This window comes from Indicator indicator, chromosome 1, assembly GCF_027791375.1.
Source record: "Indicator indicator isolate 239-I01 chromosome 1, UM_Iind_1.1, whole genome shotgun sequence".
NCBI classification, from domain to species: Eukaryota; Metazoa; Chordata; class Aves; order Piciformes; family Indicatoridae; genus Indicator; species Indicator indicator.
The window spans coordinates 83,689,487-83,977,844 of record NC_072010.1 but is presented as its reverse complement, the minus strand read 5'-3'; the positions used below and the strand labels follow the sequence as shown (position 1 = coordinate 83,977,844).

At 41.4% G+C, this 288,358-nt stretch overlaps 2 protein-coding genes across 5 annotated transcripts; one reads left to right on the top strand and one right to left on the bottom strand.

The window, feature by feature from the left end:
- The first annotated feature begins 52,060 nt into the window (after positions 1-52,060).
- On the top strand, positions 52,061-88,002 carry ALCAM (activated leukocyte cell adhesion molecule). The gene is made up of 16 exons (XM_054384713.1): positions 52,061-52,153; positions 54,912-55,131; positions 60,760-60,824; positions 61,228-61,315; positions 62,977-63,159; positions 66,147-66,274; positions 69,889-70,018; positions 75,004-75,116; positions 76,008-76,143; positions 76,230-76,363; positions 77,779-77,911; positions 79,095-79,133; positions 79,452-79,569; positions 80,060-80,066; positions 81,406-81,524; positions 87,915-88,002. Exons 1-16 carry the CDS (start codon positions 52,100-52,102, stop codon positions 88,000-88,002), a joined length of 1,755 nt encoding a protein of 584 aa, XP_054240688.1. The 5' UTR covers positions 52,061-52,099.
- A 40,100-nt stretch (positions 88,003-128,102) lies between these two features.
- Positions 128,103-249,343, bottom strand: CBLB (Cbl proto-oncogene B). 4 transcript variants are annotated; one of them, XM_054387654.1, is made up of 18 exons: positions 249,185-249,343; positions 235,812-236,062; positions 191,936-192,082; positions 178,264-178,420; positions 175,146-175,267; positions 170,864-171,001; positions 168,422-168,509; positions 164,875-165,006; positions 159,639-159,842; positions 153,619-153,804; positions 148,424-148,789; positions 145,779-145,873; positions 145,240-145,377; positions 140,901-140,989; positions 140,670-140,801; positions 139,022-139,159; positions 136,040-136,159; positions 128,103-128,365 (listed from the first exon to the last, which is right to left on the bottom strand). In XM_054387654.1, the coding sequence occupies exons 1-18, from the start codon at positions 249,329-249,331 to the stop codon at positions 128,103-128,105; spliced, it is 2,913 nt and encodes a 970-aa protein (XP_054243629.1). In that variant the 5' UTR covers positions 249,332-249,343. The 4 variants fall into 4 exon arrangements, with proteins under 4 accessions (XP_054243629.1, XP_054243375.1, XP_054243460.1 ...); XM_054387400.1 differs by having other exon boundaries at positions 140,670-140,806; positions 140,891-140,989; positions 249,185-249,331; XM_054387485.1 differs by lacking the exon at positions 145,240-145,377 and having other exon boundaries at positions 140,670-140,806; positions 140,891-140,989; positions 249,185-249,331.
- Between the last annotated feature and the right edge of the window lie 39,015 nt (positions 249,344-288,358).

Genomic DNA, 288,358 nt, shown 5'->3' with positions numbered 1-288,358 from the left:
CTGATGATAGTATTTTTTCAGCATAGTCTTTATTTTCCTCTACTGTGCCATAAGCTTCAATACCAAACTATTTCTTAGCCTGGAAGTTGATACTACATGAATTTCCTAATACATGGACTAATCTCAAGACATTGAAAGGCTCATTACTGCTCTAAGTCTGGATCTCTATCCTCTTGACCACTGCCATCAAGAGCAGCTCTGTATGAGTTCTGATGGCCACTGAGCAAAGTAGCTAAAACAAATCACTCAAATACTAAGAGACTTTAAAGTCTAGAGGTAGCTTCAATACATTTCTCGCAAAATCCGTAATTTACACAGGATTTAACAACTTAGATGTACTAATTCTGAAGCAGATTTAGAGTTAGTTTTTGTTGTTGTTAACATGGATGCTAATGGACCAGCTAGGGGTAATATTTTCCTGATTTGTGCTTCATGAACAAGGAGAAACTGGTTGGTGATGTAATAATCATTGACTGTAGTAACTATGAAATGATAGAACTCAAACTCTTGAGGGGATCCCAAAGGGCAGCAAAGCTGGTGAATGGTCTTGAAAACAAGTCTTACGAGGAGCAGCTGAGGGATCTGGAAGTCTGGAGATGATGAGGCTGAGGGGAGACTTCGTTTCTCTCTACCACTCCCTAGAAGGAGGTTGGAGTGAGATGGTGGCCAGTCTTTTCTCCTTCAGGTTATAGGATGAAAGGAAGTAGCCTGAAATTGCAACAGGGGAGGTTTAGATTGGATATTAGGAAAAATTTCTTTGCTGCAGGAGTGGCCAGGTATTCGAACATCTTGCCCAGGGAGATGGTGGAATCACTGTCCCTGGAGGTGTTCAAGAAATGTGTGGGCTATGGCACTTTGGGACATGGCTTAGTAGCCATGGTGGTCTTATGTTAAAGGTTGGACTCAATAGTCTTGGAGGTCTTTTCCAACTGAAGCAATTCCATGATTCTAATTTTCTTCCTTTGCTTCCCTTCTTTGCTCATAACTGTGACACTGGATAACTGTGAAGATTTCATGAAATGTATTGTAAGAGAAGGAAAAGATCTTTTGAAGCCCTGGGTGGGGGTAGAGGGAGAGTGTCCAAGAGTAAATGGTATTTGAAAACTGGGTAATGCTGATGCAACATGATATGCTTGGAGTTAGTAGTCTGAACTGTGCCTTTTTGTTCCTAATGGCAGCCTGTTAGCAATATACAATCTCTGCACAATTCAGTGATTTCCTTACATATTTAGGAAATGTATTGTGTTCCCCTCTGACTTTTTCTCTCCTCTCATACTTGACTATAGAGACCTGGGTCACAGCATACATTTCTTGTTGACACAAAATTGCAGGAATCCAATACCATGTACTTAGTAGGCTGTGTATGGTGATGATTAGATACCAGACACACTGGTGCCAAACTAATTCCCAAAATCATTTATCAGGTAACTTCAGAGCTTTTGTTGCATTTGCTTTACCACTCATGAATGAGTGATGTAATGGGCTCTGAGTGACTTCTTGTCAGCAGGAAACGGACAATACCATGTCTAGCTTTTGAAGTCAAACCTCCAAGGGCAAGTTCTATGCAGAGAGCTGTAATGTGACTCTTGAATTCTCGGTATAGATAAGCCCATCTTCATAAAAAGACAGTTTAGTGTGAGTGACAGCGTAAAGCACTGCCTCTGCATCCCCCACATTTATCAGAATCCATTTCTCTTCTGTGTGTTTTTCAGAAAAGGAATGAGTGTGCAACATCAAAGTTTAACCTAGAAGAAAACCTCAACTGCATGCATGTCAGTAATCAAATGTAAGATTATTTTATAGAATCATACAATGCTTCGGGTTAGAAGACAGCTTAAGGACTATCTAGTTTCAACCCTCTGCCACAGGCAAGGACATCTTCCACTAGACCAGGTTTCTCAAAGCCTCATCCAGCTGGCCTTGAACACCTTCAGGAAGAGGGCATCCACAACCTTTCTGGGCAACCTGTTCCGGTGTATTACAACCCTCACTTTAAAGAATTTCTTCCTAATATCCAGTCTAAATATACCCTCTTTCAGCTTCAACCCATTGCCCCTCATCCTATCATAACAAGCTCTTGTGAAAAGTCCCTCTCCAGCTTTCCTGTAGGTCCTTTTCAGGTACTGGAGTACCTTGAAATGTCACAGACAGACATGTCGTGCATGCTGCATACACACATACATAATGTAGGACAGTTCTATGTTGTCATGAAAATGCTCTGAATTGTTGACCTTTTTTCAGCATGGCCTCTGTTTTTCATATGAATTTATAATCATAATGTTACAGCTTCTAGCCATGACTTCTTTATACCTCCCTCCAACAACATTGTGTGAAAACATCAATGCAAAGAAAAATGTATATGCTCCTTGATGTATTTAGTCTGCAGGGGTCTTTAAAAGCCCTTACTTTCACTGACAAATAGGCCACCTTTAAGTAGTCTGATTGAAATAAACCTTTTTGCTCCAGGTATCATGTGCTTTTTCCTTCTGAGATTTAAAGGGGGGAGGGGGGGGAAAAGTACCCTGAATTGCCTATTTCTTGGTTGCCTTTTTTTTTTCTTTTTTTTTTTTTTCTGTTGGTTCATGACCATAGACTTCTTTTCCTGGATTTTTCTATTTTGGGCAAAAATAATTTAGAGAGTAGAGTTTGAAAGTCTCCATGCTAGAAAACTTGACAGGTTCAACTTGCAAATTTGTAATTTTTCAATTGGTCTATTCGCAATTCTGAAACTGTTGTTATTTCAGGATCTTCTTGAGAAGTTGCTGGCATTTGGAATAAGGACTATCATTACTGAAGACAGTAGTATTCAATGTTCTTTAAGCATGCTAGTATTAGAAGAGGAGGAAATGGCCTTAAATTGCACCAGGAGAGGATTAAGTTGAATATTAGGAAAAAATTATTTCTTTCAAGGGTGGTCAGGCATTGGAACAGGCTGCCCAGGGAGGTGATAGAGTCACTGTTCTTGGAACTTTTCAAGAAATGTGGATATAGCACTTTGGGACATGCTTTAATGGCCACGGTGTGATAGGTCTTTTCCAACCAAGACAGTTCTATGATTCCATCCTATGATCCTATGATAAAGGGGTGTTAATTTGAAGAAGTTGTATATTTCATTTGCTATATTGCACTCTCATCTGGATTCACCATCAAAATAATGTACCAAGTGCGGTACTTCATTGCTAAACATCTACCAGATCTGAATCAAGATGATCTTGAGTAACTGGTGTAAAATCTTCCCGAGGCCTCAGCCATGTGAACTAAGATGGCACTGTAAATAGATTTATTGCAACATGGACATAGAATCATAGAGTTGTTTCAGTTGGAAAAAACCTCCAAGATCATTGAGTCCAACCATCAACCTAAGACCACCATGGCCATTAAACCAGGTCCCAAAGTGCCATGTCCACGCATTTCTTGAACACCTCCAGGGACTATGACTCTACCACCTTCCTGGGCAACCTATTCTGCATGTAGGGTTCAGGGTCTTATACCAGCCTTCCTTTTACAGATCTCTAGTTTCTCATAAATGTGTAAATCTGTGTTCTCAAACTCTTGGGCTTTAATCTAGGGATTATGTGGTCTGGACAGGTTAGCTAAATACTCAGCGTTGTCATTGTGTTTCTCCTTTTTGAAATGAAGTTTCACACCTTGTGGATTATTGTGCCACAATGAATGTCTTAGTCCATTTGAGACAGAATGAGAACCTAAAGGACCCGATGACTGCTGAAAGTGATGCAGTGAGGTCAGGTTCCAGTACCTTCATTTTAAGAATTTCAATCTGTTAAGTAATGTTTTTAACATTTAGCTTTTGGTAATTACAAACAAATTACTACTTTCATTCCCTTCCCAGTGACTTTGGAAATGGGAAGAGATGGGGCTACCTAGGCTGCCAACTGCTGCCATCCTTCAGTGCATAGCCCAGCACTTCTAAGGTCATAGAATCATGGAATGGTTTGGGTTGGAGAGGACCTTAAAGATCTTCAAGTTCCAACCCCTGTGCCGTGGGCAGGGACACCTCCCACTAGACCAGGTTGCCCAAGGCCCTGTCTTTCAGTCTCACCTCCCTTTCCTGTTTGCTTTGTCAGGACAGTGACCTCAAACAATTGTGTATCAGTCAGGCTGGTGACCCTGTACATAAATACCCTGAATTCTGGTCTGATACAACCTTTAGTGTTCCATGTTTGGTTGCAAGTTTATTACTCTATTGGATATGAAGTCCACACTCTAAGCTCAACCCTCCTTTGAGCTGATTTTGCTCTTCCTTTGTTTTATTCAGCTTCTGTGGCTGAAAAATCGAAATGGTAATACTGCTTTTTCGCAGTAGCTTATATAGATGTAGCTCAAGAGCCTGTAAAACAGTTCATTAAAAAGGTCTTTGTTGTTTAAAAAGAAAATGGTATGAAACATATATCAAATATGGGGGGTTCTTACATGTGCAAATTTTTATATTGACTTCAGCATTTTTACAGTGCACTGGTATGTGTTTTGCAATTAATTTCAAATGGAAAAAGGATGAAATAGCTGGGGGTTTCCCCTTTGTCAGCTAATTTGTTTTCTCCAGCATCACAGAAAACAGTATAGCACATGTGTCATGATGTCTGCTGGATTTATAAATCAGGATGTAATTAAGGTGAATGTTTCTAGAGCTGATTCCTGGGTCAGGTGAAACCTCTGGCCTTATCCTTTGCTTTGAATGCGGTTTTGGTGGGTGAAACAGAAACATCTGCAGAAAACTTTTCCAGCTTTCGTTTTGTTCAGAGCATATAGAGTCATAGAATGGTTTGGGTTGGAAGGGATCTCGAAGATCATTCAAATCAAACTCACCCACCGTGGGCAAGGACACCTTTCACTAGATCAGGTTGCTCAAGGCCCCAACCAGCCTGGCTCTGAACACTTCCAGGGAGGAGGCATCCCCAACCTCTCTGGGCAGCCTGTTCCAGTGTCTCACCACCCTTACTGTAAAGAATTTACTTCTGTTATCCAGTCTAAATCTCCCTTCTTCCAGCTTAAAGCCATTCACTAGGGGAGGGCAAAGTGCAGGGAGTGTGACTGGATGAGCTGCCTGGTTTTACTGACCTGTCCCACTCTAATTTTGGAAACATTATGGTGAGGAAGTGTGGCCTAGACACATCTACAGAGAAGACGTATCAGGTAGATCAATATGAGTTGGAAAGCAAGACTGGGTACAGAGGACTCCCCAGCGTAGCTCTTGGTGCTTCCATGACCTAAGTTTTTTCCTTCATCTCCTCCCACATAAACCTAGGAGGGTAAATGCTTCCTGACCAGAAACAAAACTGGAATTAATTGTGCTTTTGAAGTTCACCAGGAGGAGACTCTTAGGGCTTTTGGATAGGTGTCTCCTGGAGAACTGATACAGAAGTAGTCCCACTTCTGACCAGATTGCATACTAGTAAGCCTGGAAGTATTCCTTTTTTTTTTCTTCTTAATTTGTTTTTTGGCATCTCTCAAGGAGCACAAATACAGGTAAAACTGCCACATTAATTGCCACATGAAATTACACTCCTTTTAGTTTGGAGTCCTTGGGAAGATAGCTGTGTCCCAAGTCTCTGTAGACTACTGTTTCTCATCTGACCTCTTTTAAGCATTTCTCATCATACTGGAATTGAAAAGTAAAGTTAGTCTCCAGTCTGTTTCTCTCTTTCATGTTCAAGAGCCTATATCTTGATTTTGAAATAAAATGTTTCATTTTAATGACCATAAAGAGTTGACTACAAAACAGTTTTCTGCCCAATAAAAAAGAAAAGCCAATGCAAGCCCATTGTGTCCTAGTGTGCTGGCCTTTTTGATTATCTTCTGTCATGTGCTCAAATTTGTCCAAGGGACAGTAGAAAAAGCCAGCTCCTCTCTTTGCATATAACCCTTCTGGGAGTAAGTGCATTTATGCTGCACCTCAATTACTGAATATAAAGTCTCAGTGTGGCAGCAGAAGACACTTAGGGTAAAGTCACCCCTTTAAACCTTTATGGTCTGTTGTCACCTTCCTTACAGAGGCAGCTTTCATACTGCAGAAGGGATGTAAAATACAACGGTCATAATAAGGATTTATTTGCTCTTGGCTTGCACACAGGTATTGCAATTTGATTGCAGGGGTATAAAGTAGAAGGAACTAAAACTTACTAGAAAGAAATACAGTGAGGGTGGTGAGACACTGGAACAGGTTGCCCAGGGATATTGTGGATGCCCCCTTCCTGGAGGTGTTCAAGGCCAGGTTGGATGAGGTCTTGAGCAACCTGGTCTATTTGAAGGTGTCCCTGCCCATGGCAGGGGGGTTGGAACTAGGTGTTCTTCAAGGTCCCTTCCAAACCAAACTGTTCAATGAATAAATGAAAACTCTGAAGAGTTTTGTCCAGCAAACTTAATGCGCATAGAATCTGCACCAACTCTGCTTTTTTTTTTTTTTCTGAGTTTGATTCTTGGTAGTACAGTTTATGCTTAAACAGGCTTATTCAATTTTTACTTCTGCTGCTGCAGGAGAAAAATACAGACATAGGCCAGAACATGTAAAATCCCATTTTCATCCCATCAGTATTATTCTCTACCATCAAGTTGAACAGAATTAACACCACATGATAGGACATATTTTGTCTGTGTTTGTATGAAAAGGAAAAGACAGTAATTTCTGTATGTTACTTCTGTGATCACTCCAAGGAAAAAGAATGGCAACATTCTTGTTGTCACAACACCCCATGCAACACTACAGGCTTGGGCAGAGTGGCTGAAAAGTTGTCTGGCAGAAAAAGACCTGGTGTGCTTGTTGAGAACCAGCTGGACATAAGCCAGCAGTGTGTTCACATGGCCAAGAAGGCCACCAGCATCCAGGCCTTCAGCAATAGTGTGGCCAGCAAGAGTAGGGAAGTGATCGTGCCCCCGTACTGGAACATGGTGAGGCCATGCCTCAAATCCTGGTTTCAGTTTTGAGCCCTCGCTACAAGAAGCGCAACAAAGCTGTTGAAGAGTCTGGAGGGCAGGTCTGGTGAGGAGCAGCAGAAGGAACTGGCCGTTGCTTATTCCAGAAAAGAGGAGGCTTGAGGGAGATCTCAGTGCTTTCTAGAACTACCTGAAATGAGGTTGGAGTGATACGGGGGTGGGTTTCTGCTCCCTAGTATCAGGTGCTAAAATGAGAAGAAATGGCCTGAGCGGTTTAGAGTTGGGTATTACGAACAATTTCTTTTCTGCAAGAGTGGTCAGGCATTGGAACAGGCTGCCCAGGGAGGTGGTGGAGTCACCACCCCTGGAGGTGTTCAAGAAACGTGTGGCCATGGCACTTTGGGATATGGTTTAAGGGCCATGGTGGTGTTAGGTTGAAGGCTAGATTCAATGACCTTGGAGATCTCTTCTGAAGCGATTCAATGATTCTATGATTTATCTTTCCCTGTGATGGGCCATTTATTGGTTATTAAAGTTTATCCAGTTATTGGTAGTAGAGAGAAGTCCGTCAGTCAGTCTGGGCAAATACGTGAGAAAAGGAGATTCCTGTATGCCTCTCCCCCAGATCCGTAGATATCAGCTAATTTCCCTGCTCAGTAGAGAGAATAGACATCCATCCAAATATCTAATCTGGAATTCTGAGGAGGCAGAATAGCTGGGTGGTAAATAATGCACATGTGTTTTTTTCCCTTTCCCTTTTCCCAAAGGACAAAGGATGCTGATTCAAGTAATACTGATTGACTAGCAGAGCAAACATGTGCTCAGGTGTTGTGTTAGCTCAGTCTGCAAGAAAGGATTTTTTACAATCAGACTTCAGTCTGAGGAGGAGGATGGTGCATTTAAACATTGCAAGTCAAAGTTTCTTAGCTGTGACTCAAAGCAAGTTTCCTCATCTTTTCACCCCTTTGGGATGCAGTCTTCAATCATAATCAGATAGGGTGAGCTTTAGTTGAAGAAATGCTAGGAAATCTGAAAAATCACGTGTATTGTGTACCAGAAAGCTGAAATCAGCTGGAAAGCAGCTCCGTGGAGAAGGATCTTGGAGTACTGGGGGACAGTCAGTTGACCATGAAAGAGCAATGTGACTTTGTGGCCAAGAAGATCAGTGGTGTCCTGGGGTGCATAAAGAAGACTGTGGCCAGCAGATTGAGGGAGATTGTTCTCCCTGCCTCTACTCTGCTCCGGTGAGGCTACATCTGGAGTGGTGTGTACAGTTTTGGGCTCCCCAGTTCAAGAGGGACAGAGAATTAGAAGAGGGACTGGAACAGCTGTCTGATAAGGAGAGGCTGAGAGACCTGGGGCTGTTTAGCGTGGACAAGAGAAGGCTGAGAGGAGATCTTATTAATGTTTATAGAATATCTGAAGGATGGGTATCAAGAAGATGGGGCCAGTCTCCTTTCAGTGTTGTCCTGTGACAGGACAAGGGGCAGTGGACACAAACTGGAACACAGTAAGTCCTACCTCAACATGAGGAGGGTGCTGGAGCTCTGGAGCAGGCTGCCCAGAGAGGCTGTGGAGTCTATTTCTCTGGAGAATTTCAAGACCCACCTGGATGTTTTCCTGTGTGACCTGCCCTAGGTGATCCTGCTTTAGCAGGGGGTTGGACTCTGATCTCCAGAGGTCCCTTCCAAATCCTACCATTCCATGATTTTTATGAAGAAACCACAGAGAGCCCACAGCTCTGTCAAAGATAAGGAATAGCAGCTTACTGTGCTTAAGGGAGAGCTTGTGAAGGATGACTGCATTGCTTGGGATAGTAGATAAAAACAGATAAATATTAAACTATTTTGTTGGAATTGCTAGTATTGCCAAAATGTTCCTAGATAAAGTATGTGAGAAAAATTTGGGATTCTTCCTTTGAAACAGAATCTGTCCCTTTTATGGACAAAAAGATACTGTCTTTTTTCTTGTGCTGGGGAGTAATGAATAGCAGAAAGGACTTGTTTCATTAATACTATCTTTTAAGGAGGAACATGCTTTTTGTTTGACAAATCAGCTGTTCTTAATTGTTGCAGTTTTAGAACTAGAAACAGATTTATTTTTGTTTTCTTGTTTACTTTGCTAACAGCAAAACTGTGGTAATGCATGTTTAATTTATTAATATTTATATTTAATATAAAATAGTCATAGTTATCATTAATTCATAGAATCATAGAATGGTTTGGGTTGGAAGGGACCTTTAAAGATCATCTAGTTTCAACCTCCCTGCCATGAGCAGAGACATCTCTTGCTAGACCAGGTTGGTCATCCCACCTGGTCTTGAGCACTTCCAGGTGTGAGGTGTCCACATCTTCTCTAGGCAACCAGTAGAGAGCAATGAGGTCTCCAGATTTATTGCCCTTCTCTGGACATGCTCCAGCACCTGAATGTCCTCCTTTGAGTGAGGGGCCAGGAACCCAAGATTGGAGGTGCAGCCTCACCAGTGTCCAGTACAGGAGCACAGTCACTTTTGTACTCCTTCTGGCTGCACTATTGCTGATCCAGGCCAAGATGTTGTTTGCCTTCTTGGCCATGTGGACACTGCTGCCTCACGTTCCAGCAGCTGTCAACCAGGACAGCCAGCTGTCAACCAGGACCCCTGGGTCCTTTTCTGGCAGTTAGCTTTTCAACCACTCTGTCCCAGTCCTGGAGCATTCATGGGGTTGTTGTGGCCCAAGTTCAGGACCCAGCAGTTGGTTTTGTTAAACCTCATACAGTTTACTTTGGTCCGTCAATCCAGCCTGTCCAGATCCCTTTGCAGAGCCTTTCTCCCCTCAAGCAGATGAGCTACCACAGACTAGATGAAATGCCAACATAGTGGTCTCTGCTGTATTCAATGTCTGTGAAATACCTGCTGTTTTTTGGGGGAAAGAAATCAATCACTTCTGTTACCTATGAAAAGTAATACTCTCAAGACTGATATATTTCATGATTTTGCAGAAGCGTTTGGTTGGTTTGGGTGTTGTATAACTTTGAAGATACTGGTAGCACTTGAAGCAAGTTAATGTCAGCATTTTTTACTAGAAACCTTTACTTTTTATCTGAAAAAAAAGTTGTAGAATACCGAAGCTGCGTATTCAGCACTTTGTCTTGCAAACAAGTGACTCCACAAAAATCTGGCCTGAGTATATACACCAGTGTGATGTAAAAAGACATCCTTATTTCTAAGTATGTGAACCAAAACTTGAAAAATATGCGAAGTCTTTTGGTCTCCTTAATACTCTGGTGTTATTTTGTGTATGTGGACCTTCTCAGATACCCAAAATCCTGCAGACATGATGAGTGGAATTGCTTAGTTGCCCTGCTCTTTAAGGAGGCTGCCTTTCCCAAGGCAAGCCTGGGAAAATTAAAGTCATAGAATCACAGAACTGTTGAGGTTGGAAGAAAGCTTTCAGATCATCAAGTGCAACTGCTCTCCTAAAGCTCACAATCCCACCACTACTGCTAAGCCACCACCACTAAACCACGTCCCTCAGCACTACATCCACGTGCCTTCTAAATACCTTCAGGGGTGGTGACACCACCACCTGCCTGGGCAACCCGTTCCAATGCTTGAAAACCCTTTCTGTGAAGAAATTTATCCTAATATCCAACCTGCACCTCCCCTGACACAACTTAAAGCTCTTTGCTCTTCTCCTGTCACTTGTTGCATATGAGAAGAGACCAACCCTCACCTCACTCCAACCTGCTTTCAGAGAGTTGTAGAGAGCAATGAGGTCACCCCTCAGCCTCCTCTTCTCCAGACTAAAAAACTCCAGTTCACTCAGCCATTCCCATTAAGACAAGTTACAAGGTTATGCACAGTGTATGTGAGTATCAGCTTGTGTTGAGAACTTTTTTTATGTCTCTTCTCTGGGGCTTTTAGTTGTCTTTTTGTACAAATACTTTGAGTACAGTAGTCACGGGAGTTTATCTGACCGCTTTGGGACACGTAAATCTGAACCAGCTGCCTAAATTATGTTTCTTTGCAGTGAGGAGAAAAAGGGCATGATTCACCGTAAGACTATTCATTATTAGTTCCATAGAAGTGCCTTTTTCTCTCATCTGAGCATAAAGGTGATGCTAGAGTGGTATAAAAGCCCACATTGAAGGTAATTACATTTAGGTGAGATTAGTTTTACCTGAGATTACTGCTCTGGTAATTTTCTCAGAGTAAGAAAATGGCTGTAGATGGTTCTGTTGGGGGTTACAAGAATACAGTGTGGCAAATAGTCTGAGTTTATGAATCATGGAATCATTAAGGTTAGAAAAGACCTCTAAGATCATCAAGCTGAACCTTCTACCCAGTATCTCCTTGACTGCTAGACCATGTCCTGAATTCATGGCTGTGTTTCAATAACAAATTAGTTGGTAAGCTTTACATCAGCATACAAAAAAAAACCCCAACCCAACAACAACAACACACCCACAAACAAAACAAACCCCAAATAAACCAACTAATGAAAAACCAACAAAAATCCACAGGCAAAAAACAGTGACATTTTTAAAATGCATACTTAGCCCCAATAACATTTTTTCTTTCCATTTTAAAAGGTGAAAGTGGCCATGTGGCTTAAAGCAGTTGTTGAGGATGTGAAATGGTAATTTTACACCAAGAATAAAAAAAAAAGGGAAAAGTGGTACTGTATCAAGATGCATTTTTTGCTTCAGATTTTGGTAGAAACAACTTATTTGTTCAGCTCAAAGACTGCTCATGAATCAGAATTAACTTCTATGCTAAAAACAACAGAAAAGGATTTTGGCATTTTTAAAACACAGACAACATTGACAAAACCCAATTCACAACTTAGTAAACCACACTTTTGACAGATACACAAAAGATGCTGGTCTCAATAATTTACTTCTTTAAAAAACAACCACAACAGCAACAAAAAATCCAAACACCCCTCCCCCCCCCAGCACTTAACTACAGAGGCTTAAGTATTTTATAGTAGTCCAAAATCTCTTTGCAGATAAGGAAAAATTCAGATCCTCAAAGTATTTAGTGGTTTAATAGTCAAAAGAAACTGGGGTTCTTAAGTTTCCTCGGTGTTCAATTTTATTTTATCATTAGACCTCTAAATTTTGGCACTGAATTGTGTTCACTTCAGTTAATTTTTTTTTCTGTCTAATCTCTTGTTATTCAGTTGCTTCTGAATTGATCTTTTTTCTTGCCAGTACTATGTTTGTACTTGCTGCTTTCAGTAGCATTTATACTTAACAATTTTTTTCCTTCATAACTATTTTGACATGTGTTTCATTTGATTTGACACAGAGCATGTTACAAGAAATTTTACTTCTTAGCTTAATAGATGCTATGGCTGGTGATAGGTTATGTCACCAATGAAGCTGTGGCAGTTTTTGGTTCACACTTGTGTCCTGTCTGCATGTGTGCTAGAGAAAAGATTTCTTCCATGATCAGATGTTAAGTTCTTGATGTAATCTTTTGGCTGCAGAGTCTGTTTCCTGTGCTCCCCAGCAAAGTTAATTACAGCCTCAGCAGATGACCTAGGTGATACTGCTTTTGGCAGGGAGGTTGGACTCAGTGCTCTCTGGAGGTCCCTTCCAACTCCTAACAGTCTATGATTCTGTAAGTGCCCTCCCAGCTGTTGCTCATGCATTTTGGAGGCTGGCAGTCCAGGCATCTCTAACACTACTGATATCGTTCCTCCTAACAAGCAGATGGTGATCCTAGCTTCCCACTAAGTGTCTTTGACAAAATCTGGTGAGGTGGTTACTTAAAGTGCAAATAGCACCCATTTTAGCAATCAGGTATGGAGTTCAAGGGAAGAGAAGCCTTCTTTCATAACCTGAAGTCACATTTCTTTCTTGTCTCTTTTTTCTTTCTCTGCTCTTAAAATAATCCTTTTAACAAAACTGACATTCAGAAGATCTTTCTTCCCTGTGGTCTTAATCTGACATTGAGTTTCTTAATGGAACCACCCTTCAAGCCTTCCAGTCTTGATTGGCTTAATTCTTCTCTTTCCAAGTGCCTTTCCTCTAGTTACTTGTTCCGCTCAAAGAGTTAGCATTTCAGATCTTTCCTTACTCTCCAGGAGACAAAGCTTTCTACTTCTCCCAACTGTTCTTTTTCTAGTGTCTCAGTATGCAGGTGAAAAGTTGATTTGCCCTTCAGTCCATCAAGGCTGTGTTCCGCTTTCATTCTCATCAATATCTAGCACATCTTAGCTGATTAGGAAATTGTTAAATCAGATTAACCTTACCTGTAGATTAAGGACCTAAAATGTTTATTGTAGTCCTGGAGAGAGAGCCTTATAAGTTTAAAGGAACAACCTGTCCTCTTCAGTTAATGGCCAGCTGCTTCTTGAACTAACTTTGAGCCTGAGAAAGCCTTAATTAAATTTTTTAAATTCTCAGGTGTGGCTCACTGAAGTTGATTGATGGCAGCGAGCTTTAGACAGACCCAAGTCTAACACAGAAGAGGTATTTTACCATCTCTACTGTCTCTCACTAATTAGGAAACACTTCAGCAGCTTCTCAGGTGGCCAAGAAAGACAACAGCATCCTGGCCTGGATCAGCAATAGCAAGGCCAGTAGGAGCAGGGAAGTGATTGTGCCCCTGTACTGGGCACTGGTGAGGCTACATCTCAAATTCTGGGTTCATTTTTGAGCTTCTCACTCCAAGAAAGATATTGAGGTGCTGGAGCATGTCTAGAGAAGGGCAACAAATCTGGTGAAGTGTCTGGAGAACAGGTCTGGTGAGGAGCAGGTGAGGGAACTCAGGTTGTGTAGTCTGGAGAAGAGGAGGCTGAGAGGAGACCTCATCACTGTCTACAACTCTGTGAAAAGAAGGTTGGAATGAGGTGGGGTCATTCTCTTCTCCTAGTATCTGGTGATAGAAGGAGAGGAAAGGGCCTGACACTGTGTCAGTCTATGCATTCTGTAAATTTTGCAGTATCTTCAGGTGCATGGTGGTGGTTACATATCCACCCAGAATTTTAAATAACTTTCTACTCATGCTTTTTTGTATTCCCACCTCTTCCAATAAAACCTTAGTATAAACCAAAGTTCTGAGTGATGCACACCTGAAGAACTGGGAGTGCTGCTTCTGCACTTGGCAAGAGCTAGCTTTTCAGAGCACATCACTTTGCCATATGTCAAGGGTTAGGTAACCCAAAGGGGAAAAGCAGGGGAATAAGGGAGAGAGGTGCATGAATTGGAAATTAAAACTAAAATTAACAATGTGGCTGAAGTCCTAGACTGCATACAATGGTAAATGAGAGCTGGATTTTGGAACTTGATTCAGGAACTCATGCATTGAGATCAAAGGTAGAGTTGACAGAGTCCTCCTCAGACACTGACCATTGATGAAGACCCTCAGCTTTTTACTGAACATGACATAGATAAGATGGAATGGAATGAAATGGAATGGAATACCACATTGATCAGTTCAGGGTCACCTGAACTATTTGCTGCTCCCAACAGCTGCAGCCTTTTACTCTGCGTCCCCAGTGTGGTATACAAGATTCCTCAGTTCCCTTAACCTGCACCCCAACCATTGGCAGTGACTAGAAACACGGAATGTTATCACTACTAGGAGTAGCCACTGTCTGTGAAACCATGCTGTGAACTTCAGAAAGTGCAATTACTGAGGAAAAACTGAGCTGAAAAGTAGTATCAGTGAACAGAATTTGTTCTTTTCTGACTCCAACCAAGACAGTATTTTAGGTCTGCAAGCAACAAGTGGAGAACTAGAGGAGCTTTAATGGATCTCCTGGCAGACATGACAACAAATACAGCTATGTGGAGCAAAGAAATAATTCCTTTTATGATTCCTTTGGCTTTGGGGTTTGTTTGGGTGGTTGGTTGTTTGGGTGGTTGGTTAGTTGGGTTTGTTTTGGGTTTGTTGTAGAGGTTTTTGGTTTTGTTTCTGTATTTTTGTGATGAACCTTAGACTGAAAGTCTGTTTGATATGACATGGAGGATTTTAGGTATGTTTAACAGCAAAAAAAAAACCAAATAAAAATTAAATACATTTATACAGATTATCTATGTGTCAATACAGTTTGGAGTGCTGTGAGATGTGGGCAGACACGTTAGTGAAAAAATACCTGGGTTGGGTTTCTAATGAATCACCTGTGAAGTTTTTGTCCCTTGTTGTGTCTTGTCATGTCCCTTCCAGATGGAGATGAGCCAAATTCAGGGTAGTTTTTAACTGGGGACATGCAGGCTGAGTTATACCCAAGACAAAGAGGGAACACTTGGCCCTCTACAATTTTCGGCAGCTAGGCAGGAAAAAAGAGCAGAGTGATGGACCTGTGGGATTGTAGCTATCAACAACTTGTCTTGTGGATCCTGCAGTGGGTGGGGAGTTGTCTGATGACACCTTTCAAAAGCTGGGGAAAATGCTTTTAACATGCAGCACATGTGTCTACGTGTCAGACACTGAAGTCCTTGTGCTCTTCAGCTGGCTCTGCTTGGTGTAGTGATAAGGGGCTTGAATTCCTGATGGAAGCTGAAGAAATCTACAAGTTGAGGTTAAAACTACATTTTAAATATCTTTTTATGACTCCTTGTTCAAAAATTTTGAATCAAAAATGTCATTTCTAAGTACATAGAAGCATTTTGTTTTCTGTCCTGCTAGCCACCAGAGATATCTTCAGAGAGTAAGAAAATTCTTTGACAACTTGCAGTTTTGAATTTACTAAGTTGAAATGGACTTTGGGTTGTTTTCTTTTTCTGTGTCTAAAGATATTAGTTGCAATTTTAATGTAGTTAATACAGGATTTCTATGGGTTTGCAGCACATTGCAGAATTCCACTTATCCATGACAACAGAATTTTGGGGGACATAGTGTTGTGTAGAGACATAATAATCAGAAGCAGCTGTGAAATTGATTGTTCTTAACCTTGAGATGTCCCTGCAGGTGTTCAAGAAATGTGTGGATCTGGCACTTTGGGATGTAGTTTAATGGCCTATAGTTGATAGGTTGATGGTTGGACTCGATGATCTTAGACATCTTTTCCAGCTGAAACAATTCTATGATTCTGTGCTGAGTTGGCATCTTTTCAGAGTGTGATTGAAGGGTGACTTCAGGAAATCAGATTTCTCCATTATATATCACTTTGATCATCTGAAAATCAATACTGACTCTAAATTTAATGTTAATGGTCGCACTGTCATGTTTGTCCAGCATTACAACCTCTGATTTGAATTTTTGAGAAGGACTCTGATTTATAGATGTTCCTTGTTAGTCATAACTGAATTAAAATATATCTGTAGCTTATTAAGGCTTGCTGGTTTGTAGTTCTATTTACTCCTCTCTATTAAAAAATAATAAAGTTATGTCTAGGAACAGCTTTACCCACCTGTGCTTCCCTTTTGCATACTTTCCTGATGGAAAGCATGAAGTGGATTGGAATGGGGGCTACAAATAGTGTAGATATCAGTGGTAAATGTTGAGACCTGTAGAGCAAAACAGTGCATCACTGAGTATTCTCTTTAATCACCAAAAGATGCAGACTAGGCATCCCTTCACAGTGCCTTGTTTTTCAGCAGCCCTTCGGTAGTATTCCTGGGAGTTTGCTAACAGGAGACCTTACAGGGAGGTGTCATTTATATAAGCCAGACCTAAAGAAGTATGAAATAGCTATATATTGTTTTTACTGACTGTTTTGCCTGATTGGACTCCTACAAAGCTGGCCTTTGTGTCATTGCAGTGCCTGGACATAACAGTTTGTCACCATGACATTGGAGTCACCATCCCTGGAAGTATTTAAGAAATGTGTTGACACAGCACTTTGGGGCACAGCACATGGGACCACTAGGCCATGGTGGTGTTGGGTTGATGGTTGGACTTAGCAATCATAGAGGTCTTCTTTTCCAACCCCAAAAATTCTGTGATTCTCTTGCTAGTTTTGCAAGATACTGTGGCAGGCTGCCACCCAGAGGCATGTAGCACCTGGTATGGTGGAGGCTGAGCCTTCAGCTTGCTTCATGCCACTGTAAAAGAAGTTCCTAACAAAGCCAAGATTTGAAATGCAGAGAAAAAATAGAGTTATCTTTTATCTGAGCAGTATGAAAGATTGCAAATCTTTAATAGCAGATAAAAAATATGCTGACATCTCTATAAAATCCAGTAGATTATATGCATGTTTTAATGTTTACGCTGCTGCCTGAGTGTTTTTGCTGTCACATATATTTTCAGTTAGGAAAAAAAGAATTTAAAGCAACTTAAAAGCAGTAGTTCTGATATTTGCACACAGTGATTTTATGTCAGTGGAATAGCAGTAAGTTGCTAGAAGAACTGATTGATGGGAAGTGATCGACTGGAAGTGGCCATGTCCCTGTACTCAGCGCTGGTGAGGCTGCATCTCGAATCCTGGGTTCAGTTTTGGGCCCCTCACTCCACAGACATTTTGGTGCTGGAGCGTGTCCAAAGCAGGGCAACAAAACTGGTGAAGCATCTAGAAAACAGGTCTGGTGAGGAACAGCTGAAGGAACGGGGGTGGTTTAGCCTGGAGAAGAGGAGGTTGAGAGGAAAGCTCATTGCTCTCTTCAACTCCATCAAAGGAGGCTGGAGAAAGGTGAGGGTTGGTCTCTTCTCCTTAGTATCAGGTGCTAGAAGGAGAGGAAATGGCTAATAGGAAAAATTTCTTCACTGAATGAGTGGTCAGGCATTGGAACAGGCTGCCCAGGGAGGTGGTAAAGTCACCATCCCTGGAGGTGTTCGAATTTGTGGACATGGCCCTTTGGGACCTGCTTTAATGGCCACGGTGGTGTTAGGTTGATAGTTGGACTCCATGATCTTAGAGATCTTTTCCAACTGAAACAATTCTGTAATTCTGTGTGCTGTAGTGAAATCTTGCTGGAAGTTATAAAATCTTGCTTTCTGATGTTTGCAACAAGCAGCCTAGTCAAATTAAATTGTGTTCAGAAGATGAAGTTAATCCCTAGGAGACTTGGAATTGCACTTTGTAATGTAATGTATTATGGGCTTAATTTTCTCAGTAGCCATGCTTCCAAGGAGCAGTTTAAGACTGCTTCTCCCCACCTCATGCTTCCTGAAAAAAATGAGAACAAAATCTGGTTTGTTTTTTTCTGTAACAGAAAACAGCTTTTTGTTTTCCCAGGTGGGTGCCAAATTAGAACAATTTCTTCTTTTACAGTCTGCAATTAAGGCTAGAGGTTAAAATCTCTTACAAAATTTATAAATTCATATTTCAAGTTACAATACACATAGAATGACTTAAAGATCACTTGAAAAATGCTTATTGTGTTTTTTTTCCCCAGTTTGTTTATTCTGCAGATGCTGGTACACCATAAACCCTCAGAAAATTCTTGCACAATTGTCACTATCAGACCAATTTCAGATTTTTCTTCTGTGGGAATTGGGGGATTTTTACACTAACTTTACATTGGCAGGAGGTTAATTTTGCAGTGCCCATTAGTGGATTAAATCACATTTCATGTCTTCTTCAGAGGTAGCTACTCCTGTAGTATCTCTCCCTACAGTAGAATTACAGATCAGACAAAGGAGCACGTGTGCTCTAATGAAGTCACAGAATCACAGAACTGATTGATGCTAAGAAAAATTTCTTACCTGAAAGTGTGGTCAGGCTGCCCACGGAGGTGGAAGTGTTGAAGAAATGTGTGGACATGGCATTTTGGGACATGACTTAATGGCCATGATGGCCTTATGTTGATGATTAGATTTGATAATCTTGCAGGTCTTTTCCAACCAAAACAATGCTATGATTCTGTAAGTTATTTATTGTATAAGTTTAGGTAGACGTATTTTAAAAGCAGTCTGTTTCAGAGTTCATTTTGATCTTCAAGGATGGTATATGACAGGTCAAATCTTCTTCCACTGCTTCGTGATCTGTAGGTAAAACCAAAGCTCAATAATGAGTAAGTATATTTAAGTGGACTGTGTACACCTGATGGAAATATTGGATGAGAAAACTGAGATTCAACTTTCATATTCTAATTCAGACACCTGAGTTAGATATGGATGTTCTTGAAGATGGATGTTGGAGAGCAGTGAAGTGGAAAAGGATCTGGGGGTCCTAGTGGATGCAAAGACGACCATGAGCTAGCAGTGTGCTCTTGTGGCCAAGAAGGCTAATGCTATTCTGGTTTGTATTAAAACGGATGTGGTTAGTAGGTCAAGAGAGTTTCTCCTGCCCCTCTACTCTGCCCTGGTGAGGCCACATCTGAAACATTGTGTCCAGTTCTGGGCCCCTCAGTTCAAGGACAGGGAACTGGTTGAAAGAGTCCAGTGCAGACGCACAAAAATGATTAGGGGAGTGGAATATCTTCCTTACGAGGAGAGACTGAGGGAGCTGGGGCTCCTCCTTGGAGAGGAGGAGACTAAGGGGTGACCTCATTAATGTTTATAAATATGTAAAGAGTGAGTGCCAAGAGGATGGCACTCACCAGGCTCTGCTTGGTGATGTCCAATGACAGGACAAGGGGCAGTAGGTGGAAGTTGAGGCATAGGAAATTCCATGGAAACATGAGGAATTTCTTTTTCACTGTGAGGGTGAGGAAGCACTGGAACAGGCTGCCCAGAGGGGTTGTGGAGTGTCCCTTTCTGGAAATACTCAAAACCTGCCTGGATGAGTTCCTGTGTGACCTGATATAGGTGATCCTGCTCTGGCAGGGGGGGGGTTGGACTAGATGATCTTTCAAGGTCCCTTCCGGCCCCTCACATTCTGTGATTCTGTGAAAAATACAAACAAATAGTCATGTAAAGGAAGAGTTATCTTGGAGAATTTCAACCCTATTTTAGAAAAACTTTTCCTGCAAATTGGAATTGTGTCTCTTGGTTCACCTATGTTTCTTACTATAAAATATTTACTGTTTTGTGGGTTTAGTTTTCACTACAATTTGATGGTTTCATCTTAATTCCCTTAATAGTCTCACTGTAAATGAGAATTGGTTGTGTGTCTTGGTTCACCTACATTTCTTCTTGTAAGATACTTAGGATTTGGAATTTTGGTGGGTTTAACTTTCATTACGTATCATAGTTGTCTTTTGTTTTGGTAAGTAAATCCTCTGTAGGCAGGAAGAACTGTGAGTGTAGGAGGCAAGCTGTGATGATCTAGAGTCTTAACTATTAGTATACACATAGATGAGACTAGAGGGTTGTATAAAGTACTGTCCTCCTAGCTGGAAACTTTCCCAGACAACATTCCCAGGATCTGAAGTGTGTGTGGTCAAAAGCAGACTGACTTAAGAAACAGGTGACTACATTAGGTAGAAGTACTGAGCTGTAGCAAACTCTTCATTGATAGCAATTAAAAAGTTAGTTTCTTAAATGTAGCGAAGAGATTCCCAGTTGATGAGCATTTCACCAGGGCATTGCTCTGCCCTGCTGAGACTACATCTGCAGTGTTGTGTCCAGTTCTGGGCTCCCCAGTTCAAGAGGGACTGGAGAGAGTCCAACGGGGGCTGTGAGGATGCTGAAGAGACTGGAACATCTGTCTGACGAGGAAAGGCTGAGAGACCTGTGGCTCTTCTTTAGCCTGGAGAAGAGAAGGCTGAGAGGGGATCTCAGCAATATTTACAAATATCTGAAGGGTGGGTGTCAAGAAGAAGGGGCCAGTCTGTTTTTACTAGTGCCCATGATAGAGTGAGGGGCAACGAATACAAACTGGAACACAGGAAGTTCCACCTCATCATGTGGAAAAATGTCTTTGCAGTGAGGGTGCTTGAGTCTTGGAACAGACTGCATAGAGTCTCTGGAGACTTTCAAGAGCTGTCTGGATGTGTTGCTGTGTGACCTGCCCTAGGTGATCCTGCTTTGGTAGAGGAGGTTGGGCTCAATGATCCTCAGAGGTCTCTTCCAGGCCCTACCATTCTGATTTTCCTCACCTTATTAGAACATTGCTTCTCACACAGGGCTTCTTTTATTTCTCCTCCATTTTTTGTGACACCGCTGCTCTATTTAAAACTGCTAAGCTTTTAATTTTGGGGATGTGTTGTTTTCTGCATGTTAACTTGGGAGTGCTTTATGGCTGGTTTGTTATGAGTTGGTTTTATCATACTGAAACTCTAATGATACAGAAAACAGAGTGATTGTTTTGCATTAATGAATTACACATATTTGCCTTTATGCCAGAACAGTTTGTCATTTATTGAGTGTGCAGCTTCCGAAGAGTTTAACTTAGGAGAAAATCTCAACTGCATGCATATCAGTAATCAACTGTAAGACCATTTTATAGAATCATAGAATGGTTTAGGCTGGAAGGAACCTTAAAGATCACCTAGTTCCAACCACCCTGCCATGGGCAGGGACACCTCCCAGTAGACCAGGTTGCTCAAGGACTTGTCCAAACGGGCACCCTTGAACACCCCAAGGAAAAGGGCATCCACAACTTCCTTGGGCAGCCTGTACCAGTGTATTGGTTTACTAGCAGAATAATTTTTTTCAAATAGAATGTATATCTATACGTTCATTACAAAAAAAAAAAATACTATACAGCTGGATTTTAAACCTTCTTATTAATTTCTTTTTTTTCAAGTATTTTGCCCCAAGTGCTGCATGGATGTTGGCACAAGAAGGATATGAATGTCCTTGTTCAGGTTTTCAGCCAAAAGATCTTAATTTCTGTAATATTAATAATTGGTTGTGGATTCTTTCTGTTGATATTCTGTGTATTACTCTAGATATGGCACATACAATTTTCCTAGTGGTAAATCTTTCAAATTAAGGTATTTGGCTTATAGGAAAGCTTTCTCCCTGCTTTACATGAAAATTGACTGGTGCTTAAGAGAATTAATTTAGAAGCAACATGGAAGATAATGCTGTGGTGTATTCTCTGGCTTGAGGAGGGAGGGAGACAAGGACAGATCAATTTGAAATATAATAATATTTATTACTATGTTTTGTTTTAGTGGCCATATCAAAATTTTCTACCATTTTTTAAAATGTACATGGCCAGGCTCGATTGATGGGCTGAGGTCAGTGTATGAGACAAATGCCAGGTCTTGCACTTGGGCAACAACAACTGCATGAGTCTTCCAGGCTTGGGGCAAAGTGATTGGAAGGTTGCCTGGCAGCAAAGGACGTGGGGGTCCTGGCTCATGTTCAGCCAGCTGTCAACCAGACGTATGGGAGAAAGTTCCAGACATTTGAGGAGAAAGTTCTTCATGGAGAGAGTTGTTAGATGTTGGAATGTGCTGCCCAGTGAGGTGGTGGAGTCACCATCCCTGGAGGTGTTCAAGAGGGGATTGGACGTGGCACTTGGTGACATGTCATGAGATCTTGGGTGACAGGTTGGACTTTGACGATCCTTGAGGTCTTTTCCAACCTTATTGATTCTGTGATTCTGTATATATAGTAGGCCAGCAGCATCCTGGCCTGGATCAGTCATAGTGGGGCCAGCAGGAATAGGGAAGTGATCGTGCCCTTGTGATTGTGGTACTGATGAGGGCACACCTGGAATCCTCAGTTCAGTTTTGGGCCCCTCACTCCAAGAAGGACATTGAGGTGCTGGAGTGTGTCCAGAGAAGGGCAACAAAGCTGGTGAAGGGTCTGGAGAACAGGGCTGGTGAAAAGCAGCTGAGGGAAGTGGGATTGCTTAGTCTGAAGAAGAGGGGGCTGAGAGGAGACCTCATTGCTCTCTACAACTCTGTGAAAAAAGGTTGGAGTGAGGTGGGGGTCGGTCTCTTCTCCCTAGTATCAGGTGCTAGAATGAGAGGAAACAGCCTGAAATTGCACCAGAGGAGGTTTAGGTTATAAATTAAGAAAACTTTCTTTGCTGCAGGAGTGATCAGGCATAGGAACGGGCTGCCCAGGGAGGTGATGGAGTAACCATCACTGGAAGCGTTTAAGGAACATGTGGATGTGACCCTCTGGGACATGGTTTAATGGCCACAGAGTTTTTAGGTTGATGGTAGGACTCAATCTTAGAGGTCTTTTCCAACCAAACCATTTTTTTTATTCTGTGATGATATTGAGACTGTAGAATCAGTTGCTCTAGTGTAGATCTGGAAAAAACTTAAATTTCAGTGATTTATGCAGCTGCAACTGAGATCAGAACCCAAGCCACAACTGCTTTGTTTCATCTTCATGCATTTTAAAGAGGAGGAACTTGAAGGCTGCAATCTCAAGAAGGTGTAGTGAGTTCACTAACTTTTCTTATTACTATTATTTTTAGCTTCAATAATGTCTGTGAGATAGAAAAGGAAATTCTACAGTGAAATCAGTTCATAATTCTATTGTGATTGGACAGTGTATAGATACATACATACCCTACATTGAACCCTCTTTGTCCTTCCACAAACTCTACATATGAAATTCCTATTTTTTTTCCCAATTGAGTGCATACCGCAGCTTCTTAATATTTTGAAGTGTCTCATCTTCAACTGGTTTGAATCTTTCCTGTTTTCTAATTCTTCCTGCCATGATATCGTATGGGAATTTGTAGCTGAATGAATAATGCAGATACTAAATCCTAATAGATCAAAGATTTGACATCTTTATAAGCCTCTGCTTAGTTATGTGTAGAGTTCTGCAGAACTGCAGACAGTTCCTCAGAAATCAGACTTTCCACTTGCCAGACTGGTTGTCTTGTATCAGCTGAATTAGATCCTTTTTTGTTGGTTTAGACTGGTGTCAAGGTGGGGAAAAGTCACAAATACGTTTTTTCAACAATAGGAAAAGCAAGTTGCAGAATACACAGAAGTGCTGTTAGGTTTCCAGCCCATAAATATGCCAAAAATTTTAAATTTCAAGTCTTTGCGACCCTTTTTTTTCTTTCTTTTTATTTTTTTTCAAGTTAATAAGCTTACAGTATTTTGTAACGAGGGAAGGAAGAGTATGCTTAATGGCAGATGGGCTTAAATCCTTCCAAATTTAGGAATATATCAGATATATAGCCATGAAATGTGGAGCTTATTATTTGCAATGTAACTTTGTTTTAAAATCAGGCTTCGGCTTGTGCCACATGTAAATTTTAAAGTTATCCCTCCAGAAAAGTTACAGCTGAATGTTCAATGTCTACAAAAAAAAAAAAAGCTTACACAGGCATTTGGTTTAAAATGGAATGGGTAGATCTTGTAATTAAAAACAAAAAAATGGCAAAAATGAACTCTCAAAGAGGTAGTGTTCAGCCTAAAACATTCAGGATAATGTCTGATAAGCTCTACTTGATTTTTTGGGGGAAGTTGTTTTTGTTTTTCTTGCTAGGAGTAATCATAGTACGGTTTCAGTTGGAAGGGACCTTAAAAATCATAATTTCACCTTTATACAGCTTCTTTCATGTGCAATTTTTGAGTTCTGTTTCTTTTAAACTAGCAAAACAAGTTATAAATGGAAATAATTTTATCTGCTTGTTTAGAAGGAACTGTTAGCGTGGGAGCATGTAAGCTCTTGTTTAAGACAAGATGTCCTCTAAAGAATAAGCATGAGAAGTACTGCATCCTGTGCTCAGTGAAAAGACAAAGCACAAGTCAGGAAGGTGAAACCTAATTCTGAGGAAAGAATTGTTCAGATGACTGACTGGAGGACAGGATGCCTTCCAGAGAGACCTGGACAGGCTGCAGAGGTGGGCTGAGGAGAACCTCATGAGGTTCAAGAAGGCCAAGTGCCAGCTACTGCACCTGGGCTGGGCAAGCCTTGATATCAGTCCAGGCTGGGGGATGGTGACACTGAGAGCAGCCCTGCAGAAAAGGACTGAGGGTGGTGCTGGGTGAGAAGCTGGATGTCAGCCAGCAAAGTGCACTTGCAGCCCAGAAGGCCAATGGCATCCTGGGCTGCATCAAAAGCATGATGGCCAGCAGGTCAAGAGAGCTGATTCCTGCCCCTCTGCTCTGGTGAGACCTCAGCTGGAGTGCTGTGTCCAGATACAGGACCCCCAACACAAGGAGGACATGGACTTGCTGGAGAGGGTCCAGAGGATGCCAAAAAATGATCGGAGGGCTTGAACACCTCTCCTATGACTGGCTGAGAGAGTTTGGGCTGTTCAACCTGGAGAAGGGAATGCTCCAGGAAGACCTTACAGCAGCATTTGAATACCTGAAGGGGACCTACAGGAAGGCTGTGGAGGGACTGTTTAGAAGGGCTTGCAGGGGTAGGACCAGGGGTAATGGTTTGAAACTGGAGCAGGGTAGATTCAGGTTGGGCGTTAGGAAGAAGCTCTTCATGAGAGTGGTGAAATAGTGGAACACGTTGTCCAGAGATGAGGTTGAGGCCCTATCCCTTGAGACATTGAAGATCAGACTTGATGCAGCACTAGGCAGCCTGATCTAGTTGGAAGTGTCCCTGCTAACTGCAGGGAAGGTGGACAAGATGACCTTTGGTGTGAAAGAAGGTTGGAGTGAGGTGGGGATTGGTCTCTTCTCCCTATTTTCGGGTGATAAAGTAAGAGGAAATGGCCTGGAATTCTGCCAGGAGAGGTTTAGGTTGGAGATTAGGAAAATTTTTTTTCCTGCAGGAGTGTTTCAGGCCTTGGAGCAGGCTGCCCAGGAAGGTGGTGGAGTCACTGCCCGTGGAGGTGTTCAAGTACCATAGAATGGCTTATGTTGGAAGGGACCTTAGAGATCATCTGCTCCAACCTCCCCACCTTGGACAGGGATTCCTCTAAGATAGACTCGGCTGCTCAAGGCCTCATCTAACCTGGCCTTAAACACCCTGGGGGAGGAGGCATCCACAGCCTCCCTGGGCAGCCTATTCCAGAGTCCCACTACCATTGTACTGAAGAACTTTTTCCTTAGATGTATTCTAAACCTACTCTCCCTCAGCTTAAAGTCATTCTCTCTTGTCCTGTCAGTAGGCATCCTTATGAAAAGTCCCTCTCCAGCCTTCCTGTAGGATCCCTTCAGGTATTAGAAGGCGGCTATAAGAAACGTGTGGAGATGGCAATTTGGGACATGATTTAACGGCCATGGTGATGTTAGGTTGATGGTTGGACTCAATGATCTTAGAAGTCTTTTCCAACAACAAAAAAAAAAAAACCTCAGTTATTCTGTAATTTTAGCAAACTTAATGATTTTTAAAACAGAAACATAGGAATGAAAAGATGGATTCGTCAGCCCAAAGGTTGTGCAGCTTTCCTGCTTTCAGAGGAACTTGTACAGGCTGAAGTTGATAAGCAGTGTGGGTGTGCATTCTGACTTTTTCTTTTCTTGTTTGTATGATGAATTTGTGTTTAAAGTGAGATGATTGAGTTTCTCATGAGGTGTCTTCAATACCCTGAGAAACAGCATTTGAACCAGTTTCATTCTCCTCCTCTAGTAGTGTGATTTATGGCAAATCTCTTAGGATAGACAGGATGTTTTTTTCAAGGTGTGGAATGCATTGAGCATTTACTTCTCGTTGAACTCTCTGATGTTAAAAGATGCAGATGTGTCAGCTGAGTGGAGATGGTGAAGGGCTGAAACTGAGAGAGATTTTGTGACCCTCTTTCTCCTCTCTGTTGGAAGGGGAAATCAAGGTGGAATGATGCACACCAGATTACAGAAATGTGGTTTATAATCTTCACTGATGACATAAATCCAACATGCAAAACCATTTCTGGTCCATGGTGTAAACTGCACAGTCTATTTCTACTGATGTGCAGGGGAGAAGATACAGCGTGCAGAAGACACTAGCTAATGTACTACCACTGCTAGTGGTTACTACAGCTTTACCTCCTGGTGATGTCTCTTTAACTGGCCTCATACCCATGATTTTGGAGTGTTTCCTTTGCCACAGTTATGTCCTGTTGTTACATGAAATATGGACCTCTGGAGCTGGGGTTGTTTAGTCTGGAGAAAAAGAGGCTGAGGAGGGACCTTGTTGCTTTCCACAACTCCCTGAAAAGAGACTGGAGCCAGATGGGAAATTGGTCTCTTCTCCCTAGTATCAAATGAGATGAAATGTCCTCAGGTTGGATCAGGGGAAGATTAGGTTGGACCTTAGAAGAAACTTCTTTCCTGAAAGGGTTCTCAAAGACTGGAACAGCCTGCCCAGGGAGATGGTTGAATCCTCATCCCTGGAGGTATTTCAAAGAGGCAGAGATGTGGTGTTGAGGAACATGGTTTAGCACCAGACTATGTAGAGGTAGATGACAGTTGGATGGTCGGTATTTTCCAGCCCAAACAATTCTATGATTCTGTGTTGCAAAGCTTTCTCTGAATACTCTACCTACGGCTCTAGGGGTAGGAGGCATTGGAATAGGCTGTCCAGGAGGGTGATGGAGAAGAAAAGGCTAATGGGAGACCTGGTTGATCCCTGCAACTACCTGAAAGGAGGTTGTGATGAGGTAGGGTCTGTCACTTTTCCAGGTAACTAGCGATAGGGCAAGAGAAAATCATAGAATGAGAAGACTGGTTTGAGTTGGAAGGGATCTTAAAGGTCACCTAGTTTGAATCCCCCTACCATGGGCAGGGACACCTCCCACTAGACCAGCCTACTCAAAGCCTCATCCAGCCTAGTCTTAAACACTTCCAGGGATGAAGGCTGAAATGGCCTCAAGTTGCACTAGAGGAGGTTTAGATTGGACACTAGGAAAAATTTCTTTCCTGCAGGAGTGGCCAGGCATTGGAACAGGCTGCCCAGGAAGGTGGTGGAGTCACCATCCCCGGAAGTGTTCAAGAAATGTGTGGACATGGCACTTTGTGACACGATTTAATGGCCATGGTGGTGTTAGGTCGATGGTTGGCCTCAATGATATTAGAGGGCTTTTCCAATCTTAATGATTCAATGCAGGTTTCAGGGAGGTCATCAGTAGCATATAGGCAGAAGTTTTGTCAGTGGTATAAATAAGTTGGAAACTAGATTAGGAATCAACAGTAATTCCCTTTCCCTTGTTTCACTTGACCTTGATGGCCTTAGAGGTTTTTTCCAACCAAAACAATTCTGTTTCACTCATCCACATCTGCGTAGTCTTCAACCTTCCATGGCTGTGGTACCCAACAAATCAACCCACAGCTGTGTTCTTCTATTAACCTCTTGGAGCTGGAGGTAGATAATTGAAGTTATCTAAGAGTCCTGCCAGTGCATAGATTGTGTAGCTTGGCCCTCAGAAAATTAATCTCCCAAGGAAGTAAACTGAACTAAATAGCTGAAGCTCCTCATTGTAAAGCAGAAGGAATTCTGCATTGCTGTTTAAGCTGTACTTTAGTTTATCTGACACGTGCATGCCAAAGGCTGACAATCTGGAGGTTTTGTTAAATCTTCATAATTTCTCCACACCATAGCTTGTTGGGTTGTTTTTTTTTTTTTATTTATTTCTGAATGTTCATTCTGGATTGACTGTTCTTATCACTTGAAGTGGTGTTTAAAAAGTTCTCCTTTTCTTTTGTGTGTCAAAAAAAAAAAAGGAAAGAAAAAGGCAGAATCACTGCATCTGTCTTGGTTAGCAGATTGCCACTTTGTGCTTCGGGGTCCTATAGTTTGGAAGGAAAAGTACAGCAAAGTTATCTTCACATTTCAAATTTAAATGTAAATTTTCTCTTATTCAAAAACATTGTCAGTAAAAGGGGAAAAATTATCCTCAGAGATTGCTGAGGTAGAATATGGCTGAACAACTCAAACATGCTTAATCTCTTTTTTCTTTTTTTCCCCCTTTGGCAGGGGGTGGGGCTTGTAAGTTCTCTTTAGGTCTGGTGTGTCTGGGAGTGATTTGAGGTGGGCTGCATCCCCATCATTCTGTCAGAGCTTTGCAGGGCTGAGGGGAGTAGGGAAAGATGCTTAAGACATTGACATGGAAATAAGCAACTCTGAGGCTGCAGCTTTGAATTTCTGCTGAGGGCAAGACTAATGAAAGCGTCAACACTTTGTCAGTGCTCATTTTTAGCAGAGCCTTAGCACTGGTGAAGAATTAAATAGTAGCTCACATGGATTAAGAGTTCATGTTTTTCATCAGGAACCATTTTTTCTTTCCCAGAATCAGAACTCAAAAGAATGGGTTGAGTTGGAAGGACCCTTAAAGATTTGTAGGTTCATAGAATGGCTTAAGTTGGAAGGGACCTTAAAGATCAAAGGTATTTCCAACCTCCCTGCCATGGGCAGGGAGAACAGCCTATTCAAAACCTCATTCAGCCTGGTCTTAAACACTTCCTGGGATGAGTTGTCTACAATTTCTCTAGGCAACCTGTTCCAGTGTCTCACACCACCCTCACTGTGAAGAATTTCTTTCTAATGGCCAGTCTAAATCTACCCTCCTCTAGTCTGAATCTGTTCCCCCTTGTCCTGTCACTACAAGGCCTTATAAAGTGTCCCTCCCCAGTTCTCCTTTAGGCCCTCTTCAGGTACTGGAAGGCTTCTATAAGGTCTCCCGAGAGCTTTCTCTTCTCCAGGCTGAACAGACGTAACTCCTTCAGCCTTTCCTTGTAGGAGAGGGGCTCCAGCACTCAGATCATCTTTGTGGCTCTCCTCTGGACCCTCTCCAACAGATCCACATCAAATTGTACATGCAAGTAAAACAACAAATTATTTAGCTACAGGCTTTGTGCAATTTCTTGTATTTAGCTTGTGGAACTGTTGCAGTTTGATGTGGAGAAGTATGTCTTGGTGTGCTTTGGGACAAAACGATGGTTTTCTGACAAATTAGTGAATTCTGACAACTCTTGTCTTTGGTAAGGCTCTCAGTAAAGGAAAGAGCGAGCAGCAATATTAAATGAAGCACTAATGTTGTATACTGGTAATGCTTGGGTGTACCATGTATGATGTGTCTGTCAGCCCATTCTCATGAAGCACTCCTTAAACCATTTTTATGTCTCTCTTTTTCACTCTTACTCACACACTGTTGTTCCCTACACTGCTGCCACGTTGTATTTCAAGTACCTACAGATGAAAGACACCTCCGGCTCTTTTCCAGCACAAGCACTGTCCCTGTGTGTCCTTTGCTTTTCTGCTGACACTTGCTTTGGATTTTCTCCACAATACGCTGTGAAGCTTTTTTTTTTTTTTTCTGTTGTTGCTGTCAGTAGCATCTAAGCAAGTTTTCTAGCTTGTATTCCAAATGCTCTGAACACCTCTTTCCTCCTCTTCCCTTTCTCCCCTCCCTTTTTCCTCTTCCCTTTCTCCCCTCCCTTTTTCCTCTTCCCTTTCTCCCCTCCCTTTTTCCTCTTCCCTTTCTCCCCTCCCTTTTTCCTCTTCCCTTTCTCCCCTCCCTTTTTCCTCTTCCCTTTCTCCCCTCCCTTTTTCCTCTTCCCCTTCTCCCCTCCCTTTTTCCTCTTCCCCTTCTCCCCTCCCGTTTTCCTCTTCCCTTTCTCCCCTCCCGTTTTCCTCTTCCCTTTCTCCCCTCCCGTTTTCCTCTTCTCTTTCTCCCCTCCCGTTTTCCTCTTCTCTTTCTCCCCTCCTGTTTTCCTCTTCCCTTTCTCCCCTCCCGTTTTCCCTTTCTCCCTTTCCGTTTTCCTCTTCCCTTTCTCCCCTCCCGTTTTCCTCTTCTTCTCCTGAGCAATACAACAGTATGGTCCTCACAATACCAACACTTTCCTCATTCATTTTTATTAATGGAGGCCACAATAGCATCTTGACAGCTTTCTACACTTTAATGGAATGCTGAGCAATACCAGGTTTCATACTATCAGTAGGTGCCCCATTTTACCTTCTACTGAGCTCTAATGTTCTTTGGCACAAGTAGATTAACGTTTATGATGTTGCAAGTGTGGAGTGTTTTACCTGAATAGTTTCTGAAGAAAACAAAGCAGAAATCTTTTATGTTTATAAAAGCTTAAATTTATTACAATCTCTAAAATAATCTGCAATGTGTTTCACATCGGAGCTTTCACATTTGAGTGATTTTTAAAAGCAGTGCTTTTTAACTTGAAAAAAATTAGACTTCGTAGTCAGAAGTCATCAATGTTGAGTGAGAATAAAAATTGTAATCTGTTTAAACATAAAGTGTGTGCTTTTTACAATTCCACTTGTTAACAAAATGAATGAGCTTTCATTAGGAAAAAAAATACACACACAAAAAAAAAAAAACAAACCCAAAGAAGTACAAGACTGAAGTTGATGAGTCAACTCGAGGTGTCCTGTGTGGTTGATTTAAATCCGTGATTAAAACCAGTGGTTTGATTTAAATCAACCATCCTGAAAGGAACCCTTTTGTGGTTCCAGCTTAATTAGAATTGTTTCTGTAAGATCATTTAGGATTATGCCTTGATACAGCAAATCTGCTGCACCCTCTAGAATTCCATGAATGTCAGCTGGGGGTTTGAAACCTTTTATTTTTCCTGTTGTTTTCCTGCTTTTCAAATAATAGCTTTAATGAACTGATAGTTCTGCTATATCAGTATGCCACTGCCTAGTTCCTTAATAGCTGGGGGTAGAAAAATGGGTCTTGAATTTTAGCTCACCTTTTCTGTTAAAGATCGTTTCAACTTGAAGGCTTCCCCTCTCTCTTTTATTTTTTCTTCCCCCTTCTCTCTTTTGGCCTTTTTCCCCCTCTCTCTTTTGGCCTTTCCTCCCCCTCTCTCTTTTGGCCTTTCCTCCTCCTCTCTCTTTTGGCCTTTCCTCCTCCTCTCTCTTTTGACCTTTCCTCCTCCTCTCTCTTTTGGCCTTTCCCCCCTTCTATCTCTTTTTGCCTTCCCCCCCTTTCTTTTTGCCTTCCCCCACACACCCTTTTTGCCTTTCCCCCCACACACACACTTTTTGCCTTCCCCCCCCTCTTTTTGCCTTCCCCACCCTTTTTGCCTTCCCCACCCCTTTTTGCCTTCCCCACCCCTTTTTGCCTTCCCCCCCTTTTTGCCTCCCCCCTTTTTGCCCCCCTTTTGCCCCCCCCCTTTTTGCCTCCCCCCCTTTTTGCCTCCCCCCCTTTTTGCCTCCCCCCCTTTTTGCCTTCCCCCCCTCTTTTTGCCTTCCCCCCCTCTTTTTGCCTTCCCCCACTCTTTTTGCCTTCCCCCCCTCTTTTTGCCTTCCCCCCCTCTTTTTGCCTTCCCCCCTTTTTGCCTCCCCCCCCCTTTTTGCCTTCCCTCCCTTTTTCCTCCCCCACCTCCCCCTATTGGCCTTCCCTCCCCTCTCTTTTGGCCTTCCCCCACCCCCCCTTCTTTTTTTGGCCTTTCTGTCCACCATCTTTTTTCCCCCTATCATAGTAGCTGCTTTCCAGTTATTTGTAGGAGTACAGAAGCATCCTACAGTGACAAACTACTTTGTTCTCTGAAGCATAAATAGCAATAGCGATTTCAGTTGTAGCTATTGTGTCCATCCTGAGAAATAAAGAAGTGATTTCAGCCTGGTGCAAAATCCAGGACAAAGCCTGAATATTTTACTGCATTTCATTTGAAGCCTAGCAGATGTTTTCTTCAGAGGAGCCTTTAGTTACTGATTTTCTTTTGGTTGATCTGTGAGGTAAGTCCTAGGAAGGATGGTCATCTGGAGCAGGACTGTGGAGAAAATATCCCAAAGTAATCACCTTGCCAAATACTACCTGCCTGGTCTCTGTGGGTCACAAGAGTTTTGTGGAAGAGTTTTTCTTCCCAGTGGAAGAGTTTTCAATAAAACTCTTCTACTCCTTTGATTTTCTTTCTTTCTTAGATTGCACAGCTGTTTAAGAAAACAATGTTTTGTTAGGTAGAATATATTTTAAAATATGTGATGGAAATCTGCATTTTCTAAATAAGGAGCTGCTAAATCAAGTGAATTTTGAATTCAGGAAAGCTCTTGTTGGGGGATTCAGATAAGCCATATGGTACTCCCCTGAAAACATCAAGGCAGGGGAAGTATTGTGGGGGCTTTTATCACATTTTAGTCATTTTGAGAAGGAAATATGTTTTAATATTTGTATATGTACAAAATGGATCATGCTGCAATTTAATGAGAAAGAAATGACATGTACCTAAGATATAACTAGTCACTGAAAACCTACTCAGATGCCTTCAACTGGATTTAAGGTGCCTTGTTTTAATTGTAGAGTACTTAATATATTGAGGCGGGTTTTAAATATCCGTGATGGATATTAATGTTATGTTAGACTCATTTCAGTACTGCTTTAGGATAATGCCAAGGGTATAATGTGGATGGTGCTGTGGAAACCCACTTAAAACTTTACAGCCTGGTGGTCTGTCACCCAGTTCAAAGCTTCTACATGCCAGCTGTCTGTTGCTTCTTCCTACCTGTCCCATCTCTGCCACAGCTGGCAACCCTGCTCATCATTCTGGGCAAGGTATTGCAGATCTGCACACTTTTCCTCTGCTGTTTTAAAATAAGGATAAAAGCAATTGTGTCCATAGGAAAGTGTGTTGAGATTCACTGGTCTTCAAGTGTAAAATGTGGTGAAGGGTCTAGAGAACAGGTCTGGTGAGGAGCTGCTGAGGGAACTGTAGCAGTATCTATTCCAGTATCTGAAGGGGGCCTACAAGAAAGCTGGGGAGGGACTTTTTAGGCTATCAGGTAGTGACAGGACTAGGGGGAATGGAATAAAGCTGGAAGTGGGGAGATTCAGACTGGACGTGAGGAAGAAGTTCTTCCCCATGAGAGTGGTGAGAGCCTGGAATGGGTTGTCCAGGGAGGTGGTTGAGGTCCCATCCCTGGAGGTGTTTAAGGCCAGGCTGGATGAGGCTCTGGCCAGCCTGATGTAGTGTGAGGTGTCCCTGCCCATGGCAGGGGGGTTGGAACTAGATGATCCTTGTGGTCGCTTCCAACCCTGACTGATTCTATGATTCTATGATTCTAACTGGAATTGTTTAGCCTGAAGAAGAAGAGGCTGAGGGGAGAAATCATTGCTCTCTACAACTCCCTGAAAGGGAGGTTGGAATGAGGTTGGGATTGGTCTCTTCTTCCTAGTATCAGATAATAGCATGAGGGGAAATGGACTGAAATTGTGCCAGGGGAGGTTTAGATTGGAGACTAGGAACAATTTCTTTGCTGCAGGAGAGTTTCAGACGTTGGAAGAGGCTGCCCAGGGAGGTGGTGGAGCCACTGTCCCTGCAGGTGTTTAAGAAACATGTCAATGTGGAACTTTAGCAGATGGTTGAATGGCCACAGTGGTCTTAGATTGACAGTCAGACTTGATGATCTTGGGGGTGTTTTCCAACCAAAACAATTCTATGAGTCTATTTCTAGGTGCACTGAAGCCCTATTCAAGGTGGGCTTACACTCAACACATACACTGGATTTCAAAACCCAGCCTCTTCACTCTTCTGTGTCTTGATGGAGACTGTGAGCATGTTTCAGAATGAATTTGCACATCAAATCCTTTTAAGAAAGAGAAAAGTGTATGAATGAAGTAGACAAAGCAAATCAGCCTTAAAACCTGATTCATGCCTGTGAGAAGCTAAAGGCAGCAGCTACTTTGCTGGAGAGCAACATGGGTTACTTTGGGGTTTTGGTTTGTGTATGTGATGGGACTGATTTAGGTTTTGTTGGTGGTGGTTTTTTGCAATACCCTGTTGAGACTAAAACTGGATACATTAGGTGAAAACCTGCTTGAAATCAGTTCCATGGAGAAAAACGTTGGAGTCATGGTAGACAAGAAGTTATCCTTGGGGCAACAATGTGCTCTTGTGCCAAGAAGGCCAATGGTGTCCTGGGGTGCATTAAGAAGAGTGTGACCAGCAGGTCAAGAAATGTTCTCCTGCCCCTCTGCACTGTCCCCTGGTGAGACTACATCTGGAGTATTATGTCCAGTTCTGGGCTCCCCAGTTAAAAGAGGGACAGGGAAATACTGGATAGAGTCCAACTGAGAGCTATGAGCATGGTGAAGGAACTGGAACATCTGTCTGATGAGGAAGAGCTGAGAGACCTGGGACTGTTTAGTTTGGAGACTGGGAGATGTTGTTCATGTTTGTAAATACCTGAAGGGTGGGTGTCAAGAAGAAGGTATCAGTCTCTTTTCAGTGGTGCCCTGTGATAGGACAAGGGGAAATGGACACAAATTGGAATACAGGAAGTTCGACCTCAACATGAGGAAAAGCTTCCTTAATTTGAGGGTGCTAAAGCCCTGAAGCAGGCTGCCCAGAGAGGTTGTGGAGTCTACTTCTCTGGAGACTTTCCATTTCCACCTTGGAGATGTTCCTGGGCAACGCAATCTAGATGTACCTGTTTTAGCAGGGGGCTGGACTCAATCATCTCCAGAGGTCCCTTCCAATCTCTACCATTCCTTGATCCCAAATACAATGTTTCCCCCTCCCCCCTCCCCATACACATCCAACCCATACCACACATGCTGTCAGCTGTCAGGGCAATACTGACATTTGTGCAAGGACCTTGGTCTCTTAAAAAAGGAGACTTCTAAAGAATAAAACTTTGCAAAGTCACTTTTATCTTCACAGGGCGACATTTGTTTCCCATTAATTTAGAGTAAAAGGGTTTGTTGTCAGTATCAGGGCAGTAAAAACATACATCATTCCCTGAGCTGTTCAGACGTGGTCAAAGCTCACATAAATAATTCTCTAGTCGTGGTATTTTAGGAAGGGCACCATCTGGCTCCAAAAAGGAAATAACAATTCCGGAACTAATAATTAGTTTTTGGAATAATTAGGTATAGGAGCCTTCTTTTCTTTTTTTAGAAAATATGTGCTAATTAGTGCATGTTTTTACAGGCACTGAAGACTATTAAAAAATGTTCTGCTTCCTCACAAATGACCAAACAAGTTTTTGCTTTTGGGGGCTGGATCCTTTGTTCCACTGAGCCATCCTAGCCCCCCTTCTGAGATGATTTGAAGTAGCTGTGAGATCATTTTGGCCTTGCAGAAGTCTTGTCTGCTCAGTTCCCATCACAGCTGCATTCCTCTTCATAGAACAGTTGTTAGGAAGGGCTGTACATAGTGGGTACTCCAGGGGTTTCCTTGGGCATAATGCCTTTGAGAGCCACAGGACAACTCAAGGGGATACCTCTCTATAATTCCCTGAAACTCGGAGGTTGGAGTGAGGTGGGGGTCAGTCTCTTCTCCCTTGTATCAGGTGATAGAACAAGAGGAAATGGCCTGGAATTGTGCCAAGGGGAGGCTTAGATTGGATGTTAGGAAAAATTTCTTTACTGCAAGAGTGGTTAGGCATTGGAACAGGCTGCCCAGGGAGGTGGTGGAGTCACCATCCCTGGAGGTGTTCAAGAAACTTGTGGATGTGGCACTCTGGGACATGGTTTAATGACCATAATGGTGTTAGGTTGATAGTTGGATTCAATGATCTTAGGGGCCTTTTCCAACCAAAACAATTCTGTGATTCTAAATGGGGTCCTGGACTTTCAGGAAGCCACCACAATATGGCTACTAACAGGGAGGAAAGCCTAGTCAGCATAACTGTTTTCTGGTAATAATGGTGGGGTTTTGTTTTGTTTGGTTTGGTTTGGTGCTCTCATCCTTATGCTGTTGGACTATTTGTTGTTGAAGGTAAATACATGCATAAATAAAAAAAAAATAAATAAAAGGGAACTTCTTTATAGCTTCTGTTTGCAGATGGTTGCAGTAACTCTTTGGTACCCTTTTTGGCACTAGAGATAGATCTTAGAATGCATGCTGCTGCTTTTGAACTTGATGGCAACACCTGTGTTTGCAGAAAGCAATGCCTACAGTTTAAAATTCTGGAAAGTACCTCATAGCTTAATTTTTAAAAATGGGTAGGATTCATACTTTGCAGTTTCTAGGCCCTGCATGGTTTTCTTCAGAGGGTAGCTGAGGATAGGAGGGGACAGCTCCTGCTGAGGAGTGGTTTTGGTCTGAGCCTTCTTGCTTCTTATCCCCACACCATATGTCATGACACTGACTGATGTTTATGGAAAGACCTTTGTGACACATTTTGGTCCATTTTGTTCCTTGGCCTCTGCTCTGAGCCTCCAGGGCCTCATCAGCCTCTTGAGGGAGGGTTCGTAGCAGTGTGAGAACATGACCTTGGCAGATGTGAGATGATTTGGCAGGGTCTTCCACTGGGACTGTCTTAATGCCCTTGGGATGGAACAAGCTTTGATTTCTGTATTAAGTCCAGCACAAAGAGGTAATGGCCTCAAGTTGCACCAGGGAAGGTTCAGATTGGACAGGAGGAAAAATTTCTTTCCTTTGAGGGTTGTCAAGGCCTGAAACAGGCTGCCTAGGGAGGCAGTGGCATTACCATCCCTGGAGGGGTTTCAAAGCTGTGGAGAAGTGGTGCAAAGGGACATGGTATAGTGGTAACCTGGCAGTGCTGGGGTAGTGGTTGGACTTGATGATCTTAAAAGTCTATTTCAACCAAAATGATTCAGTACTTCCATAGTTCTCTTTGAGCTGCACTGATGTGGTCCTTTCTGGCATTATTTTATGTATGCAGCAGTATGTTGAGCACGTAAAAAACCCAAAGAATTCATGGAAGGAAGAATCACAGAGTCATAGAATGGCTTGAGTTGAAATGGATCTTAAAGAGCACCTGGTTCCAATGCCTCTGCCATTAGCAGGGACACCTCCCACTAGACCAGGTTGCTCAAAGTCTCATCCAGCCTGGTCTTCAACACTTCTAGAAATGAGGCATCCACAACCTGTTCCAGTGTCTCATCACCTTTACTGTAAAGAAATTCTTCCTAACAGCTAATTTAAATCTACCTCACTCCAGTTTTAAAACATTCCCCCTCATTCTATCACTACAAGCTCTTCTAAACAGTCCCTCCTTTGCTTTCCTGTAGCCCTCCTCAGGTACGGAAAGGCTGCTATAAGGTCTCCTCAGAGCCTTCTCTTCTCCAGGTTGAACAGCCCTAACTCCCTCAGCCTGTCTTCATAGGAGAAGGTCTCCAGCACTCTAATGATCTTCCTGGCCCTCCTCTGGACCCTTTCCAACAGATCCATGTCAAATTTTAGATACAATTAAAATAAGATATTACTCAGCTATGTTAACTCATTTTCTCTATAGTTTGCCATTTGTGGTGCCAACACACCTGTGACTTTTTAGCATGCTGGGTAAAAAAAGGCAGGCAAAGACAAAACTCTCGGAAATGAAGGTGATGCTGATTTCTGGCACATCTGTTTGAGCTCATCCTCCTACAGCAGGAGACAGTTGCCAGCACTGGGGCTGGCTACAGGCATCTGTGAAATTTAAAAAGCTGTGTGTCTGTGAGGAGCCCATTAAATCTAAAGAGAGTCTCAGAGGAGCTGCCAGTCACTTATTTTTGCATAAATCAAAAGGATTTATAGCATTAGACTTTCAATGAGCTTCTCCCCCCTCACACCTGTGTTATTGTGCTATCAGTGAAATGATAGACCTTGTCTCCAGGTAGCAAGACCTGTTGATGATTTCAGAGGCTACATTCATCTCCTCCACTTTGTCCTCTCAACTATCAGTGGGGAATGCAGCTGGCAGACAGAGCAGTGGAAAGCTTGTCATCAGCTGGAGGGGGTGTCCATGCAGCCAGAGCCACCTGATGGCACAGAAAGCTGAAACTTTCCATTTACCAGTCTACTCACCTGGAGTACTGCATCCAGCTCTGAAGCCCTCAACACAGGAAACACATAGACCTGCTGGAGCGGGTACAGAAGAGAGCCATGAAGATGGTAAGAGGGCTGGAGCATCTCTCTTGTGAAGACAGGTTGGGAGAGTTGGGGCTATTCAGCCTGGAGAAGAGAAGGCTCCAGGGAGACCTTATAACTACCTTTCAATATCTGAAGGGGATCTACTATGGGGAAGGCTGGGGAGGGACTGTTTAGAAGGGCTTGTGGTGGTAAGATGAGGAGCGATACTTTGAAAGTGGAGCAGGAAGATTTAGGTTGGACATTAGGAGGAAGTTCTTCACAATGAGGGCGGTGAAATAGTGGAACAGGTTGCCCAGGGATGTGGTTGAGGCTCCATCAGATCAGACTTGGTGTGGTTCTGAGCAGCCTGATCTAGTTGAAGTCCCTGCTCACTGCATGGGGACAAGATGACCTTTGAGGGTCCTTTCCAACCTGATGAAATCTGTGAATCTGTGATTTGGAAGGGCTGAACATTTTCTGTTGAAAGCATGTGCAGCTTTTTCTACCCACTCAGCGTTATGGAAGGATAAATCTGTCCTTCATCCATGCCCTTTAAAGTTGTAACTTCTGGAAGGCTGCCTTTTTTTTTTTTTTTTTAGGTGATTAGCAGATGGTTTTCACCACAAGTAAGTGAAGCTTAGTCACTGAAAATAATATTCTGTACACATTACAGTCACAGGTTATGATTTGCTCTGTTGGTTAACTCAAGCTGTTTGGGAATAAACACTGCTAGAACCAGCAAGCAGCAGAGCTGTAATTGTGACTACAGTAAAGAGATGTGGTAGGACGCTGCTTGTTAATTAGCTGTGGACCTTTCAGACTTAATGAAGATTAGCTAGGAAAAAGATGTTTCTGTGCTGCACAGTATTAGATGCATGATTTTCACAAAATAGGAATAACAATCCCTATGGTTGGAGTTACAGATTCATAGAATGGTAGGGGTTGGAAGGGACCTCTGGAGATCATTGAGTCCAACACCTATGCCAAGGCAGGACCATCTAGAGTAGGTCATACAGAAGTACATCCAGGTGGATTTTGAATGTCTCCAGAGATGGAGACTCCACCACTTTTCTGGGCAGCATGTTCCAGGGCTCAAGCACCTTTCAATTAAAAAATTTCCTCCTCATCTTTAGATGGAACTTCTTATGTTCAAGCCTGTGCCCATTACCCCTTGTCCAGTTGCTGGGAACCACTGAAAAAAGACTGGTCCCATCCTCCTGACACCCACCCTTTAAGTATTGATAAACATTGATAAGATCCCCTCTCAGTCTTCTCTAGGGTAAAAAGTCCCAAGCCTCTCCAGCTTTCTTCATAAGAGAGATGCTCTAGTCCTCTAATCATCTTTGTAGCCCTTTGCTGTACCCTCTCAAGCAATTCCCTGTCCTTCTTGAACTGGGAAGCCCAGAACTGGAGACAGTGCTGCAGATGAGCCCCCATCAGGGCAAACCACTGTAGTTTCAGTGAAAATTAATAGATTCTAAGAATTGTTTGGGTTGGAAGATCATCTAGTTCCAACCTTCTGCCGTGGGCAGGGACACATTCCACTAGACCAGGTTGCATCCCTGACATTGACTTAAAATACAGGTTGATTGGGCAATATATGCTTAGAGTACCAAAACAAAATCTCTCCTACTTCTGATATGTTCACAGTCCTGAAAAACTTCAGCTCAGCCTTTTATTCAGCATTTATGTATAAACCCTGTGGGTTCTTTTCTGAGGTGTGTATTGATCACCACTGCCAATGTCAAGTTATGAATAAAAAGCAAGGAGGAAAGCTCTTTTTGTTTCAGTATGCTGCCTGTCGACTTCCTTTCTTTCTTTAATGAGGAAAAGTTATTCATAGCAAAATCTAATGGGGGATTTTAGGTAATTTTTTTTTCTTGAGATACAGGTTTTATTTGACTTAATAGAGACTTTGAAGTCCCTTTAAGCTACTGGATACACAGCAGCATGGCAGAGTAGCATAATGAGAAGATTAAAAAAAAAAATCCAACCAATTGGAGTATTCCTAACAAATAGAGAAGTGCTTAGGAAGGGGAACTGAGAGGCAGAATGAAAGTTTGCTGCAGGAGCAGCCAGAGACTGACTTAGAACCATAGAACTGTTGAGGTTGGAAGAGACCTTTGAGATTATTGAGTTCAGCTGCTCACCTGGAGGTCACAATCGCAGCAGTATTGCTAAACTAAGACTTGAGAAAGAGTGAGAAATTTCACCAGGCTACAAAGGCTTTGGCCTGACGTTGTGCCAGGGCAGGTTTAGGTTGGAGATTAAAAAAAAAATTTCTTTCCTGAGCAAAGAGTGGTCAGGCACTGGAACAGGCTGCCCAGGAAAGTGAGTCACCATCCCTGGAAGTGTTCAAGAAACGTGTGGACATGGCACTTTGTGACATGGTTTAATGGCCATGGGGGTGTTAGGATGATGGTTGGACTTGATGATCTTAGAGGCCTTTACCAGCCAAAACAATTCTGTGGTTCTACAATTCCATTTTGCCTAACTGGGTGTACTGTTTGAAGTTGGAGCTGACTTCAGTGTTGACTCAAGCTGATCTCCCACATTTTGCTGCTCATCTTTTGGCAGACAGCTTGTATCATCACACTTTAGTAAGCTACAACTCTCTTCCTTGGCAGATGTGCTGGACCCTTTGCAACAAATCACACCATATGTTGGTAGCTATTTTAATACATGATTTTCAAATTTCCAGTGTGTTAAAAAAGAATATTAGTGACAGTTCCTTTAGTTGTGGCTACGTCGAGCCACAACAGGTAGGTGTGGCACTTCTGCATGTGGCGTAATGATCATGGAGGTGTTGTGTTGAAGGTTGGACTAGATGATCTTGAAGGTGTTTTCCAACCTGGTTAATTCTGTGATTCTGTGTGATTCTATGATTTTATGATCTTGAACAGAAGTATTTATAAGAATATACATTGGCCATCTTATATCTTCTTCTGAATTGCTAGAACTGTCCCGAACTGTATTTTGTAAAAAAATGGCATCAAAGTAAATCATTAGCAGTGGCCTTTTAGATGTCAGAAAAAGGTTTTTTTTCTGATGCTGGTCACAACTTTCAAATGTTGGACATCCATTTATAGAATTATAGAATTGCTTCAGTTGGAAAAGACCTCCAAGGTCATTGAATCCAGTCTTCTATATAACATCACTATGGCTGTTGAAACATGTCCCAAAGCACCATGTCCACACATTTCTTGAACATCTCCAGGGACTGTGACTTCACCACCTCCCTGGGCAGCCTGTTCCAATGCCTGACCAATGACTGCAGGAAAGAAATTTTTCCTAATTACCAACCTAAACTTCCCTTGGCACAATTTCAGGCCATTTCCTCTTGTTCTAGCACCTGATACTAGGGAGAAGAGACCAACCTCCTCTAAGGGAGTTGTAGAGAGCAATGAGCCTCAGCCTCCTCTTCTCCAGACTAAATAACTCCAGTTCCTTCAGCTGTTCCTACCAGACCTGTTCTCCAGACCCTTCACCAGGTTTGTTGCCCTTCTCTGGACATGCTCCAGCAACTCAATGTTCTTCTTGGAGTGAGGACCCCAAAACTGAAGCCAGTATTTGAGGTGCAGCCTCACCGGTGCCCAGTAACATGGGGACATTGACTTCCCTACTCCTGTGTGGTTCCACCCAGGTCTTGTAGAAACATTGTCTTTGCTAGCTTTACGGTAGCTCAAGCTACCATATTTGCATGGAATTACACTACATTTTTCCACCACTGTAAATTTCTTAAACCTATAAGATTTGCTCAAAGGACTTGAAAATTTCAACCTACAAATCAGCCTGCAAAACAGATCTGACTGGGTTTGGATTAGCACAGAATCCAAATATAGTTGTATAATCCTGAGCCAAAAGCTGAGGTTTCTGTGAAATAGTGTGATTAGAAGGCCATTGAAATCACAGGTGATGTTTTAGGGTGGTGGTTTGTGGAAAGATGCTTAGGCCTTTGCCTCTGAAAGGAAAATTGGGCTGCCCATGCAGTACAAAAGCAGTGGTGGCTTTCATGGGATTTCCTTTCAGATTTGTAGTAGATTTAAAAAGAACCAAATTAAAAAGCAGAGCTGTGCTCACTGCTGCCAAGCAAACCAGAGCTTTGCTGGTCCCACTTCAGAGCTATTGGTTATGGCACTTTCCTCTGTTATCTTTGGGCTGGGCAGTGGAACAGAGGCTGAGGTAGGAAGGTTTGTTGTGCTCATACAAGTAATTAATTTTGTGGTAGCTTTCCTTCTGTGTGTACTCCAGGATGATGGAAAATGGTCAGAGAAATGCTAATGTGAACATATTCAGAATAAAGCTCTCGGTTATGGTCACCCCTGTAAATCACACACTAGCATGTACCATAAACCCATCTGGTCTTGGAAGGACATCATTTTCTAAGACCCCTGGCTTGAAGACTGAAATTTCCCTCAATCATTTCACAAGCTTGTAGTAAAATCATTCCAAATCCAACTAAAAACAGAGATTACAGGAAGGGAGTATGCAGATGGGAAAGCTGTATTCTGGTGTGGGCTGTGGGGGGAAGATCACAGAATGCCTTGATTTGGAAGAGACCCCCAAAGGTCCTCTTGTCCAACCCTGTGCAGTTAGCAGGGACATCACTAACTAGATCAGGTTGCTCAGGGCCCCTTTAAGTTTGGTCTTGAGCATGTCCTGGAATGGGGCCTCCACCACATCCCTGGGCAACCTGTTCCAGTATTTCACCACTCTCATGAAGAGCTTCTTCCTAATGCCCAACCTGAATCTACCCTGCTCCAGTTTCAAACCATTACCCCTGGTCCTACCCCTGCAAGCCCTTCTAAACACTCCCTCCACAGCCTTCCTGTAGGTCCCCTTCAGGTATTCAAATGCTGCTGTAAGGTCTTCCTGGAGCATTCCCTTCTCCAGGTTGAACAGCCCAAACTCTCTCAGCCAGTCATAGGAGAGGTGTTCAAGCCCTCCGATCATTTTTTGGCATCCTCTGGACCCTCTCCAGCAAGTCCATGTCCTCCTTGTGTTGGGGGTCCTGTATCTGGACACAGCACTCCAGCTGAGGTCTCACCAGAGCAGAGGGGCAGGAATCTTGACCTGCTGGCCATCATGCTTTTGATGCAGCCCAGGATGCCATTGGCCTTCTGGGCTGCAAGTGCACGTTGCTGGCTGACATCCAGCTTCTCACCCAGCACCACCCTCAGTCCTTTTCTGTAGGGCTGCTCTCAATGTCACCATCCCCCAGCCTGGACTGATATCAAGGCTTGCCCAGCCCAGGTGCAGTAGCTGGCATTTGGCCTTCTTGAACCTCATGAGGTTCTCCTCAGCCCACCTCTGCAGCCTGTCCAGGTCTCTCTGGAAGGCATCCTGTCCTCCAGTCAGTCATCTGAACAATTCTTTCCTCAGAATTAGGTTTCACCTTTCTGACTTGTGCTTTGTCTTTTCACTGAGCACAGGATGCAGTACTTCTCATGCTTATTCTTTAGAGGACATCTTGTCTTAAACAAGAGTTTACATGCTCCCACGCTAACAGTTCCTTCTAAACAAGCAGATAAAATTATTTCCATTTATAACTTGTTTTGCTAGTTTAAAAGAAACAGAACTCAAAAATTGCACATGAAAGAAGCTGTATAAAGGTGAAATTATGATTTTTAAGGTCCCTTCCAACTGAAACCGTACTATGATTACTCCTAGCAAGAAAAACAAAAACAACTCCCCAAAAAATACTGCATCTTTGAGAGGTCATTTTTACCTGAAGAATTTGTTCTTAATTATATAAGTTGATTTTTGCCTAAAGAAATATTTTTTTTAAATTATATAAGATTCTTGATTTTTGCCTAAGGAATTATTTTAATTTTTTTAATTACAAGATTTACACATTCACTTTTAAACTAAATGCCTGTGTAAGCTTTGTTTCAGGCACTGACCTTGTCACTGTAATTTTTCTGGAGGTATAACTTGTGTTGAGGGTCTCAGATCTTGACACAGCACTACAGGTGAGGTCCCACGAGGGCAGAGCAGAGTGGCAGGATCATCTCTCTCCACCTGCTGGCTACACTTCTTTTGATGCATCCCAGGATGGCCTTCTGGGCTGATGGTGCACATTGTTGGTTCATGTCCAGCTTCTCATCTACCAGCAGCCCCAAGTCCTTTTCTGCTCAGCTGCTCTCAACATCATCATTCTCCAGCCTCTATTGGTAATGAGGCTTGGCCCAACTTGAGTGCAGGACCTTGCACTTTGCCTTATTGAACCTCATGAGGTTCTCATGAGATAGGCACTGAGAGGAGATCTTTTTAATGTTTATAAATACCTGAAGGATTGGTGTCAAAAAGAAGGAGCCAATGTCTTTTCAGTGGTGTCCTGTGATAGGACAAGGAACAATGGACAGAAACTGGAACACAGGAAGTTCCACCTCAACATGAGGAAATCTTCTTTGGTATGAGCATGCTGGAGCAGTGGAGCAGCCTGCCCAGAGAGTTTGTGGAGTATCTTTCTCTGGAGACTTTCAAGACCCTGGGGCCTGCCCTAGGTGATCCTGCCCTGTGTGTTGAACTCAGTCTCCAGAGGTCACTTCCAACCCATGCCATTCTATGATTTCATAGTTCTATCACTTTGAAAAATGTGGTTAAAGTAGGATTTGACCTAAACTCATGGTAGCCCCAGCCCTGAGCTCACACTTAGGTTGATGTAGAAAGCCAAGCTTTCTACAAGTACTTGCGTTTGAGAACTTTTCATACTCTGCAGTGCAGAAATATAGAGCTCAAATATAGAGCAAAATGCCAGTGAGAAGCATGCACTGGCCTCTCTCTTCTTGAGCAGAAATGGTAGAGGGGGCTGAGGATTTCTTTATTGGTAAGCCTTGGTCAGATAAAATAGATTATCTCAGCTGATTTGTCTTTGTAGCTGCTTCCTCTATAGGGATTTCATTTGTAGGGAATTGGAGAGGCATGGGAACATATTCTTGGGTTTAATAGAAGAGGGTTTCTGAAGTGCTGAGGTGTTTCCTTCAGTGTTTTTAACTCATTTCTAAGAAAAAAACCTCTGCGTTTCAAAAAAGCATAATGCTTTGTGTAGAGTAAGGTAGCTGAATTATGTGAGTATTTAATGCCTACTTTTCAGCTCTGGTGTTTTCAGTATCCTTTTTGGATGCTTGTTTCTTGATACTGATATCCAGCATTTCAAATGGAAGGTAGAGGTGATAAAATGGCTGCTTTCCACATGTGTCCTACAGCTTTTGTATTTCCTTGGAGAAACATCAGCTTTCTAATTTTTAGATACCTTCTATTCATTCTTCTTAGGTGATCCCACTGACTTAAAAATAATAATTTGACTACATTATGACCTGCAGGTGAGGATCTAAAGTAACAACAGCACCTCCTCTGCCTTTTAAGCTTCAAGTAATCAGGGTTTTTGGTTTCTCACCTAAATATATGGGTACTGTTTGATTCTTCTTGGAAAACAAAGAAGGATGGCCGTTAGCCCTGCCATGGGGATGTGCAAAGTACTGTAATTAAAAGCATTGACAGCAAATGCCATCTGCATTTATCAGTGTCCTGCTGGGATTGTTCTCTGAGTCATCGTACCTCCTGATGCCACTGCTTTCTTCCCTTGTCTGAACCTATGTGGAAAGGTTTCATCTGGCTCAGAGATTCTTCAGCACTGGTTCAAAGAAAGGGAAATGGGTTAAACCTGACCTGCTCGAACCCCTATGTGAAGTCAATTGTATCAGGTTTAACAAAGCCACAACAATCCCATGTAATGAATCCTCCAGGCTTGGGACAGAGTGGCTGGAAACTGCGCAGCAGAAAAGGACCTGGGGGTGCTGATTGACAGCCAATTGAACATAAACCAGCAGCGTGCTCAGGTGGCCAAGAAGGCCACCAGCTTCCTGGCCTGGATCAACAGTAGTGTGTCTAGCAGGAGCAGGAAAGTGATTGTGCTCCTGTACTGTGCACAGGTGAGGCCACACCTCGAAACCTGGGTTCAGTTTTGGGCCCCTTGCTCCGAGAAGGACATTCAGCTGCTGGAGCAAGTCCAGAGAACAAGGCCAACAAAGCTGGTGAAGGGTTTGGATGACAGGTCTGGTGAGGAGCAGTTGAGGGAACAGGGATTGTTTGGTCTGAAGAAGAGGAGGCTGAGGGGAAACCTCATTACTGTCTACAACTTCCTGAAAGGAGGCTGGAGTGAGGTGGGGGTTGGTCTCTTCTCCCTATTTTCAGGTGATAGGATGAGAGGAAACAGCCTGAAATCGTGCCAGGGAAAGTTCAGGTTGGATATTAGGAAAAATTTCTTTCCTGCAGGAGTGGTCAGGCTTGGAACAAGCTGCCCCAGGAGGTGGTGGAGTCACCATCCCTAGAGGTGTTCAAGAATCGTGTGGGCATGGTGCTCTGGGACGTATTTTAATGGATGTGGTGTTCTTCGGTTAATGGTTGGACTCCATGATCTTAGGGATCTTTTCCAACCAAAACAATTCTGTGATTCTATTGAGTCTATGACATGATGGAAAGCAAACTGGATTAGTCTGGTAAATAGATGTAAATCATGGCTAGCTGAAGCAGAGCTTCTCCCAGCATACGCAGGATGATATCTTACCTCTGGATTAGTGTCGTTATTAACAGCACTGGCTCAGTTTCAGAAGGCAACATCTGAAAGTCATGCAGAGGAGCTGTCTGAGCTTTTAATTAGCTGCAGAAGGGTGCAGCAGATCTAAGCAATGCAGGAGCATGATGTCTGGTGACTTCTTGTTGTGTTATCCCCTGCAGTTACCTTTGTGCCCTCCCAATGGTAATGAGATACAAGGGCCTTGGCATCGACTTTGTGTTGGGTTAGGACACGGAGCAATTTGTTATATATTTGCAGATCCTGCTTTTATTTTCTTCTCAGAATGAGTTGAGAATTAAGTACAGAATCATCAGCGATGATTTATGGTCCCTTCCAACCCCTACCATTCTGTGGCTGTGTGTGATGGGAAGTGCTGTTGTGTAGTTGAAGTGCTGTTGTGTAGATAAGTAGTCATTTTCTTCTATTTTTGTCTTCATCCTACCATTTTATAAACACCTAATAGCAGCAGAGAGGAATTTCCAAATATGAGGTGTTTTTGTTGTTGTTTTTTCTTTATGGGTTCACAAAGTTGTTTTGCAGAGATGGCTGCAGTTTCTGCAGTGATAATTTGCAGTATTCAACTAGTTTGCACTCCTTACATGTCCTAGATTTGTTGCTGCAGAAATGGGAGGAGAAAATTTTATGTCAAGGACCTCTTGTGTTCTTGTAGGGACCATTTCTCCACATTTAAAGGAAAACCTGTGCCTTTCTGGTTCTGGGTTAACAAGTTAGTAGAAAACAACATGATTTTTAATTTAGGAAGAATGTGTGGCAGAATTTGGGCCGGCGTCAGGGGAGGGGGGGGTATCTTAAGGAATGAGCTTCAGAGACAAGTGTTCTTCTAAAATCAGGGCCCAGTCTTTCTCTTCATCAGGTAATTTATCAGTTACCTGCTCTGAGTGATATAAATGTAAATCTTTTAGAGAAACAGTTTAATTCACACTGGTGAGTCTTATTTGAAGAGCTTTGGTAGCATATACCAGTTACCTTAGCAACTTGCAGGGGTTAAATGGGTGTCTGTGAAAGAATGACATACAGATCCCACAGGGTCATTTTGTTTTCCCCTAGTAGCAGGGAATACAGTAGCAGGAGCAGTTTCTGCTTTTCCATGTCATGGAAAATACCATTACAGAATTTTCAATTGCTAAATGCCACTTGACTGGAATTTGAACGGGTACTAACAAGCTTACTAATTGAATATATATTTGCAAGTCTCTTGTAATGTTGCACCCCTGGGAGAGAGGAACCAGAAAGGACTGTTGTGTATTTTTTTTCCTAGCTCTAGCAGAAATGAAAATTGGGATTCAACTTGCAAAGCTGAAGTTATGTTGTCCTCCCTCCTGGAGCAAAATGAGGATGAGTGCAAGAGAGGGCCAAGGGAAAAATTTGTTCCAGCTTCCAATTATGTTTCCGTTTATAGTTTGATTTCATAAAACATTGGTCCTATAACCGTAAAATTGAAGTTAGTAGATTTCTTTAAAAAAAAAAAAAAAGTTTCATCTCTAGAGCTTGCACAAACTCAGCACCATCTAGTGGACCACCTGCTACTGCCAGTCAGAAGACATCTGGTCTTCATAAATCATACAGCAGAGCAGAACCTGCAGCTCTGGTAGTCTGAATGGTGGACCTAAAATATATTTGTGGCTAATTATCTAAGAGAATCAGAGGATTAGCAGTTGTTGAGCTGAAAAGGAGTAGTGTGAAGGAAAGGAAGTTTAAGATACGTGCAGGTAGTGCTGTCTGTTATCTCCTACGGTCCTTTAGTCCATTGAGCTCCAGATGTCCTGCCTGCTTCTCTGCCTTACTATGCCATGCTTCTCTAAAGGAGAATTTTGGAATAGAATCATAGAATTGTTTTGGTTGGAAAAGACCTCTGAGATCACAGAATCCAATCACAAACCTAACACCACCATGGCCATTAAACCATGCCCCAAAGTGCCATGTCCACACGTTTCTTGAACACCTCCAGGGACGGTGACTCCACCACCTCCCTGACAGGCTGTTCCAATGCCTAACCACTCCAAAGATTTTTTTTTTTCCTAATATCCAATACCATTTCTTTATGGACAGCCACACAGAACAAATCACAACCTGACTGTCATTGTAATACAAATGATAAAATAAGAGCTGGTGCTAATAGTGAGCTCTGAAGTCTTCACCTGGGAAAAATGCTCTAGACTCTTTCTAATTTAAATTTTAGGCAAGAAATTCAATGTTTGGCTCTTTGAAAATAGATCATTTTACTTAAAGAATAAAAATCCTTTGGGGGAAACACCAGATGAAGTTTAGGTTGGACATAAGAAAAAGCTTCTCTACCCAAAGGGCTCTCAAAGACTGGAACAGGCTGCCCAGGGAGGTGGTTGAATCATCATCCCTGCAGGTGTTTAAAAGCCATCTAGCTAGAGTTCTTAAGGATATGGTATAGTAGTGGCCCTGGTGGAGTTAGATAATTTTGGATTTGATGATCTTGAAGGTCTTTTACAGCTGTGATTTTGTGTGAATCCCCCATATAAAGTGCACGTGTGCAAAAAGCAAGAGAATTTTCAGGTTATCCCAGTGGCTGCCTCAAGACTCAGGAAAAGACAAGGGGTCCACAGCTCCAGTCTTTTGGGAATGCATAGGAACAGGTTTGCTTTTTCCATCTGTAAGAAAGGCTTAATCTTTGCAAAAAGACTGGGTGTTTCTGTGGCCCTGGATCCTACTACTCTCTGTTAAATAAGATTTCTTTAGTAATAAGCCTTGAATTTTGCGTCTCCAGTTGGAAATGAAGGGAGAGCAAAGGGGGAAATTCTGAGTTTGTCTCTGTGCAAAAGACCCTGACAGATTGTGGGTGAGAGCAGGCAGCCAGTGCACTTCCTCAGTGTCATAGGTTGGTATGGTTTGGAAGGGACCTCTGGAGATCATTGAGTCCAACCCCCCTGCCAAGGCAGATTCACCTTGAGAATGTCACACAGGAACAAGTCCAGACAGGTTTTGAATCTCTCCAGAGATGGAGACTCCACAACTTCTCTGGGCAGCCTGTTCCAGTGCTCTACCACCCTTAAATTAAAGAATTTCCTCCTCATCTTTAGATGGAACTTCTTATGTTCAAGTTTGTGCTCGTTAATCCTTGTCCTGCCACTGGGCACCACTTAAAAGAGACTGGTCCCATCCTCCTGACACCCATCCTTTAAGTATTTGTAAGGATTTATGAGATTCCCCCTCAGTCTTCTCTTCTCCAGGCTAGAAAGACCCAATTCTCTAAGGCTTTCCTATTCAGAGAGATGTTCCCATCCCCTTTTTCTGTACCCTCTCCAGCAAGTCCCAAGTGACCCTAGGGAAGCACCAGATGCCAAGCATCCTTCCAGTGTAAGGAGGAGTGTCATCGAGAGCAGGGGCAGCCTTAGAAAAGAGGAGCTAAGCCAAGTTGTGTTATACCAAATTCATCAAGTAGTAACAACTTCCCCTTTAAACTGCATGCATGTGAACTTTCCATCACTTTCAGGTCTGTTGTTTTTGTTCGGTTCACATGTTTTGGACAAGGAAAATAAGCAGATCAGATTTATTTTGTAAATGTTTATGCATTAGCAGGATAACATTGTGCTGAGGTTTCCAAAAAAGAGCTATTTTTAAATAATTCATGGAAGCATTTTGCTTCATTTTTCCAAAATCTAAATGTGCAGAGTAGTTTGTTTTGCAGATTTAAGAGAACACCGGACTTAAATAGAATCATAGAAGGGTGGGGGTTGGAAGGGACACCTGGAGGTATTCGAGGCCAACACCCCTGCCAAAGAAGGATCACCTAGGGCAGGCCACACAGGAACACATCCAAACAGCTCTTGAAAGTATCCAGAAAAGGAGACTCCACAATCTCTCTGGGCTTCCTGGTCCAGTGCTCAAGCACCCTCACAGCAAAGAAGTTTTTCCTGACATTGAGGTGGAACTTCCTGTGCTTCAGTTTGTATCCATTGCCGCTTGTTCTATCGCAGGACACCACTGAAAAGAGACTGGCACCTTCTTTTTGATTCTGACCCTTCAGATATTTATCTCCTCTCAGTCTTCTCTTTTCCAGATTAAACAGCCCCAGGTCTCTTAGTCTTTCCTCATCAAACAGATGTTTCCATCCCTTCATCATCCTCATAGCCCTCCATTAGACCCTCTCCAGTAGTTCCCTGTCCCTCTTGAACTGGGGAGCCCAGAACTGAACAAAATATGCCCTCAAGCTGCTGGCCATAGTCTTAATGCACCCCAGGAGACCCTTAGCCTAAGAAGGGCCCCAAGGGCACATTGCTGTCCCACGGATAACTTCTTGTCCACCAGGACTCCCAAGGTCCTTCTCCACGGAGAATAAGATTCCTCTTTTTTTTGTTTTCTAAGAATGTTATGCAGTGCATAAAAATATATTGCATTTTTATGGAGTGCAGCAGTCTGCTTGCCTCCTTGCAAAACTGTATTGCGGCATGAACCTCTCCCGGCGCAAGTGGCTGATTTTTGAGATAATAAAATAAAAGTTTAAGGATTTCACTTTTCAGGTTTTAAGTTGGAGGCAGTGGCTGTTGGTACTGTAGTCTTACGTGTTCATGCAGTTGAGCAAATGCAATCCTGTTTGAAAAATCTACTTGGATGCCACAAACATGGGTCCAAAACGATCATAATGTTTAAGTAAATGACTTTAGTGACAGAAATCCTGTTTTGTCAAGAGTTTTGGGGGTTGTTGGAGTGGGTCCAGAGGAGCCCACAAAGGTGATTGGAGGGCTGGAGCACTTCCCCTATGGGGACAGGCTGAGAGAGCTGGAGCTGTTCAGCCTGGAGAAGAAAAAGCTCTGAGAAGACTTTGAGTGGCCTTCCAGTACCTGAAGGGGCCTACAAGAAAACTGGGGAGGGGCTTTTTACAAAGGCTTATAGTGATAGGATGAGGGGCAATAGACTGAAGCTGGAAGAGGGGAGATGTAGACTGGATATTAGGAAGAAATTCTTTACAGTGAAGGTGGTGAGACACTCGAACAAGCTGCCCAGGGAGGTCAGGGATGTCCCCTCCCTGGAGGTGTTCAAGGCCAGGTTGGACAAGGCTTTGGGCAACCTGGTCTAGTGGGAGGTGTCCCTGCCTGTGGCAGAAGGGTTGGAACTGGATGACCTTTAAGGCGCCTTCAAACCCAAACCATTTATGAAATCGTGCTGCTGGTAGATACCCATTTGCAAAGGATGTGGCTCTGCTCTTGTGAACAGCTGTGAACAAAGAAAATGCTCAAAATCGTTTCCTTTCTTTCTGTTTCTCCCTCAGCTCTGGGATTGTACACAGTAAATGCAGTATATGGAGATACCATCACTATGCCTTGTCGTCTAGAAGTACCAGATGGTCTTATGTTTGGAAAATGGAAATATGTAAGTATAATTTACCTCTATATTCATTAGAGCTGGTATAAAAGATGTGTAATTTTTGGGTATGACATTACAAGACTGCCAGTTGATAGGATTTCTGTCTCAGATATGAAGACGTTCATCCCTGTGTTTGTAAGACTGCAAGATTCCAATCTGCCTAGATTAGAGGTTTGAGGGATTAATCTTCTTGTTCAAGAGAAATAATTATTCAGGAGTTCTCTGCCAACCTGTATTAGAGACATGGTGTGTTCCCCAGTGGTGTCTCACTCACTTGGCATTTGAGTGTATGTTGTTGTACATTTGAATGCTTCTGAAGGAGGCTGCCTGCAGCAGGGCATCTTTATCTCTGGGAAAGTGTTGTCCTTGGGTCTGGTTGATCCAGGCAGTCACTCAACAATGTTTCATGCTTCAGTGTATTTAAGGCACAATGAAGAAGAGGGTTGGTGCTGACCTTAGTGGAGCTGCTGGTGTGTTCAGTCTGCCATTTGTGTTGTATGGAGAAGAGAGGCAGAGACACCAGTGCTTTCTTGGTTGTCTGGGTCAGCCTGCAGTGGGAACGCCACAGGATGCACTTCTCCTGGATGACACTGGTATGCAGGGCCAAAAGGAGAAGCTTATCAAACTCAAAAGAAACCTGGAAGCATACATGAAAGAAAACACCAGGATACAAAAACTCTTTTGCTTCTCAGATTGACACAGGGACAATGAGTTTTCCTGCTATTGTAAAGTTCATCTACATCTCCTCTCCTGCTCAAACAAAATGCTACCAGCAGTAATGGGTGATGCTTACTCAGTGGATTTAAAATGACATCATTTTCTGTTCTCTTAAAATGGCATCCACCTGCCTGTTTGACAGCAGACTCGTCTGCCACCAGGGTTTTTTCTTTTCCCTTGAACCTGGAAATTGGCAGTTTTGCAGCCTTCCCCCATTCAAGAGTTCCTGATCCATAAACATGTTTTGGGAAGTCAGAAGTCCGTGGAGGATGTTTTCCAAAAAGGGACAGTGAAACTGTTTCATATAAGTGTTCAGAAGATGCAGGACCTTGATTTTGCTATGTGCTTTTTAGTCTGCTGACTTCTCTTGGGAGGACTGCCTGTATGAAGAGGCAAGGTTATTTTGAGAAAAAGAAATGCATTATTTCCTTCTGGTGCATTTGGATTGCTCCTCTTGGACAAGTACCAAGCAGCAAATGGAGACATTATAGCTTCTTCTAAATGGAAAGGGAGAGAACATCCAATGTGTTAGAAATGCCCACCCAAGCACTGTTGTATGAAATTATTGCCACAGCCCACACAACCAAGTGAAAGTGATACTTATCCTCCCAGGCCAGCTCCCAGCATGCCAATATTTTTTGTTTTCAGCAGGGAAAGGGTTTGGTTTAGGACTTTTTGGTCAGATGATTATTGCATGGGAGGAAGAAGAAACTCCATTTTCTCCTGTGATGCTTTTGAGCATAGCAATGCAGGTCGGTGGTGGGAGCCTGAGGGTGCTGGGACACGTGCACCAAGGCAGGAGCAGGGATTGCTCCCTTCAGCATCTACCTGTGCATGCTGGCATTCTGGTGGGATTTGGAGTTGAGAGCTCGTTTTCACTTGACAGCTAACTGCAAAACTGTTTCCTGCGTGACAGACATCTAGAGTAATCCCACAGCTGAGTGGGAGAAGCAAAAAGACTATAAGGGAATTTAAACTTCACATTAGCTGTTCCCTCCTGCTCCCTGCCTGACTCTGACACCGCTCATCTCTTGTCACAGCATCATCATGCTTTTGTGGGCTCTACAGTCAAGCTGAGGTATTGTGCTGGGAGCACTGCTCACATCAGTGCTACAAGGTGCAAGGGATAAAAGGGAATTAAAATCTCTTCTGGCTCCCAGCACAATACTGAACATAAAGATGGAGTCAACCTTTCGCCTCACTTTGTTTGAAGGCAGGCAGTGCCTGTCCCTAGTTTAGGGCGCACTGGAATGAAATCCTGCAGAACTCAGCATGTAGACTTCGTCTCTCATAAAAATAAGATGATGATATAGTAGGTTTGTGCAAGGCTGTGAACTTTGTTTTCCTTCTTAGGATGGCAACTGCATACTTATTAATGTAAGGAGGATGTCTAGAAACAGTATTTTGCAGAGTATCCTGAGATGCATAAATAACAATATTTGACTGTATGTATATTCCCATGCTACAAGCTCTTGGGTCCTTTAAACAGAAAAGACAAAAAAAGCCCCAAAAAACAAGCAAACAAACAAAAAGAAACCCTAGGAACTAATTTAGAACAAAATAGGCAGTTATGCCTGATTAAATCCTGCATTTGGAATGGAGTCTGAATATCCCAGACAAACAATATGAATATGTAAAACAATCCTGGGAGGAAAAAAAGGAAACCAAAGCTTTTGAGCTTAGCTCAGAAATGTTTCTATTTCAAATGGTTTCTCATACGCATAGAGGCAGGTGCCAGAAATACCAGCTTTCATCAGAGGAGACCCTGTGCTATGCTGAGATTGAGCCAAAGCATTGAAATTATTTCTACTGATGAGATGCACAATGTGTACCACAGCAGTCTTAAACTAGCTCTTGTGAGTTTCTACTGAATTATTGGTGAATTTCTTGTTAGTATAGCAGGAATAAATCAGGCAAAAAGCCATCTGAATCAGCTTATATATTTAATTATTTTTTTAAAATTTATGAGTTTGTACCAATTGCAGCTCCTCAGGAACTTCTAAATGAATGTTTGTGCAAAACAGAGGTGTTTCTCCTTTCATTACAGGAAATGCCAAATGAATCTCCAGTATTTATTGCCTTCAGATCATCAACAAAAAAAAATGTACAGTATGATGATGTGCCAGACTACAAAGACAGGTTGAGTCTCTCAGAAAACTTCACATTATCCATCAAGAATGCAAGAATCAGTGATGAGAGGAGATTTGTATGTATGCTGGTTACAGAAGATGATGTCTCCGAAGAGCCAACGTTAGTCAAAGTCTTCAGTAAGTGCATCACAGTTGTTACGACTGTGAACATTCATCAGCATCTGAGCTGTAAATTACAGAAACTTCTGTTTAATGGAAAGATTAAAGCCAAGAAAGTTAAGTTTGGCTGAGTAAATTACTAAAGACCAGCAAATTTCTGCAGCTTTCAAAAATGTAATCTACTGGTGGCATTTATGTAACGGGGCTGCCTGCACTTGCAGTTTGTTCATGATAAGTGCTGGCTCAAAGAGAATTTTAGACTTTGATAGTGACTCACTGATGTGATGTCATTTGGCCTTGGAAATGAAAAATGTAAAATTAGCACTGATTATTTTCCATTTTTCCATTTGTTCTCTTAGCAAAGTCTTCTGTAGGAGGGAAACGTTAACTGTGTGCGGTCTTCAGGATTAGATCAGTGGAAAAGAACTTTCTACAAGGGCTTGTAGTGACAGGACAAGAGGGAATGTATTGGAGCTTGAGGAGGGGAGATTTAGACTGGATATTAGGAAGAAATCCATTACAGTGGTGAGACACTGGAACAGGTTGCCCAGGGAGGTTGTGGATGCTCCCTCCCTAGAGATGCTTACGGCCAGGTTGGATGAGGCCTTGAGCAACCTGGTCTTAGTGGAAGGTGTCCCTGGCCATGGCAGGGGGGTTGGAACTAGATAATATTTAAGGTCGCCTCCAACACAAACTATTCAGTGACTTTGTGAAAGGTTTAAAGCAGCCCTGTGCAGCTAGTGTTCAATGGTAGAAACTGTGACTGAGCAAGAGAGAGGTTGAAAAATTAGTTGCTAGCCTCAAAAGCTTCTGTTGTCCCCTCCTGAATTACCAGGAGGAAGGTGAGTCTGCACTTCTGTTTTAGGTCAGAGCAAAAGGTGGTGGAGTCACTGTCCTTGGAGGTGTTCAAGAAACGTGTGGACCTGGAACTTTAGGACATGGTTTGATGGTTCTTAGGTTGGTGGTTGGACTCGATGATCTTGGAGTTCTTTTCCAACCAAAATGATTCTATGAGTCTAAACTTTATTACCATTTGATAAAGCCTCAGACTGATTGCAAAGCTGATCCACACTGTGAGCCCCAATGCTCTGAGGTGCAGTCCTGCTCAGAGTTTGTACAAGAGCATGTGCAAACCTGGGCTCTTCTTGCTGCAGATTCAGAGCAGACATGTAATCCCTTAAATCCTGACCCAGCTTGTGGAGGTGCCTGTGATGCCTTTGTAGGGGCACAAGACTGATGAGGCTTAGGTTAGTATTTGTAAATGCTGTCCTGTGACTGAAGTGAACAATGTCTTCCTCAGCTTCATTATTTCTATAGCTTTTTTTGGCCTTTGTTGCTCCTCAGATGCAGATTTACCCAGGCAAAGTCTGTTATAGGAATGCCTTGCTTTCAGGGATGGGCAGTTTCAAACAAATCTCTCTTCTGCTTGAAAAACATGAATTATGTTTTAGAAGGACACTTTTACTCACCTCTTACAGGGAATCCTGGGTTCAGTTTTGGGCCACTCACTCCGAGAAGGACATTGAGGTGCTGGAACATGCCCAGAGAAGGGCAACAAATTTGGTGAAGGGTCTGGAGAACAGGTGTGGTGACCAGCAGCTGAGGGAACTGGGATTGTTCAGCCTGGAGAAGGAGAGGTTGAGGGGAGACCTCATTGCTCTCTACAACTCCTTGAAAGGAGGTTGTGGAGAGGTGGAGGTCAGTCTGCGCAACCAAGTAACAAGTGATTGGACAAGAGGAAAAGGCCTCAAGTTGCACCAGAGAAAGTTTACATTGGATGTTTGGAAAAAATATTAAAAGAGTGGTCAGGCATTGGAACAGGCTGCACAGGGAGGTGGTGGAGTCACCATCCCTGGAGGTGTTCAAAAAACTTGGACGTGGCACTTTGGAACATAGTTTAGTGGACATGGTAGTGTTGGTTTGATGCTGGCCTCAATGATCTCAGAAGTCTTTTCCAACCTTAATGATTCTATGAAGATGTCAGGGAGTTGTTAGTAGCATCTATGCAGAGGTTTATCAGTGGCATAAATGAGTTTGAAACTAGATTAGGAGTTAACAGCAATTCCTTTCCCCCATTTCATTTTCAACTTGACTGTAGAAAGACAATGAGAGCAGGGAGGAGCGTGCTGAGAGCACAGCTCTTCAAAGGGAGTGATAAAGAATTATCATGTTTCCTTATCACACACAGCAGTAAAGGTGTAGATGGAGCAGTGGTACGTGGTGAAAGGAAATGCTAACTGCGTGAATGACTGTGTGCTGCTCTAAATATTGACACAATGCCAACACAGCCATGGAGCACAGCCTGTGTGTTTTATTGTAAGCATTAATGCTAATGGAGAAGGCTTGTGTTTTCTGAGGAAGAGAGGAATGGAGGATGCCACCTGTGTGATGTCACTGACTTAACACTGCAAGAGAAAAATCTGCAGTTTTCCATTTTGAGTTCACGTCTTGATGATTCTCTTACCGTTTCTTTCCACTTAACTTCATGGAATCATAGAATGGTAGGGGTTGGAAGGCACCTCTGGAGATCACCGAGGCCAACTCTATGCCAAAGCAGGGCCACCTAGGGCAGGCCACACAGGAATGTGTCCAGGTGGGTTTGGAAATTCTCTGGAGAAGGAGACTCCACAGCCTCTCCAGACAGCCTGTTCCAGGGCTCCAGCACCCTCACAGCAGAGTTTTTCCTTATGTTGAGGTGAAACTTCCTGTGTTCCAGTTTGTGTCCGTTGCCCCTTGTCCTATCACAGCACACCACTGAAAAGAGACTGGCACCTTCTTGACACCCACTTTTCAGACATTTTTAAGCATTAATAAGATCTTCTCTCAGTCTTCTCCAGGCCAAACAGTCCCAGGTCTTTCAGACTTTCCTCATCAGACAGCTGTTCCAGTCCCTTCATCATCCTCATAGCCTCCCTTGGACTCTCCCAAGTAGTTCCCTGTCCCTCTTAAACTTCCTCGAGTCTCGTTTTGGAGGTTTTAGGTTTTGTTGTTCTTTGTCTCTCAAGCATAATTAGGAAAGAGTTAAAAGTATCCTACAAACTTCCTTTATTTAAGCAGTGGAGTTTCTAACTCCTTGAACCAAAGATTCAGAGCTAAGCTGCAGCCCTGCAAACCCTCATAACCCCTAATCTTGTTCACCTGAACCTCAGCTGTATCCCACCAGTTCTGCCTGAGGCTGGTTTTCACTGGAGCTTGCCACATCCTCCGCTGTGCTGCCGGATTAACTCAGAACTAACGAGCTGAAATGGGTCATTGCACAGGTACCACCTGCTAGTCTCACTCACTGGACAACTGAAACAAGCTCTACCAGCTTTCCAGATGGATCCTGTCCTCATCTTTCTCACTTATGGCCAGAGTTTCCAAAGCAGAGCAGCGTAGTGGACATTAGTTGCTGTCCTGCTACACTGACGCTTGGCTTTTACAGGCAGTGAGCTCTTTTCCTCCATATTATGGGATCTCTGTAGAATTGCAAAGTGCTCTGGCGAGCTCTCAAGCCAAGAGATAAGCAGTGTGCTGAAGTTGCAAACACACCAAAACAGGCTCTGCTGCTGCCAAGTTGAAAATGTTTTCTCGCTCCAGACACTGAGCTAGTAAATGCGAAATAAGTCCTTCTAGTTCATGACCTTGGTGCATGTGTGGGGGCTGTGAGGGTTTGGCAGCTGGCCTTGCCTTTGGGAACCTGCCTTGAGAGAGCAGATGGTGGCTTTTCTAACTGCAGAATTGGAATAGGTTGCCCAGGGAGGTGGTAGAGTCACCATCCGTGGAGGTGTTCAAGAAATGTGTGGACATGGCACTTTGGGACATGGTTTAGTGGCCGTGGTGGTCTTAGGTAGCTTGTTGGACTCAATCTTAGTGGTCATTTCCAACCAAAACAATTCTATGATTCAGTGAAGTTTCCCCTCAGCCTTCTCTTCTCCGTACTAAACAACCCCAGTTTCCTCAGCTGCTGCTCACCAGACCTGTTCATCAGACCCTTCACCAGCTTTGTTGCCCTTCTCTGGACACACTCCAGCACCTCAGTGTCCTTGTAGTGAAAGGCTCAAAACTGAACCCAGCATAGAAGGAGTGGCCTCACCAGTGCCCAGTGCAGGGGCACGATCACTTCCCTGCTGCTGTTGGCCCCACTATGGCTGATCCAGGCCAGGATGCTAGTGGCTTTCTTGGCTACCTGGGCACACTGCCGGGTCACGTTCAGCCAGCTGTGAAGCATCATTCCCAGGTCCTTTTCTGCTTTCCAGCCACTCTGCCCTAAGCCTGGAGCATTCCATGGGGCTGTTGTGACCTAAGTGCAGGACCTGGCACTTGGCTTCATCAGCATGTAGAGATTTTGGCAAGGTAGTTTGAAGTTCACTCCAAACTTGGATTACTGACAGCCATCCATTATTCATAGGGAGCTTGATGTGGGGAACAAGGTTCTGTAAGCTGGCATAGTTAAGGATGTTTCAATCAGTTGGAGTATATACTATGTATGCTTATTTAAGCAGTATAGCTGGGGTTTAAAGGCTTTCTGTGACTATATAAACATTGATTTATTTTTTTTTTATCCACTCACTCTTTCACCTCTTCCTCTAAATTGTGGGGGAAAGTGTCTCTTTTGAAGATAAAAATTTGCATTCCAGGCTTCAGGCCAAACTATTTTAACAGGCAAGTTATATAGTCTCTAGAAAGTAGTCTTTTATGATGGAAACGCTGATAGATCCTCCACATTGGCAAGCTAAGAGGTCCATCTACCATAAGAAAAGTAAAGAAGACGACATACTGGCACTGAAGAAAAAGTTTATTTATTTTGTTTTATTTTTAAGAAAGTCATAACTAACTCACAATCAATTAATTACACTCATCTCTATCAACTGAATTTCTTAAATGTAATAATCCCAGTTAGGAAAAAGAAGCCTTAGAGGAATCATGAGGTTAAATTTTGGTTCTTCACAGTGTGACAGCTCAGTATATCCAGAGTGTAATATCCAGAGAAAAGCTGCTTTTCTTGTTGCTCAAATTTCTGTACCGTTGGTTCCTTCTCCAGTATCTGAAAGGGGCCTACATGAAAACTAGGAAGGGACATTTTACAAGGGCTTATAGTGATAGGATGAGAGGGAATGGATTGAAGCTGGAAAAGGGGAGATTTAGACTACATTTTAGGAAGAAATTCTTTACAGTGAGAGTGGTGAGACACTAGAACAGGTTGCCTGGGGAGGTTGTGGATGCCCCCTGCCTGGAGGTGTTCAAGGACAGGTTGGATGCATCCTGATCTAGTGGAAGGTGTCCCTGCCCATGGCAGGGGGGGTGGAACTAGATGATCTTTAAGGTCCCTTCCAACCCAAACTGTTCTATGAATCTATGAGTCTGTCTGTCTATCATGGAAATCAGATGGATCAGATGCAGTTGTCTCCTCTCAGGTGCCAATATAGATATTGTCAGGAATGCATGGGATTCACTACAGAAGTTACAACACATTTTCAGGTGATGGGTTTTCCTAACACTAAGGCAGAAATATTTCACTTTTTCTTCTTTTAATGGCTAAGACAATACCAGGCCAGCTTTTATTCTATTTAGTCTTGAAGTCCATGTATCTTTTAGCAACTTTTTTGTTTTCAAACACCTGATTGTGCTCCCTTCACTAGCACTTTTATCCTATTTATGTTTTAGAACAACCCTCTCAACCAGAAATCTTACATCAAGCGAACTTCTTAGAAACAGAGAAGCTACAAATGGTAAGAGCAGCATCCTCCCTCAAACTGATATGTCCGACAGCTGCCTGAAATCCCTTTACAGTCAAAATACAGAGCCAAGGGGGTGGAGTGAGGTTCAGAGAAGGGAGTGTGTGTATGGGTGCATACCTGCACAGTCTGTAGCCAGGCTGAGCACAGAGCAATTCCCTCACCATTGCTGTGTTAGCCTTGCCTGGTTCTGCAAAAAGGGACCATCCTGATCTTAGACCCAGCACCAAACCCTCTTCCAAATTTTACCTAAGCTTGACTGATGGGATTTGTCCTATTTAAGAAAAACAAGTTGGGGTTAAGCACTTGAACTTTCTAGAAATGTTTAGCTAAAGTAACTATAGAATGATGCTAAAGCCCAGTGATGAAAACCAGTGACAAATACTCTGTTTTGCAGCTTGGGGAATGTGTTTCAAGAGACAGTTATCCTGAAGGCAACGTTACATGGTACAGGAACGGGAGACTTCTGCAGCCTGTGGAAGAAGGTATGTTGCAATAATGGCCAATGTCCCTGAATCCAGACAGCCATGTGCACAAAGAACTGGGTTTGTAAGAGCTCTACTTTAGTCTAATGTATTGGTCCTTTGAAGAAAATGACTCATTTGGAAACATGTACTGGAAGGAAGCTTCTAAGCCATTCAGAAAAGCCAAGCTACACCACACTGGCTGCTGCTCTTGGGTCACAACAACCCCACACAATGCTCCAGGCCTGGAGCAGAGTGGGTGGAAACTGCCCGGCAGAAAAGGACCTCGGGGTGCTGGTTGACAGCTGGCTGAACATGAACCAGTAGTATGCTCAGATGGCCAAGAAGGCCAACAGCATCCTGGCCTGAATCAGAAATAGTGTGGCCAGCAGAGGAGGGGAAGTGATCATACCCCTGGGCATGTATGTACTGGGCATGGGTGAGGCTGCACCTGAAATCCTGGGTTCAGTTTTGATCCCCTTACTAGAAGGACATTGAAGTGCTAGAGCATGTCCAGAGAAGGGCAACAAAGCTGGGGAAAGGTCTGGAGGACAGGTTTTGCAAGAAACAGCTGAGGGACCTGGGATTGTTCAGCCTGGAGAAGAAGCAGCTAAGGGGAGACCTCATTGCTATCTACAACTCCCTGTGAAAGGAGGTTGGAGTGAGGTGGGGGTTGGTCTCTTCTCCCAGTATCAGGTGAGAAGAGGAGATGGCCTGAAATTGTGCCAGGGAGGTTTAGGTTGGTAATTAGGAAAAATTTCTTTCCTGCAAGAGTGGTCAGGCATTGGAACAGGCTGCCCAGAGAGGTGGTGGGCTCACTGTCTCTGAAGGTGTTCAAGAAACGTCTGGCCATGGCACTCTGGGACATGGTTTAATGGCCATGGTGGTCTTAGGTTGAAGGTTGGGCTCAATGATCTTGGAGCTCTTTTCCAGCCAAAGCAATTCTTTGATTCTATATAATCTCTCTCAGTTCCACCTTTAAAATCACATCATGGGGAAGAGGGTAGCCCTTGTTAATGCTGTTGCAAAGCTACTCTTGATCCTATGTAGCTTGTAGAAACCTGTATCTAGTTTACAATTTCTTACAAGGTGTTAACACTCTCAGTTTCACACCTGTCCAGTATTGTCTTTTGGACCACGTGGATGATCGTCTCTTTACAAAGATTTTTATATATACCTTACACAGGTGTTTTCCAGGATATTTAAGAACACCATTTGGGTTTTCCCTTCCCCTTTCAACTTGAATTTTGACATCAGACCCCAGTATATTACCTGCCATGAAACAGACAATGCTTACAAAATCGAGTTATAAATATGATCCTAAAAATTTGTTTTGCCAGCATTTTTGAAGCCTTCCTGTCTTACAAATGAAGCTGAGATACGTATTCTGCAAAATCTACCAGTTTGCAGTTTGCTTTTTTGTTTGGATTTGATTTAGGAGCTGGGATTGATTTGATTGCCATGTTAGCAGTATGTTATTGATAAAATATTGCTGGTGGGATATCAGTGGCGATACCAGAAGGAAACCATTTATGCAATGTCTTAGGGTCATGTTCCTTGCCTGTGGCATATTCCTTGCATTCCCACAATAGCCTGCTAGCAAATACAGAGCAGGCAACAAAGTGCAGGGAAAAGTTTGCAAATTCAGTCTGTGTGACACTGAAACAGTATTTCCTTTTCAGCTGTGGTCATAGATTTGCAAAAGAGTGTGAACAGAACAACTGGTCTCTTCACCATGACGTCATCCCTCCAGTACATGCCAACGAAGGAAGATGCAAATGCCAAGTTTTCTTGCATGGTGACCTATTATGGACCATCTGGCCAGAAAACAATACAGTCTGAACCAGTTGTCTTCGATGTTCACTGTGAGTTATTGAAAAGAATTTATTGCTGTATGAAGTCCACCTCAGGGAAGGGCAGGGGGGAAAGCAAATTCAGAGAGAGTTTAGAAAATTACAGCAACATTGTCAGATGAGGCCTTGAGCAACCTGGACTAGTGGGAGGTGTCCCTGCCCATGGCAGGGAGGTTGGAACTAGATGATCTTTAAGGTCCCTTCCAACCCAAACCATTCTATGAGTCTATGAATTGCAGCCTAGCTGTTGAGATGGTTTCTTCAAAGCTGATTTTTCAGCAAGAAGGTCTGAGTACATTCTGCAGTTTTTACTTCCCTTCAGGTTGACCTGTGATTTCTTTCTATCGCTCAATGTCAATACTGCACTGACAAGAAGAAAGTGATAACCACAAAAAGTTACAGTGAAAAAGGGTGTCATCAGACTCGGTTAGCAGAAGTTACAGCAGTGGATGGGAATACTGAAGATCTGAGAACACCTCTTCGCTGTCCGTGTTGCTGGTTGTCGCTTTCCTCTTGTCAGTCAATAGAACGATCCTCTCTGTGACTTCTGAAATACGCAGTAGGCACACAGCACAGTTTAGTGTGGACTCAATTGCTTCTCATTTTTGCATAGTCAACACTGAACCCTTAATGCTGGCAGGCTACCTGGCAGCTTGTAGTTTCTCCACGGCTCTAATATACTGATTTTTAGATTTAAAGTGTATCATTTGGATATTGGTTGACTTTCTAGTAGAGAATTTGTGTGAATAATTACATCCAAGTAACTCAGTCTTGGTAAGTAATTCTCCCAGAGAAGGGCAACAAAGCTGGTGAAAAGTCTAGAGAGCAATCCTTATAAAGATCAGCTGAAGGAACTGGGGTTGTTTACTCTGGAGGAGAGGAGGCTGAGGGGAGACCTCATTGCCTTCTGCAACTCCCTGAAAGGAGGTTGGAGTGAGGTGGGGGTTGGTCTCTTCTCCCTAATATCAGGTGCTAGAATAAGAGGACATGGCCTGAAATTGTGCAAGGAAGGTTTAGGTTGGATGTTAGGAAAAAACTTCACTGAAAGAGTGCTCTGGCACCAGAAGAGGCTGGCCAGGTCGGTGGTGGAGTTACCACCCCTGAAGGTGTTGAAGAAACGTGTGGTCATGGTACTCTGGCACATGGTTTAATGGCCATGGTGGTATTATGTTGATAGTTGGACCTGATGATCTTGGCAGTATTTTCTGACCAAAACAATTCTATGATTCTATGGAAGGAAGCTGAGGCTGTCATATCTGAAGGAGGGAGGATGTGGCTTGTTGAAACCCCATACCCCTCCTCTTCCTGCTGTGAAGAGTCAGATGCTGTGTTAGGGCTCTCAGTTATTGAGAGGCCCCAGAAAATGCAGTTCCTGTTACTGAAAAATCCCATAGCAGAAGACAGACATGATGAATGCCTTGAGGGCCAGAAGGACTGTAGAGTGCACACTTGACTGAACACACAAAATCAACTGTCAGGAAAAGAGTTTCTCTGCTCTGTAGATGGTTTTAGTGTTTAATAAGGTGCACAGAACTATGCCTTAATGCAACACTGGCATTTTTAATGGAGTTTTATTTATTTATTGAAATAAAAACAGTGAGAGTTGCCAGCTCTATATTTTCTCCTTTAGTTTAGTTCATTTTGCTTTGGGTTTGAAAAATTGTATTTAGGCTTCTGCTTAGAAAGAATAGACTCTATTAAAGTATCCTTTGCCTTACATTTTACTTTGGTAATATTCTGGTTTTTAACTTATGGTTCAACTTGACTGAACATGACAGAAGTATGTTACATTTACAGTTCTGTTGACTACAATAAGGGTCCTGTTATGTTCACCAAATTAATCTTACTGAAAGCCTCTAGTGATCAGCATATAGAATAGGCTGAAAATAGTGGTTTAGTTCATATTTCTTTCTTTTTAATGCAAGAAGGCTATTATCTGGTACTAATGGAAGGCGTCGAGAGCTTCAGGTTTTTTTTCCCTAATTGCTGCGGTCCTCCAAACAGTGAACATCAGAGAGGACAAATTAATTCCTCATAATGAAGTCACGTCATGAAACTGTTCATACTGATCAAGGCTTTTTCTTTTCTTGTAAGCACATAGAATCGTAGAATGGCAGGGGTTGGAAGGGGCCTCTGGAGATGAAGCCCAACCCTCTGCCAAAACAGGATCACCTGTGGCAGGTCACACAGAAATAGAATCAGAATCACAGAATGCCAGGTTAGAAAGGACCCCAAGGATCATCTGGTCCAGCCTTTCTACGTGGTAGGTGTTGGGGCCCCATCCCTGGAGGTGTTTAAGGCCAGGCTGGATGAGGCTCTGGCCAGCCTAATCTAGTGTGAGGTGTCCCTGCCCATGGCAGGGGGGTTGGAACTAGATGATCCTTGTGGTCCCTTCCAACCCTGACTGCTTCTATGATTCTATAGTAGACTTGAAATGAGCTGGCCTAGCACCATGTCAAGTTCAGTCTTCAAACTGACTAATGTAGGGGAACCCACTGCTTCTCTTGGGAGATGATTCCAATGTCTAACTGTTCTCATGGGGAAACGTATTCTTCTGGAGTCCAATGAGAATCTGATTGGCAGTAACCTGTCCCCATTACCCCTTGTCTATTCCACGTGACTCCTTGTAGAAAGGGAGTGTCTGTCCTCCTGGTAGCCACCCTGGAATGTGTCCAGGTGGGTCCTGAAAGTCTCTAGAGAAGGAAACTCCACGTGACATGGTTGTAATTATTGCTGTTTCAGCTACAGGTGTTTTGGTGAAGCAAAAAGAATAACATATGGCTCCTTTGTACTTACTTCACTGACAAAAGGACAGGAAGTGTGAATAACTTCCGTTCTTTTCTGAAGAGATCTGTACATGATAATGCCTTCACCTGCTTGATAAAGTCACATACTCTTTGGCCATGAATATTGTATGGGTAGTGTCATTCTGTTTTTTGGTGGGTTTTTTTTTTTTTTTTTTTTGCAGAAGCTATTAAATGTGTCCATTATTTTCACAGATCCAACAGAGAAGGTGACTATTGAAGTGCTGCCACAAAGCAGCACCATTAAAGAAGGTGATAACATCACTCTGAAGTGCTCAGGAAACGGCAACCCTCCTCCACAGGAATTCTTGTTTTACATTCCTGTAAGTCTTGCCTTGCTGTCACTGCCTGGTGAAATATTCTGTGTCATCCCTTCCTACAGACATTGCTCCATGTCAGTGTCTACGTGATTTTGTAACAAATGAAGGCAGGAGTTCAATGTGACTAAAACTGAGGATAGACATCAGCCATTACATCAGTCTCTGAGGACACCTCACCTGAGCTGGCCATATACCTTCTGCTTACCCCCACCCCAGCTTTGTGGGGTTTGGACCTACAAAAAATTGCTAAGCATTGTTTCCCATTACCAGACATCTTGATAAGAAGCAGTTTGGAGTAAAGCAGTTTATCATCCTGAATAAAACTTTCTTATCTGTTGTCATAACAGACAAAAATAGGTTGGATGTTTGGTTGGAAGTTAGGATTTTAGGTTGGATGCTAGGAAAAATTTCTTCACAGAAAGCATTATCAAGCATTGGAACAAGCTGACCTGGGAGGTGGTAGAGTCACCATCGCTGGAGGTACCTCAAAGACTCATGGATGTGGTGCTGAGGGACATGGTTTAGTGGTGGTGGCTTAGCAGTAGTGGTGGGATTGTGAGCTCTAGGCAAGCAATTGGACTTGATGATGTCAAAGGTGTCTTCCATAAAGATCCAGCAGGGAAAGTATGAGAAATTACTCCACTATTTCTTTTGGACTTTCACAGATGAATCTTTGTGCAATTTCTTTTCTTCAATTATTAGTTAGTTAATTCTTTGGTAACATAACAACACAAAAAAAGAACGGGGGCTGACAGCACAGGAGAAAGTGTAGAACAAAACTGCGTAAGATGGAGACTGAGAAAAATAAAGGCTTGGATACCATCTTAATATTGGTGAAATTGGGGTGCATCAAGGAGAGTATGGCAAGCAGATGAGGGAGATTCTCCTCCCCCACTATGCTGGCCTGGTGAGACTACAGCTAGAGTATTGTGTCCCATTTTGGGCTCCTCGGCTCAGGGAATTGCTTGAGAGGGTACAGCAAAGGGCTTCAAAGATGCTGAGGGGAATGGAACATCTCTCTTAGGAGGAAAGACTGAGAGAATTTGGTCTTTTTAGTCTGGAAAAGAGCAGACTGAGGGTGGATGTCATCAGTGCTGACCAATAGTTAAAGGGTGGGTGTCTAGAGGATGGGACCAGTCTTTTTTCAGTGGTGCTCAATGACAGGACAAGTAATAATGGACATGAACTTGAACATAAGAGGTTCCATCTAAATATGAGGAGGAACATCTTTAATTGAAAGGGTGGTGGAGTGCTGGAAAAGGCTGCCCAGAGAGGTAGTGGAGTCTCCACCTCTGGAGACATTCAAAACCCTCCTGGATGTGTTCCTGTGTGATCTCTAGGTGAATCTGTCTTGGCAAGGGGGTGGAACTGGGTGATCTTCAGACATCCCATCCAACCTCTACCATTTTGTTACTCTGGGAAATTGGTGGCCAGATGTGGCTTTATCTTCTAAGATTCCTAGTCTTGCCTTCTGGGTCCTGCTTCTCTCTAGTATTTTATATCTTTTTTTTTTTGTTGTTGTTGTTACTACAGTAGTGAGCAGAGCTGATCTTGAAAGAGGCCCAAAGCAGTAGCATGCCTTCAGGTATTTCAAAAACTGCACATCAGCCTTTGACCTTCATCTACTTTGGACTCCTGGTGTGTTTGAATTGCTGAAGAGCAGCAAGGGAAACAGGGAGCTGAAGACCTCTTATCAGAACATTTAGATTCAGTGAGTCATCCTAGGAACTCACTATCTGCCAGGGGAAAAATGTATGGTCTCTTTCCTTGCTCCACTATCAGAGCAAGCTGAACACTCAGGTTTGTCTTCTCTTCAGTCTCCTTGCTACCTCTGATCCTAGTTCTTTCACTAAAAGGAGAGCTGGAACTGGGGTGGTTTTATCTGGAGAAGAGAAGGCTGAAGAGAGACAGCTCCCTGAAAGGAGGCTGGAGTGAGTGGTGGCCAGTCTCTTCTCCCTCGTGTCAGAAGGAGAGGAAATGGCATGAAATTCTGCCAGGGGATGTTTAAGTTGGAAATTAGGAAAAATTTCTTTGCTGCAAGACTGGACAGACATTGGAACAGGCTGCCCAGGGAGGTGGTGGAGTGACTGTCCCTGGAGGTGTTCAATAAGTATGTAGCTGTGGAGCTTCAGTATATAGTTCATTGGTCAAGGCATCTGGGTTACAGTTAGACTCAATGACCTCAGAGATCTTTTCCAACCTTTATGATTCTGTGGAAGTGTTGATTTGTTTGCAAGACTCACAGGTATTTCTGGATTCAGGGATGTGAATTAGTTTCATTCTGTACTCATCTCAAAGCTGGGCTAAGGCACTCAGTTGTAATCAGGGGGAAACTGGGAAGTGGGCAGTCAGAAATCCATACTTTCTAGCTAATTAAAAACAGTTTTCTATAGATAACTGCATATAAGGTAGTGTATACCCTGCCAGGCTTCATACCATGGTGTAGAGGAAGGTTGGCTTGTTGTGCTTTCATAGAATCACAGAATGGAAGGGACCTCCAGAGATTGAGTCCAACTCCCATGCCACAGCAGGATCACCTAGGGAAGGTCACACAGGGATACGTCCAGATAGATTTGGAAAGTCTCCAGAGGAGGAGACTCCACAACCTCTCTGGGCAGCCTGTTCCAGGGCTGCAGCACCCTCAAGAAGTAAAGAAGTTTTTCCTCATGTTGAAGTGGAACTTATGTTCTAGCTTATACCTGTTGCTTCTTGTTCTGTTACTGGGCAGCACCATAATGAGACTGGCACCTTCATCTTGACACCCACCCCTCAGATGTTTCTAGATGTTCATAAGATCCCCTCTCAACCTTTTTCATAGGAGAGATGTTCCAGTCCCTTCATCACCCTCATAACCCTCCATCGGACTCTCTCTGGTAGATCCCTGTCTCTCTTGAACTGGGGAGCCCAATACTGGATGCAGTATTCCAGGTGTGGTCTCACCAGGGCAGAGTAGAGAGGGAGGAGAACCTCCCTTGACCTGCTGGATACACTTTTCTTGCTGCACCTCAGGATAGCATTGGCCCTCTTGACCACAAGGGCATGCTGCCGTCCCTTTGCTTCATGTTTTTTCCTAAACTCAATATATGACTATCAGGTACAGATTTAGGAAGTTTGTTTTGCTGTTGTGATCTGTGCAGCACACTTATTCAGAGACTGTTCCAGTCTTTCGGGTTTTCCACCTTCTCCTTTCTGCTAAACTTTCCAATTTTGTATTTTAATATCCTCTTAAAATAAGTTAGTCATTCAATTAAAAGAGTAAGCTGTTAATTGCAGGTGCTTTTTAAAACTGTAGTGTCATGCAAGAGATAAACCTTAGTATTATTAATGGCTAGCATGGCACTTTGGGGACATGGTTTAATGGCCATGGTGGTGTTAGTTTGACCGTTGGACTTGCTGATCTTAGAGGTCTTTTCTAACCAAAACAATTCTATGATTCTATGCTGTATCTCTGCATATCTTGGAGTATTTTACCATCCTTATAATGAAAAGAACTGTGAAACATTGGACCAGATGATCCTTGGAGGTCCCTTCCAACCTGGCATTTTCTGATTCTGTAAACAAAAATTAATGTTTTTAGGAAGCCCATATATAATAAATATTTTGCTTCCCATCCACAGGGAGAAACAGAAGGTATAAGGAGCTCAGATACTTATATGATGACAGATGTGAGACGAAACGCAACAGGAGAATACAAGTGCTCTCTGATTGACAAAAGCATGATGGACTCAACCACCATCACTGTACACTGTAAGTCACTGCATTTTGTACTCCTTGTTAGGACAGAAACCTGCCTTGGATCTTCTGGGATGATCTCTCCCTGCTTGACTTTGGTGATCAGTCCAGTTAACCTACAGGATAACTGAATGATGAAGGTGGTTTGGTGTCACGTCATTTTTATTCTTTCTAGTGGATTTCTGTTTGAAAACCTTACTTTTCCCACTTGATTGGCTTAGACAGAGATTCACTTTCTGTAATCTTTGGATAGTATATGATACTATGAGGGTAGATTTAGACTGGCTGTTAGGAAGAAATTATTTACAGCAAGGGTGGTGAGACACTGGAACAGGTTGCCCAGGGAGGTTGTGAATGCCCCCTTCCTGGAGGTGTTCAAGGCCAGGTTGGACAGAGCCACAAGCAGCCTGGTCTAGTGGGAGGTGTCCCTGCCAATGGTAGGGGAGTTGGAACTAGATGATCTTCAAGGTCCCTTTGAATTCAAACCATTCTATGTATCTATGAATATTTTTGCTCTGTCATAGACAGTGGAAGCTCTCATACTTTGTTTCACTTAAGTGAAGAGAGATAGGGCAAATTATTCTGACTGTGGCTTTACTTCAGAATATACTCAAAGGCAGAAGCTGGTCCACAGTGGTGTCACTCAAGGTCATTCCTCATAGTTAAATTCACATTAGTCTGCTGTCCTTTCATCTTACCTCTGTGAGGTCAACGTGTGAGGAGATTGAGGAATTCATTTGGTTCACATCAAGCAGGTTGGATTTTTTTCACTTCTCTGAGAATGAGGAGAGCTACAGAGCTCAGAAGTTTCTTTAGCTGGATCCTAGAGTATTTGCTCACACTTTATCAGAAGCACTTTAAAAGCAGCCATTGAACTGCTTCAAGCATTGAAGGAATGGTTGCTTTTCAATGGCTGCTTTTCATCTCTTTATCTGAGAAAACAAGAGCAGAAACTCATTCAAACATTGCTGCAGTGTCACAGGCTGTGAGCTGAGACTCAGGCCAATAGTACTAGGTTTGCTCTAAAACTGTTGATGGACTGTGGCCTTCCCAGTAGCATAAACACCCCTAATAGTTTTACAATCTCAGAGGGACAAAGAATGGATAAAGGATTTTAAAGGCTTCCACGGTAGTTATACTTCATATAAAAAGAAACTTCATGTTTGTATGCTTGGTTTTGATAACTTCTTTTTCTTTCAGAAGAGGTATAATGCATGCAGAAAATATCTGTACAGGAATAATTACACTACTTCATTTAATGAACATTTGGTCTTTAATAAGGTCATCTGCTCTTTTTCTTCCTGCCCTTTCTCTTTGCCAAGAGTCAGGCTATGTAAGAGCTGAAGAGAGCTCTGTACTATGCCACTAGCTGCCCCATCTCAAAGGTACTTTGCTATGGTGTAACTGAACCTTTTATTTTATTCCAAGTGTATTACAGGTCTGCTTGTACTTCCATAAATAGTTACTTTAAAGAATGGCTTCCTCAGCTCCAAGTTCTTTATAACAATCGAGTTGTCCCTTCTCTGTGTGTCAGAAGAGTTTTACTATATGAGAAAAACACAGATTTTCTTGACAGAAATCTTTCCAGTGTTGGCAGCTACTTAGAACTCACAGGTACACCAGTACCCTACTGCTTTACTTCGCTTAGGGTTCATTTTGGTTTGTTTGGCTTTTTTTAAACACCTCTACCTGCAACAAAGCCTTTGTTTAAGTGAGGTGCAGTGGCCTGGGGTAGTTCAATTATTCCTGAATGCCCAGACCATGCCTTTGTCTTTAAGCTCCTTGGGTGGCTTGCCTTATGCTGATCTAAAGCATTTCTGCAACATGTTTTCTTGTGAGGAAAACTCCTTTTATAGCTTTCTCAGACTCTTAGAAGTTTTAGATTTCAGATTTCATTTCAGATTTCAATTGCTTACTTTATATTAATTTCCCAGCAAAATTCAATATTTTTTAGTGCTTTCCCCTTCTAGGGTCCTTACATAATTTTTGGTGTTTGATCTTCAGATTTTTTTTATGCCTCCATGATGATTTTTTGTCTTTCAAATAATACTTATTAATGCCTATCAAATCCTACTTTTCCTTCCTCTTTTGCTTTATTACTTACTTTTCCAAACATGGGGGAGTATTCCTGTCTATGCTGTTACACTGAAAAAGCCTTAATTCTGAGCCTGGTCTTTTAATTTCCTCACATCCAATCTTGGTATTTTAGAGTTTCATTTTCACTTAGAGCAAAAACAACCCAGAAAACAGCCCAATAGCAAACCAAAACACCCCAACATCAACTCCTCCCCCCCCCCCCGCCAGTCAACCAAACCAGAAAACCCAGAACCAAACCCCTCCAACCAAACCAAACCCCAACCAAACCAGAAACACAACCAAACACCCCAAAATCAAACTAAAGACCCCAAAAGCACAACCCCAACCAACCCCAAACCCCAGTTTGTTTGTTCCAGTCTTCCCCACATAAATTCCATACTTCTCTCAGATGATGTGGTAATACATGCAGAAAGCACCCTTTGTCTCTTCCCCGTGCTACTTGGTATGCAAAGACAGCACTGAAATCAATGCAAGACTTCAAGTGAGAGCACATTAAGAGCTAGCAAGCATTGAAAAGGGTGCCTGATGGGAAGTTTGTTTATGAAAGAACATTTCAAAGCCAAGCTGGAAATGTATGGAAAAATTCTTCCAACAAAGGTTTTTGTGCAATGGCAAGAAAAATTAATGTTGAGAATTTTCTGTATGCAAGAAACACTTTATCCTCATCCTTCCATACCAGGAACAGATTATTTACTAATGGATGGAGCATGTAAGCTGAGAGGTAAAAAGTACCTTCATCACATTTCTTTGTGGACCCTACAGATAATTATTAATCCAAATCAAATTGCTGTATGTAGGGTTCCTAGAGGAGATTCTTTTTTAAACAGTAGCTTAATTCTGTACTTGCCTCATAAATCATCTTACAAATGAGGCTTTGAGGAACCTGGTCTAATGGGAGGTGTCCCTGCTCATGGCAAGGGGGCTGGAACTAGATGATTTTTGAGGTCCCTTCCAACTCAAGTCATTCTGTGATTCTGTGAAGTACTGCTCTAGCTATGCAGTTTATTCTGACAGTTTAAATTGTCCTGAACCAATGGAAGAGGGATTGTAGACTTAGTTACACCCCAAATATGGGAGGCGGGGGGAGGCACCAGGCCTGCTACTGTGGAGGAAAACTGGGCTGAAGAGTTGCTCTGGGTTCTGTCTTGCCTGAGATAAATAGCAAAAATTCAGTGAGCTCCTGTAAGAGGAATCCCTTCTGTATGTTCTAGGGTGGTCTGTTAGGTTTGAGGTGCTATCGTGCTTCTAAGAAGAAAAGTTTTAAGTAGATGTGTGGAAGGAAAGTCACCTTGAAGGGAGGGGAAAGATTAACTTAGCTTTTTGTTTTGTTATTATTATTTTTTAAACACCCTACTTCCTTAGTAGTATGTGCTCAAATGCTCACTGTCTAAATATTGTCATATTATTATTAACAACGACGACGATAATTTGTTTTTCTTGTGGAAGCAATGACAAGATCTCTAGAATCTTGTTAGTTTGGTCGCATTTACTAGTTTGAGGAGAAAGGAGGAGAAATCCCCATAGGAACACAGAAGCACAATGCCATTTCATCTCTCTGGCAAGATCTGTGCTTTACTCTGACACAGATGAAAGTACAGTTCTTGTGACCTCTTGGACAAGGCATTAGACTCATAACAGAGATAATAATGCAGACTCATAGTACAGGATAGACCCCCAGAGTTGTTCCCTCTAGTTCTGCCTTTTAATTACAGTAGTGTTCCCAGGGCAACCACTGAATGAAGCCAGTAGCTAAGTTCACTGCTTGGTTTTTGTTTGGTTTTGGTTTTTTTTTTTTTAAAGAAACTGTTTTCCGTTTTCTCTACCAACTGTGATTTTGCCTCAAGATTTTTATTTTTTTTTCTTCTTTAAACTCTGCTTAAAAGCCAAAAGGATGTTTTGCAATCCTTTTCCAGCAAGGACTATATTCATGATGGAATCATATGTGCTTGCCATTTGAGAGTGTGTGTGTGTCTGCATCTGTGATAGTCCTTCAACCAGGCAATTTGGCTCCAAGCAAGGAACTGTGAGGGGAAACAAAAGCAGTTTAGCTTGGCAAACTCTGCTTTTCTTTCTGTGTAGGTTTGGGGGTTTTTTGTTTGTTTGGATTTTTGTTTGTGTGTTTGGGTTTTTTTTAATAAGAAATCACCAGACCACCAAATCCATATACTAGGAAAAATCTAGAGCACCGTTTCCTGATCTTTCTGTTAGTGGTTCTCATCAACTGCAGTTTCTCTGGAGCCAAAACAGGTCAGGCAATGCTTGGACACCAACTTACACAAAAATGGCTTTGGAAGTTACAGATGAAAAAGCAATATATCAAAGGGCCTCAGAATCCTATGATTCAGACTCTTCATGCTTTCAGTATCATGTCTCATGCACTCTGTGTTAACCATCCTCAGCCCCTCTAGATGAAAATCAACTTGTTTCATCAGATTTGAGAAAGTTACCCCTTGTCCTCCTCCCCTCCATTCTTACTGTTTAGGTAAGCCTGTCCCCATCTGCATGGCTTCTCCTCTGAAGAAATATCTCTACCTAGCCCATAGCAGCCTGTGCTTCCCCTTTCAAGTTGCACATCCTGCTATGTGAAGCACTACTCCATCTCCTCCTTTCCCCTCTATTATTCTTTCAGCAGTACAAGGTGAAATAAAATGCATCCATTTGTCTAGTGATTACTGTGGTTTTGCTTTTCCATTTAGGTGATAATTACAGCAAACCCACAAATATTCTGCAGTGCCTATTTTAGAATAATTCTCTATTCTCCCTTAACTTGTAAAATTGACTTAGGTTTTATTGAAGAAATGAAATCTTGAATTTAATGAGTGTAATTAGTCACATTTTCTTTCCTTGGTAAGCCTTTTGAAATAGGCCAGGATTAACTTTTGACAAGTGTTGTTTCTCTCCAGATTTGGATTTGCAGCTTACTCCTAGTGGCGAAGTCACCAAACAGATTGGAGAGGCCCTGCCTGTGTCATGCACGATTTCTTCGAGCAGAAATGCAACTGTGTTTTGGATAAAGGTCAGTCATTCGTCTACTTCACACTTCATCTGAGTGTTCACCTCTTCATATTACTGCTGCTGCTTCAGCGTTCTGGAAGGAGGGAGGGGAGGGAGGAAGGGAGGAAAGGGAGGCAAGGAAAATAGGAGTTCATTGGACTTTTTAAAGAACTTTGTTAAAATGAGTCTTACAGATGGGGCTAAAATGAGAGCTACGGACTTCAGGCTGCTGCCTGAAAATCATTTACAGGGAAGTAGTGCCAGAAATGTAACTTTTGAAATAATCTCTACAAAACACTTTGAGAATCAGGTCCCTCTAAGAAGGAAAGCCTGTTTGGAGGAATTTGGATTCATTAATTGTTTTCCGAGGCAAGCTTAGTCTTGGTTCCAATAAACATAATAAAAAGGGCAAAAGTAGATTGAGAGATCAGATATTACCAAATAGCGTTTAGTGGCTGGTGAAAAAAAGGTAAGCTGTCTTACATGGTAGGTTTAAATCAAGCCTGCACTACTGGAAACTAAAAATAATGATGCTTGATGGTTCTTTAGTAGTGTATGTTGATCTCCTAAGCATGGCCTAGAGAAGAGTTGTCTGTGTATCAAAACAGTTTGTATCACTAGTGGGTTTGGCTAGCCTACTAGAAAAACTCAGAAATAATTCTTCACCCCATCTATGTCTTCTTGTTCAAGAATAAGGGAGGTAGGTAGCTTTTATAAATCTCCAGTAGTTTCCACTTCTCATGCTGTTATGTTGCTGCCAGCTATTCAAAAGTGCATATTAATGGGGGAGCTCTTTAAAAATAAGGCTCTAATCTACCAAAGCATGTGAAAAATTCTGTAGTCACATTTGTAATTTAGAGGTTAATGTATTCTGAATTAGAATTCATAGAGATTAAACTCCTTCCTTTATCAGGACAATACTAGAATGCAAACAAGTCCATCATTTTCAAGTCTTCAGTATCAGGATGCTGGAAACTACATCTGTGAAACTACGTTGCAGGAAGTTGAAGGGTTAAAGAAAAGAAAGACACTTAAACTTATTGTGGAAGGTAAGGGAGCAGATAGCTGTCATTATTAATAGGGTGTGTGTTTGTTTTTTCAAACAAAGTGGTTAACTGTAATATTGTTCTTCTAGGAAAACCTCAAATCAAAATGACAAAGAAAACCAACACAAATAAAATGTCTAAAACAATCGTCTGCCATGTGGAGGGTTTCCCCAAACCAGCAGTGCAGTGGACAGTTACTGGTAGTGGAAGCATCATAAATAAAGCAAGTATCTTTTTTTACTACTTTATCCACCAAAAGATAGTGTATTCCTCAAAATCAAAGGATATTTTCTGGGGAGGAAGATTGAAGAAAATAAGTCTGTTTCATTTATCTAAGAGAAATTGGAGTGGAAGCTGTAGCTACAGTGGTACTCACCTAGATGATTTCTGATGGTAAAGATGATTTCTGAACAGAGCAGGTGGAAGCATGGAAGATCCAATGGCTACCAGCCAAACCTGGAAGGAAAAAGAAAAGGTTGTATATGAAATACAAATCTTTTCTTTTTTTTACTTAAGGTACTTAGTCATTTTATCTGGGTAATGTGGTGTTGCCCTTGCATTTGACAAATGACAGAACCATAGAACTTCCATTAGAAAGCAAATGGGTGCTTGATGTAAGCATTAACTGAGGGAGATGTAATGAAATGTGGCAAGTAACAGTCAGAAAATACAGTCACTGTGGTTCCTTATGGGCTTTGCAGGTTTTATCTTGATTTTTATAGTTTTTGTGTGGTTACACCTGCTGCTTCTCACTGGAAACAGAAGCATAATGCAGTTATCCTGAGGAGGAAACAGGGACTAGCCATATACAGCAGGAAAATTTCCTGGAAAGAAAGCAAACTGAAGTATTTTCATATTGATTACCAAATCACATGCAAAGCACTGCAATATTTTGCCTTAGCAGGAAAAAAAAATGAGACATCTAGACAAGCAGTAAAAGACGGGAAGTATAATTTGATTTTCCTTAGATTTTCCTGTAGTCCTAGAGATACTATGTCTAGCTGTCCAAATTTGTCCATTTACTTGAGGCTGTAGGGCAGGAATTGCCATATAAATGACTGAAAATAATTTTCTCTGGATATTGTATTAACCAATGAATTATGTACAGCAAATTTAAGGAGCAACATCACAATTACAGTACAGATTCTACTAAGGGTGTTTAGCAGGTACTAGTAAATACTTGTGGCTTGGAAAAATAATGCTTGGTGTGGGAACAATTTGGAAAGCTAGTAAGTGGGAAATTTAGCAGTGATTATTTTCCTCAAAAGATGGAAAGAAATGAGACTTGAGTTGAGTTTTGTGTTTGTAAGAATTTTGTCACTTGGAATATGTTTTAATAATTGAAAAAAAAAAAAAAAAACAGAAGCAAATACACTGTGCTTAACATTCCCAAAAATGCATCTTCATCAGTGATCTTACAGCACACACAACACAAAACGTAGCTACAGCTGGATATCGTGGCCAATACTGCAAATATTCACATCACCATTTGATATAATAATGCATTCTTCCTGCTGTTATTGGTTGGCAAACTGAAAAGTCCCTTTGAATATTTTCAGTGTGTAATCCAGGTAATGCATCTGGTTTTCTTTGCTTCCCCCCCCAAGGATACTGATCTTCATTTTTGTACCTTTTCAGACAGAGGAGACCAAATACGTTAACGGAAGATTTTCCAGTAAAATTGTAATTGCTCCTGAGGAAAATGTGACTCTAACTTGCATTGCAGAAAATGAGCTAGAAAGGACTGTGACCTCCCTGAACGTCTCTGCTAGTGAGTGTTTTCTAAAGACTTGCTTCCTTAAACTCATAGTTTCTCACAAAGTACCCACACTTCACACTCATATGATGTTGATAGTAATGTTGATGATAAGATACTGAACCTTTTTATCTTGAGTCAAACAGTTGTAAAACCACTTTGATCAGTAGTACCGTGATAGCTTTCTGGACTCAGTCCTCAGGGCTTCCTGGGCTTGTTATCTCTTGTAAGCAATAAATTATTACCATGGACCAGTACATCAAGGGTAGCTACCAGGAGGATGGAGACTCTCCTTTTTTCAAGGAGTCCCATGGAAAAGACAAGGGATAATGGGGACAAGTTATTCCTGGGGAGATTCCACTCGGACTCCAGAAGAAAATGTTTCACCGTGAGAACAGGCATTGGAATTATCTCCCAAGGGAAGCAGTGGTTCCCCTACATCAGTCAGTTTGAAGACTCAGCTTGACATGGAGCTGGGCCAGCTCATTCCAACTCTACTATTACCTAGACAGGTCAGTCAGACTGATCTTTAAGGTCCCTTCCAACCTGGCATTCTGTGATTACTTACAAAAATAAGTATTATGAAATACTACAGCATGATAAAACAAAAATATTGCACAATGATACATTATTACAAGGCAAAAGTCTTTACTCATCACTAAATTAAGCTGATCTTTTAGTCTCCAAACTCCAGTTTGTTATTACTGGTATGACTTGTCTCTAAAAAAATCAGTCATACTGGGCTGTAATCAAATGTCACTCTTCAATGATGAAAGTTGCTAAGAAGCCACAGTTTGTGGAAGGGTAGCACAGAAATACTCAGAAATATTTCTGAGATTAGAGTATTAGAGATTTTGAAAAAGATTCCTCAATTGGATAATTTATAATCAGAAAGAAAAAACCTTTGCTTAAAGATAATCACCACCCCGGGAGGTGTTGAAGAAACGTGTGGACATGGTGCTCTAGGACATGGTTTAATGGCTGTGGTGGTGTTAGGTTTTCAGTTGGAGTCAATGATCTTAGAGGTCTTTTCCAACCTAAATGATTCTATGATTCCCTAAGATTCATTACCTTGTTGCTTGGCAAACACTGCATGAACTGTCTGTATTTCTGGCATTGCTGTAAATAGGCAATTAAAGGTGATCTTCAGGTCTAATATATTTTGTCTTTAAATTCATTTTAACATTTTTCTTTTCAGTAAGTATTCCAGAGTACGATGAACCAGAGGATAGAAGTGGTATGTACAATTTTCTGTCTCTATAACCCTTTCTGTTGATTGTCACAGTTCAAGACCTATTTAGTGCCACTGAAAATTTCCACACTCCCTCAGAGCTGGTCTTGATTTGAAATAGCTGGTGCCATGATTGATTAAGAATGGGACTTTTTTAAACTTTCAATCGTTTTTCTAAGAACAGGACTTCAAGGCAACAAGACCTACTGTACTAAATTTTTACTTTTCTGACCCCTTTTCTTGTTTCTGATGGAAGTTCTTTAGGAATGTGTAGCACTTTACTTTGCTATAGCTTACCTCATTAACTTTTCTTCTTTGCTTCAGATGACAACAGTGAAAAGGTTAATGACCAGGCAAAGCTAATAGTGGGGATTGTAGTCGGTCTTCTGCTGGTTGCTCTGGTTGCAGGTGTCGTCTACTGGCTCTACGTGAAGAAATCAAAGTAAGAGTTTCTGGAAAACTTGATACTAAAGCGAGCAAAAAAGGGATATTGTTAAGCAGAAATGCATGTTTACCTGCTTTCCTTCCTGCAGCATTGCAGTAGTCTGAGTGTGGATAAGTTGTTAAAGTTAATGCATTTAATAGGGAAAGGAAATACGGTCCCTCTGATCAGCTTGTCCTAACAGGGCTTGCCTTCTGGAGGTGGGGTTCCAAGACTTTTCTAGACCATCGCAAAATTTGCTTCCCTGAAGAGCAAATTTTCTGCTTAATCTTCCATTTAAATATAGTACCTGCTTGTTAATTGTGGGATGTTACCACTGCATGGTTTTCCTGGCACTAGAAATTGTCTTCATTTAGAAGTCGGGCTGCTTGCTTGCCTTAAAAATGGAATGAGTTACAGATAAGTCTAAAACATCTCAGAGAAAAGAGAGATCCTGAATTCATTTGTTCATGTATACTTTGAGATCTCTGAAGTGAATTGGTAAAGACAGACCTTGTGTTGCTGAAAATCTAGAAGTTACAATCTAAATCAATGTTTTAGCCTCCCCAGGCACAGAACAAGATTTTCCACTGAGACCTGTTTGCTTTAAATTGTTCTTTCTTATTACACTTTAGAAAGTAAATTGGATTATGATAATCATCCAGTAGTACATGATAGTAATCCCTGACTCTCCATCCTCTTAAAGATGGCCATGACTCCATGCCATTTGGCTTAGCCCATACATTTGTTTCCAGGGAGAGCTGAGGGCAGGCTTGCTCTCTGAAGGGTTCTTTACAGCTGCTGCTTCTTAACAGGAAAGTTTAAGGTAGCTAATTTGTAACATGCACAAATCAGTACAGGTATAGAAGCAAATCTCAAAATTCAGTTATTCTCTTTATGACCTTTTGTTAAAATGAAATGAAATCTAAAATATACCAGAGGGATTTTACTATGAACAAATTTGTTTTCATTGATGTGAATGTACAAGAGGGAATTCTCCATCTGCTTAAAAATACTTTTTTTTTTTTTTAATAATAAATAAGGATTTTACTCCAGCCATAATTAGGCAAGTTTTGGAAGTTTCTCAAATAAAGAACTGTCATAAATTACCCAAGTGCAGAACCACATTCAGATATCATAAGGGTTAAAAAAACACAAAACATTTTTACAAAGCTTGTGCTTTTTTTGGCAGAAACTGAAAAGTAATAATAGTCTTGAGCTCCTCCTCCCACACTTCTAGTGTAATAATATCTAGAATAATTTCCTTTAGGTTTTTTTTTTTTTTTTATATGAGAATGAGGAATTCTGTAACTGTGGTTCACTATTTTGGAGTTTTTATGGAAGAAATGGTTTGGGTGCCATTAGGTGGGGAGAGTTAACAAGAATCATAAAATACAGCATGTCCTCTGCTGGGACTTTATGATTTAAGGTAATTTCTTCATCTTCAACACAGTTTATAGCATATTAGACAACCCTTCTTTTCCTCATGCTCAACTACTCTTCTACAAGCTTAGAGTAAAAATTTGAGCTAGAATTGATAGCTTCACTGGGAACAAAAGAAAAATCCCCTTAAGTCACTGTATTTGATACATGGTTGCTGGCCTCTAAAAATCCATAATTGATGCATCATCACTGATCATCTGTTCTCTGCATGTATTTAAATTGATCTGTTATCCTCCCTTTCTGCACATCACACTTGGAAGAGCAAGCAGAGTGACAGTACCCATTCTGACAAAATATTCCTTATGAATTATAGTCTACAAATTAAATTAGACTTTGCAAAAGAAAAGCACCTTACACCTTTAGACACAACCTGTGTCTGATTCTCAACCCCTCCATCTCCATCCAGACCAACAGTTGGTAATTATTTTTTTTAACCCACCCTTGACCAGTAACTCACCTAATCTCTATTCCCAAAGTGACACCAAAGGGAAGTGTGAGAAGGCAGCAGCACAGAACTTTCCAAGTCTGCCGAGGCAAGAAAAACATTACTTTTTATTTTCATTATTGGTGTTGTGGTTTGTATAATCTTCTATTGTCTTGTCATCCACACTAAGTAGGAGTTACCCTTGTAGCCTTGGAATGTATTCACAATAAATCACTTTTAAGAGTTATTCACTGCCTCAGCTCCACTTGGTGCAAAAGCTGATTGTTGCCACATATTTTTTTCACTATGAATATTATCGCATCAATCAGGAACTGATCTGTATTCCAAATCCTGCAAACGGCCCATTCCTGAATAAAGAGTTGAGGCTACCCCTTCCCCAGCATGCCATGTTTCTCCTTCATCTGAGCAGAAGGCCAAAGACTTGTTTTCTACAGGTTTCTCCATTTCCAATTTGCCATGAGCAGAATACGAAGTTAGTGCTTCAGAATCTTCCTAAATTTTTTTGTGTCAGGCAGACCTCAGTGGAGTGATTCTAGGACACCCATCTTCAGTAAAATCTTCACAAATGAAATTTTCAACTCGCCAGAAATTCAGTTAAGTTTTCACCATGTTTTTCCTTATTTCACCATATTAAAACCTTAGAAAGAAAATAAGGCACCTAGCATTATGTATCTCTATTCCCTAAGCATGGAAGTTTTGCACGCAGATTGGATCTTTGTCCCATTTTTGCTCCTTAGTTTTGGAAGTGCACAAATCCTATGTCACAGCAAGCTAGAGCAAGGTTAAAATGGGTTAAAATTCAGTGAAGGAGCATTCAGCTAGGCAGACTGAAGCACAGCAGCAGTCTTAAGATTGTTCATACTCAGAGCACACCAAGCTCTTGAAATTCTTCTTAGGTCACAGCAATCAAGGCTGTTATTAGTGTCTCTGAAACTGAACACTTTAGATCACAACAATTCTGCTTTTTCTGATACTATATATAGGAAATGAAGACATGAATCCAAACGTGGCAGGCCAAATACATAGGAAAATTGCTGTATGTTTGGAACAAGATTCAGCATTTGTATTGTTTATCCTGTAGCTCCCTTCCAGAGAAAAGACATCTCTGAAACTGTCTAGTTCAAGGCATAAATCTTCTAGAATAGAAGTGACAAAAATTAGAAAACAGGCACTCATTTCTGGATGGCTGGAATGTCTTTCTAATGTTTGCCTTTTTTCCTACTGATTAATATGTGAAAATAATTGGATTAAGTGGAAAGCAAGATTGGTGTAAACAGAGGTGCCAGATTCATAGAATAGTTTGGGTTGGAAGGAACCTTAAAGATCATCTACTTCCCACCCCCTTGCCATAGGCAGAAACACTTTCCACTAGATCAGGCTGTTCAAGACCTCATTCAGCCTGGCCTTAAACACCTCCAGGGAGGGGTATCCTCAACCTCCCTGGGACACCTGTTCCAGTGTCTCACCACTCTCACTGTAAATAATTTCTAATATCCCATCTAAATCTCCCCTCTTCAAGCTTCAATCTTTAATATTTAATATTCAGTCATTAATATTTAATACTCAATATTTACTCTACAGCAAGCAAAGCAATTGAGATGAAAAATGGTCTTTGTATTAAAAACAATACCATGAAGACTAAATAAAATTCATGAAAATAACAGCACCTTAACACAGAAGTACACTCTGTTTCTTCTTACAGAGTGTGATTAGGATTCCCTGGGGATAATTATTTTCCTGAAAGGCAAGCATAGATAAATGTAAAACAGCAGTCATAATTTTAGCAAGAGTTTGGAATGATCTATGATTTACAAATTAATTTAAAATTTAAAATTAAAAAAAAAAAAGGGTTGAGACTGACAAGCAGCCTCGTGTTCATAGAATGGTTTAGTTTGGAAGGGACCTTAAAGACCACCTCGTTCCAACCCCACTGCTGTGGGCAGAGACACATTCGACTCAATCAGGCTGCTCAAGGCCCTGTCCAGCATGGCCTTGAACACCTCTAGGGTGTGGACATCCATACAATCAGGTTCTCACTCTTTAGAACAGTATGTTCAGAGCATGCTAAGGTGTGGACTTTGTGGGGCCATAGATACTAAGTGTGTGATATGGCCTGGGCAGAAGTGGACTTCTTGGCAAATCTTTTAGGAGTATTTTAGTGCGTGCTGCCCAGCTGGTCAGGTGTCCTCAAAAGTCACTTTTTAGTTGCAAATGGAGCAAGCTTACAGGAGTGAACATACAAAAAAAAGTAAGGAGTTCTTGTTGGATGTTAAGCTGGCAAAGGACCATTTCTCCTGTGCCTCAAGTCACCTCAGGAAGCAATTGAAACTATGTTTTGAGGCATTTCTCTGTTACAAACCCAGATCACGTCTGTTGAGCCCTGAGGATTGGTGCTGTGCCAGGGTCTCCTAATGCCCTGCTGTTGGCAGGGTTCTGCCAATGGATCGCACTGCTGCAGCTCAGTGCAGAATTACTCTGGCGTCTCTTAATAACATCATTTAGATAACACTAAAAAAGGCAGCAGTAGTGCTTGTGCTGATGTGGTGAATCTGTCCAGATACCAGTATTTGGGGAATAAACAACACAAAAGTCAGCAAGCTCACCAGTCCACCAGAATTAAATTGCAGGATTTCAGTCTTAGGCACTGAGAATCTAAATCCATCTGACTGTCCAGACATGAAAAAGTGCTGCTGCTTTCATTTCAAACAAGGGGTATATACCATCCTCCACAACTGGAGTTCAAAGTCAGCGTGCTGCTTTTTAAATCTCCCCATTTTCCACTCATTTTGGCTTTAGGAAAATAGAGGTGACATTTAATGAAGGGAACAGTTTAATTGAATGCAGAACTAAAATAGAACACTTTAAAAATCAAAACCTGATCGCATCGCAGGGTCTCCCGGCTTTAGTCACTGAATAATTTTAACCTAATCAAAGACTAGGAATGCTAGTTACAGTTCCCTCCACTGTTAAGTCTCAGGTCATGTGGATTCAGTCTGCTTTGGGCACTGTAAAACTCTTGATAAGAGACCCAAAAAAAAAAAAAAAGAAAAAAAAAATCACACTGAGCCATGCCAGTAATCAATCCACTACTCCACTCACTTGTCTGCCAGAGCAGGCAGAAGCAGTTCGATGAGTGCAGACCTGCATGATACTGTATTCTCCCCTCCAGCTCACAGAATCACAGAATGGTAGGATTGGAAGGGACCTAGTGGAGATCATTGAGGCCAACCCCCCTGCCAAAATAGTTAGTGTTTCAGCTAAGACAAACTCATTACAGCAAAGACCAGATCCTTTCAGCTTTTCATCTTCTTCCCTACTGTCTCAAATTTTCTTAGATTTGTAGCATGGTTTGGGTTGGAAGGGACCTTAGAGATCATCTAGTTCCAACTCCCCTGACATGGTCAGAAACACCTCCTACTAGACCAGGTTGCTCAAGGCCTCATCCAACCTGGCCTTGAACACCTCCAGGGAGGGGTCAGGCTCAACCTCCCTGGGCAACCTGTTCCAATGTCTCACCACACTCACTCTAAAGAATTTCTTCATAATATCTGGCCTAAGTCTACCCTTCTCAAGCTTCAATCCATTGCCCCTCATCACAACAAGCCCTTGTAAAAACTCCTTCCCCAGCTTTCTTGTAGGCTCCATTCAGGTACTGGAAGGCTGCACTAAGGTCTCTCCAGAGCCACCTTTTCTCCAGGATGAACAGACCCCAGTCTCATAGCCTGTCCCCACAGGGGAGGTGCTTATTTAATGACTTATTTAAGATAAAGATTCATTAGCCACCTATCAAGCCATATCTTGTGCTTTACCTAAACCAAGTATTTTTAATATTTTATTTTTTTAAAGGGATTTGTTTGATAGAGTCATGAAAGTCAGTCAGTCTCTACCAAAGCATTGAATTTTCTTCTTCATTGCATCCCATCCTTCTACACACATTACAGCTTTCAGGTTTTGAAGACCAGAAGAAAGTTATTGCACAATAGAAATTTCCCACTGTAGAACAAGTTACTTTGTGATGCGAATCTCAGTGTTTTAAAAATTTAGTTTGCCTGTGGTAAGCAGTAGTTAGATCTTTGCAGTAAGTGGGTTTTCAGCACAGACACTTTCCTGTCAGCCACAGAAACAGAACAGAGGAACTCTAAAACTGGTAGCAAAAGGTAAATGCAGCTTCAAAGCAGTAAAACTTTAAGCTGCTCAACAAATAACCTGCAGTGAGCAGGGTCATCTTTAACAAGATCGGGTTGCTCAGGGCCCCATTGAGTTTGACCTTGAATGTTTCCAGGGTTGGGGCCTCAACCACATCTCTGGGCAACCTGTTCCAGTATTTCACTAGCCTCATTGCAAAGAACCTCTTCTTAATATCCATTCAGTGCAATTTATGTCCCCCTAGCACTCTACCTCAAAGGCTGCTCTCAAAGCCCAGAGAGCAATATTTCAGCAGCAGAGGTGTATTTGCACCTCCTCAGACACTCTTCTGAGACAGGGGCTCAACTGTACCCTCTTGACTTACAGCTACACTTCAATATCTGAAGGGGACCTACAGGAAGGCTAGGGAGGGTCTGTTTAGAAGGGCTTGCAGCAACGGGATGAGGGGCAATGGTTTGAAACTGGAGCAGGGTAGATTCAGGTTGGACACTAGGAAGAAGTTCCTCACAGTGAGAGTGGTGAAATACTGGAGCAGGTTGCCCATGGAGGTGGTTGAGGCCCCATCTCTGAAAGCATTTGAGGTCAGACTTGATGTGGCCCTGAGCAGCCTGATCGAGTTGCTAGTTGAAGGTGTCCCTGTTCACTACAGGGGGTTGGGCAAGATGACCTTTGAGGGTCCCTTCCAACCCAAAGTGATCTGCAAATCTGTGACAGTACCATTCGAGGCTGTTTCAGCTCAGGGCACACAAGGTGCTCCAGCCACCACTGGTGGCCTTTGCTCAGGTGGAGGCTGTGCAGAGAGACACTCCACTAGCAAACAGTTGAGGTTTTGGGAAGTACATACCTGCATGGTGTCAGCATGACATGTCACACGATCTTGCTAACCTGTGTCTTCATTGTTATTTTGCAAGTCAGTGTCACTCTGGGTCTTTGCCCTGAAGCAAGGGTGAGCGTATGCATGAATCTGTCACAACAGATGTTAACTTTTCTGTACGGGAAACAAATTATCCTCAGAGAAAATGCATATACAATAATCTGCTTTGACACAGGGGATTTGACTTTGTCCCACTCAAACACATTTGCCCATTTACATTTTAAAAATTGTGGCCTTCAAAATGTTATCACAGCGCTGCAGGAATCTTTCACCTTGGCAGACAGGGAGGCTTCTCACATATTAAATGAATGGCTTAGTGGCTTTATTGTGCTAAGCTAAACTAGGCACTTAACTCATTAATTCATCTCCTCTACTTGCATGAAGGAAGACCTGTTCTTTTCAAATGAGGCATACCTCTGTTGTTTTTGTCTTCCCCCTCAAACATTTACACAATCTTTACCCTGAAATTTCACACAAAACTTTACCGAACGTGTGTCAGTCATAACTAGAACAGATCAAGGGGGCCTTGAGCAACCTGTTCTAGTGGAAGGTGTCCCTGCCTATGGCAGGGGGGTTTGGAACTAGATGCTCTTCAAGGTCCCTTCCAACCCAAACCATTCTATGATTCCATCAGGGCAAAGTGGGGATTGGTTGGCTTTTTTTGGTGTCATCAGTATTTTAATCAATTTCTTCACAGTTAAAGAACTTCTGTTTGGCACAACAGAAAGTCAATTACTACATGTAGACAAAACATTGCTATGTTGATCATGAGATCTGAGCCACAGTTCTAACATTTCAGTATGCCTGAAGCCTGGTTATTGAAAAGAGCTACACAATTAAATTTGTCAAGGAGCACATGGATCTGCACAACTGGTTTAACCTTACTAAATGTTTGGTAGCTCAGAATAATTTTGAATTCCTCAAGAAGTAAATCAGACATGCACAGCTCTACCACAATCATAGAATTGTTTTGGTTGGAAAGGACCTTTAATACCGAGTTTCAACCATCAGCCTAGCACTACCATGGCCATTAAACCATGTCCCAAAGTTCCATGGCCACATGTTTCTTGAATACCTCCAGGCATGGTGACTCCACCACCTCTCTGGGCAGCCTTTTCCAATGCCTCACTGCTCCTGCAGCAAAGACATTTTTTTCCTAATCTCCAATCTAAGCCTTCCTGGCACAATTTCAGGCCATTTCCTCTCATTCTATCACCTGATACTAGGGAGAAAAGACCAACCCCCACCTCACTACAACACTCCCTGTGCTGCTAACACGAGTGGGGAAACCGGTGCTATTGCCCTGTTCATAGACATATGCGAGCCTACTGCTCTGCTCAGAACACAACTGTAAGAGTTTTCTGTTTTCCTGAGAGGGGAGGAGACAGTGCCATTGATGTGAGGATAGAGAATAAAATGCCAAGGCTGTGTAAAAGTGATCTCCTTCTCTCATTATAGGACAGCATCAAAACATGTAGACAAAGATCTTGGAAATATAGAAGAAAACAAAAAACTAGAAGAAAACAATCATAAATCTGAAACTTAAGAAAACGTCTCAGTCATCATTCCAGGTAAGCATTTCATGCTGTAGCTCTTTCTCTACCATTTCTGCCTAGCAATCTCTGGCAGCTTGGAATCTGTTGCTCACCTTTCAGAGGTTAGGTTTTGAGCTGTGTAACATTAGAACACAGCTTGTGGCCATTTCAGAATTCATACCTTCATGGACACATATTAAAGAAGCCTAACATTTAGACATAACTTAGTCCTTGGCTTTATTTTAATCTACATCCTTGGAGAAATGGAAATGTAAATTTGTATAATCTACCACTCTGGTGTAGGTGTGTGGGTGTATGAAGAGTACATTTAGGTATTAGAAGGTTTTAAGTCACAACTTTAAACGTTCACAGGAGCCTTCTTCCCATACTGAAAGCTTCTAAAGTCTTAGCTCAGCTTCATTCACCATCACTGCAGTTATGAAAGTTGCCCTAGAACAAAATCATTCTTTTACTCTGGATTTGATGTACTCAGGTTATTATCCTGGGAGGACACACCACGTATTAAGTTAGGAACAATACAATAGGTCTGAAAGTTTCCCCCAAGCAGGATCTGTATAAAATAAACCCTCTATAAATAACCAGGTAGATGCAGAAAGTTAGAGGAATTACTTAGTCAGGAGTTAGAGGAATTAGTCAGTCAGGAATTAGTTAATCAGGACTTAGAGGAGTACTACAGAGCACCAACAGCACCACCCACTGTCCTCATTTATATACACTACTGCTGCTGCATCCCTCCTTTAGTACCCAAAAACTAGGGGGTTAGGCCATTTTTAGGGGTTTAGACCATCTGTTTGATCATCTGAGGCCATTCTAAATCAACACTGTGGTAGCACAACAGTGTGGAAACCAGCTAAAAGTACTGAAGTTTGAGTTAATCATCAACTGTTCTTAAAAAATGAGAATAGTAAGCGCTCAGTGGCAGTAGGGTGCAAGTGGAATTATCACATTTAATGTTTTGATTTTTAAAAGTTTCTTATTTAAATAAAGACAAATCTCCTTATTAATCATTTCAATATGTTAGTATTGTCTAAAATTTTGAAGTACAAGGTACTAATTTTTGCACTAAATAGTCAGAATTCACTAGGTAGAATGCTAATTTAGTATATATAAGGAGTATATATATGGAGTTTATTTATAATACATATAAGCAGATGGAGCATTGCTGTATGCACTTTGTTAGCAGTATCACTATTATTAGTTTCAAAGAGTAAATTTGGAATACCAAAATTACATCCTACGAGTGGGAAATAAATTTGGATCTTGAAAGTGTTGGCAGTGTAAAACCCCATCATTTCTAATGGAATTGGGGGGGGGGGGAATTCTGTAATCTTTATGGTTAGGGATTGGTTTTGGTGGGCTTGTCTCCCCACCCCCTGACCTGGTGCTTTCTGCAATATGGAGGTGGTTAGGGAGAGCTGAAGTTAGCTAAAGGTTTTTATTGAACATGGAAGTTCAATTAAGATCATGTGCCTTCTGTGCAATCTTTCGTTATTTTATTTAATCAAATCAGTAGATCACAGAACCACAGAATGGTAGGGGTTGAAAGGGACCTCTGGATGTCGTCTAGTCCAACCCTCCTGCCAAGGCAGGATCACCTAGAGAACATCACACAGGAACACACTCAGGCAGGTTTGGAGTGTCTCCAGAGATGGAAACTTCACCATCTCTCTGGGCAGCCTGTTCCAGGGCTCTAGCACCCTTCAGTAAAAGAACTTCCTCCTAAGGTTTAGATGGAACTTCTTATCATAGAATCATAGAATCAAGAAGGCTGGAAGAGACCTCAAACATCATTGAGTCCAACCTGTCACCCTAAACCTCATGACTATCTAAACCATGGCACCAAGTGCCACGTCCAATCCCCTCTTGAACACCTCCAGGGATGGTGACTCCACCACCTCCCTGGGCAGCCCATTCCAATGGCCAACCACTCTCTCTGTGAAGAACTTTCTCCTCACCTCCAGCCTAAACCTCCCCTGGCGCAGCTTGAGACTGTGTCCTCTTGTTCAAGTTTGTGCCTGTTGCCCCTGATCCTGTCACTGCGCACCACTGAAAAACAACTGGTGGTCCCATCCTCGTGTCACCCGCCCTTTAATTTATTGATCAGCATTGATGAGATCCCCCCTCAGTCTGCTCTTCTCCAGACTAAAAAGACCAAATTGTCTCTTATGAGGAAAGCCTGAGAGATGTTCCAGTCCCCTCAGCATCATTGTAGCCCTTTTCTGGACCCTCTCCGGCAAGTCCCTGTCCTTGAACTGTGGAGCCCAGAACTGGACACCGTATTCCAGATACGGTCTCACCAGGGCAGAGTAGAGGGGAAGGAGAACCATAAAGGAAAGCTTATCCATAAATCCAAGTAATTTTTATAATAAGAGGGGGGGGAAAAAAAGTGTTCTAATCATCATTGTTATATTGTTGTTACTATTGTTCTTCTGAAACGGTTGAATTATTTTCTTGGGGAGAAAACAGATGGGTCTGCAGTGCAAAAATGGCTGGTAAATCATCTTGAAAACAAGTCTTATGAGGAGAAGCTGAGGGAGCTGAGGAGCTGTGGTTTTTTAGTCTGAAGAAAAGGAGGATGAGGGAAGAACCTCATTGTTCTTTAGAATGCCCTTGAAAGGAAATGGAAAGATGTGTGTTTTGGTCTCTGGTCACAACTGACAGGATAAGAGGAAACGGCCTAAAGTTACACCAGCAGAGGCTTAGGTTGGACATCAGGTTCTCAAAGGCTGGAACAGGCTGCCCAGGGAAGTGGTTGAATTGCCATCCCTGGAGGTATTTAAAAGCCATCTAGATACGGTGCTGAAGGAGGTGGTGCAGTAGTGGCCCTGGTAGAGTTAGATAAGGGTTGGATTTTATGATCTTAAAGGTCTTTTCTGACCATGGTGGTTCTGTGATTGAACAGCAGAATAAAAGTACTATTTCTGTAGCTGTTTATACTTAGATACTTATAGTTAGATACTGAGTAATTACGTTGATTATCGTATTTCAAGATGTTTTAACTGGCTGTTATCTTTCCTATTTTCAGAGAATACATATAGACCAATTTGAAGCATGAACGTGGATTGTATTTAAACATATACAGAGAAGTGACAGCTATTCATGGTTCAAGTATTAAACGGATCCATACTACCAAGTTTTCAAAGGATTTTAGACAAAATTATCTCAAGCTAAAATAAACCCCACAGAAACTAATTTTGGCAACAGCCATGATAATAGGTCACCGTGTCGTGTTCTGTTTGAATTTTCCCCTTTTTTTTTTTTTTTTTGGTAAATGTCTGCACTGAAGATTCCTTTTTTGTTTGCCTTTTATGTAAATTTTTTACGTAGCTATTTTTATACACTGTAAGGCTTTGTTCTGGGAGTTGCTGTTAATCTGATGTATAGTGTAATGGTTTGATTTTCAGTTGTTCTTATGACACCCTTTTTGAGCAGGTACATGTCTAATTCTGATTGTTATCAGTGAAGCCTCTGCTTTATAGCAAGCACCTAGAGTGTATGATTTGTCTTAAAGGAAAAATGTCAAACTTCTTTTTCATTCTTTGAAATCACAGGAAAGAGGAAAGGTGGCAGCTGTGACGTGAATAAAATGAAATTGTTACTAAAAGCGAACATTTTAAAGGAAAAAAAAAAAACAAGCAACAAACACACACAAAGCTAAACAGCCAGAAAGAGACTAGAGTTTCCATGAAGTAGTCTGGGAATAAAAATGAAAACATTTTACCCCATGTACAAAGAATGGCTAATAATCCTTTTCCTCTAGAGAAAGATGTTTTATTGATAGGTTATCTCTCATCTTTCTTGCTAAAATTAGGCTAAAGGAACTGGAAGTCTGGATTAATTTTGATTCCTTTATGTTATCTGCTGCCTTAAAGTACTGTAACTTCATTTCAGAATTTGGAACACTTTTTTTTTTTTTTTTTTATGGTCATATCAAAGCTGCATTTTTCCCCCCACAAGAATAGAAATATATATATATATATATTTTTTGTGTGTTTTTGTTAACTATGCTACAGATATTGAATGCACCTTGAGATAATTTTAGTGTTTTTAACTGGTACCTAATTTATCAAGCAGTACATATAACTGTAACAATGAAATGTCTATGTATCTTTAGTTACATTCAAGTTTGTAACTTTATAAGAACATGTTTTATGCTTGAGGGAATTTTTAGAACGGTACTGATAAGGAAACATTTTAGGGCAAATGGCCAAGAGAAAGTTGTGCTTTAAGGGAGAGAAGTTTTATTCTATGCAGAAGGTTAGTTTCTGAAAGGAAGTAAGGGGCAGTTTTGTTGCAGAGAAACAGTAGAGTAAGCAGAACATCAGGTTTCCATTTACAAATATCCAGGGAAAAAGTTAAGTTTTTATAGACTGGTAAGTATAAATAAATAAATAAATAAAGTGAAACAGATGGACATTAGGAAAAGTATTTTGCCACTTTTGCATTGTTTAAGGGGGAAGAAGGAAACACTGTTACTTGTAAATTTGTAAAATGTTAAATGTCTCTGGGCAGTAGTGACTGATGTCTTAATAAAAGCTTCCTGTAGTGCATTGGCATGGATTAAATACATAAGATGTCCTATAAACTCTATGCTGTATAAAATATTAGAGGACAATCCTGTTATATGCCTCTAATCTTTGATTTGTTACTGTTTATTTGGCAAAAAAAAGGAAAACAATTATAATCTCGGTCAATATTTAAACCAAAGTAAAATGGAGGGGGGGAAAAAAAAGAAAGTCAAAAACCAAAGTAATTTGTTTTGCATGGCTAAGCCATTCTGTTATCTCTGTAAATATTGTGATTTTTTTTCTTTTTAGAATTTTGTTAAAAAAATTCTAAAAAAATTTTTAAACACCTGTTTTTTCCAAAATAAAACGTGAACACACACAGAAAATAGTTACTTTATATATAAATATATCTTTTTTTCTTTGGTGCAAGAACACTGCCAACTGATAACACTTAAACTCATGAGGTGGGCATGACTCTGTACAAGAGAAGTTGTGACAGAGTCTTGTGAAGGAGTCTGCAACCTGTCTTTGTTGATGACACTACAAATAGTTCTTAAACAAAGACAAGAAGTCTCCAAAGATAATGGAAAGCATAGGGAAGGGCTGAAAACTTTCATACTGCTGTCTGGGGAATACAAGGGAGAGAAGAAGACACAAAGTCTTTCAACTTCCACAGCTACAAAAAGGAAGGAATGACAACAGCTCCTCGCCTTTTGGGATTCTGGTAGATCTCCTATGCACTTTAAATCCTCAATCCTGGGGGCTGGGTTTTTCACTGCTCCAAGTTCACTACGGGCACGTTTCAAGAACCAAGAGTGCAAAATTAAATGTTTCTATCCATGCCTAAACAACAATAAAACTGAAGTATGTCTTCACCTGTTGTCTGAAATCTCAGTTTACAAGAGCACAGCTGAACATGAAGGAGGGCACTTACCTGGAGCTCATGCTGTGGCATACTCTGATCCTCTAAATAAGCCTCATGGAGTCTGGGATGAAAAATCTTATGAAGTTCAGAGTAGGTCCATGGGCCTTCTTGGGAACCAGAGGGTCAGGACCTAGAGAGCATAAGCATTTACTTAGAGAAAGCCTTCCAAAAGCTGATAACTTAGGTGTTTCCTTGTGAGCTGATCTGGAAAAAAAAAAAAAACCAAACTATTAAAATCCTTTGTGGGGAGACATATTTTAAAAGTCCTTTCCAACCAAAACAGTTCTATGATTCTAAATTTAATTTTGTCTAGTGGTCGTGGAGGTGTTGGGTAGAATGATGTCAGGTCTTTTCCAACATTAGTTACTCTATCATTCTAAACTTAATTTTATACACCACTCAGGAGCTCTACTTCAGCTTCCTACACAGAGAAAGAAAAGCAAATAAACAAACAAAAATCCCTGCTCACCAATGGTTGGAAGCATGACAATAGGGTGCAGAAGAGAAAACATCCTATTGTTTTAAGGTTGGGAAATTAAGAGAGTTTGTGGTGTCAGTTCCTGATGTAACAAGAGGAAATGGCCTGAAATTGTACCAAGGAAGGTTTAAGTTGGATGTTAGGAAAAATGTCTTTGCTGCAAGAGTGGTCAGGCATTGGACCAGGCTGCCCAGGGAGGTGGTGGAGTCACTGTTCCTGGAGGTGTTCAAGAAACGTGCAGACATGGTGTAATGGCCATGACGGTGTTCTAAGATTCTGTGTCTACACAGGAAACTGCCACTGAGCTTTAAGTGAAGCATTAGGTTAGTCTGCATGCTGCAAAGGCAGAAAAATACCCTATGGACTTGCCAGGCAAGTCTGTAAGTCCCCAGAAGAAATACCAGCACTGTAGCTGTCATGCAGTGGACACTATTAGAACACTCACAAAGAAATGAAGCGATGGTGTGACCAGTGAGGCCCTCTGAAAGGGAAAACAAAGTAAAAGGTACTTGGAGTCAATGGGACAAAAAGCATCAGGGGGGTTTTCTGAGTGCTACAGGACAGCCTCTGTTGCAGGGCTTTACTTCACTTACAGTTACTGTGCTGCTGCTCCCTCCCCCACTCTTCCAACCAAAAAATTTCCTTGACACTCTCCCTTCGTCCCCTGCAGGCTCCTAACCATTGTGACATGCTTACCAGTCTGTGGGCCAGTAAAACAATTGTTCCACACTTGATCACCTTGCACATTGTCTGTGACCTGCCAACATCAAGCCAGCACTCCAGGTGGTTTAGGCACGATGTTACATCTTCTCCTGGATAGACTCTTCATTCTGTCATGTTTTGAAATACAAGTACCTCTAAATTCTATATTGATTATTACTTGAACATTATGAGATACTAACAGAGTGGAAGGGGTTGGAAGGGGGGACCTCTGGAGATCATCAAGTCCAAACCCCAAAACCAGAGTTTTATTATTTTTATTAGTGGGTTTTTATTTTATTTATTTATATTTATTTATTTATATATATTTATATCTTATTTATTTGTGGGTTGAAAAATTCCCCCCCCCCAACTAATGTTTAAAAATGTTTAAAGTTAATACTTTGCCAAACCAGCTCAGTGGAAGCAAATGAGAACTGTATTTACAAGCCAAACTACAATGAAATGCAGTGAATATGTACAAACATACAGTATTTACAATATTTGCAGGTATTTACAATTAACAAACAGCAAAAGGACCCCCTTGGCCAAAAGACCAGGAGAGCTGTTAACAGCTTCTCTCTCCCTGCCCCCCCTTTACCTCCCTGTACACAAGGGAAGAGAGAAAGAAGCAGAGATATTGGACTTAGCCAAAATAAAAGTGATGCAGCCAAGGTCCATAAAGCCAGTTAGTATCTCCCCAGCAAAGAAACGCGAAGAGAGAGAGAAAATTGTTTTGGGAACTGAATACTTACGTGAGAAATCTCTCCAATGGAATTGTTTAGAATAATCATGATTTTCCTTTTTACACGCAATAGTGATTTATTTACCTTTTATTAGTCTTCTGCTCAAGATCTGTTAAAAAATTTAAAGGCATAGTCTAAAACTACCACACGTTCCTGGCCCACAGAGACAGGCAAAGAATAAGTATAAATTTGTTGTATTTTTTTTGAAGATCAGTTTCGTCAGGGAGCATCTGATACTCACCTAATATCCTAAGCTGCTGGCTTCTGCAGTTAAATCTGATTTGCTTGTAGTACCATGTGTAGCTGGATACCTTCCTGTTGACTTCATGTTTAGACAGCCATATGTATATAATTATCTCAGCTAGGACTAAGCAGTGACATGAAATGAGATCATGACCTGTATCAACTGCATCTGTGCAAATGCTTCCTGGATTTTCTTTTGACAAGAATGCATCTCCAGCCAGGTGTCCTGTTTCCAAAAATTACCCCAATGCAGGTTTCTCAGACTGAGAGAACTGGGGCTGTTTAGTCTTGAGAAAGCTAAGAGGAGATCTTACAGACATCTATAAATATTTGAGGGGTAGGTGTCACGATGAAGGTGCCAGTCTCTTTTCAGTGATGCCTAGAAATAGGACAAGAAACAACAGGTACAAGCTAGCAACACAGGAGTTTCCACCTCAACATGAGGAGACACTTCTTTGTGGTGAGAGTGGTGGAGCACTGGAACAGGCTGCCCAGAGAGTTTGTGGAGACTCCTTCTGTGGAGACTCAAAAACCATCTAGATGCATCCCTGTGCAGCCTGCCCTAGGTGATGCTGCTTTGGCAGGGGGTTTGTACTCGAACTCTAGAGGTCTCTTCCAACCCCTGACATTCTGTGATTCTGTAATTCTCTTCCAGGACAAAGAAGATGGAGGATACACAGGAGGTACATAACTTACTGAAGTGCAATTTCCTAACCCCTGGAAAGCCATCCACATTCTCAAGCTGTTGGGTTGTGCACTTGCATCAGAACAACTCCATGAACACTTCATGCTTGGGGCAGAGAGGCTGGAGAGCTGTCTGACAGCAAAGGATCTGGGAGTGCTGGTTGACAGGCAGGTGAACAGGAGAAAGCAGTGTGCTTAGGTGGCCAAGAAGGTTACCAGCATCCTAGCCTGGATCAGGAATAGTGCGGCCAGCAGTGCTACAACAGCAGGGAAATGATCATGCTCCTGTATGAGGCACTGGTGAGGCTGCACCTGGAATCCTGAGTTTGGTTTTGGGCCCCTTACTACAAGAATGACATGCAGGTGCTAGAGCATGTCCAGAGAAGGGCAACAAAGCTGGTGAGGGGTCTAGAAAACAGGTCTGGAGAGGAGCCCCTGGGGGAAGTGGGGTTCTTTAGTCTGGAGAGGAGGAGGCTGAGGAGTTCCCCATCGCTCTCTGCAACTCCCTGAAGGGAGGCTGGAGTGAGGTGGGGGTTGGTCTCTTCTCCTTAGTATCAGGTGATAGAATGAGAGGAAATGGCCTGAAATTGTCCCAGGGGAGGATTAGGTTGGATATTAGGAAACATTTCTTTGCTGCAGGAGTGCTCAGGCTGCCCAGGGAGGTGGTGGACTCAGCATCCATGGAGGTGTTCATGTAGAAATGGCACTTTGGAACGTGGTTTAATGGCCATGATGGTGTTAGGTTTACAGTTGGACTTGATGATCTTAGAGGTCTTTTCCAACTGAAACAGGTCTGTGATTCTATGAGTGCTGAGCAAGTCTGACTTCAGCCTTCCCTCAGAGTGGTCTGCCAGAGAGCAAGGGCATTGCCTTGTTTCAGATGGATGGTAACAAAGAAGGATGCAGGCAGATTGCAAATAGATTGACAACCCACCATGCACCCCCCTTAACTATGTGTGCTTCATGGGTCATGATGTGCTACATTGCAGGTTATCAGACAATCAGAAACCAAGCTTATTACTTATTACCAAATTAAGTCCAAGTAATTGTTTTTTTTTAAATCAGACTAACTCCATCTACTCAACCACTCACAACTCTTTAAATATCCTCTAATTCATACATTTTTTTCTCATTTACATTCTAAACAGAGACATTTATTCCGTTAGCAGTGAGCCGTTCACTTTGATGTAGTAATGAATTTCAGCTTGAAAAGATAGAACCTGACAAATTATTAAGTGATTTTTATTCTCTTGGTGAGGAAACAGTAATGGACCTCTCACGAAACACCCAACCCCCTAATGTTTTGTCCGTCCTCACCTACTTATCAAAAAGTCAACCCCCAAATGTTTTGCCTGCTCTCATGTTCCACCTGGTGATACAGCTAAGTCTTCCATCATCCTCTGTTCCCTGTCCTAGTGCTCATTTTCACATCCCCTGTTCTGTAGAGACCTCTGAGATCGAGTCCAACTATCAACCCAACACTACCATGTCCATTAAACCATGTCCCAAAGTGCTATGGCCACACGATTCTTGAATGCCTCCAGGGACAGTAACCTCCCTGTTCAGCCTGTTCTAATGCCTGACCACTCTTGCAGCAAAGACATTTTTTCTTAATATCCAACCTAACCTTCCCCTGGCATAATTTCAGGTCATTTCCTCTCACTCCATCACCTGATACTAGGCAGAAGAGACCAACCTCCACCTCACTCCAACATCCTTTCAGGGAGTTGCAGAGAGCAACAGGGTCTCTCCACAGCTTCCTCATCACTAGACTAAACAACCCCAGTTCCCTCAGCTGCTTCTCATAAGTTTCTTGTCCAGAGCACTCATCAGCTTTGTTGCCCTTGGTTGCCCTTAACGTGACTATAAACATAAAATGGGCTGGTTTGTTAAAAACAGGGAAAAACTAACCTACATAATCTAATCCACGCTACAAAGCCTTAACTATAGTATCATAACATATTGGGGTTGGACTCGATGATCTCCAGAGGTGCCTTCCAACCCATGCCATTCTGTGATGCTGTGGCCTTGAACACCCCCTCCCTGGAGGTGTTCAAGGCCAGGCTGGACAAGGCCTTGAGCAACCTGGTCTAGTGGAAGGTGTCCCTGCCCATGGCAGCAGGGTTGGAACTAGATGATCTTTAAGGTCCCTTCCAACCCAAAGCATTTTATGAATCTATGATACACTGCTGCACCTATGTGCCAAAGCCTTTTATGCTTTTTTTTCGTTAACCCTTTTCCTGTAACTCATACCATTAGAAATAACATTAAATAAATAACATTTGGAATCTCACCTTTCTAGTGGAACCAGCACAAGTCTTATGTTTGCTGATGTGATCCTTTTTCATATATTTCAGTCCATGCACTTGTGATGCAAAGATTTACTGCATACAAGCCAAACCTGGATTTCAGAGAGCAGAGAGAAGGAAGTAAAAATCCTTTTGCTCTGAGAATTAACAGATTAAAACAGCCTCAAGCTGCACCAGGGAGGTTTAGATTGGACATTAGGAAGAAATTCTGTACTGAGAGTGTGTTAAGGCATTGGAAAAGGCTGCCCCGGGAGGTGGTGGAGTTACCATCCCTGGAGGAGTTCAAAAGACAAGTAGATCTGGCACTTCGGGACACAGGCTAGTGGTCGTGGAAGTATTGAGTAGAAGGTTGGATATTGTGAGCTTAGAGATCTTTTCCAGTCTTCATGGTTCTATGGAATTCTGTTTCACTGTAGTCACTTTCACCCATTTACTTTTCTAGAAAAAACACACTCATAGAATCATCATTGAATAGTTTGGTTTGGAAGAGACCTTAAAGATCACTGAGTTCCAACCACCCTGCCATGGGCAAGGCCACCTTCCAGTAGAGCAGGTTGCTCAAGGGCCCATCCAACCCAGGTTGGATGAACACCTCTGTTCTCTCTCTTTTTCATATATATATTGAAATAACTCTATATAATAAAGCTTACACTAAAAGAGACCAACTACAATTCCTTCCCTCAGTGCAAACTCACCTCATCCTAATCCTCTTTTTTTTTTTTCTTCCACTGTGCTCTGAGGTTCTCACCAAAGCAGTCAATTAATCACCTGCATGGGTGCATCACTGATGACAATTTGTTTTCTCCAAGGCTAGTAAAAGCAACTACACATTCAGCTTGTGTTGTAAGTGTTCAATAATGTCTACACACTGGATCCAAGATTTCATTAGTATTTGCATCCATCACAAGAAGAGCTAGTCTAGCGTGGACAGCAGAATACGTTTAAAAAGGAAGGATGTAATTGAATCTAAATTCAGGAAATGAAATGAATTAAAGAATCAAATAAAACCTCATATAGCCAAAATATTTCCACAAATTCAATTTCAGTGATGTTGATATAAAAGCTCTCTCTGTTGTTACTCCAAATAAAGATCACACTCATTTCCACACAGTAAACACACACACAACAAACACAATGGCCAAAGTGACTACACTTACTAAACAAGAAAGAAACAGGATAGGGAAGTTAGATCAGACAGACATTCTGATAAAATCATAGTAAGATAACCAGTGTGTGGAATAAGGTAGTTCCAAACTCTATCTGCAATGTCTTCCTAACCTCCACTCACTCTACCTTGATCTCTTCAGGTCCCTTCCAACCTCTGATACACTGTGATACCTTGAAGTCATCCATTTTGCTCTGTGATTTCTGCACAGTGTTGGGTCACAGATTTTCCTTATCTGAAATACACCAGGAACAACAGTGGAAAATCAGGTATTTTGTTTTCACTGAAATTTTTTACACATATTATAGGGGGTAAGGGGTAGAAGCTTAGGAATAAAAGCCACTAGTGGTTAGAAGCTCATGAAAAAGTGACATTCATGAACCACTTCCTTTCACACTGCCTCTCCTTGACTGCTCTTGGAGCAAAGAAATTTTTCCTAATCTCCAACCTAAACATCCCCTTGCACAATTTCAGGCCATATCTTCTTGTTCTATCACCTGCTACTAGGGAGAAAGAGCTGACCCCCACCTCACTCCAACCTCCCTTCAGGGAGTTGTAGAAAGCAATGAGATCTGCCTCATGAGAAGCTGAAAAATCCTTAATTTAGTGTAAGCACTACTTAACCACAACTAAAACATCATTGTATTATCAGTATTATTCTCATGTGAAATCTAAAACACAGCATTCCACCAGCTACTGGGAAGAAAATGAACTCTATCCCAGCCCAAACCAGGACAGAAGCTATCAAATCTCTATGTATAGCTACTGAGAGCTATGTAGCATCCAGCGGAGGCAAATTCAACATATTAACAAATCCCTCTAGTTCCAGATGCAGCAGGACAGAGATTTAAATGCTGGAAACAACTTTAACCGTTACAGAAAGCATGTAGAGAGTTGGGATTAAGCAGGATATATTTGCTCCCAGAGTTTTAAGGAAGTTCTAATGGCTGGATCACCAGAAGCACCTGGACCAGAACTTGCGGAAGCACTAATCCAGCCTCAGCACAGCACTAGGTACCAAGAGAATTTTTTAAATATTTGCCATCAGTACAATTCAACACAGAGTTCAGAGATGAACAGAGAGAAAACAAAACCAAACCAGCATTCTTGTGATCTGTGAAAATAATCAGGCTGGACAGGATCATAGATTCATAGAATGGTTTGGGTTGGAAAGGACCATAAAGATCATTTGGTTCCAACCCCCCTGCCACACGCAGGGATAATTCCTACTAGACCAAGTTGATCAAATCCCCATCAAGACATTCATAGAATCATGAACTGGTTTGGGTTGGAAAGGACCTTAAAGATCATTTGGTTCCAAAACCAATGCCATGGACAGGGATACCTCCCACTAGCCCAGGCTGCTCAAAGGATGAGCCAGTTCAACTCTGAATTACACTGGGACAAAACCAAACAGCTCAACTTCCTCATTATGCAAAGAACTGCCCTTATGATAATAAATAATTCAGCTTTCAGTGCAAAAACATTTACATAAATTTACATGAGGAAAAGTATTCAAGTGCATTTCAAGGTATTATTAACTAATAAACCCTTTAATGCACTCAGTTCTTTTATCCAACTAGATCTTGACACAAGACATGACTAAGAAGTAATCCAGCATAAAAATGCATTACTCACCATCCCTAATAAATCTACATGAAATGTGAGGCATGGCCATTTGTTGTTGGCTGGGCATATGGCCAAAGAAACAGTGAAGAATCACAGAATGGTCAGGGTTGGAAGGGACCTCAGGACATCATCCAGTCCAAACTCCCTGCCAAAGCAGGATCACCTAGGGCAGGTCACACAGGAATATCTCCAGACAAGTCTTGAAATTTACAGAGAAAGAAACTCCACAACTCCTCTGTGCAGCCTGTTCTAGGGCTTCAGCACACTCACAATAAAGAAGTTTCTCCTCATGTTGAGGTGGAACTTTCTGTGCTCCAGTTTGTGCCCTTCGCCCCATGTCCTATCATTGGGTACCATTTAAAAGAGACTGGCCTCTTTTGTGTTACTACTGCTTATCCACATGGAAAAACCACTAAATTCTGGCTAACTCCAAAAAACTAAAACAGCACAACAGAGGTGCTATGAGACACACTGTCAGGAACTGAGATGGAAACAAATAATGAAACAGATTTGGAAAGCTGATTATAAGCTTCCAGGTGAAAATTTACAAGCATCTCTGCTCTGAAACAGTACTGTAAAGTGAAACTAACTGAAAGCCAAATATTTACCTGGGCAAATGGGAGACCAAGAGAATTTTGACCATGTAGGAAGTAAGGAGCTGTAATTAGGAACTAAAAAACTCCCTGGAAAGAGGAATCAGACTGATATTTAAGATATATTTATAGCAGTTCCCTAATGTCCTAGTTTCTACATAGGCACAGTCATGAAAGTCCAGTTTCAGAGGAGTTACCTGATAGGTTGTTGCCTCAAGGGTCTGACTCTTTGTTATATAGCAGGCTTGAGACATAACTCATATAAGACTATAAGAACTATAAGGACTATAAGAATTATTGATGATTCAATGTATAATAGAATTGTTTTGGTTGGAAAAGACCTCTAAGATCATCAAGTCCAACCATTGAACTAACGCCGTGTGGTAAAGACTGCATTATGCCCAGAATTATGCCCCAAATATTACCAAAACCTGTCCCTATATGTTTTGCTCAAACACTCCCTTCCCCCTCCTTTCTGGAGTGGGTACTCAGTCCAGAGCAGAGAAAACAAAGGGCCAGGCATCAAGGAGCCTGGGTAAACAACCCAACCTGCCTCGTTGGGGTAAACAAGAGCACACCCCACAAGGGAAAAATCATCCACCTGAACAAATCTGGAGCAGGGGAAAGATTTAGGGACAACCTGAAATATCACAGCTAACATTAATGGGGGGGTTGAGTGTGGACAGTTAAGTTGATCAGCCACAAAGATCAATCAGTCATCACACCACAGCCTTCTGCTCACTAATCATTCTTGACAGTAGGTGGAATTTTTCTTTTTGAATTAGCAGTGAGTCTTTCTTTCAACTCAGAGATCATTTCCTCCCAGTACATCCTCGGTGCCTGGAGAGCCAGGCAGTATTAATAGGTTGCTTTTTCCCCTACAGCCTGTGATTAATCACACTGTCACTGGGTCCTATTCTGATGAGAGAAGTGAGCTAGATATTAATTTTATTTCTAAATATGTTAAGCATTTACACTATTTAACAGCTGAATTGTGATGGCATTGGTTTGAATGGGAAAATGACAACAGTTTAGCGTGTGGAGATCATAGAACATAGAATGGTGGCAGTTGGAAGGGATCTCTGCAGGCTGAGTCCAACTACCCTACCAAAGCAGGATCACCTAGGGCAGGCCACACAGGAACATGTCCGGGTGGGTTTGGAAAGCCTCCAGAAAAGAAGACTCCACAATCACAGCCTGTTCCAGGGCTCCAGCACCCTCACAGCTAAGAAGTTCTTCCTCATGTTGAGGTGGAACTTCCTGGGTTCCAGTTTGTGCCTTTTGCCCCTTGTCCTATCACAGGACACCACTGAAAGGAGATTGGCCCCTTCTTGACACCCACCATCAGCTATTTGTAAACATTGATCAGATTCCCTCTCAGCCTTCTCTTCTCCAGGCTAAACAGCCCCAGGTCTCTCAGCCCTTCCTCATCACATGTTCCAATCCCTTCATTGTAGGATGCATTCCTGTGTGATCTGGTATAGGTGATCCTGCTCTGGTACAGGGGGTTGGACTAAATTATCTTCCATGGTCCCTTCCAGCCCCTAACATTCAGTGATTAAATCCATAGCCTCTCCAGAAGTTCCCTGTCTCTCTTGAACCTGACACAATACTCCAGGTATAGTCTCACTAGGGCAGACTCGAGGTGAAGGAGAACCCATTTCTAAGCCCTGGCAGAAAGTAGCCAGGCTCAACAACAGCAAAATAATTTCAGGAATTATTTCCATCACTTCTAAACTCTGTCCTCAGTATAAAAAACAAAAACAAACCCAAAAACCTTACCATGTCAGGTGACATTATGTTGGAAGCTGCTTGTTGCTGGTAACATTGCTTACTTCAACGCTTTCTGATAAAAAGGTTCAGTTATCAGCACAGTTCTGAATTTTTTCAGCATTGTCCTAGGCTGCAATCTGCAGTGTCTTAGCCAATTTTTATGTTCCTATATTCTGCAGAAACAAAACCTTGTAAAACAATGAGCTCAGGGCTCTTCAGCTGGGACACCTGCCTTCCTGAGTACTCACCTCGGGCAAACAGCAGCTGCCTACCAGATTTTTCCAAACAGACAAGTTTTTATTTCATTCATGAAAGGCAAAGATTTCCCTCTTCCCTTATTAGTATTTTTTACTGCAATTAAATGATGTGATAGTCTTCTGACTGGTTGTTATCTAAGTCCCAGTGCACATCCCATGATGTTTAGCAATTGTCTCCAAGCCCTGTATTAAGTTCAGAACCTCGGAAGTCAGACACTGTAATTTTATTACCAGTTCCTTCTTGAGAGCAGAACGTCAGACTGAAGCTAATCTATTCTGTTGACACAACAAGCTTCAAAGTCCTGGCTTATTCTTCTCTAATTAGAAACCTAATCAAATTTTACTTGTTAATATGATCTGATTATTAACCTGCCCAGGAAGGAAACGTTTTCTTCTCCTGTTATTCAAGTCAGGACCCTTCCAGACTCACTGCCTACATCCAGACGCTGCCAAGCGGTGGTATGGAGCTGCCATCTTATGTTGCTGGGGTGATGTTTTGTCACCTCTTAAATAATGGGTGAAACCAGCTTGAGTACTGAGTTCAGTTTTGAGCCCCTCACTCTAAGAAGGGACATTGAGGTGCTGGAGCATGTCCAGAGAAGGGCAAAAAAACTGGTGAAGGGTCTGGAGAACAGTTCTGGTGAGGAGCAGCTGAGGGAACTGGAGTGGTTTAGTCTGGAGAGGAGGAGGCTGAAGGGAGACTCCATTGCTCTCTACAACTGCCTGAAAAGAGGGTTGGAGAGAGGTGGGGGTTGATGTCTTCTCCCTAGTATCAGGTGCTAGAAGGAAATAGCCAGGGGAGGTTTAGGTTGAATATCAGGAAAAATTTCTTTGCTGCAAGAGTGGTCAGGCATTGGAACAGGCTTCCCAGGAAGGTGGTGGAGTCACTCTCCCTAGAAGTGCTCAAGGAATGTGTGGACAAGGCATGTTGGGACATAGTGTGTATGCTGTATATGTGGTGTATGCTCATGGGTGGACTTGATGATCTTACAGGTCTTTACCAGCCTGGTCAATTCTCTGATTCTGTGAGTGAGCAGAAACCCAGCAAACGTCATGCTTGCAAAAGGCAAGGGCACTTCCACAGATGGCACCCCAGGCTTCAATTTGTATCTCCCACATCAGTCCCATATCTGATGGAGCTTCAGGTCTCCCTCACATATCTGCCAGCTAGAGGCATGTGTTAGATTACAGCCTGCTCCTCCAGCCACACTCTTCCCTTCTAAGACAAGGTTATTGCTGCTTCCTCTGGGCTGGCAGCCACTACTCACCTGCCAGATGCACTCCTCTGCTTGCACTGAAGCATTGATAAAGGTGGGGTGCATCTGAGGGCAAGCAGCCTGTTGCTTTGCACAACAGCAGGAGACCATCCTCCCCTTTCATAGTCATCTGTAATGAGGTGGCTAGGGGTCAAGGACAAGGAGGAAACCTCATGAAGAGGCTCTGAGGAGAGGATGAGGGGGAATGGTACAGAGCAACATCACCAGACACATCAGGCAGCAAAGGGTGACCAAAAAAAAAAAAAAAAAGGCAAAGAAAGGGGAAAGAACATTCCAGAAAATAAGAGCTAAAATCTGCAGAAAAGCTGAGGAGCAGGGAAGGAGAGGGCAGAGATCTGAAAGAGCAGACTGAACATGAAAATTCAGACTAAAAAGTAAAGGAAGTCTGATGAAAAGAAAACACAGGACAGAGAAAGTGGCTGACTAAACAGCAGCAAGACAGTGACACATTCCTGAGAAAGGATGTCCTGATCTCCAAAGGCACAGAATGACACAAAGAGGACAACCTGTGCAACCACTGTTAATAAATATTCTGCACTGAAACTACAGGCTGGGGTTGGATGTGCAATGAAGCACTGCAAGAAAAAGAAAATGGAGAGAGAGAAAAAAAGAACTATGGAAGGAAGGGAAGGAGAGAAAAAACACGGAAGGAAAGAAGGGATAAAGGGAGAGAGGGAAAAATATATGAAAGGAAAGAAAGGAGGGAGGAAAGTAGAGAAACACATAGAAGGGATTGTGGAAGGGAGGGAAAAATACATGGAAGGAAAGAAGGGATGGAAAAAGAAAAAAAAAACTAACAAAGGGAAGGAGAGAGTGAGAAGAAAAAACAGGAAAGGAAGGGAGAGTGGAATTCACAATGCCTAGAGAATTCTAGCACCTGCTTCAAATTTCCACTGGCAGGCACTCGGAATATGCAGGAGGAGACCTTTTTTCACTCCTATCCAAGCAGTGCTACTACTTGGAGATGGGGAAAGGACAAGAAGGGCTTTCTGGAAAACATGCTCTGAAGTGCACAATCCCTCAAAAACAGGGAGCTGTGGCTAGAGTGAGATAAATTAGAGCAAGCTCCCTCTACCACGTAGCAACAAAGATAAGCTCTCAATACAAATTACCTTTTGGTTGGTTTTGTTTCGTTTTGTTTTGTTTTGGTTTTTTTTATGAAGGGGAATGAGTAAACAAATCCATTTGAAGACAGATGGGTATCACCATGGATAGTTCAGGAAATAAAATATATATATATAAAAAAAGAAAATCATTCTAATTACTGCAAATCTTAGTGGATTTAAAGCATTTGGGGGTCATCTATCAAAATTAAAGCATGCCGTGATTAGAGAACCTCATTAGGACAGGATACATCTTGCATTATAAAGGGAGCTTTCCAAATTAAAAACAACATACAGGGGAAAAAAAAAAAGTAATTCCTTTGAGCTTTTACTGAAATCTTAGACAAATTGTAATTAATATGCATGCACAGTGACTTGTAACTTGGTGGGTAATATCACTGTCAGGTACCTTTTAAAACGCGGTAATTTTTAATGCCATTTTTATTAATATGATTAATGCCAGCCAGTCTGGGTAGATGGGAAGGAACAGAAGCAAATCAAGGTTAGCTGTCTGATTAATTTGAATTCAGGTTGGTAGGAATGTGTACTGCTCTCTGGCCTGAGATATCAAGTGGAAAGGGGGAAAAAAAAAAAAACAACAAACCAAAACAAAAACAACAAAACCCCCACAAAAACACAACAAAAAACCCCACCCATACACAACACCCCCCCCAAAAAAAAAAAATCACAAAATCACACACACAAAAAAATGCTACAAAATCCCAAATCAGAAAAAACCCAATCACAAAAAAATCCTACCCCTGAAAGCACAAGTCAAAATTAAAAACAAATTTTTAAAAATCATAAAAACCCCACCCCAAACCCACATAGAAAAAAACCAACCAGAAAAACCCACTTGAAAAATTAAAAAAAAAAAAAGTCAAGAACCCCAAACACCCCCACCCCAAATCACACACACCCCCCACAAAAAAGAATTAATAATAATTTAAAAAACAGCGCACACAACCCCCCCCCCTAGAAAACCCCAACACATAAAAATCGAAAAACCCCAAAGAGGGAAGAGGTGGGACATCATTAGACTGTTTTTTCAAACAAGCAATGGACAGCTGGAATCCTCCCCTGCTGAGGAACGAGTTGTTGCAAGGTGGAAATCAGATCATTTCAAAGCAGAAAAAACACACACTTGTCATGATAAAACTGGGTTTGCTGAATTGTGGATTTAAAAAAAAAAAAAATTAAAAAAAGAGTGGAAAAAACCCACCTAGGATATGAAATTAGTCTCTTCCCTCGAACATAATTTCCCTGTACTACTGCAGCCTGCAAGCTCTGACACATTTGAGTAGCTTTTCATATGTTCAGTAGGATCCTGTTTAAAGTGAAACTTCAAGCTATTAAAAGCGTGAGGAAAAATCACCAGGCCAAGCAGAAGAGTTTCCATCATTTCTGTCTTCTAATTCACTTCAGGAAAAGAGCTAGCATCACCGCTGCAGGGTGCTCCCCCGCTTCCCTCAGTATCGATCAGCAGAGGTTTGAACGGGGAAGACAAAGGTGTTGACCGGCCTTTCCCTCCTCCTGGGCACAGGGCATTGGCCCCCATGGGTATTTACCGATGGGGGGAGAAGTCTGCTGGGATTTGGAAATGTGATAAGGGGGATACTTCACATTTTGGCCTGGACTGTTGTCTAGGAATATCTTAAATAGGGTAAGCAGGGAGCAGTCAGGGCTCTCATTTTTCCGCCGCTCTCGCCTGTTTTCTGGGACCCCGCACATTTTCGGCTCTGCCATTTTGGACTCTACTCGCCTTGCCCTGGATATGTGGCTACCTTGGAGGAAACAGCACTCGACTGGCTTCTCCCCGGACCCGACTGACTGCAGAGAGACTGCCTTCCTGGGACCCATCCTGCCGTGATCCTGCCTTCCTGGGACCCATCCTGCCGTGATCCTGCCTTCCTGGGACCCATCCTGCCGTGATCCGGCCTGCCTGGGACCCATCCTGCCGTGATCCGGCCTGCCTGGGACCGATCCTGCCGTGATCCGGCCTGCCTGGGACCGATCCTGCGGCTCCTCCTCGCACTGCAGGCGTTTCCCCCGTAGCAGCCGTGTCTACGGACACTTCTGATTTCTGGCGGCCCCCCCCCTTGGATTTGAGCCACGTCACCCACCGAATCGGATTACAAAACCAGCAGTTTCTGGAGCCTGTGAGCAAGAGAGGGAGAGCTAGGGACCGTCTTCAAATTCCACTTCGAAGTACTGAGTAAAACTCGGCATCCCATTCTTGCCTAGCAGTTTCTTGGCTGGCCTTTGGTTTATAAGTGGGGTGAAGCTATTTGTGGCTCAGCCTTTCCCATTCTCCGAATTTTCCAAATTGTACTAAAATTGCTGTAAGCATCCTAGAAGAATTCATGACCAAATAGAACCAGTAAATATTTTTTTTATCAGTTTTGTACATAATCTTGGGGCAGGGTTTTTGGGAAAATAAAAATAACTATATTTTTGTAATTCCCGCCTCGTTAACATAACCCCAAATTAACTACAATCACGCAGCCTTCCTGGCTATCACACTTTACTACAACCCACAGAACAAGCTAGTACCACAGAATCACAGAATAGGGGGGGTTGAAAGGGACCTGTGAGGATCATCGAGCCCAGTCCAACCCCTCTGCCACAGCAGTATCACCTAAAGCAGATCACACAGCAACAAATTCAGGCAGGCTTTGAAATTCTCAGGAGGAGACTCCACCACCTCTCAGGGCAGCCTCTTCCAGTGCTCTGCCACTCGCAAAGTGAAGCAGTTCCTTCTGATGTTTAGACAGAACTTCCTATGTTCGAGTTTATGCCCATTAGCTCATCCTGTCACTGGGCACCACTGAGAAGAGTCTGGCCTCACCTTCCTGACATCCTCCTCTTAGACATTTGTAAGCATTCGTAAGATCCCTCACCGCCCCCCCCCCCCCCCCCCCCCCCAGCCTTCTCTTCTCCACTCTCTCAGCCTCTCCTCACACAAGAGATGTTCCAGTCCTCTCAGCATTTCAAAGGCTCTGCCTTGCACGCTCCCCAGCAGTTCTTTGTCCTTCTTGATCTGGGGTACCCATGACAGGACACAGTGCTCCGGGTGATACCTCATCAGGTCAGTGCACAGAGGGAGGAGGAGCTTCCTCAACCTTAAAAATAAAATAAACAAAACCCAAGAACCCAAAAAGGGTCTAATATGACCAGTTTAAACTGCTCCCAGAGATGGCACATCACAGTGCCCCTCTACCTGTTTTCTTGTGAACTTTTCTGGTCATACCAGCTAAGAGGGGAGCACAGGGTCTGAACCAAGAAATATGGGAATCCTTGCCTCAGCTTTGTAGCATCCCTTCAAGTACCATTTAAGCAGGACACCTCAGACTGGTAACAGCAGACATGAGTTGTTGTGGTATCACTTGTGATAGGATGAGGGGGAATGGATTGAAGCTGGAAGAGGGGAGATTTAGATTGATATTAGGTAGAAATTCTTTACAGTGAGGGTGGTGAGACACTGGAACAGGTTGCCCAGGGAGGTTGTGGATGCCCCCTCCCTGGAGGTGTTCAAGGACAGGTTAGAGAAGGCCTTGAGTTAACAGAGCAGGGGAGGTGTGATCCCTTCAGTTGCACAGCCCACATACTAAGCAGCTATTCCACTGCTCATATCTTACCACAAACTACAGATGCCTTCTTCCTAAGACTCCCCCCTAAGAGTTTAACTTAATTTGGGAGCTCCCACACATCCATAATCTGAGACTTCTGCGATCAAGCACTAAGCCTATACATTAGGAGTTACCTTTTCAGCATCCTGGAGAACAGTGAAAATATTACAAAAGCATAGAAACAGACAGACAAGTATGATTCCAACTGTCAAAAAAAGAGACAAATCATCAACACATTTAGAAGCTTAATGTTCTCAACAGTGCACTGATATTTGACTGTACAGACAAGAAATGTAAAAGCAATTCAAAAGAACTCCTGCAGAGCTGGACAGGCAGATAAAGGAAGCCAGGTACTTCAGGATGGAAAAAAAAAAAAAAACAACCAAAAAAAACCTGAGTTAATGAATAGCTGCTAATGAGATGACATCTGAAGACCAGTTAATGAACAGCTTCTAGTGAGATGACAGTTTCTCACTGCAGAAGACAGAAGGGGCAAGAAAGAAGCAAAGCATGTCTGTTGCTTCATGTTCCGAGGCAATGAAAATTGTAAAGGAGAAGGAAGACTGCTGTGCAACACGTCAGAATTTTGAAGAAAGGGACACAAGCTCTCATCACCTGTAGTATCACAGAATCATAGAATTGTTAGGGGTGGGAAGGGACCTCTGGGGACCGAGTCCAAACCCCCTGCCAAAGCAGGGTCACCTAGGATAGGCCACACAGGAACGTGTCCAGACCAGTCTTGAAAGTTTCTAGGGAAGGAGACTCTACAACCTCTCTGGGTACCCTGCTCCAGCATCCTCACAGCACCTCTGCTGAGGTGGAACTTCCACTGTTCCAGTTCCAGTCTGTTGTCCCTTGGCCTAGTGCTGGGCAGCAGTGAGAAGAGACTGGCCCCTCCTTCTTGACACCTGCCATTAAGGTACTTGTAGACATTGATCACATCCCCTCTCAGCCTTCTCTTCTCCATGATGAACAGCCCCAGGTCTCTCAGCCTTTCCTCATCAGACAGATTTTCCAGTCCCTTCATCCTCCTCCTAGCCTCCATCAGTAGTTCCCTGTCTCTCTTGAACTGGCAATCCCAGAACTTTCCTGCTTTTGATACTATCGAGTTCTTTCTTGGTATAGTTCTTAGCCTGAAATCTTGACATGGTGTAAAGCTTGTGTCAATTTATTTCTCTTTCACTCAGTTCCTTTATTTTCTTCAGGAGGTAATTTTCCTCCCCATACCCCGTGAATATGCCAATGAGCTCTGTTCTCAGCCTAATCATATTCCACCTCATGTTGAGGTGGAACTTCCTGCATTCCAGTTTGTATCCATTGCCCCTTGTTCTAACACAGGACACCACTGCAGAGAGAGTGGCACCCTCTTTTTGGCACCCACCCTTCAGATATTTATAAACATCAATAAGATCTCCTCTCAACCTTCTCTTTTCCAGAGTAAACAGCCCCAGGTCTCTCAGACTTAGATCATCTAGTCCAACCCTCCTGCTAATGCAGAGGCACTTAGGCTGCTATAGCCAGCAAGGGTGGGAACACATGACTTCAAAATTTATTCCTCTGTTTTTAAGACTTTTGTCATTATTTTTGTAATGAGCAAAGAAAAGGTACAAGGAAAGCTTAGAGCATATGTACAATGAATCAAGAGAAAAATGTGAAGAAGACTGAAGAAGTTGAAGGGAGACAACTAGCTGAACACCCTGAGAGACCTAAGAGTATAATTCAACAATGTGCATCTGCTTTTAATGAGAATGGGAACGGAAGAGAGAACGGAGGTTCTAACACTACTATGGCCATTAAGACATCTCCCTAACTGCTGTGTCCACACATTTCTTGAACACCTCCAAGGATGGTGACTCCACCACTTTGTCTTACACCTATTTTACACTGAAATAGAGTATTAATAAATTTCTGCCCTATGTTAGGAACAAAATTATTGATAAAGGAACTGTTTTTTTCTTGTGTTTGCCCAATATCTGGATTCAGCAGGGTCATGTCTCACCACTGTAACAAGAGGAATAGAATGGTTTGGCTTGGAAAGGACCCTAAAGATTATCTTGTTCTAACCCCCTGCCATGGGGCAGAAACACCTTCCACTAGACCAGGTTGCTCAAGGTCCTGTCTAACCTGTCCTTGAACAGCTCCAGAAAGGTCCAGTTGTTGTCCTGGATCAGGTAAATAGCAGGAATGACAGCAACATCTCTTTCATTTCTGTGTTTTCTCTAATCTCTGAAAGAGGAAGGAAAAAAATCAAGCCAAAGCCACTGCATTTAAGTGTCAACATCCTGACAGTTTCTCTCTCAGGGCTCAGGTAGTAAAAAAATGGCAAGAGTTTAAGGCAGTAGAAGTTTTGTTGAGGAAAGGTCAGAAAGGAGTAAGATTCATAGAATGGTAGGGGTTGGAAAGGACCTCTGGAGATAAGGAGTAGAAGTTTGCTCCATTAAAATATGGAAAAGCTTAATAAAAGAAGATGCATAGATTAGTTAGAGCCTAAGCCCCCTCTAATGAGTTTAGCCAGATCATCAGCTTTTAGTTGTATTTCATCTCAGACCATGAGATCTTGGGCATATGTACCTTATTTCTATCTGAATTATAAATCAATAGAAGTTAGTCACATAGAAGTCAGCCTTCAGTGACCTAAATACTTTGATATAAGCTTAAGAAACAAACTTCCAGGAAGAGCTGGAATCCTAAGTGTTTGAACATGGTATGTTTAGAAATAGTGAGATGCCTTATCCATAATACAGATAGTTTGGGTCTGTTTTACATGCAACTTTCCTCCTTTACATGACTTTTATCACAGAACTATAGAATGCTTTGGCTTGGAAGGGACTTTAAAGGTCATCCAGTCCAATCCCTGAAGTGAGCAGGCACATGCTCAACTAGATCAGATTTCTCAGAGCCCAGTCCAACCAGGGGTGGGACGTCTACCACTTCTCTAGTCAATCTGTTCCAGTGTTTCACTACCCACATTACAAAAAAATTCTGCCTTATATCCAGTCTAAATCTCTCCTCTTTTAGTTTCAAACCTCTTGCCTGTTCATACCAGGCCTTGCTAAAAAGTTTCCCCCCATCTTTCTCAAGTACTGAAAGGCTGCAAGTACTTGATGTACTTTAAGCATCGTGCAGTCTCACAATCCTGGCATTTGAAAGGGAATAAACAAACTGGAACCAATAGATATAAATAAACTAATACACAAGAACATTTTCACAACCCATATGCAAGGACAAAATGACCATCACCACATCAGGCCAGGTGGATAAACACTCATCTACATTTAGCCCATATTTGGAGCTAAACTCTAGCAGTTGCTTTATCACCTGATGACCTCTCCCCAGAGAAAGGAGAGAAGACCCACAGGTTGAAATAAAGGCAGATTTAATGCAACAGACAAACTGGTGCCAAAGTCAATGCAAAGCAAATAAAGTTATACTCAGCCCAGTAAAATTGCAGTGGTCATGATATCCAAGGTAGTCCTCAAGAGTAGGAAAGAGGTGAGAAATCCAAGCGAAAATCCCAAGCAGAAGAATCCTCTCTCCTCAGCAAACTTCTCCCTTTACACTGGGTGTGATGCTCATGATATGGGATACACCTGTGAGCAAGCTCAATTCAGCTGTGCTGCCTGACCCAGCTGTTAATGCTCTGAATCCCATGGCTGGCCTGGGATTTTAAACCAGTAAAACCAGGACAATGCTACAGTTAGATGAAAGCTGATTTTAGTTTCTAATTAAAAAAAAAGTCTATACTGGTGGGGATAAGTGCTACAACAAAGATGTTCAGCTTACGACTGCACACAATTTTCTTCCTTTCAACATACAGTACTCCAGTGGTGTCTATGAAGCAACACTTGCCTTTGATATATCTGCAAATCCATGTTCCTGCACTGGACACACACTGGCAGTTTTTCTTTCTTGTTTCAACTTCATTTGAACACATTATCGAGCAACACGTTTTTCTACCTCTTTTTCCTCTAAGCAGTTTCTCTTTCTCCTTTTATTTCCACACCATTAATATGCAGAAGGCCACTCAGCTCTAGCCTCCTATTTCTCCTTACACCACAGCAAGTGCTTCATAAGGAACTTTGTTTCTGAGAATCTATATTCCAGGACAGTGGGAATGTAGACAACAATGCTGTTTGCATCACAAACAGAAAATTTGTCTAAATAGCAAGATAATGTAGTAAAGAAAAAGAGAGTAGTTAGAGAGAAATGAACAACCATAGGCACCCCCACAACAAGAAACCCTGTCCCTTGGCCCACCTGAATTTTGTTTTCCCAGCACAGGGAGGCAAATGCCATTATTTTCACCTGCTCTTTGAAATTCTTAAGGTATCTACTGCTGAACCCATAATGGTTTGATCCTTTAGGATGATCAAATTTTCATCCTTGCAAAATAATCTGAAATTACCAATGAGAGAGAAACGATAAAACTGACCCTGTAATGTTGTGTTCCATTATTATAGTCTGGCCTATCTCACCATGGATCACAGCACAACTGCAGAAAGGGCAACATTCTCATTATTTAGAGCAAGGAATAGGTGTTTTGTGACTTCCAGCATCATGTACAACTCCGTTTAGAGAAAGGAAAATCGAATCAGCTTGTATTTAAATTCCAATTATCACACAATTAAGCCACAAATATGCTTCTCAAGGAAGAATATGCTCCTAACAGCATAGAGAGACACAAACCATCTTTGTATACTACTTGCCACAAGAACAATGCTTTACACCCCAAGGATGCCTTCCTCTATATGTGTGAGCTTTGTTACCACCTTTCCTAAAACAGATTTCAAAGCATTTTTAAACTGATATGTACTGAATCTTGTGGAACCTGCCCCCTCACTCCCCCCCACCCCCCAAATGAATCCAATCATATATAAACCAGATCCTCCCTTCCCAGTGGGGAAGGGAACAGTTAAACCCATGGATTTAGTCAGTCAGACCCCATGGATTTTACTCAACAATTTAATGATTATGAACTTCAAGGTAAAACATTGAAAATAATTGTCCAAACTCCCACTCAAACCTGCACAACTAAATATCCTGTCATTATCTTTATCTGCTATTTTAGTCGCAGTCTCAAAAGTCCAATTTGTCACCAAACTCAAAGGCAACATTTCCTCTTCTTGGGATATGGCTTTGTCAGACTGATCCCTTGGTTTGAAAAATGGCCCAATACATTGATGCAAATGTAGAAAGCAAGAAAATGCCAAAACCTAAAGGGCTTTCCCACTCTTCCTTATTCTCCAATCCAAGAAAGCCCACTGCCATTGTAGCTTCAAATCTGCTGCTGACAAGCAGCCCAGAGATCTAGCAAGCACTTCTAAGCTTATTATAGACTGTTTTTTTCCTGGGAGTCTCCGTCTCTCCACATGTTATTCAGAGGACATGCAAATGAAGTATTGTCCAATTTGTTCCCAAGTTTCTCACACAAATGCAGAAAGAGTGTTCTCCTTTGTCTGTTTGAAAGTACTCTACTACCCTGGCTCACAAATTTCTGCAGTCTCTAGGTGTGTTTTGGGATTTAAACTGAGTAAAATGCACATAAATTATATTTCCTGAGTGACAAAACACACAGGTTTTACTAGTACCACAGAAAAGAAAACTTCTACTGTTTAGAGAGATCTCTCTCTAAACCTCTACAGTTTAAAAACATACTACAGGTGGACATAGAAATAGCAGGAGGGCATCTTCCTCCCCTGTCTCTTCCCCTCTTCTGCCTTCTACACACTGGAACACCTACCAGGAGCATACTACAGAGTTTCACTGGATAAATGTTTAAATTGTTGTACTAAAAGCAGGTACTAAGTTTAGGTGCACAGAGTAATTTTAGGTGCATAGATAATTTATGTTTGGCAGCTGAATCACAGAATGGTAGTGGTTGAAAGGCATCTCCGAAGAGCATTGAGTCCAACCCTCCCACCAAGGCAGGTTCATCTACATAAAGTCACACAGGAACACATCCAGGCAGGGTTTGAATGTCTTCAGAGATGAAGCCTCCACCACCTCTCTGGGCAGCCTGTTCCAGTGCTCCAGCAACCTTCAGTTAAGGAAGTTCCTTCTCATGTTTAGATGGAACTTCTTATATTCAAGTTCATGCCTGTTACCCCTTGTCCTGTCACTGGGCACTACTGAAAAAACACTGGTCTCATCCTCCTGACACCATCTTTTAAGTATTGGTCAGCACTGATGAGACCCTTCCTTGGTCTGCTCTTTTCCAGACTAAAAACACCCAATTCTCTCAGCCTCTCCTCATGAGGAAGATGCTCCAGACCACTCAGCATCTTAAAATGTATGATCAGGAAGTCACCTCTGAAACTAGACTACCTGAAAATGAGGTATTCAAATTGCCCCTCAGAATAATTTCATTAAATCTGTGCAATAACAATTTTCAGCATGCATAATGGCTGTATGATTTAATGCCAAAGATGAGCATAAAGCTTAATCACAGCATGACTGCTCTGTAATTATTTCTAGCACTTCACTGAAAAGTGAAATCCAGATTTTAATGCTGAGGAAAGAAAAAAAAAAACAACCCAACAACCTGTTTCAAGGAATAAGTTGTTGCAAGTTCTGTATGGAGAAAGAATGATTGTGGAACTGGACTTCAGGCTGATGTCAGAATCCCAGAAACCCATCAGAATCACAGAATGGCAGGGGTTGGAAGGGACCTCTGCAGATCATCTAGTCCGACCCCTTTGCCACAGCAGGGTCACCCAGGGCAGGTTGCACAGCACAGGGCCAAGGCAGGCTTTGAATGACTTCAGGAGACTCCATGTCAGTCAATACAGGATAAAATATAACTCTTAACATTGTGAAATTACAGGGTAGGGTAAGGCTTAAGGTTGACATTCTTCTAACATACAACTCCAGCCCCAAATTAAATACACCCTGTTACTTACACCATAGTCTCAGCCTTCCCAGCAGTTGAGAGGAGGTCCTCTGCTGTAGTAAGCTCTCAAGGTTTTCTAGACTTAGCAGATTATTCAAATTGGGCTGTGATCATAAACTGCCAAAAGTCAAATGAGGTCTTCCTTGCTCTATCATTTATTTGCAAGATTTGGTGAACTTCCACATTGTCAATTTCAAACCAACTTAGTTTTTACAAACATTTACTAATCTTAGAAGATGTCAAAAAAAAATCTTGCTGTGATATAAAGAACAAATGAAAAGTTCATTCTTTCTGTCTGAGACTTGATGTTCATTTAAAGCAGCATTAAATAGAATTCATAAATTCATAGAGTGGTTTGGGTGGGAAGGGACCCTAAAGATCATCCAGTTCCAGGCCACCTGCCAGGGGCAGGAACATCTTCCACTAGATATGGTTGCTGAAGGCCTCATCCAGCCTGGCCTTAATACCTGCAGGGAAGGGGCATCCACAACCTCCCTGGGCATCCTGTTGCAGTGTCTCACCACCCTTACTGTAAATAATTATTAAGTAAATAATTAATATATTTATCTATAATAAATAATCTTACTGCAAGTAATTATTAAGTGGTATTATCTACCTCCATTTGTGTTTTAGCTAATGATGCTATTTTCATTTCTTTCTGGTTCATCAAATGAAATTTTTTTCCCTTCTTTTTTTCTAAAGAGTATTTTCTTCATCTGTATTTATTTTCTTCCTTTACAGGTACTTCTGTCACATCCCTCCTTCCCATTTCCTCTGATAAACTCTTCTACTCTGTTGTCACTGGCTTGCCACCAACAAACAGATATCAATGTCTTGTTCAAACACTGAAACTGTTGAACAAGCATCAGCATATTGGCATCATTTCAGAGACTATATAAAGACCAGAAGTTTTCCTAGCTGTTGATTAACCAAGAAGAATAAAACCAAGCCAAACCAACCTGCCAAACAACAAAACAAAAACGCAACCAAAATACACAACCAAAAAAACCCCAAACCAACCAACCAAACCCAAACAAACAAGCAAAAAACAAACAAGCAAACAAAAGTTAGAGAATGTCACAGAATCACAGAATGCCAGGTTGGAAGAGACTCCAAGGCTCATCTGGTCCAACCTTTTAAGGAATAGTGTAGTTGAAATGAGCTGGCTCAGCACCCTGTCAAGCTGAGTCTTCAAACTGACTAATGTAGGGAATCCACTCTACTTCCCCTGGGAGATGAGTTGAATCTGGAACTGTTCTCACGGTGAAACATTCTCTTTTGGAGTCCAATCAGAATCTCTCCAGGAGTAACTTGCATCTATTACCCCTTGTCTACAACACCATGGGACTCCTTGTAGAAAGGGAGTCTCCATCCTCCTGGTAGCCACCCAAAGCTCTTTCAAAGACACCGTTCAATACATAACTTGAAAAATTAGGAATAAGAGTACTGGCATCTTTCCTTCTTTAAAGGCTTATGTAATATCTTCCAAAACACTGAAAACTTTCCACCATAAAAACCATTCTCTATAACAGAATAACTAAAAAAAAAAAAAAATAAACATGCTCTCTTGAACTCTCTTTTATCCCACAAACACATGCTACTAACAAATCAGCCAATCAGTCCCTCCTCCACACAAGCCATACAGCTATCTTGACAGACTTTGCTCCAGTTTTGAAAGGGAGAAGACCAGGCAGTGTGAAGAGGCGTGAATATTCCTGTAATGGAGAGAACTCAAATACAGTGATGATGGAGTACCAATAATACAAGATTCTATAAAGGCAGATCACTGAAAAATAAATTTCAGCTCACCCAACCAAGAAAAATCAATCCACATTCAAAGATAGGTTGTACATCAACAGAAGCCTCTGTCTATTGGCTGTTAGTTCACACTGCTGCACTCATCACTAGTGAGAAATTAACTGTGGTTCTGTGCACCCCATCACAGGGTATTTGTGTACAGCAAATTGTATTAACTGCTAAATAAGCTTGGAAATGACACAGGTTTCAGGACAGGCTGAAGTTTACAGCATTTTGTTCGTGGCATCCCACGTGAGCATTTGAAGTTACACAGCCACAGAAAGTGAAAAGCACCCCCACATCATCTTTGAATGAAACCACAATTTTAATTTGGTCTTGGGCCCTTAGGAACTGTTAAGGGATGTGGTTAAAAAGGGAACCAAGAACCAGTTTGATGTCCAGTTCACAGTCTGCAGTGGTGCCTTGGTCAGCCAGTACCAACTAACATTGTAAAAGCCACAAAAGCAAAGCACAGACACAGTTATGACTCTGCCTCCAATAATCTTCATAGACTGTTTACTCAGCAACACCAACACAAATGAAAGTATGCCAATTCCTGAAGACAAATCAGTTTAACTCCAAGCCAGCTTTGTTTATTTCTAATAGTCTTCTTGCTAGAATTAAATCTCCAAACATATAGAAAAGCCTTGAATAGGCTGGAAATGTTAAAACACTGGGAAAGCGGGGGGGGAAGGGGGGGGGAGAAATTTGCTATAAGAACTGACTGAGCATTTTGCCACATAGAATTTCAGAGCTGTGTAGGGGCCACAGCAAGGTGAGGGTGAAGAGCAGTAATGGGAGGGCAAGCACTAAAAGAAGGGTATTAACAATGGAAGTCACTTAGGAATGACAAATGCAGGCATTCAGTGCTCTTTTCATGACTATACTGTGTCCCAAATGAGGGTTTTCCCTCCTTCAGTGCCTTCTTGCACACTACAACTCCAATTCCCTCCTCCAGCCACACTCTGAAACACTTATTCTAAGACATCAGACTTTTTTTCTTCTGCTTTCTGTTCCAAGCTACAAAATTATCATCATCAAACCATCCTGTGAGCAAGGCTACCTGACAAATGAAGAATAAAGGTATTCTGGGGGGCTCTGATGGAATCATTCAGATGTTGCATTTTTACCTTTTCTGTATAAGAATTTTCAAGATACATTTTTTTTCCTAATTTGGACATCAAAAGTATTCTTTTATCCTGGCCACACATGACAATCACTTACATTTATCTGCAAGTGACTTCCCAACTTCATTGACACATCTTAAATAAAATTTATTCCTCCAACTGGCATCTCACTCAGTACTAGAAATAATCAAACAGAATTGTGACTTTTCAAGCTACAAATCAGATTTGTTGGACAAACTTAACTCTCCACAATGAGACACAATCCATCTCAAACACTGTTATTAGGAGAGAATGTCTTTATTGGTTTCTGTCATCTCAGAAACAGAAAAGGGATCTGCTGAAGTATGCAGTGGATTACATCTTGCTCCCTGATAAACAGATCATGAAGGACAAGAGTGTATGGTGTCAGTGGTATCAACAAAACAGGCTTTCTCACAGAATTTGGAATCCCATTTTGAGCTACTGTGCTCACAGGGGCCATTTGGGCATGGAAAATCTATACAACGATTGAGACAGACAAGACTAGCAGAACATTTATGAGGTATTACAGAAGAAAATAAAGATGTGGTTGCAGGCTGAGATGGGAAACTGAAGCGATTGCTGTTACTGAGATGAATAATGTGCTAGTGGTTGATGTCTCTGTGAAGAGTTCTAGGGTGGAAGGAAGAGAGGAAAAATGGTCTGAAGGAGAAGATGAGGATGGGAACAAAGCATTACATCTCTTGTGGGACAAAGGCAGGACCTGAACTTCATCCAAGCAGCGATGTGTGAGGGCAATTTGAATTTCAGTGTATGAGCCTAAAGGTACTAAAGATCACAACCATAATGAAAAAGTACAGAGAATAAAATTTTTGAAATAATGGTCCAAGAATAATATATATGGATCATACTGAATTAGTAATGAAGATGCAGACTTCAAGAGGAAACACTGACAGTCACACGTGCAACCAAGATAACAGCTTGGAAAAAACGACACCAGCCACTACCTTGAGGTATTTCTCAGTAGCTGAGGATGTAGACTTACAAGTGTAGAGTTTTGCATTTCGGGAGGAACCAGGCACCAGCAGAGATTAGGGGTTTTCCTGTTGGAAAGCAGCTCCATGGAGAAAGACCTTGGTATTCTAGTGACAGGAAGTTATCCATGTGACGGCAATGTGTTCCTGTGGCCAAGGAGGCCAGAGGTATACTGGGGTGCAGCAAGAAAAGTGCACAGCATGTCTAGGGAGGTTCACCTCCTGCTCTACTCTGCCCTGGTGAGACCACCAGTTTTGGGCTCCCCAGTTTAAGACAGACAGGGATCTACTGGAGAGAGAGTCCAAGAGGGGCTACAAGGCTGATTAAGGGACTCAAACATCTCTCTTACGAAGAAAGACTGAGAGGAGTGGGGCTGTTTAGTCTAGAGAAGAGAGGGCTGAGAGGGAATCTTATTAACGTCTATAAATATCTCGGGGATGGGTGTCAAGATGCAGGGGCCAGACTCTTTTTGGTGCTGCCCAGTAATAGGACAAGGAACAAGCTGGAACACAGGAAGTTCCACCTCAGTATGAGGAGAAACTTCTTTAGAGTGAGGGTGCTGGAATAGTGGAGCAGGCTGCCCAGAGAGGTTGTGGAGTTTCCTTCTCTGAAGAATTTCCAAACCCACCTGGACATGTTCCTGTGTGACCTGCCCTAGGTGGTCCTGCTTTGGCAGGGCGATTGGACTGGATGATCTCTGGAGGTCCCTTCCAGCCCCTACCATTCATACGATCCTGTGATTATCTTTGTACATCATCTGAAATGCAGTGACACCCAATTAGCAAATTACCAAAAGACAAGTTCTCCTTAGGGCACTTACTACACTGTGGGCTAGTGGAAACTGGGGAGCATTTATTTATTTTGCAGAGACATATAGAAGAAAGCTATCCATTTTGGAGGAAGTATATGCACTTCCTCAGCTATCTAGGAAGAAAAGCTTGCCTTTTAAAACATTGATGTCATAATAGTAGCTTGATTATTCTGCAGATTCAGTTCAGATATTCCAAAGGAGCAGGTATTTTGCAGAGATGAGTACTATGGCCTAGTTCTGAATTTAGTGGCCTGGCATTAGTGGGAATACTCTTCCATCTGTATTTCACCAAACTAGCATAAGCATGTACACACCCTTCAAAAGCCAAGACTCATTGATTCATAGAATGGTTTGGGCTGGAAGGCACCTTAAAGATCATCTAGTTCCAAACTCCCTGCCATGGGCAGGGACTCTTCACACTAGGCCTTGTCCAACCTGGCCTTGAGCACCTCCAGGGAGGGGGCATCCACAACCTTCCTCGGCAACCTGTTCCAGTGTCTCACCACTTTCACTGTAAAGAATTTCCTCCTAATATCCAGTCTAAATCTGCCCTCTTTCAGCTCAACGCCATTGCCGCTTGTCCTATCACTACAAGCCCTTGTTGAAAGTCCCTCCCCAGATTTCTTGTACTCCCTTCAGGTACTGTAAGGCTGCTGTAAGGTCTTCCCAGAGCCTTCTCCAGGCTGAACAGCCCAAACCCTCCAAACCTTTTCAGCCTGTCCCCATGATATAGGTGCTTCAGCCCTCTCATCACCTTTGTGGCCCTCCTCTGGACCTACTCCTACAGTTCCACGTCGTTCTTATCCTGGGGTCACCAGAACCGGACACAGTACTCCAGGCAGGGTCTCATGAGATCAGAGTAGAGGGGGAGAATCACTTCCCCCACCCTGCTGATCACACTATCCTTCTGAAACTTCTGGGGTTTTTTACTAGCATCAAAAAAACCCAGTCTGAGCAGGGAGCCATCTTACACTCCCCTCTGCTGCTATGAGCCTGTCCTGTTCCAAAAGAAGTACATCTTTTAAAAAAAAACTTCTTACAGAAGGACACAGTAATTGAGACTGGAGTAATCTTAACAGATACTCCTCCATTTGCACTAGATGCCCACACAGTTCACAGAATCACAGAATGGTAGGGGTTCCCTACCACCCTCAATATAAAGAAGAGCCTCCTCATGTTTAGATGGAACTTTCTACGTTCTAGCCTGTGCCAAGTTAAAAACAGACGAATTTTGTATGCCAACAGGAGAGAGGAGCTTAGATTGTTAGGCCAGAATTACCTTCTTCTATATAGTTATCTGCTCCTCTCCTATCTTATAATAACCACATCAGCTACTGCAATAAAATAAAGCTAACTTTTTCAAACAAGTATTATTGTAGTTTGACTGGCTGATTCCTTCACAGACTGACACAGATTGAAATGCAAGCAGACTCAGTCAGAAGATCAATATTCAATGGTTTGTACTTTTGTTTCTGGCAGGTCTAGAAAACAAGAATCTTGCCATGGTTTGTATTACTCTGAGGTCTTTAGATTAATTACAAAGTTCAGGAAAGGTGTGGGATTATGTTTCATATAGTTAAGATTTGAGGCATTGAAGTAGGTTGCCCAGGGAGGTGGTGGAGTCACTCTCCCTGACGGTGTTCAAGAAATGTGTGGACATGACACTTTGGGACATGGTTTAATGGCCATGGTGGTGTTAAGCTGATGGTTGGACTAGACAATCTTAGAGGTCTATTCCATCAGAAACAATTCTATGATTCTAAGATTTGTTTTGTGAGTTAAGATTGAGAAATTTGGGTTATAGGATTTACTTTGAATAAGAATTTTGAATGCTGGACAAGAAATCATCAAAGAACAAATGGAATGTTTAGGCTTCAAACTAACACACACAATGTTTTAAATACTAAATCTATCATTTTCCTGATGGAGACTCGTTGAAGCTGACAAATGGAGGCAGGTATTGTACAGAATTAATGACTGGGTCTGTCAAACAAAAATTCCTTGAAACAATCTTAACGCAGTAAAGTGACAGCTGACTTTCACATCAGAAGAGTAAAAATGAAAGAAATAGGCAGTTATAATACTATAGGCAAGTATATCAAACAGTTAACTTCTCTACTTAGTAATATGACTAGTGACCTACATAAAGAACAAGGATTTGACATAGACTGAAGAAAGTACCATGAAAATCTAATCATTGAAGGTCTAATCCAACCTGCAGGGAATGGTGTTGGGCTTTAAATAGTAATAGTCGCATTGTCATGCATAGTAGAGGGGTTAGATTTTCTACACTTTATGCAGAATACTGGAATACAGTATCAGTAAAAAAAAAAACCAACCCCAAAACCCAACAGTTTTACACTTTTTTTTTTTTTATATTAAGAGAACAATGCTTCAGAATGTAAACGTGTAAGATGTTAAAGAAATATCAGTGAGAGCTTACTGTAATTTTCTCCTGAAAAAAAATCCTGTACATTAATGTACAGTCAGAATATATATTCACCACTTTGGATTCTAAATGTTTAATGATTATCATCTTGCTGCCATACAACTATTACATTCCAAAATTACTGGCAACTTACATATTTTTTATGACTGAAATTTAGAAATGATGTATGGGGACACAAAGCAAATGTCTCAATGCAATACTTCACCTCATTTTAGAGCAAGGCCTCAATTTTGTGGCATACAAAACAATGGTTTCTAAGACCCCTACATAGGATAGGCTATGTTTCTACAGTAGCACATGAAAAATAACAGAGAGACAGACTTGAAAAATCACAGACCAACCCAACACTCTGTTAACATTAATTTTATAAAATACATGAACAGATAAAGAACTCGAGCTTACATAATAACCAAAATTTTAAAAAGGATGTTGAATAAAATATAAATTAATCAAACACATCACTAAGTTTGCCACATGTTAGACAAGTTTATAAAAGGCATTTTCAGATAAAATAGTTATTTGAAAGAAAATCCTTCAAAAAGGAAACTACTGAAGTCCTTTTTCAAGAAGTCACTCCTAAAAGCGCTAAATTCCAGGTTTTTGTTTGGAAGTCGGTGTTTCTTTGCTTCAAAATCTGTCAAGCTTTAAGACACAAATTTAAATGCTTTCAGGTCAGTCATCAGTGCAAAGTAAAGGTTCAAGCTGGAAATAAGACAAGTGTAACAGAAAGAAATGATCCTGGTACAAAGCTTCCTAAATTCACATTATGAAAAAAAATTGTGCCAGGTGCACTCTTGAGATACTGAACATCAACACATTTTACCACTGGCCGTTTTAGGGTTCTCATCAAGCCATTAACATGGCTAATCATATTAAACTCATTTATTTTATCACAATTTCAACTTTTTTTCGACTCAGTCTTTGGAGAAGATCCAGGTTGCTGATGTCCACTTACATTGCTCAACTTCTGATTCAGCCAACTTGCTTAAAATGCAGTGATTTAGCCAAAAGGAGATACAAAGTGAGGTCAACAGCCATCAGAATGATGCTCTAAAGCCTGCAATGATACTTACTTGGAAGAAATCTGATAGCACACGTTTCTGAGTTTAAACAACTTTGCTCATTCAAGCACTCTCACTGAAGTCAGTCTTCCTTAAAGTTATATATGCATGTAACACACTGCCTGGCTCAAACCCCTTAAGTCTTTTGATGGTTGAAATATGTTTATTCAACATAAACTGTAGCCAGATTAATTTATTTTAAGCCTATTAATTCCTGCAGAGTAAACATCAACACTCTAGCAAAGCAATTTTGCTCTGTTTGACTTCAAAACTATTAACCAAAACAGGTTTGAAACACTTTTCGCCTTCTGCTATTTAGAAGCGTTATTAGCACACTCATTTAAAGATTAATGGAACTCTTTTCAAGTTACCACTCAGAATGTTGCTCATCAAGCTGGGTGGGTTTTTTCTTTTTTTTTTTTTTTTTTTAACCACATACTAAAAAACCCAAAAAGTGTCACTTGGTGGTCAAAACCAGAAAGGAAAAGAAAGAATTTAAAAACCTTAATCTATCAGGCAGCAGTTCCAGCCTCTAATTGAAATATAAGGCTGTAACTTATACTAATCTGCTGCATAAAAACGAGAAAATGAGTTCTCCATTACCATTCCAAATTTGAAAACTCAATCTGCAGGTTGTTTGCTCATCATTGTAAAGTGTTCTTTTTTTCCTTTTCACTGTCGTCATTGCTATGCTGGCAGTTATGCCAGAATCTCATTTAAGTAATTCCAGTACAACCAGGGTGTTTAGTTTAATACCATGAATAATTTTGAATTTATAGTTAGCTAGAATGCTAGAGTGATGCTGTAAACAAACCAACTGAACAAGAGGCTTCAAGACTACACAGAACATTCTCCAAATGGAGAGGAAAGAGATTTACTTGAACTAAGAAGCACAGAATGTAACTTCAACCAAAAATTTTCATAAACTGCACTCAAGAAATGAACTATTAAAGGAAGTTGAAAATGCCCTTTTAAAGAACATAAACTCAGAATCATTTGCCTAATCAAAATGGAACAGAAGCTCTTCCCTATACCTTGAATTCTCCTGATGATCATTTATCACTGAAGCAGATTAATGATATCCATTCTATGCTTTGTAATGCTACAAAATCACTTACTTAATTAGTTTAAACAATAGGTCCTCTGATGTAACAATGAACCTTGGAGATAATCACAGTCATTTCTGCTGGGTGTTCTCAGTTGGTCTGAATTCTGCAATCCAGTCATTTGCTGTCTTTAAAAACACCTTTAGAACAAAACCTGACATCTGGTCCTCTAAGTGATGTAACTCTTACCAGCTGTTCTGAGTGAAGAACGCCAGCAGCTGAAAGGGAACAATAAACATACACCTCATGCCCAGCTTAGGGCACTGTAAAAATTCTCATGTACTGGTCACATCTCAAAATACGAAAAAACATTCTAACTACCACATGGGGTTTTTGTTATCAATACTAAGAAAAGAAGATTTCAAAGTTTCCAAAAAACACAAGTAAGCAGCAATCTTAAGAATTATTCTGGAAATATTTGGACTCTGAGTATACTGAGGACTGAGTTATCTTCTCTCTCTCTGTTCTGAAATTGGGAAGATTTTTAATTTGGCTTGCACCAATTTGTGCTCAAAAATAAAAAGGCAAAGCCTGAAATATCACTAACAACATGAAATAAAAATGTGTTTCCAGCTGGGGAGTGAATGAATTTGTGTATTAAACACATAACTTGAGAATAATAAAGCGTACAGAGGAGGAGATGACTCAAGAACTTCACAAAAAAAATTATTGCTACAGTAGAATTAGGGTCTAACAGTGCATCAAGGATTTAAAGTTTCCATGTTAATACAAACTGATGCAAGCCACAATCAACCACAGAATAATCATTCTACTTTACAGAAGAAGCTAGAACTGGAATTTACCTGAATACCATTGACACGATGCAAAAAGACTCCTTTTAGTCTGGCATGCCTCAGTTCACCTAGGTCATAGAGAACTGGTGCTACGAGTGTGTAATCAAAACAGTACTGGCACATGCATTGGGCTTTTTTGAACATTCTGATACCAAATACTCAAATCTGAAAGTGTTTTTACATTTTAGGACTCAGTATCACTGCTGCACAAAGTGTTTTATTAGTGGGTTGGGATTTTTTTTTTTTTTTGGTGGAAATTGTGTAAAAAAGGACCTCGAGGACCACAGGTCATGGAATTCATGTTAAACAGAAAGCTGCCCAACATCACTGTCAAAATACCTTGACAAAGGCAGTTCATAGACAAAATAATGCATTTTACATTCAGATATTTCCTCTCTAAAAAGCAAAGGACTCTCAGAAGGAAAAGAATAAAATAAATCAGTAGTGAAGGCCACATACTTTTTGCATTTGATGAGCTGAAATGCAAAAACAAACCCAAAGCAATTAAAGCATCTTGTAAGAGGGAAAAAAAACCCAAACTAAAACAAAACCAAAACAATAAACACGCATGGAACTTCTGGAAAGTGATGATTTAGTTGATGGGGTGGTCAGCATGAAAACTGTTGGGAATGCTGCAGCAGAACTGACCACAAATACAAGGGAATATGAACAAGAACATAATACAGGCATCAGCTAGAAAACTGTAACTTGCCAACTTGTAAACAAGAAAAAAAAGCATTTCACAGATTAAAAGTTCTAGGGAAGTAAACTTCTTTAAATTATTTTGTCAGTTCAACCCTGATTTAAAAAAGTATGGCTAGCAAAAATACATAAGCCTCAGCATATTTATAAGTCTTGATCAGAGCAGCCATGAGCCTTTGATAAACGGCTGGAAACAAACACCCTTCTACTAAGGATGAAAGAAAAAAAAACAAAACAATCCTCCATTCTCTTCTTTCTCTCATTCCTCAATCCACACAATGCATCTGTAGAATTCACATGCTTCAAGAAAATCTTGATGCTGCTATAGATTGAGACGTGGGGAGACCGGTGGAGGAAAACAGACAAATTCTCTTAAAATACTACGTGCCACATCAAGGTTATTCTGGGCAATTTCAAGTGCCCTCTTGACCTCTTCAAAGGAATAGCCCTCTCCCATGAGTTTTGCGATCTTTGCATCCACATTTTCCGTGGAACTGTCAGAGCTGTATGCTTTCCTGTGGTGTATTTCTGGTGCAGTCCTCCGAGGAAGTGGTTTAGGGGGTCTGGCTGGTGCTTGTGAACCATCTGTTTCAAATAAAGGAGATAGCAATCGTTATAAATTGGCTTAAAATGATACCACAGGTAGGCCAGGCCTCATCAAGCAGTTTGAAAAGTAAAATTCTCAAGAAACATAAAGAAGATATACTTTAATTCACTGTTACACCTCATTTTAAAATTTGGACAGAAGCTGAACTCATCAAGAACATTCAAAATGGAAGTAACTGAAATACAGTTTTAATAATACAACAAGAATATACAAGTTACAATCTAAATGATCCAAAGTTGGAGAAAAAAAAGGGACTTTTTAACAAGGGCTTGTAGTGATAGGATGAGTGGGAATGGATTGAAGCTTAAGGAGGGTAGATTTAGACCGGATATTAGGAAGAAATCCTGTTTACAGTGAGCGTGGTGAGACACTGGAACAGGCTGCCCAGGGAGGCTGTGGATGGCACCTCTCTGGAGGTGTTCAGGCCATGTTGGACAGGGCCTCCAGCAGCCTGGGCTAGTGGAAGGTGTCCCTGCCAGTGAAAGGAGGATTTGAACTAGATGATCTTCAACGTCTCTTCCAAGACAAATCATTCTATTATCAATCTATGAAACAGCAAAGATGGTGAAAAAAAACATAGCCAGTCAAAATTTTAAAGACTTTCAACTCTCAGACCGCAGTTTGGGAATTTAGTTTTAAAAACAGAAAGTCCAAATTTGATCACAGTTTTATTCAGGACCAGAAGCTGTGCAGAAGAAGAATCCAGCCAAATATGCCTGAGGGAGAAAAATCCTTCACTTATTGATACATCTTGTAGATTCTGTTCAGTCAATTGCAGCTCATTTCACGCATGGCAGACACAAATAAGTACAGAAATAACTGGTATCTAAAAAAACCCCCTCTAATTTCAGTATTTTCAGTGGTGAGAACAGAACACAGTCCTTCCATTCTACTTCCCCTTTGGAAATATCTCCCTTTTTGTTCTTTTCTGTGGAAAGGCTATCTTCACAGTTAATGCTGATGCTAAGAATCGTGATCTGCTGATGAAAAAAAAAAAACTAATATTCAAACTTGCTAATCTTCTCACAGTCAAGAGTTTCGTGCTCAAGTAAACTTGGTACTTTACTGAGACCTCTTTATCCTCACTGATTCCACAATAAGAAGCTTAAATACAAGCAGCCATAGAGCAGAAAACACTTTCAAGAGCAAAGTATTAAAAAAAAAAAAAAAAGAAGGGTTTAATCCTTCTAAAAGTGTTCTAAAAAGTTCCATCAACAGTGTCTTTGATGGCTAAATTAAAGGAATTTCTGGCTGTGATGTTTCCTGTTTACTTACACTAAGAGTAATGGTTATTTTGCAGTGTTAAGTACTTCAGGGATTTTTTTTTTTTAATGAGTAAACAGTATTGCTGTTACAAACTGCTACCTGGACAGAGAGAACTGTAATTCAACCAAGTGCATTAAACAAGTCAAATGAATGTAAATCATTCATATTAGTGCACTAGGTTCAATCAAGCTGTATTTTTCTTTTCATTTGGTTTCCATTCATTCAGATGAGAGTGTTGCTATAAATTATAATTCCATTTCTTAATTCAGGGAATCACAGAGTCACAGAATGGTTTGGGTTGGAAGGGACATTAAAGACCATCTAGTACCAACCCCAACCTTCCCCCACCATAAGCAGGGACACCTTCCACTAGACCTGGTTGCTCAGAGTCCCATCCAACCTGTCCTTGAAATTTTTCCATGGATGGAGCTCCTACTTATTTCATCTCTGGGCAATGTGTTTCACTGTCTCAACACCCCCACTGTAAAGAATTTCCTCCTAATATCCAGTCTAAATCTCCCCTCTTCCTGCTTCAATCCATTCCCCTTTGTCCTATCACTAAAAGCCCTTGTAAAAAAAAGTCCCTCCCTAGCCTTCTTGTCCTGTAAAGGAAGACTAGCAAGATGGTGATGTTCAGGTAACAAACAGATGAGAGTGATTAAAGATGTACAGCAAGGGGTTAAGATTACCTTTGTTCTAATTTCACTGCCTACTTTCCTTGCAAATAGTTATGACAACCTACAGATATTAAGGACTATTTCTTTTATGTTGTGTTTTCTTCCCTCTGAAGCTCACAGAATCACAGAATGATAGGGTTTGGAAGTGGACCTGCCAGAGCAGGTTCACCTAGAGGATGATGTGCAGGACAGAGTCTTGTCAGGTTTTGAATGACTCCAGAGATGAAGATCAAAAAACAAATGAGAAAGAAGTTCAAATTTCTCACTTCACTGATTTCAGAAATCTCAAGACTAACAGAAGAATGTTCTTTGTATTTAATGCTGCATCATGTTAAAACCAAGAAGCTTTCTTTCACAAACCTTTCACGCTTTAAATATGCACATTTCATTATGGACTTCATTTCTATAGAGGATGAAACAAAATTAAATTAGCAAACTTTACATTTTCCCTGGTTTGAAGAAAATCCTTATGCATGGATCAGATCCTTCTGTATGTGTGTTGCATGTGATATTTTCTGCTCTCCCCAGCCTAATACAGGCTTTAAACTGATGTTATTTCTTGTATGAACCCATCACTTTGCTGAAGCTTCCAAACAAACTTTATTAAGCAATCACATCATTTAGAAAGGTCATGTTTAATTCTGTCAGCAGATTTGCAGCACAGACATTTTCTTCTCCCTGCAGTGACATCTCTCTCTATAGCACACCCTTCCAGATCCTCAGCCCTCTCTAACTCAATTCCCATTATTATTTTGTTAAGTGCTGACATCTCTTTCAGTATCTTTGCATCCACATAACATTTTAGCTGAAGCTGGATATCACATGGGATCCTGAGCTTAAAGATACTAAGCCTAAGCTGCATGTCCATCTGGACACTGAGATAGAGGTATTTAAGCAGGACTTTCTTTCCCAATCTCCCGTTTTCTCTGATGTTTCAGCCACTGTGGATGCCTAAGTAAAAACTGGAAAAGATTTTCTAATTACATAATTCAATTAATGGTTTCCACAGCAAGGAGCTTCCTCTATCGCTCACGTTTCTGTAATTCAGCCCTACATTTAACCCTTAGGTAACAAGTTAGTACAAAGGCAGACACAGCCTCATTTAATATCTGAACAGGGACCTACGGGGAGGCTGGGGAAGGACTGTTTAGAAGGGTTTGCAGTGACAGGATGAGGAGCAATGGTTTGAAAATGGAGCAGGGTAGATTTAGGTTGGACATTAGGAGGAAGCTCTTCACAATGAGAGTGGTGAAATACTGGAATAGGTTGCCCAAGAACGTGGTTGAGGCCCCGTCCCTGAAGACATTCAAGACCAGACTCAATGTAGGCTTGGGCATCCTGATCTAGTTGGAGCTGCATCAGCTCACTGCAGGGAGGTTGGACAAGATGACTTCTGGGGGTCCCTTCCAACATGATGCACAATGTGAATAAGTGTTTAAAAAGCACAGATAAAAAATGTAATGTAAAACTGTGGCACAGTGGGGACAGGTTATTTGTGAGAATGCCAACACTTATTCCTGTCTGCTGTGAAATCATCCTGTTGTCTTTGTGAAATGGTCTTCCTGTTGCTGCTTCTCCTGTATATTCTTCTGTCTTTCATTGCCAGACTAAGAAGCACCAGAGAACCAGGTGATAAAAGTGCTCTAGGGAGCAGAGGCAAGCAGCTACATCTAACCTCACCAGGATACAGGAATAAAGCACACCCAGAGAACATCTACACTAAGGAACTGAGAGAGCAAGGAGAAAACACTAGAATCGTAGCATCATTTTGGTTGGAAAAGACCTTGGACCATCAAGTCCAACTCTACCCAGTCTGGTGCTAAACCATGTCCCCTAGCACCGCATTTCTGCATCTTTTAAATGACTCCAGGAATGGTGATTCAACTGCATCCCTGGGGACTCCCTTAGTGAAGAAGTTTCTTCTAATATCCAACCTAAACCTCCTCAGGTTCAACTTGAGGCCATTTCCTGTTGTCGTAACATTTGTTAGTAGGAAGAAGAAACCAGCCCCCACCTCCACGCCAACCTCCTTTCAGGAAGTTGTAGAGAGCAATGAGGTCTCCTCTGAGCCTCCTCTTCTCCAGGCTGAACAATCCCAGTTCCCTCAGCTGCTCCTCACCAGACCTGTTATCCAGACCCTTCACCAGCTTCACTGACATTCTCTGGACATGCTCCAGCACGTCAATATCCTTCTTGGAGTGAGGGGCCCAAAGCAGAGCCCAGGATTCAAGGTGGGCCTCTCCAGTGCTGAGTACAGTACTACAATCACTTCCTTGGTGCTTCTTGTCCCACCATTCCTGGCATAGGCCAGGATGCAATTTGCTTTCTTGTCCACTTAGGCACACTGCTGGCTCGTATTCAGATGGCTGTCAATCAACACCCCCAGGTCCTTCTCTCCCAGAAAGCTTTCCAGACACTCTGCCCCAAGCCTGGTGCATTACATGGGGCTGCTGTGACCCCAAGTGCAGGACCTTGGCCTTGTTGAGCTTTATACAATTGACCCCAACTCATCAGTCCAGCCTGTCCAGGTCCTTCTGTAGAGCCTTCCCATCGTAACTGCACATATTGGCCCATCAAGCTGTTTAGCATGACCTTCATATTCTGTATCACAATATTCCCCCTAAGGTTAATGAAATCCACCTTGAAATAATACAGGACAGCTTCCACTGAACATCTCCATGTAAAGGAATTTAGATTTGCATACAAGTGCTTTAATAAGGCCAGGTAAGGGAACAGGCAGCAGAACCAATATCCTTAACTAGCTTTTTGAATCTATTTCTGACACAGTAACTAAATTCAGTGCAGTACAGTAGACAGGTACACCAGAGGCCTAATTTTCTTCTACCTTTCTCACTGATCACTGGCTGTGTTTAGGTAAAATATGCTAAGTATGAGCAATATCTCCTTCTCTTTGTTCTATTGTAGTAAGTTTAAAAAGTTGAATTTAAGAAGTTTGAAACACCATGCCTTTGGGATAGTACAGCAAAGCTGAGAGCCAGTCTCGAGGAGAAGGACTTGAGGGTGGCAGTGGATGAAAAACTCAACATGAGCCAGCAATGGTTGCTGGCAGCCCAGAAGGCAGCTGTGTCCTGGGATGCATCAAAAGAAGTGTGGAGGCAGCAGGACCAGTGAGGTCATTCTGCCCCTCTCCTCTGTTCTGGTGAGACCTCATCTAGAGTACTGCATCAAGTTCTGCTGCCTGCAACACATGAAGGACATCGAACTGCTGGAGAGGGTCCAGAGGAGGCCAGGAGAATGTTCAAGGGGCTGTAGCACCTTCCCTGAGGGGACAAGCTATGAGAGTTGGGTCTGTTCAGTCTGGAGAAGGGAAGGCTCTGGTGAGAATTTATAGAGGCCTTCCAGTACCTAAAGAGGGCTACAGGAGAGCTGGGAGGGCTGTTTTACAATGGCTTGTAGTGATAGGACAAGGGGCAATGGATTGAAGCTGGAAGACACGAGATTTACATTGGATATTAGGAAGAAATTCTTTACAATGAGGGTGGTGAGACATTGGAACAGGTTACCCAGGGAGGTCATGAATGCCCCCTCCCTTGAGGTATTCAGAGCCAAGTTGGATGAGACCTTGAGCAGCCTGGTCTAGTGAAATGTGTCCCTGCCCATGGTAGGCCACTTGGAACTAGACGATCTTCAAGGCCTTTTCCAACCCGAACCATTCTATGAATCTATGAACTGTTCAGTACTGAATATGTTGCTGAATTAGAATAAATTTCTCATTACATGTTAATGATTCAGTTAAACATCCTGCCAGCAACCTTAAAACTAGTCAAACTGAAGCAGAGAAGTGAAAGGACCTACCATGCTACTCTAGGGAGCCAGTAGGTAAATTATAATTAGCTATAGAGTGAGCTACATTTCTTGTCCAGCTTGTTCAAAGAGTCACCATAGAAAAGGGATGAAATAAAGAATTTCCTGTGTGAGCTGATTAGTTCAGAATAAATGCAAAAATAAAAGTTCTGAATACAGACACTCTCTACATTGTCTTTTGATATCATAGATGAAGGCGAAACAGTTCATCCAGTTCATGAAGCTCATCAGTTCTGATCTATGGAACGACTGCCACTGTGAAAACAACTTTCCAATTAAGAGTATGACATGATCCATCACATAGTTTTCCTTTAATTGAAATTAAATTGAACATCTTGCTGTACATCATGCTGATTTGGAATGATATTTATAGCAAAGGTCTACACGTGGGCATTGTAGAAGATGGCTGTGGGAAACAGCCATATGGAGAGAAAAGTATTAAGTGAGATCAGAAAGATCCAAGATCTTAAGAAGCAAGGCTCCTGCAGTAAGTCAGGGAAATTAAAAGCTGTTCTACCACAGAACTCCAAAAATTGCAGAAAAATTCTGTATCATTAAAATATATTTGTATCATTGCTATAATTTATGTTATAAAATAATTTTAAATGCCCTAAATAATTCACGTTACCTCTGTAAGACAAATAGATCCCACACAGTGTCACGTGTAAAACACACATGATAAAACAATTATTTTTTCCTAACAGTAGGAGAAAAAGAGAAACACTGTTACATTAGTAAATGTATCTTCCCCAAAATGCTACTATTTCCCAAGGCATCACATTAATTCTCAGATGTGCTATTTCTTAACATTCTCTAGCACTCTTGAGGCTTATTTAACTTCCCCTGTTCTTTAAGTTGTATTTTGAGATGAAAAAATATATTCTTTCTTTTCCACACCCCAGCAGGGAACTACATATTCCCAGGAAGGAGAGACACAATTACTATTAAAAAATGTATCAATTTTCCATTTGTGGTTGTTGCAATTAAACACTGCTGATATTACAACAGGAAGACTAAAGAAATTATCTTCCTTTCTTTATGCATTAGAAAATAGTTTTCATGATCAATTATCTCTTATCTGGAGAATAATGGTTCAAAGCATTACTTGGCTTTTCGTGCTGTCTCTTCACACAGCAAAATTATGTAGGTTTGACAATTCTCTCCCTCATATACCATACACATCTGAAGAAAGGAAAATTTACCTACAAACTGGTGAAAGGACTTTGAAATACAGGTAGCACTGCTGCTATTTCAATTAATGTGAGTAGCTTTCCTTTGAATACCATTTGTGCTGCCTGAAAACCGTAAGCGAAATTTCCAGGGCTGAGAGATTGTTCTGTTGTAGCTCTTGCAAATGGGAGACTGAATTTTAATTTGGTTTTGTTCTTGTTGCTCTATTAAAAAACATTTTACCATTTTCTTAGAAGTTCAGACCAGCATATTAGCAAAAAATTAAAAAAAATAACAGTAAGTAACAATACTTCACTGAGTGAAGCCACACTTTTGTGTGGCTTTTTTTCAGGAATCATGAAACAAAAGATGGAAGTGAGATGTGTGTGCTCCTGCAGTGCTTCTGATGTCTTGTGAGCTTTAAAGGTGGCAGAAAAACCTCTGTCCTTCTCAAAAAGTAAGAAGAACTACAATTCATTTATGCATTCACTTTGGCAGCGAGCAGAACTGATGCTGTAACATCTACACCTACAGACAACAGGTAGCCACTTCTACCTTTTGAAAGCAAAGCCCTTTTGTTCTCCTTTGATGATCTCATATTTTTGTAAAGCCATTTGTTGCCCAGAGTGACAAAAAACCTCACTGGACTGTATGGGTGAAAATTGTTTGCCTGATGGAGTTCTAATTTTCTACAAGAACAGTTTTCTACCTTACCTGTAGAGGGAGGAAGTTGATCATAGTCTTGAGATGTCCGATTTGTTTTGACGTTTTCTCCAGTTACTCTACGAGCAGGTGGCAAAGGAACATGACCAGATATTGGGTCAAAATGAGGATCTGTAATAACAGAACAACAACAAAAAAAACCCACAAACAAACAAAAAAGAAGTATGTGAGAATTATTATCTGGAGAGGGGTTTTTCGTTTGTTTCTTGGTTTGGATTTTGTTAGTTTGGGGTATTTTATTTGGTTCATTTTTTTGTTGGTAGGTTTGGGTTTTTTTGTTTATTGGCTATTGAGGATGCAGCTGAACAAGTACCAACAACATCCTAGACATGGTTTTTGCTGTGGACTCATAAGACTGTTTGTATGTGAAGGCAACTTCTTGCTGTTCACAGATTCATAGAACAGTTTGGGTTGGAAGGGACCTTAAAGATCATCTAGTTCCAATCCCCCTGCCATGGGCAGGGACACCTCCCACTAGACCAAGTTGCTCAAGGCCCCATCCAACCTGGCCTTGAAAGTCTTCAGGGAGGGGCCCTCCACAACCTCCCTGGGCAACCTGTTCCAATGTCTCACCAGCCTTACTGTAAAGAATTTCCTCCTAATATTGTCTAAATCTACCTGGTTTTGATGAGATTATTATTCTAATCTGACAGGCTCTGATGGATAGCTGAGAAATCACCCCCAGGACTTGTATGGAAACCATTCATCAAAGACTCACCATAAATCATCTACAACAGCTTATTTGACAAGATTTAAAGTGAGTAATATGGCTTTAGAAATACCATGTGAATAAAAAAAGACCAATCTACACAACCATGCATGGCTAAGGAGATGTATACAGTTCCAAGATTAATGAAAACTGCTGCTATGAGATTGTATTCACTATGCAAATATGAAGAAAAATAAATACCCGTATAGACATTTTCCAGATTTTAAATTAAAGTCTTTTTTTTTTTTTTTTAAACACTATCAGTGATGCTTCTTACACTGTTTGGAAGCAACAATAATGTTTGTGAGAACTGCACACAGATAGGACAGAGGTTGTGTGGGTCTCTGAGTGCTTCCATTTTTCCTCCCCATTCCTATTACAACTGTTCAGTAGGAATCCACTCGGATTGGACTGCTGAAGCTTGTGTTACTTTTATTTTGAAGTGTAGAAGATAAATTAATTCCTGGTCCTGCATTTATGAAGAACAACCTTTAAATCCTGCACCATGCTCTGTCTCTTTTACCTAGATTGCACTCAGAGGCTTACATGAGGAAGTAACACACTGAGCTGAATTTGCAGAGACAAATGTTTGGAAATTACTCAGTGTTAGGCCTTGTTTGGTGGCAAAAGAATACATAAAAAAAACATTTCATGAAAGGTCACTCCAGATCAACCTAAAGTAGCTCACTTTCATCATGTTATCATTCACAAAGGTCAGCCAAACATCTACCAGGCTATTATGTAGTGGCACGTGACCACCTGTTACCTACTTTCTGGCCTTCCTGTGATACTATTCACAGATGGCACTGGGTTTGAAGGGACCTTCAAAGGTCTGCTTGTCCAACCCCCCTGCAGTCAGCAGGGACACCTCCAATTAGATCAGGCTGCCCAGGGCCACATCAAGTCTGACCTTGAATGTCTCCCTGGATGGGGCCTCAACCATAGAATCACGGAACCATAGAACGGCTTGAGTCAGAAGAGACCTTAAAGATCATCTAGTTCCAACTCCCCTGCCATGGGCAGGGACACCACCTGCTCGATCAGGATGCTCAAAGCCTCATCCTGCCTGGTATTCAACACTTCCAGGGATAAGGTGTCCACAACCTTTCTGGGCAACCTGTTCCAGTGTCTCACCACCGTCAGAGCAAAGAACATCTTCCTGTTGTCCAACCTACATCTACCCTGCTCCAGTTTTAAACCATTTCCCCTTGTTCTATCACTACAAGCCCTTCTAAACAGTACCTCCACAGACTTCCTGCAGGTCCTGTAGGTCCCCATGAGGTATTTATTTCTATCTATACAGCTTTAAAGAAAAGCAGATAGGAGGAAGACATCTAACCACACCACAAGGTAAGATAAACACTGAAAATATTCCTGGGACAAGTAAACTTCAGACAGCAACATCCTATGACAGCTTTCACAGAGGAAAGAAAAATCAAATCACAGGTATGCTCCATAATCACAAAAATCCTGTTGCATTCATCACCAGGAAATGTATTCAATTTAATTAACCTGGCAATCAAAGACTTTTCAACTCCAAGACAAAAATTGTAAATTGTGAATACAAGTTTTATACCTTTTACAAGCAAAATACGGGACTGAAAGTGCCACAGTGATTCACAGGGAGAGACAGGTGAAAACTTAACTTACCAACAAGGCTGTGAACCACAGGTGTCTGCGACTGTTTTGCAGCAAAATCTTACAGCAGTTCTAATAAAGCAGGATGTTCTTTTCATAGAATCATAGAACAATTAAGGTTGGAAAAGACCTTCATGATCATCCAGTCCAACCATAAACCCTACTCTACCAAGTCCACCACTAAGCCATATCCCCAAGCACCACATCTACATAGTTTTTGAACGCCTCCAGGGATGGTGACTCCACCACCTCCCTGGGCAGCCTGTTCCAATGCCTGACCACTCTTGTAGGAAACAAATTTTTCCTAATCTCCAACCTAAACCTCCCTGGCACAATTTCAGGCTATTTCCGCTCATTCTATCATCTGATACTAGAGAGAAGAGACCAACCCCCACCTCACTCCAACCACCTTTCATACAGCTGTAGGGAAGAATGAAGTCTCCCCTCACCCTCCTCTACCCTCAGCCACTTCTGACAAGACCTGTTCTCCAGACTCTTCACCAGGTTTGTTGCCCTTCTCTGGACATGCTCCAGCACCTCAATGTCTTAAACTTTATCAGGAAAGAGAGAAGCTTCCCAGTGAAAGGAAAATGAAATGGAATACATTATGTCCTTTGTGTTCTTACCAGGATGAAGGAACAGTTCATGTCCTGAGGGAGGTCTGCTTCCTGAGCCAGCAGGTTTTGTGTGCTCAGACATGCTGTGCCGAGCAGGTGGTGGGGGTGGTGGCAGTAAAGGGGGTGAGTTATCAAACGTATCTTCACCTGCATTGTAGAAAAAAAGGCAAAAAAATGAGATCAGCAACACTTCATTATGAACTGTAGAATAAAAAGTGATGCTTAAAATTTAGCTTTCTCTAGCTGCCAAGGCCTGTACTCTTAGGGTTCATCTAGCACTTCAGTGACTCCAGTAATGAAAATGTAAACCTGACTCCTGCTATGCACAACCTTCTTCTAAAACATGCTCTGGATGACCTTTTGTAATACTCAGTTTCTTTCCTGGGACACCGAGGGGAAAGATTTTTTTAGTGGCTCAAATTCAAAGAGTGTATTATAATGAAAGCTTCACTGAATATCATGGTGGAGTAACAGCTGTGTTTCAGCAGCTAAGCAAATACAGATTCATAGAATGGTTTGGGTTGGAAGGAATCTTAAAGATCACCTAGTTCCAACCCCCCTGCCATGGGCAGGGACACTTTCCACTAGACCACACTGCTCAAGACCCTGTCCATCCTGGCCTTGAATACCTCTAGGGAGGTGGCACCCACAACCTCTCTGGGCAACCTGTTCCAGTGTCTCACCACTCTCACTGTAAACAATTTCTTCCTAATATCCAGCCTAAATTTCCCGTCTTCCAGCTTCAATCCATTCCCTCTCATCCTATCACCTTTACACAAAGGTGGTGATGAAGACAGGACTGGAGTTACCAAGCAGTGTGTTTTTTGGGTGTTCTTCTCCCTCAATTCTACATGCTCTTGTATGCTTCAGGGAACAGACAGAGTATAATGCAGGAAGATGGCAAGTGTTCAACATGTTTTATGGAACCAGAAAACTGGATGATGACACATATGGACAGATAAAATCACACAGCTGACTGAAGGCGTGGCTGGTGACCAAGCACAGTCCTAGTATACATATATAATTGTAAAAATTATTTTAACATATTTTATATAAATATGTATGTGTGTGTATATATACACACACAGACACACACATATATATACACACATATGCAGTATTCACTGACTTCTGTGTATCACAGAACAGAAATCAGGGATGAAAAAGATAGCTTTTAGTGACTGGAGGCAGCAGTGAATTTTGAACTGTCCTTTGATAATGGAAAACACCCAGATATAAAGTTATTGATTTAATTTTCTTTGACTTAAGTACCACTTCTCTGCATTTGATAAAAGAAATGGAGTTACCTAAGTTGTAACAGGAAAAACTCTCCATTCTTGCATCAAATTGCAATGCTCAAACTTCATATTAAGGGAATAAAAAAATCTAATTTATTTTAGGAAAAATGGTTTTGATTTTCTTTACAGCTTGGTTTCAGATTTGGAACATCTTTTCAAATGTCTTGCATGAGGGCTTACAAACAGTTACCAAGTACAAATCACTGAGACAGATACTGACTTCTAGCTGTAAAATTTAGCCCATAGAGCTTGGTACTCTTAACATCCTCAGTGCTGGTTGTTTTTGAATAAACACGGCATTTGGTTGTACATCTCAGCAATGTTTAACCATTAAATGTGATCAGCAAAAAGTCTGCAACCTAAAGGGGGCACCAGAAGATCATAATCGGAGGGTGTCCTGTTGAGCAAAGAGCTGAGTTTTGGGTTGTCTCTGGCAGGAGGTCGTGCAGGTGGCAAGGGTACCGGAACAGTAGGTGCATCACAGACATCTCCTGAATGACACAATCACAAGAAGTGAATGTTTTCTTGCTGTACCCCTAGAACAGCACAGAGTACATCTTCTTGCTAAACAGTGAAAAATAGAAACATACCTAACTCTGGATGTTTGGATTTCTTCACCTCAGAAGCAGCACTGTGTGTTCCATTCATGACTCCAGCACATTGACCATTCTCACACACCCTGAAGACAGACAAGGGAAGCAATCAACCAGTTATCCAAGTATGAACCCCAAGAATGACCAAGCACCTGAGCTGGCAGCTCATTATATGAAAATGAATGAAAGACTTGATAAGTTGCATCAATTTAAAAAAAGACCATTGAGAGCAGATACTGGCTAACCATATCAAATTGCTTTGAAGGGCTACTCTGCCTTCTGGAGGGATGCTGATATAGCTTAAAAAACTTACTCAAGGCTGAAATGCAAGACAGAAGAAGAACTAACATTAAGCATAGTTCTCATTTCAGAGCTCAGGTAATTAGTTTATTTACACAGTTAAGACAGACTCAGTCCTATTTTGCTCTCCCAGCTGTTGAGTTTTCCCTAGCGGAAATACGATAAAGGAAAATGTAGATTTTTGGTTATTATCTACAGTGAGGTACACAGAAAAGTCATTAAACAAAACAATCACCACAAAAACCAATCAAACAAAAACCCCAAAACCCAACAAAAAACCCACAAAGAGAACACTACAACACACCACTAGCACCAATGCTTAGTGAAGCATTTAAAAACACAAAAATTGAACTAGCCAAAGAAGTTTTGCAGGTTCCTGTTCATTTCTGTATCGAAAAGTAGAATCTTGCTGATGGTTTTACCAAAGTTTACTCATTTTTTTTTGTTTTAACTGGAAGCATAATATGTCCTCAAAATTGAATAATTTAGTATCAAAATCACCTATACCAAACGGTTCAAAGTTGCCTATAATCTTGTCAGCAAAATATTGAAGGTTTCTTTTGTAAGATCATGCAAACATAGAACAGACTAGGTTGGAAGGGAACTTAAGAGATCATCTACTCCTACTTCCCTGTCATGGGTAGGGATCCCTCACAACTAGACTTCGCTGCTCAAGGCCTCATCCAGCCCAGCCTCAAACACCCCCACGGAAGGGCCATCCACAACCTTTCTGGACAGCCTGTTTCACAGTCTCACTGTGGTAGTTCTAGGCTATGCCTTTAAAAATTTTTCACAGCTCTTGAACAGAAAGTGGTAGAAGGTAAATAAATCACATTTGGATGTAAAAAGGAAAATAATGATAGTTCTAAACAATCCCATTGGAGAGTTATCTACCATAAGAATTAGTTTGGTAAATAGTTTCTCTCTCTTCTCGCTTCTTTGCTCTGGGAGATACTAACTTTGTGCTTCTGCTGGCTTCTTGACCTTGGCTGCATTGTTTTGGCTAAGTTCTACTGTCTCTCTGCTCTTTCACTTGTCCCTTTGTGTCCAAGGAGGTAAGAGGGAAGCAGGGAGGGAGAAGCTGTTGCAGCTCCCCTGGTCTTTGACCAGAGGGGGTTCTTGTGCTGTTTATTAATTGTAAATACCTGTAAATATTGTATATTTGTACATATTCATTGCATTCCATTGTAGATTGTACTTTTGCTTGTAAATACAACTTTCACTTGCTTCCAACTGAGCTGGTCTGGCAAATTTAATGTTGGGGGGAATTTTCCAACCCACCACACTCATAATGAAGAACTTCCTAAAATCCAGTCTAAACTTACTCTCCCTCAGCTTAAAACCATTCCCCCTTATCCTATTGCTAGACACTCTAATGAAAAGTCCCTCTCCAGCCTTCCTGTAGGTTCCAAACCTTCATGTATTGTAAGGCAGCTATAATGTCTCCCAGTCTTCTTTCTAGGCTGCTCCAGCTTCCTCAGCCTATCCTCATAACAGAGGTGCCCCAGCCCTTGGATCAACTTTGTGGCCCTCCTCTGGACTGGCTCCAACAGTTCCATGTCCTTCTCATGATGGGGACACTAGAACTGGATTGCAATATTCAAGGTGGGATCTCACATGAGCAGAGTAAAGGAGAAGAAACACCTGCTGGCCTCACTCCTCTTGATGCAGCCCAGGATACAATTTGCTGCCAGCTCATGCTGACCTTCTCATCAATCAACACCCCTAAGTCTTCCCCAGGGCTGCTCTTAACTCACTCTGCACCCAGCCTTTAGTTGTGCTTGGGGTCGGGTCTGACACAGATACAGGACCTTACACTTTGACTTGTTGAACCTTACACACTGGCCCACTGCTCAAGTCTGTCAAGATCCTTCTGAATGACATCCCTTCCTTCAAGTGAGTCCACCTCACCACTCAGTTTGGTGTCATCAGCAAATTTGCTGAGGGTGCACTCAATGCCACTGTCCATGTCGCTGACAAAGATGTTAAACAGCACTGGAGCCAGAGCAGACCCCTGAGGGATGCCATTTGTCACTGTGTTCAAGTACAACAGGGGAAAACACAGAACAAAAACCTTTTCATAACACTAAGTACTGTTTAAACAAATGTGAAAGAATTGGGAATTTATTCCTGTCATTGGAACTGTGGACTGTGCACATTCAGAAAAAAACCCAGAGAGTTTCCTTGGAAAAAGGCCACCACACTGAACAATTCCAGCTTCAAAATAAAAATCCCAACCCACAATGCATTATTATTACTAAATACTGACAAATCTGCTAGAGCTATATGCAGCTAAAATTTCAGACCTTGGGTTTTTACCAATAATCCAAACATTAACAAACTTATCAGCTTTGACCATATGGCAAGGAGGAATGAAGAAAGGTCTGGAATCATTTAAAATATATAAACAGGAAAGAGGAAGTGAAATTGTATTTGTGGTCCCAAGAGTTGTAACTAGGAGTAATGAAATAAATGTAAGAGTAATTGCAAGACTTTAAAAACGAACCAAGAAACCCCTAATGGTAAGAGCTATTTTGTTATTATTTAATAAATTTCCCCAGGGAAGTGGTAAAGGAAGTGTTGCTTCTATCTCTGAAACTAGATTGGTTCAATCTCTCAGATGCTGTGGATGCAGCACTGACTCTTCAGCACAGACAACAGATCACAAAGAATATTTTCTACTTTAACTTGGATCTATTCTGCATTTCCAATGATCTACACAGTCACGGGGAGCACGGTAACTTCACATGGCACTACTGCAGAGTTACTCAGGTCATAATTAGCCATGTGATCATAAAATCACAGAATGGTTGGGGTTGGAAGGGACCTCCCAACACTATCTAGTTAACCCCCTTGCCAAAGCATGATCACCTAGCAGGTTTTAGTCTGGGTCAGGAGCATGAACTGGAACAGATCTAACAAAACAACTCTATAATATTCATGTCTATGCACTGAAGATTGTACCAGCATTTTTAATAAAGGCAGAATTTGTAACCTGCATGCAAGGAGTCATTAGACGAAGACCTTTTTTCCCCATCTATTCTAAATTCTGGTTAAACTGGTCTAAAAATTGTAATTGCCTAAAACTGGGATGAGAGGTATGTCAGGCTTTATTGATGGTGGGACGACCACACTACATTCTGATAGAGAAAGGGGAAAATGGCAATATGTCACTGATGTCACTGCCTTTTTTTTTAATAACAGAATAGTCTGAACTTTTTTAGATCAATACTTGATTTTAATATCATACTTTCAACCTACAAGACCAGTAGAGAATTACTCCTTCTTTTTCCCAAGACTTATTTACTCAATTCCAGACATTCAGGTTTATTTATGGGCCAAAGTCCAAAAAAGTTAACCAGGAATGACACAGATTTCAGCTGCCACATCCCTTGGCTTCAAATCATCTCGCCATAATCCATTAATAATTCAGAACTGTGAAAGTTTGGAGATACTATGTTAGAGCAAGTTTAAAGCAAAACAGATAATATTTCACCTGAATTTTAAAAAAAGGTTCTCTTCCTGAGAAGAAGCAGCACGAAGAAAATATGCTGTTAAACAGGCTAAAAAGATGTAGTACACATGGGACAAAAAGAATAACATGATGTACATATGGCTGCCAATTCACATATTTTTCAGTACTGTTATGTAAAATGTAAAAGTTCAACATTTTAAAAGCTGACTTTGGGAATTTCAGTCACACAATCTTCCTTAAAACTGATTTTTGCAAGAGTTGTGAGGGTTGAATATCCTGGTCAGCTCTGAAAACCTCCGAGAATCAACTGTAGAAATTTTATTCAAAATCAAAACCCACTCTGTTCTGACACCAACAGAGCCATAATAAAGTGAATTTCATAGGTTTATGACCGTCGCCAAATGAAACAGAGGCATTAAGTAATCTGAGCTTGAAAAGCTAAGAAACTTTTGAAGGCAGGCAAGCTTAACCATCATTATAAATGTTGAATTCAATTAAATTTAGGGAAAAAAGCAGTGTTTTTGTAAATAAGTTGCCTTCAAGACTGCTAAATGACCTTACCGAGGCTTCATATTATGACTATGAGATGGCTGCGAGCTCAGTACTACCGGATGTGAAGATGGAATTTTGTATTCATCATCACCATCTGCGTGATCCCTTGATTTGTCAGACAGAGGATTTGCTGAAGGAATAGGGCACCTGAAGAGGTGAGAAAAAGATCAGTTTTGCTTTAACTGTTCCATAATTGACCTCAATATAGTACAGAAAATACTCTCCTTTAGCCTAAACATCCTTAATAAATGTCTGCTACACACAAGGTAACAAAAAACATCATGTCAAACTAGAACTTGTAAGATCTGACATGAATTCTCCTCCTGTATAAATGTAGAATGTTCAATCAACATCAGACCCGCAAATACTCTTAGTAAATAACATTTACATTTCCTTTGTAAAACTGTATTAAATTTAATCGAAAATGTATCACCAAGTTATATTATTTTATTTTACTTCATTCTTTTTCCTGTTTTTCATTTAGCACCTGAGAATCAATGCTGTTTTCTAACACTAACATATTTATTTTAGAAATAAATTTAACTTACTTTATACTGGGGGTGATGGAGGCAGCTGGAAGAGGGGGTGAAAGCCGTGGGGGGACATCGTAATCTTCATTTATCAGATGACCATTTGAAAAGACCTAAAAATCACATGAGTGATAAAATCATAGAATCATATAATGGTTTGGGTTGGAAGAGACCTTAAAGATCATGAGTATCTCTTGTTTATCATCACAGAATGCTCATCAACTAGGTATTACAAAATAGACCTTGAGAAGACTATGGGTAAAGGCTTTCCTAGGAGTTTACGCAACATAGCCGTTACCTGAAGTGACTCTTTCATACAACCTTCAGCTCACTCCACACAGGAGCAGGGAAGTCATTCTGCCCCTGTACTCAGCACTGGTTAGGCCACACCTTGAGTACTGTGGCCAGTTCTGGGCTCCTCAGTTCAAGAAAGATGTTGAGCTGCTTGAACGTGTCCAGAGAAGGGCAACAAAGCTGGGGAGGGGCCTGGAGCACAAGCCCTGTGAGGAGAGGCTGAGGGAGCTGGGGGTGCTCAGCCTGGAGAAGAGGAGGCTCAGGGGAGACCTTATTGCTGTCTACAACTGCCTGAAGGGAGGCTGTAGCCAGGTGGGGGTTGGTCTCTTCTCCCAAGCAACCAGTGGCAGATTGAGAGGACACAGTCTCAAGCTGCACCAGGGGAGGTTTAGGCTGGATGTTAGGAAGAAATTCTTCACAGAAAGAGTGATTGCCCATTGGAATGGGCTGTCCAGGGAGGTGGTGGAGTCACCATCCCTGGAAGTGTTTAAAATCAGACTGGATGAGGCACTTAGTGCCATGGTTTATTTGATTAGATGGTGTTGGGTGATAGGTTGGACTCAATGATCTTGAAGGTCTTTTCCAACCTGGTTAATTCTGTGATTCTGTGAACACTTAGTCTTAAAACTTCTCATCAAGAGAGGAAGTTCTCTGTCATGTAGATGGACTACTTGGTTCCAGATAACTCCTTGGGGGGAAATTAGTATTTCAAGACCCCAAACCAAAAATTTCTTTGCTGCAAGAGCGGTCAGACATTGGAACAGTCTGCTTAGGTGGTGGAGGTGGTGGAGTCATCATCCCTGGAGGTGTTCAAGAAATGTGTGGACATGGCACTTTGGGACATGGTTTAATGTCCATGGTGGTCTTAGGTTGAAGGTTGGACTTGATAATCTTAGAGTTCTTTTCCAACCGAAACAGTTCTATGATTCCATATAAAGATACAACAAATGATTCTACATTTAGCTTGGCTTTGGATGTATATTTGTTCACTCTTTCTTCAGGTCAAGGAAGGTTAGATCTTCAGTGGAAAAGATCTATGTATGCTGAACCTCATGGCTAATTTAATGCTCTTTGGAAAAAAATGTTTTAGTAAGGAACACCACAACTGGCCTTTTGAATATTTAGCTTTTTATGTTAATGCACACAATATATCTGATAATTTAATCACATTTGTATACAAATATATATGCATATCTAGCATAGATCAGAGATTGAAGAGTTACCAAGTCCTCACCTATGACAGAGATAATTGGAACATCTATTCCATCACCAAATGTATGCAGTTTCAGTGTAAAACACTTCCAAAGTGGATGTGATGCTATGTAACTTTCCCACAGCATACAGTGCTGTATTGATGATCTTAATGATTCTATGATATTAGCATGCACTAAATCTATAAATGATTTGATGAAAGAACATAGCAATTCTAGACTTTTTTTCTCCAACCTATTTTTGAAGGTTTCATTTTATGTTGTAGCTTAGACTCTCTTGTCTTATGGGTAGAGAGCAGTCTGAGGAGAAGGACTTGGGGGTGTCAGTTGCTGAAAAATTCAACATGAGTCGACAATGGTTGCTGGCAGCCCAGAAGGCAGCTGTGTCCTGGGATGCATCAAAAGAAGTGTGGGAGCAGCAGGACCAGTGAGGTCATTCTGCCCCTCTACTCTGTTCTCTTGAGACCCTACCTGGAGGACTGCATCCAGTTCCAGGGCCCCCAGCACAAGAGGGACATCAAACTGCTAATGCAGGTCCAGAAAAGGCCACAAAGATGATCAGGGGGCTGCAGCACCTCCCCTGTGGGGACAGGCTGAGGGAGTTGGGGCTGGAAAAGAGAAGGCTCCAGGGAGATCTTAGAGCAACCTTCCAGTACCTGAAGGGGGCCTACAAGAAAGCTGAGGAGGGACTTTTTACAAGGGCTTGTAGTGATAGGATGAGAGGGAATGGATTGAAGCTTGAGGAGGGTAGATTTAGACCGGCTATTAGGAAGAAATTCTTGACTGTGAGGCTGGTGAGACACTGGAACAGTTTGCCTAGGGAGGTCATGGATGCCTCAAGGCTCCCTGGAGGTGTTTGAGGCCAGGCTGGACAAGGCCTTGAGCAACCTGGTATTGTGGGAGGTGTCCCTGCCCATGTTGGGGGGGGTTGAAGCTACATGATCCTTAAGGTCCCTTCCAACTCCAACCATTCTATGATTGATTCCATGCACTGTTTACAGTATTTAACAAACCATTTATTTCTGACCAGCTTAATTATTAAGGATCTACAGGAAAGGTTCAGAAGCAGCAGATCAAAACTGACCAATACAAGCAGTATGGTAGACAGCACAAATAGGGTATGAAATTAGGATTCAACAACTGAAGCTCATTTCATACCTTGGCACCTTCAGCAGGCAGCTCATGACGTCTGTGTTTCCTCATAAATCCTGACTCAGAACTTAGGCGGTTGTGCCTTCCATTGATGTTGGAAATTGCAGTCAGTCCTGCTTTGGGAGAAGCATCACTCCCTACTCGACATCCTACCAGCTGACTTGTCCCAAAGACATCTCTGGGACACCAGCCCTCAAGAGGCATTGGCTGGTCTCTGGAAGGCATGCTTTCTGGGTGATGCAGGTGTCTGCTTATCCTGTTGTCTGGTGGAATTGGAGGAGGCCTCTCTGGTGGGGGCGGTGGAGGATCACGCAAGGGAGGTGGTGGTGCGGGCAGAGGTTTATCTTGTTTCCTCACCATACAAGGAGAAGACTAAACAACACAGAAAATGACAACAAACCACAAAGTTACATCCAGGCATGCAAGTTTCTGTCACGATCGAGTATCTTTACTGTTTCTATTTCCAAGGCACCACAGGAACACTTGCCAGTAGGTTCAATGTTAGTCTTGTCTTTGCATCGTGTAGGCAACCTGGCCTCTCTTCAGAAAGCACACTTCCATTCCTGCTGCTGCATGAGTAAGCCAAGCAAGGAGTGGAAGGGAGCACAGATAACTGACGGAGGCAGATTTATCTGACCCATTGTTTCTTTCCCAGAATCCTTCCGGACTTCCTACTGCAGAAAAAAACCCCAAACAAAATAAAACCTACCTCCAAAAGGGAATTATTGAGTGACCTTGAATAAACACAAGAAAAGCAAAGTCACCAGTGGTGTTCTCCAGGGCTCACTGCTGGGGCCAGTTCTCTTTAATACCTTGACCATTGACCTGGATGAGAGGATCAAGTGCACTCTCACTAAGTTTGCAGATGAAACTATACTGGGCGGGAGTGCTGACCTGCTGGAGGGTAGAATGGCTCTGCAAAGGGATCAGGACAGGCTGGATCGATGAGTCACGGTCAACTGTATGAGGTTTAACAAAGGCAAGTGCTGGGTCCTGCACCTGGGGAACAATGACCCCACAGGTACTTTAGACTTGGGGCAGAGCAGCTGGAAACTGTCCAGCAGAAAAGGACCTGGGAATGCTGTTTGACAGCTGGCTGAACATAAGTCAGCAGTGTGCTCAGGTGGCCAAGACAGCCACCAGCATCCTCACTTGGATCCAGAACAAAGTGGACAGCAGGAGTAGGGAGGTGATTGTCCCCCCATGCTGGGAACTGGTGGTAACCATTTTTAGGAGAAAAGGGACTTTTTACAAGGGCTTGCAGTGATAGGATAAGAGGAAACTGAAGCTTGAGGAGGGGACATTTAGACTTTAGAAACTGTTTACACTGAGGGTGGTGAGACAGTGGAACAGGTTGCCCAAGGAGGTCATGGATGCCCTCTCCCTGGAGGTGTTCAAAGACAGGTTGGACAGGGCCTTTAGCAATATGGTCTAGTGGAAGGTGTCCCTGCCAATAGCAGGGGGTTGGGAACTCGATGATCTTTAAGGTCCTGTCCAACATAAACCATTCTATGAATCTTTGAAAAAAAAAAAACAACCCACATTATACAGTTAGCTATATAGCTTCTAAAACCACAAATGTGATAAACCCAAAACACTTTATTTAGGAATAAATTACTAACAGCATTTTACAAAATAAGACTTTGCTCTTCACAAAGTGTTTTTCTCTTACCACCAGCTACCAGAAGAAACACAGGGAAGATTATTTCCCTTGGAAAAAGGTGGGATTTTCAAGAACTCTGGTAAGCTTGCTCATTATTACCATTTTAAGAGATGGTGGTCACAAAAATTCTAAAGTAAGAATAGTTTTGCTCTCACTTCACTGGTTAACCCAGCATTATTCTTTGAGCAGTACTTCAAAATAGAATCATAGAATCATTAAGGTTGGAAAAAAACACTAAGATCATTGAGTCCAACCATTGACCTTAAACCACCATGGCCATTAAACCATGTCCCAAAGTGCCATGTCCACACGTTTCTTGAACACCTCCAAGGTCAGTGACTCCACCACCTCCCTAGGCAGCCTGTTCCAATACCTGACCACTCTTGCAGGAAAGGAATGTTTCCTACTATCAATCTAAACTAATATCCAATCGGAACATGCTGCTTAGATTGAAAATAAAGTTTTTCTGCCTGCCAGTCTATTAACATAAATAGTATATTAAAAAAAAAAGTGTTTACTTAAGCTGTTAGTTAAGAAAAATAGTTATTCTCCCTGTCCACACAGGATCATAATGGCTGGGCCAACATTTTTTTGTTGTATAGTATAGTTATATTTCTTGTTTTCCATTCTAGAAAAAGAGGGGTTTTGACTGAAGTATAGTCTTGGCAGAATTGAATTGTTGGATTTTTATTTTAAACACAAAATATTTTAATCATGAAATTATTCTTTGTAACCCTCATCTCATTTCCCTTGCACTCCACTATTTATTTATATAGTTTTTAAATATGAAATTTTTAAAAGCATGAAATCATTCTTTGCTGGGCCCCATCTTATTTCCTTGCAATCCCAAATTTATTTATTTCGAGGAATAAAACAAGCATGTTCAAAACCATGTCACTGAAAAATGAAAAGCAATATTAATGGTATTTCTGATTTTCAGGGTTCTGTTTGTTTCTTCTTTTTTTATTGTTTGTTTGGGATTTTTTTGTTTGCCTTTTTTTTAAAGACACGAACTTTATAAAAGCATTCTCTTGTGAAATTTATTTTTAATGGATATGTCATATGTTTAGCACAAAATAACATGTTATAAATTCTCTCCTACAATGTAAGAAGTGATGAAATTTAAAGAAACTACTCAAACTTCCATTTTTTCCCACTGAATTATAAACCACTAGAATCTTAAAAAGAGGTTGATTTTCAAGCTTGAAATAAGAACCTGACAAAACGAATAGGGTACTTCAGACTGTATTATTATGAGCATATGGGTTTTAAGTAATTTTTTTGCATTTGAAGTCATCATCTAAAATTGAAAAATTTACATCTCGTTCTTCCTCTCTATACAGTAATTACAAAACGATCAACTCGTAATAGAGAGCCATACACACATAGTCGTTCTTCATGCAAATCCACTCCAGAAAATTGTTACATCTTCAGTATCATTAGTTTCATAAAACACGCCATACAATTTATTAGCTATAGAGTCATTATTATTTGCCTTGAAACTTGAGTCATCATATCACAGAATCATTAAGGTTGGAAAAGAACTTTAAGATCATTGAGTCCAACTGTAACCCAACTACCATGACCACTAAACTATACCCTGAAGCTCTCCATCTCCATGCTTCTTGAACACCTGCAGGGATGGTGACTCCACCACGTCCCTGGTCAGCCTCTTCCACCGTCTGACCTCTCCTTCAGGAAATAAATTCCTCCTAATATCCAACCTAAACCTTACCTACTGCAGCCTGAGGCCATTATTTCCTGTCCTGTCATCAGTTACTTGGGAGAAGAGACCAACACCAGCCTCACTCCAACCTCTTTTCAGGGAGGTCTCCCCCCTCTGCTTCCTCTTCTTCAGACTAAATAATGTCGGTTCCCTCAGCTGCTCCTCGTGTGCCATGCCCTCCAAACCCCTCATCAGCATTGTTGCTCTTCTCTGGATACACTCCAGCACCTCAATGTCCTTCTTTCAGTGAGGGGTCTAAAAGGGAACCAAGGATCTGAGATTCAGCCTCACCAGTGATCAGTACAGGACCATGATCACTTTCCTAGTTCTGCTGGACACACTATTGCTGATCAGGGCCAGGAAGCTGGTGGCCTTTTTGGCCACCTGAGCACACTGCTGGCTCGTGTTCAGCTGGGCTGTCAACCAGCACCTCCAGGTTCTTTTCTGCTGTGCAGTTTCCAGCCACTCTGCCCCAAGCCTGTAGCATGACATGGGGGTGTTGTGACCCAGCACTTAGTCATCCCATTGGCCTCTGCCTATTGATCTAACCTATCCAGATCTCTGCAGAGCCTTTCTACCCTCCAGCAGATCAGCACTCCCACTCCATTTAGTGTCATCTGCAAACCTGCTGAGGGTGCACTCTGTCCCCTCATGGTAAAGATACTGAATAGGACTGGCCCCAAACATATACACACACACACACACACACATATATATACACATACACACCTATACTGAATATACGCCATTTAAGGTTTTGAAAGTCTGTAGATATTGGTCTTGTAAGAATAATGTGGAAATTGAGCATAAATCATCACCAGAGCACAACATATCATTTTAAATGAGTTAATTACCTTTAAATCTATTTTCAGGAAACTTTCACTTTTATTTATTTTCCTGGATCAGAGTTTATGACACAGAATGGTTTGGATTGGAAGGGTCCTTAAAGATCATCTGGTTCCAACCTCCTTGCCATGGGCAGGGACACCTTCCACTAGACCAGATTGCTCAAGGCCTCATCTAACCTGGCCTTGAATACCTCCATGGAAGGGGTCATGCCTTCCTTTTCAGAACAATACTATCCAGAAACTGGCTTTCAATAAAGAAAATGTAGGGGGAAAAATTAATCAACATGAATTAACTATTATTGTAAATCTCATTTGATGTGGAGCTTAATGGGGCTCATTTTCTCTCATGATTGCCTTTCCAAGTGGAAGGGAATGGGAAGCTTACTAGAAGCCTTTTTCTCACTTTATCTTCAACAATTACAAAGAATGCTTATCAGATCACACAATGATTATGACTGTGAATATTCCTCTACTATCACAGCCTTCAACATACTTACTCTGTTCCTTGCAGGACAGTCTGTAACTCTCTGAAGGGTGGAGAGAGATTTCTTTGCTTTTGGTGGGTTTTGAGGCTAACCTTAAGTCCAGTCATAGAACTTATCCATTACAGCAATATCTTTAACATTCTGACCTTAACCAAGTACCATATAATCATCAGACAAACAGAGGTCATGTTTAACCAACACATGTAGCTGTAAACATCTGCCTGTGTAAGATATGTGAAATGACAGGCACTTGTCAAAGCCAACTGAAGGAGGTAAGAGAGTTAATCAATGTGGATCTAATCTAAAGTTTTTCTAAGCTACAAGGAATTAGTTCTTTTGAACAGAGCAAACTTCTGAAAAAGAAAAGACACATGGAAAATTTCAGAATAGTCAATCTTCCAAAAGAAACAAGGCACCTCCACCTCACCTTAACAACAATCAAAACTCTGTTTCTCCAATAATGGTTCAGTAAGACTTACCTTTGGTGATCCAGTTGGGCTGGCACATGGTGACCGTGCCACTCCCTTCTGAATAAGATCCAAACGAGGAGGCACAGGTGGAAGACTAAGATGTGGGATTTGCAGAGGGTCGGGAAGTGGTTTTCTTCTTTGTGCAAGAGGGGAGGATCCTGGGGAAGTCACTGGTGAATTCTGCCTCTCATTGCACTTCAAAACAGAAAGAAATAATACTATTTACTGGATAATCAAGTACAGAATTTCCATTCCATGACTAAAACATTAGATGCTTGTCAAGTAATTACTAGTAGTCATTTATCATAATGGGCATCCCGTTGCTCTTTTAATTAATAGATAGGTGCTCATCCTACAGTCACTAAGAAAGAAGTCTACCAGTTGCTCTACCTCAAAGCTGAGATCCATGCTAACTTGTGATGGACATAAAAGAATATATATTCCAGTAATTTGTTTAAGAAAAAAAACCCAAAACCCAAGAAACCCCGAAGTGATCATCATGAAGAAGGAAAAAAATCACAGAGGTAGTCATAGAATCATGGAACTGGTTTGGCTGGAAAAGATCACTATGATCAAGTACAATTGCCAACCTAACACCACCATGGCCATTAAACCATGCTCTGAAGTGCCATGGCACCTCCAGCACCTCCCTGGGCAGCCTGTTCCAATGCCTGACCACTCTTGCAGCAGTGAAATTTTTCCTAACACCCAGCACAAACCTCCTCACAATTTCAGGACATTTCTTCTCATTCTATCACCTGATACTAAGGAGAAGAGACCCAACCCCCACCTCACTCCAACCTCCTTTCAGGGAGTTGTAGAGAGCAATGAAGTCTCCCCTCAGCCTCCTCTTCTCCACACTAATGAATTCCAGTTCCCTCAGCCACTCCTCTGTCACCTGACAAAAGGTGGCTTTCAGCTTTAGTAATTTCCTGTAAGTATTTTAAAGTAACAGCTTGAAACAAAATTAGCCTCTGGTGCATTCAGACAGCCAGGAAAAATAAGAGAAGACACTAACTTCCCAGATAAGGTAACTTCATCAGATTTTAGAGGAACATGTTTTTAGAGTATGTTTAATTCACTTTAAGCTACTGAAAACTCCATAGATGCCTGTATTGTTAGAGCATTCCTCTGTGTTTTCATACAACACTACTTGGATCAATTATCTCAGGACTTCCAAATTCAAAATTATTTGCTTTTAAGAACACCTGCACTACTTGCTTTCTTTATTTTCTTTATTTTAAAAGAAGTGAATCCAGACACATACTGTACAAGTTAAAGTGGTATAAATCTTAGTTCATTGGGACAATGGAATATTAAACATTATGGGATAATAAACACAGCCTACTAGATACGTCCTCTCAAAAATGAAATAAGCCATTTTATACATTTAACTGAGCCTGTATCCTGCATCTTTTTTTTTATGTGCATTTCATAATGTTGAAAGTTTCAGGCAATAACTGCATTAGCTAATCTGATACCACGGGACTGGAAATTTCTCACTGATGAGACAATTAACAGAGGTTTTGGCACTATTCTTTTCTTTCGTTCGTAAAGAAAGATCTGAAGACAATTCGGAAATTAAAAAAAACCAAACAAACAAAAGCTGCTTGATGAGGCTGATAAACAGACTAATTGCAGTGGGCTGCTCTAAAGCCTCACTTACACATCTGATCAGCTGCTGAATCATACACAACACCTAACAAGAACCATTTATTTCTCTTTAAGTTTACTCATTCCATTAAAGAATGAGTAAGTAGCTTTGTGCTTATTCTTTTCCAAAAAGAAATTTAAAGTATGAGGTCCCTCAGGGACTTAATTCAGGTACCTCTTACAGTTTATGAGTACTCTTCAGACATACTAAAATACTGCAGAACTGCTATTCTTCTGATATCTACCTAATATTCATAATCCATACAGGTACAGAAGGTGACCAAAAATTTTATCTTCCTTACACTTTAGTGACAACTCCAGGAAGCGTTTTTCAGGTTCTAATTCCAAAAGGAAAAGCTCACTTAAAAACCCACCCAGGGCCTTTACTCCGTAATGAGCCTCACTTCCACAATGAGCTTACTGCAACTATTCTTTGCATTATGAAGATATTTCAAACTACAAGCAGCAAAGAAAGTGAAAACTGAAAGTAACATCTTAGAAACATAGAATGGTTTGGGTTGGAAGGGACCTTAATGACCATCTAGTTCCAACTCCCCTGCCATGGGCAGGGACACCTCCCACTAGACCAACCTGGCCTTGAACACCTCCAGGGAGGAGACATCCACAACCTCCCTGGGCAACCTGTTCCAGTGTCTCACCACCCTCACTGGAAAGAATTTCTTCCTAATATCCAGTCTGAATCTCTCCTTTTCCAGATTCAATGCATTGTCCCTTCTCCTGTCACTACAAACCCTTATAAAAAGTCCCTCCCCAGCTTTCCTGTAGCCTGCTTAGGTACTGGAAGGCTGAAACAGGGTGACCCTGGAGTTTTCCCTTCCACAGCATTTTAAGAGTGCTCCTCCAGTGCAGTTTTTAGGACAACAAGGATTGATTTGAATCTTTATGCAACACATAATGAAAGCCTACAGTCCTTTTTGTCAGGACTCCATATCCCTGGAACTTTTCTCTTCTAGTAAGTTTAACATCCCAGTTCCTTACTAGCCAGATATGTCACAAGAAGATTTTCTCAGTAATACTACATGGTCTAGTCAGATTACTTGAGACCAAAATCAGCCCATCTGATCTGCAGTGATTAACAGCTTTATGCTGAGAAAGCATCCGACAATCTTTGTGATAAAGTAAAAACCACAGAATCATATAAGAACCATATGAGACCACAGGAGGAAGTTCTTCACAATGAGAGAGGTAAAATACTGTAACAGGGTGCCCAGGGATGTGGTTGAGGCCCTGTCCCTGGAGACACTCAAGATCAGACTTGATGTGGGCCTGGGCAGCCTGTTCTAGTTGGAGGTGTCCCTGCTAGTCAGCTGCAGGAGGGTTGGACAAGATCATTTTTGAGAGTCCCTTTCAACATGATGCAATGTGTGAATCACAGAATGGTAGGTGTATATGAGTAATGCCATGCTCCAAAAGGTGGTGTGGATGAAAGCATCACTGTACAACCACTGGTGATTGTTAGGTCATCGCTAGGCACTTGGAAGAGATGACGATGATCAGGAGCAGTCAGCAGGGATTTTCCAAGGGGAAATCCTGCTTGACTAATATGATAGCCTTCTATGATGCCATAACTGAATGGGTAGATGCAGGGAGACCAGTGGAGGTAGTCTATGTTGACCTTAGCAAGGCTTTTGACACTGTCTTCTATAACATCCTTGTGAGCAAGCTCAGGAAGTCTGGAATAGACGAACAGACAGTGAGATGGATTAGGAACTGGTTACACAATAGAGTCCAAAGAGCAGTGGTCAATGGTGCCAAGTCCAGCTGGAGAGCTGTAACTAGTGGATCTCACAGGGATCAGTGCTGGGTCTGGTGCTGTTCAGCATCTTCATCAATGACAGGGACAGGGATCTACTTGAGAGAGTCCAATGGAGGGCTACAAAGATGATTAAGTGACTGGAACACTGCCTTATGAGGAAAGGCTGAGAGACTTGGGGCTGTTTAGTCTGTAGAGGAGACGACTGAGAGTGCATCTGATAAATTATTATAAATATATGAGGGATGGGTGTCAAGAAAGAAGGGACAACCTTTTCTCACTTGTGCCCTGTGATAGGACAAGGTGCAAGGGATATAAACTACAGCACAGAAGTTCCATTTCAACATGAGGAAGAACTTCTTTACTGTAAGGGTCACAGAGCACTGGAATAGGCTCCTCAGAGAGGTTGTGAAGTCATCTCTGGAGACTTCAAAGACCTGTCTGGATGTGTTCCTGTGTGACCTGTGCTAGATTCTATGGCTATATGGTCCTGCTCTGGCAGGGGGGTTGGACTCAAAGATCTCCAGAGGTCCCATCCAACCCTTAACATCCTGTGATCCTGTGTTTTGAGATGAAAAGAGCAGCTGAAAATGACCACATTACCTGATAATTCAAGATTTTCAAGAGGCTTACAAAGTGGAAAACAATGTTCCGAAACCTCAGGGATAATTAGTAGGTTTCTTTCAGTGAACAATGAAATTAATGACATCAGCAAGAGCAGGCATCAAAGCACTCAAGCACTTGGTAGATCCTGAAAACATGACTTCTTATAGTAAAGCCTATTGCTCCTTCTTTTGATAATAAAAGCATAATGCATTTTTACCTTATCATGGAAGCGATAGCTTTATAAAAGCCCATCAGTTCAGGGCTATTTCACAGAGGTCAGGCTGCAGGCTGCAATTTAAGTCCAGCCAGGAAGGATAAACTGCTCCCAAGAGTAGGCCATGGTGTATTAGATACACAACACAGGAATGATTCACTGACTTCAGAGATTAGCAAGGATACCAGAAGTATCAATATTAACTGAGAGATGCTATCAGATAGGAGGGTGAAACCCTTTATATTTGTCCTCTTTTTTCCCCGTTTTTTAACCAAACACAAAAATAAGGAAATGGCAGAGTAGGGTGGTACAGAACTAATTCCAATGTAGATGACCTCAGTAAATGGTGAAATATAGAAAATACAGAAAACACAGAAAATATAGATGGTTTATGACAAGATCTAGTCCAGGCTAAAATATAGTAGTGAAAATTATCAACATAAAATAAACATTTCTTAATCATAGTGCTGATTTATCAGTGATAAAAATCTATGTCCAACGAATGTAACGCAGACCACTTTCAGCATCCTAAACCACAAAATCACTATGAATAATCTTAGACACACTTTTCCCACTAAATGTATCTAATCTTAAAAGTAGAGGGGGGAAAAATCGTAAAAGGAAATTTAAAAATAAAATAAAATAATAAAAAAACCCAAAATAAAACAAAATAAAAGAAATAAAATAAAATTTTAAGAAAGAGAAAAGTACACAAATCACAGGGAACATGATTAAAAACTACTTAAGCGCACTACAAATTGGGTTCCAAGTCACCTTTACAAAGCAACAATATTTATAACTTATTTAGAAAATCAAGTATAATCCTAATGCTTACTATGCATGTGTATATGAAAATTAATAATATATTCTGTACATATGATGTTTCTTGTTCATTACAAATAAAAATTTAGGGAATTGTTCATTCAGCATATTTTGGATAAGAGACTCGGTTCTATCTCATGCTCCCTCCATTACAAACAACTTGAACTCAATTTATATCAGCTGAGAACCTGGATTATCTTTTTCTTCTGTTCAACTTCACTATTATTGCTGCAATATTGATGCCTCTTGCATTTTCAACCCAGTGAAACCCTACTGAAAGCTAGAGTACAAAGTGCAGTCTCTCACTGTTCACAATTTCAGGCAATTCCATTTACAAACATACAGCTTTATCTGTTGCATAGGTTGGACCACATGTCCATCAGCCTCCTCCTCTGCAAACTAAACAGCCCCAGCTCTCTCAGCATTTCTTCATATGAGCACTGTTCCAGAATCAGAAAGGTCTTACCCTTAAATTCCAAGTTTATTCCGAAACTCTCAAGTTCATTTTCTGTGTGAACAAGTAAGGCCTTCCTGGTTCTGGAACATCAGTCATATGAAGAAAGGCTGAGAGAGCTGGAGCTGTTTAGCTTAGAGAAGGGCATGCTGAGGGGGGATCTTATGAATGCTTACAAATATCCAATGGACGGGTGGCAGAAAGATGGGGCCAGACTCTTCTCAGTGGTGCCCAGTGACAGGACAAGGGGTAACACTAAACTTGAACATCGAAGTTCTATCTAAACATGATAAAGAACTTTACTTTGAGGGTGGCAGAGAACTGAAAGAAGTTGCCTAGAGAGGTGGTGCAGTCTCCACCTCTGGAGACTTACAAAACCTGCCTGGACATGTTCCTGTGTTACCTGCTTTAGGTGACCCTGCTTTGGCAAGGTGCTTGGACTAGACGATCTTCTAGAGGTCCCTTCCACCTGGCATTCTGTGATTGTATAGGATTTGAAAACGTACCTTCCGGACTGAAGCCAAACGATTCATCATTAAAGACTCTTCTCTGTCATCATCATCATCCAAGTCCAACATAGGCATACTAAAGCTATCAATAATACTGCAGCACCTGGAGTTTTCATCCCTTGGATCGAAGGGATCCACAATGATGGGTTCGGTCCCTTTGATTTCACAGCGGCAGAAAGGACAGCCTTGGCCATCAGATTCCTACAGCAAGACAAAACCAAACCAAACCAAAGCAACAAAAACATTTATTAAAATAAAAAAAAGACTGATTTTAAAAGTAGATCTTATACTTTTCAACACAAAAATGCCCTTATCAGGTCTCTCAGACCACTAAGGAAACAGATTCAGAATTATTTAACTACAGTAAATGATAAATTACTCCACTTTGCAAATTGTCTCTTTACAACAAATTAAGCTTCACTTAAAAACAAGTAATCAAAATGCAACCATTATCCCTACAAAGCACCAAAATTGTAATTGTCTTAGTAGTACAGGTCAGGAAGCAACATCTTGCCTTTTAGGATGACAATTTTTCTCTTTCTTCAGAGGAAAGAAGTTGATGTATGCAGATAGATTACAATTTATTATATTTCTATTATATATTAAATATAAAAATAAATAGAGTATTTATCTCTCCATTTAATTTAGAAATTACAGATGAGCTTTAGGGCTCAGCAACTTTTATTCTCTCTCTGCAGTCCATCATGGCTGCAACATTACCATCAGTCAGCAATATGCATGCAGAACATCTAAAGCTATTAACATGTTTTTCATGTTTCAGTAACAAACCAGGGCTTTACTACATTTTCAATAAATTATGTAAAACAAGGAACTATTTTCACATGAACAGAAACAAAAAATACTTGAATTTTCATTTCTAGGAAGTATAATGTGTTAGATGATTGTCAAGCAGCCATATTTCCATTCCATTCAGAAATATTTATTTCCTTCTCAGAAGCAATCAAAAAGCCTTTGAAGTAGATTTCAGACTAATGAACAAAAGAAATTCTTCCAAGCACTTAAAGAAAATTTTCCCTCAAGAGACAAGAGGCAGAACACAGACTGACCAAACCAAACCAAAACAAAAAACCAGCACAAAACCAACAAACCACACCCAAAAGAGTTCTGAAGCTTTAAGAGATGAAGATGATTTGATCCGAATCCAGAAACCCCATTGCATCATATTTACAGTCGAGTAGAGAGTTAAGAAGATACTAACTCAAAAATTAATTCTAAATCTACCTGTTTTGAAAAAGATGTAAAGACAGCTTTAATTTTTCTCTAACACAACATACGCCAGTCTTACTACACTGAGAGATGATTTTGCTGTTTCTGAAAGAACTGTATCCTGGGGCTAGGTATCTATAAACAATGAGTCCTGGCAACAGTCATGTCTGTTTTCATCTGTGGGTGCTGGTCGAAAGCCATCTGAGCATGAGCAAGCAGTGTGCCAACAGCATCCTGACCTGGATCAGCAATAGTGTCAGCAGGAATAGGGAAGTGATTGTGCCCCTGTACTGGGCACTGGTGAGGCTGCACCTTAAATATTGGGTTCAGTTTTGGACCCCTCACTAAAAAGAACGACATTTTGGTGCTGGACCAGGTCCAGAGAAGGGCAACAAAGCCAGTGAAGGGCCTGGAGAACAGGTCTGGTGAGAAGCAGCTGAGGGATCTGGGGTTGTTTAGTATGGAGAAAAGAAGGAAAAGGGGAAACCTTATTACTCTTGTCTGCAACTACCTGAAAGGAGGTTGCACTGAGGTGGGAACTGGTCTCTTCTCCCTGAGGTGGGAATTGGTCTCTTCTCCCCACTATCAGGTGGGAGATGGAGGAAATGACCTGAAATTGCACCAGGGAGCTTTAGGTTGGTAATTAGGAAAACTTCTTTCCTGCAAGAGTGGTCAGGCATTGGAACAGGCTGCCCAGGGTGGTAGTGTAGCTACCATCCCCGAAGGTGTTCAGGAAACATATGGACACGGCACTTTGGGACATGGTTTAATGGCCATGGTGGTCTTAGGTCAATGGTTGGACTCAATGACCTCTAAGACATTTACTGACCAAAACAATTTTATGATTTCTATGATTATTGGCATGGTTAGTACTAGACTTTCATTTTGTAGAGAAAGAGATATGTACTCTATTTTCCACAGCCTTGCATTATCAATAGAAAGCACGAGTGAACCTCACTGAGTGCCTCCATATTATATGGAATGACTGAAGTGATGACTTTGAAGCAAACAGAAGTTCTCTTTTACTCATACAGTTCTTTCCAATTTCATTTTCTAAACACAGCCTTATCAAGAAGGTACAGAGGTCTTAGTTTTCAAGGCTGGCTTGTATCTGTGCAGTCAATTAGTTCTGTATTAGCACTTTCATAGAATCATAGAATCAACCAGGTTGAAGAGACCTCCAAGATCATCCAGTCCAACCGATCACCCAGCCCTAAGCAATCAACTAGACCATGGCACTAAGAGCCTCATCCAGTCTCCTCTTGAATGTCTCCAGCGATGGCGACTCCACCACCTCCCTGGGCAGCCCATTCCAATAGGCAATCACCCTCTCTGTGAAGAACTTCCTCCTAATATCCAGCCTAGACCTACCCTGGCACAGCAATGAGGTCACCCCTGAGCCTCCTCTTCACCAGGCTAAACAACCCCAGCTCCCTCAGCCTCTCCTCATAGGGTTTGTGTTCCAGGCCCCTCACCAGCTTTGTTGCCCTTTTCTTCCTTTCCTTTTCAAAAAAGCACCAAGTTCACCAAAACATATTGTGGAACCAAGCCCAGCAGCAGAGACTTGTATTCAACAATATGAATACAACTGAGAAATTCAAACTGAGATCTGAGATGTCTATATGAATACACATGGATGTCTACATGCACAGAAAGGTTATTTATAAGAACACTGAGAGGGTAGATATTGAGAACCTTACAATGCAGCATATGTATTCATATGCTTTTAGAATCAGGTCAGATACGTAGTTTTTAGACAAGAATAGGTTTCTGTTTAAGAAAAATGACATTTTACTCCTGTTCCATCACCCAAAAATGAAACAATTACACTAAGTCTTAGTTGAGAGACTGATCTCCATAAAGGTGATGAATCATCCTTAGTATTCTGTGCAGATCTGATGTTGCTTACTTAATTTTCTTCTGCTTAGTGAAAACATCTGTATTGGACCTTTTGATGCATGTCTAATAAGCTATTATGCTGCTAATTAAACACTAGCCCACCAGAAGCTCCCAACAGCTGATGCTGTTACAGTGCAGTATTTCCTCATTGCCTCACTAATTATACAAAACTAAATTTGTAATGATTACCAGCTGACTACAGCTGGTTGCAATGTTCTGATGAAGCTTAATGGTTTCAAATATGTCAGTTCTCTGAGCCTAAAATACTTTCTTGTCCTCTTCCTGAATCCCTAGCCATTGGCCAAAGTACTGAGGATCTTAGCTTCTCAAGTCTCCAGCAGCAGCATACATCACTGCTGCTACCATGCTATGAGGCATCCAACAAGCAAAAGTACAAAGATTTCCATCCTTTTGCTTTGTCCTTTCAGCTAAGCAATGAAGGAAAAAAAAAAAACAACAAAAAAACAAGCTGCAAGATCTCAGAATTTCAGAATTTTTTTTTACTTTACAGATTGCATCTGAGGGTTGGAAGGGACCCTCAAAGGTCACAACTTATCTAATCCCCCTGCAATGAGCAACTAGAGTCAGAATGAAACTGGTAAGAACAGAGAAAGTGTACTCTTGAAATGAGAAACACTGCTCCAGTTCATCAGCTGCTTAGTAGTGAAATGAATACTCCTATCTCAATATGTCTAAAAATGGAATTTTGTGAGAATTTAGGATCTATAGGCAATGTGAAAGATTTGGATTTGGGTCACCAAACTCCAATTTCAGAAAGAACACAAAATTGGAAAGTGAGAAGACTAATTTTTTCAGCAAGCTTTACTACTACCTGAAGAAAACTCAAATGGCATTTCTGATACATCATGTTGGCCTGCCAATTATGATTTCTTAATTAGGAATTTAAAAAGAAGAACTATACAACTTTAAGTCATATCTTAAACATGAGAATGAAAAATCATTAATTGATATGAACTTGTTTAAAATCAAGTCAAAAACAGAGCAGAGTCAAGGATTCAAGAGTTCTTTACTATGAGGGTGGTGAGACATTTGGACTGGTTTGCCCAGAGAAGTTGTGGACACCTGTGAAGACCAGGCTGGATGAGGTTTTGAGCAACCTGGTCTAGTGGGAGGTGGTGGGGGCTGAAAATAGATGGTCTTCAAGGTCCCTTCCAAGTCAAGACATTCTATGATTCCTTTTTGCTCTTCTCACTACATTTGTAACCAAAAAACTGCTGCCTAACTTGAAGTGAGTCCTGCCTGAGTATACAATGACCCTTACTTTTCCCCACAAAACATAGACACAAAAGAAGAAAGGGATAGAATTGATCCCATTTGAGAACCTGCTACTAGAGAACAGTCTGAAGTAAACAGAAATGACCCCTGCTTTTCATTTCAATTTTTAAGTCAAATGCTTGTTAACTGTGGTGAACAAAAGGGACCAGTCTTCCTTTTCCCCAGTGTTCCTTTTCCCACAGACTGCTATGTCTGTGAACAAGATGGACAAATACATCAACATGTGTTACCAGGAAGTGTCTGTGGCTCTTGGGATATTCTGAAAATGACATTGAGAGGTCGGAGTTTCTTCTCCATTCAATCTGTTACCCCAAAAACATTTAAAGCAAGATGTTTTATATATGATTAGCATGAACTTTTCAGAGGCCATTTAATGACTCATATTACTTATTAAATCTTTCTCTCAACAAAGAGAGAAAAACTCTTGTCTAGTCAGTTATTCACTCTCTGGTTCTATCTGCCCCCTTCATGCCTTTTGAATACATTATGAAGTGACCTGGGTGGCTGAATTGGTACCAAAGGCCCAGCTTTCACCATCTGAGTACATACTGCAATTCAGGAAATAGTTCCCACCTAGCAGCAGTCAGCAAATGGCCTTGGCCAGCCTACAAATCTGGATTTTAATGACTTGTGGAATTCCGTTTTTCACAGCTTTTGGTCCACAAATTTGGAAAGTGTATCATTTTAAATAGATACACATCCTTGAATCCTCCTAATGAGTACCTGGAAAAGTAAACACATACCCACACTCTAAACAGGGATTTAACAAAGAATTCCATCCCCTTCTCCACTAACTGAACTATGACAGTACCTGCCACGCTGTAAGGCAAGAAGTGCACATAAGGTGTCCACAAGGTTCTATCTTCACATCCTTGTCATTCTCTGCACAGATTTTACACAGCTGAAAAGTGGAACCCATTTCACAGTACAGTTCATACTGCTCCTGTAAGAAAAGAAAGACAAGTAATTATTTCTTTGCTGTGATTTACTGACATACTTGAGCATCATCTGTGTCAAACATTTCTTTGAGCCCCCTATTTTCCAATCCGCTTTACTTACTACTCAAGGAAACTACTGCTACTGATCTATTTAAAAGCCATACTGAAACAGCTTATTTTTTGCTTCTTCAAATATGACATAATATGATACAAAATCCTAGAGCCATAGAATAATTAAGGATGGAAAAGACTTCTAAGATCAAGTCCAACCTTCTACTCAGCTACCATGACCACGACATCGTGTTCCCAAGTACCACATCTGTGTGTTCTTTGAACACCTTCAGGGACAGTGACTCCACCACCTCCCTGGGCAGCCTGTTCCAATACCTGACCACACAGGAATGAAATTTTTCCTACTATTCAACCTAAACTTCCCCTGATGTCATCAATTACATGGGAGAAGAGGCCAACACCAGCCTCACCCCAACCTCCTTTCACATAGCTGCAGAGAGCAGTGAGATCTCCCCTCAGCCTCCTCTTCTTCAGGCTAAACAATCCCAGCTCCCTCTGCCTCTCCTCCTAAGACATGTCCTTCAAACCTCTCACCAGCTTTGTTCCCCTACAAAAGTTTACAGTATCTTTGCCTATGTTTTCAACAGACTTCTCAAACATAACTACTATGCAAGGCATACATCCTGCTTTCCCTTGGTTGCAACTAAAAGAAGGATAACAAACACATGGTTGTAAGTGAGAAATTAGGTGATGAAAGGGAACAAACTTGGGAGTTCCTCTCCTATGTAGGCATTTAGGATTAATACAAGCTATTGGATTGGAAAGTGAAAAGCAAGAGGGCTTTCTATGTACAGCAAGTATATAGTATGGTTAAATGGAGTAAACAACCCTTGAGAAGGAAGTATGGCAAGAAAACCCCCTGGGGTAACATGGCAACAGTCATGCACAGATTATTAAGTACTTTGCATCCTTTTAAAACTGACAAGAAGATATAGGAACACCCTCAGGAGGTAAAAAAAATTAGATAAAACTTGAATCCAGAAAAGAAATAGTATTATTGGTGAACTAGCAATCAAATGCATTTATGCAGAAAAAATGTTTTTTCAGTCTTGGGCAAAAAAAAAAAAAAAAGGGTCAAAACCAAATTGTAAAACACAGGAAAATAAGCAGCTATTGCTGAGTAAAGGGAGGGGAGATGCAGGTAAGAAAAGGAGAAAACAGAAGAGAGTGCTCATATCTGCAGCTGTAGCCCCTATGTACTAAAGCTGAGCTTATGGTGGAGCTCTTGAAAAAACCCATCTGCAGCAATCCAGCCTTGCACTCACTTCTGCACCACCTTTCATTAATTTCAGCAGCTTTAGTGCCAGCTTTAAAGTAGTGCAACATGCACATAGTTCAGATTCTGTTGAATTACCATCAGAATCAACTAATGATGTCTCGTAACTACAAATTCAGAAGCAACTGGAATGATTCAGTGAATTCAAAACACATCATGATCACTTAATAAATTAATTCAATAATTTAATCAAGAACATGGTAATCAGAATGTCAATGCTGCTTTTCCTTTTCTTGAGGAAAAGTAAGGATACAGGGCTAGAAAATTGTTATGTGCAACACACATCTGATATCTCTGCATGACTCATTCATTACTATTTTAAGACTGAAGGAAAAAGGAGGAAGTCAGAGAAGTGGAAGCACTCAGACTTTCTTGAGGTAATTGTCTTTTAGGAATTCTATTCCTTAGGAAACATTTTCATAACAGTATTTCTGATATTCATAGAATGCTTTGGCTTGGAAGGGACCTTAAAGATCATCTAGTTCCAGCCTCCCCTGCCATGGGCAGGGATACCTTCCACTAGACGAGGTTGCTTAAAGCTGCATCCAGTCTGGTCTCAAACACCTCCAGGGAGGGGGCACCCATGACCTCCCTGGGCAACCTGTCGCAGTGTCTCACCACCCTCACTCTAAAGAATTTCTTGCGAACATCCAGTCTAAATCTACTCTCCTCAAGCTCAAAGCCACTGTCCTTCATCCTAGCACTACAAGCCCTTGTTAAAAGTCCCCACAGCTTTCCTTCACGTACGGGAAGGCTCCTATAAGGTCTTCCCAGAGCTTTCTCTACTCCAGCCTGAACAGTCCCAGCTCCCTCAGCCTGTCCCCATAGGGCGTCTGATCATCTTTGTGGACTCCTCTGGACCCTCTCCAACAGTTTGATATCCTTCTTGTGTTGGGGGTCCCAGAGCTTGATGCAGTACTCTGAGTGGGGTCTCATGAGAGCAGAGGGGGAGAATCACCTCACACATCCTGCCTACTCTAAATGCCCATGAATACTTCTTTCCTAAACTATTTCTTGAGATGGAATGCACATAAAGCACTTAGAATTACAGAACATGCAGCAGGTCATTGAGCTTGCTCTGGAGAAATTGAAGACCATCTGAAAACTGCATGGCTTGTATCGGTCTGATGACTTTGCTTAAACATACCCTCAAGTCTGGATGTTTAGGTTGGAGATTAGGAACAATTTCTTTCCTGCAAGAGTGGTCAGGCATTGGAACAGGCTGCCCATCAGGGAGGTGGTAGAGTCAGCGTCCCTGGAGTGTGAGCATGGCATGCTGGGACATGGTTCAATGGCCATGGTGGTGTTAGACTGATGGTTGGACTTGACGATAGAGGTCTTTTCCAACTGAAACAATTCTATTCTATGGTTCTACACTTTTGTCAGGAAATTGCTCTACACATTTGACCTTAACCTCCTAATGTTAATTTCAGTACCATTTTTAATCAAGCATGGTGGTGGCTACAACCTATTACCTTGGTATCAAACATCTGCACATTAATTTATCATATCATCATTTAACATTACTGCAAAAATATCTACATATTCTAATTTTCTCTGCAAGCCAACTGCCTTCAGGCATTTAATTATTCTGCTGCTTTTACCTACCTCTCTTTTAATTTGCCCAATAGACAGAAAGGAGAGAGATCCTAAAATTGGCATCTTTGTGATACTATACTTTTTTTCTTCTAGATCTGTCAACAAATTGTCCCATTCTTATTCAATTATCAAAACTATCTTGATTTTATTTCTGTATTCCCAACCACAATCAAAAAGGAAGCACCAGGATATATAAACCTGCAACATCACTATCAGAAAAATCTTTAATAGCCATTAACACATTTCTCACTTGGAAGAGGCTCAGAATAAACAAAAAATTACAAACCATGCTGTCTGCATCACCATCAGCTCCAGGGTTTAAAGCATTATTATCCTCTTCTTCATCTAAGCCCTTCTACCAATGACATATTTTCCCTCATGAATTTCACACATTTTAATAATAGCTTATTTTCACTGTGAGATGAGATACAAAGGCAAGTGAAAATTACGAAATAACAAACTGTGCAACATACCTGGGTGACTTTTATGTGATCATGTGGTGTGGGTTCACATAATCCTGTCAAATCAGGATTATAACTTCGTCCATCTGGGAACAGATAGCTGCATCACATGAAGACTGTTATAAATCAGCACATTTCTCTAGCTTTATTAGCTAAATAATACCTCTGACATTTCAAAGCAGCAAAATAAGTTACAGTAGACATGAACTAAAATGCATCATCTTGCCTCAGCCATTTTTCTTCTCTTTTGTGTGCAAGTGAATTGCTACATATCCATTTTGACACACACACTTTCATAAATTCGTAAAATGGTTTGGGTTGGAAGGGACCTTGAAGATCATTTAGCTCAAACCCCCTGCCATTGGCAGGGACACCCTCCACTAGAGCAGGTTGTTGCTCAAGGCCTCATTCAACCTGGCCTTGAACACATTCAGGGAGGGGGCATTTATAAAACTACAGGAAAGATTTTTGATTCCACATGCACAGCTACCACTAGAATGCATCTGAGCTTTGATTACTAGATAAATTTCTAGGGGTAGCACAAAGGTATTATTCTGTAGCTTCACTTCAGAATGAACTTATACTTGGTTATGTTCTTGATGACCTCTTGAATGAAAGCATCACAATTGGTGACTATAGGCCAGGTTGGATGAGGCCTTGAGCAAGCTGGCCTGGTAGAATGTGTCCCTGCTGATGGCAGGGAGGTTGAAACTAGATGATCTTTAAGGTCCATTCCAACCTAAATCATTTTATGATCTATGAATTAATGGAGCAGAACAGATGGCAACACACATTTGTGTATATCTGTGTGTATAATGAGATAGAGATCACATTCTATATACGTATCTGTGTGTATTATGATATATATATGTGTATCAAAAACATACTATAAAGTTATAATATATGTGTATATCTCTGTGTATAAGATGTGTATAAATCTGTGTATGTTACTACAAGAATCGGCACTGAGAATCCAAAATGCAGACTGGAATTTAAGTAAGAACAGATGGAGACCTTTCAATCCTGTGAGAACTTAATAATAGCTCAAATGATATCCCAGAGACCCTAAGCTACTCTGTATTCAGATTTATCTTACTTGGAAACAGGTTCTTGAAAGACATACTGTTAAATCATACCGTGAGAAAGTTATATTTAAGTAGGGTACAAAAACTTCACTCTGCATTAAATACTATCATAGATTCATGGAATGGTTTGAGTTGGAAGGGACCTTAAAGACCACCTAGTTCCAACCCCCCCTGTCATGGGCAGGGACACCTTCCACTAGACAAGATTGCTCAAGACCCCATTTAACCTGGCCTTGAACACCTCCAGGGAGGGCGTATCCACGACCTCCCTGGGCAACCTGTTCCAGTGTCTCACCACCCACACTATAAAGAATTTCTTCCTAATATCCAGTCTAGATCTTCTCTCTTCCATCTCAAAGCCATTGCCCTCATCCTATCACTACAAGCCCTTGTAAAAAGTCCCTCCACATCTTTCCTGCAGTCCCCTTCAGGTACTGGAAGGCCACTATAAGGTCTCCCCGGAGCTTTTTCTTCTCCAAGATGAACAGATCCAACTCTCAGATCTAGTTTTTGTAGGTTTTTTTTTTTCCTGTTTGTTTTGTTGGGGGGGTTTTGTTGTTTTTTTGTTTGTTTGGAGCTTTGGTTGTGGGGTCTTTTGTTTGTTTTGTTTTGTTCAGTTTTTGTCCAACGGAAACACTATCATTGTAAGTGTGGTTTTTATTACAAGTATGAAATCCTCATATTTTGAAAACAATATTATTGGACCAAGAAAAATTCCAAGATTGTAAAGGGTTTCTCATTCTTTTTTAAAATTTTCTCCCCATTATGATCATATGCCTATGTCAAAACATGTGTCTCAGTGAAAAGATTCTGACACCAAGAATTTGTTTGTTACTTCAGCCAACCTAGAAAAAATTTACCACATCTTACAAAGCTATATTCTCTTACAATTATAAATCTTTTCAGTAAACTGTTAGAAGCTGGCAAATGTTCTGGCTCCACAATATATAAAAAAACAATTACACAGCTTTCAAATCATTGCCCAGGGTTAGACACATGAGTAACTGGCAGTAGTAATTGTTCAATAAGCTTAAGTGCATTTGAGACTCTTACAGCAAGACAAGGTGGCAGTGGTGCTGATGTGTTGAGGAACCAATGTGACAGCTGCCCAATTTTATTATCTATTTTGAATTCCTCTGCTATGAGATAAGGCTTTGGTTAACTTTTGTTAACTTTGGTTAACAGAATTACCTGGAAACAAGTGTTTTTCAAACAAATAAAAGGGATGGTCTTTCAACTCCAAAGAAATACCAACCACCATATCCAGAGTTTCTGTTTCAAAGACCTTTAATAACTACCCATATAAGCATTAGAAGAACAAGGAAATCAGAATTTCCTATCTGTGGTGACTAAAGGAAGTTGTACTTACAATCCTTCCCGGCTGCCATCAATCAATGCTTGAAACAAAGGCTTATTGTGAGGTATGGTCTGCAGTATGTTCCCATCACCAGTCACATATCCAATGGCCCACTGTCCCAAACGAGTGCAACTCAGTCTGAAAATGTAGCTTGATAAAAACAGGATGAATAAAAAGTCAGTGCTAAGCAGAGTTTGGCAAAACAAGAGAACAGAGCAAGGATGGACTCTGGTTAAGACACTGAATTAGGTCTCTGAAGGTTTGGGACAGAGTCCTAATTCTGCCACATGTTCCTTGTATAACCTCGTATCACAGAATCACCACGGTTGGAAAAGACCTTTAAGATCATAAAATGCTTTGAGTTGGAATGGACCTTAAAGGTCATCTAGTTCCAACCCCCCTGCCATGGACAGGGACACCTCCCACTAGACCAGGTTGCTCAAGGCCCCATCCAACCTGGCCTTCATGGAGGGGCCCTCCATGGCCCTCCGGGGCAACATCTCCCAGTGTCTCACCACCCTCACTGTAAAGAAGTTGGTCCCAAAATCCAGTCCAAATCTCCCCTATTCCAGCTTAAATCCATTGCCCCTTGTCATAGCACTACAAGTCCTTGTAAAACGTCCCTTCCCAGCTTTTCTATAGCCCCCTTCGGGTACTGGAAGGCTGCTCTAAGGTTTTCCTGGAGCATTCTCTTCTCCAGGCTGAACAACCCCATCTATCCCATCCTGTCCCCACAGAGGTGGTACTCCAGCCCTCTGACCATCTTTGTGGCCTCCTGTAGACCCTTCTCCAACAGTTCAATGTCCTCCTTTTGTTGGGGACACCAGATTCTCAGGTCCAACCGTTTCCCAACTCCAGCAAGGCCACTACTAAACCATATCCTTGTACACCATAAGTAAACCTGCATCTTTTACGCTGTTGAAGAAATAAGGTAACAGTAGCACTCTAACCCTAACTTTTCTTTTGTTTGCTTTTCAGTTCTCCACATGAAAGCTTCACCTTCATTGTGGTAAGTCCTACTATATACATTTAGACATGCCCATAAACCATTTCCAGAACAGAGAATTATATTATCAAATCTCCACAGCTATAATATATATATATATCTTTCACAGGCCAATAACCTGGACTAATGGAAGGTGAAATACCAAATATCTTTAGTTGCAACAGAAATGTGAATGATGAATAATAAAAACTGCTCTACTAGCAATATTACTTTCATGTGTGCCAGAGGAGGTGAACAGGACAGAGGAAGTGTCAGTTGTACTTATGAAAATTCCAGATAATACCAACCCAACTGGACTTAAATTTAAATATTTGAGTGTTACAGGTGATAACTGGGAGTATATATAATGTACACAGAGAGCACAGCAGAAAGAAAAGCTGCTTCATGGAGAAAGATCTTGGAGTCCTAGTGGACAGAAGTTATGTATGGGACAGTAATATAAATAGGGTCAATATAAATAAAAAGGGCCAACGGCATCCTGCAGTACATCAAGGAAAGTTTACCCAGAAGGTCTAGGGAGGTTCTCCTCCCCGTCTGCTCTGCCCTGGTGAGACCACACGTGGAATACTGTATCCAGTTTTGGGCTCTCCAATTCAAGAGACAGGGATCTACTGGAGAGAGTCGAACAGAGAGCTACAAGGATGATGAAGAGACTTGAACATCTCTCTTATGAAGAAAGATAGAGAGACCTGGAGCTGTTTAGTCTTGAAAAGAGAAGGCTGAGAGGGGACCTTATTAACGTCTGCAAAGATTTGAGTGTTGGGTGTCAAGATGCAGGGGCCAGACTCTTTTTGGTGCTTGCCCAGTAATAGGACAAGGAACAATGGGTTCAAGCTGGAACACAGGAAGTTCCACCTCAATATGAGGAGAAACTTCTTTACTGTAAGGGTGCTGGAGCAGTGGAGCAGGCTGCCCAAAGAGATTGTGGAGTCTTCTCTGGAGAATTTCCAAACCCACCTGGACATGTTCCTGTGTGACCTGCCCTAGGTGATCCTGCTTTGGCAGGGGAATTGGAATGGATGATCTCTGGAGGTGACTTGCAAAGCTTAACATTCTATGATTCCATGATTATAGGCAATAGTATCATGATTAGTTCCTTTCAGTAAAATCTCTAGTGTCTTTCATGTCAGAAACCATTTCATAGCAAAAACCTCACTCAGAAAAGCATAATACAATGAAACATCACAAACTCAGTTTTGTACCAGAGCGCAGCTTTTCTTAATTAAACATCAGTATTTTATTTCCTTCCAAACTGTTTAAAACAAGAAATGCAGCCTCCCTGAAGTTTGGAATAGCTCTTGCAACCTTCTGTAGGATAAATATTGAACTGAAGTAATAAATATTCATTTATTATTCATTTATCATCTTGCCATTTCCGGGATGTTTTAGACAAATTGAAGAAGCAATTTAATTTGATATCTTCTCTTTCATACTCCTGCATTTCACCTATGCAATTCAGAAAGCCATTTCCTAATATGCAATAGAAAGTGATCTTAGAACTCTCCATTTCCAGCGATCATAAAGGCAGCTACATGTCGTAACTATAGATAATTTCTCTGGTACTTCTCTTTTATCATCACAGAATCATAATCAGAAGAAAGTGAGCACTTGCAGCCCAAAAGGCCCATGGTATCCTGGGCTGCATCAAAAGAAGTACGGCCAGCAGGTCAAAAGAGGTGATTCTGCCACTCTGTTCTGCTCTGGTGAGACCTCACCTGAACTGCTGTGTCCAGCTATGGAGCCCCAAATACAAGAAGGACATGGAACTGCTGAAGAGGAGAGCCAAAGAGATGAGCAAAGGGCTGTAGCACCCCTCTTACGAGAACAGGCTGAAAGAGTTGTGGCTGTTTAGCCTGGAGAAGAGAAAGCTCCAGGGAGACCTTATAGTTACATTTCAGTATCTGAAGGGGACCTGCAGGAAAGCTGGGGAAGGACTGTTTAGAAGGGCTTGTGGTGACAGGATGAGGGGCAATGGTTTCAAACTGGAGCAGAGTAGATTTAGGTTGGACATTAGGTAGAAGTTCCTCTCAATGAGAGTGATGAAATACTGGAACAGGTTGCCCAGGAATGTGGTTGAGGTCCCATCCCTGAAGACATTCAAGACTAGGCTCAATGTGGTCCTGGGCATCCTGATCTAGTTGGAGGTGCACCTGCTCACTGTGGGGAGGTTGGACAAGATGACCTTTGAGGGTTCCTTCCAACCTGATGCATTCTGTGATTCTGAAAATACTAAGTACAACAACCACAGTCAAAAATCAACCTAATTACTTGAATTCCATAATATTGTTTGTGAGTGCAAAGCTAGAAATCCATGTTATTCCGCTGGCACCACAAAACTCTTGTTATCCATGCACTTGACCAGCAGGTAATTTAACAAGATGCAGTACATTGGTTGATAAAGATCAAAAGATGGGTATAAATGTTGCTGTTAATAGATGCTAACAAATCTGTTGCTAATGAATTTCAAAAGTACATATATTTAATTATGTGTACATGGGACTTTGCAGCTAAGTTAGACAACTAAACATTAGGGGGGGAAAAAAAATCTCCATAATTGAAAGGTAAAACTAACAAAACAAAAGGTAACTAATATATGAATATTAGGAAGAATTTTTTTCCTGAAATAGTGGTCAGGTACAGGAACAGGCTGATCAGGAAGGTGGTGGAGTCACCATCCCTGAAGTTGTTGGGTAGAAGGTTGGACTTGATGATCTTAGAGGCCTTTTCCAAAATTAATTATTCTATGATTCTATATTAGAATATAAAATTATTTTCTAATCATATAATCATAAAATAAGACTCACAGAATAAGAATTTAATTCTCAATCCCAGAGACATACTCCAGCAGCTCAATGTCCTTCTTGGAGTGAGGGGCCCAAAACTGAACGCAGGATTCAAGGTTCAGCCTTATCAGTGCCCACTAAAAGTGCACTTCCCTGCTGCTGCTGGACACATCATTCCTGATCTAGGATTCCTGATCTAAGAAGGATGCTGGTGGCCTTCTTGGGCACCTGAGCACACTGCTGGCTCATGTTCAGCCAGCTGTCAACTGTCAGGCAGTTTCCAGCCATTCTGCCCCACGCCTGGAGCATTGCTCAGGTTTGTCGTGACCCAAGCGCACTTGGCTTTGTTAAACCTCATACAGCTGACTTCAGCCCACTGACCAGATCACTTTGCAGAGCCTCCCTACCCTCCAGCAGATCCACACTCCCATTAAATTTAGTGTCATCTGAAGCTTTTGAGACTGCAGGTTTTATCTGGAAAGCAATAATCAGCAAAACGTCTCACCTCCCAGGCTTTGTGCTGTATTTCTGCAATCTTGCTTTTACTTCATCATATGTCAGGAATGCCATATATCCAGGATGTGTTACAGCTAAGAAGTTCCAGTTCCTTAAGATTGAACCCCATGGCTAAAAAAGAAAGAGAAAAAAGAAAAAAAAAAAAGAAAGAAGAAAAAGAAAAGAGATTTAACCAACAAATAGATGCAGCCATGCAGTTACATGTTTCTAGTAAAACTCTATTTGTCTGAAGTGCTTTACTTTCAGCTGAAAAATAGAACTGTTGGTGAAGGTGTAAATAGGACAGAAGATAATCCTATACACCGAGCTTTGCTACAAGAGTTCTTTCAAAAAGATTACTCAGTGAAGACCAAGTGTAAATTTTTGTATTAAGGCTCTGAAGACCCTGACTTTAAGGGATCTCCTACTTGTAGTAACCTGGAATATTAAACATCATGTTTAGTTAGAAGCTGGAGAGCACGGGACCTTAAAGAACTCTTCCAGGGATCAGACCTCAAACACAACTTCTCTGGGCAACCTAGTCCAGTTTCTCACCACTCACAAATCAAAGAACTTCTTCCTAATGTGCAATCTAAACCTACCCTGCTCTAGTTTAAAACCATTGCCCCTTGTCCTATCACCACAGGTCCTTGTGAAAAGTCCCTCCACAACTCTTCTATTGCCCCCTTCAGATACTGGAAGGCTGCTATAAGGTCTCCCCATAGCCTTCTCTTCTCCAAGCTGAACAGACCCAACTCCCTCAGCGTGTCCTCATAGCAGAGCTGCTCCAACCCCCTGATCATCTTTGTGACTCTCCTCTGGACCCTCTCCAATGGTTCCATGCCCTTCTTGCATTAGGGGCACCAGAGCTGGATATAGTACTCCAGGTGGGGTCACACCTAGAGTAGAGTAGATCAGAGTAGAGGGGGAGAATCACCTCTCTTGACCTTGACTGTCTACAGAATGTCACACTACTGCTACGCCTAAAAAGTGATGTGACAGTGCAACTGAAAAATCAAAGGGCAGGAACTCAGAGCTCTTCTTTTGCACGCAAACAGAGTATTACAAAACCAGAAATGTTAAACAGGAAACTATGTGTACACTCTCTCTTCAAAGCATCTAGGTATTGTGCTGTGCTACTTTCATCTCTGGTCAAAGAATCATAGAATGTTAGGGGTTGGAAGGGACCTCTGGAGATCGTCCTGTCCAATCCAACTGCCAAAGCAGGATCACCTAGGGCAGGTCACACAGAAAGTTGTCCAGGAGGGTTTGGAAAGTCTGCAGAGAAGCAGACTCCACAATCTCTTTGGGCAGCCTGCACCAGGGCTCCAGCACCCTCACGGCCAAAAGGTTTCTCCTTATGTTGAGGTGGAGCTTCCTGTGTTCCAGCTTACACCCTTTGTTCCTTGTCCTATTACTGGGCACTACCGAAAAGAGACTGGCTCCTTCATCTTGACACCCACCCCTCAGATACCTTATAGACATTAATAAGATCCTCTCTCAGTCTTCTCAAGACTAAGGAGCCCCAGGTCTCTCAGTCTTTTTTCACAGGAGAAAGAACATAGTGCTTGAAGCTGTGCGTGCATCAAGTGGGGAGGCAGGGGGAGCAACTTCACTTACAGAACCTGCAGCTAATGTAGGGTTTTTTTGCTGTAAATAAGCATCATTGGACACATAGCTTTTCTGTAACACTTGTCAAAGGAGTGATTTGATTACTGCAGCAACTGGGATTTTCTCTCTGTGGGTGTTTGTGCACGTAGTTACAGAAGCTGTTTAAAAACTAGAAGCAAAACATAACCTCTGGGAGAGCTTCTCAGACCAAGCTCAGTGCAAGTCAACTTCAACAGTTACACAGGTATTGCACCAGTTGGTAAGATGTTTGGGTAAAATCTCTCTCTGCTTCTTTGTCAAATTAAAAGTTAATCCTAAGCAGTCTTCTCTCCTTCCACGTCTCAGTGCTGCTAATCTGTTTCTAGCACAAAGTGCAGTTATGAATCCAAGCAGCATTGGCCTTACCGAGAAACTAACGCAAACAGACACACATTGGCTTACAGAATATGGAAAATAAGTCATAGAATAGCTTCAGTTGGAAGGCACCTTCAAGACCATCTAGTTCCAAGCCCCCTGCTGACAGCAGGGACACCTCCAAGGATGAGGCATCCACAACCTCCCTAGGAAGCCCATTCCAGTGTCTCAACACCCCTCACAGTTAAGAGCTTCTTCTTAATGTCCTACCCTGCTTTAGTTTCAAACCAGTGTCCCTTGTCCTATCACTACAAGCCCCTCTCAACAGTCCCTCCCCAGCCTTCTTGTAGGCCCCTTTCAGGTAATACCTAATCAAGTTGCACCAGACTGGTGCAACTTGAGGCTGTGCACCAGTTTATTCCTACATGGGGCAAAGAAAGTAAATGACCACAAACAAGTGGTTGTACAGCTCAAAGATTCTTATATACAAAAGAAACACCCATTGCCAAATTCAGAATGGCTACAGCTAATATGGATGCAAACCATCAATTAAAATAGTTCAAGAATGTTCTATAGATGGGACACAGAATTAACAGAGGCATTTCAGATACATATTACCTATGAACAATAATACAATTAATGTTATTCCCCAAAAAAAGTCCCTTGCTGTAAATAAACAGCAGAGCATTACAGGCAAAAATACGTTAATAAAGAATCAGGTCTACATTCAGCCTAAAAAGTCATACACAACTTCCCTCATGGGGTTAGACAAAAGCACACGGAAAACAGAAGTAAAACTTAGGTATGTACCTGAAGGTCTGCTTTTTTAGGAAGGCATTTAAGAATAGTGAAACATAAGCAAGCAGCAAACACAAAGATATGCTAATCATACTAAATACATGTGGAAATGAGGCAGGTGTTGCTTGATACTTCTAGTTTTTCAGACATAGGTCTTGATTCCCCAAGCATCTCTGAAGGACTTCACAAAAAAAGCCCTTCACATAAAAAGTGAAGAACTTTTGTGTTTCATTCTATTTCTAGAATTCTAGTGTTTCATTTAATCCAGTTTTTCCAAAATCATCTCCTTCCTTGACCTGTAGGTACTTGCCTCAGGGCACTAAGCTTCTCAAATTCATAGAAGTATCTAAATATTCAAATCTTACCTGAAATAATCTAGTGAAGATATCAAATTCAAAAATTGAAATGTAGTCATTGCAGGTCAAGTCAATAGTAGATTTAAGAGCCATTGCTTCCAAACCAGAGCTTATCTGATGAACTTCATGAAGGCACTGCCTAAACACTTTCCATGGCACTATAGTTCTGTGAGAGAGGTGGAAATAATACATTCAATAAAATCACATACTTAAAATTTGATACCTTATTTAGACATCAGACTGGAATTTTAAAAGAAGTCGACCATTTGTTTTGATTTCTCTAAAGACAAAAACCAAATATTTTTTTAAAATGAAGTTTTTTGAAAGCAGCATTAAGTAAATGAAAGAATATTTTTTTACCTCTCTTTAAAGACAGCCAAGCACAGTGTCATTTACATTACAACAATAAATACTCAAGCTTCCTTAAAAGGAAAAGAGAAAGACCACAGAAATGGAAATATCCTACCAAGAAGGTGTAGCAACCAACCTAACACCTTCTCAAAGACCTGCGCTTGGCAAAGAACTTCCTTATTCAGACTCTTCTCAGAATGATAAGCATCAGTGGAGCATGTCCTGCGATGAGGGATTTATAGCTGAAGCTCACGAACACTGGTCAAGCTTTGTGATAGCAATCAACGAGATACCACTGACAACGGTTCAAAGCCTGTCGGAGCCCAGCACTGTTATCAGTATTCAAACACACATCATCTCAGATCTTCACCTTCACACATACTTGCAGGACAGGGAGGGTTTTCAGACAGTAGTGAAGGCAGGAGAAGGTGGGAAACCATTAAACCATGTCCTAAAGTGCCATGCCCTCACGTTTTTTGAACACCCCAGGGACAGTGACTCTACCACCTCCCTGGGCAGCCTGTTCCAATGCCTGACCACTTTTGCAGCAAAGACATTTTCCTGGTTCCCAACCTAAACCTCCTCTGGTACAACTTCAGGTCATTTCCTTACATCCTATCACCTAATAATAGGGAGAAGAGACAGAGTCCCACCTCACTCCAACGTCACCAAACAAGTGCTTGTATTTGAAATCTCACATGAGGCTGATCCCTTGAAAGTGCTCTGTTATCACTCTGAAAACCATGAAAATTTGTTCCATAGCAGCAATTCTTCTTCTCATATCATCAGGGTTAAATCCACATTTTACAAAGCCCTAACACCATCTCTTTAAAAAAAATTCTACCTCACATTGGGAGCAGATCAAGTGATACTTCAAAAACATTTTAATGAACCCAAATATAACCCACATATGTCTATTTAACAACATACAAATATTTGCAGGATATTCATAGTAGCATTTGGGAAATAACTGCAAACATCACAAAAGACACAGGCTTCTCAAATGCATCAATATTTCTTGCAATTTTGATTAGTTCACATTGCCTTATTTTTGCAAGGGCAAACACATCCCTCAGCATCTTGGTAGATGCTGTCACTGGACTCCCTCCAGTATTTCCCAGTCTCTCTTGAGCTGGGGAGCCCAGAACTGAACACAAGCTCCAGGTCTGGCCTCATTAGGGCAGAACAGAGGGGGAGGAGAACCTCCCTCCACCTGCTGACCCCATTTTTTTTTATGCACCCCAAGAGACCATTGGCTTTTTTGGCTCTGCTGGCTCATAGCCAACTTGTTGTCCACCAGCATTCCCAGCTCCTTCTCCACAGAGCTGCTTTCCAGCAGGTCACTCCTAATCTGTTCTGGAAGTCCCTTCCAACACCTACCATTCTGAGATTCTGTAAAAACCAACAAACCAGCAAAACAAACAAACACCCCCAAGTCCCCCTACCACCTCTTCCCAAACCCCTTCTTCCCAAAATAAAAACTCTAAAACTCGACCAACATTAAAAAAAACCCAGCAAAACAAACTTTTCTAACCACATTTCAGTGTGATCCCAGCGCTGTAACCATTTACAGTGGTTTACAAAGACAATCAGAAACCATTTCAGGGATTAAATAAGCAGCAGGCACTTGGATTAAGACAACTGTAACACCAGGAGAGAACTGACAAATATTTGCCAACTTAGTCCCCTGAACTCAGCACAATGTTTCATTCTCTCTTCACCATAATCAAAATTTGATGTGCATTCTTTCTTAAATGGCATCTGATGTGGTATCTCTTTTCAGCTCTTTGTGGTTTCCTGTTTTTCATACACAGATGAAAGTATCTGCTGAGATCTATTAAAATTCACATTTCATCATTTGTGACTTTCTCAATACAAACCTCCCAGTAAAAAAGTAGATTTATTTCCACGTTGAAATGCAGCGAATGACTGATGCAATAAAAATACAGGAACATAATAAAATAGCTAGAAAAAATGGAGTCAAATCACAGAATCATTAAGGTTAGGAAACACGTCTAAGATCATGGAGTCCAACACCACCACAGCCACAAAACCATGTCCCAAAATGCCATGGACACACATTTCTTGAACACCTTCAGGTGGATGGCAACTACACCACCTCCCTGGGCAGCCTGTTCCAATGCCTGACTACTCTTGCAGCAAAGTAATTTTTTCTAATTACCAACCTAAATCTCCCTTGGCACAATTTCAGTCATTCCCTCTCCTTCTAAGCACCTGATACTAGGGAGAAGAGACTTCACTCTATTTCATTCCAACTTCCTTTCAGAGAATTGTAGAGAGCAATGAGGTTTTTACTCAGCCTCCTCTTCTCCAGGATAAACAAGCCCAGTTCTCTCATTCTGTTTGAATGGACATTTCAGTGCTGCTGCTTTCCTGTGTTTCAGGGAATATACAGCCTTTGAAGGCTCTTTTTCGTCATTCAGATCCAAAGAGTTACTTTAGTTGTTTGGGGAGGTGGCAGGTACAGTGGGAGGGGGAAGAAAACATGAGCAATCAAACCAAGACTGAGACTGGGGCTGTCCTAGTTAATAACATGCTTAGATTGTTGTTTAAAGATATTTATATATTTAAACAGAAAAACAATATTGCCTTTATAGAAATAAAGAAAAGAAATTAGGATCCTGTTTGTAATTAAATATTGCTTGCAGTGGCACTGGTCCTGAATCAGAGAAGATATCTCTTATCAACATTTTCAGTGATCTTTGTCCTTGCAATATTCATTTCCTCATGCCCTAATGACAGACTGCAGTAGAGACTGGCAGGTACTCTGAACATGCCTCACGCTATTAGGCTGACCTACAGGCCCTTGTCTAGGAGGAGATGAGGTAGTCAGCTCTGCTACAGCTCAGCAGGAAGATGTGCTTTGACATCTCGGTTAACAATAGTTCTCTGTAGGACTAGGTTGAGGAAATGCAGTGTCTCAGTATTTGGGTATTTATCAGTAGTCATGTAAGGTCACCCTCCCAGCAGAGCACACACAATGCCAGGTGAGACAATATTCTAGGAAGGATGGTACTACACAGTGAATGTACTTCCCTCAAATGTTTGATGTCCAAAGTTAAGAGCCCTACTACACATGCACAAATTAGGAACAGATACACCCAGTGCTTTGGTAACAGTTTCTCTTTTTATAACCATAGAATCACAGAATGGTTGAGGTTGGAAGGGACCTCTGGAGATCATTGAGTCCAACCCCCCTGCCAAAGAAGGATCACCTAAGGCAGGCCACACAAGAACATTGTTCAAGTGGCTCTGGAAAATCTCCAGAGAAGGAGACTCCACAACCTGTCTGGACAGCCTGTTTCCAGGGCTCCACCCTCACAGCAAAGAAGTTTATCCTCGTGTGGAGATGGAATCTCCTGTGTTCTGGATTGTGTCCATTGCCCCTCATCCTCTCACCAGACACCAGTGAAACGAGATGGATGTTGCCTTGACACCTGCCCTTCAGATATCTTTAAATACTGGTCAGATCCCCTCTCAACCTTCTCTTTTCCAGGCTGAACAACCCCAGGTCTCTCAGCCTTTCCTCATCAGACAGATGTTCCAATTGCTTCATCATCTTCACAGCCTCTGTTGCACTCTCTCCAGTAGTTCCCTGTCCCTCTTGAACTGGGGAGCCCAGAACCAGACAAAATACTCCAGATGTGGTCTCACCAGGGCAAAGTAGAGCGGGAGGACAACTTTACCTGCTGGACAAACTCTAGGATACCACTGGGAAAAATAATTTGGGGAAAAACAGGAAGAGGAGGCTCAGGGGAGACCATATTGCTCTCTACAACTACCTGAAAGGAGGTTGTAGACAGGTGGGGATTAGTCTCCTCTCCCAGGCAACCAGCAACAGAACAAGAGGACACAGTCCCAAGATGCACCAAGGGAAGTTAAGGCTCGAGGTGAGGAGAAAGTTCTTCACAGAAAGTGTAATTGGCCAGTGGAATGTGCTGCCCAGGGAGGTGGTGGAGGTCCCGTCCCTGGATGTGTGCAAAAAAAGATTGGATGTGGCACTCGAAGCCATGGTTTAGTTGTCAGGAGGTGTTAGGTATTAGGTAATAGGTTGGACTTGATGATCTCTGAGGTCTTTTCCAACCTGGTTGATTCTGTGAAATAATACAAAAATACCTGACTACCTTCCATATGCGTATGGTTATTGTGATACATGTTACTTTATTAAGACTTACAATTAATTCCAAAGCTTCAATGAGATTAATTTTAGAAGGGTAAAAGAATTATGAAAGCTGAAACACAAGCTTTATACAGCAGGAAAAGGTTATACATGACCTTTTACAACAAAAACCTAATCTTGGTCTGTCAAACTTTTAGGAAAAGATTCATCCAGACACTGTTTTTGTACTGCCTTTCTTCATCATTAGGACAGAAGCAAACACATATCAATTTAAGGAAAGAAAACACAAAATTGTAGAATTATGGAACCATAAAATTGTTTGGGTTAGAAAAGATCTCTAAGATCATCAAGGCCAAATGTCAACCTAACAGCACCATGTCTGTTAAACCATGGCTGTTAAACCATGTCCTAGATGCCATGTCCACACATGTCCCAAACCTGGTGACCCCACTGTGTTCCTGGGCAGCCTGTTCCAATGCCTGACCACTATTTCCATAAAGAAATTTTTCCACATATCCAACCTAAACCTCCCCTGGCATAATTTCAGGCCACTTCCTCTCATTCTATTACCTGACATTAGGGTAGAAAAGATGGAACCCCCACCTGAAGAGGCTTTCTGTACACATCATTTCTGTCTCAGAGAACTACCTGTATGTTGGCATTTACCTTGGGGCTGTCTCATAATAACAGAGTTAACAACTCTGAAATAAACCATTTCTCCCTCAAGCCTCTCAAAATGACACTACTTTTCCACATATCTTCTGCCATGACAAAATTAATGAGCAAATCTGAAGAATCAAAGAATGTTAGGGATTGGGAAGGGACCTCTGGCGATCATTCAGCCCCCCTGCCAAAGCAGGATCACCTAGGGCAGGTCACACAGGAACACATCCAGGTGAGTCTTGACTGTCTCCAAAGAAGACGACTCCACAACCTCTCTGAATGACAAATTCCAAAATGTCCCCATCTAAGTATAAGCTTTTTAAAAATACTGTTATATAGGATGATATCTGTATTGATACACATCAAAGGGAAGTGTCACTCCCTGCCATGTGAAGACAAGCTGAGAGATCTGGGTTTGTTTAGCCTTGAGATGAGAAGGCTTAAGGGAGACATTATTACTGCAGACCAATTCATCAAGAATGGCCTCCAGGAGGACGGAGACTTCCTTTTTACAAGGAGTCACATTGAAAAGACAAGGGGTGGTGGGGCCAAGTTATTCGTGGGGGAAGATTCTGATTGGAATCCAGAAGAAAATGTTTCCCCATGAGAACAGTTGGACACTGGAATCATCTCCCAAGGGAAGCAGCAGATTCCTCTGCATTGGACAGTTTCAATACTCAGCTTGACAGGGCTCTGGGACATCTAATTTCAACTATGCTATCACCTAGAAAGTTTGGACTAGATGATCCTTGGAGTCCCTTGCAACCTGGCATCCTGTGATTCTCTCATCTCAAACACAGCATCTTAATCACCACCCACACAACTTCCAGATGCCTAAAGGAGAAGGATTAGTATCCAGCATGTCATTTCCAAGCAATTTAGCAGAGGAAGTTAGGTCCTCCCCTCCCTCCTGCCCTGATCACGTGCATGCAGGATTTGCTTTAACTCCCTGAATGTTGCTGCATTATTAAAACACCAGAGACATGAAAATAAACTTGGGGAGGAAGCAAATATTTTCTGAGCGTGCAGAGTGGAGCATTTCAGCAGAACTGCAGAGATGCAGCTACGCTGGAATGTCCAAGTGACACTGCTCCCATTTGATCCAGAGCAGACCACAAGTATGTCTAGGAAGGTAAACATGCACCTGTGTAACTTAAGACTTACAGTGAGCATTTTTGTCTGCAAATGCTGCCAGCAAACACCGCATGAAAAAGGCATTTACTGCAACCAGAGTAAACTCAAAAACATTCCAGCAAATACCGACCCAGAAACAACATTCTTTGCAAGTCTGAAGTGAGCAGTGTGGACTTTTGGTTTATCACCACTGAACAAAGCATTTTCTTAAGACTGCTGCTTCGGTTTGAAGCGAGAGGCCACGTCCATCAACATCACATCTCAGCATCTTTTAAAGTCCTCCAGGGATGGGGAGGTCTCCCTCCCTGGGGAGTCCATTCCACAGTTTGAGAAGCCTCTCAGTGAAGAAGTTCATTATAATACCCCATCAAAACCTCCTCTGCTGCAACTTGAGACCATTTCTGCTTATCCTACCACTGGTTACTAGAAGAGACCAACACCCACCTCACTACAACCTCCTTTCAGGTAGCTGTAGAGAGTGAGAAGGTCTTCCCTTTGTTGAAGCTCTCTGGGCCACAACCACCTCCTCAGTCCTTATTTTTAGAGTTCAGGCAACAGTAATTAGGCATTATCATGGGCAAGAAGAAATAAAGTAATAAATTAAGGGGATTGACAAGATGTTACACCTAGTTCACAGAATCATAGAATCGTTTGGGTTGGAAAGGACCTCAAAGATCATCGAGTCCAACACTACCACGTTGTCTCATCAGTCTAACGTCAGTCTAACACTACCATGGTCATTAAATCATGTCCTGAAGTGCCATATTCACTTATTTCTTGAACACCTCCAGGGATGGTGACTCCACCACCTATTCCAATGCCTAACCACTTTTCAGTAAAGAAATATATCTGAGGTCTCACCTTCTGACAGCAAATGTTTTCAAGTTACATTCTGCTTTGTGGTCTGCCTGGTTTACTGCTTCGTCTCTGAACCCAAGCCATGGAGGCTATGTCTGTTCTACCCTAAGACAAAAAGCACTGACCACAGTAGAACCACAGGCACTGAAAATTCAGATGATGAATCTAAAATACCCTGTTTAACTGATGCTGAGAAACCAACAGCCACATTGTTTTTCTATATGCTAAAAAAATGACAAGAGACAAATGACAATTTTTTAAGGTTTCACAATGAAAAGTAAAATTTTAAAAGTTAAAAATAATGGGCAGAACTACGGAGAGTTGAAAAACTTTGCACACTGACATTATCCTGCTGATTCATTCTGCGACATGAAGACAGCCACAAATCACAAATTTCAATAGTTATAAAACCCTGCAGAACTCCACTGTATCTTTTAAATTCAGAGGTTGGAAAGACCATAGAATCATTGAATTGTTTTGGTTGCAAAAGACCTCTACGATCATCAAGTCCAACCATCAACCTAACACCACCATGGTCAATAAATCATGTCCCAAATTGCCACGTCCACACGTTTCTTGAACACCTCCAGAGACAGTGACTCCACCACCTCTCTGGACAGCCTGTTCCAATACCTGAACAACCTTTCAGCTAAGACATTTTTCCTAATATCCAACCTAAACCTCCTCTGCCACTATTTCAGGCCATTTTGTCTCATCCTATCACCTGATTCTAGGGAGAAGAGATGAACTGCCACCTCAGTCCAGCCTCTTTTCAAGAAATTGTAGAGAGCAATGAGGTCTCCCCTCAGCCTCCTCCTCTCCAGACTAAACAACCCTTCACAGGATTTGTTCTCTAGATTCTTCACCAGCTTTGTTGCCTTTCTCTGGATACAATCCAGCACCTCAAGGTTTTTGGAGTGAGAGGCCCCAAACTGAACCTGATATTCAAGGAGTGACCTCACTAGTGCCCACTACAGGAGCACAATCACTTCTCTACTCCTGTTGGCCACACTATTGATGATCAAGGCCAGGATGCTGGTGACCTTCTTGGCCACCTGAGCACACTGCTGGCACATGTGGTTTTGTCAACCAGCACTCCCAGGTCATTTTCTGCCTGGTAGTTTCCAGCCACTCTGGTCCAAGCCTGGAGCATTCATGGGGTTGTCAAAACCCGCATGCCATATCCAGCACCTGATCTTGCTAAACTTTAAGCAATTGGCCTTACTCCATCCATCCAGATCTCTTAGGTCACCTTACCCACTCTTCTCAGTTCAAGATTGCTCCCAGTCTCATTTCACACATTTTTGCTGAGAACAGAAAACTAGAAAAGCTGTAAGATGCTATTAAAATGGGTGAGGAATCAGGAGAAATTAACATCAAGCCCTATACAGTAATAAAATGTGGATAATGAAGAAGCTATCAGATTATGGTTTATATGCATATTTACAATCCACTGGGGGTTACTAAAGCATCTGTAAACAAATGTAACTGCTGATTACATGCCTCACAATTTCACAGTTCCGTTTAACATTACTGTTTGAATGTACATTTAATTATGATTTCCTTCAGCCCAACTGTAATGATAAACCAGAGGTGAAGAGTCATTCCACTGAAATCACTTGCTCCAGTAATTGTACTTCTGTAAACAGTACAAATTCAAAAATCACACCTTCTCCATTTCACTACTGTCATAGTAGGATTATATAAAACCCTCCAATTCATTGTTCATAAACAGGAGTATTCTTTTTATGATAACATGTTGAAAAAAATTAACAAATTAATCTAATAGTTCAAAATCCCTCCTTCCAGTCAGATAGAATCGCATCAGAATTCTTTCTTGTGCCACAGTTTACCCAGAAGCCAATATCCAGTACAACTTACTTTTTATTTCTGCTCTAATTCTGAGCAGCAGCACTGAGTGACTTCAAAACTGCTTTTTGCTAACAACTGAGGTGGCTAGGCTTGCCCTGTAGAGTTGCAGACCAGGAAAAATGCATTATAGTTCCTCCCTGCACTTCTTCATTGCTCTGCACACCTACCTAGAGTTGGAGATTTCAGACTGTCCTGAGGGCCTATCGTTAAGTCAGCAGGTTAAAAATAGATTTTATCAGTTCTTTGCAACACCCAAAACCTTTATGCTTCCAGGAAGAGATACTAGAATATTTGCAAACTAATTTGTCATGACAAACCCATTGTGAAAGATGTGGCTCGCAGGTATTCCTGCCAAGTATTTCTAAACAGAAAATAATTAATGTTTAAAATGCTTCAGGCATTTTGTTTAACAATGAAATTAAACATAATGATGCAAAACCCATTTCCTCAGCTGTCTATTTGACATACATGTTGTTACATGTTTTATAGTTACTTGAGCACAATTAAATAGGGAAGCGATCGTGCCCCCATACTTGGCGAGGCTGCACCTTGATTACTGAGGTTAGTTTTCAGCCCCTCACTCCAAGAAAGACATTGAATTCTTCACAAAAAGAGTGATTGCCCCTTGGAATGAGCTGCCCAGGGAGGTGGTGGAGTCACCATCCCTGGAAGTGTTTAAAATAAGACTGGATGAGGCACTTAGTGCCAGAGTTTAGTTGATCAGATGGTGTTGGGTGATAGGTTGGACTTGATGATCTCAAAGGTCTTTTCCAACCTGGTTCTGTGATTCTGTGATGTGCTAGAGGATGTCCAGAGAAGGGCAATGGAGCTGGTGAAGGCTCTGGAGAACAAATAGGTCTTGTAAGAAGCAGCTGAATGGGCTGGGATTGTTTAGTCCAGAGAAGAGGAGGCTGTGGAGAGACCTCATTGCTCTCCACAACTCCCTGAAAAGAGGTCGGACTGAGGTGGCGGTCTGTCTCTTCTCCCTAGAATCAGGTGATAGGATGAGACAAAATGGCCTGAAATTGTGCCGGGGAGGTTTAGGTTGGACTTTAGGAAAAATGTCTTAGCTGAAAGGTTGTTCAGGTTGAACAGGCTGCCCAGAGAGGTGGTGGAGTCACCGTCCCTAGAGGTGTTCAAGAAACGTGTGGCCATGGCATGCTGGGACATGGTTGAACAGCCATGGTGGTGTTAGATTGATGGTTGCAATCAATGAACTTAGAATTGTTTTCCAAACTCTATGATTCAATAACTAAACCTGAGAAAATGGCAAGGCTGCCTAGCACAGCTCAACTGTTGACTGTTTGGTAGACAGTTAACCAAACCAGATTCTGCTTACTAGAAAAGAGCTGCATTACCAACGCTGCTTATTTACCTGATGTGAAAGTAAAACACCTGACATGACAGAATTCAGAAAACATCCAGGCTATTCTAGATAACCAAGGTAATTAACTAGATCTCTCAAAATTAAGCATATTTGGTGCAGTGATGCTTCAATAAAAAACAAAAACAAAAAAACAAATAACGCAAAATCCAAAAATCTAGGGATATTTGGTGCATGGATGCTTTAAGGAAATAAATAAACAAAAATCCCAAGCAAAACAAAACAACAAACAAACAAAACCAACAATAACAACAACAAAAAAACCCAAAACCAAACCAACAATCTCAAAATCCCAAAACCCTGAGAAAAGAGGGTGGAGGTCAAAGCATTAATACTGGGAGTTCATATTTAAAGTTGCATTTTATAAAGAAATTTACGTAAGCAGGGAAAAACCCAAAGCATACGAAGGCATCCCAAGAGCTCTGAACCTGAAAAGATTAGAAAGAAGTGTTCCAGGGGATGAGTCAGGGAAGAAAAGAGTCAAGTGTGAACAAGATAAGGGCAGACCTGAGTTGTTCACATTCATATTCATACAATGGTTTGGGTTGGAAGGGACCTCAAAGATCATCTAGTTCCAACCCCCCTTCCATGGGCAGGGACACTTCCCATTAGACCAGGTTGCTCAAGGCCTCATCCAACTTGGCCTTGAACACCTCCTCCAGGGAAGGAGCATCCACAACTTCCCTAGGCCACCTATTCCAGTGTCTCACCACCCTCACTGTCAAGAATTTCTTCCTGATATCCAGTCTAAATCTCCCCTCATCCACCTTAAAGCTATTCCCCCTCATCCTCTCACTACAAGTCCTTGTAAAAAGTCCCTCCCCAGCTTTTTTGTAGCCCACTTCAGGTAGCTGAAGGCCTTTGTAATGTCTCCCCAGAGCCAGCTCTTCTCCAGGCTGAATAGCCCCACTCTCTCAGCCTGCCTCCATAGCAAAGGTACTCCAGCCCTCTGATCATCTTTGTGGCCTCCTCTGGACCTGCTCCAATGACAGAAAGAAACAGCAGCTTGCAGAAGATGAGATCTGTAAATCCGAATGACAAATGCAATTTTTGACCAAAGCAGCTGGCAGAGGTTATTCAAGGACAGAGTCCAACAGGGAAGAGAATAACCACAAGGAGATTTAATTTCTGAGGGTTGCTAAGCAAAGGGGAGAAAGACAGGAAGAGAAAAGAGAAACACTGAACAAAGATGATCATTAGTCATTTTTTCAAAGGTCCCACTTTTCTCTTTTTTTTTCTTAACAGCCTTATCTGATAGTGTCATGTAAATTAATCCTTCTGAAAACTTGAATTGAAGTTTTGCAGGTACTTTGAAGATCTTTGCATTAAAATGTTTAACACAAAACATGGTCAGATTTTTTTCCCCTAAAAATGAAGATTAATACAGTAACTCAATCACATTATCTACAGGGAAAAGAAATCTGTTAGAAGACTTAAGTTACCACAGAGCACTATAATGAAACTAGAAGAGTAGAAGCTAGTAGTAGGTATGTTTAGATAAAAGGAATAAAAAAAAAATGAAAAAAGAAAAATAAGTAAAAAGCAAGGAAAAAAAGAAAGAGGAAAAGGAGAAATAAAGAGGAAAAGGGGAAAGAGAGAAAGAGGGAAAGAGGGAAAGAGGGAAAGAGGGAAAGAGGGAAAGAGGGAAAGAGGGAAAGAAGGAAAGAAGGAAAGAAGGAAAGAGGGAAAGAAGGAAAGAGGGAAAGAGGGAAAGAAGGAAAGAAGGAAAGAAGGAAAGAAGGAAAGAAGGAAAGAAGGAAAGAAGGAAAGAAGGAAAGAAGGAAAACAGGGAAAGGAAAACAGGGAAAGGAAAACAGGGAAAGGAAAAAAGGGAAAGGAAAAAAGGGAAAGGAAAAAAGGGAAAGGAAAAAAGGAAAAGGAAAAAGTGCTGAAGCCATGCATCTTCTATTCACCTGTGGCTGAATCATAAATGAAATTGTTTCCCAGAAACAAAGAGCTCCATGTCCATCCCTCCCTTTTAGCTTTGCAGTAAGACTTTAATCATGTATCACTGAATCACAGAATGCATAGGGTTGAAAGGATCCTCAAAGGTCATCTTGTCCAATGCCCTGCAGTCAGCAAGGACACCTCCAACTTGAATGACTCCAGGGATGAGGCATCCACAACCTCCCTGGGCAACCTGTTCCAGTGGCTCACCACCCTCACTGAAAAGAATTTCTTCCTGATATCCAGTGTAATCTACTCTCCTCCAGCTCAGAGCCACTGGTCCTTGTTTTATCACTACAAGTAAAAAGTCCTTCCTCAGCTTTTCTGTAGCCCCCTTCAGGAACTGGAAGGCTGCTATGAGGTTTCCCTAGAGCCTTCTCTTCTGCAGGCTGGACAGCCCAAACTCCCTTAGACTGTCCTTGTAGGAGAGGTGCTCCAAGCCTCTGATCATCTTTGTGACCTTCTCTGGACCCGATCCACACTTGAGCAACATGATTCTACAAAACCTGTTTTTGATTAAACCTTCTGAAATATCTCCAATTATTCCCTTTCTGTGACAGAACTTTAATAAAAGAAAAAAAACTATCACCTGCACCTATGCTATAGGTCATGAAGTTGTAGAAAAAGTTTTGAAAATAAGGGATAAAAACATTATTTCCATTACTTAAAAAACACTAAATGGTTTATATATAGTAGAAAATAGTAGTTTATAATAGTAGAAAATTAAGGAAACGTACTGCTCATAAGACTAATATCAAGTTCCTAATTCAGACTTCACCCCTTGATTTGTAGGGTATAAATATATATGTAATATGAAAAGACACAGAATCATAGAATGGTTTGGCTTGGAAGGGACCTCAAGGATCATCTACTTCCTACTCCCCTGCCATGGGCAGGGACATCTTCCACTAGACCAGGATGCTCAAGGCCCTGTCCAGCCTGGCCTTGAACACTTCCAGGGAGACAGAATTTGCCATATATATGTCATGAAAGCAATGTAATATCTTCACCCTAGAATGGAACCAATAAACTTCATGCAATATAATTTAATTTATGACAGAGCGCAAGTGCCCAATGCAAAATGGCCCATAAATTTTTATTCCATCTTTTGAGTAACAACATTAATAATAATAGTGATCAAAAAAAATGTTAATAATCAATTGAGACATTTCAGCCACTTTGCACACTTAGGCACGACATTGTCTTTAAAATGGTGGCACACATACTTAGAACCGTTGTTTGGATTTTTGAAGTTTTTTGGGGGTTTTTTTTGTTTTTTTCATATTCATGATTAGAAAGAATTAAAAGCTTTGCAAAATGTTAGTACTTACTTATCTCCAAAGAATTTCCTCCAGAAATCCGCAGCATCAGCTTTGGTGATACGGAAGTTATCACCCTGGAACTGGCCATTTGGAAAAATAGCCTTGATTTCCGCTAGCATGTGGCTGAAGATGAGGGACAGCTTAGTTAGGTTTCTCCTGTGGATAGAATAAGGGGAAAAAAAATTAAAATCACATTAAATCTTTAAAATTGAATAAGCTGAATCCATCTTTCACTGTCTATTATACCCTGCATATTTGTGTAATCATTACTGTATGACGTCAGAAAAACACTGGGCTTTCAAGTGAAAAAGCTTCTTTCAAATCAGTAGTTTGTGTTTCCTGGCACTTCTGAGGATGTATTTATCATAAGCTTCCATGAATACAAAATCATTTGTTCAGCAAATAGATCAGAGCAGACTTGAGTTCTCAGCTGCCTATTCCAGATGCATTTCTGATCCCCGTAACAATTAAGCTTAAGGGTTTCTATTTCATTTAATCATTGAAGAAGTAGGAATTTATACTAATTAGACAGCTAATACATTTTTTTAAAACTCCACACTAAAAACATAAAACTACATTTTTATATGTGACATTAAATCTACTTCACTTCAGATTTCTACAAATATAATCACAGCACAGAACTAGGTACAATATTTTTCCTATAACATTTGTTTTCTTTTAATTCTTTCTATTCTATTCCCTGTTCTCTTTTTCAATGCCTTCTCTCTCTTTAAAGACTGTTTTTACTTTTCAGTGGCATGTCAGAAACAAAAATAAAGTTTCTTTGCTATTAGCTCAATTCTACAACCTTTTTCCAGACTTATATTAAAAATTATTTAGTTTTTGGCACAGAAATCCCATTTAGTACAGTGCAAAGCACATGGCATCCTTTAACACAAACAACCATTTTGTAGGTAAAAAAATCTTCGGGAGATGGTGGCGAAAGGAGAGGAGAGAGAAGAAAAATGAAGCAATCTCCACTAGAGTTTCCTTTTGGTGATTCCTTAGATGATTCTTGCAGTAAAAAAGTGGTATTTTTTCCACATAATACATGTGAGACTAAGTGGTTTCTGGCTAAGGAATTCCTACACATTTGATGAAGTATTTTAATGAGTTAAAGTGTCCTGTATCAACCCCCCTCACAATCTCAGGTAGTAACAGCTCAAACAACATGTAGACATGGCACTTTGGGACATGGTTTATTAGCCATGGTGGCGTTAGGTTGACAGTTGGACTCGATGATCTTAGAGGGTGTTCTATGATTCTATGAAAAAAATAATAAAATGGTTATCAGTTACGTAATTTATCAGTGCTTACAGACAGACCTTAAAGATTATCTAGTTCGAACCCCGCCTGCCAGAGACAGGGTCACCTTCCATTAGACCAGATTGCTCAAGGCCCTGTCCAACCTGGCTTTCAACACCCCCAGGGAGGGGGCATCCACAACCTCTCTGGGCAATCTGTTCAAGTGTCTCACTACCCTCACTGTAAAGAATTTATTTCTTCCTAATATTCAGTCTAAGTCTCCCCTCTTCCCACTTAAAGCCATTGCCCCTCATCCTATCACCACAAGCCCTTGTAAAAAGTCCCTCCCCAGCTCTCCCATAGCCCCCTTCAGCGACTGGAAGGCCACTATAATGTCTGCCCTGAGCCTTCTCTTCTCCAGGCCTCTGTGTCCCAGATTTCATCCTGTAAAAAAGAGCCCTTTCCAAACGATTTTCCATTTGTATTTTGCCACCATGAGGAAAATCATAGCTGCTCATAAAGCCTTCCGGAAGATGTATTTCTGCTAGTCACTACTGACAAGTGACACAGAGAGGAATGCACTAAGTTCAGGTCAAATCATGGAAAAAAATAATTCTGTGGTACCATAGAGCCATTAAGCCTGGAAAAGATTTCTAAGATCATCAAGTCCAACATCTCCATGACTGCTAGACCACGTCCCTAAGTGCCACATCTAACAATTTTTTTAATACTTCCAGAGATGGTGATTCCATCACCTTCCTGGGCAGCCTGTTCCAATGCCTGACTGCTCTTTCAGTAAAGAAATTCTTCCAAATATTTAATCTAAACTTGCCTTGGCACAGCTTGAGGCCATTACCTCTTGTCCTGTTATCACTGCTTGAGAGAAGAGGCCAACACTGGCCTCACTCCAATCTCTTTTCAGGTTAGCTGTAGAGAGCAAGGTCTCCTCTCAGACTCCTCTTCTGCAGGCCAAACAACTCTAGCTTACTCAGAATCTCCTCATAAGATGTGCTCTCCAAACTCTTCCCTAGCTTCGTTGCCCTTCTCTGAAACATATGAACTTCTAAACATCTTCAGAAGGCAAAGGAACACAACTAAAAATTACACATGCTGCTAGCAGTTCGCTCTTGATAATCTGATTCATTTATTCCCTTCCTCTTCCAGAACTTCTCCTTTCACAAAGAGTAAACACAGGAAGAACACAACCCAAATAAACAACAACAAAACAAAACAATCCCAAAAGCAAAACAAAACACAGTTGTTTTAGAAAACTACAGGTGTAGAACACGGCCAGCTGTTCTGAACAATGGAGCCCTCCTTAACACTTCTGAGGAAGTCAAGGAAATGGAAGGTTCCTGTCAACATGCCTGGGGACAAAAAAAAGCCTAACAACTATCTGCCATCATATTTGGCAATCAGCTCAACTCTGAGTCTGCACAATAATTATTTATAAAAGCTATATAAGGACAGGGTATTGTTTAGGGACCACAGGATATGGGCCTGTCCTTGGGATGAAACATTCATGGGATTAAGAATAAGCATGGGCTCTATTTCCTACTTGTGCTGCTGATTCATGGAAGAAACTCAGAGAAATTAATATTGCTGTGCCTTAGCATGCACAGAATTACCACAGATGGAAAAGACCTTCGAGACCATAGAATCACAGAATCGTAGATTTGTTTCTGTTGGATCACTGAGTCCAACTTTCAACCTAACACCACTATGGCCATTAAGCCATGTCCCAAAGTGCCATGTCCACATGTCTCTTGAATACTTCCAGGGACAGTGATTCCACCATTTCCCTGGGCAGCCTGTTCCACTAATCAGTCTTTCAGTAAATAATTTTTTCTTAATATACCACAAGATCATCAAGTCCTACCATTATCTAACTCTACCAGGGCTGCTACTACACCATATCCTTGAGGGCACTCTGGAAAAAAAAATACTGCCTCACACATGGTGAGATTCGGCCAATAATTAAATTCATCATATGTTAAGCATGAAAAACAAGTACAAAACTGTCAGGCAACTACTACTTTCTCTTGAATCCTGGAGAAGTTGAGCTTATCATGGAGTAGGAAAGCACTACCCTTCCTTGAATGTCTCTCCATCAGTCTGTTTCTGACAGATACAAGGATCAGTGTGCAAGTCTGCTGTAGCTGTGCTAGCCATGGTGGAAAACAAAAAGAGAAAAATCATAGAATGGTTTGGGTTGGAAGGGACATTAAAGATCATCTAGTTCCAACCCCCCCCTGTCATGGGCAGGGACACCTTCCACTAGACCAGGTTACTCAAAGCCTCATCCAGCCTGGTTTTAGACACTTCCAGGGATGAGGCAACCACAATTTCTCTGGACAACCTGTTCCAGTGTCTCACCACCCTCACAGTGAAGAGCTTCTTCGTAATGTCTAGTATAATTCTATAAGGTGACATAAAATGGCAGACTATGGACCAGATGTGGGACACGGATGTTTGGGCAAATAAAGTTGATCAGAAGATAATTCTGAATTTTCCTCCATCTTTGCTTAAAAATCATTTTATATTGAATCATTACCAACTCCCACCAAAACTCCTTTTGTTCTCATATTATAAAGACCAGAGAAGTATTACAATGGAAGAAGGCTGTGCTTGAAGAATTCAGAATTTCATTCCATGTGAATGGACTGAAGCTTGAGGAGGGTAGATTTGGACCAGATATTAGGAAGAAATTCTTTACAGTGAGGGTGGTGAGACATTGGCACAGGCTGTCCAGGGAGGTTGTGGATGGCCCCTCCCTGAGGGTGTTCAAAGCCAGGTTGAATGAGGCCTTGAGGTGGAAGGTGTCCCTGCCCATGGCAGTGGGGGTGGAACTACATGATCTTTAAGGTCCCTTCCATCCAAAACCATTCTATGACTCAATGAATCTCTTGTTGGTTCTGCACTAAGTATTTACCACCCCATTTATGAAAAAATCAAGATTCAACAGAATACACAATAACGTAATAAAGAAAATGGAACAGAAATACAAAAGGAGGAAGTTGACCAGGGTGTCTCTAAACCTCCATCTCTACAAACTGATGAATTTGTCTACTCGCTACTCTCTGATCTTTCATTTATCAACTGGCGTGCCATTGTGCTTACCAACATCTCTTATGCAAAGTTCTATCCAAGGATTGTATTTGTGTTTTGTTAAACAAACACTGCACACAGCAGCAACCATGAATAGCTCTCCTTAGCTGGGCTTCACAGCCCACATTTTGAACATTCCACTACTTCCTGTTCTGCCCAAAGGCCAGTTATATCCAGCATAGATGAATGTCTCTAGGTACTCCTAAAGCATTTTCATCTCTTTTCTCACTAGTACTGAAGTATATGAGGTAACAAATAAATCCATGAAACAAAAACACACAGAGTGTTATACCAGGGATTAAAGTAACAAAGGAAACAAAAATCTGCATAAAGTGGAATGCAAGTTGTCACAAATGAAAAAAAAAAGACGTTGACGAGCTAAAGATACTACAATTTTCCCCATAAACACTTATTATCTCTACCTACTTATGCAAAAGGATAAAAAAAAAAACCCAAAACACTAGAGAATGCAACTCACGAAAAGAAATTTGGATAGAATTGATCAGAATATTTATAAGAATAAATACTTTGTAAAAGAAAGTCAGTGCTAGGACATTATAAATAGGAACATAAACTAAGAGCTAACAGATTTATTGATTTTACTACATAAACTTTGAATTAAGCTACTGTATCATCCTTACAAAACACATAGTTTAACATACTTAATCTCATATATATAGAAATAAAAAAATAGAGCTGGACACTAGTTTGTTTCATTTTATTTGCTGCTTTTCAACAGTTCATTGCTTTTGCACTATGGTAGTATCAACATGTTATTTAGCTGTTATTTAACTGTTCTGATACCTCCATCCTCCTCCAGTAGATACCATAGAATTGTAGAATTGTTTTTGTTGGAAAAGACCTCTAAAATCATCAAGTCCAACCATTAACCTAACACCACCATCACCATTAAATCATGTCCCAAAGTGCCATGTCCGCATGTCTCTTGAACACCTCCACAGACAGTGATTCCATCACGTCCCTGGGCAGTCTGTTCCAATGCTTGACCACTCTTTCAGAAAAGAAGTATTTCCTAATCTCCAACCTAAACCACCCCTAGAACAATTCCAGGCTATTTCCTCTCATTTTTTCACCTGATACTAGAGAGAAGAGACTGACCCCCACCTCATTCCAACCTCCTTTCAGGAAGTCATACAGAGCAATGAGGTCTCCCCTCAGCCTTACTCTTCTTCAGACTAAGCAATCATCAGTCTTCTATCCTTTCCCATATCAGGAGCACCTCTAAATCACTTAAAAGCAGATACATTACCATCGGGTTGTGTTAGGAACTTTTATCTGTACAGAATAGCAAGGAAAGAAAAAAATCAAATAATGGTTCCAAATTGTTACTTGAAATAGTTTTCTGATCCTATACCTACTAACAGCCCAGGAGGGTCAATTCAGTAGATATCTAACAGGACCATTAGGAAAAATCTGTCACCAGCTGAGAATACAGCACAGATCTTGGGGAAAAACTAACCTATTTCTCTTGTAGAACAAGATGTAGAATTTCATGATAAATAGAAAAAATAAAGAAGTGTCTGGAATATTCTCATCAGTACTTTGGATTGAGCAGGGAATGGTGCAACACTGTATTAGGCCAAGACCCAGAGAAGTACCAGGGTCACTCAGGAGCAGAGCATCACACTGCGTTTTAGTATGCAGTGTGGAGCTATAAGGGTACTTGTCGACGTTGGAGAAGTGAGTAACATTATGAGAGCTGATGGAGAAGTCAAATCACAGATGTCTTCCAAGATAATCAACTTTAATAGTGAGAGCCAAGTAAGACAGTGTTCCTAAAATTAGTTCAAGAGGCTCACAGAGGGCAAGAATCCAAAAAGGATGAGAAAAGGTTACTATACCACAGCTGGAGTGCAAACATCAACATTATGAGTGGCAATGTGAAAATCCGTACATTTTACTTACTGATAAATCTTACCACATGCAAGGTTTTAATATAATACACACAAGTGAAATTACAACTACAAATAAAATTGACTAAAATTCCTTCCAGTAATACTTTTTTTTCCCTCTTCTCTTTCGGTAAGGCTTGATGGTTCTAAGAGTCAAATCCAATTCTTACTCCCCTGAGACTAAAACACTTGTGCAGTTTTCCCTAGCACTGCAGCTTACTTTACTACTTGCAAAATCAAACACTTTCTGTGTTTTATGAATTCCTGGAACGGTGAACAAGCCTCTTCATACAGAAGTGTAAAACTAAAGACAGTTGTGTTCTTCTGTTAAACACCAAGGCATTCAAGGTCTTGCTACCAAAGAGAAAACAGTGGATACAGAATTCCCAGCTTCTCCATCTTTACTCTGCCTTTGTGAAAACACATCTGGAGTACTGTGTCCAGTTCTGGGCTCTACAGTTCAAGAGGGACAGGGAACTACTGGAAAAAGTCCAATGGAGGGCTATGAGGATGATGAAGCAACTGTAACATCTTTCTGATGAGGAAAGGCTGAGAGACCTGGGGCTGTTTAGCCTCGAGAAGACAGAGAGGGAATCTGATCAATGTTTACAAACACCTTAGGGATGCATGTCAAGAAAAAGGGGCCAGTCTCTTTTCAGTGGTGTCCTGTAACAGGATGAGGGGCAGAGGACACAAATGGGAACACAGAATATTCCACCTAAACATGAGGAAAAATTTCTTTACTGTGAGGGTGCCGGATCCCTGGAGCAGGCTGCCCAGACAGGTTGTGGAGTTCTCTTCTCTGGAGACTTTCAAGACCTGCCTGGACAGTGTTCCTGTGTGATCTGCCCTAGGTGATGCCTGCTTTGGTAGTGGGGTTGGACTGGATGATCTCCAGAGGTGCCTTCCAACCCCTACCATTATGTGATTCTATGAAATACAAGTGCTTCTTTTTTTCATGAATAATCTTAAAATCTCTGCACTACATATTCTGGTAAAATCTATTAGAATCACAGAATGGTTTGGGTTGGAAGGGACCTTAAAGATCCTCTAGTTCCAGCCCCCCTACCATGGACAGGGACACCTCCCACTAGACCAGGTTGTTCAAGATTGTTCCCAACCTGCCCTTGAACACCTCTAGGGTGGGAGCATCTACAACTCCCTAGGCAACCTGTACCAGTGTCTCCCCACCTGCACCATGAAAAATTTCTTCCTAATATCCACTGTAAATCTCCCATCTTCCAACTCAAAGCCATTGCCCTTCATCCTATCACTACAAGCCCTTGTAAAAAATCTCTCCTCAGCTTTCTTGTACCCCCTTCAGGTGCTGGAAGGCTGCTCTAAGGTCTCCCTGGAGCTTTCTCTTCTCCAGGCTGAAAAGACCCAACTCCCTCAGCCTGTCCCCATAGGAGAGGTTCTTCAGCCCTCTGACCACTTTCATGGCCTCCTCTGGACCCACTCCAACAGTTTGATGTCCTTCTTGTGTTAGAGGCAGTAGAACTGGATGCAGTACTGCAGGTGGGGGCCTCACAAGCTGTCTACAGTTGTCTACAACAGTTACACAGCAAAGAAGCTTGTGCGGTCAACTTTAGCATCTCAATCTGTATCAAGAAAATGCATTCTGGAGAGATTCTGTGCCCCAAGTCACTGCACAGCTTGCCCTGTCTCTGGCCAGCTTCCCAGGAAAAAACAAAGCCCTGTACACCAGTTTCCACCAGAAGTCCCACAGTACTACTTCACTCCTCCTATTCCCTCATGGCTGAAGGGAAATTTTTCATCTGGCTCCCAGAGAAGAGAGAGGAAAGGTGACAGGCAGACAGGAAAGGGGGAACAAATGAGGCAAAGGCCAAATAGTTCTGCTCAGACTTCTTGCTTCCCACCCATCAAGCCACATTCCACAGTTCCACAAGGGAGAGTCCCCTCTTTAGTACGGAAGACAAAACAACATCTGACATTGAGTATTCTCTTACAAAATGCTTATCCATGGAAAAGACTGAAATAAAACATGAACTATCCAGTGTGCTGCATTCATGCACCCTCATACTAGTCTAAATTCCACAAGGGGGCTTACAAGGGCTTGTAGTGATAGGACAAGCAGGAATGGATTTAAAATGGAAGAGATGAGATTTAAACTGGATATTAGAAAGAAATCCTTTACAGCAATGGTGGTGAGACACTGCAATGGGTTGCCTAGGGAGGTTGTGGACGCCCCCTCTCTGGAGGTGTGCAAGGCCAGGCTGGATGAGGTCTTGAACAACCTGATCTAGCGTAAGGTGTCCCTGCCTATGGCAGGGGGGTTGGAACTAGATGATCCTTGTGGTCCCTTCCAACCCTGACTGATTCTATAATTCTATGGTCTAGTGGGAGGTGTCCCTCCCCATGACAGGGGGGTTGGAACTAGGTGATCTTTAAGGTCTCTTCCAATCCAAACCATTCTATGAATCTATGAAGATCACAGTAAACATCTGGAAAAAAACATCCTTCTTCTCAGCCTGTCCCCACAGCAGAAGTGCTCTTAGATCTTAGAATAACAGAATCATTACGGTTGGAAAAGACCTTTAAGTGCACAGGAGCTTCCTTATCACTCAGGACCAACATGTTTAATACCATGACTACCCACAACCATTTCTTCCTCATGCAGCCCACAGCCAATCCTCTACAGTAGGTATTTAAGTACATGCAATGGTTATTTTTATCATCAAGGCTGTGTAGGTACCCTGCTTCAATCAGAGCTTTATGTGATGTGACTGTCTCACATGAACTTTCCATCAATTTCTTGAGCACCCCCATGCATCTTTCTCAACCTGAAAACCATATGTGTAGATTCAAACAAAAACCAGAAATCCTTTGACTTGTTCAACCTCATGCACTGTCCTCAAGCCTGTCAAGATCCTTCTAGATGGCATCCCTTCCCTCAAGTGAGTCTGCTGCACCACGCAGTTTGGTGTCATTGGCAAACTTACTGAGAGTGTACTCAATGCCACCATCCATGTTTCTGACAAAGACGTTAAACAGCACTGGACCCAGGACAGAGTCCTGAGGAACTCCATTTGTCATGGATCTTCGCATGGACATTGAGCTGCTGATCACACATCTTTGAGTGCAACCATCTAGTCAGTTCCCTATCCACTCAGCAGTCCATCCATCAAGTCCATGCCTCTCTATCTCAGGAGACAAGGATGTCATGTGGGACACTGTCAAATTCCTTCCCTAAGTCCAAGTACATGACATCAGTTGCTCTTCCCATATCTACCAGAGCTGTAACTCAGTTGTAGAAGGGTCACAAAAAGTATCAAAATGAAGAAAGAGGCCACAAGAAGCTTCAATCCACAGTTTATTATCTTCTGACAATAAGTAATAAATCATTATTGTAAATACTAATCCATAACTATTGACTTTTATCATGGTTAGCTTCTATTACAAGAAACTGAAAGAGTAACAAGGTCCCTTTAAAGATATTGACAGGAAAACCAAAAATGTGGAAGATTTTGATTCTATGTGGCTGTCTCCATTCAGATGAGTTGCTGTGCTGTAATACAGCTAAACAAACAACAAAAGTCAACAGCAGAGGTGCAGTACATTCTTGCAAGGTTTTTCTTTGTTAATACGTATTTTCTGGGATGACTTCTCTCCAACACTGAAGAAGTTTCAGATCATGGTGAGGGGGGGATATGACTTCCAGAATACCCTCAGGGCATTTACTACCCCTTCTGCACCATCATTTGTCCTCTGGAGACTATGCAGCTTCACAAAATAATCTCTTCAAGAGAGAACTGTGATATTGGTTATCCTTCATTACACAGGAGAAGGTGATCCTTTTATTACCAATTTCATACAAAGCATAATGCCATGAATATCTGCAATATAGAGTGGGATTTACCCACAACCCCTATCATAAAAACAGTGTGCTGCTTTCCTGTGATAAATTGTGTGGTAAATGTCACATTAGCACATTATATGAAAAATAACATTTTCTCCCATTTCTAACTTTATATGATCTTCCTGGACTACCACATTCACCTCTGCCCTTCGGTATTTCCTTTAGGTTACTTACATTTATTTTAACATTTATCCAGTTGACTTCAAACATATTTCTCAGCTGTGAGTAAGAGGTTGCACCAGGGGAGGTTTAGATTGGATATTGGAAGAAACTTCTTAACTGAAAGGGTTCTCAAAGACAGAAACAGGCTCCCCAGGGAGGCGGCTGAATCCCCCATCCCTGAAGGTGTTTAAAAAATGCAGAGACGTGGTGCTGAGGAACATGGTTTAGCATCAGACTTGGTGGAGTTAAAGAATGGCTGGACTCAATGATCTTAAAGGTCTTTGCCAACTAAAACAATTCTATGATTCTCTGTATGTAACTGGAAGTTAGCTGAAGAGGCTAAAGATCACAACAGTAAGCCACTTCACGTCCAACACTGTAAAACTACTGAACTGGATATGTGGGCATGGATCAAACACTGGCTGGACGGCTGGGCTCAGCAAGCAGTGGTGAACGGTCATATTTAAAAGGTGTTTAGATGTCATTGCTCAAGGATATGTTGTAGTAGTGGACCTGGTAGAGCTGGATGATGATTTGACTTAGAGTTATAGAATCATAGAATTGTTTCAGTTGGAAAAGACCTTTAAGATTAGAGTCCAACTGTCATCAACCCAACCTAACACCATCATGGCATTAAACCATGTCCAAAAATGCCACATCCACAGGTTTCTTGAACACCTCCAGGGGTGGCAACTTCACCACCCCCCTGGGCAGCTCATTCCAACACCTGACCTCCCTTTCAGTAAAAAAAAAAATTCCTAAAATCCAATCTAAAGGTCTTGTTCAACCATAATGATTCCATGATTCTCTGTGCTTGTTCAGACTCTAAGAGTCTCTACAACCTCCCTGGGCAGCCTGCTCCAGGGTTCCAGCACCCTCACAGCAAATGTCTTCCTCATGTTGAGGTGGAACTTCCTGTGAAACCCAGCAAATGTCATAGTGCCTGACTAATTAAAAAGGAAGCCAATATGAAACTATGAAGAAGATACAAACTAACATACAAAAGAAAATTAGTGGTGATTCAACACAAGCTTCTGTACTGATTGTTTCATTTGAATCATAGAACAGTTTGGGTTGGAAGAGACCTTAAAGATCATCTAGTTCAGCAAGGGCAAGAAACGCTTTAGTATGCTCCTTATCTAATAAAAACGTACCAGAATTTTTACAGTGTGTAAAAAACTGAACAGTCACTCTCAAAAGTGCAAAGCCATTTCAGCATCTGTTGAAAACACTGCATTATCTCAGAATTTAACTATTACACAAACAGACAGAACTATAAATACTATTACATCTGTAGTTTTTTATCTAAAGTAATCAGATGTTAGGCATGAGAATATCAAAACCATAAGGAAAACATCAGGTTTTGATAAAGGTTAAGATATTCTAGGATTTATATGGCATTCAATTTTGCTCTAAATAGAGACAGACCAGTTCCTAGCCTAAAAAGGGAGAAATGTCAAACTTTACGAAATTCACTTGAATTTCCAGCACTCCTGTTGTTTTTACAGGAAAGGTGGCAGTATATAGTCAAATATAAAATCATGATAGTCTGCAGAAAATAATTTCTCTCTACAAAGTTGTATATTTTGCTTAGAGTTGTATTTAATATTTTTTAAAGAACATAACCTAAATATTAAGGAACAATGCTACATTATATATAAAACCATCTGTAGGATGAAAGTAATCTCACGAAGAATTGTTAGTTCTGCTGTCCGACATTTGTAGAAACCACTTGGTAGTAAAACTCCAGAAAAACCTCCTTCTGTTTTCACAGAATCACAGAACCATAGAATTGTTTTGGTTGGAAATTACCTCCAAGATCATCAAGTGCAACCATCAAAGGCCATTAAACCATGTCCCAAAGTGCCACATCCACTTGTTTCTTGAATGCCTCCAGGGACGGTGACCCCACCATGTCCCTGGGCAGCCTGTTCCAATGCCACTCTTGCAGGAAAGAAATTTTTCCTAATATCTAGCCTAAACTTCCCCTGGCACAATTTTGGGCTATTTCCTCTCATTCTACCACCTGATACTAAAGAGAAGAGAATGACTCCCACCTCACTACAACCTCCTGCTTCAACCATCTGTAGCTTTAACCACCACCACCACAGTTTGACTTGGGGATACCGAAGTCTCCACCACCAACAACTGGACTCCCCCATCTGCCCAGCCAAACCCAGCAAAAGATGCTGCATATGCCACACTAGAAATCACTTAATGTCATTCTACTTGGAGTTTCACAATTCAGCTCCTTTCAAGTCCCAGCTGATGCTAAATGGGTCATTTCTGGATGTCCCTCCCACAGACACGCTGTCACACAGCTCAACAAGACCACAGAATCAAACTGTTGAGGTTTGTAGAGACCTTTGAGATCATTAAGTCCAACCACTCACCTAGAGCTCACATTCCCACCACTGCTAATAAACCATGTCTCTCAACAACACATCCCCTCCCTTTTGCACACCTCCAGGGATGGTGACTCCACCACCTCCCCAGGCAGCCTGTTCCAGTGTCTGATAACCCTGAGAATAAACTTTTCATAATGTCCAACCTAAGCCTCCCATGGCACAATTTGTACTCTTATTCTGTCAATCGCTGCATGTGAGACAACCCCACCTCATGCCAACCTCCTTTGAGGTAGCTGTAGAGAGCAACAATGTCTCCCTCTCAGCCTCCTCTTCTCCAGAGTAAACAATCCCAGTTCCCTCAGCCAACTTCTGTTCAAAGCCCTTCACCACCTTTTTTGCTCTTCTTTGGACGCTCTCCAGCACCTCAGTGTCCATCCTGTACTGAGGTGATCAGCAAAGGGAGGAGGCAGAGCAAGCATTCATTTCTCTAGACAAATCACAACTTTTCATCTCTTTCTGCCCTAAACTTCCAACATTAGAGTTTCAGGAGAGATTAGGGAAGGAGGGAAAAACTTAACTACAAATCTTAGCAGGTAAAGGCCTGGGTAGTCAGGTTGGTTTGGGTTTTTTCCCTGCTGGGGAGTGGGGAGTGGTCTGGGCTTTTCATGTTGGAGGTTTGTTTGGTTTTTTTCAGTATAAAACCCAGAATGCCAAATTAGGCTTTCCCTTTTAATTTTTTTTACTTTCTTTTATTTTATTTTTCACAGCTAAAATATGAGCAAATTGTTTTCCCCTGCAATTTTACTTCCATGTTGCAAAACCTCTCAAAACAGAGGTACCTAAACGGAACTTTGACACATACTTGGTTAGAGCCACTCTAGCCAGTGCTCGCTTGTGCAAGTTCTTTCCATTTAAAGGCCTTCTACTTTTTCATACATGAGAGATTTTCCTGTAAAATTCTGTATTTGAAATTTTTTTTATTCTCTGTTTGAAATCACTGAGGTGCCTTACAGAGGTTGTTGAAATGCAGACAGTTGGATGTGGGGGGTTTTGGGGTTTTTTTTGTGTGTGGGAAAAAAAATTGAACACAATTTCTTACAGCTAAGAAATGTCACATGTCTAGCACTTCCTTACTTTGCATCCAGTACATGTGAAACACTGCCAAGTCAAAGTGGCAAGGAAAAATAGCAAGTAGAAACCAGTTTGATCATACGTAAATAGCTACTTGAAGTAATGGAGAGGAAAGGCTTGCAAGGGTGGACAATAAGTCATAGATGGGACAGCAATGTGCCCCTGTGGCCAAGAAGGCCAATGGTATCCTGGGGTGCATTAAGGAGAGTGTGGCCAGCACGTGTCCTTTATAGCAATACCTATCATTTGAGGTAAAACTTTACCTTCTGATAGCATGTATTTAAAATATGTCTCACATTTTCATTTTCTCATCTGACTTATGAAGCATAATCTGTTTGGCATCTACATCATTTTCTTTAAATTTAACGTTATTAAGGTAAAGCCTGAAATGGGCAGAGAGCCCAAGCATGGTTTTGTGGCCTGGCTTGACTTCAAACAGAAAATGGAATCATAGAATCATAGAGTCGTTATGGTTGGAAAAGACCTCTAAGATCATCAAGTTCAACCATCAACCTAGCACCATCATGGTCATTAAGCCATGTTCCAAAGTGCCATGTCTACACATTTCTTGAAAACCTCTAGAGACAGTGACTCCACCATCTCCCTGGGTAACCTATTTGAATGTACCACTGTGAAATTGAATGATAAGGATGACAGACCACAAGATACCCAAGCTGCTCATTTCAGTCTTCTTGGTGATAAAAAAAAACACACTAAAGCATGTCTACTGCCTGTACCAGTGCACAGGCTCTGCTGAGCAAGGGAGATACTGACACTTACAAATGCACTGCCAGATTATTCCTTATTCAATAATGAGCAAAGACCTTATTACAATAAAAATCCAAAAGTTCAATCAAAACATCACAGTGCTCCCCTTCAAAGGGATAATTATCCTTCCACTCTGCTGAAGTGCAAACTAGCAGAGTCAGAGCCAGTTAATTAAAAAGCCACAAAAGTGACATGATTCTTTTTTGCTACTCTGCTGTGCAGCTTGACAGTCACCGAATCACATAAAAGGTAGGGGTTGGAAGGGACCTCTGGAGATCAAGTACAACCTCCCTGTCAAGGCAGGTTCACCTAAAGGAAGTCACAGAGGAACATGCCCAGGCATGTCCAGAATGTCTTCAGAATGTCCAGAGACCCCCACCACCTCTCTGGGCAGCCTGTCCCAGTGTTCTGGGACCCTTGAACTGAAGAAGTTCCTTCTCATGTTTAGATGGAGCTTATGTTCAAGTTTGTGCCTGTTGCCTCTTCTCCTGTCACTGGGCACCACTGAACAAACCACTGGTCCCATCTTCTGACACCCATCCTTTAAGTATTGATCAGCATTGATGAGATCTCCCCTCAGTCTTCTCCAGACTAAAAAGACCACATTCTCTCACTCTTTCCTCATCAGAGAGATGTTCCAGTCTCCTCAATCTTTGTAGCCCCAGTGACCAAATATGGGGAAAGAGAAAAGAGGGAAAGTACTGAGAAGTGACAAATTAAGCACTGTATTTTGCAATCAAGAAGCAGCTAATAATGGAATCAGTTTATAGATCCCTCAGAAATGAAGGCTTGCTCACCAGTATGAGGAAGAATTACATAATCTGAGAATGTGCTGGATGAACAGACGAGGACATAATAAATGACACTGAGAAAATTTCATAGAACCATGGAACTGCTGAGGTTGGAAGGGACCTTTGCAATCATCAAGTCCAAGAGCTCACCTAGAGCTCACCATCCCACCACTACTGCTAGGCTACTACCACTAAACCATGTCCCTCAGCAACCCATCTACCTCACGTGTGTCTGAATTTCCAAGCATGGCTTTATTTATTTGATTAACTACAAATATATATTTACAAATACTGATATTATTTGTCCTAATGACTGTTTAGAAATATGAAGGCTTATGAAGTCCTAGCAACATACTGCTAGAATATAAACACAGTTGTTCTTCCAAGGAAGGTTTAAACCATTTTAAACCAAGATTTAAACAGTTAAAAATTTCTACTTCTCTTCTTTTTTCCCATGTTACATACTTCCAGTTGAACATCTCTGCTCTCATTTTAGCCAAATGAGATGAAAAATTAAATATGAAAAGCTGCACAGAGTACATAATTCCATAGTCTTCTCATGTCATTAAATTTGTGAGGTAATTAATCCAAAGTTAGGTTAATTAACTCTCTTTTCTGACTCCAGTAAAGCTACCAAAGGACTATTGCTACTGCTTAAAACACAGATTAAAGTGCCTACAGCAGCAGCCTGATGAATAGAATCAAACACTAGAACTTTACTCTTTTTGCTGAGGTGTAAGATTACCCTCCTACTGTAGTCAAAACCATACAAGAACCATGAATTGATGTTGAGTGTTGAGGAGAGGCAGAAAACTGTAAGAAGTCAATACAGACCATAGCTGCTTTATACTTGCTATTAAAAATGCTTGATTTATTTCTAGTATCAAAACTTCACCACAAATCTATCATGATATGGCTGAACTCGTTCCTTGCCTGCATCTATTTTTGGTCTAGTTGGGGTTTTGTAAATCAACTGTTTCACAAACCAACCACATGCCAAATATTTTTAAATCATGCAATAAACAGAGAATTAATTTTTACCTAGAGCACTAAAGCTTTTCTTGTCATTACAAAGCTTCCAGTATGTGTTTTGAGAGTTTTCACAGAGTCACAGAATCCTTAATTTTGGAGAAGACCTCTAAGACAAGAAAGCTGGTTATGGGCTTTTTACAAGGGCTTGTTGTGACAGGACGAGGGGGAATGGATAGAAATTGGAAGAGGGGAGATTTAGACTCAATATTCAGAAGAAATTCTTTACAGTGAGGGTGGTGAGACACTGGAATAGGCTGCTCAAGGAGGTTGCAGATGTCCCCTCCCTGTAAGTGTTCATGGCCAGATTGGAGAGGGCCTTGAGCAACATGGTCTAGTGGAAGGCATCCCTGCCCATGGCAGGGGGGTTGGAAGTAGATGATCTTTAAGGTCCTTTCCAATCCAAACCATTCTATAACTCTATGAATTAAAAATACTTCCTCAAAATATTTATATAATTTTGCAGCATAAGGAATGCCATCAAGAGTCTGCCATGTTTGTTGTAAAATCACACCATGTATTTAACCAGGAAACACATGAGAGGAAAGAAACTTTCCACCATACACAACATAGCAGAACATAGCTCCTTGGAGCTGAACTGAATCAGCACTGCAAGTTGTTCACAGACAAGTTGAAGCAGCAGCTTTTTGCCATGACGTGGAAAGTCTGACAAATCTGAATCTATTTTGGTAGGAGTTAGGTTGTTTCACAATATGTTAAGATCATTATGACATCTCTTCAGCACTTCACATGGTTACTTTAAGAGATGTAATTTTCTTTCCCACAAGTAACTTGCCTTTTTTCTTCTCCTCCCCCTTTTCCTGTTATACATTTCAAAGCTCACAGTGTTAGTCAACTCCTCTGTTCCTGGAAGCCTAAGGAAATCTCAGTGTTTTCTTTCAAATTCCTTTCTTTCCCTAAAATTATGAAGTTCATTATTTATGGCAGCAGTAATAAGCCTTTTTGTCTCAGTAACAAATCCAAAGTCTGGGATCCTTGTCTGCCTACTTCTGATATCATCTTTGACATTTGTGATGATCTCAAAGGTCTCTTCCAACCTCAACAGTTCTATGATTCCATGACTGTCATACTTTGGCATGGGGCGTTTTCACTCCAAATTACATCTTTAGACATAGAAAGGTGTAAGCTTCATCTCACTTTTGGCTACAACTAATTTTTTGGGGAAATGACAAAATATCAAAGGATTTTAATTGTGATTTTAAAAACATTTATCAATAGCTCAAAAATTTAATACTTATAATATACTAAGAAGTTTTGCAACACAGAGAACGGAGAAAGCAAAGGCTAATCTTTTTGCCTTTGAGAATTACACAGGTAGAAAGGGTGAAAATCAGGTTATTTGTTTTCTAATTCAAGACACTATATCCTTCAGGGCTCTTTTAAACTACACTTTATAGTAGTTAACTAGATTAATTTTTCTCTTAATCCAAATGAGAAATCTTTCCATACCCTTTATAACTATTTTGAAGAATTATTAATTTTTCACATTCTCCTCTAAAAGCATTAAGCAATTTGTTTTGTGACCACTGAGCAGATCATAGAATCATACAATTGTTTTGGTTGGAACAGATATTTAAAATCGAGTCCAACTTTCAACCTAACACACCACCATGGCCATTAAACCACGTCCAAAAGTGCCATGTCCACTCATCTCTGGAACACCTTCAGGGATAGTGATTCCACCACCTCCCTAGGCAGCTGTTCCAGTACCTGACCACTCTTGCAGCAAACAATTTTTTTCCTAATATTCAACCTAAATCTCCCCTGCCAAAATTACAGGCCATTTCTTCTCATTCTAGCACATGATACTAGGGAGAAGAGACTGACCCCCACCTCACTCCAACTCCATTTCAGGGAGTTGTGGAGACCACTGAGGTCTCATCTCAGACTTCTCCATACTAAGCAATCCCAGTTCCCTCAGTCATTCCTCGTAAGACTTGTTCTCCAGACCCTTCACCAGCTTTGTTGCCCTTCTCTGGATCTGCTCCAGCACCTCCATGTCCCTCCTGTAGTGAGTGGCCCAAAACTGAACCCAGTATTCAAGGTGTGGCCTCACTGGTGCCCAGTGCAGGGGCAAGATCACTCCCCTAATACAGAGGAGGAACACTGCAGATGTCTTTGCCTCACAAATTAGAAGTCAGATGATACAAAAATAGAGCCTCCTACACAAACATACTTTAAATACATTTCTTAGAAGATAGCCAGGAAGCTCTTAAAGAACAGTCATGATACCATGTGAGAAGCTTCACTTCTCTCAAACAGCGAAAGCATTCTCTCTGCATGCACCACATTTGTTAGCAATATTAGAAAACAAAGTTTTCATTCTCCATATTTAGGCACAGAATTTTAGATTAATTTCCCAGCCTGATCCTCCCCTTTGATGTTAAGAAGCCTGAATACTTCATGATAAAGCTCCTAGTAATACTAGTAGAAATAATCTGTAACAGTTGTCCATCACTGTATAAACATGGAGAGCGTAGTAACAAACAACTATAAAAGTTTAACTATTTAGGCAGCTTGAAGCTTCCCTTCTCAAAGCAAAAATCAGTACTGGAGAGAATTCAGCTGGAAATTGGAATTTCAAAGTCCTGCCTGAAAGGAAAAAAAATAAAGGAGCACACTGTTGGTAGGCACCAACATCAACAGAGATGTCAGTGGCAATACTGAAAATGCCCTTAGCATACAGACTTCAGCAAAGAGCAACTTTTAACCAATATTTAAGTGTGGAAACTTTGTTACACTGAAAAGCTTCAGTTCACATTGATTGTCATCTTACAAACTTAACTTCATGCCTGAGAACTCTCAAATAAATTCATCGCTTAGTCTTTATCAGCATGCGTATCTCAATTTCCAATAGTAGCCTTAGCAAAGCAAATCCTTAACATTAAAAGCAAAACAGAAGCATCCCTTTTAGAAGTGACTGAGTGTACATGTAGAATCGGAGAATCATACAATTATTTTGGTTGGAACAGACCTCTAAGATCACCAAGTCCACCTATTAACCTAACGCCACCATACCCCGAAGTGCCATGTCCATATGTTTCCTGAACACCTCCAGGGATGCTGACTCCACCACCTCCCTGGGCAGCCTGTTCCAACACCTGACCACTCTTGCAGGAAAGGAATTATTCCTAATCTCCAACCTAAACCTCCCCTGGCACAATTTCAGGCCATTTTCTTTCATCCTAGCACCTGATATTAGGGAGAAGAGACTGACCCCCATTTCACTATAACCTCTTTGCAGGGATTTGTAGAGAGCAATGAGGCCTCCCCTCAGCCTCCTCTTCTGAAGACTCAACAACCCCAGTTCCCTCAGTAAGGCTTGTTCTCTAGACCCTTCACCAGCTTTGTTGCCCTTCCCTGGACACGCTCCAGCACCTGAATATCAGTTAGTTTTCACTAATCACCTTTCCGTGCTGAGTGTTTCTCCACTTCCCCTCAGAACACACAGAAACTAGACACTTGCAGTGAGGGGCCCAAAACAGAATCCACTAATCATGGTGTGGCCTCACCACTGCCCAGTACAGGGGCACTATCACTTCCCTGGGTCCTGCTTGCCACACTATTCCTGATACAGGCCAGGATGCTGTTGGCCTTCTTGGCCACCTGGACACATAGCTGGCTCACATTCAGCTGTCTGTCAACCAGCACCGCCAGGTCCTTTTCTGCTGAGCTGTTTCCAGACACTCTGCCCACAGCCTGTATGCATGGGTTTGTTGTAACCAAAGTGCAGACTCAACTGGTTAATTGTGAGTGATGCCTAGGACAATATGCTAGCAAGGCAAAGACACCAGGATCCTGACTGGATTGTCCTCAGAACACAGTCAGAGAGTTCCAACAACAATTCCTTACAGACACAGACAACAACCAGCTTTACAGACGCAGACAGCTGTTCTGAAAGTGAAAAGAGGAGTAAAAGGCAAAACTTTCACAGCTTATAAAGTTTTCCACTACAGTTGTCAAGGATAAAAATTCACTTTAGTCTTACAGATTTTTTACAGCTTTCCTAATTTAGGCTTCATATCTCTTTAAAACCAGTTAGAAACCTACAAAATTTCTTCCTGTGCAAGACTTCTGTAAGGCAATAACACCGTGGATCCTTTGCCATCCACTGCAACCCATTGATTTTCATCTTGCAGGTCTGCTGGAGGAGGGGGACTTAGGAACTGTGGACAGGCTCCTGCTCAGCACATCCTCAGTAACAGCTCAATAAAAGGCTGCGTCTGCCAAGGCAAGATTTAATCAGCCACATTTGAAATGTAGTTTAAACTGCTGTGCTAGCAGAAATATAACCAAACATCTCACAGGGAGGAAGCAGACCATGACAAATACTTCTTTTTACTGGCACTATACATAGAGATGAACAGCTGCTACAGTGAAGCACAGACCTGCCTACTATTTTCAGCAGAAGCAGGAGGACACTCATTCTTTGAGTTATTTGACTACTCTTACAGCAGGAGTTGTTGAACTGACTTGCTATGTGCCACTGTTTGCCTAAACTTTGGAATCTAGAGACCTCTAACTAGGATCATGGAGTCCAACCATCAACCTGACGTCACCACGGCCATTAAACCGTGTTCCAAAGCGCCATGTCTACACGTTTCTTGAACACCTCCAGGGACGCCGACTCCACCACTTCCCTGGTGGGCAGCCTGTTCCAATGCCTGAGCGCTCTTGCAGAAAATAAATTTTTCCTAATCTCCAACCTAAACCTCCCCTGGCACAATTTCAGTCCATTTCCTCTCATCATAGCACCTGATAGTAGGGAGAAGAGACTGATCTCCACCTTGTTCCAACCTCCTTTCAGGGAGTTATAGATGTCAATGAGCTGTCCCCTCAGTCTCCTCTTCTCCATTTCCCTCTGCTGCTGCTCACCAGACCTGTCCTCTAGACCATTTACCAGCTTTGCTGCCCTTCTCCGGACACACTCCAGAAACTCAATGCCAATGCCTTTCCTTCTTGAATGTTTCTTCACCTCTCTTCAGAGCACACAGAAACTAGACTCTTGAGAGCAAAGAAGGCAACACAGGACTGGTCAAGAACACCTTTTGAGTTATTTCAAATCAGTAAAAAGTAGACATTAACTTACAGCTTGGGTTCATTGAAGGCTTTTCAGAAATTAAGCATGTCTTGCACACTGCAATACAGCCTGAGCTTTAAAAACGTCAGCCTCTCATGGCATTATACTTATAGTCTAGCAAATTTATACTCTGCTCTTCCAAGCATAACTAAATCCTGCAGCTTAAAAATCTGCATGGCTGATGAGTTTTGAAGTACAGCCTTACAAGGGCTACATTCACCTTCAACTTGGACAGGGCACTTAAAAGACTCCAGGGCACTTGTTATTATAGTCAGTGCTCTACCGCCTTGAGATGAAACGGCGTGGCACTGAGAGGTGATTCTGCCACTCTGCTTTGCTCTGGTAAGACTGCACCTGCAACACTGTACCCAGCTCTGGAACCCTTTTTACCGGAAGCATGTGCACCTGACGAAGCAGGTCCAGAGGAGGGCCACAAAAATGATGGGGGGCTGAAACACTTGTCCTACGAAGACAGGCTGAGGCAGCTGGGGTTGTTCAGCCTGGAGAAGAGAAGGTCCAGGGAGACCAAATAGCAGTCTTCCAGTACCTGAAGGGGACTGACAAGAAGGCTGGAGAGCAACTGTTTACAAAGACCTAAAGTAGTAGGATGAGGAGCAATGGTTTTAAATTAGAGAAGAGTAGATTTAGATTGGATGTTAGGAAAATATTCTTTACAATGAGGTTGGTTGAGCACTGGAACAGGTTGCCCAGAGAAGTGTTGGAGGCCCCATCCCTGGAGATATTCAAGGTGAGGCTCGACAGGGCTCTGGGTGACCTGATCTAGTTGAAGATGTCCATGCTCACTGCAGGAGGGTTGGACTAGATGATTTCTAGAGGCCCTTTCCAACTTGGGTGATTCTATGATTCTTCAAACTTTCCTTAACTCTACATTTTCTTTCATACATCTAAGCTTTATTAACAATGCTTTCTCTTGAAATGCATTGAAACCATAGACAAACTCCCTGCCTAGAGCTCACAATCCCACCACTACTACTAAACCGTGTTGCTCAGCACCACATCCACATGTCTTTTAAATACCTCCAGGGATGGTGAGTCCACCACTTCCCTGGGCAGCCTGTTCCAATACTTGATAACCCTTTCTGTGAAGAAATTTTTCCTGAAAACAACCTGAACCTTCCTTGGCATGACTTGAAACTGGAAAGTCTGCTCTGTATACTCTGAAGTTCATTATGTATTCAAGAAAGCCATGCTGCTGTACCTCAAAGATCTTGCTCCATTATTTCAAAAGCCACAAGCTTAGACTTAGCAGGCCCAAGAGTTTGTACTCGCTGTACGTTTGGGGAAAAAAATTAAGGAAATTATATTATTGTTTTTTTACCTATTTATATAATTTTGGCAAAGCTTTGATCTTCTAACTACCATGGGTTTCTTTGCAACTCAGCTGCAGTTACCTTTCTGTATAAAACATAAAAATCAGCAGACAAAAAGAAGTAATCTTGCATCATGCTACTTGTCTTCTTCCATCCAAAAGAGAATTATGTTACTGCCCTGGTGAGATCACAACTGGAATACTGCATCCAGTTTTGGGCTCCTCAAATCAAGAGAGAAAGGGATCTACTGGAGAGAAAAAAGACTGAGAGAACTGGGGCTGTTTAGTCTTGAGATGAGAAGGCTGAGAGGGGATCTTATTAATGCCCATAAATATCTGAGGGGTGGGCGTCAAGATGCAGGGGTCAGTCTCTTTTCAGTGGTGCCCGGTAAGAGAACAAGAAACAACAGGTATAAACTGGAACAGGGGAAGTTCCACCTCAACATGAGAATAAACTTCTTTACTGTGAGGGTCCCGGGGCCCTGGAGCAGGCTGCCCAGAGGGGTTGTGGAGCCTTCTTCTCTGGAGACTTTCAAATCCCACCCAGACACATTCCTGTGTGACCTGCCCTAGGTGATCATGCTTTGGCAGGGCAGTTGGACTAGAGTATCTCTAGAGGTCCTTTCCAACACTTAACATTCTGTAGTTCTATGATTGTGTATTAGCTTGACAGCTTTTACAGCTGGAAAGACTGAACAGAAGTCATGTTGCTTAAGCCACTTGCTCATCATAGTTGGACACAATGATCTTAGAGGCCTTTTCCAATCTAAACAATCCTATGATCACCAGGGAACATGTTTTCAGTTTATTTTCTCCCACATTGTTTCGTCTGTACCAACATCACTCATTTCTCCTAAATCACATTACCCAAATTCAAGGGTTCTGGGAGGTTTCCTCTCTGGTCACTTGAAAGGTGTTCCCGCCCATGTCAGGGGGGTGGAACAAGATGATCTTTAAGGTCTCTTCCAACTCAAACCATTCTATGAATCTGAGGCTTAAATTTCTCAGTGTGGTTAGGTGAGCTCAACTCAGTCCATGTTTTCAGTCACATAATCATCCAGTTAGGGGATCAGCCTCCAACGAATGCAGAATAAGATTTTCTCCCACGCCCAAATTGCCCACAGGAAGAAAAAAAAAAAAAAGGACAAAAAAAAAAAAAAAGGCAAAAAAAAGGAAGACAGGGGATGGAGAAGGCTAGGGCAAGGGCACAGGAAATCTTTGTTATCAGTAGATGACATCCTGTTAACTTCACTCTCATGATGCTATGTGATACCTACTCAGTAAGTGTTAAACTGAAACCAGGGCCTATAAAAAAAAAAAATCTTCTATTTGATGCCAGCTGCTACAACACTAAAGTAGATAATATTTCAGGATAGTTATTTATACACAGCTATGGCTGATCCCTGAAAGAACCAGAACCAAAATAAAAGGCAGGACATGGACCTTTCCCTGAACTTGTGAGGAAAACTATTTATTTTCTTTCTCATTCTTTTCTTCTTCACTTTTCTTTCCTTTTACCTTCCCTTTTTCCTTTCCCCTTTCCATCCCTCTTCCCTTTCCTTTTTCTCCTTTTTTCTTTCCTTTTTCTCCCATTAGTCCCTGGCAACTGGTTGCAGGTGGCCCTGCTTCAGCTGCGGGGTTGAACCAGATTTCCTGCTCACTGCAGAGGTGGTTGACTAAATGACCTTTAAATGTCTCCTCTAACCATAACCATTCTATGATTGTATGATCTCCAGAGGTCCCTTCCAACCCCTACCATTCTGTGAACTCCAGAGGTCCCTTCTAACCTCAAACATTCTGTAATTCTCAGTTACGTAATTCCTAGGACCTGCATATCCACTGAAAATGCAAGTCTGACAAGATGAAAAATTGAAGAATTGACTCCTGAATTGACACTAATAATGATTGTTTTTCAGAAAGACACTGAATTTCCATTATAAAAACATTACCAAATGTGATAGGATTGTTTTGGTTGGAATTGACCTCTTAGATCATTGAGTCCAACCTTCAACCATGACTATTAAACCATGTCCCAAAGTGCCATGTCCATACATTTCTTGAGCACCACCAAGTGACTCCACACTCACTCCCTGGGCAGCCTGTTCCAAAGCCTTTCAGGAAAGAAATTTTTCCTAATCTTGTTCTGATACTAAGGAGTAAAAAAAAAAAAAAAAGTTAGCAAGATGCTTGTGAGATACAATTCATGAGCTATGTGAATCAAATTTTGAAAGAAGTTTCTGCATATCCTCAGCTTTGTCCCAAAGTAGTATCTGTTCAGGAACTACAGTCCAGCTGGGAGCATTTCTCCACTGCAAATGGAAGCGCTCAAGAAAAGATGGTGCAGCACTCCCTACACTCAGGTGGGCACAGCAACAATAACCCATGCATGGAGAACCATTCTGTTCTTAGGACAGGAGTATTTTTGAGAATAGCACTTCTTCATTCAGTGCTACTGAAGACAAAATTCAGGGTGACCTCAGGGAATCAGAATTACACCACAAAAAGGTTTTTAGTTTTTGTTGGTTGGGTTTTTTTTTCCATAGATTCATAGAATGGTTTGGGTTGGAAGGGAACTGAAAGATCATCCAGTTCCAACCCATCTGCCACGGGCAGGGACAACTTCCACTAGAGCAGGTTGCTCAAGGCCTCATCAAGGCCTTGAACACCCCCAGGGAAGGGGCATCCACAACCTCCCTGGGCAACCTGTTCCAGCATCTCACTACCCTCACTGTACAGATTTTTTTTCCTAATATCCAGTCTAAATCTCCCTTTATACAGCTTAAAGCTGTTGTCCCTTGTCCAGCCCTTGTACAGCCTACAAGCCCTTGTAAAAACTCTCTCCCCAGCTTTCCTGTAGGCCTTCTTCAGGTACTGGAAGGGAGCTCTAATGTCCCCCTGGAGCCTTTTCTTCTACAGGCTGAACAGCCCCAACATTCCCACCTTGTCCGCATAAGGGACATGCTCCAGCCCTCTGATCATCTTCATGGCCCTCTTCTGAACATGAAGCTCTGGTCAATTTAGCTTCAAAACCTTTGCTTTAGTTGTAAAACTTTCACCCACTCACAGACATTTAAATACTCAGATGTAAGAGCAGAGGTACAAATAAAGGTTTAATCATGAATGAGTCATTAATGTTATTGCTCAACTTGGTACCTTTTCCATATCCTGTCACAAAACATTTTATCTTACATCTACTACACATAATTAACTCCAGAATGCTGTTTCCAGTTACTGTACGTAGCAGATACTAAGTTTATTGTACTGTCAAGCAGTCAAACAAATGCTTATGACTAAGTCTACTTACTCTTGCTCTGTTCAAGAAACAAAACCAGAAAAATTAACTTTTGGTGGGAATTTAGTTATGTACATCATTTGTTATATCCACTGTGTATGAGTGATGCCAGGCAATGTCTAAAGAATTTTCATAGAATGGTTTTGGTTGGAAGGGACCTTAAAGATCATCTACTTCCAACCCCCACCACCATGGGCAGGGACACTTCCCACTAGACCAGGTTGCTCCAGTCCTCATCCAACTGGCCTTGAACACCTCCAGCAAGGAGGCACCCACAACCTCCCTGGGCAACCTCTTCCAGTAACTTACCACCCTCACTGTGGCACTGGGGTTGGAACTAGGTGATCTTTAAAGTCCCTTTTAATCCAAACCATTCATGATTCTATGATTCTATGACTTCAATTATACCACTTCATTTAAGTTAAAAAAGAACTTTACTGGTGGGTAAATTAGATTTGAATACACCTTCAGCTGTCCCATACATCTTTAGTTCTTCACTGTGAAGAACACTCAAGCTCTTCAACTTAGCAGAGTGGATAATCTTAGCTCATTTTCTCATTTACCCACAAATTCCAGTTTAAAGAGATAACATCAACCGAATGGAATTGAATTATATTGCACATGTTGAAACACTCCTTGGAGAGAGCTATTGACTGTGAATGTTGATTTTTCAGTAACAAAACAATGAGGTCACAGATAGCAAGGGGGAATCAAGACATGATCAGTCAGAAAGCACTTTGTACGTTCTCCTTGTGACCTCTGTTTATAAATTTGACAAACAATTCTAAATGACAGAGATTCAGAGAGAAGGGAATTTGAGGAGTTTCTTGCTTTAATACAAACTAAATAACTATGGGCTACTAACCCCAAAACCTTGTAACACAAAACAGAATCACCATAGAATCATAGAATTGTTTTGGTCACAAAAGACCTCCTAGATCATTGAGTCCAACCATCAACCCAACACCACCACGGTGATTAAAACACGTCACAGTTTTTTGAACACCTTCACTCCATGTTAACTACATGTTAACTACTTTTGCCAAAAAGTCACAGGCCACAAAGTTATCAGACTGGGCTATGGATCAGACAGGACTTCATGTATTTTCTTCCTTCACTCTCACTCTACAAGCCTTTCTATTCCAGCCCTAACATAACTTTTTTGAATTGTTACTAACAAGAGCGGCACAACAGCAGACTTTCTACAAGGGCTTCTTGGGGTAGGATGAGAGGGAATGGATTGAAGCTTGAGGAGGGGACATTTAGACTGGACATTAAAAAGAAATTATTTACAGACACTGGAACAGTGTGGATGCCCCCTCCCTGGAGGTGTTCAAGGCCAGGTTGGATGAGGCCTTGAGCAACCTGGTCTAGTGGGAGGTGTCCCTGCCCATGGCACAGTGGTTGGAACTAGACGATCTTTAAGATACGTTCCAACCCAAACCATTCTATGAATATATGAATAAAACACAACAAAATGTATCCCAACTTTGACTGCACCAAATTCAGTCCACTTTTGGGGGGGTTGAAGTAAACCAGTATTTTTAGCACTCATCTCCACGATATTTTGACGACTGGACTTGACGATTTTAGAGGTCTTTTCCAACTAAGACAATTCTACAATTCTGTATTACTTTGCCCCACACTTTACAAATAGAACTTCAAATCTGTTTTGCAGCTTTAATATCTTATTAATAACTTTGCCAGAACCAGAAGAGTGAGAAAAGGTTGCAGCTATTTAATTTGTAAAGAACAAAATTGGGCTGCATTTGCAGATTTCTCCAAAGAAATTATACTAGACAGGACATTTTCTGCTTTCTCCAAAGAAATTATACTAGACAGGGCACATATTGAATTGAGAAACAAAGCAAAACTCCCAGTGCAACCCAGTACTTAAACTAAAAAGCTAAAAGTGTAGTTGTTTAAAAATAAATCTCTCTGAACATAAAAATCAAACTACCCTTTGTAACACCACTTTGAAGAGGTGAAGTACTACAACAAATAAAACTGCCACTCAAATATTAACAACATCAAAAAGAATAAAGTCAGCTCTTTGGGAAGGTCTGGTGAACACTTGCCTGACTAGCAAAATAGAAATGTACTCTAATTATTCAGAGATGAAAGAGTATCTGCTTAAATGTATGTGATTGTTTAAACAGTCCTTGATGACACAGCATTAGTACTAGCTATTTCTCTTCATAGAAACTAAAGAGTATGTAAAATCTCTATTAACAGTGTAAAACTATCTTATAACACAGCAACAGACAGCTGTATTTGCTGGCTTTATTATTTTTCCTTCCCAGGGGGCCATATATTCATCCTAAAAATTCACAGGAGAATCAAGCCTTGTTGAAAAAAGAAACCCTGGGGACATTTTAGCAACATTTAGGAAAGTCTAATCATAAAAATGAGGCAAAACTACTACAATGAGAGCTCCAGGGCATGTAGGACTTGTACAGAAATGAAAGTACTAGTAAAATAAGAAAGATGATTAATGCAAAGGCTACTTGAAAAACTTATTTTTGTGTTACCATGACGGGTGGGTATTTTTCCATCCAACTGGCTACATTTAAATGGACTGCTGCTATATATGCTGCTATAACTAAAAAGTATCACTGTAATAATAAATCCAGAAAATGTGTGGTCTTCATGAAAAAATACCAGAAAGATACACACAACCAGTATGTTATCAAGTACAGTTTGTAAAGCAGAATTAAGTGTATATGAAATTTAAACAGCTGTCAAACTGCAAGAATCTTTTCAAACACTCACAGACTTATCACATCACTTCAGTTCAAAAAGACCTCTCAGATCATCACGTCAAACCAAACATCACCATAAATGCTAAATCATGTCCCAAAGTACTACGTCTACACTTTTCTTGAACACCTCTGTCACCTCCCTGTGCAGCCTGTTCCAGTGCCTGACCACTCTTGCAAGAAAGAATTCTTTTTTGCAACTTCCAACCTAAACCTTTCCTGGTGCAATTTCAAGCCATTTCCTTTCTTTCCAGCACCTGAAACTACGGAGAAGAGACTGACACCCAGCTCACTGCAACCTCCTTCAGGGAGCTGTAGAGAGAGCAATGAGGTCTCCCCTCAGCTGCCTCTGCTCCAGACTAAACAACCCCAGTTCCCTCAGCTGTTTCTCACAAGATGTGTTCTTCAGACCTTTCACCAGCTTTGTTGCCCTTCTCTGCACATGCTCTAGCACCTCAATGTCCTTCTTGGAGTGAGGGGACAAAAACTGAACCCACCTCACCAGTGTCCAGTACAGGGGCACGATCTCTTCCCTACTCCTGCTGGACACATTATTCCTGATCCAGGCCAGGATGACGATGACCTCCTTGGCCACCTGGGCACTGTGCTGGCTGATGTTCATCCAGCTGTGCAACCAGCACCCCCAGGTCCTTTTCTGCTGGGAAGTTTCCAGCCCAGCTTCTCTCCCAATGGAGCATTCATGGGGTTGTTGTCGTTCAAGTGCAGGACCCAGCACTTGGCTTTGTTGAACCCCACACAACTGACCTCGGCCCATCAATCCAGCCTGGCCACATCCCTCTCCAAAGCCTTCCTTCTCTCAAACAGATCAACACTCCCACCCAATTTCACATCATCTGCAACCTCCACCCACCCCAAAAAACAGCCAAAAGGCTACGCTACTGTTTACTTCAGGATTTAACCTCTCCATCTGATGAAGGAGGCTAAGTTCTTGCAACGTCCAGGCTCGTTCTTTGTGACCAAAGCTTCAGGTTCCCAAAGATTATCTAAGTTTGGGATTATTTCTTTTTTTGGTTGAATGATGGGCCTGCATTAAAACACAGAGTTCAGAATAGAAACAGAAAATCTCACAGCTGATGTTCACCTGGCAAAAATTCATACTTGAAACTGTAAGGGCTGAGACTGTGTCAAATTCCAACACAGAGACAACTTTCATGCACAGGCTCCTAAAATAGGGAATTATTCTGGAAATGCTGACACATCTTTAAGACTGCGAGTGGGTGCCAAGATAATACACACATTGTGTACACATATGTTGCTGTCTTCCTGGGAAGCTTAACTGAAAGCCCACATGGTTGATGTGGGACAGCAGGAATGCTTCTTTGAAAACACTCATCCTGCTTATTCATAATATCTCAAATGACACCCAAAGCATATGGTAAAATTAAGCCATTTCACAAAACAGTGCTTGTGACAGTGAACAGTCCTTCTGAATCAAAACTTCTCTTGATACTTTATATATATTTTAAAAAAACATCTAATTGACAGAACTTAAAATGGAATATTAAGCATTTAAATACAAACAAATCCTCAGAGCTAGAATTCCTGAGGTCCTCAACACAGTTAAATAACTTGAGTTGCACCCATTACAAAAAGAATTATTTTCTGGAGAAGAGGAGGCTGAGGGGATACATCAACGCTCTCTACGACTCCTTGAAAGGAGGTTGGACTGAGGTGGGGGTTGGTTTCTTCTCCCTAGTGTCAGGTGATAGAAGAAGAGGAAGCGGCCTGAAATTGTGCCAGGGGTGGTTTAGATTGGAGACTAGGAACAATTTCTTTCCTGCAAGAGTAGTCAGGTGTTGGAACAGGCTGCCCAGGGAGGTGGTGGAGTTGCCATCCCTGGAGATGTTCAAGAAACTTGTGGACATGGCACTTTGGGACATGGTTTAATGGTCATGGTGGTGTTAGGTTGGTGGTTGGACTTGATGATACTAAGGTCTTTTCCAAATGAAATGAATCTGTGATTTTATGATTTTACTTATCCTTTTCTTGCTGAAGCACACACCCACTACAGAGGGTCAAATTCCCAAAAGAATAATCAAACAATAGATGGACCATCTGCTGCTAAATAAAGCAAATGGAAAATTGCTACAGGAATAAAGTATATGAGAATTCTATTAACATTAGCAGTACCTCTACATTGCCTTTCACACCAGATTCTTACCTTACAGCTAAGCTTTTAAAAACAAACCAAAAAGCTATCACACAGGGAAGCTGTAGGTTGTTTCCAAGCATAAATGTACAATGTAAAGCATGACATCACATGTCCTATGAGATATTTTATTTTTCTTCTTTTGGCAAACCCTAGCCCATGGATGAGGTTCCAGTGCCAGAGGTCTTTTCTAACCGAAATAATTCTATGATTTTTCAGAAGAGCATTTTGTATGGGCACCACCTTTAATCCACTAAAACCCACTGTGTGGTACTCAAATGCACCTCTTCCTGGCTTTGAGTTTCATTAGAGATTATTTCAAGACCCATGATCCTCACCCACATAGAAGAGCTCTTCTCTCCTCTAATTTTTTTCTCCCTCCGAATGAAGTGGGAGAACGAGAGAAAACAAACAAACTCCTTTTCAGTGGCACTTGGATGATTTCAGAAGGCAAGGCTCCTTTTAGACAATATGTATGTAGTTAATGAAACCACACATGCATGGACTGGAAGACAGCTGCGTACCAACTGGGTCACCAGTGATCCATACTGCTGAACACCTCCCAAATGAGCACTCTTTTTACATTACTGTGCTCTGCAAGTGATTAATGCCCCATTTCCCATAGGGCATTAATTATGGGGATTAACAGTAAAAGGAAGCACATGAACAGGATGTTACTGACTTTTTTTTTTCCTTTTTTTTTTTTTTTTGTTGCTTTGAATCTTTGTATTTGCTACAACTATTAATTAAGAAGTAAAAAGGATATGCAGAGGTTGGAACAAAGTCATACAATATAATCTTCCAGTCCGCCATCCTAAAGAAGCCTATCTAAAAAGAGTATAGGGGGAGAGGTTTTCAATCTCACATATGACTAGACACAAAAAAGAAAAGAAAACAAAAAAAAGCTATATATGTCATATTTTCTGTATCTTCCCAACTGCAGCAGTGAAAGACCATAGACTCATAGAATGGTTTGGGGTGGAAGGGACCTTAAAGACTATCTAGTTCCAACCCCCCTGCCAGGGGCCAGGTACATCTCCTACTAGACCAGATTGCTCAAGGCCTCATCCAACATGATCTTGAATACCTCCAGGAAGGGGGCAACCACAACCTCCCTGGGCAACCTGTCCCAGTGTCTCACCGCTCTTAATGTAAAGAATTTCTTCCTAACATCCAGTCTAAATCTACCCTCTTCAAACTTAAATTCATTCTCTCTCGTTCTATCACAAGAAGCCCTTGCAAAAAGTGCTCCCCCAGCTTTCTTGTAGTCCCCTTCAGGTACTGGAAGGCCACTACTAAGGTGTTGCTGGAGCCTTCTCTTCTCCAGATGTATCAGTAAGCTATAAAAACACTGAAGCACTGGCCACTGGGAATGAGTTGTCAGTAAGATGCATTTTTGAGGTGGATTAAAAATTCGTATGAAGTTTGAACAGACACAAGCTTTTATCAGTGCTCCTGTCAGCCACCATCACTCTGTTACTATAATAAAAAAGCATAAAATCCTCAATTCTAATCCTTATTCCAGAAAAACCTGGAAGTGGTGGACTATGAATTAAATGGCATAATACCTAAGAGTGCTTAAGTGACCTTAGGATAACTGAGGTAATCAGTAAAAAGTAACCTATTGAGAAATAAAGTATAACTGTCACAAAATCCCAGAATGGTAGGGGTTGGAAGAGACCTCTGGAGATCACCAAGTCCAACCCCCCTGCCAAGGCAGGTTCACCTAAAGGAGGTCAAACAGGAACAAGTCCAGGCAGGTTTTGAACACCTCCAGAGATGGAGAATCTACCACCTAATGCGTCCAGTCTCTGTTACAAGAAACAATATCAGTACAACCTATTAACTTTGGCATTACAGACATGGAAATAAGTATCTTATCTACTTTTCATATTTTAGTGTTTCAGAGTTTCTATCACCTGACAGGGAGAAGAGACCAACCCCCACCCCACTGCAACCCCTCTTTCAGAGAGCTGTAGAGAGCAATGAGGTCTCCTCTCAGCCTCCTCTTCTCTTTCTACTACAAAAACGCTGCGAGGTCTTTTTTATTCTAACATATTAAAACCAAGCATTCGGAAATTAAAAAAAAAAAAAAAGAAGAAAGAAATTAAGCTGCTGCTAGATTAGATGATTACATGTTCCCAACTGAGATTTCTTATCACTTTTACTGACAAACAGAAGTTGGAACACAGGTGGAAGGTTTGTGACGTCAACCTCCCCACTTCACAACTTTCACAACTGACTGCATGTCTGAACAACACTAATAGGAATGTTTTCAGGCTCTGTCTGTGGCATTACATCGTTCTTAAGCATGTATGACATTGATAAGGTATTATATTTTAAAATATTTAATATTTTAATAAACTTGTTACTGACATATTTTAATAACTATAATTTTAAATTAATAAAATAATAATAAAATAACAATAATTTCAAATTAAATATAATTCCCACAACTCAAAGAGTATCAGTGTATGGGTTAAGTACTGTATTTGCTGAAACTTGCAACTTTGAGTTGAAGGAAGTTGTTGATTTTCCTTCTGTCAAAACTAAGCCTTCTCCAAAAAAATAAAGAGCAGCGTGCTAAACCTTAAACACTAATTTTATTTTTAAAATGTATGTAATAACTAATCCTCTGTAGCCCCCTAAATTGTTTAAAACGTTGATATGAAAAGAAATCTGAAAGTGTTTCTCTTCACCTTTACACTCTCCCTCTAGAGGAGAGTGTGAATTAAAGGTCTGCTCTTGGATATGCACCTGTAAAGTCTTATCAGTTAATGAACAAATGTTCTTAGGTATGATATGGTTTACTAGTGATCCCAGATTTCCTAATTCCATGACAGACATTCATGACTCAAAATCAACTCAGAGCTGAGTGCAGAGAGTAGTCTGTTGGCTAAGAATCATTTTCCATTGACACGGTTTGCAAACAGAAGCTAATCAGTTTGACAGTCTTGCATTACTGCTCTTGTTACAAGAGGTAATATTTTTTTCTCATGTTGTCATTTTCTAAACAACACAGTATTCACAGAATGTTTTGGCTTGGAAAGGACCTTGAGGATCATCTAGTTTCAACTCTTGCCTCCTGCCTTCATTCTTAGGATGCACTATTTCTGGGCTTGGAGGAGATGGTCCTTGAATATTGACCAGTTTTCTTGGGTCTCCCTTCCCTCTAGGGCTTTATCTCATGATACTCTGCAGACATCTGAAGAGGATGGAGTCTACTTTCCTGAAATCCAGAGCAGTGTGCTTGCTTTGCACCCTCTTTAATGCCTTGAGGATCTTAAACTCTACCATATTGTGGTTGCTGCAGCCAAGGCTGCCCTTAAGTTTCATGTTGCTCACCAGCCCTTCCTTGTTGGTAAGGAGAGGGTCCAGCATAGCACCTTTCCTTGTGGGTTCCTTTGCCACTTAGAGGAGGAAATTGCCATCAGTGCACCCCAGGAACCTCCTAGATTGCTGACGCCCTGCTGTGTTTTCCTTCCACAAGACATCCAGTACCCAGCATTGCCTGACATATCCTATTTTAAGAGTGATAACTAAGAAAAGAACTTTCTCCTTTTGAAAAGGTAAAAGTATCTCTGATGCAGAGCCAATGAAGGTGCTTGGTTTTCATTTGTTTGTTTGCTTTTTACAAGACAATGCCTAGCACACACCCAACAAATTAAGCTTATTAAAATGCTACTTTATTCTTACTGTAAGCAAAACTAGATTTTGGTACAGAATAATCCTAATAAAGCTAGGGAGTGGTCACAGATTTTCTAGTGAGTATGTAGATTTCACACATTCATAGAATGGTTTGGGTCAGAAGGGACCTTAAAGATCATTTAGCTCCAACACCCCTGGCATTGGCAGGGACACCTTCCACTAGACCAGGTTGCTCAAGACCTCATCCAACCTGGCATAGAAAATCTCCAGGGAGGGATGTAGTCAACAAATACTAGGGAAAAAAAAGTGAACGCTGGGTGCCAGATATAACTCATCAGGTTCTGCAAGAGACATTTATTTTACTCACTTATACAGAAGCCCATGGATCCCTTTCCACCCACCAGCACCCAAGGGTCTAATCCAATGCAATAGTCTGAGTACTTTCTGACAGAATCTTGATATGACTAAGAGGCGAGAACATCAATATAAACACAATACTGTGCAATACTTTGGATTTGAGATCAGGAGGAGAGAGAGCAATTAATCAGGAATGGATAAGATTCCATACTTTATTACTCTGCATTCCTCCCCATCAGGAGACGTATTTACATTATGGAAAGTAGATGCATAACTGGGGCTAATATTTAAAATGATATGGTGACCTGGTTAGTGGATGTGTCTGTCTGGACTTTAGTAAAGACTTTGATACTGTTTCACACAGCATTTTCCTGGAGAAACTGGCTGCTCCCAGCTTGGATAGGTTCATGCTTTGGTGGATTAAAAAAAAATTACTTGATGGCTGAAACTGTATCTGTGCTGCCTGACCATTCAGGAATAAAAAAATGAAACTTAGCTTAGAAGAGATTCTCTTTCAGAGACTGCAACAACCTTACCCACAGAAATTACATTTATTCAATCAGTATGTTACCACTGATTACAATGTTTCAACATATATCCCCCAAATATCTGCTACTGTTATGTTTCCCCTTTGGTTTGTGTTACATGACATTAGGAAGAAAAAAAAGCTAAATCTACCGTTACATTGGACATCCCAGAAAAACAGTGAAGTCATAATTCCTAGAACCAAGTATCACTGAAATGAACAAAACTATTTGTGCAACTATTTTCTGATGTGTCAAGACCTTTGCAATATATAATATAAAATCAGTATGGATTTCACTTCAAAAAACGTAAAGAATTAGGTAATAAACAGATTATGGTTAAGATTGTTCATTATAAAACAGGATAGTTCTAGAATTCTGATGCAGAATGTGAGCAAAGCATGGTGAAAACACACAATGTCTTATCACATGCTAGAGACAAATACAAAAATGTCTCACGAATAAATAATTTAGTTTTACTTCTCTTGCACTCAAACCAGAAACAATCATAATGCATTAGTCATTTACATTACAAATCACAGAATCAATGTTAGGGGTTGGAAGGGACATCTAGACATTTTCAAGTCCAACACTCTTGCTCAAGCAGGATCACCTAAGGCAGACCACAGAAGAATGCATCCAGACAGGTTCTGAAAGTCTCCAGAGGAGACTCTACAACCTCTCTGGGCAGCGTGGTCCAGGGCTCTAGCACCTTCACAGTAAAGGATTTTCTCCTTATGTTTAAGTGAAACCTCCTGTGTTCTAGTTTGTACCTGCTGCCCCTTGTCCTATCACTGACAACCACTGAAAAGTCTGGTCCCCCTGTCTTGACGACAACCCTTTAGCTATTGATCAGATCCCCTCCCACTCTGCTCCTTTGCTAAAAAGTCCCAGGTCTCTCAGCCCTTCCTCCTAAGAGAGGTGTTCTGGTCCCCTCATCATCTTTGCAGCTCATCGCTGGGACTCTCTCCAGTATTTCCCTGTCCCACCTGTACTGGAGAGCCTAGAACAGGACACAATACTCCAGGTGTAGTCTCACCAGGGCAGAGTAGAGGGGAAAGAGAACCTCTCTTGATCTCCCTGTGACCACGCTCTTTTAATACACTGCAGCATACCATTGGCTTTCTCTAGGTTTAGAGACACAGCAAAATGCCTTCTAGCCTGGTTTTTGACCAACAATTCCTTGGCTAAAAGGAGTATCACTACAGTACATCTGCTTTTATCAACTGGCTTTACTTTATTATCAAAGAAAAGCAAAAGACCTGCTATTAACTTAACAGCAACTGTACCACTTGAAGTGATTATTCCCAACTTTCTTTTCATTTCTTTCCAAAAGCAAAGCAGATTTTTCTTCTTTCATGTTTCTAATTTTTAATGGAAAAAAATATGTCGCAAAACATTAGGGAATGGAAACCATTTTTTTTTTATAACCTGAAATTAAAATGAGATATGCTGATATATTTAGATCTACACTTCATAAAAATGGATGTTTTCTTCTAAAAGCTTTCTCTGTTTCTTCATGAATGGTCTTCTGGTTTTTCCTGAACATCCTTCCAGTACCTGAAGGAAGCTGGGGAAGGACTTTTTACAAGGGCTTGTAGTGATAGGATGAAGGGGGATGGATTTAAGCTGTAGGAGGGTAGATTTAGACTGGATATTAGAAATAAATTCTTGACAGTGAGGGTGGTGAGAGACTGGGAACAGGTTGCCTAGGGAGGTTATGGATGCTCCCTCCCTGGAGGAGTTCATGGCCAGACTAGATGGGGCCTCAAGCAACCTGGTCTGCTGGGAAGTGTCCCTGCCCATGGTGGTACGGTTGGAACTAGACGATCTTTAAGGTCCCTTCCAACCCAAACCATTCTATGATAAGCAACTGCCAGTGTTGAAGGCATCCTAAAGCAAATACTTTATCACTGAACATACAATATTTCTGACAGAGAAGCAAAGACAAAGTATCCTAAAATTCAACCATGCATCCAAAAGTGAACACTGGAGGATCGGGTCCACTAGAGGACCCTTCCTTTCTAGACAGTAAACTCAGGAATCAGTGCTTTCTGTTCTTCAAGAAGATCCTAAGGTTGCTGTCTTGAGAGAATCAGCTGGACTTTATCATACCTAAGAACATAGTACTATTTATAGTTAGCATGCTGACCTGCCTGTACAAGCACAGCTGTTCCCCGTAGAGATCCTGCAGACAAGAAGGATGTGAGAAATGGAGCTGTTAGAAAACAGAAATAGGTACCTATTCCTATTGCCAAATCAGAGTTATTTCCAGACCTCTCTGACCAAGAATACTGCATTTTCAGAAAACTATTTCTTCTCAAATTTTGTCATCCTATATTGCCTTCTAAAGCCAAAAAGAAATAGAGTAAACTATCTGTGTATGGACACCGCATCAGTCAAATTGTATAATCATCAAGTTTATCACAAAGGAAATTACAATGTAACATATGGGAAGTCTGCAGAACTGATTCCCTTACCTTCGTGCTTTTTGAGAGATTTCACGAGTGCACCAAGTGGGTATAAAGTGATGGCAACAATATCATATACACTTTTCAGAGCTATAAATTATTACATGAAGTGCAAGAAAGACAAGATTAGACTGTGTGCATCTCCCCTCACAACCAGCTGAACTTTAATTGTAAGAACTAAACACAACTTTAATTGTTTAAAAAGTGTTTGAAACAGACCTTGCACTTGTATACATTCATAGAATGGCTTGAGTTGGAAAGGATCTTAAAAATCACCCAGTTCCAACTCCCTGCAATGGTCAGGGACACCTCCCACTAGAGCAGGTTGCTCAAGGCCTCATCCAACTGGACCTTGAACACCTCCAGGGAGGAGGTGTCCATAGCCTCCCTGAACAACCTGTTCCAGTGTCTCACCACCCTCACTGTAAAGAATTTCCTTCTAATATCCAGTCTACATCTACCCTCTTCAAGCTTCAATCCATAAACACAGTAAATGCTGCCTGATTTTTGTAACAGAGTAAAAAGTAAAATACAAAAGAAGTGCAGATACTATCCCTCTTCTCTCCAGCTAAATAAGAACCAAGGATCCAAGTCAAGTATAAGAATTCAAAAATCATTATTTTTAATTTAGGATCTTTTCTGGTTTTAAAATCCTTGTTTTCCTCTGCAGTCTGAATAAATAGTAATAATACTAAAAGTATTAGTACAATAATTAGTACTAATACTAGTACTAATACTTCATTTTTGCTTGGTAACACCCTCCCCCATGTAGTGAAAGTCATCAAAAACATCTAAAAATTCAAATGTTGCCTTATAACAACTGCAGTCACAGCCTGTTTGCACTGATGTTAGAACAAGCTGTCATAACACTGCCCTACAATTCCTAACCTCCACATGTTCTCACCTGCCCTCTGCAACAAAAGTCTCTTTGTCTGAGAGGTGTTTGTGTAACACTCCTTGTTTAATTTAGACTAGAACCAAAAATAGCAAATGGCTTGCACTGCACCAAATTGGCACTGGAGCTCAATGACTCATGTGGCTCAAACACACCACAGTTTCTTAAAGCTGTTTTGGTTCGCATTTGATTTTTACATTGTATCTAAAAAACTTTCGTATTAGAAAGTGAGGGTGGTGAGACACTGGAACAGGTTTCCCAGGGAGATCATGGATGCTTCCTCCATGGAGGTGTTCAGGGACAGGTCGGATGAAGCCTTGAGCAACCTGGTCTAGTTGAAGGTGTCCCTGCCTGTGGCAGGGGGGTTGGAACCAGATGATCTTTAAGGTCCCTTCCAACTCAAACCACTCTATGTCTCTATGAATCTAAGAAGAGGGAGGGCAGGGTGCAAACTCTCACCATGACATAAAAGCCTCCAAAAAAAGAAACCCAAAACAATCTCGTTGCATTTCCTTCTCCTATGCAACTCCATCCAAATCGGTCATGTGCTCCCTTTGCTTCAGAAGAAGGAACCTCTGTATCAAGGGATATTTACTGTAGCCAAGATCCATTCCCAATTATGCTAAGTTCCATAGTGAAAGCATCCTCTTTTTGCGAGGGAAAGCACTGAGTTCAAGTCATGAGTCAACACTCCAGAAGCCTTTCAAGCAGAGTAAGGCACCTTCTTTTCCTAAACAAAACTAGGGAAGGACAAGTCTAGAAAGTATCCTTTTCTCAATCAAGAAAATCTCCTCTGGAAACATGAACAAGCTACAAGGCTAAGTTAGAAACTTCCTAACTTCTGGTAAATTCATGAAAAATTCTTCAAAGTATAGCAATTTTAATAGAATCATAGAACAGCAGAGGTTGAAAGAGAGATCATGCAGCCCAATTCCCCCACCAAAGCTTAGGGAAGGCCACACAGGAATGCATCCACACAGGTCTTGAATGTCTCCAGAGGAGACTCCACAACCTCTTTGGGCTGCCTGCTCCAGTGCTCCAGCACCTTTACAATAAAGATGTTTTCCCTCATGTTGAGGTGGAACTTCCTGGGTTCCAGTCTGTGTCCCTTGCCCCTTGTGCTATCACAAGCCACCAGGGAAAAGAGACTGGCCCCTTCCTCTTGACACCTACCTTTAAGGTATTTGTCAACGCTGATCATGTGCCCTCTCAACTTTCTCTGCTCCAGGCCAAACAGCCCCAGGTCTCTCAACCTTTCCTCATCAGAGAGATGTTCCAGTCCCTTAGTCATCCTCACAACCTCCATGGGACACTCTCCAGTAGTTCCCTGACCCTCTTTGAACTGCAGAGCCCAGAACTGGACACAATGCTCCAGATGTGGTCTCACCAGGGCAGAGCAGAGGGGGAGGAGAACCTCCCTGACAATTACAGTGTTGTCAAGAAAACAAAAATCACATGTATATTGACACTGGTTCCTAAATGTATTGACGCTATGGAAGTTACAAGATTATTCACTAATTCCAAGAGGTTAAAAATATAACAATCAAATATATATATATATATAGAATGTTTCCAAATGCAGCCAGTGTCTCTTTTTCATGATAACCTTCTATCCGGAAACCAGAGAGACGTGAACAGAAAAACAAAACATAAGTGTGAAATTGAAACCCACAGAAACTGGCTGGGTATCAATATGAGAGGCTTTTGGTTTGCCTGTTTTTAAACTGACTCCACCTGAACTTAACAGTCATTTCAAAAACACCTTCAAAAGCACTTATTCAAATGATCACTCCTACAACTACATTATTACATTAATAACATACTCAAGTTAATGCAGGCATATTAGGAAGTAAAAGAAGCTAAAAACATTAACAGCTTCTTTTACTAACTTCCCAGGAACTAACATGATTAAGTTGAAGCACTGCAGAGCAACAGGTCATAGGGCTCAGCAAAAATCTTTAATCGACTTCAAATTAGGACAATAAAGTATCAACAGTAGGGGAAGGAAGCTGGGAAGAGACTCTTTGTAATGGCTTGTAATAACAGCTTGAGGGGCAATGGATTTAAGCTGGAAGAGGGTAGATTTAGACTGGATATTAGTAAGAAATTCTTTACAGTGAGGGTGATTAGACTCTGGAACAGATTGCCCAGGGAGGTTGTGGATGCCCCTTCCCTAGAGGCGTTCAAGGCAAGGTTGGATGACACCTTGAGCAACTTGGTCTAGTGGGAGGTGTCCCTGAACGTGGCAGGGAGGTCGGAACAACACGATCCTTTCCAGCCCAAACCATTCTGTGATTCTATAGATCTATGAAAGAGGGTGCACTGAAGTCAAAAAGATGCAGAATTTAAGTCAAAATGGCATGAGGCACAAACTGCTGAAATAATGCTTACGCTTGTTGGTTTGTTTGCTTTTTTTTTTTTCTTTAAACAAAGTCAGAATATGGTTTGTAGAAGAGAAACATTTCTATTGTACTCCTTTCCTCAAACTTCAAACTCCCATTAGGTAGAGTTAGACTGGATGGTAGAAAGAAATTCTTTACAGTAAGGGTGGTGAGATGCTGGAACAGGTTGCCCAGGTTGGTCAGGGATGCCCCCTCCTTGGAGGTGTACCAGGCCAGGTCAGACGAAGTCTTGAGCTACCTGGTCTAATGGAAGGTGCTCCTGCCCATGGCAGTGGGGTTGGAACTGGATGATCTTTAAAGTCCCTTCCAACCCAAACCATACCAGGAATCTATGAAGCTGTCAGGTAAAACAATACAGTTTTCATCTGCTGAAATACAATTTAGAGAGCCTGAAGTAGCTATTTTCATTCTGTGCACTCTATTACTATGTTTGAAAATCTCTCCAATCATCTCACAAAAAAATGGCCCAAGTAAATGACAGTAAATATGCTAACTGCACCTTCTTCAAAAACTGTTTGCTTCACAACAGACATCTTTGTACCACCACTCTTACCCTCATGCAGCAAATGAAGTGGGTAATTGGAAAGAAGAAAGAAACTCTAGCAACTACATACAGTTCCTAAGACAGTGTTTGATAGCCTATAGCAGACACTGTCTGAAAAAATTACACTGAAACTGGCTTTAATTTATTGCTAACTGTAAGCAAAACCAGAAGTAAATCTGGATTTCATACAACAAAATAAAACCTGTTTACATAATGTCACCATTTATGTCAAATTTCCCTTACCATAAAAAGTTCTTATTTCTTTTGCAACACAATGATTTCTACATATACAACAAATGGGATATTAAAAAAAAAAAGAAACTATAGGCTGAGTGATGATGAATTGCTCCAGGGGTTCTGGTAACAAAGCATCTGCAGTGAAAATGTTCCTTTACGTGCTCACAAAATCAAAACACAACAAATGTTCATCAAAATCTTGAATCATAACCGAAATAGTTCAGCGTATTTTGCTCCTTTGGGCAAACAGCTCCAAGTCTATTAAAAACTGGATTGTTTTTACATACTTAAAAAAAAAAAAAAAAAGTCCTTATACATTAAGCCAAATTTAAGTCACCCTATCAAACACGGGAGACTGAATAGCTATAATCATTGCTAAAAATTAGGAAGCAGCATACGTATAAATCAAACATAACAGCAGTGACATTTACAAGAATGTAGACATTTCCCTGCTTCTACCAACGCTTTCCCCAACTGTGAAACTATATTGCAATCCTCTGAGCTCAGATGCAGACAGAACAGCAGGGATTCAATCCTCCATTCACTCCCTCTCTCCCTCTTATTCCCTATTATCTCCTTTAAAAAGGGGAGACTGAAACCAGCAATGTGGTTTTTTTTTAAAAAAAAGATATATCACACAGAACAAAGTAATTGCCACAACACCGCTGTAGCCCTTCCCAAAACAAAACTCCAGGTTTTGCACACAAAATGCAAAAAAATCAAAATAGTAGATCCTGAAAATATTAGTTTTAAAATACTAAGTAATTCAAGTATTAAACCTCCCTTACTGCCCACAAAGAGCACACAAAGTGGGCATGAAAGCCCTATTATTAAAACTGAACCACTGCAAATCAAGAATCAATTAATTTTTCTGAAGAGGCTTCTCAGCATCCAGCTAACATCATCATCACCTTATGCTAACATCCCTCAAAAACGGGAATGTTGTTTTGCTCCATTTCATCACTCGTGAAAGCTTTAAGTCAATACCCATCATGGTTCCTACACTTTTAAGAACTGAGGTAGGGAGGTCAAGCTCAATCCAAGTAACAGGCACTTTCTCTCTGCCAGAGGCAAAACTGCATCTTGTAAAGCTCTGTGAATAAGTAATGGCAAGGAAATCAACGTTTTATGAAGGGAATGCACTTGGTTTTAAAGGTCACAAAGTGACAGATAATCACAGAACCACGGACTCACAGAATGCCAGGTTGGAATGGACCTCAAGGATCATCTGGTCCAGCCTTTCTAAGTAACAGTAGAGTTGAAATGAGCTGGCCCAGCACCCTGTCAAGATGAGTCTTCAAACTGTCCAATGTAGAAGAATCCATTGCTTCCTTTGGGAGATGATCCAATGTCTAACTGTTCTCATGAGGAAACATTTTCTTCTGGAGTCCAATGGAATCTCCCCAGGAGTAAGTTGTCCCCATCACCCCTTGTATTTTTCATGTGACTGCTTGTAAAACAGGAGTCTCCATCATCCTGGTAGCCACCCTTGATGTACTGGTCCATGGTAATAAGGTCTCCCCTAAGCCTTCTCTTCTTAAGGCTGAACAAACCCAGTTCTCTCAACCCTTCCCCATATGGCAGGTCTGCCTGTCCTGAGCACACAGTGGAACAAATCCAGCAAATTACTGACTGATCTGCAGGGTCAGTGAATTCAAACAATAAATATTTCTGCTCCTTAAATAATTAAAAATGTCAAAACACAATGGGCTGCAGACAAACAATGTTAAGAATGCAGACAGGCCAGACAATCTACTCATTATTTAAATATTTCACTTACCTATCCTGTGATTGCTCCTCATACATTCTTTCTTTTCCTTCTTTGAAGAGCCTTATAGCCCGTTTGGATTTTTTCATGAGGCTGTCAATGTAGATTTTAAAGTATTCATTCTCACTGAGCTGTGCAAGTTTCTGGTTGTCATCATATTTGCCCAGGATAAGTCGCAAATGTTGGTAAGTGTCAGGTAAAATGTCAAGTATGTAAGGTGGGCTATTTTTGAGTTGAAGCTTTGGGTTTTGGCACAATCTTACCTACAAGCAAAAAAAAAAAAAAAAAAAAGAAAAAAAAAAAAAGAAAAGAAAAGAAAATGTAAAACCCAAGAAATACATTGGGGCAAAACCTGATCTGAAATCTTAAAATTTATAGACACAAACATACTTCTCTAACCTCCAGGCACAAAGACTTAAATCCTGCTTTATTTATATTCCATGAAATCCCAACAGTCTCTAATGTCAAAGGATGTAAAATTTAACTGAATCCTGTCACATCTATCAAAAGCAAACAAGCCTACTTACACAGTTCAGGCTTTGTGTTTAAAGAAAGAATGTCTTTGCCTACCTACAATGTGCTATGGAGTATATTATGAAAATACAGCATGAAATTAATGCCAAGAGCAGTAGTTTTGTACAGACCTGTTCGCCTCAGGGGAACTTCTCTATGGATGTTCTAATGTCTACTAAGAACTGACCTCACAAATTACTTTGTCATCTGCTGGCTCTCTCTTTTCTCTATCCAACATCCCCAGTATCAATCCATGATGGGGGGGGATTGATGAGATTGAGAGCAGCCCTGCAGAAGAGGACTTAGGGGTGCTGGTGAGTGAGAAACTGGCACGAGACAGCAATGGACACTTGCAGCTCAGAAGGCAAACGGCATCCCAGGCTACATCAAAAGGTGCATGGCCAGTAGGTCAAGAGAGCTGATTCTGCCCCTTTGCTCTGGTGAGACCTCACCTGGACTACTGTGTCCAGCTATGGGAACCCCCACACAAGAGGGACATGGACCTTCTGGAGTGGGTCCAGAGGAGGCCACAAAGATACTGAGAAGGCTGAAGCTTCTCTCCCACAAGGACAGGCTGAAAGAATTGGGTCTGTTCAGCATGGAGAAGACTTCCAGGGAGACTTTGTAACTACATTTCAGTATCTGAAAGGGACCTACAGGAAGGCTGGGGAGGGACTGTTTAGAAGGGCTTGTAGTGATAGGACAAGGGGCAATCATTTAAAACTGAAGCAGGGCAGATTTAGGTTGGACATTAGGAGGAAGTTGTTCACAATGAGGGTGATGAAACACTGGAACAGGTTGCCCAGACATGTGGTTGAAGCCCTGTCCCTGGAGACATTCAAGATCACACTTCATGTGGCCTTGGGCAACCCAATCTAGTTGGTGGTGCCCCTGCTCACTGCAGGGGATTGGAAAAGATGACCTTTGGGGGTACCTTCCAACCTGATGCAATCTGCAAACAATACAGCCTCTCAGAACCTGTAGGAATGTAAATTTTAAATGTAAATAAAATGAAATCTAAATAATTTCATGCACACATGAAAACGGTCTGACCAACATGAGTGGTTCAAAAGCTACTACCTACAAGAGACAGAAATTAAGTCATTCACAAAGACATATCATAATCCAGGAATGCCAAATATTATAAGCTCTGTTTTCCAGCCATAAACCAGGAAACAAAACATTATCAACTCTTAGGTTTTCCAGTTCATGGCTGCAACAGAAGAAGACATCTCAATGGATCTGGAATGATCACATGCCTAAATGGCACAAAAATTAATTGAATAACATATACTACTTAAAAGAATTAAGCTTCAGGTGAATTGAACACCTTGATTTGAATCTAGTCTCCACTGCAAATGTTTCTGAAAGAGGAGAATACTGGTTTTGTCTCCTGAACACACACACACACAAAAGGCACCAACACATTGGTCAATTTGAAGACTCAGCTTCACAGAGTGCTGGGCCACATCATATCAGCTACATTATCATGTAGAAAGGTTGCACCAGATGATCCTTGGGTTCCCTTCCAACCTGCCATTCTATGATTCTGTGAAGGTTGGTGTAATTATCTCCTGGCTACCTGCATCCACTGGAGTTTGTTGTGCAAGGTTCTGCTACAGAAAGCAGAGGAGGTGGAAACTCATCAGTAGATTGAGTTCTGTTGCACTGAGCTATCCAGGCCCAGCTGAAACACAGCAGAGAGACACCTTCCAGGCATGTGTCTGCAGCTGTACATATGCAAATATTTTAAAAAAAGAAGTTCACATGGTGTAACACTTTAATGGGTATCACTTAGAGATTGCCACCTCAAAAGAATGCCAAAGTCACTCATATACAATGTAACAAGGCTGTAAAAATATCTTAATACCACTGAATGTAGATTCTTAATCCCTCTAATGTGTCAACTTCAAAAAAGTGCAGTCTGGAGCATTTGTCAACCCAAACTTGTATGCTGTACCATCCAATTCTCTCAACTCAAAGCTGTATCCCTGATACTGATCCTTCCTTCAATTTCAAAATCTACATCATTAAGGAATTCGCTGCCTTAAGACTGCTGACACTAACAGATGCTCATGAACCACAAACAGCAAAGCAAACACAGAATTGTTTGTTCCCCCTGGACCATACACACAAAAGCACACCAGATTTAGTGCAGTCATAGTCAGAAAAGTGAAGACAGAGGGCTCAAAAGCCAAACACTAACAAGTGTTTAAGCAGTCTAGCATTATTAGACCAGTGCAGACTCAGTAGTACTATAGAAACACTGGCATCATTCAAAACCAGTACTTAAAACATGACACCTTCAATAGAATCACAGATTCAGAGAACAGTAGGGGTTAGAATGGACCTCAGGAGACCACTGAGTCCAACCTCCCTGCCAAACCAGTCACCAAGGGAGGGTCACTCAGGAACACATCCTGATGGACCTTGAAAGTCTCCAGACAAATAGATTCCACAACCTCTCCAGGCAGCTCCTTTCATTTCATCCATCCATTGTTAATTTTACAGATTCACAGAATGCATCAGGTTGGAAGGGACCCCAAAGGTCATCTTGTCCAACCCTCTGCAGTCAGCAGGGACACCTCCAACTAGAACAGGTTGCCCAGGGCCACATCAAGTGCAATCTTGAATGTCTCCAGGGATGAAGCCTCAACCACATCTCTGGGAGACCTATATTTTACTACCCTCACTATGAAGGGCTTCCTCCTGATGTCCAACCTAAATCTACCCTGCTGCAGTTTCAAACCACTGCTCCTCATCCTATCACTATAAGCCCTTCTCAACAAACAGTCCCTACCCTGCCTTTCTGTAGGACCTCTTCAGATACTGAAATGTAGCTATAAGGTCACACCAGTCTTCTCTTGTCCAGGATGAACAGCCCAAATTAATTTCTATTGTTCTTTCACCTGCTAGACCAAGCACTGATCAGGAACCCTTCTGATGTTTTCTACAACAGAGTTCATCTCATAGAGAAATTTGCAATCTCAGAGGGAAACAAAAAGACAGCAGATGGATGCAGGTAAATATGAATACATGAGCAGAACTCTATACAACATTCTGCTCAACAGTGTTCAGCAGGGCACTAGCAGTTAAGTATTTCTAGATGCAAACTGGAAAGTTTGAAACCAAGCTCTAAAATTACTGGTTCACAGAATTCCTCCTAAATTGAGGAAAATGCTGGACTAGAACAAAGTAAAGCATAAAGATATCTAGTTATCTCTTCATTAGGTGATGAAGGCTGGAACTGCAGAGAGACTTGGAAATTGAAACCAACTTGTTTATACTTCAAGTGATAAAGAGAAGGTTATCAGGATAAAGAAAAGGACAACACAGTGCAAGTCATGGGTTAGGAGATGCCTGCAACAGTATTCTCAAAGAAGAAAGGTTGGATATAATGACATTCTTTCAAGGTCAGAAAAGCAAAGCTGAACTCATTGATATACAAAACAGCAAAGCTTGGACAAGAGATTCAGGTGAATGGATTGATCTCAATTTTTAAAAAAGCAGTTCAAGTAAAAGAGTTGCCTGAGTGAAGGCAGGATGATGGTGTTACCCTAGAAGGCCAAGAAAAGAACTAACAAAAGAGACTTATGTAGGAGATCAGAGAATCATAGAATTGTTTTAGCTCAAAAACACCTCTATGATGATCCAGTCCAACCATCAGCCTAACACCACCATGGCCATTAGACCATGTCCCAAAGTGCCATGTCCATATGTTTCTGGAACACTTACAGGAACCATGACTCCACCACCTCCCTGGGCAGCCTGTTCCAATACCTGACCACTCTTGCAGGAGAGAAATTTTCCCTAATAATCAACCTAACCCTCCCCTGGCACAATTTCAGGCCATTTCCTCTTGTTCTATCACCTGATACTAGGAAGAAGAGACCAACCTCCACCTCACTCCCGGCTCCTCTCAGGGTGTTGTAGAGAGCCGTGAGGTCTCCCCTGAGCCTCCTTTCCTCCAGGCTAAACAACCCAGCAAGATCAAACATTTTATTTTAGTTATGATAAACTTCATCTGACAGACAAATTTAAGGAGATTTCAGAAACATGAGCATGACTTATGTCATGACCCGTGATCTATTACATATGTAGAAAGATCTTAAAGTCATCCATACAGCAACATACAATTTTTTTTTGTAGAAGCATTGGAAAAAAATGGAATCTCAAAGACAAAAGTGAAAACCTTTGTGGGAGAAAAAAAAAAGAAGATATTTTTCATTTGAACTTTTGTTCTCTGTAATTTCTGATTTAGTGAAAACTTGAAACAAGATTGATATTCTTCCCAAAAGCAACTACAGATGACACAAATCAATATCATTGATTAGGCCACTGCAACTTTTTGGAGCAACATGCACAAGGAGAAAAGAAAAAAACAGGAAATAATAAAAAAAAATATTCAGGGAGAAAAAAAGTCAGCAATGAGAGCAGATCTCAAGCAAATAAGGCTGCAATCATTTTGAATTGCTTATGTCTCCTAAATTAAATTTGATGATGAAAGAATTAATTCTCTTTCTGGTATCTTTTCAAGCAGACGTGTCAACAAGTAGAACATAAGTGTATTCATATATATATTGGAAATACCATTAAAAGTACAGAAAAAAAATGGAAAAAGCAAATTGTTTATGCTTGCACATGTATTTTTAACAGTCCACTTTAACTACACAAAAAGTTCTAAAGAAGATTTAGTTTCTCTCTCAGATGTTCTAGAAAGTCTCCTTCGGTCCAGTATTCTAACATACACGTATCAAAACAGGATCCTGTGGTCATCATGGCTTCAGCTTCTGCTGACTTTACAGAGATGAATACAGAGATAAAATATAAAATAAATAAATATAGACATAAAATGTATAGAGATCAGAGAATGGCTTAGATTGGAAGGGACCTTGAAGATCATCTACTTCAACTCCCGGCCACCAGCAGGGATGCCTCTCAACTAGACTTGGTTCCTCCAGGCTCCACCCAACCTGGCCCTGAACATCTCCATTGAGGGGTTACCCACAACCGCTATGGAAAACCTGTTCCAATGTCTCGCCTCCCTCATTCTGAAGAACTTCTTCCTAAGATCCAGTCTAAACCTAGCCTCTCTCAGCTTAAAACCATTCCTCCTTGTCCTATTGCTAGACACAATTACTAAAAGTCCCTCTCCAGCTTTCCTGTAGTCTCCCTTCAGGTATAGGAAAGCAGATAAAGATGAATTTATAAATGCAGCATCAACTCCAAAAGAAGCCTTTCACAAATTAATACAAAATATTCCTCTACAGTACAACTCAATTTGCTGTAAAAATGCTATCAATTTCTTTGTCAGTGATCCAGTGAAGCAGTACAAGGTTTTCTTCTCTTTTATTATAGAGTACACAAGGTTTCAGTCCAAAGGAAGTAAGTTTACAAAGAGATGGCTGGTAAACCATATGGTTTCCAGAGTCAGGATGTCCTGACACATACCACAGCAGTTCACAATTAAAAGCAAGCAATAAGAAATGACATCTGCTGACGCAGAAGATATACCAAAGCAGCACAAATGGTGTATATACCTTTCTTCAAAACAACTCAAAACAAAACAAAGAAAAACCCCTACCAAAAATAAAGACCTGCCTATTGCACTTCACAAAGGAACCCACACCAACACTTTAAAGAGCAGGCATGAATCATATCATTGTGTGATTTGTGTATCATTATGACTGGAAGTGAGCATGTATCTATATATTTAGCATGCAGTCTAAAAAAAGAAAAGCAGTCAGTCAGCAAGTTAGTTTACTTCAATGAGAGACATTTCTTAACTAAGACAAACCTAAGCTCCTTTCACTGACTCACTCACTCAGGGAAAATTTAAGTATTTACTCCATAAAAACAATGGAGTGCAATTCTGATTGTGAAGAACAAAGGCACTACTCTAACCTACCAGAAACAGATTTTGAAAGAGTTAAGGCAGGAACTTCCAGACAAGATTAGGGTCTAGTGTGTATGGAGAAATACTCAACCTTTTCTTCCCAACAGCCCACTCACTCATATAATTAAGATCACAGAATCATAGAATGGGTAGGGTTGGAAAGAACCATAAAGATCAACTATTTCCAATCCCCCTGCCATAGGCAAGGACACCTTCCACTAGAACAAGCTGTTCAAGGCCCTGACCTTGAGCAACTTCAGGGAGGGGTTATGTACAACCTCTTCCCGGGCAGCCTGCTGTCCTAGTCTCACCATTCTCACAGACAAGACTTTCTTCCTAACATCCAGTCTAAATCTCCCCTCTTCCAGCTCAAAGTCATTCCCCCTCATTCTATCACTACAAGCCGTTGTAAAAAGTCCCTCCCCAAATTTCTTATACGCCCCCTTCAGGTACTGGAGGGTATAACTAAAGTCAAAGATCTTGGACTCAAGTCAAATATCATACTTTTTTACTTAAATTGCTCAACCTGTCCAACACCCAGGGAGAGGGCATCCACAACCTCCCTGGGCAACCTGTTGCAGTGTCTCACTGCCCTCACAATAAAGAATTTCTTCATCATCATATATTTGACTTAAATCTAAGATCTTCGACTTAAATTACAAGGCATTATTTCATAGCATTGAGATAAGAATAAATGATACCTATTTTATTTAAGGGATACATTTCCTACAGAAAACTGTATCTTCTAGTCACATTTTAAAGTAAACAATAAAGCTGAATGAATGCCCTGGACTCATTTGACAGAATAACTTCTGTTCAAGCAAAGTATAGCAGCCTAATACAATCTGTTTAAACACATCATGCTCATCAAAGACAATACAAAGCAAGTAACACAACTAAAAAAGAGTAAGTATCTAATGAGTAGAACATCTGTTGAACACGGTTTCCAGCTGCAGTGAATGGATGAGAACAATCGGAGCACCAGTGCTCACACACTTTCAAAGATAACTTTAAGCTGTCTTTTGAACGAGTCAAGAAAGTCAAAGCAAAGGCTGACACACCACAGGCAGCAGAATGGTAGATCTGCAATAAGTTACCACAATTATCCAGAAAACACCACCACACAGTCCTACCAACAATGAATTCTGAAAAACTTAAATCAGGGGGAGCCTCAGCAGGAAAATGGATGGACTCTCAACTCTTTTTCCACAAACAATATATATGCAGGACATCAAACTTCCTATCAAATTTGACCACAGAATCACACAGGTTGGAAGGGACCCTCAAAGGTCATCCTGTCCAACCAGCCTGCAGTCAGCAGATCAGAATGCCCAGGGCCACATCAGGTCTGATCTTGAATGTCTCCAGGGATGGAGCCTCAAACACATCTCTGGGCAAGCTGCTCCAGTATTCCACCACTCTCATTGTGAACAACTTCTTCCTAATGTCCAACATAAATCTACCCTGCTCCAGTTTCAAACCATCGCCCCTCACCCTATCACCACAGGCCTTCTAAATAGTCCCTCCCCACCCTTCATGTAGGCCCCTTTCAGATATTGAAATGCTGTTATAAGATCTCCCAGGAGCTTTCTCTTTCCCAGGCTGAACAACTCCAAGTCTCTCAGCCTGTCCTCATAGGAAAGGTGCTCCAGCATTTTGATCATCTTTGTGGCCCTCCTCTGGACCCTCTCCAACAAATCTATGTCCTTCTTGTGTTGGGGTTTCCAGAGCTGGACCAGGTAAGGCACTGAATAATACCATGGTTATGATTGATAGATGTTTTTTCCAGGTCCTTTGTGAAAGAATAGCATATAATTCTATTGGACATTGGAACAGACATGTGTGGGCATGGCATTTTGGGACACAATTAGTGGCCACGGTGCTTTTAGGTTGATGGTTGGACTTGATCTTGTAGGTCTTTTCCAATCAAAACAGTTCTAGGACACTACTAACTGACTTGGTAGGTTGCACATTAATGCAACAATACCGTAAAATGTTGCAAAGAATAACCAACACATATAACTTCAACTACCTGACCTACATACTCATTCAGATGCTGCTGAAAACTTGGATACTGACAAATATTAATTTCAAGAAAACCCCATTAGTAAGTTACAGAAGTAATCTGGCTTTTACTCACTAAGTCAACAGTATGAGCTATGGAGACACACTTTAATTTGCTCTTAGGTAATTATAAAACAGCTAATCAAACTACCAGCCCCATTTATACACTCAGAGTCAACAACTGGCTGGGTCATGACTGAGCACCCAGCATTGATAATCATCCTGATAGAAAAATAAAATTATTTTCAGACCCAAGTCATAAGGAAAGTGATTGAAAGTCACTGAAATATTCTTGTTTGGAAAAAAAGAATGTGTCACATTTTTATCAGCTTGAAACAAACAATAGTGAAGAGTGCACAATAGTACTGACACCTCTAAACAGCCTACATAGTAAATTAACTTAACTGCTCCCATGTTTACATAATAGGCATTCTCCCCCAAAGTAACCATTCTTTCCCAAGATAATCATTATCCTCTAACAATAATTCATGGCTGGCTTCTGGATTTTAAAAAACATAAAGTTCAGAATCTCAGGGAAAAAAATAGGAAAAAAACAACATGCAATTAATGTGTAGTTTAAAAAAAAATTAAAGAATTGTTTTCAGCAATATTTATTTATACAATGTGAACTTCCTAAAATACTTCCTAAAGTATATTTCTATTATGTATATTTCTAGTATATTTCTAAAATACTTTCAGTACTTCAGTCTAAATTACTAAAACACTTTCTAAAAAACTTCATGTTTTAAAAACAGTAATTTGCTTGCTAAAAGATCAGATATATGGTCAGCTTGTTTACAGAGTGCACTGGAAAGCAGGGCTAGCCATCCATACCATAAAAGGAATATTATCCTTTGCATTGCAAAGAAATTAAAACAAATATTTTTGGGTTTTAATGGGAAATCTACTGTTTGCCCATGAGAAAAGCAGCAGGGAAACTGGACACTATGCTAAAATTCATATAAAAAAAACAAAACACCACCCCCTCCACACACACCAAAAAAGAACTACCAGTAAACCTGACAAAGTACAGATCTCAATGGATTAAGTATAAAAAGGAAGATGCAAATATAAGCTATAAAGATAGAAAACAATTCAAATCCACTGATTATTTACAGGATTATTTCTTATTATCATTCCCTGGAGCTATGCTGCTTACAGTAACTTTTACAAACAGGGCTCTAACAAGAAGTACTATCCCAACCTTCTGTTCTGCTAAAAACCTCTTTCAAAACCTTTATTTTTATTGTTGTTTTGTTTGGTTTGTTGTTTGTTTTTTTTTTTTCAAATTGGCAACAGAAGATCTCCAGAGCTCTCTTCCAACCCCTGACATCCTATGATCCTGTGAACTACAGCCTGTTCCAACGGCATGGAAAACAAACATGACCATAAAATCTGAACAATTCCAAAGTGTAACATGCAACTAATGCTACAGAAAGGTGTTTGCATGGTATCTTAGTAGCCAGAACTTTTATGTACATCATAAAACAACTCTCGTGGCCTCATTCTTGTAGATTATTTGTAGTATTGGTTAATGCCTTGTTGTTGAAAATAAATACTCGATACAGAAAATCTGATCTGCCAAAGAGGAAGCTACAGAATGAAATGAAGGAAAGGTAAAGAATAGCAATTTTAAGACAGACAGAAAGGTAAACCAGGAATTACTGAGCTCTGCTCCTAGCTTTTAAGACTATTCTTTTTCTTTCATCCTCTGATCAACATAACAGCTTTGCTTTGTTTCCATCCTCCCTCTCCCTAGCATCTTTAGAATTGGAGAAAAAAACTTTAGCTACCTGACTGCAGCAAAAGAGATGGTTATCACAGCTATTAGAGTTAAAGAATAAGTGACAAAAATGACTGTTATTACAACAAGTATAATAGGCCTCAATCTTAGCATGGGTGGCACCCCACTGACTTAGCAGAGTCTACCATCTTCACTAGGTATTAATTCGATCAGTGACCCACCACAGAAATCAGGAAACACTCCAGAAATGAGATATGAAACAGCAGTCAATCAAGTAGGTTTCTATTTCTGATTTTAATCCCTGCTTTTGATCTAGGCAGAGGAGAAAATGACCTTCCAGTGCCTGCTGCCACATAAGGCTACGAGACTCAGATTTGTTTGCCAACATATTAAATTTGCTCAAACACATCCTTTCACTCTAAATACTAAATGCTTAAAAACTCAAAGCAGCAAGCTACAGCATTCTGACACTATGACATCATCCTGTCTGGTATACTTTAATAGAATTTGAAAACAAAATTTGATTAACTGAGGGCAGCTTAAAGAGAATACATTAAAGATCCAAATTGAGGACACTTATCCAGTAAAATGAAAAAATATCCAGCCTTTTGAGTGACTTTTACTGTAAGGCTGAGGGAGCTGTGATTGTTTAGCCTAAAGAAGAGGAGGCTGAGAGGAAACCTTTTTGCTCTCTATAGCTACCTGAAAGGAAGTTGGAGTGAAGCCAGCATTGGCCTCTTCTCCCAAGTAACTAGTGACAGGACAAGGGGTAATGGCCTCAAGTTGTGCCAGGAAAAGTTTAGGTTGGATATTAGGAATGATTTCATTACAGAAAAAGTGGTCAGGCATTGGAATAGGCTGCCCAGGGAGGTGGTAGAGTCACCATCCCTGGAGGTGTTCAAGAAACAAGCAGATATGGCACTTCAGGACATGGTCTAATGGCCATGGAAGTGTTGGGTAGAAGGTTGGACTTGATGATCTTAGAGGCCTTTTCCAACCTTTACGATTCCATATAGCTTTGTAAATGGTCTGACACAGGGAGAAATTAAGCCATGCATTCCCCATGTGGTTTCAGCAACAAATCAAATTCATGGTTTCCAAGCCAAAAACTTCCCTCTGCTGAAGAAAAGTTCTTCCAAGTATTTGTACTTGCAGGTAGCATTGTAAGATGCTCACTGTTCACAGCATCTTGATCATTAAAAGAGAAATGTCAACATAGCCTTTTGTGAGGGAAACCATTTCCTTCAAGGCTGGGTTTTAAGTTTTTAATCACCATCAGAAGTTACGATGGAAAAAGGAATGCATATAAGGACTCAATCAAATACTTTCAAATTACCTCTTTTCAAGCTGTACTATAATCACCATCATGTCAATAGAACTACTCATGAACTTTAAGAAATGTTAAACATCTGCATTTTACAAGTGCCACAGGAAAAGTAAACAACTACATAATTTATGAGGAATCACTGAGTTAAAAAGTCCTAAATATCTTGCCATACAGATCCAAGGCTGACAGGGAGTAATCCTCACCCCCAGCAGGCTGAAGAGGAAGCTCTCACATTACCTCTGTAACTTACTAATGTGGTTTCCTTGAAATTGACAGGTCAGTATCCAAGTTTTCAACAGCATCTGAATGAGTATGGTAGTTGAAATGATGCATATGCTGATTATTCTTTGCAACATTTCATGGTTTTGTTGCATTAATGTGCAACCTAACAAGTCAACTCATAGAATTATAGGATTGTTTTGGTTGCAAAAGGCCTCCCAGATGGAGTCCAACCATCAACCTAACACCACCATGGCCATTAAACCGTGTCCCAAAGTGCCATGACCATATGTTTCTTGAACACCACTCTAGGCAGCCTGTTCCAATACCTGACCACTCTTGCAGGAAAGAAATTGTTCCTAATATCCAACCTAAACCTCCCCTGGCACAATTTCAGGCCGTTTCCTCTCGTTCTATCACCTGATACTAGAGACAAGAGACCAACACCCACCTCACTCCATTCTCCATTCATGGAGTTGCAGTATCACTTCATACGCAAAGCAGAGCGCCTGCATCTCCTCAACAGTTCTCCATGGCATAATTAGACTGTTGCTGTCATTGGCAAGAAACCCTTCTAGTCATTCTACCATCATACCAGCTGACATTTTGTATAACACTAAACAAAATCTATTAGGCTGGTGCAGAGGACTAGAAGATCTGAAAAACTATGATCAATCCCCGCAACTTCCTGGAAAATGAGTTTCAGTACAGTGTATTTCTAGTTTCAAAATGAAGAGTAGAAGTACTTAAAAAAAAAAATCATTAAAATGCGGAACACACTTAAAAGTTAGGCGTGCCACACTAATCTGTTTACTAAACTGACAGGAGTGACATCTCCCAGTCCCCACGCACATTCCTAAAAGCACAAACGTATCCAAGTTGCCATTGAGAGCGTGTCTCACAGGACAATTAGTTTTAACTGAAGTCTCATACTTTCAGAGGTCTTGTTTGCACACTAACAATGTGATCTAAGACGAATCACAGAATATGTGATTACAAGTCTAAGTTAAGCAGCTTTTCGTTAGGACAGCTCTCCAAGTTTGAGTCATTTTAAAGGATCTGAAAATAACAATAGCCTAAGGCAAACACACACATTTGTTTTCCTTCCACAAACCAAGATTAAAAAAAACATAGCCAGAGACCATAAGGAAAAAAAAAAGACAAATGGTGCTTAAATAACCTAAACCATAAGTCCCCTTACTTCTTTTACTTGTGCCTGAGGAGATTTAGGTTGGACATTGGCAAAAATTTCTTCACTGCAAGAGTGGTCAGGTATTAGAAGAGGCTGCCCAGGGAGATGGTGGAGTGACCATCCCTAGAGGTACTCAAGAAATGTGTGGACACATAATTTTGAGACATGGTTTAATGGCCATGGTGGTATACGGTTGATGGTTAGACTCAATCATCTTAGAGGTCTTTTCTAACTAAAACAATTCCATGATTCTGTGATTCCCAAGGCACACTCACATAGCAGTTAGCAGTGCAGGAAGCTCCTGTTTCCCCAGGGGTACCTACTTAAATCATAGAACAGAATCATAGAAGTGTTTCAGTTGGAAAAGACCTCTAAGATCATCAAGTCCATTCTCCATTGTACGGATTCACGAACACACAGAAACACTCACCACTTTGTCCATAAGCTTCCAGGTCTTCTCCACAGTCCTCCGGTCAGCAGCAGCCTGTTTGGGGGGGCCCACAGCATCCTGAATGGCATCAATGAAGCCCAAGATCCGTCCCTTGCGTGGGTTCCGGCCGTTGACGGAATTGGCCATCTGGGTGTCAACCTGGCCGCAGCGACAGAGAAACTGAGATTCAGAAGGTGCTCCCAAAAGATCTTGTTTATCAGACAGAGGAAACGCTTCCTTCTCCCCGGGCAGGAAAGGGCAAGAACAGGGCATGTCTAAGAGCAAGTTTAACTGTTGATGACCAACAGCGCAAACCCACCTGGCCCCAGTTTACACCGGCAAAAGCGACCCCGGATTTACTGCCAACAGCAGCAGGCGGGAGGGAGAAACCCCAGCCCAAGAGCCTGCCCGAAGGCCCGACCAACCCCCGCACCGCTCCCCCTGCCCACGCCGGTCCCTTGGTGCCGACGGGCAGCGGGCACATGCCCGTCAGCAGACAACAAAAGCGGAAGACGCGGAGCGGCCGCGCCGCTGAGGAGGGGAGGGGGAAGGAGGAGCGGGAGGAAAGGGCAGCCTAGGCGGCAGGCAGGGACCGGCAGGGCACAACAGCGCCCGGGCAGCGGAGGCAGGCAGCACACAGCTGGCTCCCGGAGCACTCATACGTACGGATTAGCACCGAGAGCGGCTTTATGCCAAAAATCGAGAGGAGCCGAGGAGCCGCCGCCGTGAACAGCCGGGAGCGGGAGTGGGGGGGAGGCTTCTCAGCCCCCCTGCAGCGACCACTTTTCCCCATACTCAATCCGGAGCGAAGCGCAGGCGAAGCGTTCGGTCAGCCGAGCCTCTCCTCCCTCCCTCCCGCAGCAGCCGCGGGTTTCACTGCCCCGACAGGCAGGCACATCGCAGCGCATCCCGGTCCCGGCCGCCGCCACAAGCGATTGCGGCTCCGCACACCCGCAGGACTCTGCCCTGTGGCACTGCAGGAAAGCACCAGGAGCTGCTGCCCCACCACCCGTATCGCCCTGCCCGCTCGCTGGCTATATGCGCGGTGTGTGGATAGAGAAAGAGACAGAGTCCTACAGACACATGCAAAGAGAGATACAGATATATGCACACGCACAGCTCTGTTTGTGGCACCGCTCGCAGCCCCCGGCAGGCTCTGGACTCCCCTCACTCCTAGAAAGTGAGGTTGGCTCCCCGCTGGCGGCGGCAGCAGCAGCGGCCCCGCTGCTCCTCCTCCCGCCCCCTCCCCGCTGCGCTCTGGCGGCTGCTGCTCCGCTCGAAACATGCCCACCCCACAGCGGCACAACAGCCAGCACACCGCACATGCGCGCCAGGAGGGGAACGGCGTAGGGAGGCAACGCTAAGGAACACAGCCCCCTTCCAGAAGGCGGGAGCACCGCCTCCTAATAACCAGTAAAGAAAGGCAAAATCTTGATTGATGTTTCAATCAGCAAATGAGCATGGGTATAGGAAAGGGGCTGGGCAGTGGTTTGGAGATGGCCCGAGAGCTGGGGTAGAGGGCTGGCTGTGTTGCGAGTGACAGGAGATCTGGTCAATAGTAGAGCTCGGAGGCAGGGAAGTGGTCCCGCCCCACCACTCCTGCTTGGGGTACGGGGGGTCGGATTGAGGCCTCTCGACGGGTGAGGGGGGGGTGTGGTGGTTTGTAGGAAATCCTGAAATTGTGGCTGGTTAGAAGGTTTGTAGGGGTTAAATACGCGGCCAGGAGTAGTGGCAGCGTCTCTGTCTCTCCAAGTGAAGTTGTAGGTGCTGGAGCACTTGAATCTGCCTTAAAAAAACCCGTTCTTGTTATTGCCACGTTTAGAGGTTTCTGCTTTTGCACTTCCCCTTTGTGCTTTGGAGAGCTTTGCGGGGTTTTCTTTGTGGCCACAAAGTGCAAGAACTTCTTGTTCTTTCGTATGTCTGGTTTCTTTTCTTGTTTTGTTTGTTGGTTTGGGGGGATTTGGGGGTTTTGTTTTGTTTTTTTTTGCTGGGAGGAGATTTGTTGTTACACTGAGATTGCCCAGGTAGGAAAGGGGGCTGGGAGAGCTGCAAGGAAGCAGTTAGGGTTGTTAAGCTATTTGAGAAGCGGTGAGGAATTACGTGAACGCCTTTTTTTTTTTTTTTTTTTTTTTTTTTTTTTTTTTTTTGGTGAAAAACACCTCTTAAAGTGTGTTTATGGTAAATAGCTAACGAGTATGTTACGGGTTTCTTTAGCTTTCTTCTCAAATTTACTTATTACCTGTGAATGATGGAAAGAGGGAAGTTTTAACCTGCACAGGATACAAAACATTTTACTTCTGCATCTTTTGAAGGTGTTCCAGAGAGTAATTATGCTTTGCAAGTGTTAATCTTCTAATTAATTGTCCTACAAGGAAGCAAAAATGCCGCACTTAAAAACTTTGAGGTTGTTTTCTGAACACAGTTGTACTAGAAGAGTGTTTTAAAGTTTTACTTCTTCGAGTATCAGCAAGTGTGTTTTCCATAGTAGTTTCCATAATATTTCCATTTTAAAAATTTCATAAAAGTATTTTTTGTTAATGGTTTGCCTTTTTTCTTGGTTGGTAGGTTTGTTTCCTGATTTTTTCCAAATTTTGACTTTTAATAAACCAGGAGTAAGGAGAAAAAAATAAAAGTCTAAAAAAAATCTTAGACTGCTTCAGTGTTCCTTATGTTTATATCATTTGTAAGTATATTTAATGTGGGCATCTTCCTGATGATGTTAAATATGTCAAGTTCCTCCTCTTGGCACACATACAACAATAAAACTTTATCAATAATGTCTTTCTCAATGGTCGTTATTCCTCTGTAGCTTTAAAGTATGAATTGGCAGGTACTTAAGTGTGTTGGAAGCTTCTCAGTTCACTGTAGGCTCTGTAAATTATTCTATTGTCTTTCCTGTGTTGTTTTAAATGCTGGGTTAAAACTCTTCTCTGGCAGATGTCTTTTTTTTTTTTTTTTTTTTTTTGTAAGCTCATCTTGAATAAAATTAAGATGCTAGTGAATGCTTGCTCTTTTCTGTGTTTGTTTTTTTTTTTTTTTGGCTGTGGATACAGCAGAGGATCTGACATGTTTCTGAACTTGTGAAATCTTTGCTTCTTTCTCTTGTTTTGTTTTCATTGTTTTATCATTCTCTTCATATCTTGCACTCTGCCAAGAGCTGTGAGTTGTGCTTGGTAGCTGTCTGGGGCTGAGTCATGTTGTCTTTCAGTTCATCTTAAGAGCAGCAGGAGCTAGCAGCTTGGTTCTCTCCATTGCTCTGCGTGCGTGGTGCAATATCCAGCTCTAAGGGGGAAGTGGGTGATTTTCAAACAGCCTTTTTTGCAATACCTATGCTGTACAGTAAGTACAGATATTCTGGGAATTACAGTCCTCAGAGGGATCATGGGGATGTGTTGGAAGCAAGCCAGCTGGGAGAAGCAGGTGAAAGAGATACCTAACGGTGTTAAAGATGGGTCAAGGGTTTGCATACTGTGCTGTAAAAGGACTTATTGCTTGTGTGATTTCAAGCATGCAGAGTGGAAACCATTTGATAGGAGACAACTGAGAATTAAGGCTGAGAAAGGAGGAGCAAACAGCTGCCATGTATTTGAAGTTTGAGGCATATGCTTGGTAGTAGTGGAGAGCATAAGGACTGGATATTAGAAATTATTTACAGTGAGGGTGGTGAGACACTGGAACAGGTTGCCCTGAGAGACTGTAGATGCCCCCTCCCTGGAGGTCCGGAAGACCAGGCTGAATGAGGCCTTGAGCAACCTAGTCTAGTGGCAGGTGTCCCTGCTCATGGAAGGGGAGTTGTAACTAGATGATTTTAACACTTCCAACTCAAACCATTTTGTGATTCTCTTGCCCACTGGGTCTGTAGGGTGCGTGAGGATAAAAGGCCCTTGAAAGGGTGATGTGTTTTTGGTTTTCTTTTTGTTGGTGTTGTGGTTTGGTTTGGGTTGGGGTTTTGTTGGGTTTTGTTTGTGTTTGGGTGGATTTTTTGGTTTGGTTGGTTGGTTTGTTTGTTTTTTCTGTGGTACAAGTGACTTTTTGCTCAAATACGCTGAAACATAAGAACAATGAAGAGGTCAGATGTAGGTTTTATTTATAGCCGCATATATAGGATAAAGGATTGCCTGCATGTACAGTATAATTTTTTTTTAAAGGCTAATTCAGTATACAATATGCTGAGTGAAGTGATATGGTAACAATGCTTGTAAAAGCTGAAGTCAGCTCTTTCAAAAGTTGAATGTGAAGTGACTTCTTGCAAACTGTAACACAATACCCTGGTTATCTCAACATCCTTAAACTTCCAGTGTAATTATCTTGGTGTTTTGACTGAGTATGTACAATATTATGGAAATGGATCTGTACACAGAGGTGCAGTGTTCTGCGGTGCACTGTCAGGCAGCAGGGTAATGGCTGAGCACTGACGAGGTCATGCTCTTCAGAGGGTGTATGATGATGCAGCAGAAAGTAGCTGGTCCCATTTTGCAGGGAAGTTGAGGCTGTAAATCCCCTTAGAACTCCCTTTTTTGGTGCCCTATATCCATCTGTTCTGTAAAAACACCAAACAAACCAAAATCAACCAAACAAAAACCCAAGGACAACAAAAACAATAAAACCAGCAACAAAACCCCACTCCATACCCAAACAAAGATAAAAGATAAGTATTTTAACAGCAGGTACCTTTAAGTTCTGAGACTATTTGCTTAAAAGCATTTTCATTAGCCCGTTCTAGAAATGGACAATGTCTTAGAATCATAGAATGCTTTGAGTTGGAAGGGACCTTAAAGATCATCTATTCACCTCTAATAACTGTTAAGAGTATTAGAGTGGAACAAATGCTGTTATTTTACAGTGCCCTCAAGGTGCTAGGATCTATTAAAATAAGAGCAATTTGTTTATGATTTTGAGAGTTGTTAAGCTGCAAGACACCAATGTGAGTAACTTTCAAAGTAGATTGTAAGGTATTTACCTCTTCTGTTATAGCAACTTCAGAGACAGTACTAGATGATCTTTAAAACCCCTTCCAACCCAAACCATTCTATGAAGAGCAATCACCTGTGACACTAAGAATTCTCTTACTGATCACATTAGTAGGTATAATAATAGATAAATTTCCTGCCTTGGGGAGGTAATTATTGAGAGAAAATTGGTTATAACAGTGGTGTTTTGTTGTTAGATGATTATCTAGTTATTTCAGCTACCTCTGTTTTTTTGTTTGCTTAGATTGAGTGCTCAAACCAACTTTTGTTACTGGTTTCTAGAAAAAAAAAGATTATTTTCATGCATTAAATACAAGTAATGATAAAATCATATTATTGTATTGGTTGGGAAAAAGGCCTCTAAGATCAAGTCCAACCATCAACCTAACACCGTCATGGCCATTAAACCATGTCCCAGAGTGCTATGTCCACACGTTTCTTGAATGCCTCCAGGGACAGTGACTCCACCACCTCCCTGGCCAGCCTGTTCCAATGCCTAACCAGGTCTAAACCTCCCCTGGCACAGTTTCAGGCTATTTTCTCTCATTCTATCACCTGATACTAGGGAGTTTAACCCACTTTGTTGAACTACTGTAAAACCACAAACAGACAGAAACAACATTTCTTTCAGTTTTTCTGTGCCCTGTAGAAATCCATCATAGCTCCAGCAGGCTGTAACAGTACAACTCATGTTAATACAATGTTGCTGCATTAGTTCTCTGTGCTGCAGAGGATTAAAATCCTCTTTCTGTACTTGTTTTGGAAAGACAAACTCATTTTGGCTTTGTCTGTACCTGTAAGTAAAATGAGCCAGGCACTATTCTTGAGCCCTGAATCAAAAGTGTGACCATCAGGAAAAGGAGGTGATTCTGCCCCTCTCCTCTGCTCTAGTGAGACCTCACTTGGAATACTCTGTCCAGTTCTGGTGGCCCACACACAAGAAGGATGTGGAACTGCTGGAGTAGGTCTGGAGGAGGCCATAAAGATGATCAGAGGGCTGGAGCACCTGTGCTATGAGGACAGGCTGAAGGAGTTGGTAATGTTCAGCCTAGAGAAGAAAAGGCTTCAGGGAGACCTTAGAGCAGCCTTTCAGTACCTGAAGGGGCCTACAAGAAAGCTGATGAGGGACTTCTTACAAGGGCTTGCAGTGATAGGATGAGTGAAAGGTTAAGAGGCAATAGCTTTGGTCTGGAGGAGGGGAGATTTGTAGCGGATGTTAGGAACAAATTCTTTCCAGTGAGGATTGTGAGACATCAAAACAGGTTGCTCAGGAAGCTGTGGATGCCCTCCTCCCTGTAAGTGGTCAAGGCCCAGTTGCATGAGGCCTTGAGCAGCCTGGTCTAGTGGGAGGTATCCCTGCCCATGGCAGGGGGGTTGGAACTGGATGGTCTTCCAACCCAAACTATTCTATGATTTTCTAGAAACTGCTATGGAAGTATTCTACTGATTTACCACCACATAAATCCATGACTGTGCTAACTATATGCAGACAGAGTTGAATGTGAGTGTGCACATGAATATACATGTGTGCATGTAGAATGTAATATGGAGTCTTTCTTTTTTGTTAATTCTAGTTGGACTTAAAATAATGAAATTTACTTTCAACTGGCTCCTTAAAGAGCACATCAGAAATATACAGGCAAGAATTTTACTAGGGCTTTTAGCCTTATATTTCCAAATAATTTGTGCTAGGAGCAAATCAGCTTAAGTATGATACTTTTTTCCATGCAGAACCTAGCAGAACTATTTGCTTGCCTCTGAGCAATTGGAAAATATATTATCTGTTTGCAGGAGGAGTAAGAAAACTAATTGTGGGGTGTTTCTCTCCACACCTTGCTAATGAGTTCGTTTGCTGTAAACTAGACAGCCCACTTCAAAACACATCCCTGCCTTAATATATTGTATTAAAAAAGCATGTCAGCTTCATCGTAAACCAACTTTACCCTCAGGGAGCAATTTGACTGGAGTTCTTCTGTTTCTTTTCTGTTATTAATTGCATCCATCTGCCAGAGCAGGTGCAAAGGCTTTAACTAAGTCCTATCATTTTAGCACTACCTCTCGAATTTACTCCATCTGTGTGATAGCATAAAAATAATCAATGTCAGTACCTTATTTTTTCTTTTTTTTCCTCCCTGTTCCTGCTGAATGCTATGATCTTAGATCTTCCTAGTATCAGCCTGATAGAAGAATAGCAGTGACATTTAACTCCAACACTGTATTTAATATCCTGCCCACATACAACTGGAATTTCTTGTTTTACTTGAGAATTAGGAGCTTCACTTTGTTCTTACTTTTACTTTGACCTCTTTATAGTCACAACGTGAATTAATCTGAAGCTGGATGGAAACAAACATACCCTCACATAGAACAGAATTTAAAAAGCAATGGCAAACTAGATTTCAATGTAGCATTCACTGTTCAAAATACAACTACTTTATGCATTAAAATGAACATTTCAGAACGGCAAAAATCACTTATCCCTCTCTGCAGAAGTCTGCTTCGCTGTTTTTCATTTTACTCTTAAAAAAGTAGTCTTGTAATGAAGCAAAAAACAATCACAAATTGCATTATGTAGGATGAGCAACTGATGCAAAAATCTTGTAAACTCAGTTTGAGGATAGCTGAATGCTCTGAAGCATTCAGCAAATAATTACAAAATTTCCATGCATTCAGTTTGTATTTGCAAATGACCCACACGGCAGATCAAAAATTACTCACTTCTATTAAAGTAGTGACTTGCCTTAAAAAAAAAAAAAATCAGTTTGAAAAAAAAAAAATCACTTTAATTGAAGGTATTGGGAAAAATAACTTATTTTAGTTCAAGATACTGAAAAAAAAGCACCAACATTTTAATTCAAGCTATTAGAAAAAAATTGAATTTAAGGTAAGTATGTGGATGGGAGGGAGGGCACTGATTTGTTTACTACAAAAAAGAGAAAAAGTTCTTGTCCTTGCTCAAAAACAAAATACTGAAGCACAAGGTACACCACAAATTCATAGTCAAGGAGTCAAACAGATTATAGCAGCAAAAATTGTTTTCTTTTAGGATGGACAGAACAGTAGAAGCTACAATAGCGAGTTACACAGAAGAAGAAATGTAAGCGGATAGGTCTTAATACTTACCATTTCCTAGCACTGCATGGTCTCCTGGTTTAAGAGCCTGAAAACATTGGAGCCTGCTGTAACAAAAAGTCTGCATGACAGCATCTCCTTCAAAGTTTTCAATTAAAGCTGCTAGTAACACTGTTCAAATCTCCACTAAGTGATGTTACTTCAACTCTCAGAAGCAAGGAGAAATCCTTTCTAGGTTAAACAGTTCAAGGCTTGTTTCTTGTCAAGGCACAACTTCTGCTGCAGAGAGAGATGTCCATGGAAAGTCCCTAGTCAAGTATTTTATAACTTCTTATAAATTTGAAAATCTTTGAAATTTTGGGGGGAAATGGAGATATTTGAATGGAAAAGAAGGAAAACTCCTAATTCTCAAGTATTTCCAGTTGTATTTGGGCAGGATATTAAATAAGATGTTGGAGTTAAATGCTGCTATCTTTTTTTTATTGGGCTGATGTTAAGAAGATGCAAGATCACAGCACTCAGTTGGAACACGGGGTGGGGAATAGAACTTTGTTTTGGTTTTGTATTTTTGTTTTTTGGGCGGGGGGTTGCTTGTTTGGTTTTTGGTTGGTTGGTTTGATTTCTTTGGTTTTTTTGTTTGCTTGGAGTTGGTTTTGTATGGTGTTTTTTTTTTTTTTTTTTTACCCCTGCAGGTCTATTTTCCAGTGTTTTTATTTTGTTCAATTACCAGTCACTTGCTGGTGAACGCAAAACCAGGTTTACTGGCTTATAAACCTGTTGTGCCAGTATTTTCCCCTCTCCTTTCTGTTATTGTCTTCTTTATTAGTAGCATTTTATTTAAAATATTTGTTGTTTTTCAGCTTTTCCTCAAATAGCATAGCACTATAGGGCATAACCAAAAATGTCTTCTTTCGTACTCTGTTCATCTCAAACTCTTACTTCATCAGAGTTGAAGATAAAAGAATGTCAGACAATTTCTTTACCTAGCAAGCAGTCATCCATGCTCAATGACAGCTCCTCCTAGGCTTCATTCTGCTCTTGCATAGATTAACCAGGCTGTTAAAAAGCTGTCCGAGTGCTCACTTTTTAAGGAATAAATTATTCATGATTAAAGCATCCTTTTTTTTTTCCCCTTTGACCAAGGCTGAAAATCTTCTCATTGTGAGCTTGCTTGCCTTGACTTGTTGGCTTTCTATATTTTTTTTCTTCCATTTGACTAAATTATGCCAGTTGGAGTTTAAATCTATCAAATGTGATTACTGAGCAGTGAAGCCTGTGAAGAATGTAGTCAGTTGAGCCAAAAAGCAGAAATATGACACTTAAACTATCCAGAAAGCTTCTTCAGATAAATGGGGAAAGTTTGCAGAATTTGACATGGCTGAATGCTAAACAACTAACTTTCTGGAATGAACTTAAAGCCTTTCCCTTTTGTCCTGTCCCTTCAAGACCTTGCAAAACATTCTTTCCCAGCTTTCTTGTAGGCCCCCTTCAGGTACTGGCAAGCTGCTCTATGGTCTCCCTGGAGCTTTCTCTTTTCCAGCCTGAACAGCCCTAACTCCCTCAGCCTGTCCCAGCTGGGGAGGTTCTACAGCCCTCTGATCATCTTTGTGGCCCTCCTCCGGACCCACTCCAGCAGCTGTATGTCCCTCTTATGCTGTGGGCCCCAGAACTGGACAGAGTACTCTAGATGGGGTCTCATGAGAGCAGAGGAGAAGGGCAGAACTGCTTCCCTCATCCTTCTTTTGATGCAGCTCAGGGCATGGTTGTGTTCTGGGCTGCAAGTGACCATCGCCGGCTCGTGTTGAGTATTTCATCAACTGTCGCACCTAAATCCTTCTTCTCGAGACTGCTCGTGAGACACTCCTCATCCAGCCTATGTTTGTGCTGCATGTAGGTGCAGGACCTTGCACTTGGCCTTGTTGAGCTTCATGCGATTGGCTTGGCCCCACCTCTCAAGCCTATCCAAGTTATGGGGCCCCTTCTTCTGCCAGACTAAATGAGTACAGTTGTCTTCAATATTTATTCTGAGTAGCTGTATAATGGTGTAGGTGAACAGTTCATTACAGCTCAGCATTGTTCTGTTAGCAGCAAGGGCATGAAAAAAATGCTCTGGAAGACTCCATGGGGTTAAAACAAAAGGGCAGACTGAGGGGGGAATCTCATAAATGCCTATAAATACTTGTAGTTAGCAGCACAAATGTAAAGTAAATATGCATGACTTCTATGGGAAATTCTCCATCATTTCGGGTCTCTCCCTGTCTATGTGTGTATGTATGTATATTTTTGAGGACTGAAAAAACAAACTTAGGCAACTTCAGAAATCTTATTCATGCTGGTAGAACTTTATCCTGAGAAAAGCAGACATGTGGTTTCAGAGTTTTTCCATAGATGAGCTTGCTTAAATGTAACTTTAAATCTTCATAGACTCCTAAAACGGTTTGGGTTGGAAGAGCCCATATGAGACCATCTAGTCCAACCCTGCTGCCAAAGCAAATTCACCTGCGCCACCAGGAGCACGTCCAAGTGGGGTTGGAAAGCCTCCAAAGAAGGAGACTCCACAGCCTCTCTGGATAGCCTGTTTCAGGGCTCCAACACACTCACAGCAAAGAAGTTTCTTCTCATGTTGAGGTAGAACTTCCTGTGTTACAGTTTATACCTGTTGTTCCTTGTCCTATTTCGGGGCAGCACCAGAAAGACAATGTCCCCTTCTTCTTGGCTTATAGACACTAATAAGAATACCTCTCAGCCTTCTCTTCTCAAGACTAAACAGCCCCAGGTCTCTCAATCTTTCTTCGTAAGAGAGATTTCTGTCCCTTCATCCTCGTAGCTCTCTGTTGGACTCTCTCCAGTAGATCTCTGTCTCTCTTGAATTAGGGAGCCCAAAACTGGATTTCAGGTGTGAATGGTTTGGGTTGGAAGGGACCTTAAAGACCATCTAGTTCCAGTTTCCCTCAAAGGGCTATTTTTAAAGTGTACACAGGGAGCTGCCTAAAAATGTCTTCTTTTCTTTTTTTTTTTTAATTTATTTGTTTTGTTATTAGTTTTGTTTTGTTTTTAGTTTTATCTTTTTGAGTTGAAACTTAGACCTACAGCCAAAAATGGTCAGTTTTATCTTCTCCACACACAATTGGTGTGATGGAAAGAAATGGTCTTTCTGAATAGCCATGACAGTCATAGTTATTGCAAAAGGCTGAATGGGGAAGGAAAATCAAAGAAATTGGTGAAAAGTCTATCCAGTGATGTCTGGTAGTGTGGTAGCAGAATAAAGAGAGAATGGCTTGTAACCAGGATGTGAAAAAGTGTGTATTATAAAAACTCCTAATGACAGTGGTCTATGTTCTGTCCTTGCTCTATATTAAACTAGCATGGTGACAGGGAGATTTTGAGTCTGTGAATTCACCATCAGCATTTAATTTATAAAACCTTATTAGGCTTAACATCAAATCATTGCAATCTTTTGAAATGCTAAGAGATGCATAAACCTGTTTTACAACTATACACATCATGCCAGAATGGAAATCATCACTATGCAGAGTTTTGCATTTTGTTTTTAAGGTGGAGTGGTTTACTTGTATCCTGAGGGTGATGTATTCCTATATTTGCCAAGTTTTCTCCTCAATGACTTCACTGATTACAGGATCACAACTGATTTTTTTACACAGATCAAAAGGTAAACTTGTTCTGTCAAAGTGGCAACTAATTCATGATGAGACATAGGAATGGGTTGTCTGGGGAGGTTGTGGATGCCCCTTCCCTGGAGGTGTTCAAGGCCAGGCTGGATAAGGCCTTGAGCAACGTGGTCTGGTGGAAGGTGGCCCAGCCCATGGTTGGGAATTTGGAACTAGATGATCTTTAAGGTGTCTTCCAACTCAAACCGTTCTGTCAAGCTACTATATATACTTTTAAACAGAATCACAGAATTAACCACATTGGAAAAGACCTCTGAGATCATCAAGTCCAACCTATCCAATCAACTAAACCACGGCACTAAATGCCACATCCAGGGGTTTTTTTAAACACTCATAGGGATGGTGACTTCACCGCCTCCCCAGGCAGCACATTCCAGTGGCCAATCACTCTTTCTGTGAAGATTTTTTTCCCAAAATCCAGCCTAAACTTCCCCTGTAGAGCTTGAGACTATGTCCTCTAGTTCTGCCACTGGTTGCCTGGGAGAAGAGACTGACCCCCACCTGGCTACAACCTCCTTTCAGGTAGTTGTGGAGAGCAGTAAGGTCTCCCCTGAGCCTCCTCTGCACAAGTTAACTTTTGTTTTTGTTGAGTTTCCACCAGCATTCTTGTTTGTCTTACTCACTGTTTTAGTAAAACCTGTTTTACATGACTGCCCAAGGGAAAATAACTGTCTATCAAAGAGATCTCTTTAAAAAATAACAAATATTCTTCCTGATTAGTTTGAGGAAAACAAAAATCTGCTAAGCTCACCAATAAAGAATTAAATTCTTTAGAAGAGATCATCAATAAAATTTAGAATCCACTTTGGAAGTATTGGAAAAGGCATAGAAGGAAGGTCTGCCCTTTGTTTCTGTCACTGCTTGTTCTTTTTTTTTTTTTCTCAATGCCCTTTTCTTCTTGGTTCCCTGGAGGCCTTGAGTTACAGTATGTTGGTGACATTGTGTGTATCACAAAAGAAAAGAGCAAATACAGTAGCTCCGTTGTAATCTTAGCTCCTCCTGTCCACCCAGATTCATGAACTCTCTTCCTTTAACCTTGCATACTGAGCAGTAGACTTCCCTTTTAACTGGGAAGCTCGGAAGGACAATACGATAGAAAAGAAAGTTATGTATGACATTGTTGGAGTTTTTGGTCTTTTTCAACCTTAATATTCCTATGATATTGAGTTTTTATTATTCCTTGGTTTTCACACACCCCAAAAAAACCCCAACCAACCAACCAACCAAACCCAAACAACTCCTCCCCCCAAAACAAAAACAAAACAACAACAAAAAACCCCAACACCCAGATTAGAAAGTTGGAATGGTCCCTGTCAGATTTCTGCTGATATTTCCTGGAGAAATGTTCTAGGTAAGATTTTATTTCTACTCTTGTGGTTAGCTTCTTACCTAGCCCTCCTGATCTCCTATGTCTGAAGTGCTGAGCTCTCTGTTCCCTGAAATAGATTATGATATTCTACACCTGCTGAACAAGAGATACTGTATTGATATTGTTGAATAGGAAGGAAGAAGCTCAATGTCTTGTCCAACACCTACAGCAGCCTGATCTAGAATTTTGAGGGTCCCTTCCAAACTGATGCAATCTGTAAACTGGGAATTATGACTAGGGACCTTTCCGTGGATGGGCTTGGCTCTGTGTCTTCACAGGGCTTTGGATTCCATAGCAGTATGTCTAATAGAAAAGAAAAAGCAAACAAACAACCCCCCCCCAAACAAACAAACAAAAAAAAAAACCCAAACAGAACTGAACTCACTTTTCTACAGAGCATTCATCTGAAGTACCTTTCTTTGGTATAGCAATGCTGCTGGAATGCATGCTAGTGGTGGAATGAGAAGCAAAGGTAGTCAGCTATGGTGTGAGAACTTCACTGTGCGAAAGCTTACTGTGTCTGTTTATTTCAGATCAATTTCATATCATAGAATCATAGAATTGTTTTGGTTGGAAAAGACCTCTAAGATCATCCCCTGGGCTGGTGTGCTTGTCTTATGTATTACTAGTTGCTGCTGTCACTGGACAGTTTGTAACCCCATGACCTTTTGAAAAACAGCAACAAAAAATGGTCCTCCCTGGAGGTGTTCAAGGTCAGGTTGGATGAGGCCTTGAGCAACCTGGTGTAGTGGAAGATGTCCCTGCCCATGGCAGGGCAGTTGGAACCAGATGATCTTTAAGGTCACTTCTAACCCAACCCATTCTGTGTTTCTGTGAATGTATGAACTATCCTCAGCAGTGCTGCTCTGTAACCAAGGCAGGTGCCCCTGGATTGGTGACTGGTGACTACATGGGTGTGACTTCAACTGGGTAGCCCTGGAAAGCTTGGCTGGGAGATGTCATCCCTGACAGGAGTCACAAATACCAGCACACAGTGGGGAGTGAGGGGGATGCTCAGCTTTGTGTTTTAGCAGCATCATCTCTGCCAGTTGATACAGGGATGGAACAGAAGTTGGTCCTGAGAGACCTGCTTTTTTCCTTTCTTTTTGCGGTGTGCATACCAAACTGAACTGCTGCCTTTGATTTCAGTTATCTTTTTTTCATCACACCTATAGATAAGGATAAAGTGCCCTGTCAAATTAGAGGAATTCTGCAGTGTTTGTTTCAGAGCCATAAATATTTTTAAAAGCTTTGGGACACTTTCCGCATGAAATGTCAACTAAAAGCTGAATGCAGGAACTAGCCAACATTCACTTTTTCAGTTGTTTTTGCTCTCTTTATTCTTTATTTACTGTGACCTATTTAACTTTTAACGTACATAGGGCATGCTAGAGGGCAAACTGCCCAACTTACTTAACAGGAGGGCAAAGAGAGAAGGAGTGTGAACAGCAGAGCAAGCATGAAGACAACAAACTTAGCTGCCTTCTGGAATTGCAGCTGGAATGTTGTGGAATTTGACACAGATGGAAAATAGAAGCTGAAAAGTGTAAAATTTCCAGTGTGGGTGCCATTTTGAGTAGGCTGTGTGGGTGGAGAATGGTGCTAAATGCCAAGCAGACAAGTAGAACTGAGAGTCTCTTTCCAACTAGTAACAGACAGCTAGCAATGGGAAAAGAAAAACACCCAAACAACAAACCACAAAAAAAAAGTTTAGTTTAAATGTCCCAATGCAGCTGTTTTATGATAAATCACTCACAGTTAGTGGTAAAGCTCAGCTAATCATCTCTTGTTGCTTTCTGGTTCAGAGTTCTTTTCCACAGTAGTTTCAATATGATCTTTATAGTTTCCTTATTTAATGTCTCTGTGTACTCAGATGGTTCATGTGGCTCTGAAATCTCAGGGTTTTTAGGTCAGGCTATATGACATAGCAGGTCAAAAGTAGTTTGAAGCACTCTGTTTGATTGTTATTCTTCAGTATGAAAGCTGCATGACTTGTAAGGATGAATTGTTGTTGTTTGTGAAGTAAGCACAGAATAGCAGTGTTACTTGGACATCTCTGCTCCTGCTTTGTTCTCAGATCCTCAGTTCAAATTCTGATGCTTTGCTTTGGCATCAGGCTCAGTTTCAGGAGCAGATCTTTTCATTTGCTCCAGATCTATTTCCTATGTATTTGTGTGACTCTCCTTAAAATAAACAAACAAACAAAAAGACAAAAAGGTGGCTTTCCCTTTAGGAAACAGCTCCAGTAATTTTTAAGAGCAAATTTCCTACCTTGAGAGTGCAAGATAATGCCAAGGCTGGGGGAAAATGGGAAGGTCAAAATTATTCTGCTTCATAGTCACTAGTTATTGAGAATGTCCTTGGCTACTTGTCAGTCAAAAACCTGAAAGAATTTGACAATGAGTTGCTGGAGCATGTCCAGAGAAAGGCAAAAAGGCTGATAAAGGGTCTAAAGACGAAGTATTATGCAGAGTAGCTAAGGCAACTGGAATTGTTCAGCCTGGAGAAGAGGAGGCTGAGGGGAGACCTCATTGCTTGCTACAACTCCCTGAAAGGAGGTCTGAGACATGGTTTAATGGCCATAGTGGTGTTAGGTTGATGGTTGGACTCGATGATTTTAGCGGTCTTTTCCAACAAAAGCAATCTGGATTCTATGATATGCAGGATGGACTCATGCCCCTTTGATGGCAGAAATCCTTTGGAATGAATGCCCAAAATTGTTTCATCCCTCATGTGAGACTTTAAGGAAAAAGAAAAACTTGTAAAAGCTTTTGAATATTATATCTAGAATAGTTTTGGACCAAATTTGAGTTAAGTGGAGGTCATTAGTAACAAATGTATTCCTTAATTTTTCTGGAGAATCCGACCACTAAAATGCAGAGCATCTCTGCTCTAATGCAAACAATTTAACTCTGTGTGTGTTTGTGTCTAGAAATGGGGTATGAAAATTGTAGTCACTTGAGTTTTATTGTTCTATGAGAACCTTTCTGTAAGTCTCTAGCTACTGAGAGGAAGGCATAATTTTCACAGTTCTAGCTTCTACAAAAAATACAAAAATCCCTCACAGCAATATTTAAAAATCCACTTTCAGCTAGAGCCACTAAGTAAGGCTGTGCTGGAAGTGGTGCATGCCAGAAGAGGAAGTGACTCAGTTCAATAAGCTTCCCAAATTTATAGGTGGTTCCCTTCGGAGAGAACTGACATTGCGATGCATGTGGTAATTATCTCTGGAAAGAAGCACACGTGCTCTTGTGATTGGAATTTGGAATTTAAGAGCAAGGTTGGGTGAAAGACAGTAAATGGGAAGTCATTTGAGGCGCAAAAGCAGTAAAAATGTGTTGGGTCTTGTATTCAACCAGAAACCATAATCATAGGTTGGTGTTCATAAACAATATTAACATCAAGTTTTTCTTCCACTGAATTGTAGATGGGAAGTATGGGGCTTCGAAGAGGGAGGCTGTTTGCTCTTTTCTCCCACATGTTTTGTACAGTATTTGGAATGCGTTCCTGGTGCTTCCAAGTCTTCCTGCTGCAGCTGGAGGAGAAAGATGGTAATGCTGATACCTGTTCACAACTGGCTGTGTTTGGAAATCATAGCTTGAGCAAAGGGAAGTGCATAATTTTACCCCTTCTCCCAGCTGCCGTCACAAAAACACTAACTCAGGCACACCTGTGAGTCAGAATTCCTTCTTTCCTTCCTGCTGCCTTGTAGTAGTAACTTGCCTCTCATTTCTACTGTAACCTTTACTGCTGTTCTCAACCTCTGCATTGTGGCACTTAATCTGAACAGGCAGCACAAGTGAAATTAAGCTGTCTTTTACTGTCCTCTTCTAACCCATCTATTCTGGAAAGAGGGCAAAGAGTCAGAAAAATAACTCTGCTTCTCTGTGCTCGCACAAAAAATTTGCATAGACAGCAAAGAATTATCAAGGGACTTCTCTTTTTCTCTGAGCTGAAGTAATCAAGTCATAAGCTACATCAACATGAACTGGACTAAGAAAACCAAAGGTCATATATATTTCTTAAATTCAGTGAAGATTCTTTCTTACAGAAACTCCTTCTCTGGAGAACAGCCATGTGGCTTATTTAAATGAGTTTTCTTTCCCCTGATTTCACAGGCAGTTGTGCTGTCGATGAAGCATCTGTTGTTGTGTTACACTTTTCCTTTCCAGAACATAATCCCCTATTTATTTTTAGCCCCCTTCTAAAAGTACATATTCTTTCATCTTATTTTTTATCAGATCCAATCTATTTATTTTGATGCTTCACTTTCTTTGGTTCCTCTGAAGGGTCAGATAGAAAGGCTCAATTACCTATTTTCATAAGATGTTTCAGGTTAAGTATTTGAAATAAGAGATAATTAGGAAGAAAATATACAACTCAACACTGATAATTGTAATGGTAGAATACCTACTCAGATATGCAGACAATAATGTCTAACAAGTAAAAAACCAAAACAAAAACCCGCACCCAACTCACCCTACAATATATTTAGACAGCAGCAAGAAATGAGTTAACAACAGGAGTAACAAATGGTCTGTGGGTAATTCCATCACTTCCTTTGCTACAAAAAAGCAGTCATCAAGTTTTAGAAAGCTTCTTCAAATGTGACAGGGACAGCCCCTAAGCAACAGGAGCAGGAACATCTACTGCTAATCATTTTCCTTTGCCAGTTTTTATTCCAGTCCTGCAATTGTTCTGCTCACAATAAAGGAAATATGACAAAGATGGCTTTGTTTGAACAATGACAAGCTAAATGTTCAAAGGTGCAGCTGCTCAAACATCTTAGAGATTTACATTTTCATTTAAAAATACTTTATAATAAAAACGTAACTAATAAACTAGTGCAGAAATTCTTTGCTCTCCTTTTATTAAGCACAGCCTGCTCCAAGCTGGGCAGTGCTGGAATGAGAAGTAAGGGTGTGATAAAATGCTAGCTGCCTTTTGCTTTATGAGAAAGGTGGAACAATCAGAGAATTCTATACAATTTTGCTTCCTTAGAATTCAGCATGGTTTGAGTTGTAAACTAGACACAGAAATTTAAAAGAAGGGGGGAAAAGTATATTTTATGAATCTGATATGAGATGGAACCAGAATTAAAAAAAAACCCATGTTTTATGGAGCTGATTTGAGATGGAGCGAGAACTGAAATCACATTTTATGGATGTGATTTTGCGGCAGATTAAGAGAGCAGAAAGATTTAAACAAACAAAAACAAGCAGAAAAAAAAAGCGCCACAAACAAAAAAAAGCACCAACCATGAATTCTCCACCCAAAGAAAATCCAAAACAACCAAAGAAACCCCACAAAAACCAAAGATTCCCAAATTATTGATTTCTATAATCCAACCCTAGCAAATCTGAGTTACCTTTGATCCTCTTCCAATATCAAGTCTAAATTTGGCTGTTGTTCAAAATACAGATGAAGAAAGGACATCCATGGCAGATTTTTCATTTTAAATGGCTTCTTCATTATTTCATAAGCAGAGTCATTACTTTCCCTGCACTCCACATCTCTTCTCCCCTGTATCAGGTGATAGAACAAGCGAAAACGGCCTAAAGTTATGTCAGAGAAAGTTTAGGTTGGATGTTAGGAAAATATTATTTCCTGCAAGAGTGGTCAGGCTGCCCAGGGAGGTGGTGGAGTCACTGTCACTGGAGGTGTTCAAGAAACGTGTGGCCATGGCACTTTGGGACACAGTGGTGTTAGGTTGATGGTTGACTACATGATCTTGGAGGTCTTTTCCAACTGAAACAATTCTATGATTCTGTGTCAGTGCTGTCACACCATATGGCTACGTTTCATCACACATTAACCCTTTGTATTCCAAAGCATCCTATTTAAATTTGTGAAGCCAGTGTATGGAACTGTTCTTTCCCTTTGTAAGATCCTCCCTCAAGCAGCAGCAGGGCTGGCACTGGCAATCCATTTGTTTTCCTCTCTTTGGGAGGGTTACTGCCAGAAGGTGTAAGCCTGGTGAGCACCTCAAATTGAAGTTTGTTGACACCCGTCTGGCCAGCCTGCTTTGAAATGGGCTCCAGATCCCCTGGGATGCTTACATAGCCCAGTAAGGGATGGAGGAATTCTTTTCAGAGGCAGGAAATGGTGGCAGCTGAATAGGAATGTATTTTTATGCTACCAAGGGCTCAAAGCATACTTTCAATGCCCAAGCATGTTTTTTTGATGCTTGCCTTTTGATTTCTATTATTTATTTAGAATATGCTTTTGGAATGAGCTTGTACATGTTTTTCTCCATGAATTGGGCCACACAGTATTTGAGTGAAACTCCTGCCTCGTGGAAAATGCTTCATCATGGAAGTATCATTTTCATGGTAGGTATATACAACTTAAAATCCTCTATCATAGAATGACCTATGTTGGAAGGAACCTGAGAGATGCACAGATTCATAGAATGGTTTGGACTGGAAGGGATCTTAAAGATCATCTAGTTCCAAACCCCCTGACATGGGCAGTGTGCTGGTTTGAGGCCAGCCAGATCGTCTCTTGCCCCGAAAGGGACAAAAGAATGACACACGCAAACGGATTGGAGAGTGATGGAAAAGTTTAAATGGAAAAGCAAATTGGTGAAGCTACAGAAAACTACAAACTACAAAGCATAGTGGAAAAGAACATCCTAAATCATACAGAACCCCCTCACAGAATTCCCAAAAGCTTCCCAATCCTCCCTTCCTCCCACCTGAGGGTCTACCCAATCCCTCAGGGCTCTTCCTTCCCCCCACCCTCCCACTGCTAGGCAAGTCTCAAACTGGCCAGGTCTGAGACTGCCCCCCCTCCATTCTCCTCCTGGCATTAGGCCTAGTCAGGCCTAAGAGGCCTGAGATACCTCCCCCGGCATTACCCGATGAGAGAGGACATCTCCCATGGGAGCAGAGAGGGAAGAAAGAGGAAGAGAATGACTCTGCAGATGGCTTTATAGGGCGCAGGATTTATGGGTAGAAGTACGCCGTTTCCTGTGTCCACCCCTAGTGGGCGGGTACCTGGGACACCAGAGGTGTATCTCATGCAGCAGTGGCAGGGGGCACCCAGCCCAAACTGCCACAGGCAGGGATACCTCCTACTGGACCAGGTTGCTTAAGGTTCAATCCAAACTTGCCCTAAACACCTCCAGGGAGGGGGCATCCACAGCCTCCCTGGGCAACCTATTCCAGTGTCTCACCACTCTCACTGTAATTAATTTCTTCCTAATATCCAATTTAAATCATCTTCATTCCATTCCCTCTTATCCTATCACTACAAATCCTTATAAAAAGTTCCTTCCCAGCTTTCCTGTAGGCCCCTCATCTGCTTCAACCTCCTGCCGTGGGCAGGGATGCTGCTCAACTAGACTTGGTTGCTCAAGGCCCCATCATCACAGCAGAGGTGCTCCAGCCTTTGTATCATCTTTGTGGCCCTCCTCTGGACTTGCTCCAACAGCTCTATGTCCTTCCTATGACCTCAGAACTGGATGCAGTACTCAGGGTGAGGTCTCACAAGAGCAAAGTAAAGGGGAAGAATCACCTCTTTTGTCCTGCTGGCCATACTCCTTTTGATGCATCTATATACAACTTAAAATGCTTAAACTCAAATGCTTAAAACCTTTTAATTTTATTGCATTTGGAAATCTAGGACTCAGTGAAGGTGAATAAGTCATGGTGTGCAATGGCAGAAAGTGGCAATAGTAACACACTAACTGTAGCTCCTATTTTAAAACAGATAGAAATTACATAGATGTAGTGTTTTGCAGGCTCTGAAAACCTTAAAATCTCTGACAGATGTGGAAATCTTATGGTTTGGGGTTTTTTTAACAACATGTGTTGCCCTTTTGTTGTACATTCAGGTCCTACATAATTCACTCAGTCTCTGGCAATGTCACTTCATGAAGATCTCAACTCAAATTCTGAATTGAGGTGCATCTGAACACATCTGCCTGTGGTTAGTTTTCAAGAGTGACTTAAGGTTTGGGGGCCACAAGTTCCCCTTACAAATGAGTTAGGAGCCCCTACTGAGTCCTTTGTTAGGTTATTTATAGTAACTCATGAGTGAGTGTTAGAAGCTAAGATTACAAAATAATTTTACATAATAGGCTCCAACTATGTGCGTAAGCCTAGGTTAGACTGCTTATATGCAGGTAATCATCCATGTGTCTGCAGGATTGACATCTAGAGGAAACAAGAAAATTTGGAACATGTGGTGAACATAATTCTAGCTCTGCAATGTTGCAGTAGTCATTTCTGTTCATAGATTCATAGAACGGTTTATGTTGGAAGGGGACTTAAAGATCATCTTTTTCCAATCCTCCTGACATGGGCAGGAACACCTTCTACTAGACCAGATTGCTCAAGGCCTTACCCAGCCTGGGCCTGAACAAGGAGGGGTATCCACAACAAATTCTAATGTCTCACTACTCTCACTGTAAATAAATTCTTCTTAATATCCAGTCTAAATCTACCTTCCTTGAACTTCAATCCATTCCCTACAAACCCTTGTAAAAATTCCCTTCCTGGCTTTCTTGTAGCCCCCTCCAGGTACTGGAAGGCTGCTCTAAGTTCTCCCCAGAGCCTCCTCTTCTCCAGGCTGAACAGACCCAGTTGCTGAAGTCCTTGTTTCTTTCAAGGAGTACTTACTGCTTCAGTGTCACCTTAAACATGACGGGACCTGAAAAAAATAGCTGATCCTTTTCCGATAAAAATGTCTCTTTGTCTCTTCTGTCGGAATGCTGTGAGGAAGTATGCTGTGTATAAAAGGACTTCCTTCCAACTTTAAGCAGGAAGAAAAGTGCATGTTTGTATACAAGGATAGAATTAACCACAAGCCTTCCTTTCCTCCCTCTGCTCCCTTTGGGTTTTTTAATTCTGTAGCTGGCATCAAAATGACAGCAAGAGAGGATTCCTGTTTCCTATGTATACACACAAAGAGGATGGGAACTTGAAGCATCAATGCATCTCCTTCTTAAGCTAACAAGACAAACATCAAGGCATCTTAAGGGCTGTGTTCAGTTTTTAGAGCTCTTCACGAAGCTGCTTACAAAAGGCTTCTTTTGGTTTACTGCAGTGTAATTTTTAATGCTACTGACAGACCTGTATTCTGAAATTCAACCTCTGGTTATTCACAAAGCAGACAGACATCTGCAGTTGCATTTTCTTGAGACTGTTCCACAAGTAAGACTTCTCCCTGGCTTTTGAGGACCACTTACTTGGGAAAGTGGAGAACCTGGTGGGAGTATTTATTCAATCCTTGGACTCTGTTCTAAGGTTAGACAAAATGTCATGGCAGCACTGTCATAGCAACCACCACTCATGTGAAACTGAAGACTAACCACCGCTTCTGCATACAGCAGTTTTCCTTTCAAATTTTGTACAAATTGAAGCTAGTGAGCTGTGGGGAGAAATGCTTTGTATGCCAGTACTGATGTGCTTAGCTGAAAGCTAATTGTATTAGAAAATAACCGAGGCAGCAGTGTAGGCAGCTCATTTCATGCTTCGTATTAACAATAGGTGCCTAGGCCTCTCTAGAAAGGCAGGGGGAGTTGGGTTGATAAACTGCTAACAAGTCAAAAGTAGATTAATCCTCCTAAATATGTGCAGTACAAGTCTCCAGTGCTTGTGAGTGAAGAGACAGCATAGAGGAAGTCAACAAGTACCTATCTATCAGCACTTGAGCTCTTTCTCAGTCACTAAATATGTGGTCACTTTGGCTGTAAACTCTTGAGGACTGGAAAGTATTTAAATGATTGTACAGATATTGGCATATTTTTATATAATTTAGGCCATATTATTCCACTTTTATTGAAGTGCAGGATCACAGTATCTGGTCCTAAATGTAGTGAAATTATACATGTGCTTATGGTACTACATGAACATTTAAAAATTATTTAATAGAAGAATGTAATTGAACACATTTGACCAGTATTCAAGGTTTTAAACCTTTAGGAAGTGTGACTAGCCAGACAAGTAAGGTGATTGGAAGGACTGTTCAGAAGGGCTTGTAATGACAGGACAAAGGGCAATGGTTTGAAACTGGATCAGGGTAGTTTTAGGTTGGACATTAGGAGGAAGTTCTTCACAATGAGAGTGGTGAAATAGTGGAACAGGTTGCCCAGGGGTGTGATTAAGGCCCTGTCCCTGGACACACTCAAGATGAGACTTGATGTGGCCCTGAGCAGCCTGTTTTAGTTGGAGATGACCCTCCTGACTGCAGGAGAATGGATAAGATGATCTTTTGGGGTCCCTTCCAATCTGATGCAATCTGTGAATCTATAAATTATTCTCCCTCTCTGTTCTGGTGAGACCACACCTGGAGTACTGCATCTGGGTCTGGGGCCCCCAACCCGAGGACTGGGTCCAGAGGAGGTGACAAAGATGATCTGAGGGCTGGAGCACCTCCCTTGTGGAGACAGGCTGGGAGAGTTGGGTTGTTCAGTCTGGAGAAGAGAAAGCTCCAGGGATATCTTGTAGCAGCCTTTCAGTACCTGAATGGGGCTACAGGAAATCTGGGGAGGAGGGTTTTGTAGTGATAGAATGAGGGTTAATGGCTTGAAGCTAGAAGAGGGGAGATTTAGACTGGATATTGGGACGAAATTCTTTACAGTGAGTATGGTGAGACACTGGAACAGGTTGCCCAAGGAGATTGTGGCTGCCCCCTCCCTGGAAGTGTTAAAGGCCAGGTTAGATGGGGCCTTGAGCAGCCTCACCTAGTGTCCCTGCCCATGGCACTGGGGTTGGAACCAGGTGATCTTTAAGGTCCTTTCCAACCTAAACCACTCTACGATTCTGAAGAACAATGCATGAAGACAGGAGAAATTAAGAATTTATAGTAATCCTGTTCCCTCTTGAGTTCTTTCATTATAATCCCTACTACTGTATTATAACTATTCCAGCTCTGAATGATTCATTCTGAACATCTCAAATAAAACTTTCCTTTCTGTAGACAGCTGCGTCATTTCTGAAACTTTGAAGGGTTTGGAGTTGTCCTGCAACGTGGTTAATTCCCACGTGGTGCATATTTCTATTCCTTTTTTTTTTTTTTTTTTGGTGAATGACTGTGTTTTGGTTCCTCCTTAACATTTACAGGAACAGGAACCAACACTGCTATAACTACTCTGTATTTTTGGGTTGTTTCCAGATAGAGCTCCTAGCCATGAGAGTGAGTATGTCACTGGGCAATTTAAAGTGCTTTACCTTCTTGAAAATGTTGCTTGCAGCACCATATAAGGGCATGAGTGAGTTCTTGTTGAGCAACAAGTTTTTGCTAGTAAGGACTGTTATTTCTGTCTCCTGGAACATTCAATTTTAACAACTTTATACTTTTTCCACAGCATTTTTCTGTGTCTAAAAAGAAGTTAGGATGCTCCTAATCTGAAAACATTGCAATCATGGCCCTGTACTGGGCATTGGAGAGGCCACACCTTGAATACTGAGTTCAGTTTTGGGTCCCTCACTACAAAAAGGACATTGAGGGGCTGGAGCATTTCCAGAGAAGGGCAAAACAGCTGGTGAAGAGTCTGGTGAACAGCTGAGGGAACTAGGGTTCTTCAGTCAGGAGAAAAGGAGCCTGAGAGGAGACATCATTGTTCCCTCTACAGCTCCCTGAAAGGTTGGGGTGAGGTGAGGGTTGGTCTCTTCTCCTTAGTATTAAGTGATAGAATGAGAGGAAATGTCATGAAATTATGCCAGGGGATGTTTAGGTTGGATATTAGGAAAAATTTCTTTGCTGCAAGAGTGGTCAGGCATTGGAACAGGCTGCCCAGGGAGGTGGTGGAGTCACTGCGGATGCTCAAGAAACATGTGGACATGGCATTTTGGGACATAGTTTGATGGCCGTGGTGGTGATAGGTTGATGGTTGGACTTGATGACCTTAGAGGTATTTTCAACACCAACAACAAAAATCTGTGATTCTCTTATCTGCAAGTCAGAAATTAAGAGTCTTTTATCACTAGGACTGTACAACAAAAATCAAGCTGGGGTGGATTTTCAAAGGCTGGTTTCTAAGATGCATTGGTTTAATAAGTGAAAGAACCTAATGACTTACATCACTGTCAGGGTGTCAGAAAGATAAAACCAGACTCCACTCAGTGGTCTCCAGCGACAGGACAATAGGTAACAGGCCTAGACTTGTGTGTAGGAAGTTCCATCTAAACATGAGAAGGAACTTCTTAACTTTGAGGATGGCAGAGCAGTGGAACAGACTGCCCAGACGGGTGGTGGATTCTACATCTCTGGAGACTTTCAAGGCCCACCTGGTTGTGTTCCTGTGTGACCTTCTTTAGGTGATCCCTCTCTCCATGAAGAGGAGGCATTATAAAGTTTGTTGCTTTTTCCCTATGTTTGTAGATACTTTTTGTTTTAACACAAACAAGGGATTTTCCTCCTGGAATGTAATTCGATAGAGCAGTTGACTGTTTCTTCAGCTTTAAGCTAGCGAATTGCTGCTTGAAATGGTTGTTGAAGTGTCCATGATATCAGCAAATGACCTAAGTGTAACATTGGGAAGGTTTTTGCATGAGTTCCAGGAGCTGTTGGGCAGCTAAAGTACTAAGTGATGATAACTCAGAAAGAATAAAAGGAGCTGAAGTGGGAATTTACAGGAAAGAGTGTAAACTGTGGCTTTTCCCTTCTGTGATTTCAAGGCTGTTTTAATTAGAGGCAAGGGAAGTTTTGCATGTCTAGAGAGAAGACAAAATGACCTGGGAAATGAATATTTTAAGAGAACAAGGTAGGTGCATGAACTAAGCTACTAATCATTCCCAAACTTTGCTGCAGAGAAACCAGGAACTAGCCCATTTTTTAAAGATGGGATTTCTGGGGGCTCGTTTGTTTGGACTTTGTTTGGGCTTTGTTGGTTTTGGTTGGGTGGGGTTTTGTTAGGCTTTTTACTTGCTTGGTTTTTTTTCTGTTTGGTTGGTTAATTTATTTGGGGGTTTGGTGGTTTTTCCTTTTTTCCTGTTGTTTCTTTTGGGGGCGTGGGCTGGTTTTTTTTGGGGTGGTTTTATTTTTTTTATATTTATTTATTCTACAGTAATAGAATCTGCTGAGATTAAGATTCATCCATACTACCTTCATAGTCTAAACAGTTGAGGTTCATAACCAAATTCTTCAAATTAACAGTACTGAAGTTCACCACTCTCCTCAGCATGTCTGGACTGTGAAAGCCCCTATCTAGCTGCATATTTTACTGTAACTGGGCTGAACCATGCAAAAGATTATGATTGATGTTTTCTCAAGCCCTGTGTTACATATAGAGAAAGGCTTGGATATGCAGAACCTCTTCTTGAAATTAGGACCATAAAAAAATACTTAAAAAAATAAATGCATTATTCCTTTCAACAAAAGAGAAAAACAGCCAAAGCAAGGTAGATGTGATTATTTCTCAATACAACATTTGTTCTGATGCCTGCCAGCTTTTCAGAAGGCTCTTCTTGAGGTGGTCAGAACTATAGAATATATAATATATAGAATTCAAAATGGATGTCTGTGCTTGTGTATCTGTGAAGGCCTAGCAGCCAAGAAAGATCTGATCATTTCAGAGAATCACAGAATTGTTTTGATTGGAAAAGTCCTCTAAGATCATCTACTAGGGAGAAGAGACCAACCCCCACCTCACTCCAACCTCCTTCCAGGGAGTTGTAGAGAGTGATGAGGTCTCCCCTCAGCCTCCTCTTCTCCAGACTAAACAACCCCAGTTCGCTCAGCTGCTCCTCACCAGACCTGTTCTCCAGACTCCTCACCAGCTATGTTGACCTTCTCCGGACATGCTCCAGCACCTCAAGGTCCTCTTGAAGGGCCCAAAACTGAACCCAACATTCCAAGTGTGGCCTCACCAGTCCCTAGTACAGGGACACGATCTCTTCCCTGCTCCTGCTGGCCACACTATTACTGATCCAGGCCAGGATGCTGGTGGACTTCTTGGCCACCTGAGCACACTGCTGGCTCATATTCAGACAGCTGTCAACGAGTACCCCCAGGTCCTTTTCTGCTGGGCAGTTTCCAGCCACTCTGCCCCAAGCCTAGAGTGTTCATGGGGTTATTGTGACCCAAGTGCAGGACCCAGCACTTGGCTTCATACAACTGACCTTGGCCCATCAATCCAGCCTGGTGAGATCTCTCTGCAGAGTCTTTCTGTCATCAAGCAGATCAATGATCCCATGCAATTTAGTGTCATCTGAAAGAGCATTTGAAAGACTAAGATGAAAAAATGTTTTGTAAGGAACCTCATAAGGTAAGTTCTTGTGATACAAAAATCCTTTCATCACTATGAACCATGAAACATCTACCTAGAGCTCCTTTGTGTGTAGTCTGTGTTAGTTTAATTGTGCCACACCCACAAAGCCATGCAAAACTGTTTCCAAGGCTTTCTGCTGGCATGGTGCCACCCAGGAGTAACAGCCAAAAGGAAAAATTCCTTTCAGTGGCATTCATTGCCCTAAGCCAGAAACAAAACAGAAAGATCTGCTTCTTCTCTTTCACATTTGCCAAGTGGAAGGCAATGCCAACATAAACCATGATTGAGCCTCTGAGATTATGCAAGTCCATGACACAGTGATGCAACCTGAGTGTACATTAGCTAATTTAAAAATTCAAACCATTTAAATCTTTTGGACAACGAGAATTATCTGAAAACATTCCTACTTGTTTATTTTCCTCATTTTTCTGTGCTTGCTGCCTGCACCCCGTGCTGTGTGCTCTGGAAAATTGGAATAAGAATCGTTGTTAGAATCAGAGCTCTGATCATAGGCTACAGTGAAATATTAATAAATTCATAGATTCATAGAATGGGTTGGGTTGGAAGGGACCTCGAAGATCAATCTAGTTCCAACTCCCTGCCATGGGTAGGGAGACACCTTCTGCTAGACCAGGTTGCTTGAGGCCTCATCCAACCTGGCCTCGAACACTTCTAGGTAGGTGGCATCCATGACCTCCCTGGGCAACCTGTTCCAGTGTCACACCGCCTCACTGTAAAGAATTTTCTTTCTTTCTAATATGTTGCAATTCCACTTGGAAACTGGAGAGGAAAATGTTCCTGTATGCATATACAAAAAAGACATAGATAGCTGTTGTTAACCTTTTAAAGTAGAGGGGGGAGGGGAAGGAAGGAAGCTTTAAGCCTGAGAAGCGACAGGCAGCAACAGGCAGGGGAGAGTGATATTGTTTTATATCCTGGTTCTATACACATTGCTCAAACTTTTAAAGTTATGTTGGAGAGGGTCCAGAGGAGGCCATAAAGATGATCAGAGGGCTGGAGAACCTTCCCTGTGGGGACAGGCTGAGAGAGTTTGGGCTGATCAGCCTGAAAAAGAGAAGGCTCCAGGGAGACCTTAGAGCAGCCTTCCAGTACCTGAAGGGGCTACAGGAGAACTGGGCAAGGACTTTTTACAAGGGCTTGTAATGACAGGAAGAGGGGCAATGGTTTGAGCTGGAAGAGGGGAGGTTGAGACTAGAGATTAGAAAGAATATCTGTGATTCACAATTCAGTGATTCTATGATATGCATCTCTTTCACCTTTCTTCATTGGTAAGCAAGCTAGAATAAATCCAGACCTTAACAACTGGAGGGAAGCAGTGTTTCTTCTGCACAGTAGAATTTAATTTCCCTTTTGAAGCTTTACAAGGAAGTAATAAAAAAAGCAAAGGCGTAAAATACAGTACCTGAGGCACAGGCTAGCTTCGAGCCCACAGCATACTATAGGTATGAAATTATCATCTCAAACAAGTGTAATATGCTTAATGTGAAATGTTCCACTATGCTCTCCATATCCAACTTCCCAGAATTAATCTGCCAAAGGCCAGAAAAGTGTGACCTTCAATTTTAGACTTTATGACAAAAAAGGAGAGAGAAAAAAACAACCCCAACAACAACAACAACAAAACCCAACACACCAAACAAAATAAACCTAAGACAAAGAACCTTTCTACTACCTAAGCATTACAAATGTGCAACTTCTTCTGGTGATCATAAAGTATTGTAACAAAAGAAGATGCTGCAGCTGGTAGACCTGGACTTGTCTTCAAACACTGGCATTTGAAAATACTGGAACAGGTTACCTGGAGATGTGGTTGAAGAGACATTCAAAGGGAAACTGGATGGGATCCTGAGCAGACTTATCTAATTGGAAACATACCTGCTCACTGTAAGACAGGATGACCTTTGAGGGTCCCTACCAGCCTGATGCATTCTGTGATTCCTGGCCAGGTTGGCAGACATTCTTCTCACTGAAGTACAGCAGAAGCACACAAATTACACTGGAAAAAGAAAAAATAATTATCTATTTACAAGTTAATTTGACATGTTAGCATTATTTACCTGTCTATACTTCTGTCCAGTACTTAATCTGTTTTTGTGGGAACACATAGTGCAATGGAAGGTTGATTGGATGACTGAACACATAGAATCAGAGAATGGTTTGAGGTGGAAGGAGCCTTAAAGATCATCTAGTTCCAACCCCCCTGCCACAGGCAGGGACAGCTTCCACTAGACCAGGTTGCTCAAGGCTTCATCCAACATGGCCTTGAACACCTCCAGGGAGGGGGCATCCATGACCTTCCTGGGTTAAATTTATTTTGTCTGCCAATAAAAGATGAAATGCTGAGACAAGTGATGATTATGGAATTCCATGTGTTTACATAGGAAAAAAAAAGAGTAGTCAAAGAAGAGGTATTCAAACCTCAGAAAAGAAATTGCCATTATAAAAAAGGAGTAACCGAGGATAATATCTGCAGTGATCTAAACATTTCCAAGGGATTTCAAGAGTAAGAGAGAGGATTTGTCATTGTATGAATGAATATAGGCTTGGGGGAAAAGACAATGCTTTTGTTGTACCAGATTATGACAATGCATATTTTAGAGTTAGTATTGCTTAATTGATGTAATTTAAAGATTGATAATCAGAGTCTTCCATGTATAGCTTGATCTATTGTATCAATGCATATTCAACACACTGAAGAGTTCCCTTTTTCAATTAATTTACTTTGTAGAATGCTCACACATAAAGAGGATATGGTTAATTTCCAAAGTAGTTCTTAGGAATTACTGTCTATATGCAAATCCTTGCAAGTAGAAATCAATTTGTTCTTGTAGTTTCTTTAATTTTATTTAATTTGGAATATAATTCAGTAAAAAGTGCTTGTGTGAGTCTGTATCTGTGTGGCCTTAGCTGAGATTTACTATTCTTGGTAAGCCATGTCCCAAGAGTGGAGCATTGGTAGAAATAAGCCATTTGAGAGAATACATGGAATCTTTGAATGCCAGGTTGGAAGGGACCCCAAGAATCATCTTGTCCAGCCTTTCTATGTAATAGTAGAGTTGAAATGAGCTGGCCCAGCACCCTGTCAAGATGAGTCTTCAAATTGACCAATGGAGGGGAATCCACTGCTTCCTTTGAAAGATGATTCCAGTGTATAACTGCTCTCACGGGGAAACATTTTCTTCTGGAGTCCAATGGGAATCTCTCCAGGATTAACTTGTCCCCATTATCCTTTGTCTTTTCCATGAGACTCCTTGTAAAAAAAGAGTCTCCATTCTCCTGTTAACCACCTATGGTAATAAGGTGTCCGCTAAGTTCTCTCAGCCTTTCTTCACATGGCAGATCTGCCAGTTTTTTCTTTGCATAAAAGTAAAATGAGCTATTGGGGTCAGTACAAATAGATGTTTCATAAAGGATTTGGTAGTGATGAATGTGCAAATGAAACTGTGGTCAGAAGCTTGTCTTGGTTGTCCAAGTTTGATGCTGAGCGATTATACCAACTCATGCACTTGGAAAACTACAATCTTTTGTAGGTTCTAGGAGTACGTGGATTTAGTTCCATTATTACTATCTACATGATGTGTTGAGCACAGACTTTGATTTCTGTATCTATAATATCATAGAATCATAGAATATTTGGAATGGGGGTTGGAAGGGACCTCAAAGATTATCTAGTTCCAACCCCCCTGCCATGGGCAGGGACACCTCCCACTAGACCAGATTGCTCAAGGCCTAATCCCATCTGGCCTTCAGCACCTCCAGGGAGGGGTCATCCTCCCTGAGCAACCTGTTCCAGGGTCTCACTACCTTCATGGTAAAGAATTTCTTCCTAATATCCATGGGAGTAATTATCTTCCTCGTTGCCAATGAACATCTTACGATGAGTAGTTGCTTGTTGTGTCGGACACCAGCTATAGCGAGTTCTCATTTGTTGTGTTTGGTGTGACTGCCTACAGCAGAAGATGAACTGTGGTCATAAGCAGAGGGAATAAATCAGGATGTGCATCCTTTAGAATACTTTTTCTTAGGTCTGGAAAAACTGGTAATAATAAATTCAAGCAGAACTGCAGAGCAGTAGTACAATCTGTAATATGCTGTTCTGTACTGGCAGCACAGAGGTACATTAGGAGCAGGATATCACATATTTCAAAAGATTAAGCAGCCATAATGGGGTGATTTATTCATGTAATTGCAGTTAGTGGCAGGCCCAGAATTTGGAACCTCTTCCTAGGCTCTTTTAAGGGCTGTGCCTGAGGCAGCTGAACAGAACCTCTTGCTTAAGATGGTGAAAGGTACATCAACTATCCTTTGAAAACACTTCCAGCAGTTTCTGCTTCTTTAAAAACACTTCCAGTAGTTTCTGCTCCTTTAAAAACATCTCCAGAAGCATTTGCTTCCCACCACACTGCTTTTCTGTCAAAAATTGCTGCTCTGGCAATGTAGTGCTTTCCTTATTATCTTGTTCTTGACCTGCTGAAATTTCTGTTTAAGAGTCTTTGCCTTCAGAACTGGTAGTGGTAGTAGTCTGTAGTGTGATATTTTTGATCTAAAAGCACATTTTGTGGCTTTAAATACCAGGCAACAAGATTCTCTCTAATAGAATCATAGAATTGTCGCAAGTTACTTCTGCTACTTCTACTAAAGGTAAAACATCCAGTGTAACCTGCTCCTCATTCCTTCCATTATGTATTCATTCAGTATCTCTTGAACTTTTGTCCTGCTTGCTCTTGGAAGACGTGCATTATGTGCATTCTGATAACATCTGTAGTTTCTATTGGAAATCAAGTCTGTACTGTGGTAGGACTTTGTACTCTGAGACAACAGCTTCTCTAAAACTGCCTGCCAGTTCCAGTGTGGATTTATCCTAGGGGAGGTTGTGCTACCCAGTACTGATGAGATGCCCCCTCAGTCTGCTCTTTTCCAGATTAAAAAGCCCCAGTTCTCTCAGTCTTTCCTCATCAGAGAGATGTTCCAGTCCCCTCAGCATGTTGGTGCTGATAGAAACTTTAAAACAGGCACTGCTGGTGAGAAGCGCCTAAGAAATGCCTCTGAAGAACTTGCAGGTGACACAAAGAATGTTTTTTTCTATATACAATAAATGAAAGCCCATGTGGTTTTAAGCTGTTTTTTTCATCTCTAATTGCCTGCAGTCCTTTCTCACTTCACCCATTTTTGACTAGCTTGGTAAAACCAAAATACCTAAAGGATCCAATTTCAAGGTCTCTCCCAGAGTTCCTGCACAAGAGAGTGATTGAAGCTTAATGCTATCCAGTGCTTAATACTTTGCTCTGGGTTTTGTTTTGTAGAATAGAATCACAGAATTGTTTGGGTTGGAAAAAAATTCTGAGATCACTGAGTCTAACCGTCAACCTAACACCACCATGGCCATTAAACCATGTCCCAAAGTGCCATGGCACACATTTCTTGAACACCTTCAGGGATGGTGACTCTATCACTTCCCTGGTCAACATGTTCCAATGCCTGACAACTCACACAGGAAAGAATTCCTTCTTTGTAATCTCCAACCTAAACCTCCCCTGGCACAATTTCAGGTCATATCCTCTCCTTCTGTCATCTGATACTAGGGAGAAGAGACCAACCCCCACCTCATTCCAACCTCTTTTCAGGGAGTTGTAGAGAGCAATGAGGTTTCCCCTCAGCCTCCTCCTCTCCAGATTAAACCACTCCAGTTCCTTCAGCTTCTCCTCACCAGACTTGTTCTCCAGACCCTTCACCAGCTTTGTTGCCCTTCTTTGGACATACCCTAGCACTTCAATGTCCTTCTTGCAGTGGGGGCCCCAAAACTGAACATGGTATTTGAAGTGTGGCTTCACCAGTGCCCAGTAGAGGGGCATGATCACTTCCTTCTTCCTTTCCTCCTTCTTTTCCTCCTTCCTTTCCTCTTGTCCGCCTCCCACCTTTTGAAAGCATAAGGTCATGTGGAGTTTTTTTAAGTTCTGTCACTAGTAGGGCATAACAACACCACAGATCTTTCATGTCCCCTTCTTCCTAGTAGTAAGAATCAGCTGTTGGCTTCCACTCCCTGTAGTAAACCTGCAGGATCAGTAGGGATCTGCTCTGCTTCTCTGAACACATGTGCAATCACAAATGAGAAACATCTGAAATTAGAGTAATTTTGTGGCTCTCTGCTGTGCAAACTCCACTCTTCCTTACAATTCTCAAAGCACTGAGCAAACACTACGTGTAGTTATAATGATCAGTAGTAATTTTACCAAACCCTTTATTTTACAGTGTGAACATGCATTTACCTATTTTATTCATCCATAAGCTGAAGGGAAAAGAGAGAGACAAAAAAAAACCAAAAAAACAAAAAACTGAGCTGTCTCAACTAAAGCCAATGGGAAGGGTCTGTGCTGCTTTCAGAACACATTTGATTAGATGATGAGCACCTTTCCTGAGGCCATTTAATAAACAGTTTGTATAAGTAGGAATGGAACAAAGGCACCATACATCCCATAATTATCTTCTGAATGCTCAAAAGCATAGCATTAAATATCACATAGAATCATAGAATTGTTTTAGTTGGAAAAAACCTCTAAGGTCATTGAGTGCAACCATCAACCTAAAATTGCCATTAAACTCTGTCTCAGAGTGCCATATCCACACATTTCATGAACACCTCTAGAGATGATGACTCCACTACCTCCCTGGGCAACCTGTTCCAGTGTATGATCAATCTCCAGTCAGCTGAGGCCTCTTCATTTAGCCAGGACTGCTGATAAATGATAGAAAGTGGCTTGGTGTCTTTTCAAGTGTCCTTTTAGCAGCAACACTGTCACCTGGGCATTTTTTTGTCATGAAGCAAAGCATATTTTATTTTCTGGTGGTGAAGGAGCTGGACAACAGGTGTTTTGAGGAGCAGCTGAGGGAACTGGGATTGTATAATCTAGAGAAGAGGAGGCTGAGGGCTCTCTATGGCTCCCTGAAAGGAGGTTGGAGTGAGGCGGGGGTTGGTATCTTCACCTGGTCCCAGGTTGTGGAACAAGAAGAAATGGACTGAAATTGTGACAGGGCAGGCTTAGGTTGGGCATTAGGAAGAATTTCTTTGCTGCAAGAGTGGTCAGGCATTGGAACAGGCTGCCCAGGGAGGTGGTGGAGTCACCATCCCTGGTGTTCAAAAAAATACAGGGACATGGCACTCTGGGACATGGTTTAACGGCCATGGTGGTGTTAGTTTGATGGTTGGACTCTGCGATCTCAGAGATCATTTCCAAACCAATTCCATTCTTCTATGGTTTTCTAATATTGAAGGGATTCTTAAACTTATATGGTCAAAATCCATCAGTTGTCCAGTTGGAAATTGCATCCATCAGTGGACTAATGCATTGTGTATTTTCCCAGGTGTCTTTGAGAACAAAATTTGTTCTTTTTAACATCAAACCAGAAACAAATGCTCTTCACTGGACATAAATCTTGTTTTTGGTTCCATCTTTAGACTCTAGTGAAGTGCCTGAGGCAGCATAAGTAGAAGATGCAAAAAGAATCTGTTCAGAAATATTCAGGAATCAATTTGATAAGTCTGTATTTCCTTGCTTTGACTCGACAGCTTTATTTCTTTGTAGTGCCACTGGCTATACGCTGTCTTTGATTCTCCTAACTCCACATACTGCAGTAAAGCACTTAAATACCTTACAGAACTTGAAATTGTTTTTACTACGGTGAAGGGGATAGGAGATAAGAAGCAAGGAGAACAGTGGATTTACTAACAGCCACAACTAGCTGGTTACAGGGCTTTGAGTTTTGGTTCCTGTTAAATCCCTCTGGTAATTCAGTTTTAAGCAACAGAAGTCTTGAGAAGTGGTGACATGAAAGCCTCAAGAAAGAGCAGGGAAACAAGCTGAAACAGGTTAGGGAGTAAGAAGATCTGTTACAGCACAAAGTAAAAATAGAATCATAGAATTGTTTTGGTCAGACCTCTAAGGTTAGCAAGTCTAATCATCAACCTAACATCACCAAGGCCACAAAACCATTCCAGAATCACAGAATGTTAGGGGTTGGAAGGGACCTAAAAAGATCATCCAGTCCAACCCCCCTGCCAGAGGAGGATCACCTAGGGCAGATCACACAGGAACACATCCAGGTGGGTTTTGAATATCTCCAGAGAGGTACCCCTGAGCAGCCTGTTCCAGGTGTCCCCAAGTGCCATGTCCATGCATTTTTTGAACTCCTCCAGGAATGGTGATTCCACTGTCTCCCTGGGGCAGTCTGTTCCAATGCCTGACCACTTTTGCAGGAAAGGAATTTTTCCTGATGTGCAACCTAAACCTCCATGCACTTTGCTTAGTTATGAGATCATAATGGGAGAGATCCCAAAAGGAGATGCAACCATGTCCAGGCAGATGTGTTACACGCACAGCCATGCAACTTAGGTTTGCACTTTCAAAACAGCTCTCAGTTTTGAGTCAGGTTCTCACCAATGCTGATCAGTACTTAAAGATGGGTGTCATGAGGATGGGACCACCAGTTGTTTTTCAGTGGTGCCCAGTGACAGGATCAGGGGTAACAGGCACAAGCTTGAACATAAGAAGTTCCATCTAAACATGAGGAACTTCTTTAATTTAAGGGTGCTGGAGTACTGGAAGAGGCTGCCCAGAGCTGGAGACATTCCAAACCTGCCTGGACATGTTCCTGTGTAACCTTCTCTAGATGATCCTACCTTGGCAGGGAGCTTGGACTTAGTTATCTCTGGAGATCCCTTCCAACCCCTGCCATTCTGTGAGCTTGTGTTTACACAAACTTGCGGTTAATGCTTGTTGTGTTGTCTCTGGCCACAGATTCTTCTGCCAAAATCTGGACTGTTGTAAGCTAAGACCTTATAAAATGGAATTCCTGTAGTTAATCCCCAGGTCACTAGGTACCTTGAATGCCTGTAAAAGCCAAACTTTAGGTATCAGGGCATTTAAATTCCTGCTGGTCTTTACTGCTCTGCACATATGTGATACAGGATACAACTCAATATCTAACAGAAGACAACTCTGAAAAGTTCTGAAATAAAGTTATGGGTGATTGCCTGGTATCTTACAAGCAATCATGACTTTCCCCAATAAAACAGACTTTTCTTTTAGAATCTATCTGCTCTCAGCTGTAAGAAGAGAGAATACCTGAAGCGTATAACAGCCATGGACCATAATATTCAGTTTTGCTGCAACAGATTTGTAAGGAGGGAGGGAGTGGTAGAGTGAATGTTCTGCTCCCTTTACTCTTTCAGACTTAGAACTTCGGAGAACAAAAATCTTCATTGTCTTTGCTGTGACACTTTTGACATCAGCACTGCTATGCAAGAATAGTCTTTATTTACCCATGTCATGCAACAGTGAAGTTTTTTATCTAAGTGCCTGTGCAGCGTGATAAAACTTCCGAAATGCTCAGTGTCCGTTGGTGGGACAAAAGGGAGAATGTGAGCTCAAAATGCACCAAAGGATAGAACTTGGCTACATGATGAGAATTAGAGAATCAGTTTAAGACTTGTATCAAGCGTGTACACATGACACATTGGGACTAATGGCCATGGTGGTGTTAGGTCAACGGTTGGACTCAATGATCTTAGAGGTCTTTTTCAACCAAAACAGTTCTATGATACTGCAGGTAGCATAATTGTGAGAAGTTTGTTGGGAGGGGGGGGGGTTGTTTGTTTGTTGGCTTTGGGGTTTTTTTGTTGTGGTTTTTGTTTTGGTTTGAGTTGGTTTGGGTTTTTTTTGTAGTTTGGAGCAGGGGAAAGGAGAAAGAATGGATGGGAAGAGATTGATACAAAAGTTTGAGGAGGCTTTCATAGATTCCTTTGATGCTGTAGGTACTTGGGTATTAGGAAAAAAATATTTAGTGCAAGAGTGGTCAGGCATTGGAACAGGATGCCCAAGGAGGTGGTGGAGTCACCGTCCCTGGAGGTGTGCCAGAAATGTGTGGGCATGGCACTTTGAGACATGGATTCATGGCCATGATGGTGCTAGGTTGAAGGTTGGACTTGATGATCTTAGAGGTCTTTTCCAAACAAAACTATTCTATAACTCCACCTCTTTCTTGTATGAATGCTTTAGAAGTTTAGGGGGAACTACCAAGAGGGTGGGTGGAGGAAGCAGGGCTTTCTGGTTCTGTAGGCAATGCATCAGTCCTTATTCCTCATGACCTCCCCACTCCCCTGTTCTGTCATTTATTTTTAGTCAAAATGACTAAATCACAGTTACCTAGCTGCTTCAGAAGTGGAATAGACTAAAGCCAGGTGATGATTCTGGCTGGATTGATGGACCAAAGTCAGCTGCATAAGGTTTAACAAGACCAAATGCTGTGTCCTGCATTCGGGTCACAGCAACCACCTGAACACTGCAGGCTTGGGGAAAAGGGGCTGGAAAGCTGCCCGGCAGAAAAGGACCTGAGGGTGCTGGTTGACAGCTGTCTGAACATTAGCCAGCAGTGTGCTCAGGTGTCCAAGAAGGCCACCAGCATCCTGGCCTTGGTCAGCAATAGTGTGGCCAGCAAGAGTAAGGAAGTAATCATGTCTCTGTACTGAGGACTAGTGAGGCCACACTTTGAATCTTGGGTTCAGTTTTGATCTCCTCACTGCAAGAAGGACATCGAGGTGCTGGAGCATGTCCAGAGAAGAGCAGCAAAGCTGTTGGAAGGTCTGGAGAACAGGTCTGGTGAGGAGCAGCTGAGGGAATTTGCCTCAGCCCATCAATCCAGCCTGGCCAGGTCCATTTGCAGACCCTTCCTATGCTCAAGCAGATCAACACTCTCTCCCAACTTTATGGTACTGAGAATGGATGAACACCTGGGAACCACTGCTGTATCTTCAATCTGTTGAAGATGTGGTTAGAGAAGTCTGCCATTCTCTCATTGTGTGACCTTCTCTAAGTCCTTTCTCTTCTGCTTTCTCCAATTTCCCTAGGTGAGGGATAATGGTTATCATGTCTCTTAAGTTTATTGTGAGAATTAATTGACTACTAATTTTAAAACCCTCTAGCTCATCAAAAGATAGTTCAGGCTATTCCTTCCCTCCTTTCTATTAATGACCTAAGAGAGGTTTGAACTAATGAATAAGAGGTGGAAGCATAGATATAATTTTATTAGTTCCAAGAAGTGTCCACCACTTCTAAATCATAACAAGGAAGTACAAATTGTCTGGCAGGGTTTCCAACACTGGCCATGAATGATTCTTCCTGAAATTGCTGAATCATTTCTGTAGAATGTTTTATGTTCTTTAAAAACCTGCACATTCAGTAAATCACCCTGCAACTCCAACCTTACTTAAATTAACAAATGAGTTTTATCAAGTCATTAATTCAGGCTTTTAAAAATTTTATACAGCTGCTCTAGATTTGAGTCAAGTCTTCAATATGTTTGATTATTCTGCATTGATTTTAGAATTCAAAAGCATCAGTCTGAGCTTAAATAGCACTGTGTTGGTTTAACTTCTTCTGTAGCTCAATGGCCTTCATTTGCTTTAACTGATACATGCCTGGTGTGGAAAAATCAAAGACTGAAAATGGTGAAAAGCAAGAGAATTGTCGAACAGCTTTAGGATACAAAGCATATGGGCTCAATGAAGATAAAGCGGGTTGTGGGTACACTCCAGTTGGATGAGAACATGATCAACAAAATCCAAGTATACAAGATAATCCCAAAAGCCAGAGGTGGCATGGACATCTTGCTGCTATAAGTGCCTTTGGAAAATCTCCTGGGGCTTGAAAAATCTCATAAAACCTTGATTCTCCTCTTTAATTCAGATAGAAATCTCCTAAGGCTTGGAAATTTCCTAAAGCCTTGCAAGACATCCGTGCCACCTGTAGCTTTTGGGTATATTGGTAGCAGCCTAGTTTGTCA

What these genes read in the sequence shown, in the direction of transcription:
- ALCAM (XM_054384713.1), top strand. Translation starts at nt 52,100, where the DNA reads ATGCCTTGTCGTCTAGAAGTACCAGATGGTCTTATGTTTGGAAAATGG. An exon ending in GTGGAAGCATCATAAATAAA is followed by an intron (nt 76,364 to 77,778) that starts GCAAGTATCTTT and finishes GTACCTTTTCAG; the next exon opens with ACAGAGGAGACCAAATACGT. An exon ending in CTCCCTGAACGTCTCTGCTA is followed by an intron (nt 77,912 to 79,094) that starts GTGAGTGTTTTC and finishes TTTTCTTTTCAG; the next exon opens with TAAGTATTCCAGAGTACGAT.
- CBLB (XM_054387400.1), bottom strand. Translation starts at nt 249,331, where the DNA reads ATGGCCAATTCCGTCAACGGCCGGAACCCACGCAAGGGACGGATCTTG. An exon ending in TCTTCACTAGATTATTTCAG is followed by an intron (nt 175,268 to 178,263) that starts GTAAGATTTGAA and finishes TTTCTTTTTTAG; the next exon opens with CCATGGGGTTCAATCTTAAG. An exon ending in ATCACATAAAAGTCACCCAG is followed by an intron (nt 165,007 to 168,421) that starts GTATGTTGCACA and finishes CTTTTCTTACAG; the next exon opens with GAGCAGTATGAACTGTACTG.